General features: G+C 45.0%; 1 protein-coding gene and 4 long non-coding RNA genes across 7 annotated transcripts; 4 read left to right on the top strand and 1 right to left on the bottom strand.

The window, feature by feature from the left end:
* The first annotated feature begins 110,701 nt into the window (after positions 1 to 110,701).
* On the top strand, positions 110,702 to 231,622 carry LOC132353604 (uncharacterized). Of its 2 annotated transcripts, XR_009499052.1 has the most exons (7): positions 110,702 to 111,080; positions 111,829 to 111,912; positions 113,926 to 114,029; positions 126,748 to 126,849; positions 186,339 to 186,448; positions 228,371 to 228,499; positions 231,549 to 231,622. It is a non-coding gene; the product is annotated as an uncharacterized LOC132353604 (long non-coding RNA). The 2 variants fall into 2 exon arrangements; XR_009499053.1 differs by lacking the exon at positions 228,371 to 228,499 and having other exon boundaries at positions 231,549 to 231,620.
* Positions 231,623 to 240,777: 9,155 nt separating this feature from the next.
* LOC132353272 (uncharacterized) lies at positions 240,778 to 241,442 on the top strand. The gene is made up of 3 exons (XR_009498986.1): positions 240,778 to 240,872; positions 241,052 to 241,267; positions 241,359 to 241,442. It is a non-coding gene; the product is annotated as an uncharacterized LOC132353272 (long non-coding RNA).
* A 1,405-nt stretch (positions 241,443 to 242,847) lies between these two features.
* Positions 242,848 to 253,416, top strand: LOC132353271 (uncharacterized). The gene is made up of 3 exons (XR_009498985.1): positions 242,848 to 242,913; positions 249,081 to 249,270; positions 253,011 to 253,416. It is a non-coding gene; the product is annotated as an uncharacterized LOC132353271 (long non-coding RNA).
* On the bottom strand, positions 248,752 to 253,507 carry LOC132353270 (uncharacterized). Its single transcript, XR_009498984.1, has 2 exons — positions 253,070 to 253,507; positions 248,752 to 249,766 (listed from the first exon to the last, which is right to left on the bottom strand). It is a non-coding gene; the product is annotated as an uncharacterized LOC132353270 (long non-coding RNA).
* A 1,135-nt stretch (positions 253,508 to 254,642) lies between these two features.
* Positions 254,643 to 261,004, top strand: MAF (MAF bZIP transcription factor). Of its 2 annotated transcripts, XM_059904348.1 has the most exons (3): positions 254,643 to 255,226; positions 255,402 to 256,570; positions 260,805 to 261,004. In XM_059904348.1, exons 2-3 carry the CDS (start codon positions 255,444 to 255,446, stop codon positions 260,896 to 260,898), a joined length of 1,221 nt encoding a protein of 406 aa, XP_059760331.1. In that variant the 5' UTR covers positions 254,643 to 255,226; positions 255,402 to 255,443; the 3' UTR covers positions 260,899 to 261,004. The 2 variants fall into 2 exon arrangements, with proteins under 2 accessions (XP_059760331.1, XP_059760330.1); XM_059904347.1 differs by lacking the exon at positions 254,643 to 255,226 and having other exon boundaries at positions 255,240 to 256,570; positions 260,805 to 261,003.
* The last annotated feature ends 27,354 nt before the right edge of the window (positions 261,005 to 288,358 follow it).

The raw sequence follows: 288,358 nt of genomic DNA, 5'->3' as shown, positions 1-288,358 counted from the left end.
TTCATCACATGCAGTGGATGGCCTGGGACAAAATTCTCTTGCAAAACCCCAACTCTTCCAGAGGCTTCTAGAGTGAAGTTCTCAAGCACTGCTTGAGACAAGCCCATCTCCTTCTGAAAAGCCTCCTGTGGCTCACAGACTTCCCGTGGCTATTTCCTTATCATTCTTTGGGCGTCCTCTTAATGCTGCCTTTTCAGAGGTCCCTTCCTAAAATAGATGTCCCTGTTCCCGTCAGCCTCTGCAGCCGGGTTATTTCCTTCCCAACACTTATTAAAAACATTTAAAGTCTTTAGCTGTTTACTTGTTTATTATCTGTCTCCTCTTACTGGTAGGTGAACTCCATGAGGGGCAGGGTTAATCTTTCTTGTTCACTCCTGAATCACCAGCATGTAAATCACGGGTGCATGATACGTTCTCAATAAATATTGCTGGGGTTGATGAATTATCAATTAATATTAGAATTTATCAAGTCCTCGTAAAAAACTTGGATATACAAAATTGTCGTTTTCTATTACGCGCATGTGCGTGTGCACACACACAACCCAGAAACATCTGTTTCTTGATTTTTCCCTCCTTTTTATCAACTTCCTGAACTGAGCACACCCAGAGACTGCTCTTCCCAAAAGGCAGGGTCATAAATACTCAGCCCGGTTTATCTCTGCCTGATAAGATCACGTTAGCCCGAAGGCTCCCACGGGGTCTTGGGGGAAGGGCAGCTATCTTCTGGATGGATGGCAGGATGCCCGCTGCTGGGGGGGCGCGGGAAGGGATGGAGGAGGAGGCGGAAAAGGAAACTGCCCCCCCACCCCCGTTCATGCCACTGAAAGAACGATGGGTGCGTTTCCCAGATATCGATAACATCTGCTCGGCTAATAAAATAGAGTTTGTCACAGTCATTCTGTGGCACCAGTAGGAGAAGCTAATGGGAGCATTCGGGAAGGGCACACGGAGGCAGTTCTGGAGGCAGCGGGCTGTTGCGGCAGAGTGATTTTCTGAGGCAGCGGGCACTGCCCAGACACGCAGCTGCCCACACCAGGCTCAGGCACGCACGTGGAGCAGCCCGCTTGTGATGAAATTGGACCTTGCTGAACCCTGAGGAACCAGAGTTGCTCCACAGGCCCGTCACCACGGGGCAGTTTGACTTCGTCAGACTGTGGCGTTCTGATTTCAATCAGTGCTAAAATGAATACTATTACAACATCCATTTGTGAATACCTAAAATATTAGAATGTGTGTAGGATGTATATCTTTATTCACAGAAAACACATTTATATCTATATACTTCCTCTAACAAGAGCTAATTTTAAAAATAGAAGTATAGTTAATTTACAATGCTGTGTTAGTTTCAGGTGTACAGAAAACTGATTCAGTTATACATACATACATTTATATACATATATACTTTTGCAGATTCTCTTCCATTATAGGTTATTACAAGCTATTGCGTATAGTTCCCTGTGCTGTACAGTAGTAGTATCTATTTTATGTATAGTCGTGTGTATATGTTAATCTCAAACTCCATTTATCCCTCCCCCTCTTTTCCTTTTTGGTAACCATAAGTTTGTTTTCTACATCTGTGTGTCTATTTCTGTTTCATAAATAAGTTCGTTGGTGTCATTTTTTTTAGATTCCACATATAAGTGATATCATATGATGTTTGTCTTTCTCTATCTGACTTATTTCACTTAATATGATAATTTCTAGGTCCATCCATGTTGCTGTAAATGGCATTATTTCATTCTTTTTTATGGCTGAGTAGTGAGTGTTTCATTGTATATATATACCATCTTCTTTATCCATTCATCTGTCGATGGACATTTAGGTTGCTTCCATGTCTTGGCTAACATGTCTTTAAAAGCTGTGGTTGACATGTTGTAAAAGTGGTATATGGGCAAGGTTGCCAGATCTAGAAAATGTAAATACAGGATACCAACTAAGTCTATCTCAAATACTGCATGCGACATACTTATGCTACATATTTTTTCATTTTTTATCTGAAGTTTAACTGAGCATCCTGTATTTAATCTGGCAAAACTTTTTTATGGGTGTATTAGTTTCCTGAGGTTTCTGTAACAAATTACCACAAACTGAGTGGATTAAAACAATTGAAATTTCTTCTCTTAATGTTTTGGAGGCTGGAAGTCTGAGATCAGGTATTAGAGCCACGCCCCCACTGAGACTCTGTGTAGAATACTTCTTTGCCTTTCCTAAGCTACTGGTGGTGGCCAGCAATCCTTGGCTTATAGGTGCATCATTCTAATCTCTGTCTCTCCTCTGTGGTCTCAGAGAGGTCCCCCTATGCATCCCAGTCTCTGCCTTCTATTCTCTTAAAAGGATGACAGTCATATTGGATGACGGGCCCCCCCTACTCCAGTATGACCTCACCTTAACTAATTACATCTGTAACAACCATATTTTCAAATAAGGTCACATTCTGAGATATTAGGGGGTGGGATTTCAACATATTTTTCTAGGGGACACAATTTATTGCATGACTTTGGTTTATATTATGTAATTATAATTCTTTGGATAACTTGATTCTGGTTCACTACAAAGAACCCTCTTTAACATTTGAGAAACTGAGTCGCAGAGAAAGTAAATCACATGCCCAAGGTTGCACAGCCACACAGGAGGTCTTTGTGAGACTCCGACACAGGCAGTCCAGGCAAAGAGCCTGCCTGGTAATCCCTACTCAACAGGGCCCCCAGATATCGAAAAAGTACCCACCTTGAGGAATGAGAGCTCGGAGCAGTGATCTCTGCTTAGAACAGCCTCCTTGTGGCCCAGAGTCAGTCCCTGACCTGCTTTGGCTCAAGGTCCTCATGTCTAAAATGAGAAGATCGTCCTCTGGCTGTGCTATCCAAGACAGGAGCCACGGCCATGTGCAGCACCCGAGCCCTGATAATGTGCTTAGTGGAATGGAGATGGCTTAAGTGTCCAACACACACGGGTTTCAGATCCTGAGTCCAAAAAGAGACTTAGGTAAACAAACTCAATAGTTCTTTCATACTGATTACATGTTGAAATGATACTAATTTGGATATGTTGGGTTGAACAGAATATATTGCTGAAATTAATCCCACCCCTTTCTTCTCACTTTTTAAATTTCATACTTTATAAACCTTTTTTATGCCACTATTTTTACTAATGTTTTTCTTTCATAAATTTTAACTATTTCATACATGGCTTGCCCCAGTTTAGATAGTTAACTCTCAGACTGTTTGCTTTCTTTAAAAAGTTTTCTGTCTTTTAGGTATGGAACCCTTCATTCAAGCACAACATAGGATATACTCAAAACATGAGTTTTATTTATTTAATCATTTATTTTTTCAACAAAATGTTCATTGAGCGCGTCCGAGGCAGCACGCACTGCTCTGGGAGCTGGCGTTTGAATGGTGAACAGCAGATAGGACATCTCTTCTCCCCTCCTGGAGCTTGCGTTCTCATAGAGGGTGGGGACAGAAGGTAAACAAGCAAACAGATTAAATATAAATTTAACTGGAATACACAAGTTAGGTATTATTTGTGATAAGTGCCAGAAATAAATGAGCAGGATAAAGAATTAAGAGAACACCTTGGAGACCCTAATTCAAGGTAGAGCATCCAGGGAAGTCCTCTCTAAGGAGATGGCACTTAGACTGAGCCTTGAAATCTCTGGGGAAGGGTCTTGAGTCCCTACTCAATGTCTGCTTCCCTGCTTTCCCCTGACCCCCTGCCCAGCCCAACTTGGGCAGCGTTCTCAAATCTGAGGAACTCAGTTCGCTCACTTTTAAGGGAAGGATAACAACTCCTGCTTCAAAGTGAAGCTGTGAAGAACCAAGGAGAAAGTCCTGGCAAAACCTTCAAGCTTTGGGTCTGGGCTCAGTGTTTTGAAAGGGCTGGATGTGTATCCATTTGATTCTGTGCTCGTGTGTGTGTGTGTGTGTGTGTGTGTGTGTGTGTGCTGACAATCTCAACCTATGATAATCCAACCAGCAGTGTGGTGTATGTTTCTTCTTATTCTCCTTTTAATAAAATCAATTGATTCTTTTAATGGAGAGAAATTAAACAGAATCAGGTTTAATCTTCTTATAGCGTTGATATTTTCAATCTTTAACAGTGATATGAAAAGCAAATAAAACCATGAAAAGAAGGGAAGTTGGAAAGAAAATTATGAGCATTCCATTGAGAGTAGGGTAAAGAATAACAATATTTTAACCCTGACCAATTGCTCCAATAGTGAACATATATTCATTTGAATGCCTGAAAAACAATATTTATGTGGAAAAATAGTGTAATAAGGCATAGTGGATATTAACATGTTATTTTGAATATAAATTTGTAATTTTGAATATGCAACAAATGTAACTGGGTCAAGTTACAAAATCTAAGAAATGACTGCACTTAAAATTTTTAACAATAAGAATATTAAAAATCATTTTAAGAAAAAGAATTACCACCATCCCACCATCCTAATAGATCTATTTCTACTTTTTTTTTGAAAATTCCTTTCCATCTCTTGTCTACACATGTATATTTATGTATTAGAATTATAGTACAAGTCTTGTTTTGTGTTCTTTAGTTTATATACCTTTCATCCATCTGTCATAACAAACACCACATCTCAGCTTACTCACATGTTCCTCGGGGAAATATCTAAGCACCCTCATTCCATCACTTTGTCAGTATTCCCTTTTCAATCATGAAAGGACAATTTTCCTTCACCCTGATCAGAGCATTCTTACTTTTTCGTGTGTAATTTTTTGACTAATATCTGTTTCCTTCTGGGGAACCAAAAGTTCCTTAATGTATCATTTTTTCACTCACCGTTATATCCCTAACCCCTACCAAGTGCTAATTGACCATTTCTTAAATACATGGTGCATAGCATCTCATCATGTTGATGTTACAATATTCCTGATATCATACCACTTACAGTGTACACTGATGGCTTCAGGTTTGTTTCTTGCATAAAATATAGTGTAATAAACATCTTTATGCACCTAATTTAAAATTTTTAAAATTTATTTCCTCAAAATAGAAATCAGGTCAATGATTATGAACATTTTATGGTGCCTGATGCAGCTGACCAAAGGGTATTCAAAGAGCTTTGGACCCACTTATAAACAATGTGTGAATATCAAATGATGAAGCTATTTGGAACCATTTATGATTATAAAAATAAAAATGTATTTAGCTAACTTAAGCATGGTTAACTTAAAAATATTAAAAATTACAAAAAAGACACTTCATAACATCCATAAGTACATTACACAACGACCACCATGAAGCTTTCCTTCTAAACTTGGTTTCATGTGTGGGCATTTAGAGATAGGTCCCAATTATGTAAATTCTGAGCCATAGGATTTACATAGTTTAGTACTCTGGTCCCTTACATTTGCACTACACAGTGATAATTTTCAATTCTTCTGATCATTTAGTCTTCCTGGCTATCTATAACTTGATTGTATGGATGAGTTGTAATTTGATACTGCCCTACTCTCCGAAGATTGTTTCAGTTCTTTCCTATTCATGTATATATTGAAGGAATGAGTGGTGTTTATATAGACAGTAGGTTCTCATTACTCTTGGTAGTAATGTTCTGTGAAGTCAGCACAAACACTGAATTTGCTGACACGGAACCACTGCTCCTAGGGGAAGCACAGGGCTAGGTTCCTATGAGCCTCTGGTCATTACATTTTATCAACTGATCAACACATGACCTTGTTTAATGTGTTTCTGGTTAAAGACACTATTTAATATCTATCATCGATTCATTAAGAATGAACTCATGGCCAACAGCACTATCCTCATGCCTACATGAAGCTTATCTAACACCCCTATTTTCTCCATAAGACCTATCACAGCGTGCTTGGTCTTAGGAACACTGGACAGCACTTCAGCGCTGTAACTGGGGGCCTTTTTAAACAGCAAAATCACCAACAAAAAGCACAAAAATGTGAAAGACATTTGGCGCTAAATAGACTGTGAAAAGGACACAGTCTACAGTATGAGAGCTGAAACAAGAAGACAGAACATCATCTTGTTTGACCTCAGCTGGAATCACGTGCATCAGGCAACTTGAATGTTTTGCCGCTCTGCCGTTGGTCCATGAATGACTACAAAAGCACTGCAAGTATTGATCTTGGAGTTACAAATACATTTTAGCGAACAAGCAAATTCACAAATACCAATTCTGAATAATGAGGATCAACGGTACATCTTTGGGGATATCACTGCATACATCCTTGGGATGAACACGAAATGAAGTCCAGCACTTGCATTCTTTGAGAGGGCTGGAAAGGAAGTATTTAATAGCCATCCAACCAGAAAAAGGTGGAGAAGGTCTGGTCTGGGGCACTTTATCTAGAAAAGTAGGTGTTAGATTGGACCTTCTGCCATGACTAGCTTCTAAGACCTTCTCAGCCAGCATCTTTTGGCACAGTTGGACCTGGATTCCAGGCCCAGGTGTGCTGCTGCTTATTTGAACGATGCTGAGTCCATTTCTCGCTACACTGAGCCTTGTTTTTTCCATCTGTAAATGGGTTAATCTTAGAACTTACCTCAAAACGTTGTTTCAAAAAACGATTAAGTAAATGTAGGTAGAGCATGTGACAGGGTCCCCAGCAGAGTCCTGGTCAGATTCAGTAAAACCATGACAACAAGAGGAGGGAAAACCTTCGAGGTGAACTCTCTTTAGTGTAAAATGGAGAGGTTGGGAACACGCTTCTCCTGAAGGCTGTATTCTTGCCGGTTAGGAAAGTCCCCACATTTTATCATTCAAGACAGCCCAAGAGGATCTATAATTAAGATTTTTATTTCTTAATTAAAAATTAAGAATATTTTTAATATTCTTAATTAAAAATTAATATTTTTAATATTCTTAATGGGGCTTTCAATCACCCGAAAAAGGACAAGAATCCATAGTCCCCACATAAGGATCAAAAGTTACCAAAAGGTCCCGGTTCTGGTTCAAAGCCAGTCTCATCATTGGTTGGCTTCAGCGTGAACGTGGAGGTCTTGGATTTTTTCTCAGATCACCAAGTGATATAGTCTCAGCAATACATTATCTAAAAAAATCAACTGAAAACCAGTATTGTGATGCAGTGGAAACATCGTTGGATTTTTAGTTCTATTGACCTGAGTTTGACTTTCTAGTCCTTTCTGTTACTCTTTGTGTGACTTTTAGGCCAATTACATTATCTCTCTGAATTTTTTCACTTTCCCATCTGAAAAATGATGCATCATTTGTATTTTTGTCATAGATGTTTGTCGTTATTATTATTTTTAATTCTTTCTTTCTTTCTTTCTTTCTTTCTTTGTTTATTTATTTATTTATTTTTGGCTGTGTTGGGTCTTCGTTTCTGTGCGAGGGCTTTCTCTAGTTGAGACGAGCGGGGGCCACTCTTCATTGTGGTGCACGGACCTCTCACTGTCGTGGCCTCTCTTGTTGCGGAGCAGAGGCTCCAGACGCACAGGCTCAGTACTTGTGGCTCACGAGCCTAGTTGCTCCGCGGCATGTGGGATCTTCCCAGACCAGGGCTCGAACCCACGTCCCCTCCATTGGCAGGCAGATTCTCAACCACTGCGCCACCAGGGAAGCCCCTGTCAAGTTATTTGTAAAGGACCTAGCCTGGCGCCTAACACCTCCTCGGCACTAAGTAATCATAGTCATTGTCTGTGTGCATTGTCTGTGCATTATCAAATGTCACTTTCACTCTGATTCTTATAAATACTCCTGTAGCTTTCTGTGTATCAATTCACATTTCCATTTTGCTTCCTCTTTTTTGATCTTTCTCGCTGACAGAAAATGGGACTAACTGTATCCCAAGACAGAATCTTTACTTGGAATCTGAACCTTCAGCAAGAAGCAAAATATATCGGTGTGTGAATTAAGGTTTTGTATTGACCTCCACTTCCTTGAAATCTATTTCAAAGATCCTGAGGGAAGCAAGATCCTGATAGGATGATGGTAGAGCGATGACCTGGAATTGTTACAAAATAATGACTGTTCCAGGGCCAAACTGGAATTTAACAGAAAGGAAAACAATATTCCTCCCTGCTGTCTTCTCAAAACCAAGGAAGCTGCTCAACGTAATTACTAAAAAATCCCCATCGCAAATTCTTATAACTTAATATCCTATTTCAAGTACTCTGTTTAAAGCTAAACTAAGAGATTTTTACCCTTGAAAAGAGGTTCATCTTTTGTTAGTTAATAATGTACCAATTCCAAATTGAGTTCGATAACATAACGTTTGTAAAATAATATATGTATATACCTGTGTGTCCATGCAGTTATGTACTTACGTGCATACATATGTGTGTGCGCACATACACATTTTTGCTCAGAGAGACATGAAGATTCACCTGAGGGAAGTTAACAAGTTGCCATTGGTGCTGGGGCTACTTGAGGATAAAGTGGTTGGTTTATTGTTTATGTGTGCAGCATTTTTTTTTTCCTTAAAAAGAGTGGGAGAATTGAATCAATGTCCATTTCCTGGTTGTGATCTATACTAGAATTATGCAAGATGGGGAGAACTGGATGAAAGGTATATGGGATCTCTCTGTTTTATTTCTTGCAACTGCATCTGGATTTATAGTTTTCTCAAGATAAAAAGTTTGAAAAGGGGAGAAGGGGGAGGGGGAGGGGAGGGGACAAGGGGAGAGGGAGGGGAGGGGGGCAAGGGGAGAGGTCCAGCATCGCTCTCCCACGGTCCTGTGATCCAGGAGCCACAGTGACCACCATCACACCGAATTCTAATGCTCCATTCTCGCCATTGCTCACATGCCCACCTCTCCACGCAGGCTTTTATCTGCGCAATGGCCAAGATGGTGTTTTATAAATCTCTGCAACCCCAATGCCTGGAATGGTGCCTGGCATCCAGGAGGCGTTCAATAAATGTACACCGAGGGAACCAACCCTCGTTTTGTGTATCTCCTCTAATAGGTATGGCTATACAGGCTAACGAAACGAGGGTGTTACTGGCTTTATTTCCCCATTTATGGTCTCAGGGATCCTGGTCTTGGGTGTGAGTTATGGCTTGAGTGACGCAGGTTCCACAGTGGTCACCGTGCACCACACCCACTGAGGGCCCCGGACTAGAGACTGAGGAAACTGGCGACAGGAACCTGGAAAACAACGTGTTGCAGAAGATCCAGATGTGGTTGATTCTAATGCACATTCAGGGCGGAGAACACTGGCCCAGGAAGGAGCCGGAATTCAGCTTTGAGTAAACAAGATGAGCTCAATGTCCCTTTGAAGGGCTCTGCAGCAAGTCAGACACCAGGCGTGAGCAAGTGGGTTTGGAATGGGGTCTGAGGGGATTACCTAGGCTCCAGGGGTCCTGGCAGGGGCTGGGCTGGGCCCAGAGGCTCCAGGAGGGAGGGAAGAAGGGCTGCCTTACTGCTAGCTAGGGTGGCCCAGTGTAGGGCCGCTTCTAGGGGTGCTGGGTAAAGGGGAAAGAAGGGGATATTTTAAAAGGAAAAGGGAGAAAGAAGAAGAAGGGGAAGGAGAAGGGGAAGAAGAAGAAGAAGGGAAAGAGTTGTGCAAGCTTAAAAGTGAAGGTTCTGGAGTAGCTGTGCATCTGGGAGCAAGGGATGGAGGGAAAAGGCATTTTCAGAGGGTTGCTTATGAGTTAGGTTCTCTTTGGTTTTCGGAAGACAAAAGAAAAGATCCCAGTTTCTTCCTTTTTAGTTTTTCTTGACTGCTGGACTAGGCTTCTTTGAAATGAGATTTCCTGCAACACTGTGCCGCGTGGCCCCCAGTGTGTGTGTGTGTGTGTCTGTGTGTGTGTCTAAGTGTGTCTGTCTTTGTGTGTCTGTCTTTGTGTGTGTGTGTGTGTCTAAGTGTGTCTGTGCATGTGTCTATCTTTGTGTGTGTGTGTGTGTGTGTGTGTGTATTGATCTAGGCAATAAATTCAGACTGGGGTCAGTCTGGACCCACACTGCTGAGATTCACAGCCCGACACTGGCTCTTCCACCTGTGTCCTCACAGAGGTGCTTACCCCTTCTGTGACTCAGTCTACTCATCAGTAAAATGGGAATCATCACAGTACCTGCCTCATGGGATTGCTGTGAGGATTAATTAGGGAATACATAGTAGTACCAGGCACACAGCAAGCACCCAACCAGGTAAATGTCAGGCATCAGCACATGCCCATCAGTCAGCAACTCTGGGGCCCAGACACCTGTCTTCTCCAGCACCCTGTCCCTTTAGAGACCAGGTCCCCTGTTTGCTGGGGGCTCAGGGGCTTTCTAGGACCCAAGACTCTTCGATTTAAAACTGAGACAGCCCCGGGCCCGCAGGAGCAAGTTGGCCACCCTGTGGATCATCGCCCACCCTGAGTCCCAATCCCATCGAGGTCTGTGTACAGCAAACACTTGAGTCCCGTTGGTTCTCCGAGCCAAGAAATGGCCTGACTCCGGGGATGATTATTTAACTCTTCCTGGGCTCTCGTTGCACCAGTGTGCCTGGGCCAACCCACTGCCTCATGCCTTCGCAGAAACGGGCATGATTAGGACCAGGGGAGGCTGGGAAGGGAAGAGAGGCGGGGTGGGGGGCCTGGGGACACACAGGGGGTGACTCAGCACTGAGTCTGGGGGCTTTGTCATGACAGGCTCACCTTTCCCTGGAACGCCCAGGCCCCAGCGACACACCCCGCCCCGCGCTGTGAGTCAGGCTCAGGTGGGGTGCGGCGCTCCCGCTGGGACCCTCCCGGCACCTTCCCAGTAGGAGAGGGGCCGCGGCCAGGACAGCTGGCCCGGTCCTGGGAGAGGCTGCACCCTGCGCCTGCTCCCAGTTGGTCACCCTGCGGAGAGGCCTGAGCTCCGTCACTAGGACGGAGAGCCTTTGCCGTTTCTAATGAGTTGTGAGCAAAGGGGGCTGCCCTCCACGCACTGCTTTCGGGGGTAACCTCCCAATATCAGTTATTTCCCAGCCAAAATTCTTCTAAGCGAAAGTGTGACTGGGAAGCTTTCAGGCTCAGCTCCCCAGGAGATAAAGAAATTATATCTTTAGAATGACTTCTATCACTGCCACCACTTCCCCAAGCACCCACTGTACACCAAGCTCTTTGTAGTCTTTGTATCAGCCAACCCTTGAAATAGCCCTGGGAGATATTTAGTATTAACTACACCTAATATTTATATTATTAGTACATGATGGATCTAAGACTTTGGGAAGTTCTAGAACATGGGCAAAGTCACAGGGCTGTGCCTGGCGAATCCTGGCCTCTTAGTCCCTTCCACACCTGCTCCGCCCCAAACCGGGCCTCTCTCAGCCCCACCCTGCCCTCAGCTTACACTTAACAGATCTTGTGTCCTGGGTTTTACCCAGAAAAAATGTGGAGAGCTGGATAAGAAATGAGATTCAGAGGCAGTATGAAAGGAAAGGAACCTAAAAGTGCAAATAATACTTTTAAAAAATTGTTCATGAACTCATAGTCTTTTCCCCCTTGTTTCTGTCTCTGGTGTTTTGTTTTTGTTTTTGTTATGTTGATTTAGAGATCGTCTTCCATTTAAATCTCCATTTACTTCTCAGTGCCTTTCAGGCTAACAGGTGCTGTGAAGGGGTCCTTATAGGTTCCTTGGATGTGTTCCTACATCTATTTGCAATTCTGTCAATTCAGTGTTTTAACTATACAGTATTTGAAATAGTCCACGTGGTTCTTCTTGACAATCTGAATAGTACTGTAGTGCACATTTGAAATTTGCTAAGAGACTAAATCTTAAAAGTTCTCATCACAAGGAGAATAAGATGTTTTGGTAACCATGTGTGGTGATGGATGTTAGCTAGACTTATCGTGGTGATTGTTTCGCAATGTATACAAATGTCAATCATTATGTCGTACACCCGAAACTGATATAATGTTCTATGTCAATTTTACCTCAATTTAAAAAATCTGGTTCTGGTATTGGCTTACAAAACATGCTCTCTAAGGTCTGAAATTCCTTATACTGTCTCCCTGTCTCCCCTTCTCTTTCAGGTCTCTTTGCTCACTGTTTCTGGAACTTTCCAGAACTGTCTGGTGTCGTGCCTTTCCCTCTGACAGGGTGTCCCTGGACCCTTCTTCACCTGCCATCTCTTTCTCATCCCTCCCACCTTAGTTCCAGGGTCACCTCCCTCAGTAGCCTTCCCTGAATCCCCTTGACCCTGGCTGTAGCTGTCCCAGCACTTTGCGGCAACTCACACATGGTTCTCAGCATGCATGTCTTTACAGGAAGGTAAATTAGAGTTATCTAGGATTCTGATAAAACATGAGATTCCCAGGGCCCATCCCCAGACATTTTGATTCCATAAATCCAGGCTGGGGCCTTTATTTTTAACACATGCTCCAGGAGATTCTGATTCAGAGGCTTCTCGGGCCATACTTTTAAGAAACTGTGAATTATTGGAATTATTTATTTCTATCTCTGTTGTCTGCCGACCTGCACCTACCCAGCCCTCAAAGGTCAAGAGCTCTCAGGAACAAGAACAACTTATTTTAATTCCTGAGGTCCTGGCATTTGGCCCAAGTACTGGGATACAACAGACACTCAATAAATGTGGTGACTGAATCTGTTTAGTCATTTTGTCTATAATTACTTATTAAGCACCTGCTGTGTGCACAACTTTGTTCTAGGCACTGGGGAGAAGCAGCAGAAAGCAAAAGAAATAAAAATCCCTGCCCTTCAGAAACAGAGACACAGATACAGAGAACAAACATATGGACACCAAGGGGGGGAAGCGGTGGGGGGAACGGCGGTGGTGGTGGGATGAATTGGGAGATTGGGATTGACATGTATACACTAATATGTATAAAATAGATAACTAATAAGGACCTGCTGTATAAAAAATAAATAAAATAAAATTCAAAAAAAAAAAAATCCCTGCCCTTATGGGTGAAGCAATGGATGCATGAGTTAGGAAGACTAGATTCCGAGTTTCTGAGTTTTAACAATCCTGTATGGGGACTGCTGTTTGCCCGTCTTTAGGCATCGGGATACCGTATTATCAGACCTCAGGATAAATAATACAAGAAAATGATTGTTCCTGCTGCTTTTTCTAGCAGGAAGGAAGCTGAAGGTCAGAGAGGTTGGGACTGGCTGCAAATGACAAGGCCACTCACCTACAGAGTCTGGATTCAAGACTGGCCTTTTCTGTTTCTAGCACTGAGTCCTTGGTCCTCTCCCCCGGATGCATGTCAGGCTTGGCGTTTCTGCAATGCTCATCCACCCGGTACAGGTGACCTTGCTTGGCAAAGACAGCAGACATGAGTCTGAGGCTCTCAGGAGCTGAGCGAATGGGTTACCTGGGACCGCACTGTCCCTGGGAAACTCACCTGTGGAGCCACCTGGGCACCGCAGTCCACTGAGCCAGCGAGGTGAGGGTGCCTTGACACGACTCTGCTTCATGAGAGACAGCGTATCGGCATTCTTCATGCTTCCACTGAGAGGATTTAGAGCAGAAGAGGCTGAAGTGGCTTCGTGTTGGCACAAAAAATCAGAGATTAATAGTAAACCTTGAAAATAGAGAATCCTCTGATTTGGGCTTTTCCATCAACAAGCCCAATAACCCAGAGGAAACTATTAACATACAAATAGACACCCTGCCCATTAAAACAGCGGCAGACTGTTCTGGAGCAGACCTCTTCATGCAGAAAGCAATTATGATGGGAAATCGAGTCCGATTTAGGCCCATTTGCAGCAAGCTTGGAAAATCAAAATGTAACCACTCATAATCGTGTAGACAACCCTTCTGTGGCAGGGTGGGGGGTGGATGGCCAGTGCTTTATTATTATTGCGATTATTATTATTTCACTTTCAAAGAATTCAACGTTATAAGCTCCAAATCTCACTGACTTGCAACCTCGGCTCAGAGGGTGCACAGTGCATACACATATATTAACACACAGAAAAAAAAAAATAATCAGCCCACGTATAAATAAATAGGTCTCTTGGTCAGATTTCCAGAGGTTACTAGGGTTGCTTAGCTGAGATGGCACTCAAACGGAGAATTCCTAAATAAGGAGACATCTCCGTGGAGTGTCTACACCCTCTGAAAGTCCGATGCTTCAGCCCTGGGCCTTCCATCGTTTTAACACAGCCAGAACCTCAGAGGCATAGTTGAGTCCAGAGACGAGAGCTGAGACCTAACGCAGTTGGAAGCTCCAGGTGAGGACAAAGTCGTTCTGGAAAACTTGAATGTTTTCTTCCAAGTGGCTGTGGAAAAGGTAGCAGACAGGGATGCTAAAATGAGAAAATACACCTACCACACCGACACCCTTGTGAAAAAAGTGCAAGAGGTTGGTGACATCGCCCAGGATGCCAAGCCAGGAGCCCTGCTGTGCCCGCTCGTATCACCAGGCCGTTCTTCTGTGACCGTATACTTTACTCTCATCGATGGAAAGTTTCTGTTCTCTGTGCTGGGTGTCCAGTGCTCTACAACCTCTAACTACCTTTCAAGAGGAAGACCAACTCTTCTCATTTGACCTAAGCCACCCCACAGGCGTAGGCCCTGCCCTCGTCTCTAGCAGAGTCTGATGCCCATGTCACCACGTCTCTGTGCCCCAGTTAAATTGGCCGCAGTTAATGTTCCACAGGCCTGCCCTGCTCCTCATGCTCTGGGCCTTTGCACATGCCTTTCTCTCTGCCTGGAATGCTGTCTGCTGCCACCTCCTCCCTTCCTGCCTCTCACACAGCATACCTAGCTAACCGCTGGCTACGTGCACTCGTGACATCTGGTTGCTTACCTTCAGCGCCTGTGTCTAAAATTAAGTACTTACTTGGGGTAATTATTTGATACATGGTAGTGACCACCCCCCTCAAAGCTCTAAGATTCATTTGATTATGGAGTATGCATCACCAGAACCTAAGACAATGCTTGGTCTAAGGATGGACTCAGCTGAGACCATCAACTAGTTGGACTACTATGACCTTTTTCAATGAATAGATGAACATTTCATCTATCCCTTGTGTAAAATACGTAATATACATCGTCTTATATAATTTTTAACTGTGTCTGGAATTTAGAGTCTGGAATTTAGAAAGAGTTCCGTGCATGTTTGGATGGATATCAATGGGTGGATGGATGGATGGTGGGTGGATATATAGATGGATAGAAGTTACCACATTTAGACTAAAGAGTGGAGAGCAGCTGACTTGGCACAATGGGATAGAATGAGATCATAAATATATTTCAGTCTATCCCACCTTTGGTAGTTTTGAAAACATGTTCATAAATGCTTTACTACTCCTTCTTTCAAGCAAGAGAGCCTAGTCCTCCCTTGCATGTGGACAGGAGTTAGTGATTCCATTTTAATTAATAGAATGAAGCAGAAGTGATGGTGGGTATCTTCTGAGACTGGGTCATAAAGGGCACTGTGGCTTTTGTCTTGATCCCTCTCTTGAGTAACTTGCTCTAGAGGAAGCCAGCTGCCATGTTGTGAGGATGTTCAAGCAGCCCTGTGTAGAGACCCTCGTGGTGAGGAACTCAAGGCTCCTGCCAACAGGCACGTGAGTGAGCTGTCTTGGAAGCAGATTCCCCAGCCCTTGCCAAGCCTTCAGATGACAGCAGCTCCAGCCCACAGCTTGACTGCAACCTCTTGAGAGATCCTGAGCGAGAAGGAGCCAGCTAGGCTGATCTCAGATTCCTTAGCCTCAGAAACTTTGTGAGATAAAACATTTGCTATTTCCAACTGGTTCATTGGGGGTAATTTGTTATTCAGCAAGAGATTACTAATACACCACCCCAGTCCTGAGATCTGCTACCGCCAAGCTAGGCCCTTGATGATGCATTGTTTGTTATTGGAATAAACCAGATTACAGAATGTACCTAAAGTCAGCCATAGCTCTTTTTCTATTTCTCCAACCATAGTGTGATTTTGTCAGAATTAGAGATTCAATCTGTACAGAATTCTTTTCGCTTCCTCATTTATTTGTTTTTTTATAGAATAACAAGGCTAATTGCATGGATTTGAAGTTAAACAAATCGGGGTTCACTTCCTTTCTTTGCTATTTATTATATAGGGAACTGTTGGAAATGTATCTATCTCTTGGAGATCAGATGTTTCACAGTGAAACAGGGAGGGTAGTAGTACTTACTGCGTAGAGTTGTACAATCCAGGGGCACCAGGGTTTTATCAGGATCCATTTAGATAATGTGTGTAAAACATTTAGCATAGTAGCTATTAAGGATTCAAGTAATAGTAACTATTATCTTTAATAATTATTATCCAAAATCCCTCACACGAGCAAATTGGAAAGTTCTTTAATTCCAAAGAATTGTCCTTTTTGAACTTAATTTTTGAGACAACATGTGGTGATAGCTGAGTGTTTTGAAAATGTGGTTCATGGACTTCCTGCATCAGAATGATCTGAAGTGTTTATTAGAAATGAGGATTCTTAAAACCAATTTCAGGACCTTAAGTTAGTATCTTGTGGATGGGAGTAAAATAGAGGGAAAGAATGGGAATCTGCATTTTTTAACAAGCTCCCCCAGCTTGCTTCTAGTGTTCAAGAAAGTTCTAGAGTCACTGTTGTGGAGGAAAGAAGAGTCATCTCAGAACTAGAGGACCTGTGGTGCAGGTCTGACCTGTGACATTTACTAGCCAAAGTGCGTTAACCCTTGCAATGCCCAGTTTCTCGTCTGTGAAAAGGAAACACTGATCTGCCTTCTCTACCTTCCAGAGCAATTGTAAAGATCAGCTGAGATAATAAAAACATTCGCTGACTTCTATCTAGTGTGTATACAGTTTACAAAGTGATTATATCCACCTTACCTCATTGAAACTTAGGATGGTCCCATGAAGTCAGTTTTCCTCCCTGTTGATGGAGACAGACGCTAAGTCGAGGTTACATGGCTTGTCTAGTAGGTTGCAGAGTTAGTGTACAAACCCAGGTCTGGACCACAAATCCAAAACTGAAGTAAAATCAAGGCTCCGTGTCAATGTGCTATTTATGAGCATCACTTTAGCTAAGACTGCCACCTTGGTTATGGTACTGAAGCTAGAGAAGAGGAACTTCATAAGAAAGTGTCTACATTCTAATTGCCCAGGTTACAATTATACATGCAAAGAGTAATAATTATTTGAAAACAAAAGCTGTGAGGTCATTGAGGTACACTTCCTTAGCCATGGCATCAGAGTCTGTGTCAGTCTTGGCGTGTCAAATATTTCTAACTCATGCACCACTAAATTCACTCATCTTAAATTATAAGCCTGATTAACTTCATTCATTTGATTTTTCTGGGTCATGGTTTTGTTTCTTCTGCCTCGATTTGTGCAAAAGAAAAATATTTGGAAAATCATTTTTGTTCCTTACATGCTCTATGAGTAAAAGAAAAGGCTTCCATTGAATGTTATAGTTGTCTTAATAAAATTAAGCATCTGCTACGTATATTCTGTGAAATGGCTGGATGGGTTTTCACCAAATTTGGAGGGTATGTCTGGGATGGTCCAACTTAGAATATAGGGTGTGTTGTGTATAATAAATAGATATTTGGGTGTCAGAGATGGGTACCCTTCCTAAAGACATCACACATCCTCCAGAGTTGCTGAACAAGAAGCAGCCTCAGGCTTCCCTGGTGGCGCAGTGGTTAAGAATCCGCCTGCCAATGCAAGGGACACGGGTTCGAGCCCTGGCCCGGGAAGTTCCCACATGCCGCGGAGCAACTAAGCCCGTGCGCCACAACTACTGAGCCTGCGCTCTAGAGCCCGCGAGCCACAACTACTGAGCCCACGTGCCACAACTACTGAAGCCTGCATGCCTAGAGCCTGTGCTCCACAACAAGAGAAGCCACAACAGTGAGGAGCCCACGCACCGCAAGGAAGGGTAGCCCCCACTCACCGCGACTAGAGAAAGCCCACACACAGCAACGAAGACCCAACACAACCAAAAATAAATAAATTAATTAATTAAAAAAAAAAAGAACAGAAGCAAGAAGCAGCCTCTGTGGCCAGGAAAGACAAGCCATATGTATTAGATTCACTGGTCAGGGTAAAAAAAGTGCTTTCAAATCTGAGCCAAAATCTGACGTCACAAGGTCAGACACTGAACTGTCAATGCTGATTTGGGACGTGGTTGACACTGAACTGTCAATACTGATTTGAGATGTGGTCGATCCTCATATAACCCCAGGTTGAGAGCTTGAGGACAAGGTCAGTACTTAACCACAGTGTTTTATGTTGGGTTCCCCCAAGAGTAGAACTGGATACAAGGATTTGAGTGCAGGTGGCTTATTTGGGAAATGGTCTCAGATGGGCTGGTAAGGAAATGGGCAGGTTTGACAGGGGACACTGGAAAGCCCAAGTAGGCTTCATGAGGCCTCCGTCCAGCTGGAGGCCTCTGGGAGTCCGAGGAGAACTCACTTCAGAGTTATCCCACCCAGGGGCAAGGAAGCTGGGGGGTATTTACCCTCCAACTTCAATCCATCATGGCTGTTTCCAGGGTGTTAAGACCCTGGCCCTTCTGACCTGCCCTGAAGTGTCCAGAAAAGGCCCTCAGGCAGGGAATCGGGGATACGTACAGCTAAAAGCCCTCAGCTTGACGGACCACTTCCAGAGTTTCCTGCAACCCAGAGGGCTGTGTCATGGGTGAGTTTGTCTGTGATAATGATGACATTACATTGGTAATGTAACAATACCCACCTATTGAGTGCCTCTAGTATAGTGGTTGCCATAGTGGATCCCTTATGTATCTCTTTCAACCCACACATGCCCCATGTCGAAGGCATTAGGATTCACGTTTCCCACGAGGAAGGGAAGAGTCAGAAAGCTTCGGTTACTGGCCTAAGTTCACTCGGTTGGCAAAGGAAAGCCAGAATCTGAACCCAGGCCTTTGCTATAGAACATACCCTCTCCACAGAGCAGGTAGTAAATACAGATTTGTTTAGTGGCCAAATTGAATATACATAAAGAGTTCCTTTTAACTTTTGGCACTTCAAGGTGGTGTTTTTGTTGACTCCTATCTGTCTTGACTATTTTCCGAAACCCACCCCTTACCTGTTCCTCTCACCTCTAGGCAAGGCTGACGTGTGTTATATAAGAAAATATGGATACTTTTTAGTCCTAGATAAATATGATGTACATTTTGTGTGTATATAAAGCCTCAGAAAGTTCACACTGGAAATTAGGCAGGTCAAAGGGACTCTGACGCCCTATCATTGACTCATGGCAGGAAGAAAAGGTTTCCCTCTCTCCCTACCTCACTCCCTTTCTTCAAGTAACCGAATGGGCTCAATGTAGCTTCATGCAACATATACTTATTTTCTGGACTGGTTCACAACAAATAGTATCAAAGTTTAAGAAAATGTGTTGGGCTTCCAACAAAGTTTGAACTATGCAGATGTTGGTGGGCTAGGAAGTATGAGATAAGCTGTTTCCTACCACAGGAAGCTTCTGCTACTCACCATAGGTTCATGGCTGATAGAAAGAAAAGTAAAAAAAAAAAAAAAAATTAGATAGATAGATAGGGTTTGAAATGCTATGAAACTGTGTTTTCCCAATGCAGTCACACTGAAACTCTCAGGTAACCTGGTCAGAGGAAGAAGGATTCTCCAGAGGGATTCAGTTTTTAGTCTCTAAGAGTTTCAGCCACCAGCACGCAGCGTTCATCTACTTGAAGGCATAAAATGTTAGAATTTGGAATAGTTAAGATTTGCCATGCAGTAAACTGTATAACAACTTCTTTGCTTATCTCCTCCCCCACCCCCACCCAAGCTCCAAGGGGGCAACCAAAGCCATTTTTTTCAAATGGATCAATGTCTGAAATATTGGCTTCTATTTCTGAAGAACTCACTTTTGAGCTTGTTTGTCCAACTCTGTGGTTCAAATTAATTTCACTCTTCAGGGATTTGTAGGCATGTTGACAGATTCAATGAAAAAAATGGAGTTTTATTGGAAAGGGTGTTAGTCGGGGAAACAAAGGGCTCGGGGGATAGTTTGGTAATGGGCTATGGAGACTTTCTTCCTAGGTCACTGGCTCAAATCTAGAACCTGCTTGGCAGTGATTGAAAATCATTACCACTTGACAGCTGCCTGACAGGTGGCCAGTAACATGTTGGTACCCTGCTCCTGCACCCCCTTCCCCTAGGCAGAATAATCACATGACAGGAGGGATACCATGGATTACATGAAAACACAGGAGCTGAAGTTACAGTTTTCTTTCTCAACCTTTTGTCACTTAGTGGGTTAAATATTTTTATCAATTTAACAGATTATGGCCCACCAAAAGATTTCCATGCTTACCTCTTAACAGTGGTGAAACCTGATTAAAACCAAGGGGAAAAAATGAAACACAATGAGCAATGATTGGTGAAAAAGTAACTGCTCCGTTGGTCAGCTGCTAATAGCTGAGCTAGACCATCTACACGTTTACATAAAAAAGACCAAAACATCATAAAAGGCCAGAACTGGCATCAGGAAAACAAGCAGGGACAAACCCCAAATAGAGGTTGGCTGCAGGAAGAAATTTGGCAGATTTCCATCTGAAGGGCCCTTAAGAGACAAGCAAGGCAAAGAGCCACGTAAGATTCATGATGGGCAGGTTGGCGCCATGTTAATTTCAGCATGGTCGTTCTCAGCTGGAACCCAGTCACCAGATCACATCTCTGCAGGAGTCCATCCTTAATGCAGGCTGGGCCCAGATAATGAGAACTTGATTCTTAATGGGGGAATTGCCTTCTTTCAATGGGCTTAAGCCAAAACCTTTAAAATTATTTTAACGTCATTTTTCTTTTTAATGGGACATGTAAGTACAAGGAAAATTATAGCATTAAAAAGGTTGCTTTGGACTTTCTTTTTGTAATTGCCTTTTAGAGGGTAGAACTTTTAATTCATTCCGAAAAGTTCCCACTGAGATGAGGAACCTGATGCAAGCTTCATATTCTGAGGCAAGTTCCTCATATTTTCCCCTAGAAAAACCCTCAAGACACTCACTAGTTTGAGCTCAACACGTGTTCATCCCCCATAGGCAATAAGCCACGGGATTTCCAGAGAGGTGGCAAGATTTATCCACTGCTCTTGACCAAAGGAAAGAGTGTGCTACAACCACATAAGAGTTAAATGCATAAAGTCATGTGTGATTAATTTGCAAACAATACCACAAGCTGCCCATCTAAAAGAGTATCACACCCTTCAGAGTACACCTGTATGAGACTGATGATTTGAAATGTGAGTTACTGCCTTACGTTTGGCTACAACGATATCATGGACAACTCCCCAAATCTGAGTGGTTATGACTACAGGCTTTGTTTTTTCTTGCTGCCAGGTCTGCATGTTGGCTGTGGCTTAGCTGGCCTTGACCGTTATAGGACCCAGGCTGCAGAGGCAACACCTGGAGACTGTTCTTCCCATCATGGAGGGCAGGAGCTCAAGAAAGGTAAGTAGAAACACGCAGAACCTCTTACAGCCTCGGCGTGAACTGGAACGTGATTGTATCTGATCACGTTCTATTTATTGGGTGAAAGTGATCAGGGGATGATGGGTCGGGGGAGAGGGGACATTTGTCGATCATGAATACAATCGACTGTAGTCACATAACTTAAAACCACAAAACTTAAAACTGTACAGTTATATTCTTTTATTGACTTAGTGCATGTTTACAAAGCATCTACTCACTACAGGAACTCGTTAGTGTATTGAGGTGAGCATGGTACATTCATTAAATCATGTCATCGTCTCAACAAAACTCCGAGGGAGGTACTTGTTCTCATTTTACAGAAAAGTCAATGGTAGCCGGGTGCAGCCAAGTACCGTGCGTTGGCCCTGACGCTAGGAAGTCATAGAACCAACACCCCAACACCGGAGCTCCAGTGCTCTCGCCCTGAGCCTGTGCTCCTCGGCAGCCCCTGGCCCTGTGCCCAAGACTGGGGCCAAGAGAAGAGGGCAGCGGGTCCCCAAGTGCAGATCAACATTTGGCCGGGATTGTTACATGAAGAGGGAGAATTCTCTTTCGGAAATGAGTTGAGGACATTCTGGAAAGTGAGATGGTTGATCAAGTTTGATCATCCCAGTTGAGGTCTGAAGTGAGGTGGGACTCTAAGTTAATGAGGCTGACTTTATGTGCCTTATAACCTGGTTTAGGAGGCAATTCTGAAGGGTATTCCCACTTCCTCATCATCTGCCTGCAGTTGAGGCTGGGAATACCTCTACAACCGTGGCTCCTGCATTATTAAGTCTAGAGAGAGACATAGAAGTATACTATGCCAACACAGTGAGCACAAAGGGACGTTCATTAACACTCAGTGTGTTTGGTAACTTTTAAACACTTAGTAGATACTATACCAAGTACAGGAAATTAAAAACAAAACCAGAGGTGGTACCTCCCCTCATGGAACTTATGGTCTAGAGGACAAGACAGACTTTTGTTAGACCCATTCATGGATATATAATTACAAAATGGGACACTTTTTTATTTTTTTAATTTGAAAGAAAGGGACAAAGTTCCATGAGAGGATAGGACAAAGGTGAGGAAGACTTCCACAAGAAGTGATGGGAATTTAAAGGAGAGAGCCGAATAGAGGCTAAATGTGTGTGTGTGTTAGTGGAATGAGAGATGGGAAGTGTTCTAGACTGAAGAAGAAGTGTGTGCCCAGACCCTGGGATGGGATGAAAGAAGTAACAGTCCAGCAGGACTTCTATAAAGAGCTGACGGCTTGAGTTTCCTCTTGGCTGGCATGCAGCTGCCTCTGAAAGGGGCCAGTGGCCTATAACTCCCCCTCATCTACAGCCAAGTTCAAAGAGAATAGATGTCACCTCTAGTAAGATCTTCCTCAGAGCCTGCTGCAGTCCCTATCTTGCAAAGGGGAGCATTGTTCAGCTATGAGAAATCAACTTCCCACTGCCCCAGAGAGCCCTGAGGTATACCTGAGGACTGGAGCCTGCACAGGTTAGAAGCTGCAGTAACAGAACCACAGTTTGCCATCCTCTGGGGGGGATCAGTCCCTTACTTAGGGAATTCAACACATGTTTACTGAGTATTCACAATATTCCAGAAGCATAGGAGAGAGATAAGACAGAGACAACCCTTCTATTAAAGAGTGCATGGTCTACAAGAGAAAACACACCCACAGGCGTGCAGTTGTAAATAATAGACTAGGATAATGCTTTAGAGTCCTGGCCAGCACGGGCGGAGAGGCCCCTCACTCAGATTCTGGATGTCAGGGAAAGCTTCTTGGAAGAGTTGAGGGTTGAGAAAACTGTTGGCCGATTAATAGGAGTCTCCCACAAAGAAGGGCCATCAGTAGCTCCATTAGAGGGAACAGTAAGTGCAAAATCATGGGTGTGTGCAAAATACAACAACAGTTCCACAATGTATTGGGATACCAGGAGCATTTAGCCTTCTGAGTCAATATCCCACCTGGAAGAAGGCCTTTGATTCAGCCTCGTCTCTGCTTCATCTGCAGTAATACTGCTTCCTGTTTTTTTTTCCCAGCGTTATTGAGAGATAATTGACATATAAGATTATACTGTATACACAGTGATGATTTGATACGTGTATATATTTCAAAATGTTTACCTCGATAAGGTTAGTTAACGTCTCCTGTCCTCACATAATTACCATTTTGTTGTCCTTGCTGTTACGGTGAGACTATATAGTTAACCCTAGTTATCTTACCGTAATTAGATCCCCAGAATTTATTCACCTTATAACTGAAACTTTGTGGCCTTTGACCAACGTGCTCCCATTTCCTTCTCCTCACAGCCTCCGCCAGGCAACCACACTTCTACTCTGTTTCTGTGAGTTTTATATTTTTAGATTCCACATATAAGAGAGATCATACAGTATTTGTCTTCCTCTGTCTGACTTATTAGCCTGATGCGCCTGTGCTTTCTGCTTCCAAACTCATCTTATATGGCCTCCCTAGAGTGCCATGAGACGTCCTGACAAAACTCCTGTCTGGATACTGGGTGTCTTTGGGTTTGGGGCTGCAGGGATGGTCAGTGTGGGAGTTATTGACACAATTACTGGGAGGTTTGGGGGGCTGCTGAGCTCTGGAGGGCATTTCCATGGCACACATCTCCACTAGGAGATTCCTCCGCTAGGAATCCTTTCCCCGACTCTCAGTTCAAAGCCAGTGGCTCTAGCACTCATCGGGGAGTCACCTTTTCCCCCTTTGGTATTCATGGGGGGATTTTCTTCATTGTATCTCTGTTGTATTGTTTTATATACATATAGAGCCTCTCCTGCTAGACTGGGAAATTGTAGAGGGCTCTGTCTAGTTGATTTGGGGCATAGTGTCAGGTAGTGTTTATAGGCAGAGCTTGCATTTCTACCACCTCCCTGCAGGTAGGTAACTGTACACACTGAGCCCCCTGTTCCTTCTTTTTTTTTTTTTTTCTTTAAAGATTTGATGAAAGTTCATAATAATGGAATTGACAAGGAAATTTAGTTATTTCTGAGATATACATTTTAAAGTAATAACTAGAATTATGACTTATAACATTATACCAGAACATATAAGATTTTTAGAAATTTCACGTAATGCCTGAAACATTTATATTAACATATTTCCATACAAATAACCCAATGAAAGTTTAGTATTAGTTGTTTTGTTTGTTTGTTTTTTTGTACTGCAGGTTCTTATTAGTCATCAGTTTTATACACATCAGTGTATACATGTCAATCCCAATCGCCCAATTCAGCACCCCACCATCCCCACCCTACCGCAGTTTTCCCCCCTTGGTGTCCATATGTCTGTTCTCTACATCTGTGTCTCAACTTCTGCCCTGCAAACCGGCTCATCTGTACCATTTTTCTAGGTTCCACATACATGCATTAATATACAATATTTGTTTTTCTCTTTCTGACTTACTTCACTCTGTATGACAGTCTCTAGATCCATCCACGTCTCAACAAATGACTCAGTTTCGTTCCTTTTTATGGCTGAGTAATATTCCATTGTATATATGTACCACAACTTCCTTATCCATTCGTCTGTTGATGGGCATTTAGGTTGCTTCCATGACCTGGCTGTTGTAAATAGTGCTGCAATGAACATTGGGGTGCATGTGTCTTTTTGAATTATCGTTTTCTCTGGGTATACGCCCAGTAGTGGGATTGCTGGATCATATGGTAAATCTGTTTTTAGTTTTTTAAGGAACCTCCATACTGTTCTCCATAGTGGCTGTATCAATTTACATTCCCACCAACAGTGCAAGAGGGTTCCCTTTTCTCCACACCCTCTCCAGCATTTGTTGTTTGTAGATATTCTGATAATGCCCATTCTAACTGGTGTGAGGTGATACCTCATTGTAGTTTTGATTTGCATTTCTCTAATAATTAGTGATGTTGAGCATCTTTTCATGTGCTTCTTGGCCATCTGTATGTCTTCTTTGGAGAAATGTCTATTTAGGTCTTCTGCCCATTTTTGGATTGGGTTGTTTGTTTCTTTAATATTGAGCTGAATGAGCTGTTTATATATTTTGGAGATTAATCCTTTGTCCGTTGATTCGTTTGCAAATATTTTCTCCCATTCTGAGGGTTGGAAAAGAAGAAGTAAAACTGTCACTGTTTGCAGATGACATGATACTATACATAGAGAATCCTAAAAATGCCACCAGAAAACTACTAGAGCTAATCAATGAATTTGGTAAAGTTGCAGGATACAAAATTAATGCACAGAAATCTCTTGCATTCCTATACACTAATGATGAAAAATCTGAAAGGGAAATTATGGAAACACCCCCATTTACCACTGCAACAAAAAGAATAAAATACCTAGGAATAAACCTACCTAGGGAAACAAAAGACCTGTATGCAGAAAACTATAAGACACTAATGAAAGAAATTAAAGATGATACCAACAGATGGAGAGATATACCATGTTCTTGGATTGGAAGAATCAATATTGTGGAAATGACTATACTACCCAAAGCACTCTACAGATTCAATGCAATCCCTATCAAATTACCAATGGCATTTTTTACGGAACTAGAACAAATCATCTTAAAATTTGTATGGAGACACAAAAGACCCCGAATAGCCAAAGCAGTCTTGAGGGAAAAAAACGGAGCTGGAGGAATCAGACTCCCTGATTTCAGACTATACTACAAAGCTACAGTAATCAAGACAATATGGTACTGGCACAAAAACAGAAACATAGATCAATGGAACAAGATAGAAAGCCCAGAGATAAACCCATGCACCTATGGTCAACTAATCTATGACAAAGGAGGCAAAGATATACAATGGAGAAAAGACAGTCTCTTCAATAAGTGGTGCTGGGAAAACTGGACAGCTACATGTAAAAGAATGAAATTAAAACACTCCCTAACACCATACACAAAAATAAACTCAAAATGGATTCGAGACCTAAATGTAAGACCGGACACTATAAGACTCTTAGAGGAAAACATAGGAAGAACACTCTTTGACATAAATCACAGCAAGATCTTTTTTGATCCACCTCCTAGAGTAATGGAAATAAAAACAAAAATAAACAAATGGGACCTAATGAAACTTCAAAGCTTTTGCACAGCAAAGGAAACCATAAACAAGACGAAAAGACAACCCCTGTTCCTTCTTGCAATGTCGTTTAGTCTCTTTCTGTAAGAAATGCCTTTGGGATTTTGATAGGGCTTGCACTGACTCTGTAGATCACTTTGGGTAGTATGGGCATTTTCACAATATTTTCTTTCAATCCATGAACAAGAAATGTCTTTCCATTTGTTTCCATCTTCTTTAATTTCTTCCCTCAATACTTTATAGTTTTCAGTGTATGTCTTCACTTCCTTAGTTAAGGTTATTCCTAAGTATTTTATTCTTTATGATGCTCTTTGAAATTGAGATTGTTTTCATCATTTCCTTATCAGGTAGTTTGTAATTAGTGTATAGAAACACAACTGATTTTTCAGTAGTGACTTTGTATTCTACAGCTTTACTGAATTTATTAGGTCTAACAGTTTTTTGTGGAGTCTTTAGTGTTTTGAAAAAACAGGTCTAAAATTCACATGGCACCATAGTAATTCCCCCAAATTATTCCACACATTTAATAAAATATGAATTTTAAAAATCTAAAAAGCTTATCACCGAAGTTGACAAAATTATTCTAAAATTTATTGGGAAAACTAAAGTGCTGAGGAAGCATTTTAAATCAAGTGGAAAGGACGGATGACTCAATAAAAGGCACTGGAATATTGACATCCAGATGGGGAGGGAGACTAATTCAGATCTCTGTTTCACGCAATATTCAATAATGAATTTCAGTTGGATTAAATATCTTAATTTGAAATGCAAAATTTAACATGCCCTTTACAAAATAGGAGACTAACTTTACGACCTTGGAGTGGGAAAAGATTTCCTTTTTTTAAAATGCTAGAATTTTATCTCTATTATTTTTTACCAAAATTTTTGGAAAAGACCGAAATTATTCCTAGTCCTAAAAACAAAGTTTTCTCAAATCTGAGGATAGTCATTTTCTAGTTGTTTGTTTTTTAGAAATCAAAATTGGACTATGAATTGCTCAGAGTCTTCTTTTTTTTTTTTTTTTTTCCATGATGAAATGTAGCTGTGGCATTTACTATTAGAAATATCTTACTGGAATCAGGGCTCGGTAGATAGTTTAAGTTAACTAAGAAACGGCAGTTAGGAAGGCTTTTTGTGACTCTCTGTTTTCACACATTCTGGTTATTTTTTAGAGATGCTTCAGTGAGCTGGCTATGAAGGGGTGCCTTCTTGGGTTGGGAGGCTAGGTCTATCTTACCCTGATGTTTCAAGGCTATTGTGCCCTGCACATAAAAGTAGGAATAGAGTGATAAGTGAACAACCAGTAAGAACCATGATAGATCAATGTTTTAAAATAAAATACATAATTAAAACTACTGACCCACAAAAAGGTGCAACTGGATACAGAAAATGTGCATGTACAGGGAAAAGATTTCTTTTTTTTTCTTTTTTTAAAATTGGGGTAGAGTTGATTTACAATATCCTGTTAGTTTCAAGTATACAGCACAGTGATTGAGTTATATATATATCTCTGTATATCTATTCTTTTCCAAATTCTGGGAAAAGATTTCCTAAACAAGATGTACAAAGTAAAATCCTTAAATTAAATATTTAAAATCTAAGGCTTTTCAACAAAATGTTAATTAGAAATCCACATATTAAGAGAAATATTATTTTTATATTACATCTAAATATATAAATAATTCTGGCATATTAATAAATAAAAGCTATACAACCCATTGCAGGGTGGAGGGAATGGCCAAATGATAAAGAAAATTCAAAGAGAAAACCCAAGCATTTGACAAAAATATGCACATCATTTCCCTTGTTGACTTACAATACCTTTTTGGTTGTTTACCAAACATGGGCATCTGTCTCTAGACTCTCTTCTGTTTCTTTGGTCCACCAGATAAAGTCGTTTCTGCCACTTTATCACTATATTTTGCTTTATCACTAAATCTGTGCTCTCCAATAGGGTAGTCATTATCACATGTTGCTATTTAAATTTAAATTAAAATTCAATTCCTTGGTCATACTAGCCACATTTCAAGTGTTCAGTAGCCGTAAGTGGCTAGTGGCCGCCATATTGAATAGCGTACGTATAGAATACTTCCATGATTACAGAAAGTTCTACTGGACATTGCTGCTTAAACTTATAAATTTATAAGCTTTAGTGTCATTATAACAGGGCGAGTCTCCTTTCATTCTTCCTCATCTTTAAAATTGCTTTGGCTCTCACTTTTCCAAATACATTTTAGAGAAAGTAATCAGGGAAATGTAAATTAAAAAAACAATGATATACCACTCCATAGCAACTACAGTGAATGCATTACATGGATCAGAATGGTACGTCTGAACACAATGGGAGCACAAGAGAGGAGCAAGTTGAAAAAGGAGTGTGTGTGTGTGTGTCTGTGTGTGTCTGTGTATAGGTGTAATGCTATGACACAATTTAGGCAAATTTTAAACCCCCCCCCAAAACTAGTCTAGTTATTGTATATGGGTCACTATTATAGCTACTCTTTATTAGCATTTATTTTTTCTGGGCTCTGTTCCAGGCACTTTAAATCTATTAACATTTGACTGTTGCACCCAAGATTAATTTACGATCATCTTCCTTATTTGATTGAGGCACAGAAAAGTTAAGCAATTTGCCCCAACTTACCCAGCTAGTTGGTGCAGAGCTGGAGCTCATGGCCAGGCTGTCTGGCTTCCAAGTCTGCATTCAAAACCACGGTGCTGTCCTGGAATTAGACCAAATGACACTCACCAGACATGCGCGGGAACGTTTCCAAAGAAGGAGAAAATAGAAATGGGCTGTAGGGCTTTACCTGCTGTATAATGTGTTAGAGAGAGAGGTGGCCGGGGAGAGAGATAGAGAGAGAGGAGAATGGGAGATCTGAAGGAAAGAAAGGAGAAAATATTAATATCAGTCCAATTAGGTTAGTGGGTACATGGGTGTCATCATTTTCTGTTTAAGTTTTTAATTAATAAAGTAAAAAATAATGGGTATATTGTTAGATGAACTATGTCTCCGAGGACTTGCTTATGATCTGAGATATGCTAACTAGACTTCTGTGTTGTTAAGAGTCATCCCTTCTGTTTTGTAGAGTGAGATATGAGAGCTGAAGGATTTCTGAGGGACAGTTGCGAGGGATGCAAAGCCAGGTGACAGGAGACCCAGCTGGGGGAGATTCTTGGGGCACACAAAGGGAGGGGGCAGCTGCTGCAGAAAGCTGGAGCAACGATGGTGAAAGAGGATCTCCCAGAATCCTCTGGTGCTTGATGGAACCCTGTCTTCCATTTTCCCAGGAAAGCTTCATAAAAAAACTACATTTTCCAAATCTTTAGCTGTCAGATTACTATTTTCTTTTGGCACGTGGGGAAGAGGTGAGACTGGCCTCAGAGAGACCACAGTGTGCATGATGTGCTGCCCAGGCAGGTAACGTGATGCTCAGGTTACAGATACAAAGCATCTCTTCTTGGCACCCAGAAGGCCTTGACCATGGCAGTTAGTGTTACTAGCCAGCATCACTTCCCGTGGAGGCCTCTTCTCCCCTGGTGCTTTCTGCCCTCCCGTAAGTCCAGGGCCCCAGCTTCACGCCCATGTCACCTTGCTCCAGTGGCAGAGCTCCCTGCCCCAGTGTCCCAATCCAAGAGGCTCTCTGGCTGTCTCGCTGATGCTAGTTCACGTGTGGGGCTTTTTGCACAATTGCTGTCCTGGGAGCAGACAGGTAGGAGTGGCAAGATGGGGCCGACACGGGCAGGTCTGGGGCAGCTTAACAGTGTGACTGGCAGACACCTGCCAAGCCAGCAGGAGAAGGGGAGCTGGGTTCATTCAGGAGAGCGCAGGGAAGAGCGGAGGTGAAGGAGGCAGCTGGAGGGAGGTCTTCCCTCGATCCTTTTTTGCAGCTGGTCTGCAGGGAAAATGAGCTGTAACTGCCCCTGCCCACCGAGCCCCCTCCACTGCCAATCTATGGCTTCTTTCCTGTGAGCTCATCAGTAATTACGGCCCAGCAGGTTCTTAAGAAGCAAACTCCCTGAAAGGCACAGGCTAGCTCTGGCTCTGCCGCGTCCCCTCCTCGGACCCAGAAGGAGGTTTCCAGATCCTGGGCCTGCGGCTGGCCTGCACCTGCCTCCAAGCCAACAGCAGCCCTGTGCTGCTCCACACAGCCCAAGCACGGAGCTGTCGGGCTGTTTCCACACATGCCAGTGCACTTGTTTCCAAGCCAAAACACTCCAGAGGAGAATGATAAAATGCTGGGGTTTAGGGTATTTTGCAACTGAATTAAGCCCTGTGAGCCCTGCTGGCGAATGCACCAGGTGAAAGCTTCCCCACTACACATGGGCAGGGCTCTCGGGCTAGCTGAGAGGTAAAGGTACCCATTACAGTTCATCGCTGCAGCTTTGCCCACCTGCTCCCAGACCCCTTTGCACCCACGCCCTGAGGCCTGCCTGGTAGTTTGGATTCATGGAAGAGGCGGGATAGACTAGTAGTAAAGAACAGCGTCTGGGGGCAGACAGGACCAGTTAGCTCCCATCTTTGCTGCAGGTCCTTGGTGGTTGTTTTCTGAGCTTCCTTCTTTTTATCAGAGTGGAACCCTTACCTGCTTTGAAGATTTCTAAAATTAGAACTAAAAATATACTCATGTGGCTAGCTTCCCTCATTGAGCCTATTGGACAATGACATGTTATTTCCCCATTTCTCAAAATATTCTGCATTTTATAACGTCGATCATGGATTGTTAACATGGGTTTGTTTTAAATATATTTACTATTAATGAATTGTCAGAGATATGTACATATGTGTGTTTTTTAAATCTTCTCTGTCTCAAAACTAAATATTAAACAAATGAATGCTATATAGCTCATGTATTTGTTTTATTTGTTTACTAGTTCTGTAGAATATAGATGTGTTATACACATACACATATGGTGCTACATTTGTGTATCTATATGAAACTTAGCACTGTGGCATAATGAATGAGAACGGAGCTCTGAGCAGACAGACCTGAGTCCTACCATTTGCTCTGACACATCTTAGATTTGTGACCTTAAGCAAGTTAATTAACCTTTCTGAACTCGCTTTTGCTTATTTGGGGGGACCTTACGCAGAATGGTTCTAAGGGCTTCATCTCTGGAACCAGATTATCTGGGTCTGACTCCCAGGTCCACGAGTTACTCGTCTCTTTGTGCCTCAGTTTTCCCAGCTACAAAATGGGAATCAGACTAGTCCCCACCTCATAGTGATGCTGTGAGGGTTAAACGAGCTATAACAGAAAGTCAGGGAATATCACGAGCTTAAAGGGCTGCCTGAAACCGAGCTATTAAAATGACTATAAAATGGGAATCATAATAAGATCCACCGAAGAGGGTTGCGATGAGCAAAGTTGAGATAACGTGTGTGAAGCGTGCAGCTCCGAGCCTGACACCCAGGCGCTGCGCTGAAATGGCAGCTGTGGTTGCGGACATTTTGCTTCAGGCCGGGCTGCACACTCCCAGTGCCTGAGAGCCATGGAGTCTCCTGCAGCACCAGGATCCAGGGATGTGATTGCGGGGGAGACGGAGGGTGGGAAAGGGAATGCTGTTACCCGGGCTCTGCCGCAGACAGAAGCCGCCGAGGCCGCACACCCCAACGCTCCAGGAGGCCCAGCTCCCGCTGCACCTAGGCCAGGACCATTTTGCTCAGCCACCTCTAGCTGCCAAATGTTGTTCTAACCACAGCCCTGTGATCCGCTGCCAGTCCTTGGGCAACGGAGGCGAGGTGTGCTGGGATCCAGGCGAGGCCCTGGGGTGAGGGCCTGCCGATCCCGACAGCCGCGCCAGCGCAGGGCCGGGGGAATGTCCCGGGAGGGTGGGGCTGGACCGGGTGCCTGAGCCTCACAGCCAGGACAGTAGAAGCCACATCACAGCCACTGAGGGGCTCCCTGCGCAGGCTCTCAGCCCCCTCTCGGCGCAGGCTCCAGCCACAGGAGCTGGGGGCACACTTGGCCCGATTGAGAACCACTCACACTGCCTTACAGTACAGAGGAGAAAGGAGGGCAGAGGAGAAAAAAGAAGTTGAGGAGAAAAACGAGAGAGACCAAGAGATGTGGGAAGAGAGGAAGGGAGAGGAGAGAGAGAAAAGGAAACGGCCACTGTGCAAGTGTGGTCTTGGGAGCCAGTGTCATGGCCTCTTCAATCCAGGGCCCTCCCTCTGAATGGGCCCCACGGGGCAGATTGTGGGAAAGACCCACTTAGGAGCAGATCCTTCCAGAAAGGCCCAGGGTGGCAGCACTTTCCATCGCATAAAGCCTTTCCCCAGGAAACACCTGGTTTTCATCATCAGTGCCAATGTTTGCAGCCCCCAAATCCCCCATCTGTCCCTATGCAAGGAGGGGGGCCGACACTGTGTCCCCCCAGGGCCACGTGTGTCTCCTTGGCCGGTTCCAAGTATCCAAAAGGGATGGTGCCAGAGACGTCCAGGGTCCAAGCCTCTTGCAGGGCTTCCCCTCTGCCGAGAACAGCTAACCGTGGGGATGCATGCCCAGAACACAGAGGAGAGGAAAGGTGTCGGGACACACTTAAGTCAAAGAAGTGCATGTTGTTTATCTGAAATTCAGATTTAACTGGGCTTTTTGTATTTTTATTGGCTAAGTCTGGCCACCCCTGACAGGCAGCTCCGACCTGCCTTCAGTGGCTATTTCAAACTCCTGCCCCCATCACATGTATCCCAAGAAGGTCACCAGCTTGGGAGGGCTGGAGCTTGACCATCCTGCTGAACAGCTGGGTGATTTTATCCTTGGTGAGAAAGGGACAAAAAGAGAAAATTGGTCTCTTGGTTAACTTGAGGCTAGATCAGGCATTCACTGAGGGCTGAGTGTATCTATCCTAGGGTCTGTAGCAGCCATTCACCTGCGTCATTTCATCTAAGGCTGATGGCCATCTAAGGAGCAGGATTTGCATTTCTGTTTCTCTCCGGGCAGATTCCCTCTGCACCAGTGCGGAAGCTGAGCCTGCCTGAGATCCAGCCCAGGGCCCTGGCCACAGGCTGCTGGGCTGAACTTGTCCACAGCTGATGTCGACTTCGCTGGGGGATTTTAGTTCCGATCTTCTCTCTCTCAATACCTTTACAATGTCCCTGTTTCCAAAATGAGCGCCCGATGTGCCTGCTTTTCCAGGTGAGTCAGAATCCGAAGGCAAACGTGGTTGGTGATAAGGGAGAAAACCTTAGTCCAAGAGGCTCAGGTGGAAAAAGTGTGGGTTGGTGACACCCAGCCCTGAGTCAGAATCCCAGCTCTTGCATTGCCTACGTGACTGCACAAGTTACGTGAGATTGTTTGAGCTTCAGTTTCATTTGCTAAATAATTGGGATAATAATACACACAGCACTGGGTAGTTAGGATTTAATGAGAGAAGGCATGAGAAGTAAGTACCCATCAACTGAGCTATTATCTCCCTGAAATGATGGCTGGAGAAGAATAAAAGGGATCTAAAGTAAAGACGTGTAGTAGATGCTTCATAAACGGTAATTACGACTATTGTTACTAACCCCCTTTGGAATAGGCTATTCGTTTCCCAAAAGCCACTCAAAAATCCTGTTCCTGTTGCAGAGAACTGGATAAATGACTCCTTTTATAAACTAGCTTTTCACTTGCGGGAAGTGGGTTGCTGATCCTACCCAGGTTAAAATGACTGAAAATCAATTTGATTTGACAGCTGCTGAAGAAACGAAATGCACGTACAAACCGATGAGCAGCAGAGCCCATCGGCGCTGACACAAAGCGAGACCACAGAGAGGGCTGCTGTCTACGATCCAGCCGCCTGCTCCCTGTTGGGGCCGCCAGCCTGGCCACCCATTGACAGCAGGTAAGGTCGGAGGCTCCGCTGACGCCGCCACTCCCCACTCCGGGGCCTGCAATGTGCACACCGGAGCCCAGGTGCTGGGGCCCTGGCCTTGGGGACCCACACCCCAAACTGCAAACTCAGGAGTGTTCTCTGCTGCCTTGCAGTACGGTTAGCGACCACTAAAAAGGCAGAACCACCGGGATCCGAGAGCTGAGCTGCTCGTAAGATCAAGGAAGGCAACAGGTCATTTCATCCACCTACCTCTTGCCAAAGAACTGAGGGCTTCAGTCCCCGCCCCCTCCCTGCCTCACTCACTGGCCCCCAAACCCCTACTCCCAGGTCCCCATGCTGTTTCTTTGTTCCCATCAGATCCAACTGCCCAACTCTTGAAATAACACATCCTCTGAGGCCACTAGGCCCATTGCAGGCCGCCTTGTGTGACTCAGGGAAGGCCCTCAGCCTCCTCGAGCTTCAGTTGCTATGGTGGTCAAGTGGGGAATAAATCAGCATTAGCACTTCCTGCTAAGAACCAAGGGGCACGTGAAAGCGAAAAGGCTTTGTCGGCTGGGTGGGCTTCCAGATGGGAGTTTCCGGGTATCCGCCATGCTCTAGAACACTGGGAATGTTCCCCGGGTAAGAGTGGGGACCTTACTCATTGACCTCCTCCCTCCTGCCGTTTTTCCGTGCGTCCTGATTTTCTTCCACTTGCTACGGGGGAGGGTGGGATTGTCGCTGGGTCAACGCCACTGGAGACTATTCTCCCTGAGTTCTTAGCGTAAGTAACCCAGGAACCAAACTAAGGAATGTGGCTGCTTAGAATCCTCCCTGTGGGTTTATTTTAAACTAGCTACTAAGACTTATCATTAATAATGATGAAATAAATAAATCCTATGGCTGTTTCCCCCGCCATACCAAGTTGCCCTAGTAAGAAATAGCATCTTCTTAGACCATACCTCCCCTGAAGACATCTATCTTTACTTTTTTTTTTTAATACATTTATTTATTTATTCATTTTTGGCTGCATTGGGTCTTCGTTGCTGTGCGCGGGCTTCTCATTGTGGTGGTTTCTCTTGTTGTGGAGCACAGACTCTAGGCTTGCGGGTTCAGTAGCTGTGGCGCGTGGGCTCTAGAGAGCAGTCTCAGTAGTTGTGGCGCACGGGCTTAGTTGCTCCGCGGCATGTGGGATCTTCCCGGACAAGGGATCAAACCTGTGTCCCCTGCATTGGCAGGCGGATTCTTAGCCACTGAAGCCAGAGAAGTCCCTATCTTTACTTTTATATTCTCTCTCTTTCCCTCCACCCACCAACCCACCGGCCCCGTCTTCATATATCTTGAACTGCTTTCCTGATCAGTGAGCCACGTGGGCCATAGGCTATTATCTGTTTCAGCTGCTCTGGAAGATGCTTGCCTATTTTTCTAGGTACAGCCAGGTGGAATCCTGTCCACCACTTAGCTTTTATTTTAAGCCAGATCTAAAGACACCCTCCAAGTTTGGTAAACATCCATCCCCCCAGTTTCATCTGCACAGAAAAGAAGCTTGTTTTGTTCACAGAGATAAATATTGTGACTGTCTCCAGCCTGAAGGAAAGGCTGCCTTAGACAACCGTGGACAAATTGCTTCACCGTGTTCCAGGAAAGTGCCAGTTACTTGCAATATACCAACAATAGGTTTCATGTAATGAACACTGACCACGCACTAAATATCTTATTTAATCACCAATACCTCCAACAAAGGTTAGGTACAATTATTATCCCATTTTATAGATGAGGCACATGAGTCTTGGAGAGAGGAAGCCATTTGCTCAGAACTAAGAGCTAATAGGAGCCAGGATTCAAAGCAGGGATTCAAAGCAAGGCCTTTAAAACACTTACCACAAGCCCTGCTAGTTAACTCACCATGCTTTTGTGTGGACAAAAGGCCCGTGAGCTGTGTACTGGTACTTTTGCAGAGGAGGGGCGAGCTCCGGGAGCCTTAGGTGTGATGAGTTGACTGAAGAGCCTTGAAAGATGTTCTCGAACCTCAGCATCTGGGAGGGGCCTGGGAGCTGCCACAACCCAGCTTCGTGGCAATTGAACACTCTGCGTGTGATGATGCACGAGATTGTTTAATTAATTGCACGGCTCACCTGTCACCATATCTGCCTTCATGAAGCATCTTTCATCTCGGATCTCCAAAGCAGGCATAAAAGTTGTAATTAGTCGTAATGATTGTCATGTTTTTTAATAGTTATCTGCTATAAGGTCCCTTTGACAGGTGAAGGTGCTGAGGCTTGGGGTCAGAGGGAGATGCGAAACGTGGAGACCCCAGACATAAACTAGCCAAGGCCCTCCATTCTTGAGGAGCCTCCCAGGAAGCTTAGCGGGCCGTAAAACAAAGAACTGCCACAAGCATATGAGTCTGTCTCCTCTTGCCTTTGGGAGTGGCTCACGTTTCTTTCTGGATGGAGGAGAGTGGTCACTTTCCGTGGCATTTTAAAACAGGTGTAAACAGTCCATTCCGTTATAAAGGCAAAGGGAGGTTAAGATTCAAGATACTCCTCTAGCACGCACCAACCCCAATCTGCTCACTGGCAACACCTGGGCAAGAGTCATGATAAATTCTAAATCACAACAGTTTTGCCTTCTTTTCCAAGATAGTCAGGTGTGACCACAAGAGGAGACACAGAGAGACTCAGGAAAACAAAGGTTATTCTACCCACTGGTGCTGGACACAGGAGGCGAGTGGCGCAGGGCACATGGGAAAGACACCAGGGTGGACGGGAGGCAGAAGACAGGAGCGGGGTGAACTCTGAGACCGAGGCCTTTATTGGGGTTTCTGAGGGCAAGGCAGCAAAGGGCAGAGTGAACAGCCTAGGACGGGCTAGTTGAACAATTCAGTGAACTTTGGGCTGTAGGGATGGTCCCTAGTTGCCTGGTACCTGGTCCTGGGCTGGTTAAGGCAGAGGGATATTGTCTCGGGGGTGTATGGACCAGATGGAGGATTGGTTAGCTTGCATATCAAAGACGTACTGGATCCTTTCCTACCTCTAAGAATTGTCTGGTCCAGGGAGGGACAGTCTCTTCCCAGCCAGAAAGGTTTTTATTAAGATGTCAAAGCATCATAATATACAGAAAATTATATCTATCTATCTATCTATATATACATAATAGAACACGGTGTGTGTGTGTGTGTGTGTGTGTATGTGTATGCTGGGAGAGGTAGATTGAGATTTGGGAAGAGAGTGGTGAGAAACTTTCTCCCATCTCTAAAGAAAAGGAAAAATTATGAACAAGATGAACTTTTTTACCTTCTCTTGGAGGAGTTCATAAGTTCCCCTCAGTGAGAGTTTCTTCTCTTCCTGCCTTTCCATTGACTCCCCTGACTGTGTATTTGAGTCCAGGACAATCTGAGATGAAGAAATGATGGCAACCAGGGTCGTTGTAAGATGCTTAGTGGATGCTTTGTTTAGACTTAGAGATTCCTTTCGATCTGCCTATGTTCTTGCCCTTTCGTCGCATACTAGTGACTCTAGAATATGCTTCTAGTTCCGTGTCTTTGGATGCCCTAATCCTGAAAATCTCTCTTGTAATGACACTTCCTGGATTTTCAATGCAACCTGTGAGGTAAACAAGATTTATCCAAGGTCATTATTAGTTAATGGAAGAGCCACGTTTCAAACCAAGGGCTTTCTTCTTCTCAAACTATCCCACTGTGTCAGAATGAGAGAGAGATGAACCTTAGCTGAACAGTCATTTTTCAGGAAGTCATGAAGTGAAAACTCACCTTTGGAAAATAAATTCTGCCAGGAAAACAAGGTGGCTTTTTGGAGCAGAATAATGAGAATTGTTTAATAATTAGAAGGCTCATCGCGGGATCACATCTACAGACCCTTAGCGCCTCTTCAGTTCAAAAACTCTTATTCATATGCATCAGAAAACACATATAAGAATGTCATGTAATTGTATTTCTAAAAGCAAAACACCTGCACGGAAACCAGACAACTGAAAATTACCCCATTATCCTTCAACAGGAGAATAGATAAATGGAATAGAACACTAGACAGTAGGGAAAATAAATGAACTACATATAGGTACATGCAACAACCTGGATGAATCATAGAAACATAATGCTGAGAGGAAAAACCAAGTAAGATGATATAGAACATAGTGGCATTTTTACAAAGCTGAAAAACAACCCCTTGCCCACATACCCACACACAGTTGAGGGTTACCTACGTAAGTATAACTTCAACGGAAAGCCAGAGAATGATAAAGAAAATTTAGGATAGGCATACTTGATAAAGAAAAGAGAGGGGCCTTGGGAAGGAAGATTCATCGATATTATTTTATAGTTCTTAAGACATTGTTTTACAGGTATTTTACATTCAGTGTCATGACTGACATATAGATTACATACATAGATAATTTTGTATGTCCCCAAAATGCGTATCTCGGGAGACAGCTTCCTAGCACAAACAGCCCAAAGGCAAACCGTTTCATTCAGTGACAGTAGATAAACATGAACTTCAAGAAGAATACAAGGAATGTGGTGTGTGGGTGGAGGGAATGGGGCCCCAGAAGGAACTCAGGAAAAGAGGAAAGTGGAGGAAAAGGCTGGAAGCAAAAGCTGGGAGAATAAATGTCTGTGGTTCCTGGTTTTATTTCTCGTTTCGCCATAAGATCCTCTCAGTTGCTGATTATGCCCTGTTCTCACACCCTCTAGGATATTTTTAAGGCCCCAGAGACAAGGGATGCCCTCCCCGGGATGTAAGGCTTGCCCACTTTCACGCTGGCAAATACACAGGCTAGAGAGGGAACCAAACTCAGAGTCAAAACCCCAGGGCTCACTTTCACTCTAACAGCGTGACTTGGTAGAGGTCTCCAGGGCTCCCAATGATGGGGACACATGAATAAAATACAGATGAGATCGCATTGTAAGGTGCAAAACGCTGTGCTTATATCAAGGTCTCTGAGACGTGCTGCACCCAGGATGTGGGCTTGCTTGTTCTGCCTATCAAGTTCCTGGCCTCAGTTTGCTACCCTACTCTCTGTTTCACACAGATGGCCTTTGCCGTATTTAGGAACACCTTCTCAGCTTGGGAAGTCAGACAAAGACGGAGAAGTAGTTTCCCCCCCCCCCCCTTAATATTACAACTGAAACTGTAACACAAAATATCCTAATGAAAAGTGAGAAGAAAATTATCTGGATATCACAAAAACCTGTCATTCAGCATCTCCAAACACTTATGTTTGAATTATAGACTTAACGTTATTTTTTAAAATTTTATTGGAGTATAGTTGATTTACAATGTTGTGTTAGTTTCAGGTGTACAGCAAAGTGATTCAGTTATACGTATACATATATTCATTCTTTTTTAGATTCTTTTCTCATATAGTATATTACAGAATATCGAGTCAAGTTCACTGTGCTATACAGTAGGTCCTTGTTGGTTATCTATCTTATATATAATAGTGTGTGTATGTTCATCCCAAGCTGATGATTTAGCTCCCCTCCCCCAGGGACTTAATGCTATTTTGAATTTGTGTAAGACGTAGACACCCAGGAAAGAACCTTACTGATAATAATGGTAAAATAATAACAGTAATACTGGCAGCTGTTTTTGGGTTATGTCGAGGATATACCGCACACACACTGATAGCCTCACGTCCGGCACCTTGTTTATTTCAGAGCAAGATTTTGAGGTCAGTACCGTCATCCATTGACCGATGAGGGTCGGGGGCAGGCACTGAAAAGTAAAGCAACTTTGCCCAAGAATATTCTACAATTAGGAAGAGTCTGTGCTGAGATTTGAACTTGAGTCAGTCTGGCGATGAAACCACTCATGTTACAGCCAGGTTCTGATACATTATTTTCCAAAGATTTAACAGGCAGGAAACTGTAATAGCCAAGCTGAGAATAACCCTATTTTATGAAGGGCTTCAATTTATTTAACACACTCACCTACTCAGAGCAATTAATTACCAAGCATTTGCGAGCTGCCTGCCTCCGGCTCCAGCCCTGAAGGGGGAGGCCAATGTCTGTATCTCAGGGAAGCCAGGGGTGGAAGAAAAAAGCCAATCCACTCTGCTCCTGTTTGCCAAGCCACAGGCTCCCTCCAAAAATCAAGAGTTGTCACTCTTGGCAAAGAGCATTCAAAACCCAACGGCGCTTGATTGGAGTGGATTTCTCATCTGCTGCCTGGGCTCCTGCGTTCTCTGGGCAGCTGTCAGGTCCCCTCCCTCAAGCACCCTTCCCTCCAGGGTGAGGTGTAGACCACAGCACATGGCACTGGGTCCACCGCACAGCTCTGAAAGTTAGGGCCTTTCATGGGCACCTTGCTAATGAGGAAAGCAGGACCGGAGAGGGGAAGATGGTTGATCAAGAAGAGTTTAAGAACTACTGCCTGTTCCAGAGCCCCTGCCGTTGACAACCTAGCACACAATCTCTCCAAGGCAGGGCTTCGCAACCAGGGGAGCCTGTGCCCTCCAGCCCAGGACACTGAGTAATACCTGGGGACATTTTTGGTTGTCATTCCTGGGAATGGAGGCTGCTAGTGGCATCTGGTGGGGAGAGCCTGGGGCAGGGGTGCTGCTAAACATTCCACAAAGCATATGACGGCCCCCTCCCCCAACAAAGAATTTTTCCACCCCAAATGTCAACGGTGCCAAGGTTAAGAAAACTCGGGCTAAGTTTGGCCTTAAGGAAACAGAAGTGGGAGAGAGTTAAGTCCACTGTAGGAAAGGGACCCTCTTAATAGCCCCCTGCCTGCATTCTGCCAGCCCAGGCTCCGGCCACCCTGCTCTTAGTAGCTCGTGTGACGTCCGCCAGGCTGGATAGTCCGAAACATCCAGAGCCGGCAGAGAACGCCATGCTCCTTCTCAAGCCTCTCTCAAGGGGCAGGCAGCTTTGAAGAACTGGCAAGGGTAGGAGAGTCGAGGCGAGGGGGCGGCGATGGGAGCAGAGGGAAATGAGTTCTTTTTCTCCAGATGCATTGGTGATTACAGGCAGGACACCATGTGCCCTGCTTGCATCTCTAGGGAAGCTTCCTGCTTCTTAAGAATCACTTCTCAGTGTGGGGAGAGAGCGGGAAATTGTCTGGGAAGGGTTAAGCATGTATCTTCTCTGGTTGGCCTGTCTCCCAGGCTAAGTGAAGGCCGCTCCATCTCGCATGGATATGAAAGACAAACTGTGCAGATTGAAAACAGCTGTACGCCGAGTGAACGGGCCACATGGCCGTGGTGCCATGCCGAGGTTTAGCGCCATCGGTGCCCTTTTGTTTGATTCTGGAGGAGCAGCACAAATAAATACAGTAGGTTCTGTTTAAACAAAGGGCTCTGATCAATAGAGGTTTGTATAGCTTACGACCTTCCACCATAAACAGAAATTTGAGGTAAAAATCCACAAATCCCAGATCAATTACCAGATTATTTACCCTTTTGCACTGCTAATGTTCCAATCTGCCTTGCATATTAAACAGCCCAGGAAGAAAAGGATTTTTGTTGCAGAGGAAGAGGGAGGGCTGTGTGGATTTATTAGTTGTGGCAATCAAAGCATGTGCCATACGTTTTCTATATAAACCCGGCTGTGGTGATTGTGCAAATCGTCTAAAACAAATTTTAAATTCCAGGACTTTTCAGTCGATGTTACCAGTAGCTTTTTCTTTTTCGTTTCTTTCTTTCTTTCTTTTTTGAAGGGGCTTTAACCATCTGCCGCAAACTGTTATTGCGTTGTGGTTTGCTGTAAACGAAAGTACATATGTTAAGGGCTTCAGTCCTCACGCTGGTCCTTGGCAGCTGTGAAGCCTTGAGAAAAACCCCTGCCCTGGGTTTCCTGGACTCAGTTTCCCCGGGTGTAAATTTGGGCTTGTGTGGAAGAGTCACTCAGCAGCTCTGTGGGCAGGCTGTTTAATCTCTTGAAGTCTCTGTTTTCTCATCTGTAAAATGGGGATAAAAAAAAAACCAAACCAATAGCGCTTGCCTCCTGGAGTTGTGATGAGAATGAAGTAATATGCAGCATGTAAAAGCACAGCCCGGCACACAGGAAGTGGGCATCTGACAGGCGGAAGCCACCATGATTTTCATCACCACCATTATTCTGTGTTCCTTCTCTGATGTCCCGAATGTCAACGTAGCCTCCGTATTTTGGAATGAATTCTCTGAGTCAAGCGCTCGGGGAAAGGCTGGGAATGAAGAACTGGGGACTCAGGGAGAGGAGCACATGGTACTACTAGGAAGGGAGGAGAAACATTATCCTAACGAGTCACTCTGACCACCCCAGCAAGCTAAGGTGATGGGTGCCTGACCACCCCACGGCCCCGCCCTTCCACCCACAGAAATCTTCTGGCTTCGATGTTTGTTCATTGGAACGTATAGATCTATTCTCTGCAAAGAAGTGGCTTGGATGTCCCCTCCCATGGTAATCCGGTATGGGACGCTGGCTTTAGCAAACACAGTTCCCACCCCATCTGCTAAAGTCCCGCCGAGGAGAGCTGGGGACCTGTGTCCATCTTGTTCACCTCTGATCTCCAGCCCCCAACGCAGTGAAGGACCCAGCATTAGCTCAGTACACACTTCTTGGGTCCTCAGAACGTCCCAGGAATCTCTCCCTTCTCCCTCTATCGTGGATCGTAGGCCCTCACCTTTCCCTGTTATCCCAAACACCCCCCCTTAAATTCCCTTATTCTGGCCTCTCGAGCCAATCACAGAGAAAAGGTTAGTACTTATTCTGGTCTCCATGTTATTCTTTCTTCTGCCCATAATGTAGGAATGACGGAGAAGGCAATCTGTACCCAGAGCTGTATTGAGAGCTGGACATATATTAGACTCATGAACTCACACGGCAACACCAGTGTATCCACACTTTACAAACAGAGAGAGTGAGCGCTAGGGAGATGATTCATAGGCTGCCGAGTGGCAGGTGAGAATCCAAACAAGGTCTGCCCGACTCCTAACAACGGGGCCAGTGGTTCTCAAACTTAAGCAGCATCAGAATGACTGCATCATCTCTCCCTTTCCTAAATGTCTGGATATCAAATGGAAGACAAGCTAAATCAGTAACCAAGTTTTAGCATCGTTTTTTGTTCTTGCATTTTGCTGAGGGAACCAACTTGCTTTGGAATCATCTGTGTCCTACCATTCATCCTCAGGTTTTTTTGTTTTTTTTTTAAATGATCCTTTTTCTCTTTTTGGCTGTGTTGGTTCTTCGTTGGTGCGCGCAGGCTTTCTCTAGCTGTGGTGAGCGGGGGCTACTCTTCTTTGCGGTGCGCGGGCTGTAGGTGGGTGGGCTTCAGTAGTTGTGGCATGCAGGCTTAGTCGTTGTGGCACATGGGCTTAGTTGCTCTGTGGCATGTGGGTTCTTCCCAGACCAGGGATTGAACCCATGTCCCCAGCATTGGCAGGCAGATTCTTAACCACTGCACCACCAGGGAAGTCCCCATCCTCAGGTATTCTATAGAAGCTGAACTAAAAGTGAAATTTAGTTTGGATTAAGGAGTAGGGGATGGGAGGGAGGTCCAGGAGTGAAGAAAATTCTTCCAAATTAACCAAGAGGTCTAATTGGAGCAGAGGTTGGCTGTTTCTTTAAGTGAAAAGCAGTTTCTCAAGTTATAATTATTCTGCATATTATAAAACGTGGAAAGTAATGGGGTGGGGAAGGAGGTCTAGAAACTTGCATTCCTCAGTAATCAACTACATAAGCAGTAAAAGCCCGAGTTAGAGTATTTTTTCCAAACTTTTACTCAATAAATATTCTGTCTCCAAAGTATCACAAATTCCAAATTAGCAGCATGTGGATTCATGAAATCCATTCATTTCTCCATTCATGCATCCCACAAACATTTATTGAAGCCTCTACTCTGTGCCAGGCATCTGCTGAGTGCTGGAGGGACATGGCGGTTGTGTGCAGTTCTGGGATGTTGATTTGAGAGAAATAAGATACAGGCCATTTCCTTGAGGGACAGGAGGAGATAAAGAGTCATGGAGGAGATGTGTGTGCCTTTGCGTGTGCATGGAAAAGTTGGGAAAGGGCCTTCCAGACCGAGAGACTAGCATGTACAGATAGAAGCCGTAGTAGATTTTTTAAATTTTTATTTATTTTTTATTGAAGTATAGTTGATTTACAATGTTGTATTAATTACTGCTGTACAGCAAAGTGACTTAGTCATACATATAAATACATTCTTTGCCATATTATTTTCCATTATGGTTTATCACAGGATATAGAATATAGTTCCCTATAGATTTTGACAGTTCTCCTTCCAGATCCTCTTACCAGGCCATTGCATCTGTCCCCCAGCTGCTATGCTGACTGCTAAGGGCTGAAAGCTGTTCCCTTCTCAGCCAACTGGAGCCCCTTTGCCAAGGTTACACCATCTTCCCTGCACCCCTCCCTGCCCAGGGGACAGCCCATTGACCTACTGATTGACACAGGGGTACCTCGGGGTAAGGGTCCACCCCCAGCTGGACCAATTCTTTGGTGCAATTCTTATTCCAGAGCTTCTACTGGGATTAAGCTAGAACTAGACTCCAGCTGCAGCCACATCCTTGCTTAGCTTTTTCTCTTGCCCTATCTTGTTCCCTCGTTCCCTCCCTCCTTCAACAAATCATGTGCCTTAACCCTATCTCAGGCTCTGCTTCCGGGGAACTTGATCTAAGAAGGAAGTATAGTGGCTAATTGTGGTCTTTGAAAACACATACCTGCATGTGTAAATGGCTCTGACGTTTACTAGTTGTAGGCTTCTTGATAAGTTATTCAACCTTCACTAGAACTGCTAATAGAAGCCCAGTGAATCCAAGAGGTAAATTCCCCAACTCCCATCTTTGCCCCCATGCCTTTTAAGGAGTGTGATCAGATGTATGCACATGTGCTTATCTAAACACACACACGCACACACACACACACGCACACACACACACGCACACACACACACACATACATATACATATGCATAGACACATACCAGGTAATAAGTGAAAGGAGCAACCATGGGCTTGAGAACTGCCACACAGATAACCTCTCCCTAAAGACTTGGGAGTTAGTCTCTAATAGGGCATCCTCAACCTAATCTGGTATTCTGTAACTCAAAGTTTTCATCCTGGCCTTCAGTCAAGGCCCACTCTGATAGATTTCTAAAACTCATCTATATCATTTTGAGTGTTTTTAGAATTAAGCAATAGGAAAATGCATTATTTTGTATATCACATATTGTCCAGAAGTAGGGCAGATTCTGGGACTAGTTGATTCGGTGGTCAGTGATGTCAAAAAGGACTTGGATAATTTTTCCATTTTTCTGCTCTGCTATCACCAGCGTTGGCATGAGTTACCTGAGGGATGTAACAATAGGGAGCACCATACTTTCTTGTCCCCAGTTGTAGGCTACAGTCCTTCCTTCCATCTGATTGGTCCACCTCAGGTCATGTGTCTGACCAGACCAATAGCAATCAACATGAAAATGTCATGCTCTGATTGGCTTAAACTAGACAAGACCCACCACTAGAGCTGGGAATGGGATGAAGGTAGTATAGCATGCTTGGACTCCAGAGTCAGAATGCTGGGATTCAAATCATGCCTGTGCCACTTACTAGCTGTATGTCTTTGGGCATATTATTGATTTCTCTGTGCCTCAGTTTCCTGATCTGTGTGATGGAGATAATAATATGCCCACTTCATTGGGTGGTTGTGAGGATTGAATAAATCAATAAATGCCAGGCTCTTTGACAGTCTTGGTGCATGACAAGTACAAGTTTTTATCATATTGTGTTGTATCTGAGCAAAATCGGGGTACAGTTAGGAAAGACAAATGGGGCAGCAGATATTAGGTAGGCAACTATCAAGGTCTATGATACTATCTCTCAGCCCAAGTCGATGTTCTAACTCCTTGACTGTGTTTAGCTCAGCATCCTGAGTTGAAACATCCTGGCTAGGTGGGTAAGGTTTAAAAACCACTGTGTTTCTGAAATGGTTCTTGGCTTTCAAAGTACCTCCCAAGCATTTGGAAATTGTAGCTCTGAGCCCTCCTCTTAGTAATACCATCTCTTACCTAACCCCCACCTGAAGCCCATCATTAAACAACTTCTGAGCTTGGGCAGAGTTGTCAGCTGCAGAAGATGCTACCTCATAAGGGAAGGCTGGGACCCACCTGTCTGCCAGTCTCAGGGGCTATACCACCATGGAGAAGTTGTCCTGAGCAGGCCTGGTTTGCTTCCAGAATCAATGAGAAAGCAGACAGAGCTAATCACATCATGTCCCTTCCAGGCCTGCAAGACTGAGACCCTCGCACTGTGGAGCTGCAAGGACAGGAATAGAGTCAGGCTGGCCAGAGAGGGTGAGAAGTGAGAAAGTGTAGCAGTGAATATGGCAATAAAAGCATCTACAGAAGGTGGAAATACCTCCTGGCAGGGCTATTTATCGATGTCCATTTTAGTTAAATAGTCTACACTAACCCTAAAGTTGGGGTTTGTACACTGGGACATCTGGGTGGGTCTCAGACGATCACTGAGCCCCTTTACTTACATACAGGAGTGTGGGCCTGGGCCTCTGGGTTTTTTTTAGTGGGAAAGGCTTCAGCTTCTAATGAATTCTCAGAAAGGTTGAGATCCACTGTACTGAAATGAACTCCCCAAATCATAAAATTAACCACCTGGTACTTGTTCATTTCCTGATGGCTTCTGACCTTCAAAGAGAGATGTTAGTGAGTTGTATCTCTCAGATCCAGTAATTGATGAAACTGAGGCAAGGACCTTGGGGATGCTGAGAACCCCAGTACATCCTGCTGAGGGGGTGGTCCAGGCCCCACCCTGCCTGAGCCACCAATGGGGAGTCAGGGAAGCTCATTGCTGCTTTAACATGATTCGGTATTTTGCACAAGGATGAAATTAATTAGTGAGAAGGCTGAACTCTGTGGCCATACAGAGCTCCATTGCTCACTCAGCAAGGCTCAAATCTCTTGGGGCAGCTATTTAAGTATGGCCTGGAATTAAAACAGTCCTTACCAGTTCACTACCAGGTAAGTGTAGTGTTAGAAAGTCCACATTTAGGAAATTTCATAGCAATTTGACAGTAATTTTGTCTGCTTGACCTAATAGTTTAAAAAACGGGGCTTGTATCGTGTATGTTTTGTTCCTTCATTTCTTTTTTAGATAATTCATTTTTGTTGTAGTTTATATAATTATTAGTCTGAAATAAATATAAAAATTTTTAAAAACTGTTATTCGCATAGAGTTTGAGAAGCATTGACCCAGGCAGTCTTTGCCAGTTTCCTCTCCTGGCATCTCGGGGCCGCACTCCCAAGACATCTGTTGGGCTGAGGTGTAGGGTCCATGCATGGAAAAACTCAAAGCAGAAATCCAGACTCAAAAGCTCTTTCTTCAAGAGCTCCTGTAACCTGAAAATTCATGGCATTTTTCACGTCATTCCACAATAGATCCACTTTTGTGGATATATTTTATATTAATATATAAAAATTGTTTGCTGTTTGTCATTCATTTTCCAAGTTGTCAAGTAAAATTTTAGCTGCAAGATGCACAGTAAGATTTTGTTTGTTCATGCCTTTGAAAAAACACACGTGTTCTGCATGTGGCTTTGCATGTCCTGTGAAACGCCCTCACACATCCCCTGGGAAATAGCAGCTTTTGTCATTTTGGGAAGCAGCTTTGCAGCAGATATTCAACAGCATTAAGGTCTCAATTTTAGATTTAAGAGCAATTGAGTGGAAGAGTGTTTTTATGGTGTGTTTTCAAAAAGCAGATATAAGTTCAATAGTTTTATACAAATGTGGCTTTCGATGTAGTCTGAGTCTAAGAGCAGACACTTATGTAGTGTTCACTCTGTGTTAGGGAATGTTCTATGTACTTCTTCCACATCAGCTCATATAATCCTTACAGCAATCCTTGGAGATAGGTGCTTTTAATAAGATCATCTCCATTTTATAGATGCAATACTGACACAGAGAGGCTAAGTCACTTGCCCAAGGTCACACAGCTGGGAGGTAGTAGAGCTCAGATTTTCACCCAGGCAGCCTGGGGCCAGAGACGTGCTCTGAACATATCCACTGGACTGTGCCTCCCCGAAGCCCTCCAAATGGGACAAGCTTAGGGGCTGTGTTGACTCAATAAACTACAACTGCATGGAGAATATTATTCCTGTATTTGACTCAGGACCAAAGAATTACAGGGAAGCCAAAGTTATACACAGGTCTACATTAGACTGCCCTCAGAGTCGATTGTTTGGGTTGTGAAACTGGTAAAGAGACTAACTTTTAATGGACATTCTGCTGTGCATTCTGCCACCTAAGCAATAGTCTCAAGTTGGGTCCATGTGGAGAAGAATTGTGTTTGGGGCTGTCCAGTTCAAGGCACCCTGGCTAGAGCAATTTGCTGGAAAATTTGGGACAATTTTACAGCCATGAGGACACCATCAATTCCGCTAACTCTTTGGCCACGCCTGACTGTGTCATGGCTCTGAAGATGCAGCCTTTGTGAATTATCCACACGCCAACCCACATCAGCATTCGATTTGGTGTTTCAAGCATCCCATTTGGTTTTGAAATTAGTTGAAGAGGATGCTATTTAGGGGCCATGTGAAAAAAATATATAATCTGTCTTATGCTTATGAAAAAAAATCGCTGTGTTCTGATTAACTGCACATGATGCTGGGATATCGCCCTGTGAAAATGACCTCCATTTGCAGCCTGATTTTGATTTGCAGGCTGTGGAATTAGATTCCACCTCATTGGTTTTATATTTCTCCCATCATTTGTCCATTCACTCACCAAGCATTTATTGAGCACCAACTATAGCCAGGACCAGTGCTAGGTGCTTGGGTGGGGGGGAACAGAAGGAGGCTATCCCAGGATGGATAAGTCCTGGTCTCTGTCTTCAAGGAGTTCAGTTTTGTCAGGGAGACAGACATGTGAATGATAGTAGTGCAGGAAACAGGCATGGCCCAAGCCGACACTTATTACAGATCCTAAATTAATTCATTTTCTAATAGCTTGGTTACTTTGGTTATTATAAATAACCAGGTTGTATCTCCTGAGAGTCCATAACTGAGCTATTATTTACTATTTATCTACAGCTAAGGTTGAAACAATCAATTGGATGCCTAAAAGGCTAAATTCAGGATGAACTGATGCGGGAGCATTTGTCTACTTGATTCATTCGCATCCAAACAAACCCAACAAACAGAGGACAGAAAACATTTCCCTAACACACCTGTATCTATAGCAGCAACAACCACTGCTCCATCCACCCCCGGCTTCACAAAGCACTTCCACGTCCATCACTACCTTGTGGCAACAATGTCTGGAAGATAGGCACTATCATCTAGAAAGAAGTTAGGTGGCTTGCCCGGGGCGGACCAGCATGTTAATCGTAGAACATGGTCTCGAACCCAGGTCTTCTCATTCCAAAAACTGTCCTGCCTGGTTCGTCCTGATGCTCTGTTTACTTATTGAACACCCGTCGTACATTTGGCCTTAGATTCAGTGTGTGATTGCCCAGCCTAATTCCAATATCCAGGTGCTGGGTCATCTGGGTCACCTGGCCAGTCATTTTATGACTGTACGTGGATGGCCATTCTGTATGCAAGAAAGGCATCCCCTGCCACAGTAGCATTCATGATGAACCCAGGTTGGACACGTAGAATCTTTAGAGACAGGTCTCTACAGGTCACTCAATTCACCTTCCTGGCCTCAGAACCCTGGTGTTTCCTTCGTTGTTTGAAGGAAATAACTCTCTAGAAAATTTGGCCAGGGGGGTGGGGTGCGGGTGTTGACTCATGGGAAACTCAGTTCAGCTTTTTGAAAGTCAAAGTGGCCTTTGTGTTTGGAAATTAACTTTTTACAGCACCCGGGTGGCGGTGGGGGGTGGGGGTTGGGGGGTGGGGTGGGGTGCAGTTGTTACTCATTGGATACTTTTAGGAATTTAAACCAGATCGATTGATTAATTGATGGTAAAAATTATATTATGTAAATGCAAATTTAGAATTGAGTTTGGTGTTCACAGTGGCCTGAAAACATTTTAAAAGGCCAGGTGAGGCCTGAGGAAATTGGAAGTTTCAGTCTCCCTATGAAAAAAGAAAAAAAAAAGAATGAAAGAAAAAAAAGTGAGTTTGCAACAAACTCGGTAATGAAGGCCAGAATGTTTTTTCTTTCCTTTTTGACAATGTTATCTTGATCTGTTATCACAGTCTAACTGTACCACAGAAAATCTAATGTAAGGATTCAGACGGGCTTTTGTTCTACCCTATTTGTTAGAAATTCTGCCCTACATGTCTTATCAAACTTATAAAGCTCATAAACACTGGTACCCCAAACAACTTAGGAAGATAGAAAGGCAAAAACTGAAAGAGAGGAAGGAAAAAAAGAATGGTGATAAAATGAAATTGAAGAGAGTAACACAATAGAATCTGGAGCCATTAATTTTTATAGCTGATTCAGCTACTAATATTTTATGAGGTTTAGAAATATGAGTATAAAAAAACACCCTCATATCTGCCCTTGTTCTCTTTCTGTTGTTGTTTTAATTCAAAGATAAGCTCATCTTATTTGTACCTAGAATACGGCTTTATTACAGTTAAACACCTGTACAGTAGAAAACATTCTGTTCATTGGAATTTTTCCATATCATTGTCCTTTTATTTTTGTTTAGCTTGGTTTTCCACTTTTCCCAACAGAAATTCATGGACCACTTCACATGCCATTTCTTTTCCTTCCTTCCTTCCTTTCCCTTTCTTCCTTTCTTTCCTTTCTTTCTTTCTTTCTCTCTTTCTTTCTTTCTTTCTTTCTTTCTTTTCTTTCTTTCCTTGCCTTCCTCCCTCCCTCCCTTCCTTCCTTCCTTCCTTCCTTCCTTCTTTCTTTCTTTCTTTCCTTCTTTCTTATCAGAGCTTATTTCCAGTTAAATTGCAGCAGGGTTTGTGTTTACTAGCTTTCCCTGGACTATACTGCCTGCAATGTCTCCATTTAAATGTAGATTTTGACTTTACACTGGGGAGGAGGTGAGAGCCTTTCTGCAGCAGAATTAACATCAAGGTGAAAATATGAGCTTGAGAAAGATGCCATGTTTCCCTAAGTAGGGCTGTGTGAGTCCAGTTCAAATATGCTGAGCCATTTATTTACAAGTTGCCTTGTACCCCACGGGGGAAAACATTGCCCAAGTCAGATCTATATACTTATTGAGGCCACAACACCAAACTTTAGGTCAAGGAAATCAAATGCTCAGGTAGCACGGAGACTGATACAGTGGGAGGCAGGGGGCACAGTACCCATAACCCTTTGGAATTAATGATAAATGTGATTGAAAGAGCATATTTAAGAACTGTTCACATCTCTTTTCATAGTTCAGGAACCAAGTGTACCATGAAGAAATGGAATAATATATGCACTGTAAATAAAACTTTATCACATGTAAACCATAATGCACTTTGAATCATACCCCGTCCCATATATACTTTTTACATTTTAGCTGAACTATGATAGATAGCTAAGAAGTTCATTTTAAAAATTAAAAAAAAAAAAAAAAAATCATGATTTTGCCCTCTCTCTCCTACCCCATTTTATTGATAGGTCATTTAAAGAGGGGACAAAATTAAATATCCATACTCACATCTAGATAACTTATTCAGGTTTTTTTTTCTTAGCTGTTATGAGACAGTCTTACTCCTAACCAAAATTGACCTGGGGCATTTTGTATCATCCAAATTATTCCATGGAAAAAGTATAAAACTTTGTCAAGAGCTCTTCAAATTATCCTGTCCCATGGAGCCCAAAAGGACATCTGTACTTGTAAAATTATATATTGGGTTGGCCAAAAAAGTTTGTTCAGGATGATACAGAAAACTCGGTTGAACTTCTTGGCCAACCCAATATCTTGATTTAGTTTACTAAAAGCATGGTACTCTACCACTCCTAATACCTTAAATAGAACCCTGATCATACTCTGGGGAAATGGTTCCTAGCTTTAATTATGCATGATACTTAATCTACCACCATGTACAAGCTGTGTGATTTTGATCAAGTTACCTAACCTCTCTGTGCCCCCATTTTGTTCATCTGTAAACTGAGAATAATGGTAGTATTTGTACCATGAGTTGTTTGGAAGATTAATTTGTTTAATACATGGAAAGGTCTTAGAATGGTGCCTGGTACAAATACAGCTCAATAAATGTTGGGAAGTCTCACACACACACGTGTGTGTATATGTCTGTGTGTGTGTGTGTGTGTGCCTGTTTATGTGTGTAGATGCAGAGTTCTCTCCTAGAGACTTCAGGAGCCAGAGAGAAGAGAGACAAAGGAGTACCTGTAAAGTCAAGTATCATTTACTTTTCTAGAGACCTTGATATAAGAAAAAAAATAGAGGAAAAAAGTACTTCCATGAACTATAGGCCGGAGATAAGAGATAATGGTTAGGGAGTAATGTGAAAACCAGCAGACCCCAGCAGCAATGAGAGAGGAAGAGAAACAGGTAGGTATTTTAGTGAACACCCCCAGATGTCTTGGCTCAGAGGCTTAGGATCTCCAGAGAAACTCAGGGCTAAAAAAAAAATTAAGCTCCCCTTCCCACTTTCACAGTCAGACCAAGACAACCATTGTTTGCACCTCATCTGGTCTAAATAGTCAGTTTACAAATGGATGTTGTTCGGCATCATGTGTTATAGATGCTTTATGTTTATTTAAGAACTCAGTTTCAAGGAATGTTTTCCAGACGTGTGGCTCACCACAGAGGACAGCTGTTGATATTCTGATCCCATGAGCATTATAATATGTGTAAAAATTGCGACACTTTTAAAACCAGATGTTCTACATAAGCTGCACACAGGGGGATAAAAAAGAAAAAGAGAGAGAGAAAGAGAGTAGGGAAGGTAGGAAGGAAGGAAAGGAGGGAGGGAGGGAGGAAGAAAGGAAGAAAGAGGAAGAAAAGAAGGCAGCAGATCTGTCACTTGGCATGACACCGGAGCCCCTCATGCTTACCAAAAACTCACATCACATTGAAGTGAACGCCAAAAGCCCATTCTGGGTTTTCTTCTGCAGAAAAGGTGAAAGGAAAATCGTTTTAACAGGAAGGAAAGTTCCCCCCTCCATAAAGACAAGCGAAAAAGCTGCAGCTAAATCCTGAAGGCCAACCACTGGCACTGCTGTGGTTCAAGATTGTTTGTCATGGCTGTCTTCTGGGATACACTGAGCATGCGTGTACTTAACTGGTTCTCAGCCCTTGTGAGGGCCTATGTGGACAAACCAATTTTACAAGCAACCTCTGCTTTGCTTCTAAGAGCTCCTTTGGGTGGCAGCAGGCCTTGTATGATGTGTGGATGCGGGTATGTGTGGGTGCGGTGCAGTCACGTGATTAAAAGTGGACCTTCTGGGGTCAGACTACCCAAGTCTACATCGCAGCCCCACCACTGGCCTAGCACACGGGGCAAGACACTTTACCTAAGGCTCTGCTTCTCCCCCCGTAAGATAGAGGCCATGATGCAAGCCACCTAAGGAGGAAGACAAAGCCTTCAGCACACCGCTTGGTCCGTAATAAACGCGTAATACATTTTAGATATTTTACATGGAAGCCTTTTTTCCAATTTAAACTAGTTAAGATGAACTTGCTTTGCGAGAAAGTTTGACCACTCTACAACCTCCGCTGGGATAATTAGATAATTTAGGGTGTCTTCAAGTCGGTCTTGGAAATGACTAGTCCACACCATTGGAAATGATCGGTCTGGGGAGAAGTGAAGGGGTAGCATGGTGTAATGGAAGGGCGGCATAACCAGACAGCCAGGTCTGCACCCGGGCCCTGCATCTCCCGAGCTGTGTGGCCCCAGTTTCCCAGTTGAATCCTCTGCAGCACCTTCTCTGCTCAGAGGGGGCGTGAAATTAAAAGGAGCCAATGTAGGGTAAGTGCCCTAAACCCAGGAAGCACTCAATCAGTGTTTATTTCTTTTATTCCATCATCTATATGGATGCTGAAAACATGTTTTTATACATTTATCAAATATCCTCCACCCAAGTGCGGAATCTATCAAACTGTAACCCTCATACATCGTCTCTGCTAAAAACCAACCCACCGACTAACCATCCATCCAACCGACGACACAAATACAAGCAAAGATAATAAACAAAAATATCAGAGCACAATAAAGCAAAATCTTTAATGCTATCCATTGACCTTTGTAGAAAGTTCATGACCTGACCCCTAACTTACCTCTCCAGTCCCACCTCTTATCATTTCACCCCATCCCATCCTTTCATCCGGCCACCCTGAAATGAGTCACTTCTTCTCAAACATCTCCATCTCCTTCACCTTCTGACCTTTGCACTTCCTGTCACATTTTTGTCCCACACCCTCTTCAATCTTCCTGTTTCAGCTTGGACCACTTCTAGAAAGCCTTCTCCATGGTGTGCCCCACTCCTTGTGCTCTTTTAATACTTAGCACTTATCTCTATCCCAGCCTGGTGTTCCTTGTGTTTTCCTTTCCTATGTAATTGTCTTTCTTATTTGACTGTAAGCTTTTGCAGGACAGGGATGGGGTCCTATCCACCATGTTATCTCAGCAACCAGCACAATGCTGTTCCTGGAGAGCTGAATAAATACTTAGTTGATGAATGGATGGATGGATGGATGGATGGATGGATGGATGGATGGATGGATGAATCATCTGGGACTGGAAAGGTAGGTCTCTGACCTCAGCTCCTAGCACATTTTTGGTAGGTTAGTTGGGAGATTCAGCAGCTGAGTGTGACCCATAAAATCAACAGTGACAATGAGTCGATTATGAGTCCAGAAGTTTTCTAGGTGCTCATGGGACTTCATCTTTGGTGAGTTCTATACGCTCCTCAATATAACCTGTGCATCTGTGGCAGATCTGCTCTGCCTCCTTCTCCAGATCACTTCTCACCCCTGACTGTCTCAGACTCACCAGCACTGTCTTTGCTTCCCTGCATCTTCAAGGTCTCTCTGCCTACGGTCGTTTAGGGATATTTTTCTCCCATATTCACCAGCCTGACTCCTCCTCATCCTCTTGGGATGAGCTTCAAAGGAGCTCCTTTAAGTGAGTTTTTTGTATGTGCTCCCCCTTACCCCCTAGTCTCTAAACTGGGTAAGGCCCCTCTGTGATTTGTGCTACCGCCCCTTGTCCTGCTCGACATAGCACTTACCGCAATTCTAATTATGTAGGAATTGATGTGATTACTGGTGTAATGTCTGTCTTCTCAACCACAGTGTAAGCTTGAGGGGACCAAGTGGAGAGTATTCACTGCTGTAGCCCAGGGCATTCCTGGGGCCTGACAGAGTGTATCTTCTTAAGAAACAACTGTGTCATTGAAATGAACATTTAGGGAGTAAGGGTCCATGAATCCCATAAAACTGTTTGCAAAATGCAGGATTGGTATTCAGTTGGCATAAGCTAATATCTTTGTACCAGCTGTTTACAGCATGTGTCCATTCTGATTAGTTAGATCTGATTGGTTAGTTATGAAGACGGTCAGTATCTCAGATTTTATATCAGATTTTCAGAAAGGTTCATAACAGATCCCAGCCTCCAAAATGAAGTTAAGAGCCACTGCTGTGGGATCTGAAAGGAGCCCATATCATGGAAGGTTCTTGCAGACCATCTGGATCTCTGCCACAGTTCCAGGCAACGCATCAGTCTGTGTTTTCCATCTGTGCCTGCTTTGTATGTTTTCCCTGACATGAGGTCCCTCACAGCTATATGTTACACGTGAGAGATATTCTGAGCTACTTGAAGTCATCCATGACTCATCTCTGTGGAATGAGTGGCTCACCAAGAAAGACATACATGGAACAGAACAACATGCATGACAGTTTCTCTCCTTTGAGGAAGAAATGCTCCAAAAATGTCTGGGGAGAAACAGACCTCAGTGACCCACAAGGCAGATGTGAGCATCTCCCTCAATCATCACGAGGGTGTCAGGAGGAGGAGGAGGAAAAGGCCGAGACAAGTAGCCATCACTTCCTAAAATGAGGATGCACAACCCCAGCCCTGCACAGATACCCTCTCACGCGTGCCGGAGAAAAGGGTCAAGAGTGATAAGACAACACGTGTTGTTAGCTGTGAGACAGTTACCGTGCCAAGTGCTTGCTGGGCACCTTGACTTATTATGTATTTAAATCCTCATAGTCACTCCATGAGCTCAGTACTGTTGTTATCCCCATTTGGCTATGATCAGAGCCTCAGGAAAGTTAAGTGACTTACCCAAGGTCATTTATGTCACAAGTGGTGAAAGTGGGATTCAACCTTCGGTCTGGGTCCAGGTTGATCCCTAAGCCCTTGAGGGTTTAGGGATTGAGCCCTTGTCAAGGGCTCAAGGGCTGTCCTTTTGGAAGAAGGGGACATCTATGCTGGCGGAGTTACATAATCATTGAACAGCTATTTATTGTGCACCTACTATATGCCTGGTGCTGTTCAAGGTGGTGGACATACAGTGGTGAGCAAGTCACACTAGTTCCCTGACCTCTGGAATGTGGTCTGGGGGAAATGAACTTGAAGCACTTAGTTACGTTGGAAAAGCGCAAGGACAGGAGAGTACAAGTGATGGGAATCCAAAGGCCAGCCCAAGACATCAGTCATTCAGTCACTAAGAAGATATACCCTGGAAGGTGCTATTGATCTTTTCAACAGAAAAAGGGAAGCCCATGAAATCACGATCAATGAAGGTTGTGGAAGGGTCTTCCACCACACTGTAAGCTCCATAAGAGCAAAGGTGGTATTGGATTCATTTAATTCTGCAACATCTTTGGTACAAAGCACAGGACCTGGCATATAAAAAGAACTCACTCAATAATTGTGAATGAATGGATGAAAGTATGAATGGAGGTCATAGATGTTCAACAGAAGTACAGTATGAGCCTACAAAGTTCTTATCACAATAATAAACAATGAATAAGTTGGGAAAAGAAAGAAGGAAACGAGTAGTCATGGCACCAGGACCGTGTGATAGTAAATGGAAGGTCTTCTGAGATGTTGGTACCAACCCTCATCCAATCAAGAACCCAAGTGAGAGGAGGGGGTTGAGTGAGAGGCCATTAGTTACTACACAGATAGGAGAGGAAGATATGGAAACTCATCGTGGTTCAGCAACTTCCTCAAAATCAAGACACACATAGGAAATTAGGTGAAAAGGCCTGGTTTGAAATTCTTGCCTTACTAATAATTAAGTAAAAAGCTTCCAGGGACTGATGAGTAATTGAGCCTACCTACCATTTGATGTTTAACATCAGCTTATTGGTTAGAATGTTGTTATCACATTCACAGCACCCAGCTAAAAACAAGAGTTGCTGACATTTTTTTTTTTTTTTTTTGGAGTATAATTGTTTTACAATGTTGTGTTAGTTTCTGTTGTACCACAAAGTGAATCAGCTATGTGTATACATATATCCCCTCCCTCTTGGACCTGCCTCCCACCCCACCCCCCATCCCATCCATCTAGGTCATCACAGAGCACCGAACTGAGCTCCCTGTGCTGTACAGCAGGTTCTCACTGGCTATCTATCTTACACACGGTAGTGTATATATGTCTATCCTAATCTTCCAATTCATCTCACCCTCATCTTCCCCCCCACCGTGTCCACCCTTCTGTTCTCTACGTTGGTGTCTCTATTCCTGCCCTACAAATAGGTTCATGCGTACCATTTTTCTAGATTCCACGTATACCGTTACTATATGCTATTTGTTTTTCTCTTTCTGACTTAATTCATACAGGACATGGAACTAGCAATATATGATAATATGTAGCAGTATATGATAGTATGTAATAAGTGAGTAGTTTAAACAATAACGCCTTTAGATGGAGGAAATTTCTTGTTAAATTTAATGACCCAAGGAGATTTAACAGAGATAGTAGGACTTAAAAAATACCACTAGTAGCAGTTGTAATAAGTAAAAGAAGTAGTAGTAGTAACAGCTGCAACACCATCAGCAGTAATAGTGAAACAAATAGTAACTACCATTATTTAAACCTCCAGTAAGTAGCAGGCCTGAGATATTAGATATATGCCATACATATGTGTGTGTGTGTGTGTGTGTGTGTGTGTGTGTCTAGAGAGACAGGAAGGGAGAGAAAGAGAGATCTTATTTAATTCTTATAAAATCTATGATATAGAAGCAACCTAAATGTCCATCCACAGATGAATGGATAAAAAAGATGCAGTACATATATACATGGAATACTACTCAACCATAAAAAAGAATGAAATAATGGCAGTTGCAGCAACATGGATGGATTTAGAGATTATCATACTCAGTGAAGTAAGTCAGACAGAGAAAGACAAATGTCATATGATATCACTTATATGTGGAATCTAAAAAAATGATACAAATGAACTTATTTACAAAACAGAAATAGACTCACAGACAGAAAACAAACTTACGGTTACCAAATGGGAAAGAGGGGAAGGGATAAATTGGGAATTTGGGATTAATAGATGTACACTACTATATATAAAACAGACAAACAACAAGGACCTACTGTATAGCACAGGGAACTATGTTCAATATCTTGTAATATTGAATACAATATTATTCCATTATTATAATTATTCCATTATTATATTCAATTATTTCATTGTTGAATATAATGGAAAAAAATCTGAAAAAGAATATATATATGTATGTGTGTGTGTGTAACTGAATCACTCACTGAAACATTGTAAATCAACTATATACTTCAATTTATACAAATAGATCTATGATATATGGTTACAACTACTATTATTTTCCCCCTTTTAATAATGGGGAAATGGAAGCATGATGAGATTAAGGGTGTTGCCAAAGGTTACACAGCTAGTAAGTAGCAAGACAGAATTTGAATCCCTTTTCATGCAATACCAAAGCCCATGCTCTTTCTTCTGGATGCTATTGCCTTGACACATGCCAGAGTTTTTGAAACTTGGAGGAGAGGGAAAGCTTCTGGCAACTCAGCAAAGGCGATTATGAACGAACCAAAACCATGCTTGGTAAATACATCTATCTGGCTGGAGTGGACTTTGAGTGTCGGGGAGAAAAGTAAAGCAGGGTAGGAAAGGTTGATGGGGTCATGGGAGATCTCACTTATCAGAGGATGGGCTCTAGACTCTATCCTCTTGGCAACATGGAGCCCCTGACCCATTCAGAGCAGCAGCATAATTTGTTAAGAATTATTTGTTGGAGTGGAATATTGGGAAAGGATGGAGGTGGGGAGGCCAGCCAGAATGCTGTTGCAATAACTTTCCTGAGGAGTCCCAGAAAGACTTGGCTGGTTCTCCCAACATGAAGAAATGCGTGTATTTGCCCAAGTCATTGTTATCAGCTCCTCACCAAGACATAACGTCCTGACCTCCGTCTTCAGCATCCTTTAATACCTTCGGCCCACCCTTGCTCATGATACTTTAGACCACTGATCTTTCAGTCATTCACATTGGCTCCACTCTTGCCCAACTCAAGAGCGTCACACATGTGCTACTTTTGTTACTGGAAAATCCTCTCTGTGTTCTTCAGAGGACCGACTCTGATCCATCTTACACAACCTTCCAGCCTCCACATCAGCCCTCCTTCCTTCTGGGAAATTTCCCTGGTCCTCCTGAATGCCTGGCTGGCATCCTTCTGTGTGTCCCCATAATGCTGTGACTTTTTACATTCACCTCACTTATCATCATTTTATTAATTAATTCAATAAGTATGCAGTGACTTGATTCACATCTCTCACTCCCTCTCTAAACTGAAGCTCCATGATGTCAGGGATGGGGCCTCTCTCTTTTATGATCATCTCCTTATCCGTGCTGAGCACAGTACCTGGCCCACGATCAGCACAAATAAATATTTCTTGAATGAATATGGGGGAGGATTCAGGATGTTCAGCCTGGAAGTGTTGGGTGGGATGAAGTGGGTTTTCATGAGGATGAGTAAAAAGAAGAAGGGAGTTGAGAGCTGGAACATAGGCTTTTACTCCACAGCTGGCTATGACCAGCTGCCAGTCTCAGCAACAGGAGGTAGAGACTCAGTGAGTAGCAATTAACCGACCCACTAAACTAAACCAACTGCAAGAAAGGGAGGCAGCAACACCCAGGGCGTGTGGCTCGCACAGGACACCTCTGACCACAACTGCAGCTGTGTTCCTGTGCTTGGGTCCCTCGCCCATGTTGGCTGAGATGGCCATCCTTGTCAAAAATTCCATCTTTGGGTGGTAGGCATAGTCAGGTATAGGTTAAAAATGATAGGAAACAGCCAGATTATCTCTGCCCCAATGTCCAAACGAAAAAACACTTTCAAACCCGATGGAGAAGAACATTTCTTCAATTCTTGCATGACAGAAAAAAATCTGTCCATTGCCCTTATATTTGAGTGATAGTTTGACTGGCTAAGTGTCACGTTTTCTTTCCCTGAGGGTGTTTTATGCATTACCCCCTGTCTTCTAGTATTAAATTATTCTTTTTGCAACTTGAGAACTATGTAAGGACATATCTCAGTATAGATTAATTTCTATCAGTTTTTCCTGGGGAACATTATGCTCTGTTAAATTAAATCCTCAAATGTTTTTTCCTCAAACATTTATATCCTCAAATATTGGGTCTTTGCTTTAGGCATAACAATTGTGTTATGTTTAATCTCTTTTGTTTTCCAGTGCTATTTATTTTTATCTTTAACCCCTGCTAACTCTTTAAAACTGTAAAATCACATACTATTTTATTTCAGGAAAACATTCTTTTTTTTTTTTAATTTATTTTTATTTATTTATTTTTGGCTGTGTTGGGTCTTCATTTCTGTGCAAGGGCTTTCTCTAGTTGCGGCAAGCGGGGGCTACTCTTCATCGCGGTGCGTGGACCTCTCACTGTCGCGGCCTCTCTTGTTGTGGAGCACAGGCTCCAGACGCGCAGGCTCAGTAGTTGTGGCGCACGGGCTTAGTTGCTCCGTGGCATGTGGGATCTTCCCAGACCAGGGCTCGAACCCGTGTCCCCTGCATTGGCAGGCAGATTCCCAACCACTGTGCCACCAGGGAAGCCCCTGCTTCTGTTATTTTATCATTTGTTCCTGGAGCCTGCTTTGGTGTCACTTCATAGAGGTCATGGTTGGGTTAATCTCTTGGAACAGTCAGCCAGGTGTATGCAACTGTCACTGCCAGTTTCCCCCGAGATAACCTTCTCACTGGATCACACTGCTTGAGGACAGTCGAGCATGAGATGCAGTTGTCCTGATTTGCCACTTAGGGAATGGGGAGTTTGTAGGCTTTAGAAGGAAATAATAAGCACACTGGCAGAGTCAGACCTGTATTAGTCTCTTTACAACACCATATGTTCTAGAACCTTCCTCAAAAAATCCACCATGGCCCAGCAGCATCAGTATCACCTGAGGGCTGCTAGAAATGCAGAATCTCAGGCCCTACCCCAGACCTGCTGAATCTAAACCTGTATTTTAACAAGATCCCTAAGTGACTTATGTGCACATTACATTTGTGAAACACTGTGAAGACCACCTGAGAAAGGTCTGCTGCCTCAGACATCATCCATTACCGTGCTGGTCTCTTAAAATGCTGGGCTTTACCTATACTGCATGAAGAATGTCTTAAGAAGACAGCTCACAGCTTGAGAGAAAAAGCCCATGACTATCTTGGAAGCTCCAGAGTTGGTTAATATTTTTCAAAATGTGAGTCCTTGTCAGTTAAGATTTACTGCCTATTGGCGGGGGAGAATGGCTGTCTGAGAGAACATATGGATCAGTAATTCAAATTAAGAAGTCCAATTCTTAACACTCACACCATACCGAAATCATGGCAGGACCCAAGCTGTAATTATTACAAACTTCAGCTGTCAGAGATTCTACTCTGATTCCTGTAGCCAGCAAAAGAGAAAGATGAGAAAAACCACTCTGCTTCTCTTAAGAGGTGGTACTTCTTCGAGACATGACCAGTTGTTTGTATTATCCCTGCAGGAATCTTTCACTGTGGGCCATATCATATTTCGAAAGAGGATGTACTGGGTCTATGTTAATGAAGATGGAGACAGGGGTGGAGGGTAGACTATAAAGTCCACAAACACAACAAATTGTTTCCTGAAGACCCAAATCTATCTAACGCCGTACATGTGATTTTGAGGCACTCAACGCTCTTGGGCTGCGATTTGTTGGCAGAGAGGACAGTTGATGAGAATGTAGTCTTTCAGGGCACCATGAGAAATGTGAGTTACATGGAAGGGAGAGTTTGCTCACAGCACCAGGCAGAAATCAATGAGGGGATTGTTGGCGAGTGTCTCCGCTTCGGAGGTGTCTTTATCACATAACGGATGGCCACGTGCTACAGAAGGATATTCTCTCTGGAGGCTGAAGAATGTGGTTGATGCCCTTCAGAGGCAGTTCCCAATTTTTCTGGGCTGTAGCTGTGTGACAAAGCCAAAATATTTTGGAAATAAAGAGTGTAAATCTGTGGTTTGATGTTTGCGGCACAAAATTTAAGAGTATCGATTCCACTGACTTCAGTACCCCTTTCACTGGAAATAGAGAAATCTTCCGTGAAAGTAGGGTGCCCAGAGATGTCTTACAGTTCACTGCTTCCAAATCTTCAATCCAGTTTCTCTTTCTTGATTTATGCTGTATGAAGAACCCTGCTATACTATTTCCCCATCTTTGTATCATCTCACTTTTTAAAATATCTGTACTACTCAGATCAACATAGTTAATCATTTTAACAGACTTGGAGGTGGATACCACAATTATCCTTATTTTACAGATAAGAGAAATGAGGCTCAGAGAAGCTAAGATACTTTCCTCAGCTTCTAAGAGTCCGAATTTAAACCCAAGCCATCTAACTCCACATTCAGTACTCTTAGCCACTAACTACTTGAAGCCTCTCAGGCAACAGTATTAAGAATCAGGCACCATACTAAGTTTTTACATAAATAAGAATAGAATACACAGAACACAGAAGTTCTAAGGAGGTACAGAGTGGAGCTGGGGTCAACTTGGAGGTAGCCCCAATATGCAGTGGCTGGAGTGCACAGTTATTCAATACGTTGTCATGGTAACAGTAAAATAGTGCACACATACCAAGCGTGTGTATATGTGTGCATATACATATATATCTCATGAGGAAGGCTTTTGCCTGCAAGTAACAGAACACCTGACTCCAGAAGCTTAAACAAATAAGGATTTAGTTTTCTCCTCTTGCATAAAATCTAGTGGTAGGAAGTTTCTGGCATTAGTCTAAGACAGTGGTTCTCAACCAGGGATGATTTTGCCCCCCAGGGGGCATTTGCAATGTCTAGATACATTTTGGGTTGTGACAACTGGGAGACATTTTTTTAAATTGAAGTATAATTTATTGATAATTGAAGTGTAAATTGATTTACAATGTCGTGTTAGTTTCAGACGTACAGCAAAGTGATTCATTTATACATATATAAATATATATCCTTTTTCAGATGCTTTTCCCTTATAGGTTATTATAAAATATTGAGTATAGTTCCCTGTGCTGTACAGTAGGTCCCTGGGAGACACATTTTTGATGGTCACTGTATGCTACTGGCACATCTAGTGGGTAAAGGCCAGAGATGCTGCTCAATTTTCCACAATGAACAGGACAGCCCCCTACAACACGGAGTGATCTGGCTCCAAATATCAATAGTGCTGAGGATGCAAAAGCTGGATCCAGTCGTAAATGCTATCAAGGCCCATCTGTCTGCATTTCACTTGGCCTTTGCTTCTTGGCCTCAAAGTGGCTGCTGAATGGCATCGTCATTTGAGACAGGAAGATGGGGGATAGAAGAAAAGGTGGCTGCGATAGCTGTGTCTTTTCTATTTATCAGGAAAAGAAATGCCTTCCCAGAACCCTGAGAAGACTGCCATTTCCGTGTGGCTGGCCAGATCTGTGACCCCATAAAGGCTCTGGGATAGACAGTGTCTTACATGGGACAGGGTACCCCACACATCCTAGGGTCTGGTAACAAAGGAGAGTACTGGGCAAACCCCAATTAGTATGTGCCATACCAGAGTGATATTTTGAGCTGATATTCCTTATAAATGCAAATAGTTCTGTTCAATCAATCCTGTAGAGGCCATAAACGTGCAGCGACTGCACCCTCTTCATCGGTGTTAAACCAAGCAGCATCCTTAGTCTCCCGGTGCCTCTATTTAAAGGGCTAGCCCCATCTCCCACAAGCAAATGTTTTTAAAGCTGCTTTTTCCATCGATAAATCGTCTGAGCAGAGACAGATTGAATTATTTATCTGGACTCTGAAAATCAGTATGGGCTATTCTCAATGCGGCTGTGGTCCAACTTTAGAAAATGTATTTGTGGAGCCATAAATAACAGTATTAATCCCAAACTCCTTTTCTTGCTGTGTGATTCATTCATTCAACAGACATGTAGAGGGCTCTGGTTATGAGTGCTTGGCTAAGTATAACACTACAGGCATGGTAAAATTTCCAGAGTATGAGCTCCCCAAGGGAAAGAATCATGTCATTCTTTTTATTTATTTATTTTTAATTTTTAAATTTATTTATCTATTTTTGGCTGTGTTGGGTCTTTGTTGCTGCACACGGGCTTTCTCTAGTTGCGGAGAGCGGGGGCTACTCTTCGTTGCTGTGCGTGGGCTTCTCATTGAGGTGGCTTCTCTTGTTGTGGAGCACAGGCTCTAGGTGCATGGGCTTCAGTAGTTGTGGCTCATGGGCTCAGTAGTTGTGGCTCGCAGGCTCTAGAGCGTAGGCTCAGTAGTTGTGGTGCACAGGCTTAGTTGCTCCGCGGCATGTGGGATCTTCCCAGACCAGGGCTCGAACCCATGTCCCCTGCATTGGCAGGCGGATTCTTAACCACTGCACCACCAGGGAAGTCCCAGAATCATGTCATTCTTGACCATCATGATATTTGTAGAGCCTAGCTCACTGAATGGCTTGTGAATTTCAGTGTGTTTATTAAAGGCACGTAGTGTTACCTTCATGGGGATTATATTCCAGTTAGCGGTGGTAGAGGTTATGGAAACTAAGCAGGCAATTATGGTGTATTGCACAGAAGTGTCAGAGCCTCAGGATGGTCCTTGATCCAGCTTTGGGGGACTCAGGGAAGATTTCCAGAAGGGAAGACTATCTAAGCTGAAACCTGAAAGATGAAGAGGGGTAAACATCAGCGGACCTGTGTTGCACCCCCTACATACCCACTCACCCCAGAGCACCTCTTCCCTTGTCTGTAGGCTATTAGGGGAACATATGTATAATTCTTCTATTAAGAAGGTCAACAACTTAATATAAGATATTTAAGTTTCCTCTAACAATTTGTAAGTTCAATATTTCTGGCTTGAGCAAACAAGATGTCTTTTCTTCTTGGGCCCTCACCACATACCAGAGACAGAGGGGAAGAGAAAAGTAATGCTGGACACTATGGGTGCCCTTGGCTGTTTTGCAGAAACCGCCTCTGTGGGTTGATCGGGGCGTTTCTGGATGCCAGCAAATGTGTTTCCGTTTCGTTTCCTTCCCCCCGCTCCCACCTCAGCCTTCGCAGCCTCCACGTTCTGGCACATGGCTGACCAGGAAGCGGTAGCCTTCTACTTGCTCAACAGCCAAAGGCGGGAGACACCCCAGCCTCCTCACACATAACATCCTCCTGGGGACGCTTCTATGACGTCCTGGGTTGGGCCCGCCTCTCTGATGCTTCCGTGTAGGAAGGAGTCCTAATTCTCTCCAGATTTAGGAGGAACGTGCCCGGGGTGAGGAAGACTCCGTCGCCAGGGATGGACTCACTGAGGGAATGACTCATGACTCAACTCCAGATCTGTCTCATCCGCAAAGGCTTTGTTGGCCGTTAGGGCTAGAGCAGGTTGCTTGCTCTCACCATGTCTGTCTACACTGCCAAAAGTGCGCTTATGAGAACGTGCCACCCTTACTTTTAAACTTTCCATCGCTTTCTATTATTTGGGGCACGCTTTCTTTCATGCATCCATTCGACTGACATTCATTGAGCCCCTACGATGTGCTTGGTGAACACAATGGTCCACAAGCCGGACACAGCAGTCTCTGTCCTAATGAGTATCACACGCGGGAAGGGAAGACAGTCAATGAAATACCCGATTGTGATAAAGTGCAGGAGAGACAGAGCAGGTGCTTGGGTGACAGTGTGTGATGGAGACACCTAGCGAGGCTCCAGAACGTGTAGCAAATCAGGGCGGGGCCCCAAGAAGTAACGGGTAGGCTGAGGACAGAAAAATAACTACATAGACCGTGTCTCATTTGTCTTGTGTCTCTAGAGCCGGGTGAGATGCCTGGAAAAAAAGATGTGTGGTAACGGGAATGAATGAATGGCTTCTGCTGCTGTGGTATCTTCCGGGTCCTTCTGCTTCTCTCCATCTCATTGGCTTGCTGCTTGCACCTTCCCTGTTCTCCTCTCCCCTCCCACGGCAGCCTCCATGGGTCCCCTCACCTCCCCTGGTCTACTGTGCACACTCCCTATTCTCTGCCCTGATGATGGTCTTAAGTCACAAATAGGATCGCGTGGCTTCCCTACACAAATCCTCCCCGGCTTCCCCTTGGCTCACCAGATAGAGTGCAGCTTTCTTCCCTGTTGAGCCCTCTATTTCCATAACATAGGTCTTCACGTGGATGGCAGGATTTGACACCCTCTTTCTATCTCTTGTACCTTTGAACCTGCTGTTCTCTTTGCCCCAATACCCTTTCCATTTTTCCTCACCTGCTGGGCACCCTGGTGTGCTTGCAGAGCCCTACGTAGAACTCCATCTTGCTGATGCTTCTCCCAACTCACCTAGGTAGGCTCGCTTACAATTGTATCACGAATGTTGATGGGCCTCACTTCCCCAGTGGACTGTGGTAGGCTTCCTCAAGCATGGGGATGTTATTTTATTAATCTCTGTCTTCCCTAGCACTGTGTCTGAGATACAGTAGGGACTCAAAAAAAAAAAAAAAAAAATTTTCTAAAAGGAATAGGACATTTTCACAGCCTTCTAGAAATATTCACTGTAAGACACAAAATTAATAGGGGCTTTTTTTTTCTAAAAAGGATAGCTACCATTACAGGCAAATCTTACAGTTGTTTTTTAAATATTTTTTTATGGGCAGCAGCAGAACGACTGCATTTGGCTCTCGTTTATACTGTAAATACTTGACTTCAAAATGAAGAATCAGCTTAGCAATGTCGGTGCCAGGGTCTCTTGCCTAGAGAAGAACTTCCAGGGACCTTTGAGGAACACCAACACACATGGACACATTTTAAGAGCAGCTTATAGACCTTCTTTTCCAGAAAAGCATCTGGAGTAGGCAGTTCTTGCCAAAGGCTTTATTCTCCAACCGTCTGCTGGAAACATGAAGTGGGAACAAATCAGATTTTCTTTTTGAGAAGAGGGCTGTACGTCAATGGAAATAAGGGAGCCCCCTCCACCCTTGCTGGATGAGTTTGACTCCACAGCCCCAGAGCAAAGATCACCTGCAAACCCTCCAATGAATTGGGGTGTTTTCTTAGTTGGTCATCAAGAAATGAAAAGTACGTATAGCACTGTGCTTAGTATCACTGTGATCACTTTACAAAGTTGATTTATCGTTGCCACTTGTACCTTCCATGGCAGAGCGCTTACTGCTGAGCCAAAAGCTCTAATGAACTTAAACTTTACAGTAGCTACAGGATATTAAGCAGTGTCATCTCAGAAGACACCACCCCATTCATCAAGTTAATTCGTTCTAGGGTTCCATGAACACTATGTTCTGGGGTTAGCGGATCTTTTGAAGCCTGGGGTGACTCAACAAAAATATCTTTGATAATTTATGTAATTGACCAGGCACGACACATTATTTGCCCAAAGTTCCCAACAAGGCGGCGAAGAAGCTGTTGCTTTGTTTCTGATTTCAAACCCACTGTGGCCTCATCAAAGTGTTATTTGTAAACAGGATTGCTGCCTATTTCAAACTGTGATTCAAAGGGTTTTCAAAACACCTTTCAGTGGAATTGGAAAGAAAGAAGTGAGGCTTATTTGATGTTAAGGAGTAAAAATTTTACCTTATTGTCTTGTCTCCCCTCCCAGAGACACAAACACTTAAAGAGAATTTTGAACCCCGGCGTGATCATTTCCATCCAACTCCAAGAATTCACCCAGTCCAGTTTTGCTGGCCATAATGTTAATAATACATCTTATAAAAGTTGCAAGCATGAATTATTTGCAACACAAGTTTGATGGTGATAGCATGCATCATACATTAGTTCTTGAAGCTGAATTATGCAGGGCTTATGCAGCGTGGGTCGATAGAATTTGGATTTCTCCGAATTTTTTCCCTTTGCTCTCTCACCAAGAATACAGTCCTTCTGAGAGGTGAGTTCCTCGGTGTCAGCAGGCGAGCCCAGTTACCTCGCTGGATGCACAAGAAACAGGGATGCTTCCGCATTTCAGGATTATGCCCTCAGCATCCAGACAACAGTTAGTAAGTAATTGATGAGAATCTGTCTTGCAGGCACATTGCTAGAACGAGCGCTCCACTTGCTGCATGGGCAGGAAAAGTTCAAGTGGAAAAGAGAACGTGAGATAGCAAACCAAAGCAAATCGAAAGCGGACCAGGGTAGTAAAGTGGAGAGGGTTCACCTTGTAAGGCACATCTGGAGCTCCCGCACAAATGACCAGGTCTTTCAAGCCCCTTGCCTTTCACCTATTCTTTTCTCCCCTCTCGCTTCATCTCTGCATCATCTGACTCTTGATCTACCTTAATGGACCATTCTCCCAGTTTCTCGTTAGAATTTTTCCACTGCTAAATGCTTAGCATAATGCCTGCTAAATAGTAAGCACTCAGAAAATACCTATTGAATGACCTGAATATGTGTGTGGCATGATACCATGTGTGTCCCCACTTCTGCGTGTGCTGATCCTGTCCCCCTGTCCCCAGAGAGGATTGGATTGGTTCAGTCAGCCAGTGTTGTCTTATCTGGCCAGAGCTCTCACACCAGGCTACCCCACAGGCCACCTTTGGGTGTGGGGCCCCTTCTTTGCTTATCTAATCATCTCTGGCCTGATGGGTGAGGATCATTCATCAAATGACAACTTCTGTGTAAGGACTGACCTTGGGTGATGATGTACGGGCATAGCAAGCATTCAGGTGTTCTGAACACCTCATTAGCACTCCAATAAATATGTCCTAATCAACTGTTTTGTGCTCAGCCCCATGCTAGTTTTTACAGATATCGATAGATTAGAATGAGTGGTTGAAAGATGTCTCCTAGGCAAGAAGAAGGATTAGAAAGGAACACAGGGAAACTTTTGGGGGTGACGGATAGTGTCTTGATTGTGGTCGAGGTTTCAGAGGTGTACACAGATGTCACAACATCGAATTGTGCACTATAAATATATGCAGTTTATTGTACACCAATTATATCTTGATAAAGCTATTAAAAATTAAGCAAAATGATGTCCTCCAAAATGATGAGGCTGTTGTTTCCAAGGCTTGGCCATTTGTTGGCATCTCTAGTTGGGACAGGTGTTTTTACACCTCTCCCACTCCACAGTGTTTGTCTGAACATGAGAGGAGAAAGATCTTGGTCTGAAGTAATTATAACTGGCTCAGAAGGATGGGCCAAATCAAACAGATGCCATTTGATTTAATGGAGAACAATGTGAAACTCCTTTGTGACTCAAAAGCTAATGACACAAGTATGGGATTAGGAAGAAACAGCTTCCCAGAAAAATACGTGAAAAAGATGGAGCAAATATAACAGTGCACAGCAAATTTAACAGTGCATTGTGATTGCCAAAAAGTAAAAAAAGTAAAATTTTAGGATGCATTATCTAGAAGAAGGAAGGAGATCGTTTTGTTCTCCTTCTGAGTTCTTTACTTAGCTGGAATGTTGCATTTGTTTCCGGTGAATCACACTTTCATAGGGACATTTGGGTGGGATTTTTGGAGGACGCAAACCAGGATGGTAAAAAGATTTAAGATGATGTAGCATGAGGAATAGCAGAAGGAGCTAAGAATGTCTAACCCAAAGAGTACCTTCAATGATTTGCCAACTATGGGGGAATAAAACTTGGCAGGTTCCAGGCATTCTGCAAAACATACATCACATGCTAAGCTTAAATCTTTAAGTCTGCAGAGAGGGGATGTGGGCTTGCCAGGGTCACCAAATTTTTCGACTCTCCACCTTCTAGGGACGTGGTGGAACTGCACTTTAAAATTGGGCATAGCCATGTTATGTTCTTTAGCCAGTGACGAGTGGGTGCAAATGATACATATAAGTTCTGGGGGAAGCACATATCAATATAAGACCCATCAGCAGGATCACTGAGTGAAGACAGCATAGGTCAGACCCTGCCCCTAGCCAGAGCCACAGTGAACATGAGCAAAAATGGAAACTTAGTTATTTAAAGCTAGTGAGATTTTTGGAGCCGTTTGTTACTGCAGCAAGACAAAGTACACCCTGACTGATACAGATCGTCGTTAGTATCTTCCCATTTCAAATGAGGAAATAATTTGCCTAATATCCTACATCCAGTCAGTGATGGAGCTGTGATGTGAATTCTGATAAGGCTGCCTCCAAATCACATGCACTTCATCACCCTGATACCCAGAGGGGTTAAATCTAATGTGTAATATTTGAGCAGAAGAAAGAGTAAAACTGAAACTTAGAAGAGACCTCATTTTCAGCTCAGCATAAGAGATCGCAACCACAGTTATCCGACAATAGAAGGGGCTGTTTGGGAGGTTTTTAATCTCCCCATCTCTGAAAGTGTTGAAGCCGAAGCTTATCATCTGCCTTCCTAGGATGTGGTGGTGAAAATTCAAGCACTGAGAAGATGTTTGAGCTAGAAGACTTGTTATTTTCCTTCCAGCCCTAAGATCCTAGGAGGCTGTACCTTCTAAGAGGTAGATATACCCAGAGGGCATTTCATAAACACGAGCTGACTGTAATAAAACATTCTCAGCCAGAGAGGGGAAAAGCTAGTTCCTTTTCAGCATCCGCGTAACTGGTAAATTAAATCAGTGCTGATAGCCCATGCACCCTACAGAAGTTGAGAGGACCTAGCTGAGTCTTCCAATATTAATTGCAGGAAATTTGTCTGCTTTAAGTGCTAATGCTGCCTAGAGCCTGGGGTCAATCTTTATTCTCTAAGATCCCCCCATAGCAGAATCCATTTTTATCTTTCTGTTTTGTCCATGACCCACCCCACCCCCATCCCTACCCAAAACCCAGGCTAATAAACGCTGGTGTTTTGTTGTGACCAGAGATTCTCTCTGCATTTTAAATTCCACCTTCCTTTAGTGAGATACTAAGACCCAAGCTCCCCCAGCCTGAACATCTCAGCCACATAAATCATAGAGCAAGGAGATTTTTATGCAAAATAAAGCACTTTCCATGCTTTTCCCCTTGCAATGATTACGTGATTTTCCCCTGAAACTGAACAATATGTGTTTCAGAAATAGATCCCTCTCTCTGTAAGCAAACCTTGGAAATGGATTATTTGTTTGGTTTGCATTTTGTTTTTCAGTGTCACAGCTACCAGAAGCCACTTCTCACAGGCCCACGGCAAGGGGGTTGGGGGATGGAAGGGCTGAGAGTCACAGAGACCGTCCTTTTCACTGCTGGGACTCGCTCTCTCCCAGTGGCGCATTGCTTCTTAGAACTTAGATCACGAGATGCTCAGAAAGCCTTGAAAAGAGTCGATTCCTAATCCCAGAGGGGTGGTTCTCAAATTATCAGTGAAGAAGGAAAAAAAAAAAAAAAGAACAGTAGAAAAAAAAAAAAAAAGATGTGTTTTAACATGTGAAATTCATAGCCTTTCTAAGCAGATATTTATTTTTAGTAACCTCATGTCACTTCTGAAAAAAACAGAGAAAGTTCAATATTTGAGAGAAGTTACCATTCTCTGCTGAAGGTACCGAACAGTGGGAAGTTAGCGGCATTCTTTACGGGGTGATGCCACATTAGATACACAATCAACTGGAAAAAAAAAAAAAAAAAAAAGACACCAGCCATCCCTTTGCAAGAAAGGGCACGTTCAATACCAAGGTTGTGAGTGATCCATACTGAAATACTTCCGAAAGGTATTTATTCCCCATTTCACAGAGAACCCCTGCAGTTCAGAACGCCACCCATCATAGAGATGGGGCTGGAGTTGGGGTCCCCTGGCTCTAACTTGTCATGTCCACTGGCCACGTGAGAGCCAGGGCTCCCTGCCCAGCTTGTCTAAAGAGACCAAGTCATTTGATTCCCAGGACAAAGGGGCCTCATCAGAGTGGACACAGCCCAGCAGGGAAATCCTGACATCACACAAAGCAGAGACAACCTCATTATTCTGGAATGTGGGGATGGGGAGCTAAAGGGAGTGCAGAGTTGAAATGTGCCTTTGTACTTTACCTAAATCTGAACGAGGCCCATGAGTTTTCATGCATCGCTGAGACTACAGTAAATAATTTCCGCACCCTGCAGCATTTGATGTGAATGATGGATTTGTCCACTTCAAATTTGCCTCCAGTCTCTTAGGGAGGTAATATAGCCTAGTGGCTTCAGAACGGGGGCTCTGGTGTCAGCCTGTCTAAGCTTGGATTTTCCTTCTCCTACTTGTTACCTGTAAGATACTTTGCACAAGTACTTCTCTGAACCTCCGTTAACTCATCTGTAAAATGGGATCAGAACAAACTGTTGTCAAGGTGTGTACAGTTCCTGGCACAGAGTAAGTAATGTTATACTCATTGTGATCACACTACCATCATCATCATAAGGAAAGATTTTCTAAATATTTCAACTGGACACCCTATGTTACTGTAGTGACATTTCCATGAAAATCCATGCTCATTTCAAAAGTGCAAAGATCCCAGACATTGTAATAAAAAATGTCTGGTGTTGAAAGCCCGAGTTCTCTACATTCAAATGCACGTGTGTGTGTGTGTGTGTGTGTGTGTGCGTGTGCGTGTGCGCGTGCTTGCTTGTGTGTTGAAACTGACTTGAGTCTCGGTTTTCACATTAACAAAATGTTCATTACAATGCCTAGGATCAGGTAGGGTGTAAAATAAACGGGGCCACCTCTGTAAAGGTGAGTCCCATCCCTGACACACAGCGTGGTCCACGCGGCAGTGCTGCCACGCCTTTCCATGAATTCAGATCCCTGCCCTGTGTCTTGACAAGCGTTAGAAATTGTGGGGAGCAATTCTAGGGCAGCATAACGCCGCCTGGCTGTTCCCCATGAGGGGTCCCTTGGAACAGGGACCTAACCTCAATATCTATTGTCTCCAACACCGAACTCGTCATCTGACACCGCAGTCACCTCTGACCGTGGCATCTAGGCCTCTCTCCCCTCACCTCCTGGACCACAAGCTCATAGAAGCAGCTAAATGGTCTGCCTCTTTCTCACACTCAGCAGACAGAACACAAGCAATGTGTATGCCCAGGAATCATTCATTAGGTGCTTTTTGAATGAGTGAATAATACACCACCACCTTCTCCTACCATTTAACACAGCAAGAGGTATTATATTTGCTGATTTAATATCATGTCTTTCCAGGCAGCACCTCTATGCTGGTTTTACTTGGTGCCGTGTCCCCAGGCTAAACACAGTTCCTGGCACACCCTGGATGCTTAATAAATGTCTGTTTGGTGAATGAATGAAGGAAGGAAAAAATGAGTACACCATGGAGCCGCTCAATGAATATTTGATGTTTCAGGCTAAATAAAACATTTGCCATCTGATGACTTGGGTAAATTGGGGTGTATGTATCAGCTCATTAAGTCTATGGCAAAGAATCAGTCATTAAACTTGTCTCTTCATAAAATATGATTTGGGGGCTGTAATAAACCCAGAATGATGCAGGCATGAAATAAAACTTTAGTGTAGGCTTTCCGAAATAATTCCATTCATCTAAATACATTCCATCCTGATTTTAAGGGCCTTTTCTGTAAAGTCTGTTTTCTTCACTCCCCATCCCCACACCTCACCCCTCCTCAGGGACAGACCTGTCAATGCCAGCATCCCTTTTCTGTAATTTTTTTTTCAAAAAAAGCGTTACATGGCACGTGATTCACTTCATAGACACAATCCAGGCTCTATTTTATAAAGGGGAGAAAGCACAAGGGGCTCACAGAATAAATGTCAGGACATTACCAAATGTTGGCAAGGACTGAAAAGGACCTCTCGTCTAGTCTGATGATGGTGAGAATATAAAATGGTAGTTACTTCGGAAATCTCTTTGCAGTGTCTACTAAAATTAAGCACACACTGACCCTATCACCCAGGAATTCTATCCCTAGGAATATCACCCACTAAGAAATGGGTGCATATGTCCAAAAAAGACACACAAGAATGTTTCTACATGATTTATTCATCTTAGTCAAGAGATAGCTGTATGTTCTCCATCCAGTGGAATATGATAGAGCAGTTAAAGAGAACAAACTACTGCTACAACAGTACTGCCCATTTCCACTTAGTCTGGAAGAAACTCACAGATATTCTGTTGAGTGAAAGAAACTAGAGACAAAAGAGTACCTACTGTGTAAATCCATTTGTAGAAAGTTAAAAAAACAAGCAAAATTAATCAGTGATGATAGCGGTATGAATAGTGGATGGGGAGGAAGGAAGCTAAACTGAGAAGCCGCACAGGAGGGCCTTCTAGAGAGCTGGAAACGCTTTATATTCTTGATCTCAATGGTGGGCACGTAGGTTACCTGCATCGTCAAATCAGACACTTAAGATTTCATGCTCTGCTGCAGCTATATTGTTTCTCATTTAAAAAACGTAATTGCAACAAATGTCAGGATTCTCTAACTGTACCAACATCTCTAGACCTTCTTTATTCATTGGTACACTCTTCTTGTTACTTCTTTTTAGATATCAGTGAATGGCTTTGAATAGATCTCCCAGGTATTATTTTAATAGTTCCATTGCTCTGATGGTTGTAACATGGACCTCTCAGGTCAGAGGACAGTCACTATAGAGCAGTGATAGCTTGAACTCAGGAACCATGTGACTCAGCTTCACATTCTGGCTTGGCTGTGGATTAGCTGTGTGACCTTGAGCACGTTATCATAACCTTCTTGAGTCTCAGTCTATTTATCTAGGAATTGGAAACAATATCTGTATTCATAGGGATTAGAGGATATATGGGAAAGTGGCTAGCTTGGCACAGAGTAAAGTGTGACTGGTCATTCATTGTATTAGAAGTAGTGGTTGTAGTAGCGTGGAGAGTAATTGCAGAGGTACTAACGGGATAACTACAGTCACACTGGCCTGGGTACGCTGTAGCCTCGCTTGCTGCGTGTTGAGTGGAAGGCATCCCAGGGAGGGGTGTGTGAGTGCCCTAAGTGGTAATGATACTACTGTGGCCGTATCACGTCAGAATGGAAACCTCTGAGCTTGGCTTGGAAAAAGGAGAACCCAGCCTGCAAGACATTTACTCCTGGATCTGGAACACCCCATGCTTAGGGCATGACATTTATCCATGTTCCTGGTGGCACCCGAGCCCAAAGTAAAGCCAGATGTCCTATGCCCCAGTCTGAACTGCAGGCTGTGGTTCTGTGGGCAGATGGCTCTCAGAATTCTCCATAACGATCCCCTCAGTGGCCTGCCACGGGGCAGTTGTGTGATGACTGTGTAAAAAAGGAAACCAGAGGTTAAACCTTGGTGGAATCCATGTCTGGTTAGATCATTTATGTTCATAATTACTTTCCGTCACCACACTGGAGCATGTCTGCTTGTTCATAATGGGAAAAATGATTTGCTGTGGCGTCCACACGGAGAAGGCCGTGTGACTCATGGGTTCAGGCCCAGCTCAGGGAATGCAGTGTGGCCGAGTCCCTGCTTGGGCTGATTCAGTTGGCGATGTTGCCACTCTTCCTGTCAAAGTCTCCAACACTCAGAGACAAGAAAGACCATGAACCCGATCAGGACATAAAAGATAGCTCAGTATTTTTCCCAGCAAGTCTTTTCATTGTCAACAGTGACGGAAACTGTCATTGGAGTAGCACCCACTATGTGCCGAGCACTTTATGTGTCGTGTGTCACTGTGACCTCACTCCTACTTCGTCTGTCTAGGTACAATCATCTTTATTTTAAAGATGATGAAATGGAGGGTTATAGGAATGAAGTCAAGCTTGTAAGTGACAGAGCCAGAAATCAAATTCTTTCATGTCTGCCTGGGCTTTCCCAATGGAACCTGGCAGACTATTTGAGAGTCTGGCTTTCCATTGGCTGTGACCAACCTCTATACTCAGAATCCCCTCAAGAATGACCACAGTGCTCTCCTCAAAGGACCAGTGTCTGGATCAGGCTAGTTATCCCCCCGGTTCTGTCTGCCAGCTACCAATCCCCAACCCAAGTATCACATCCATTGGGGAAGGATTGGAAGTTTAAGGTAAACCCTTGGTTTTTGCAAGGAAGTTGACCACATCAAGAGCAATCCTCAAGGAAACGTGGAGTCAGAATAACTCAGCTTTTTTCAGGTTAAATCTCACACATACTTTTCTTCCTAGAAGATTCCAAGAAGAGAAGAAGAGATGGGAAACCTCATATTGGCTCCATGAAAATTCATGTACACATCCCAAGTGCCATATTGGTTGGAGATTGATGATAGAGGCCAGTAAATAAAATTAGCTACTCTTGGCTCTCATGCTTAGCACACAGGGTGTGTTCAATGAACTACAGTAGTTGTTTTTATTGTCATTCTGTCAAAGAAGGGTATTAGCTTTCATCTCCTGTAGATGAGCTGAGAGACTTCCTACAAGGATTCAGCTTCTAAACAAGACTCAAACCCCCAAGAGAGTCGCACATGCCACTATTTTGCACCAAGGGGAGATTCCACCATTGCCCATGGGCTGCTGGTTCTCTTGGACCACGCTGATGCTCACTTCGCCCATGGAATCTTGGGAGTAGTGTGTCTTTCAATCATAGAACAGAATCAAGCTCTTGATAATAGTATAGAATACCGGAAAAAAGAGACCAGCGCACAAGCATTTGCATAGGAGGAACTCACACCTCTCTTGCGATGGAATTTATTTCTGCCTGCCCATCTGGGGCTGCCAGGAGCCACTGTGCCTGGCTGATGCAGGGGTGTTGTTCACCAGACCATCTCCAGGTGAGTCAGAAGTGCACTTACACAAACAATTTGTTGTATAAGGTGCTGTGGTTGCCTGCAGTGGTGGCGACTGTACCTCGGGAGACACTTGGAGCAGAACAAATAGCAAGTTTGGGTGTGTTGCAGTCACATCTCCAGATTTACATCTGCTTAGAATATTTTTAGCTCAACACATTTCTTGTCACTGAAACTGAGCGGGAGCTGTCAAAAACAATCCGAGATAGGACCAGGCTGGACTCTGTTTCCTATTTTCCAGCAGCCAAAGGCCCACACTTCAACACTAATCTGGGTGATTCTGGAAAAGATGAAGTCGTTGCACATTTCATCCCTGGGAAGGCCTGCCATGTCTTGTAAGTCTTTCGATATTTACATAGATCAGGCTTTGAGAATAATGAACTCCCAGGAAATATGTAGTGGACACGTCTCCCTAAGTCACAGAGAAGAAAATGCTTAATGTTAGGGAAAGAACAGAGGTCATGTTTTTCAAGGCGTGCTCTGTTGGGAGCTGAAATCTTCATCCCTTCCAGGAAAAGTGGTGTCTGTTATCAAATAATGGATACATATTAGAGCCCCATCTTAGAGGTCCCCAAAGTGCATCAGCAAGCAAAAAGTTCTCAAGTCCAGCAGTCATGAAACCTCAGTCTCACGATTTTCCGAAGGTTTTGCTCATGGAAAGTTTTTTTCTCAAGAACACCTATTACCTGCAATGACTTCGAGGAAACAGTCGGCCAATGCAACAGCTTCCATTGCTGCAGAGACCTAGGGAAAACATTCCCTCTCGGTTTGCAAGTCCTCAAAGATGTCTCCCAAGCAGGAGTCCTACTGAATAGATTCTAGTTGGCAGTAATTATTTCACACTGGTCAGATTTTCAGGAAAGGAGCTAAGAGGCTGCAGTAAACTCACCCTCAAAAATACGAGAAGTTTTGGACATTTTGTCACTGACATTTGTCTTAGTCCACGTAGCATGCTGTAACAAAAATACCACCACCTGGGTCGCTTAAACAACAAATAGTTACTTCTCACAGTTTTGGAGGCTGGGAAGTCCAAGATCAAGGCTCTAGCAGATTTAGTGGCTGGTGAGGAACTCGCTTGCTAGTTCATAGACGGCCCTCTTTTCACTGTGTCCTCACATGGTGGAAGGGGCGAGGGAGCTCTCTAGGGTCTCTTTTCTCTTCCTTCCTTCTTTCCTTCCTTCCTTCCTCCCTCCCTTTCTTCCTTCCTTCTTTTCTTTCTTTTTATTGAACTATAGTTGATTTATGATGTCATGTTAGTTTCAGGTGTACAGCAAAGTGATACAGTTACATATTTTATATATATATTCTTTTTCATATTCTTTTCCATTATATAGGTTATTTCAAGATATTGAATACAGTTCCCTGTGCTATACAGTAGGACCTCGTAGTTTGCCTATTTTATATATAGTAGTTTGCATCTGCTAATTCCAAACTCCTAATTTATCCCTCCCCCACCCCTTTTCCCCTTTGGTAACCATAAGTTTGTTCTCTATGGCTGTGAGTCTGTTTCTGTTTTGTAAATAAGTTCATTTGTATCATATTTTACATTCCATATATAAGTGATATCATATGATATCTATCTTTCTCTGTCTGGCTTACTTCACATAGTATGATAATCTCTAGGTCCACCCATGTTGCTGCAAATGGCATTATTTCATTCTTTTTATGGCTGAGTAATATTCCGTTGTATATATGTACCACATCTTCTTTATCCATTCCTCTGTCGATGGACATTTAGGTTGCTTCCACGTCTTGGCTATTGTAAATAGTGCTGCTACAAACGTTGGGGTGCATGTATCTTTTCGAATTAAGAGTTTTCAGATATATGCCCCAGAGTGGGATTGCTGGATCATATGGCAACTCTATTTTTCATTTTTTAAGGAACTTCCATCCTGTTTTCCACACTGGCTGCAGCAATTTACATTCCCATCAACAATGTAGGAGGGTTCTCTGGGGTCTCTTTGATAAGGGCAATAATCCCATTCATGAAGTCTCCACCCAAATGACCTAATCACTTCCCAAAGGCCCCGCCTCCTAATACTATCACAATGGGGACTGGTTTCACATAGGAATTTTAGGGGGACATACACATTCAGTCTATAGCATCATCCAAGTTAATATCTCCGAAACTAAATCAAAACTCTAGGTTGGAGGCCAACCATGACCTTAATAAAGTCCTAAGCAGCACCTGGGTTACTGACCTGGGTTCTGGAGTCATTAGAAGAAAGTCTAAATCCTGTATAACAAAGGTGTGACCTCAGGCAACTTTCTTAACTTCCTACAGCCTCACGATCTTGATCTTTAAAATGAGGACAGTAATAACAGTAGCGTCTGCCTGTGTGAATCTCATGAGGATAAAATGAGACTACGGCTGTAAACCCTGGGCCTGTTAGAAGCATTAGATAAATGCTGGATGTTAAAGCTATTTGCTCTTTCTTTTTCCTATTTTCTAGTTGTCCCATAGTGATGAGGACTGAAACACTTTAAATAATGAAACGATTTTATTCCAGGGCAGTGAGGGAGGAGGGACCCCAGGACGTAGAGTTGGTGGTGACAGCCCCAGAAAAGAAAGGAAAGCAGGCCAAGGGGTGGGACTTGTGCTGGATGGAGCGGGAAGCCAGAAGCAGCCTTGAGGCCCAACAGCCACATAAGAAAGGAAAGGACGTGATTGCCGCCAAAGCAAACTTGTCAGACACTGCCACAAAATGCCACTGAGATGAATGCTGTGAAATGCTGGGCCTACCTTCAGGGAAAGGTAGAAACAGCTCTGCACTTGGGTTGCTTCATTCTTCTCTTGCAATTCCAGTTTAGAGTTTTTTTCTTTCAATAAAACTTTGCTACCATCTGGGCCTACAAGTTTTTCAAGGATATGCAGGTCTCTCCTTTATGTATATTACATGGGAGCTTGGTCTGCAAGCCTGAAAAAGTGGGTACTTACCACCTGCTCAGAATCTGTGCAGGCGTGTGTGGATGCGGCACCGGATGTGACAAAGTCAGAGCTTGACTTGTGTGTTAGTTTCCTCGGGCTGCCTTGACAAATGACCCCAAACTTGGTGCCTTAAAATCAGCGTGTTGGCAGGCCATGCTCTGTCTGAGGGCTCTAGGGGAGAACCCTCCCTTGCCTCTTCCAGTCTCTAGGGCTAGTGGCTTCTAGGGCCATGAGGTGGTCCCTGTGCTAAGCATCTCCACATATTAGCTCACAGAATCCTCATGAGGATGAGTGGGGTGGGGTTAGTGCTATTGGAAGCCCTGCTTTGCAGATGAGGAAGCAAAGGTTCAAGGATGCCGTGGCGCTTGGCCACGTTCATGGAACTAATTAGCGGTAGCATTAGCTCTTGCGTGCAGGTCCAGGTGCCTCTGACACCCATGCTCTGAAACTTTGTACAGGGTCACGGCCATGCACCACGATTCTTTGGGCCCTGTTGCAGCTCATGCAGAGACCAACATTCAGTCAACTTCCAGTTAACTGAATAAAACAAGTAAGGTTGTCCTTACCTCTACAGCATTTTCTTTACACTGCTCAAAAGCCCTCCTGCTTTTTTTTTCCCCCATACCACCTCCAACAAATATTCCTCCTACCTTCCCCTGAGACCTGACACAAAATTTACATTTTCCAGAACATTCTTTAATTGGGGATGAGCCCTTGGAAGTCTGTAAGAGCAGCACTATGGCAAAAAAAAAAAAAAAAAAAAAAAAAAAAAAGCAGGCAAACAAATATGCTGAGTTTGAAAAGTAGTCCCACAATCTGTCTGGCCCTGCTGGCCACAGGCCTTTCTTCCCTGGGTTCTTTCCCTCAGTCCTTGCTTTCTTCTTCCCTGCAAAAATCTCAGACTCCAAAGAAATTCATGCTTGCTCAGATGGAGTCTTTCCTATTAGTAGGATATTGACCTTCTCTATATTTAAGATGATTCCAGGACAATGTAAACATCCCCTACCTCCCCTCCCCATCCCACTCTTATCCTGCCTGGCCCTTCCCCAGACCTTACAAGAAGCAGGAGCCAGGGGTGCATTTGCTGCTTCTGGCCCAGCAGTCTGAGCTCGGGCCCAGGTCTCTGAGCTGCTGCAAGAGGCTGGCACCACATTCATTTCTGGGCCAACCTAAATGCACACCAGTGGCTGGAAAGTGATTCTTCTTGCAAGTGCCACGTATTGCCTTGTCTCTGGAAGGGACTTTCTACTTTATTTTTAGTTGAAAAATGACTTGTGCGCCCACCCTTTCACCACCTCCTGAGGCATTCCTGCTCCTTGGCCATCAGGAATCGGTAGACTGTCCGCTCTGTGTACAAAGTGTCCTGGGAGCTCTGGACTAAGTAGAAAAATCTAATGGAGAAAGAGAGCCCTGTAAAGAAAGTCAGAAAGTGGTCACTATACTTGTCCTTATATCCAATCTCACTGCTTTCCCAGGCTGTGCGCATTGACAGAACAGGAGCTGGGTGGGTGGGTGGGTTAGCCTGGGAAAGATTTCGTGGATATCAGTTATCTTTTGAAATTTGCTTAGAAAATGAAATGGGGGAAAGAAAGCAGATAAAAGTAGCTAAGGCTTCTTAACAGCCCTTGGCCTGAACACTCTCGGCCATTTTGTAGATTGAAGCCCAATAGGCCCTACATAGGTGTGACTGGAACTCTCTATACTCTAGAAAGAATTCATTTAGGGAACTGACAGTACTGCCAGGGACAGAGTCACTGATTCATAATCTTTCCACTGACATCCTGATGCATTAGTTCAAAACATTTATTGAGCATCTACTGTGTGGTATACCATATGCTAGGCCCTGAGGCCATCATATAGGTCAGGGATCTAAGCGCATATTCTGTAAAAGTCCAGAGAGTAAACGTTTTAGGCTTTGTGGGCCATGAGGTCTCTGTTGCAACTACTCACCTCTGCCATTGTCCTGTGAAAACAGCCATAGATGGTTCATGGACAACTGGTGGAGACTGTCTTCCAATGAAGCTTTACTTATAAATACCCATCACGAACCAGATTTGGCCGTGGACCATAATTTGCCATCCCTGAAATAGATGAGCAACATAGAGCTGATATTAATTGGAGAAGACTATATTTTCTTATTTTTTTTGTTGTGTGCCAGAGTGGGATAAACAGGGACAAGATGGAGTCAGGAAGTGGGGGGAGAACTGACAGGTTCCCAAAAGAGGAAATGCTTTAGCTGGGTCTTGAAGAATGACTTATAGTTCATCAATTTAAGGGGAGAACAACATTTCAGACACAAAGAACACCGTCTATAAGGGTCCAAATGTGTGAAAGAGTGTGACCTGTTCTGGGAGTGGGCAGAAGCTCTTGGTGCACTTGGAAAAATGGTAGAAAGGAAAGGGGTAAAGCAAACACATTTCTATCACGAGGCTGATGAAGTCTTGCTTTTGCCGATTGCATCAAAAATGATAGAACCGTCCCAAATCCAGGAGCAGAGACCTGTGACTTCAACTACCGGGGCAACAGTCTCAATCTGGACCATAATTTAACTCTATTCTATTCCAGGTATTAAACTAAGACATTAATCCATTTTAAAAATTTACTCCATTCAAGAACACTGTGAAGATAGTAGTGAGATCCATTTTACAAATAAGGAAACGAAAACCATACTGATGACGCAGTTTGTGAAAATTCACATAAGGCTTCCTTGGCAGAAGTGGGATTTGAACCCGGGTCTGAGTGACTTCAAAGTTCATGCCCTCAAGCAGGAGCTCAGCTGTTCTCAAACTTAAATATGCATAATAAAAACTTGGTGGGGGAGGGGTTTCATTAAATGCAAATTCCTAGACCTGCCCCCTGAGGGTTTTGAATCCCTGGTGGAGGAGGGCCTGGGTATTTGCATTTTTAGCAGGCACCCCCAAGTGACCTTGATGTGGGTGGTTCTTGGGGACTACACTCTGGCCGGTAAGTTACACTGCATCGTAAGCTCACATCCAAAGTAGGGTGACCAGCTGTCTCGGCCTTTACCCAGAAAGTCCCTCATCCCAGGGAACCCGGGACAGCTGGTCACCCTAGAAGTCTCACTCAGGTCCACACACAGTGTTCCCAACACAGTGCCTGGCAGGTGGTACACCCTTGAAAACTACTCGTGGAACGAACGAATGAATGAATGAACACAGCTCTCAGTGGAAGCCCTGGGTTGATTGGCAGGGCCCCCCTGCAGCAAGAGATCTGAGGGGGTCTTCAAGGCCTAACTCATAGGGACAGCTTCTCCCGCTCCCCTGCGGAGTTAGTCACAGCCCCGGAAAAAGTGATGCCTCATCGTGTTCCCATTTGCGCTGACGTGTTCAGGCACCGCTTGTCCTTAATGCAAGAAGAAAGGAGAAGGAGACAGGAGTAAATCTCTTCTGTCATGATTACTCTTTCCGCCTTTCCACTGCCCTTTCCCCAAACGCTCAACCCTCCCCTCCCCTTCCACAGAGAGAGTGGTGGGGATTCCAAGTGGGACACTGATATGGGGAGACTCTGCCTGGGATCCCTTGGTGACGCCCTTTGGCAAGTCAGTGACCCTCTTAGGACCTGAGAAACAGTACTGTCAAGCTGGGTGGGGCAGCGGTTGAACCCCTTTCCTGGGTATCTCACAAGGCTGGCTTGCATGTGGACAGGACCATGTAAAACAAGCACAGCTCAGATAATAACATATAGAGTTATCATAAACACCCATCCATTTACCATTTACCTACTCAGTGGGTGTCTTGAAGTCCCAGTGAAGAGCCAAGTAGGGCCCCAGGATTTTGGAATCTCACTAGTTCAGAACTTTTGGTCTCTGGGGGAGAAAGGCAGGTAACAAATCATCACACACACAGGGATGTAATTACAGTCATTGCAATCATGATGTAGCCTCCAAAAAAGAAGAGCACTTTGTCAGACCACATAGTAGAGGAACTGGCCCAGTCTTCGGGTTGATGGAAGACTTCCCTGAGGAAATAACACTTAAGCTGAGGGCCAGAGGTTGAGTTGGAGTTAGCCAAATGAGGAAAAGGGGGAATAGCACTCTAAAAGAACAGCATATGCGAACACACTTGTACGAAGGGCACAAAGCTTTCTAACCTCACTTTCTTCTCTTTCTGTTCTCTTCGTCTCTCGCTCTCCTCTCCTCTTCCTCCTGTGTCTTTTTCTCCTTTTCTCCTTCATCTCCTTCTAATATTTTTCTTGTTTTTCTTCTAATGTGGTGAACACATAGTGATCTCTTTGCTGTTGTTGTTAAATAGATATCACCCCCGCCCCGGGCTAGAGAACGGGCTCCCAGTTCACATAAGTGCTGTGCGCTTTCCTTCCAAATTTCCACCTAGATATGCCCCGACACAAACGTCAGCGTTCAGTGGTGTGAAAGAAAATACAAGACCCCAGGGGACACCTCATCCTATTGCAAATCACTCCAGACCAGCATTTCTGGTCCTGACCTTGTACCAGCTCCCAAGCCCTCTGTGGGCTCCTAAGGTCTTCAGGTGGGTGATGCAGCCCCAGTGGAATCCGTTCACCTTGCAGACCTGGTAAAGAGTTTGGAAGGCATTTCCCCGGGGAGTAGAAAGAAGTGGCGTCTTCTAGGAGAAACAGAACTCTTTTCACGTCGTTCCCTCTGATTCGTGCTCCATTAAAATAAACCTTTGGAGTCAGCTTCTGGTGCGAGCCTTAGGACTCCTCTAAATGTATCGTTTCCACAGAGATGTTTCCATTGTTAATCCCCAGGCGCCATGGATTTGACGCCCTGGTATTGGAGTACGAGTTTTGCAGCTATTTATTTACCAAGAGGGAAACAGAACAGTGGTTCCATTTGCTACTCTTAAATTTATTGTCAGTCCTTCTGTGTGGTGTAAAATTTTTAGTCATCTTCAACAGCTCTCAGAAATAAGCATTCCAAATATATTCGCCTACTGTACAAAGATGTGCTGATACCACTCCTTGCAATTTTTGCAAGAGAGGATGGGAAATAGTAGATCTAACTGGTGGGAAATGAATCTTGGGAAGAAAACAAAAATCCAGGGTCTTCGTAAAGCTTAGAAAATCTCAGGAATTGCAAAGGTGCCCCCTGGCATGGCCCGCTGAAAAGAGCCTAGGTTAATCACTGCAGCTGGCGAGGGAGGGGGCAGGAGGATTTCTGAGGACTATGAAAGCAGTCAGGGGTCAAAGGACACTTTCTCTGCACAATGGTCACAACCAATGGGCCCACCGTGTCTCCCATCCACACTCACTAGCTGGCAACTTACACCCATCCAGCTCTTCTGCCAAAATAAAGGGAAATGGCCTGACACTGGCCGCAGAATTAGAGTCACTAAAACTCAAGCAATCTGGAAGTCCCCAAACCTTTCTGCCCAGTGGGAGAAGCTTCCAGAAAACAAACAGGAAATGGAGCACAGGTTCCCAACCATTTCACCACCACTGCCCCCCAATTCCCCGCCAGCCAAAGGTATGCTGGAGCTGGTGGGCGGCAGCTTACGGGAGCTGCCCGAGCACGTCTCTTCCCAGCTCAGCGTGCTGAAACCCCTTAAATGATAGCGTGAAATCGGCCACGATGGGAGTATTTACACCAGGAAAGCTGGCAATTGCTACAAATCGGACTTCAGTTTTTCTTAGAGCATCATTTTGCCAGCACAGGGATGCCTACTATCAACCATTATTCATTCTCTATCCTCAGATTGCATATCTATTCATTCATTCACGTAACCTGTGTTTACTGAGCCCTTATTATGTGCCAGCACTTGGGAGTGGGAAATCCAGGCCCCATTTCATCTGCGTGAAAACCGTTCAGAGAAACAAGCCCCCTTGCCCAGAAGCACTCAGTGCCAGTCCTCTGCCAGGCACTGGGGACGCAGAGTGAAAAAGACAGACAAGACCCCTGCCCTTAGGGAGTTTACATTCCTTCCATTTAAAAATCTTCACGTATTATAAAATTCTTCATTCATTTTCCATTTTTGTAAATGACTTAAAAGCCTGTAAAACTGCCCATCAGAGCTTCGATCAGTTGAAAGAAGCAATGAGGTCACAATGAACTAACGTCCTCTCCCCAAAAGCAAAGATATTTTATATGACATTGGGCGGAGGAAATGTCTTATTGCAAGTTAGATTTCCATTCATATGACTGATTATCAAAAAGTATCCTAGATGAACCCCTGGAGTGGGAATTCCAGTTCCCACTTTATATATGAGAAATCTAAAGAGGTGAACTGGCAGAGACAAGGTTTCTCCTTTAGGAAATGGGATAAGAATAGAGCTTGATGCCAGAGAACCCCAAATGGAACTGTGGGTGCTGTGTAAATAGGAAAGTGCTTTGCAAATGCCAGCACTAACTGCCATGAGTATTAGATGTTAGCATTATATTACTACTACGATTAATCGTATGACCTGATGATACCAAACACGATCCTAGACTTTCCTTTCTAGGATAAAGAGCCTATGTTGCCTTTTTAGGGGTTGTGCCCCCATGTCATCCCTCCATGTGTTGTCTCTTGGGACAGTGGGATGGGAGAGGGGAAAAGGGGGTTGGAGAGCCGGGGTTTTCGGTGAGCACTAGTGCTCCGTAGTGCCTGAAATGATAAGCAGAAGATTTCATTGGCTCCCCCGACCCAGCCATCAGGCTTGAGCCAAATCAGAGCCATCACGAGACCCTGAACCAGAGATGGGCAACAGCTGCTGAAAACCGAGGCTTCTCGTCCCATCCGCACAGTAAACCGCTCTTCCCAGCAAAACAAAATGTTCCCGTTCATAATTATTTATTTTTTTTAAAACGAAAGTCATGCAAGGCGTTAGAGTGGTACTGAAGCTGGTTGTGTTCAAAAACTCTAAAAATGATAACAAATGTTTTTTATTTTGTTTCATTTTCTTTTCCAAACCATATGGACATGCCAGCTCCATGCATCACTGCTTGTTTATTCTAGAGCAGCTGTCGGCACCCTGATAATGCTATAGTATCTCTCAAGTGCAGACTGCCAAACCACAGTATATGGAAATCATCTCTCAGATTGAAAGAAAAAAAAAAAAAGAAAACCCCACTTCACGGCAGATTCCAACCGTGAACTTCTGCAAGGAAGGGGGTCGGGGAAAGGGGTGTGGAATCCTATAAATAGGCTTAAAACTCAGTATTGTTTTAACCAGGATAACGTGTGACTCATCTGGTTAATCACAACTAGTATTTGACCTTTCGAAAGGTACAATTTATGTTGCGTTGCCAAGTGCAACTTGCTGTTTTCTTCTTTTAATTACTAAACTCTGATTCAGAAGTCAGCCGCAAGAACACAGTTTGGAAACTCGATTCCCTATAGGTTTTAGGCGCTTTTTATGTATTTATTTGTTTTGACCATGAAAAAATAACCACTCATGACAGGGGTAACCAGCCAAAGACACACATCTCAGTCTGCTGTCCTGGAATCACCCGAAACTTTTATTAGAGTCAGTTGACCAAGTCCAGCCCCTGCGTCCTACATGGAGAAGAATAAGTTAAGCAGAGGATCTGACCACAAAGAAAAGTCCTCCAATTGGGAGGAGGCGGGCTCTGTGAGAATAGACTGTTGTACTTGAACTTGGCCTCTGCGGAACAAAATCCTACCTGCTGGAGGGATTGTTGTCCATATATTCCAACACAAACAGCTGGGAAGAGGGCTAAGAAGGAAGAGGAAGGCAAGTCATGGGTGAAGCCTTGCTAAGCACAAGACACATGCGTTGTCTCAGCGAATCCCCACCAGCCCTCAGTGAGGTGGGTGAGATTATCCCCATTTTACAGCTGCAAGAACTGAGGCTCAGCGTGGGGGAGCAACTTGCACAAGGTTGTTGTGGGTTGGGTTGTATCCTCAAAAGAGATGCTGAAGACCTAACCTGCGATACCCGTGAATGTGACCTTGTTTGGAAAAGGGTCTTTGCAGATGTAATTAAGGTGCAAGTTCAGTTAAGGTCATACTGGCGTAGAGTGGGCCCTTCATCTAACATGACTGGTATCCTTGTAAGAAAAGGAGAAGAGACACAGAGACAGACACACACAGAGACAAATGCCATGTGAAGACACAGATGTGCACAGAAAAGAGACAATGTGAAGACGCACATGGGGACACCATGTGACATTGGAGGCAGAGATTTCGAGCAAAGCCAAGGATTGCCTTGCTGGCAACAGTAGAAGCTAAGAGAAAAGCACGGAACAGATTCTCCCCTAGAGGCTTCGGAGAGAGCAGGGCCCAGCCAACACCTTGATTTCAGACTTCTAGCCTCCAGAACTGTGAGAGAAGCCATTTCTGTTGTTTCGAGCCATTTAGCTTGTGGTAATTGGTATGGCAGCCTCAGGGGACTCATACAAGGGTTAATATGGTTTGGGCACACTTGACAATGGCTGGATATCCTTTACCTAAAGTGATGAAGAGAAACACGCTCTGTGCAGGAATTCCAACACATTTCAAAGAATTCCAGAGATAAATGGGAAACACATGACAGGAAATTGAAGAACTGGGGAACTCCCTCCGTGCCCCACTTTCTACCAGGTGCCGAGGCTCCAGAGATGAGTCAGCCGTGGTCCCTGCCTTGGAGAGCAGTGATCCAGTGATGCTGGCATCATTATCCCGACGTGTGGCTGAGGTCCCTGAGAATGGAGATAGAACCGTAAAGCGGATAATGGGAACTTGGATGCCAAACCCCCGTGCAGGCAGGAGCTGGTGACATCTTCTTAGAAGAGGGGTGTTTAAAGCCCTGCTTGGTGGCTATGTGGGAGTAGATCTGGTGACAGGAAGGGGTGGCAATTGAGGAACAACTCCAAGTAAGGATCTCTGGCAGTGACGTCCACATTAGGGAGGTCGGGGGGCCCTAAGGGGAAAGGCTAACTGGTGCCGAAGCCATGTGTTGGCAAGAAGGAGGAGGCTTGGGCCTTCCCCAGAAGGCCTGGAATGGCAAAGTGATCAATTCCATGGGGCTCTGGTGGCCTGCTGCAGGTTTTACAGGCAGACAGGCAGGCTGTCCGAGCTGGTTCTCAGTGATTAATCCAGCAGGAGAGGAGCTTGAGAGCCAACTGCTGTGTCCAGACACATCCTTGGACCCTGGCTTTCTCAGGTTCGTTTATTTCTGGAACCAGTCAAGCCAGTTCAGGGGCTGGGGAACTACTGTCATTTATCTAAACCCGTGGGCTTCCAAGCCGTGACATAGCTATTTGCCCTCCTCTCAAGGGACATGACATCATCTCAGCACAGACACTTAGATAATGTGCCCCATCGTCTCATTTGGCAAGAAAAATCCAAACCAAGGAGAAACCCCATCCCAGTCTGGGGGCCTCTGGGTAGTGGGTTTAGGCATGTAGATCCATTGTCCCCATGTGAAAAATTCTCTGGGGGTGCTTCAAAGTCTTAACATTCACTTAGCAAATTAGCAAACGAAGTTTCTTCCTCATTGCATGTTGCAGTTCTGACTTCTTCCTGGGTTTAAGCCTTTACACCAGTTAGTGTGAATACTTAAATCTCCATGTCTATTTTTGTCATTTTTTTGAGCGTCTATTTATGCCAGGCACTATGTTAGACTTTTACATAATTTTGAACAGTTGTACATTATCTCATTTAACTCTGACGGCATCCAGTGTTAGGATCCCTATTTTATAGGAGACTGAGGCTCAGAGAAGTTAAGGAACTTGTTCAGTTGGACCAGCTGGAGGGTGACAGGACACAGGCCTCCAGTACTGATCCCTTGATCCCAACCCTGTATTTTGACCCGCCATGTTACCTCTTCAAAAGATTCAAAGACGAGTGATGTCCTTTATTTTCTGGACCGTTAAAGAACAGGCTCACGGTCTGTCCATTTCCTGGCTTCGAGAGGGAGAAACTCCTCTCAAAACATCATGCTCCTGTGAACCCTATTAACTTACAGATTCTTCCGGGAATTTTCCTATTGCCAAACACACAACACACACACAACACACACACACACACACACACACACACACACACACACACACACACACACACACACACACACACACACACACACACACACCTGAGCCCCTAGCAACATCCTCAGCCTTGGAAAGGGTCCCAGAAACAGCATGAAATCAAGGTTGCCAATCTTTTAACCCCCTGATCTAAGAAAAAAATCCTCATAATGTGTTTCAGGTGGTGACATTACCCCTATCTCTCGCTCTAGGTAGTGATTGCTTTGCTGAAAAGTTGTGTGTAATTAATTATTGGTGAATCCAATGTGATTTAAAATTCACTAGCAGAACTTCTCTTAAAAGTAGTTCTACAGTGTCTTGGTTTATAAAATGAATAGTCCTCTCGTCCATTTACAAATTGTGATTTTGTAAAAAGCATAATTATGGGAAGGTGGTGAATCCCATCTGCTAAAGGGTTGATTGTTTCTTTTTTCCTTCCCCTCCTCAAAAGTATCTCTGACTTAACGTTTATCAGTCCCAAAACATTAGGGAATGGAAAGCTTCTAAATTTCCATTAGGTGTTTAACATAAACTCTTTAAACGAAGTCACCTCCCATTAGATATATGCATTCCAAATCTTTGGGTCTCAGTTTTCTCTTAAAAAACTGGATTAAATATTCTTTTCATTAACTTCTGTTTCTCATAGTCAAATGCTGTTACATCTCCCAGGCTCTCCAAGACAGAGTTTGTGGATATAGAAGTCTAGCATTAAGCTAGAAATGCTGAAGAGAGTCCCTTTTCACACACACACACACACACACACACACACAAATTATGAATTCTAACCAGGAAAGAGAAATGAAAATAAGCAGATTAGGTACTTCCGTGGTGGTGCAGTGGTTAAGAACCTGCTTGACAATGCAGGGGACACGGGTTCGAGCCCTGGTCCGGGAAGATCTCACATGCCACGGAGCAACTAAGCCCATGCGCCACAACTACTGAGCCTGTGCTCTAGAGCCCGCGAGCCACAACTACTGAAGCCCGCGCACCTAGAGCCTGTGCTCCGCAACAAGAGAAGCCACCTCAATGAGAAGCCCATGCACCGCAATGAAGAGTAGCCCCCGCTCGCCGCAACTAGAGAAAGCCCGCGTGCAGCAACGAAGACCCAACACAGCCAAAAATAAATAAATAAATAAATAAAAAGAAAAGAAGCAGATTACTAAAGCCACCTGGTTTAGAAGATGTCTCTTACACAGACCAGTACACCAAGCTGTATGCAATTCACTTACTAGAGTCCTCACTGAGAGGAGCAATGAATCCATGGAAATAGCAGCCTTTAAAAGATCATACCCTTTCTACAGCTCCAATCAACCTGATTCCAGACGGAGCCTGCAGGCTGGAGGAGCTGCTTCTGGGAGGAGGGGAACGGTCTTTCCAGAGGCAGGCCAGGCCACGCCTGGTGGGGTGTTGGCTTACAAGCTGGGTACACTGACAACTAACTCCGCAAATGCTAGTAACTTGCCACCAGGAAGCAAACGCCGGACAAAACTCGTGAGGAGTTAGATTTGGTTATGATTGCTGGATGGGAATCTAACAGCTGATCACAAATGGCAAAAGCTTGTGTTTTATTTAGTTCTTTAGCTCTCCCCAGTTTTTCTATCTTTGTCTTCTCTGAAATAGCTAAAATTAATGGCTAAAAGCATAACTCTACACTTTACTGTGTTTCCTTTACAAAATTTCTGGAACTCCTAAGCCTCCCTTTTCTTATCTTTAAAGAAAGCACAACGTTGCTGTGAGGATTAAGTAAATACGCATTTAAGACTATCCCTGGTCCACAGAAAGCAGACAATACCTTAAATGCCCTTGTTTCTGTTGTTGTAGTAGTGGTGATGGTGGTGTTGATGGTCGTGGTGATGATGGTGTTGATGGCAGTGATGGTGGTGGTAGTGTTGATGGTGGTGATGATAGTGGTAATGGTTGTGCAAGTTGTTACTGTGATATCCTTGGAACTAAGACATATTCACCATCCTTGATTCAACGTCTACTTTCCCACCAGCCTCTAGATCCACTCAACCTCTTAACTATCATTCTTCTCTTGATGTCTCCATATGACTGCCCACCTGATATAAGAATCTCTTGCCATCTCCCCTCTCCCTATTCCCCTTCCCAAATTGAATTCTCCAACCCCAGGGCCATTCCACCTGCCCCACTGAATCCAAACACTCTATTAAGGGTCCTCTATCTCTGCCATGTACCTCTACTTTTTCTTCTTCCCCTTTTCCTCTTTTAGAGTCACTATGGCTCTTTTCATTTCAATTCATGCCAAGGCCACTGACTCCTGAGACAGCTGGCATGAGAAGGTAGCCCTGGCTACTCCCTCATGGTTTCTCACAATCCACCATGACTCAACCCTCACAGGTAGCCACCTGCAGGATGACCCCCAGGGTCCAACATCAGCTTTTTATACTCCCATGGGGTCTCTAGCCCAGCTACAATGGTGACAAACACTCCCTGCTGGTTCCAGGTAGTGATCTCTTTTTGGTGCCTATCGCATTGCTAAGCTCCCCGTGAACACGGAAACCCTGGCTGAGAACACTGCCCTTCACAGGCTGAGAGAGCAGCCCGTGGTACTTAGGACAACACCGTATTTGATAGCACAAGCCTTGAAGTCAAAGAGGTCAGGAGTTACATTCCGATCCTGACAATTTTGGATGACCTTGACCTTGATAGGTTATTAAACTCGAAGTATCAGTTGCCTCATCTAAACAATGGAGATACTAGAAGCTACCTCTCAGGGTCAGTTGAAGATTAAATGAAACAATGTATTTAAAATGCTGAGGTTGCCACCTAGCATATAACAAATGTTCAGTAAATATCTCCCACAGTTATTTCTCCTTGACTTAAACGTACAAAGTATAATCCAGCAATACCTTTATTAAGGGTCATTCCTCTTGTCCAACTTGAGAGAGATTCGGACTTCAGATGACAGTCCCAGTCGTGGAGGCCCCAAATGAAGATGCTGAGACCTCTCAAATAAGCAGAGGGACAGGGAAAGGTACAGTACATGGCGTTGAGATCTAGAAAAATAAGAAAATTAGGCCCCGCTTAAATTACCTTTACCCAGCATTAATCACAATGAATGTAGCAGGAGGTCTATTTTTGTACCAACATTAGAGGTCAAAGCCAGTGGAGATGTTGAATTCTTTTTTTCTCCTTCTCAAATTACTCAGGACTCAAAGTAGAAAAGATGACCTGTTGGTTTGCTGACTGGAGATTTTAGACAAAGTCATGAGGCACTGACTTTTCTCTCTCCAGGACAGAGTAAGGTGAAGCTTTGTCAACCACCTGGCTGATGTCATGGCTGTTGACAGTTGATCCTAATAATGTGGTCGGCAGTGTAGGCCAGGGGCTCCTGTACAATCTACTCTGGCTCCTGAATTTCCCATACAGGCTGTCTCCATTGATCAGATATAATCGAATAATGGCTGAAATTCTGCTTCTCCATGGGCCCTATAGGCCATTTCTTTATGACATGACCAAATTGTCCATAGCGCATTCAATTTGTTTTAATGGCCAACACAGAGGCAATTAAGCGGATTGACTGTGCAGCGATCCAAATTGTCCATTAAGAAGGTGGCCAGAATAACTGAACCAGAGGCAGGTACCCCCCCATCCACTTATTTTGGAATGTCTAGTCTTGGCTGCGCCTTTAATTTTCTTAAAACCCCCGTTAACTAGTTCTGTTTAACGTTGACGCTACAGATTTTTAGAATGAAGCAAAGCAATTTGGGAAAAGAAAGAGGGATTTTTCGGATGATCCTGAACCTTCCGATCTGAGTGAGGCAAGAGGAAGTAAGCACCTCATTCAAGTTCTGAAGATTTACGAGGATTCGAGAAATGAAATGCATTGGTGCTGATTGCTCCTAATACTCGTTTTATGAGGGGGAATTTATCTTCCCACATTAGCAGCCCCAAGGTTATGATCTGCCTCTATAATATGTACCTGCATTTGAACAACTGACAATTGACTTCATCTGTTCCTACTGTGCTAATTCAATCCGCAAAGAAAAACTGCTCTTGCCGGAATTTTAAAGATGAAAAATGCACCCATTATATTATTGAATACAATTGATCTTTGAACACATGTGTGTTTAGATAAATGCATTTGATTCCTTTGGAAAAAAATCAGAGGCACTGTGTATACGCAGGCTTGTTTGGTAGGGAGGAGCAGAATATATCTGCTAAGGTGCTTTTGCCGAGAAGTTTAACAGTAGAGGGCTAGTTGTTGCCAACAGAAGGAGGCGAAGATGATTGGGATCAACCTGATCTCTCTCAACTTTCATGTTGAGGGTGTTTCATGTTCCTATTTTCTGTTGCAACTGGCACTTTTCCTTTATCTATTTGTCATCAGTAGTCATTGGGCAAAATCAAGAGAGAGAGCAAATTAATAAATCCATCTCAGCTTCTTTCCAAACAATACATTTCTCCTACCATTTGCTAAAATGAATAGTATCTTAAATGGATATTGTGTTTTTTGACTTTCAAAACACATTTTCAGTACAGTCTCATTTTGAATAAGTGAGGGTTCTTTCTAAGATAGATATGGTTATCGCCACTTGATGAAGGAAGCACAGAAAAATGAGTGATTCACCATAGTTATCGTGATTGGTGGCAAACAGAAGAACCAGGGCTGCTGGCTTGGAGCCTGGGATTGCCCTCAAGATAGACCTGAGTTTCCTGGCTGGCAAGCGGTATCCAGCTGAGTAACCTGTAGTCACACTGACCGTCTACGGCCAAGAATCTCAGTCTAGGAGGAGGACAGGTCATCTCACCCACCCCATCCCCAATGTCACAAGTCCCCTGAGCCCAGGCAATTTTCTTAGAGGCAACAGGTATCAAGGTGAAAAGTGAGGTATCTGGATTTGAATCCAGTCTGTGCCATTGACTAGTCACATCTCGGCTCCTCATTTTCCTTACCTATAAACTAAGGGTAACAACAGTATCTACTGCACAGTTGTTCTATTTTCTCTCGTGACTGGCTTTGTGATTTCTCTCCTGTTGACCAGTATGTACTGATTGGACCACCGTGAATACCTAGCACTCAGTAAATATGTGTTGAAGGAATAAATGAGGAATAAGCAAGATCCAAATATCAAGTGCCTGGTATGTTGTCATAAATACTCAATACATGTTCACTACTGGTGGTAATAGTATTAGTAATGGATTGTATCAGAAAGGTAGAGACCTAGTTCCTGCGTCTCTAAAATGGGCTAAATAATATTGCTCTCTTAGGATTATTGGATACTCTAGAAAATTCTGTGCAGAATGCCTGGCATGGAATGTACTCTCAGTGTTTCTGTAACCATTATCATTATTATTATCATTATTAATATTCAAAGCTCTGGGATCCCTCCAAGACTTTGTATACCAGCAGAAAATGGAAAAGGTTATTAGCATCCCCACCATATGCTCACCATATGGCAGAAGTTTTACCTACAACACAGTAACTAGCCTATGTAGAAAATATTCATATTCCTGATTTGCCGATGATGGAGACTGAGGCTCAGACCTATACAGGGTCATGGCTGTGGGACTTGGGTGCCATTCTGCTCTTCTCTCAAGTCTTAGATTTTTTTCGGACAATGTGTCACCTCACTAGCGGCTATTGCCCGTCATCACATTGAAGTGCATTGTTCTCTAGGCATGAAAGAGAGAGGGAACTCTGGGGGGTGGGGAAGAATTATGTTAAGACGGTTCTGGTTGCTCCCCCATTGGTTTGAAGAAAGGGCAAGGACTCTTTTTTTTTTTTTCTTTTCCATGGAGGGGCATTTTATTTTAAATATAGCAGTGTGTACCTGTCAATCCCAAACTCCTAATCTATCCCCCTACTTCCCCCCTGGCAACCATAAGTTCCTTCTCTAAGTCTGTGAGTCTGTTTCTGTTTTGTAAATAAGTTCATTTGTATCATTTTTTTTAGATTCTGCATATAAGCAATATCATATGCTATTTGTCTTTCTCTGTCTGACTTACTTCACTTAGTATGATAATCTCAAGGTCCATCCATGTTGCTGCAAATGGCATTATTTCCTTCTTTTTTATGGCTGAGTAATATTCCATTGCATATATGTACCACATCTTCTTTATCCATTCCTCTGTCAGTAGACATTTAGGTTGCTTCCATGTCTTGGCTACTGTAAACAGTGCTGCTATGAACATTGGGGTGCACGTATCCTTTCAAACCACGTTTTTCTCCAGTTATATGCCTATGAGTAGAATTGCTGGGTCATGTGGTAACTCTATTTTTAGTTTTTTAAGGAACCTCCATACTATTCTCCATAGTGGCTGCACCAATTTACATTCCCACCAACAGTGTAGGAGGGTTCCCTTTTCTCCACACCCTCTCCAGCATTTATTGTTTGTAGACTTTTTGAGGATGGCCATTCTGACTGGTGTGAGGTGATATCTCATTGTAGTGTTGATTTGCATTTCTCTAATAATTAGTGATGTTGAGCATCTTTTCATGTGCCTCTTGGCCATCCATATGTCTTCTGTGGAGAAATGTCTCTATAGGTCTTCTGCCCATTTTTTGATTGATTGGGTTGTTTGTTTTTTTGATATTGAGCTGCATGAGCTGTTTATAAATTTTGGAAGGACTCTTATCTAAATACCTGGCGTATAGCAGGGGCTCAGTAGGTAGCTATAGAACGGGTGATAAGCCCCTCCTCAGACAGAGGGAGGGTCAGAGGGATAGTGTTCTCAAGGCCTAGTCACCTGCGTTGGGCCCCAAGCAAAATCCCAGAGGCTCCATTTAAGAAACTTGAGCACAGTGGCTCTTTGTCCTGATATCACTATCATAAACACTTTGAGGACATATCTCCTAGTCTCTCTCAATTTAGAGAGCAAGTATAGCTTAGTGGCCCTAAGTTAGTGCCTTCCCTTCTGCCCTTACACGCGGCTCCCCCATAGTCCATTCAGCAGATGCCCAGTCGTCCGCATTTGCAGAGTCTACGGCAAATTTCCTAATACCTGTGAACCACGAACCACCTTATCAACGCTTCTCTTCTCTTATGGTGGCACAATTAGCCAGATGGTAAAGGTCTTTAAAATGAAAGAAAACCCTAAAAGAATATTGATTTTCTATTACAGAGCCGTAATAGTAAATGTATCATTCCAAACTGGAGAGGGGACCCATTTGGAAGGGACCTATAAATCTAAAACTATCTGCATGCAGTGACATTTTCTTTTTTTAAAGCATCACAAAAAATTATATGTATGGAAATAAAAAATTTTTTTAAATTATATATATGGAAGCTTGTCTATCATGAAATTACTCAGTTTGGATTTCCACTAATAAAATAGAAGTACTTGTTACTATATTAGGCAAGTCACTCCCATTATTAATTTGTTAGATAAATGGCTTCTATATCTTGGAACTTTAAATGAAATGGAATTCACTAATCCTAATTGCTTTGCCTTCTACCGGAATTTTTTCCCATTAGTTCAGCATGTTGTTTTTTTTTTTCTCTCTCTCTCTCTTTTCCACTTGAAGAGAGGAGCCTTCTTCAACTTAAAGCCTTAGGGTATACTTCATGGGTTTATTAATTATCAGGTATTCATTCAGAGGGGTTAATTAAGCAATAACTTTCTGTTGACTGCGGTATACAAAGAATAAAAGGCTTGACTTCGCCTGCTGATTAAGCTGCTACTGACCATGCCTTCATTTTCCTCCCTGTGGTTGGGGGAAATAAAAGTCTTTGACCAGTTCTGGTCTTGAGTTCCAAGGCCACTCAGGAGGCCAGTTAAAACCAGTTCATATTTACAACTCAAGCCACCTTGAGATCATCCAAAAAAGAGAAGAGATTCCCACTTCTTGGGGGAAATTTTGTTCTTCTCTAATAACCACTCTTCTTTCTTTTTAACCCAAAGCTTAAACTTTTGCATTCTTCCTTTTTTCAACCAGTCGCTCACGATACCTTTCTTATACTATGGCTTCCAAAAGTCTATGACGTGTTTTTGAGCAGCAGAAGAGAAAGAATGAGTTTCTCCCCCGGCTCTAGGGAGTTTGGTGGAATTAAAATAAGTCACCATTGATAACTCCACAAGCAGGCGGGAGGGGTGGGAGCTTGGATTTTTTTCTTGATCATTTTCATCTCAGAGTACATCTACTCAGGTTCACGCTCAGTGGCTGTAGTTGCTAAAAGCGAAGTCCGGGTAGAAGCACACCATCCATGCAGGGGTGGTGGGTTCCTTGAAGGCTGACCAAACAGCTTAAGCAAGCAGGAAAAAGAAAAGAGATGACTGAGTGTCCTCTAACAGTGCTCCATTCATCCAGCTTTTAGGAGGGAAGAAAACAAAACCATTTTACTGCCAGGGCCTTGAAATGTTCTAGAATGTTCCTCCAGGAAGAGAGAAGAAGGAAAGCTCATGAAAAACCTACTCATCAGAGGCTCCTAATGCTCTAGTTCACCCTACCTGAAAATTAGGTGGCAACAGAGAAAATGGGAAACGGCACGTCTGGGTTGGCAATCCCATCCTCTCCTGCTCCTCCGTCTTCCAGAATAATTCAAACCACATGATACATTACCTGGGAAGACGCACAGCATATAGTGTAGTGGTCACAAAATGGATCTGGCATGATCTGCACGTGGATTTGAGCCATGGCTCTGCCATTTATTAGCTGAGTGATCATGGGCAAGTTATTAAGCTCTCTGAGACCCACTCACATATGACCTCATTCTTTCCACATTCTAGTTGATGACATAGGCATTTCTCCATATCATAGATGAGGGAAAGAAGGAATGCAGAGGTTAGGTAAATTACCCAAGGCCACACAGCTATCTCAAATGTTGATATGAAATCGAATAAGATGTATGTAAAATTTTTGGTACAGGACTGGTCCTACTAATTACCTGATAAATGTCAGTGGTTCCTATCATTATTACATCACTCATGCCAACTCAGCCAGCTTTTTCTTAGTTTAAATATTGTCCTCTTCTGAACGAAATAGGCCTCTACAAGGTGACAACACCTTTTTAAAAAATATTTCAGAAACAAAGCTATTAAGTATTTTTGGCATGGAATTCTGACCTCTTAACACACACACACACAAATAATCTTGCTCGTAAGTCTTTGTGTTTTATGAAATTTACAGAGTACCAAAGTTATATAGAGAAGCCATTCTCTGTATATGGAGATATACACATAGGATCACATAAAACCACTGCAATATACACCCTCGAGAAAGTACATCATCACACTCACACTGGAGAACAAAAATACATGTGCCATAGCGACTGTCTTCCAAGGGTGTATATGGAAAGGGGGTGACAAGAGTAACTGTTCGGTGGAGAAACCTGACCAAGACTCCTTCAGCCAAGCCATCCAGGTCAACATCAACAGTGGTAACCCTTGTGACAGCATGATCCTTTGGTGCAGTAAGATGTGACGACAGTGGTCCTTTACCTCTGTGGTCATCCTCTGCAAAATCCGTAAACCAGTAGGATCATGAGGAAAACCAGATGCCAGCTGAGGACCACTCTATAAGATGCCTGAGCAGTCCTCCTCAAAACTGTCCAGGTTATCGAAACCAAAGAAAGTCTGAGAAATCATCACAGCCAAGAGGAGCCCAAAGAGACACGATGATTACACATAATGTGGGATCCTAGATGGCATATCCTGGAACATAAGAAAAATTAGGTAAAGACTAGGGCAATCCAAATAAATCATGGACTTTAATTAATACTAATGTATACATACTGGTTCATTGATTGTAACAAACGTGTTATCCTCACGTGTGACATTGATCATAAAGGAAACTGCACGCAGGGGGGCATGGGAAGGATAATCTGGGAATCTGGTACTATCTGCTCAATTTTTCTGTAAATCTAAAACTGTTCTTAGAGTCTATTAATAAAGATGATAGCAATAAATTTCCAATACATTTTAAAGTGCATGTAACAAACAGAGGCATGCCTTACAGACTCCACGGCAAGCTCCCACTCTGTACCCAGATTCAGGGGGACCACAGTCAGGCAAATCTGGTCAGATGAGCGTTCAAGACGATGGTCTTCGGCACGTTCACCGCCTAGTCTATAGTCTATCCGGGAGCCCACCTGGCCAGTAGGAAGATCCGTAGCCTTAGGGTGCCTCTGATATTGGAAGTCCCCAGTACAAATCTGGGTCCTTTCTGAAGCATGGATCCTTCTTATTGCACTGAGTCAGGGACTCAGTGAATCCATGGCGCCAAGCGTCAACCTTCTCTCTCGCAGTCTGTGTCTTTTGGCCCTGCCTCTCTACTCCAGAACTGAGTCGGAGACGCTGAGGAAAGAGGCCACGCTCGCTTATGCATTGAAGTATGGTACAAATATTTATTAGATGGTTATTCTTGCCAGGCTCTATGTTTTGAGTAAGCTCCCGCCTTCAGAAAACTTAGTGCCCTGGAGAAATCAGGGAGATGCCCGGCTACTGGGTAACACCGAAGTTGTGATCTATAAGAGGAACCAAGAGGAGAAGCGGTGAAGGGCAGGATGGAGATGTAAATCTCCACAAGAACCAAGGGCAAGGGTCTAGAAGGACGGTGCTCACATATGGGGTCACTGGTACACAGACCTGGGGTCCCTCCCATGAGCCCGCAGCCCTCTCTTTAGATGCCTCATCCCAGGCCTCTGGGGAAAAGCCAGCCTCAATTCAGCATTTGGGAGAACAAAGGGGAAGCAGTTGTGACCCAGAGACTACAAATGTTTTTCTTAAGCAACCACAAGGGACAGCCTCTTTGGTGAGTGCACTTACCAGATGGCTGGGGCTTGTCAGCTGCTTCCAATCAAATCTTGCACCACTGAGTCGGTGTATCGCACACACTCGGCAAGATTCTGCAGAGTTCAGGAATTAAAAAAAAAAGACAAAACACTTATTTTGTTCCATACCTAGAAAGTGTGCTCTTGGTGTTTTGGGGGGACAGAATCCAAAACCAACAAGACCGTATCAGAAGAAAGCAGTGGAAAACCGACCGCAGCACCCTGTCCTGGGGCATGAGTTTTGTCTTCGGTTTATGGTGTCAGGGTGAAGGCAAGCAGGGGAGGAAACCGGTTCTTCCAGTCGGGGCGGGGTGGGAGGCACTGCTTTGGGGAGAGATGGGGGGAAAGGAGAGGGGAAGAGAGAAATCAGGACGTTTGCAAGGTCACGGGGTGCCAGAGTTCAATTTATTATTATAAATATTTTGCAAATTATAATTTATCTTGCTGAATCTCAATTATAATTTATCTTTAGTCTTTAAAAAAGGACGAAATTCATTCCATCATAAATATATATATATTAATAAATGTCATATAAGTGAATGCAGATATATGTATTGTACTTGATTACTGATATCAGATAAATCCGTGTTCATGACAGGAGCTTTGGAAAACACTGGAGTGGAAATTTAAAAATATATCATCCATACCCACCTCTCTCAACATAAAACGGTTTCCTTTTTTTTTTTTTTTTTAAGTATTTGTTTATTTATTTATTTATGGCTGTGTTGGGTCTTCGTTTCTGTGCGAGGGCTTTCTCCAGTTGCGGCGAGCGGGGGCTACTCTTCATCGCGGTGAGCGGGCCTCTCACTATCGCGGCCTCTCTTGTTGCGGAGCACAGGCTCCAGACGTGCAGGCTCAGTAGTTGTGGCTCACGGGCCTAGTTGCTCCGCGGCACGTGGGATCCTCCCAGACCAGGGCTCGAACCCGTGTCCCCTGCATTGGCAGGCAGATTCTCAACCACTGCGCCACCAGGGAAGCCCAAAACGGTTTCCTTTTAAAGACACTGCTGGAACGACTGTTTTTCTGGGAAGGGGAGGGGGCCAGAGAGAAATGAGATAATTTCAAATGACGTGGTTGAATATGATGAGCCTTTTTGGTCCTCACACCTCCCCGTACACACACGCACTAAAAATACAGCTCCCAGGTTGGAAATGCTCCCTCCAGCAAACAAAAATAGTGGTCACCCTCTCCCTCTGAATCTTCCTAGATACAGGTCATGCCTTTGGGAATTGGAACAATGCTTACTGAACTGAACATCCCCAGATGGCACAGAGGCCCTCCCGAACAGGGCATTGCAGAAACGCCCAAGTCTGTTGGAGACATTCAGTGTCCTTCAGGTCTGAGCACCTAGTACGTCCTGGAGCCACCAGGCTTGTTCACACCTGCTTAATCTTTCCAAAACACAGAGTGGGCAGATTGGTTCCTATAAGACACTTATGCAAAAGGCAAGGCAAAGCTCTGCTGTGGGAAGAGTCTCTTATGTGCCCCACCCCGAGCCATTCCAGACAGCAGAGGTGTCAGGGGACTGATAGGAGCTTTGGTGTGGTTTATACTCAATAAAATGCTTAGATTTTGTCTCATCCTCCTCTCTCCCTCCCCCCCCCCCCCCCCCCGCACCAAATCACACAAACAGAAAAGTGAGGCCCAATAATCTTCTTGTAAATGCAAGTAAAAAGAATTACTACGTTAGCCACCTCCTGATATCCAGTGCTCTCCCAAGGCCCGAGATTAAAACTCTGTAAGATCCCATTTCTGCATCTATAAAATGGGGCAAAATACCAGCTCACAGGGCAGTGGGAGGTTTAGAGATGAAGAGACGCAAGTTTGCAAGACCCCTGGCACTTGGGTTGCCCCAAAGTGGGAGCTTCCCTCCCCTGTCCTCTTTCTAGTCTGCACAATCCCGATCCAGCAACACTCTTGTGATAAAACACAGTTTGGCAGGCTGTGAAATTGTTAACGTTTGGATTCGGATGATGGCAAGGGAGAAAATTAAATTGCACGCATCTGAAGTAAAACTGGGAGCTCAGGAACGATCTGGCAAAGGGAAGCTTGATTTGGAAAAGTGGTCCCTAGTTTTTACGACTTCCCGGTATAAAAGCACCACCAGAAAGGGTCAGAGCTCAGGACTTGCTGTAGTTGAACGTGACTTAGTGATGGGAGGCCTGGAAGATGAACACTGAACCTTCTGAGGAAAGAGGGGGAGTAGGGTCCAAGGAAGGTAGGAAAGCACTGCTCTTTCCTGGAACTAGAGTGGAAAGCCCCCTTCCAAATCCGGGCAACTTCTCCTTGCCCAGAGGTGACTTTGGAATTTGTGTCTTTCTGCAGCCATTGGTTAACAGTTAGAAATCCATCCATAAAATTTGGTCAGAAAGCTATAATTTTCCCTCTGGAAAATTGCCCCGTTGTGTAGAAATTTTGCTTGTTTGTTTGTTTGTTTGTTTTAATTTTTGTAAGATGCTAAAAATAGCATGGGACTCATTGTTGACAAGGGTAGCTAAGTGTTTCTAAATCAGGATGTCAACTGATTTTGCTGCCATTATATGCAAGCTTTCTCTCAGAAAGAAGCAGTATGAAAAGGGTCGGATGCAAATATACTATCCTGTTTATCTTATATTGATTTAGTCAAGACTTTCCTCGGTCATTTAAGCCTGCCGAAGGCATTTTAAATATTACAGGATCCCAACGTGTCTATCTTATTATTCACTCCTGGGGCCCAAGTCCCTCTACTAGTGTGGTTCCTAGTCTATAATAGATGACCAGTAACTATGGAATGGGAGGATGAAGGAATGGTTGCAGCAGGTAATGACAGAATTAACTGTAAGTGGTTCCAAGGTTCTGGCTATTTCTTTCTCTCTTCAACCCACCACTCAACATTCCATTTCCTAGAAAAATGCTCAAGTTATGCCAGGTGAGACTGGATTACGTGATGTCTAGGCTAGCACTGGCTTCTCTTCCCACATCCTCTTCTTAAATAACCCATCTGAGAACTTGCTCCCTTATCCCTAACTTGTAGGAGTGTTTTCAAACTCCTCTGATTGTAAGAATCACCCGGAATGCTTACTAAACACACAGCTTCCCAAGTCCTTCCTGTGGATCTCAACCTCAGCTGCATATTAGATTCAACAGGGGAGCTTTTAAAACTGCTGATGACCAAGCTGTCTCCCAGACCAATTTCATCAGAAGCTCGGGGTGTAGGATCCCAGGCGTCAGTGGCTTTAAAGCTCCCCGTGTGGTCCTGTGTGCGGCCAGGTTTGAGTACCACTGTCAAGATTGTGATTCGGCAGGTCTGCTCTGGGACTTCAGGGACTGTGTGGAAGTGTTCCAGGTGATTCTTAACATCATGGAGAGATTTTTGGACATATCGGGCTACAGTCTGGGGACCAGATCAAGCACAGTTTCTGAAACGTGCATCAATTTCTCGTACGACGGGTCAGTCCCCTGCGTACAGTTGAATGGTCCAGTGGCAAACACCTAATTAAGTTGGACCAATCACATCCTCTCACCTGGGATATTGGAAAGGGAGTCAGTGGGTTGCAGGTGGTGTCCTTTGTAAGAAAATATAAAGTAAATTTGAGATGGGATAGTCATGTCTGTTCCATTACATGTGAAGCTGGGGGAAGGAGGGAACAGACCCACTGAGAGAAAGAAGTAGTCATAAAAAAGAGAGAGAGAGAAGGAGAAAAATCTCCTTAGATCCTGAAAGCTTTCTTTCTGCTCCTGATTCCTCATTCTCATGTGGCCGAGGTAGCTGTTCTACCCATAGGTCCGTTCGTTAGTCCTTAATTCTTTACACCTTCTATGTGTTTCTGTATATTTCTTTATTATTTTCTAGATTAAGTAGGTTTTTCTTTCTTACCAATTCAGATATAATTGTGATGGGACATAGTCACCATTCTTCCCAGAGCCCAACGAACAATGGTGTCTGCCCCGGGATCCACATTTCCTAATCACAAAGTTTCTTTTTTCTTTTACAGTCAGGTTTGTGGCACTATAATTTATCAGCAACAAAACTAACCTTTTGTGTTCCATTATGTGAACTTTGACAAATGTGACAGTCGTGCAGCCACCTTTATATTCACAATATAGACTATTTCTATCACCCCCCAAAAATTCCCTATGCCCTCTTTGTACCTTCAGCTTCTGGCATTCACTGATATGTTGTCTGTACCTATAGTTTTGGGTTTTGTTTTTTTTTTTCCCTTAATGTCACATGATTGGAATCATACAGTTGGTTTACTTTTGAGTGTGGCCTCCTTCACTTAACGGTGCATTTTTGTTTTTTTTTAAACAGTGCATTTTTGACTAATCCACATTGTTGCATGTATCAGAAGTGGGTTTTTTTGTTTGTTTTGTTTTGTTTTGCCCAGTTGTATTTCACTATATGGATATACCATAATTTGCTTATCCATCCACCAGTTGAATGGCATTTGAGTAGTCTGGTTTCTTCTGAGTTTTTGTGATTATGAATAAATCCATTGTAAACATTTGTATTCAGCTTTTTGCGTGAAAGTATATTTTCATTCTTCTTGGGTAAACGTCCAGGGATGGAATTACTGAGTAATATGGAAGTGTATGTTTAAATTTATTAGAACGTGTCAAACTACTTTCCAAAATGGGTGTACCATTTTGCATTTCCATGAGCAGTATGAGAATTCCAGTTGTTCTTACTCTTGTCGGCACTTGCTATTGCCACTTTGATTTTTAAAATTATTTTAGCCATTCTAATAGGTAATGGTGTCTCATTGTGGTTTTAAGTTGGATTCCCTTTCCTAATGACTGATAATGTTAACCATTGTTTCATATATTTATTTATCATCTCTATCTTCCTTGGTGAAGTATCTCAAAATATTTTGCCCATTTTTTTTATTAGGTTGCTTTCTTATTATGGAGTTTTGAGTGTTCTTCGATAGTAATCCTTCATCAGGCATTTATTTTGCAAATATTTTCTCACAGCTTTCGGCTGGTTTATTCATTTTAACTGTGTCTTCTGAAGGGTAGAAATTTTTAATTTTGATGAGGTCCAACTTACCAATTTAAAGAGAAAGGATTGTATTTGTTGTGTTGTATCAAAGAAATCTTTGCCCAAGTCAAGATTTCCTCCGATCCCAAGGTTTTCTCCTATCTTTTCTTCCAGTGTTTTACACTTAGGTCTATGATCCATTTAGAATTAATATTTATATGTGGTACAAGATATAAACCAGTGTTCATTTATTTTGCATATAGTGTCCAATTACCATTTGTTGAAAAGATGGTCCTCAGTTCTGACTTGTTATTTATACCTATTTCTTTAGCTATTTTTAGTAGCTGCTTTAGGGTTTACTGCATATATTTTTGAATTATTGCAGTCAACCTACAAATAACATTTTAACCCTACATGTATAATGAAAGAATCTTACAACAGTAAACTTCCAGTTCTTCTCTAAGGTAGGCCTGCGTACCTGGGCCTCACAGGTGGGTTTTCTGTCTGTTTCTGTGCCTCTTCTCCATGGTAGCCAACCTCTGCGTTGCATCTGTGACGGGTCTTGTGGGACAGCTGTTTACTGCCCTTCTCCCAGTAGTAGATCTCTGTTGGTTATGAACTCTTTCATCGCCCTCCCCGGATACAGAGGGATTTTATCTTTTATCCTTCTCTGAGCCTCAATGAGTCTTTACCGGTGCCCTGGATGTTACAAGGTTTGCTGTGCCTCTCCAGGTAGCTTAAGGATTTTGTTCAGTAGGGGGAAAGGGTTCGTTCGGATGGGGCTTCCTGCCTCCCCATGGTGGCTGTGATTTCTCTCCCCCAGGCCTGCATCACCTAAGGAGGCTCACTCTGGTCTACTGCTGGTCCCCAACCTTCCTTGTGAGCATCTGGTGGACCAATTTGGAAATCCTACCAATGAGTGAGAGCTCCCGGTATGTTTGTGGCTCCTAGTGGTCCCATATTCTCATGCTGGCCTAGACTCAGTCTTTGGCAATTTATTTAAAATTTTAAGGTACCTTCTGGTGTTGCTTCTTCCCACGGCCTGCCATGTGGAAAACTGTGCTCCCTGTCCCCTTGGAAATTGGGCTACTTGGTGGCCCTGTAATGTCAACTCTTTCACAGGTTCAAGAATAGTTCACCTGGGTTTTTCTTGTTGTTAGGATGGGTGAACAGTTTTATATACCCAAGGCGGAAGTGGGACCCCCTCTTCACACAAAGACCTTAAACTTCCAGAAAACACCAGCTTCTCTCTTAGACACATACAGGATATAGACCAGATCAACAAGTCACTTCAATGTTCAGTTCATCATTGAACAGCTAATCCAATCAAGACAATCTCTCTGAATTATATACCTAAGTACTGATTGATTGAACCTCATGAACTATTTACTGATATACAGATACACAAATCTCATTTTATCATTTCTTCCAATACATTTCTAGGCAGATGGTTTTAGCTTGGAATTCTTTTAATGCTATTTTAATGCTGTGTTTCTTTCCTTTTTAAAATATGGTAAAATAATTTAGTACTTGTATTAGTTTCTTACGTCTTTGATAACAGATTGCCCCAAACTAGTTTTGCCTAAAACAACAGAAATTTACTCTTTTACAGTTCTGCAGACCAGCAGTCTGAAATCGAGGTGCGGGCAGGGTAGGCTGCCTTTGGAGGATCCGTGTTCCGTGCTTTTCTCCTAGCCTCTGGTGGCGGCCAGCAGTCCCTGGTGTTCCTTGGTTTGGGGATGCATCACCCCAATCTTTGCCTCCATCTTTTTTTTTTTTTTTTAATTGAAGTATAGTTGATTTACAATATTTCAGGTGTGCAGTGAAGTGATTCAGTTATACATACATATATATATGTATATATATTCTTTTTCGGATTCTTTTCCATTATAGGTTATTACAAGATACTGAATATAGTTCCCTGTGCTATACAGTAGGTCCTTGTTGTTTATCTGTTTTATATATAGTAGTGTACATCTATTAATCCCAAATTCCCAATTTATCCCTCCCCCCTTTCCCCTTTGGTAACCACAAGTTTGTTTTATACCTCTGTGAGTCTCGTTCTGTTTTGTAAATAAGTACATTTGTATCACTTTTTTAGATTCCACATAGAAGCGATATCATATGGTATTTGTCTTTCTCTGTCTGACTTACTTCACTTAGTGTGATAATCTCTAGGTCCACCCATGTTGCTGCGAATGGCATTATTTCCTTCTTTGTTATGGCTGAGTACTATTCCACTGTGTATAGGTACCACATCTTCTTCATCCATTCACCTGTCAATGGTTCACCTGGAACCAAATGATTTAATCAGTGAAGCCATTTGCTAATATATTTGTGTGCGTGTGTATGTGTGTGTGTGTGTGTGTGTGTGTGTGTGTGTGTGTGTATATATATATTTTTTTTTTTTTTTTTTCTTTTTCTGAAACACCCACCAAGAAAATCATTAGACATACTTTGGCTGGACTGAGATTTTTAGTGGCTCTGTAGTTTCAAAGTGAATGGGGCACAGCATCACCAGAAAGCCCACAAAAAATTAAGACAAAACTGAATTAAGAGTAATTAATAACCCAAAGTTAGTTTATGTTGACCACAACAGACAACTTATGTTTGGCAGGTATAGACTCATTTCTCTGGTTTATATGGTCATTAAAATGAACCGCCATGGAGCCATAATGATCTGAATAATTTAATTCTGCTATTCAGCGATAAAGAAGAACTGAGTTCATATCTCGGCTAATCCATTTATAAGGTATGGGACCCTACCCAAGTTATACCGTGAGTCTGTGCCTCACTTTTCCCATCTGTTAAATAGAAATAATATTACCTATGTTCTCTCAATGTTGTCCTGAAGATTCAATTAGATGAGACCGTGTAGGCAAAGCAGGGGCAAGTTCCAAGCACTAATAAATGTTAGCTACCCTCCCCTTTGACCCCATATTGCTATTCATTAAATTAACCTTTCCCCACATGAACTGATTACGTAATGCTTTATGGCATTTTTCTGCTCATGCAGAAATGAAAGCAAGAAAAAGGCCTGGAATGGAAGTCAGGAGAAGTGGACTCTATAACCCAAAGACCTCTACAACCCAGCTGTTCAGGTTGCACAACTGGGCTTCCTTCCCTGGGCCTCAGTTCCTTTAACCACAAAGCCAAGGGCTCCAAAGTTATCCGCCATCTCGCAGTCCCTTGCAACCCGGACCGCACACAATTTACATATTGCTTGGCACAGTAAGTGTCAGGGATACATCCAGACTTTCACACCATCAATGATTCACTGATAATCTCCTAACTCAGAGAGTAAAATCAGCACAATCGGGAGAATAAAAGCCAGGCCTCTCTTTGCCAGGAAAGAAGACTTGGATTTGGGGGTAAAACAGATGCAGGACTACGTGGGTTTTCTGCCAGGCCCAGTGGAGAGTGTATTCAAGGCTTGTCTCCTCCCAGAAGAGCTGGCACCACCCCAACCTCAGCCTCACACAGACCAGCGTTTATGGCCTTTCCAAAACCTCCCAAGTATGTATTTCATAAAAGCAGGGCCTGGTTCAAATCCCTTGTAATGTCTCCAAAGGGAAAGAATAGAGTCAATAATCAGGGCTGTGTCTGTGTGTCGTAAATTCCCCAATCCCCTATTCCCTCTCCCAGCTAGCACACGCGGGCACACGCACACACACACCTAAACACAGCCATAAATATATACACTCCCATTGAATAGACTGGGGATTCAAATTACAGTTACAGTGTAATAAAACTGACTAATCTGCGGGGTGTGTGCAGAACTGTAAGTGTAAGTGTGTGTGTGAGTGAGAGAGAGAGAGACTTACAAGCCTCCTCCATTACTTGGGAGATCCCTCTGGGACACTGAAATAAGCTGTCTTCACTGAACCGTCCTGGAAGCTTCTTACCCCTGGAGGCAGGGCTGGCTACCTAATTCGCAGGCCCAGTCTTCAAAACTTAAGAATTTCAAAACAGCACCAGCAGAGCCTGAAACCAAGTGTGAGATGAGACCTTCTCACTGTCAAGACCCCATACGATTGTGCAAGTCACACTCTGGCTTATTAACAAACAGCGGGTCTGGATCAGATTCTCATACCCTGCACCATTTCTTTAGGATATCTTACACTGAAATGGGCTCGTGGAGGTGTGTGACGTCACAGAAACGGAGTGGTCTTTGGAAAGAGGCTGGCCTGGGTTTGAATCCTGCTAGACCACATACCAACGGTGTCTCCTTGGACACTTTCGTTCCTCGTTTTGAACGTCAACATCCCATGTATTAAATGGAGACAGGGCGAGTCATTTCCCAGAATTACAAGGAGGATTAAATGCAGCAAGACGTATAAAAGTGCGAGGACGAAGCCTGGCACACAATAGGTGTTCAAAGGGCCCTTCTTTGGGGCACAGAACTTGCAGATCTGTTCAAACAAACACCACACTATTAAAAGTGAAGCTATTGTAATTGAGGTTTGCCAGGGGTCGCTGGTGATGAGGACCGAGTGGGATTTGAAAGCCTGACAAACCGTTTTCAATCTGTCCTTTCTTTTACCTCTAATGAGGTTTCTCCCTTGGGGGTGAGAAGGGATGACCTTCGAAAAGGCGTCAGAGTTTGGGACTCAGGCAGGCATCAACTAAGAGTGAAGACAAGTTGTACGGGGAAAGGGGGAGGGGAGGAAGAGAAAGAAAGAAAAGTTAGCGCTGGAATCTGAAGAGTGCCTGGGTTTATTTTCTTGGCTGGGACGGGGAACTTTCTGGCAGCCAGGTTCTTGGACCGCGGCCGGCGGCTCCGCGGCTCCCATTGGTCGGCGCGCGGCTGTTGCTACGCGGGTGGACCAATGGCGCGCGAGGGGCGTTCTGGCTCCGCTCTCTCCCGGGATGGCCGCGGGAGCCCCGGGGACTCGGCAGGAGCGGGCCTCTCGCCGGGGCATTTTTTTCTTTCTTTCTTTTTTTGTTTTTTAATTTTATTTTAAAGGAGGGGCCGGCACTGAGTTGTGGGCGAGCCTGGGCGGGGCGGACGCCTCCCTGCGCCGCGCCCCGGGAGGTTGGTTCACCTGACCGACCCGTTCCTCGGGCTCCCTCGCCCTCCAGCCTTTACACCCCCTGGGGGAACAGGGCTGGACGCGCGGGCTGTTTTATTGTATTTATTTATTTTTCCCTCCTGGAGCCTGTGCGTGTTTTATGTTTTAATAACTTTATCAACTCAGTGAACTTGCGCGAGAGCACCGGCGGCTTCTCTCGCCTCCCTCCTTTTCCCCCCTGTCTCTAACTGGCCTCTGGGTCACTTCCAAAAGGTAAATTCCACCCCCCCGCACCGCCCCCCCCCCCCCACGAAAGTCCTCCCCACCCCCATCCCCATCCAGACACTGGTTTTGGAGCATTTGGCCTTGAGGAGCATAGTTTTCTTGCTGCAAAGCAGGGTCTCAGTTTCGAAGTTTTTCAGGAGGGAGATTTCCTGGGTAAGAGGGAAGGAGAATTGAGGTGTAGGCAGCCCTGGGTACTTTGGATTAATAATAACATCAGTAGTGAAATAATAACTATCATTTGCTGTACCAGACACTGTACTGAACAACTGTATTACTCTGTATTAGACGCTGTGCTTTTGCTCTGAAGCAGTTGCCATGCTTCCTCCTATTTAAATCTTGTTATAGATGGGTAAACTGAGGCACCGAGCACTGAAGCACTTTGCTCCAGGTGGCCAGGCAAAAGCAGGACTTGAAGTCGAGTGTGTCTCTGGCTCCAGAACCCTTGGTTCTACCCACTTTCTGTGTTGTTGCAGAACTCTTAAGATAGCCCCTGAGGTATGGGGGATCCCGGGTCCCCCATCTAGGCGAACGTCTCAGTTGAGTCCATGCCCCGCCCCCCGCCAGGTAGAACCAGCCTGTAAAAGCATTGCTCTAACACATGGCTGCACTTAACATAAACCCATCTGCATGCGGGGAGTCACTATTTCCCAATTTTGTGGAGAACCGCCCAGTTCAGCACAGGTAACAAAATGTGTTTCTTTGTCCTACAAAGTTACTTTTTTTTCTGTGTTTCAAGGGGCTTCCTTCCAATTCTCCTGGTTATGGCTTCACCGTTGGCTGGCGTGGTCAGTACGGCAGGCGAAATTAACCCCACTTACAGGTGAGGACGGTGAGCACAGAGATGCAGCGCCTGTGGCCGAGGTCGCACAGGAACCCAGTGGCAGACCCAGGGCTGGAGTGGAGGCTTCCCCTCCTCTCTGTGCTCCCTAGCGAGCGTCTCTGTTCGCCAAGAGCGCCATGGCCTCTAAATTAGGAATTCAAAACAACAGCAAAAGGTAGGGATTAGGAATGCAGGAGAGAAAAAAAAAAGTCAGTGAGAAATGAACTCAATCCTATTTTTTTGTTTGGAAACTGCCTGGGAAGTGGCCCCATAGCTGGGAGCAGGATTGTCTGGTGGAGGAGTGTCTGCTGGCAAGGCTGGTTTCTACCTGGCAGAAGGCTACCTACCACCCTAGCCCTTGTTCTGAGCCTGGCACTGCAGCGAAGCATGTCTGTACTCAGTCTGCTGTTGCCTAATAGGCTGAGCAGAAAGGCCCGGACTAGCCTTCCCTCTGCCCTTTGCCAGGGGGAGAGGCTCTGGTCGTGCTCCCCTCTTTCCCTAACACAGCAGAAGCCAAGGGGTGTTTCTCTTCTGATGACTTAAAGGAGATGCGTCTGAACTTCCGTACCCAGGGTTACCCAGCTGCTGAGAGCCTTTCCAGCTCCACGCATCCCCAGAGATTCCCTGGGTCCCAGAAAGATAGTACTGTCTCCTTCCTTAAATCCCCCTAGCTTAAGAAGCCTAGCCGAAACCCTGCTCATAATCTTTCGCCATAAAGTTTATCTTCTAAAACCTATGGAAAATAAAAATCAGGATTGGGGCAAAGCAGATTGTTGTGTTTGTAGAGGCTGATATAGTTGCTGACTGTTTTCCCTGGTATCCCACTCTAACTCTTTAGGCAGCCTGGAATTTGAAAGAATGTTTGCAAAGCTGCTTTCTTCCTGAACACTAACCTAAATCCCTCTGGTTGCAACCTCTGCTCCTTCCCAAGCCTTGCAGGGCAGTGAGACACCTACCCACACAATGCTGTGTCTCCTGCTTTCAGTGTTCTTTATAGCCAAGAGCCACACAGACGTCCTTTCTCCTTCCACAAGCATTTCATTGTAGGGTACTCTGCCTTTGTGGTGGGCACTGGGGACTCCCACCCCAATGCTTGCAGTCCAAGGGGAAAAATCTATTACCCAAACCCCATCACAAGCCCAAACTTAAACTGCTATCCATGTTACAAGAGAGACATACATACATGACACCATCACAGAGTATAAAGGAACTTAAAAGTCATCTATAGCAATCAAGACAGGCTTCCTGGAGGAGGTGATGTTTGAGCTGAGGTTTCTTGGATGGACATAGTGTAGAGGCTGGGGTGAGGGTGGATAGGAAGAAGAACCAGCACAGGCACATGTCCTCTGTTGGGTCTGATATCCGCGTACCTGCTGAGAACATTTAGCAGGGCCTCTTGCAGTCCAATCCGCTCTCCATGGATGGGAAATTACTTTTTATTGAGACTGGTAAAAATCAGCTTCTCTAAGAACATGAGTCTTTCCCCTAAGACAAGAAATCGGGACCGCATGTTTAGGCCTGGTCTTGCTAGGTGGGTGTACAGGTCACCAAAGGGATAAAATCGACACTTTTTTTTTTTTTACTGCTTCCATAATCGGGGAGCAGGGACACTGGAGTCCTACCGATTTCTGCCTTGGCCCAGTGTAACTAGTATTATTAAGAAGTGTTAAACTTTCAGTGCCCCAGAACTGAAAGAGTTCACCCTCAAATGCCTCCACGGTTTATGAAGTGCTGAGTGGGAGCCTGGTGTTTCCTAAGTGTGACACCCGGGAACCCTTCCAACCACACTGGGAGATAGAACTGTTCAACCCCTTTTTGCAGATGAGAAAAACAAGGCCCAGAAAACCCTTGGGTCCTGACTTCCAGTGTGTGACATGGATACAGAATAGGATAAAGTCCCCTTTGATGGCTCATAGAATGAGTGTTTTATGTCACAGGCTCACAAAAGGTCAGGTTTGGACAGTAGTTGAGAGCAATTTGTTTTTCAATTCTTATCCGGTGTTTGATCTGCAGATACCCTGCACATTTTGCAAGTTCTCTTTATGATGACCTGCATTGGTACCTGTTTTCGCCAACTGGAAGAAATGTGAAGAGGATTTTCGCAGTTAGGAAGAAAGGTAATTGCTTCTCCACTTTACGTTGTTTCAGCTTACAAAAGGTTTTGTAGGGCCGCTCTACTTTCGGATAGGCGGGGGAAACCTGTGTTAACACCCCTGACATGTCCAGCCTCGACCTCAGTCTTTCCTTTAATAGGGAATTCACTGCCTTTTTGATGAAGCCAGGTTGACTTTCAAATCTTTGATGATTCAAAAAAGAAAAGACCTTCAGCCTCAAGACCTCTGAGCAAAGACATTCATTAAAGGTTTGAAGCAAGCTGGTGGGCATAAATAGCAATCAGGTGTACTGGAGATTATAGAAGCCCTGCGAATAAAGGAAGAACCCAGAATACCTTCGTAGAGATCCTAATCTAAGTGTCTCAGAGCCCTTGAGGGGCTACACTCCCATCGCTCCCTACAATCTCTCCTGCCTTCTTAGGAGTTTGAATTATGATGTTAAGGAATTGAGTCAACCATACTTCTCAGTGGTCTCCCTATGGAAACCCTTCTAGACCTAATACCACCAAAGTGAGGCTCTGAGGTCACCTTTCCAGGCTTTGTGCTTGGGTTGGTGGTGAAGGGCCACGGAGGTGCCATTTTCAGACACCTGGAGTAGGCTTCCCAAGCCCGCAGGATCCCATACTGTGCTTCTTGTTGCCCCTCCAGTTGGGTGCTTCCCTGATGGATATGAAGTAGCTTGAGCCCCTCTCCTAAGTGTCAATCACAGAAGCCTCCTCAAATAGAGCCTTTCTTGATTCATCCATCCATCCATCCGTTCAACACATATTTACTGAGCTTCTACTATACGTGACACTGCGAGGATGAAGTTAACAAAGCAGTCCTATCCCTGCTTTCAGGACACTTACAATCTAGTAGATGGAAAAAGACGATGTTGAAAGGACCAGGAATGAAATGTCAAATTCCCATGATTACGCAGAATCAGGTTTCCTCTTCAGACAATTCCTCTGGCTCCTGAGAATGAAATAGGGGATGGAGGAGCGGGAACCACTCTCCGTCAGCTGCTCACACCGCTAGCATTCAGTCACCTGCTTTTTAAAATTTCCTGCAGGCACCACACGTGCCCTGAAGTTACTGCGTTTGTTTCCTTCCTTCCCAGTGGCTGATCTGCCTTCACTCCACTGGAATGAAAGCTCTGTGAAGGGAGGAACTTCCTGTAGTTGGCTCACTTCTGAACCCCCGGCGCCAGCAGAATCCCTGGAACCAAGGGGGAGCCCCGTCATATTTGCTGAGCTAATGAGTGACTTTTTCCTCAAACCTGAGCGAGGTGGGAACGCTAGAGGCACCTGGGAGAAGGTGAGGAGGAGCTCCAGGAGGCAGTTGGATGCACGTGTACCTGTGGGGAATGTCCTTCTGCTGGCATGTGCTGTTGTCACACAAAGAGGCTGCAGTCTGCTCCCCAGGAATCCTTTGGGGATTTGGAAAGAAGACTTCTTTGTTTTCATAATTTAATTACTGGTTAACAATTAAATCCCAGTTCAGAGATAACTTCTTGAATTTGCAACTGAAGAACTTTTTTTTTTCTTTTACTCCCCCACCTCTCTTCCCAGAAATGGGTGCCTAGCCTAAAACCCGTGTACTTAGCAGCTGGCCGTGGAAGCCCATGAGTAATCTCTCACCTTAATCAAGGGAGGGAGAAATGGAAAACTTGATCCCCAGGTGGCTTCGTAGGAACGGAAAAAAAAAAAAAAAATGGAGATGCTGGCATCGTCCAGTGCTTATAATATTTTCCTTTTTTAAAACAGTCATTTTTTGTGTGCTAGCAGCGTGCTTTGTAATCACTGCTGAGCATGATTTTCTACATCAGCAAAGCATTTTATTTATTTTGAGGAAGCCGCAGTTGAGGTCAAGTGTGGGTAAGGACTTCTTTCTTAAGGCATAGAACAAACAGCTCAGACCCCCGGAAGGATCAACGTGTATAGAGTCCCTGTTGCCCTTGGTAACATCTCCTCCAAAGATTATGTCTCCCATGGGGTGATCTGCAAAAGGGGAAGGGCCACACTCTGAAGGGGTTTGACCCACAAAGAAAGAAGCAGTGTCTTCTCGTGTTGTCAGGGCTGGAAGGGAGGGCTCTGAGCAGAGTACCTGCATCCACCCTGTCTTTGTGGCATGGCGCTAGCTATTAGGGATGTCGTCTCTCATCCCCACATTGCAGACAAGGAGGGGGCGGTGGGATGTCACTGGAGGAGATGGAAGATGGATAGCCCTGGACGTTCCTCTGTCCTATTGACGCAGACACACCCGTCTCTCTGTCTCATTGCCTGCATCACCTTCAATTTGGCCAGATGGACATCATGGGGGAAATTTCATCCGGACCGGGAATCTTAAAACACTAACAAAAAGAGCTGGCTCCTGGGAGAAATGAGGATGGGGCCATTAGAAGTTGGGAGCTGGGGCCATTAGGAAGCAGCCAGGGTATGTCAGTGCACAGGGGAATTTCTGCTCGATAAAGGGAAATGTGAACACAGGTTAGTGCTGTGATTACAGCATCCTGGAGGGGGGGCCCTGAGAGGCCAGGAATAGATTTAGACGCACTCGAGCAAAGACTGGGGGAAGGGAGGAAGGTCACCTCTTCAGATCCTGGCGAAGGTGCGCGTGTGGTCAGAGGCGTTCTTCTCCACCGCGCAGATGGGAAGGGTCCTTTCGAGTGTCACCCCGGGGAGTGGCACATGAGTATTGTATCCTCAGACCTGGGAGGACTGGCCCCTCAAGACTGGGGCAAATTAAATGCAAGCCCAGAACAGAACTCTTGAGAGAGCTTAGGAAAGGCTTTGCTACACACTGTGATAAGATGGCCGAGGCCCCTCTGCTTCTGGGGGGCAGTTTGGCAACATCCATCAAGAGCCTCAGAAAACTGACACAAAAACACACAAATTCATTCTGAAAAAATACTTAGATATCCACACAACGATTTATCTAAGAAAGAGCGTCAGTGTGATATTTGTAATGGGGAAAAATGGGAAATAATCTACATGACCAACAACAGAGGAAATAGCTAAATCAATTGTAGTGCATTCCTACAGTGGCACTTAGCAAACCTTTAACTATGAAATCATGTTAATGGCATGGAAGAATGATTATGGCCTGTTAAGTAAAAAAATGCAGGTTACACCAAGAAAGCAGATGGGGGGCTTCCCTGGTGGCGCAGTGGTTGAGAATCTGCCTGCCGATGCAGGGGACATGGGTTCGAGCCCTGGTCTGGGAAGATCCCACATGCCGCGGAGCAACTAGGCCCGTGAGCCACAACTACTGAGCCTGCGCGTCTGGAGCCTGTGCTCCGCAGCAAGAGAGGTCACGATAGTCAGAGACCCGCGCACCGTGATGAAGAGTGGCCCCTGCTTGCCGCAACTGGAGAAAGCCCTCGCACAGAAACGAAGACCCAACACAGCCAAAAATAAAATAAATAAATAAATAATAATTAAAAAAAAAAAAGGAAAGCAGATAGGATATGATCACAACTCAATACAGAAAAAGGTCCGAAAGAAAACAGACCAAACTGTTAGCAGTGGTTATATCTATGTATCAATAGTAGGATTCTGGATGATATTTTATATTGTTTTCCTAGTGTTCAAAGTTTTCAAAAGTATCTACTTTCACATGTGTTAATACGTATGAATACGTATAACATAGACCACTGTCCCTTCCTTATCTTTCCTACTCTGCTTTATTCTTCTCCACACCGATGTTCACTGACATCTTATGTATTCAGTTGTTTATTTTCTGTGTGTCACTGGTGCTCTGTCCTCTAGAATATAAGCTTCCCAAGGGCAGGGCTTTGTCTTGTTCAGAAATCTAAATCTCCTTCCCTCCCTAGCACACAGCCTTAGACAGAATTCAATAACTGTTCACTGAAAAAGTTGATATGCTCTTTTGATAATCATAACAATGGAATATTATTGACATATAAAGAAGAGAAGTTGGAATTGCAGAGAAGGTTATGCTCCCCCCTGCCCCCCGCCATTTTCATGACCATGACAAAGTCAAACCAGGTTGCAGGATGTATTGAGCTTATCCTCTGTCATGGCAGCTGATCAGTGGTAGCCATTGACTGAGTCCCAAATGGGGAAGGGTAGTAAGAGGCAATCCATCAGTAGAAAGGTTACTTTGATGGCCCTAGAGCAGATGCTTTGAACCATGGGACCCCATTAAGAAAAGACTCAGCCCTCAGGACTGAAATTCCCTGGGTAAGGCCAGTGTGCCCTAAAACCTGGCATTGGCTCTGTGAATTTGGTCATTCCATTTATAATGTCCACCTTTTCCCCTGAATAACTGTTGTCCAATCACAGTAGATGCATCATAAATTTCACCTGAAGACAGGTTTAGAAGGTACATGGTATACAGAAAAGGTCTCAAGTACATATTGATTTAGAATCCTGACTCCACACTTCTTAGCTGTATGACCTCACTCAAGATACTTAAACCTTCTTAATCTGTAGTTTCGTTACCTGCAAAATAATCCTGATCTTACAAGGTTATTCTGCATAGGAAATGAGACTATATAGAAAAGGTCTCACATAGAGCTAAGCATATGGCTTTCCCCAAATTCACATTGTCCACCAACATGAAAATCTGGTTTTCTAAGAATGAACTCAGTAATACTGATGTACAACAAATATCAATTTCCACATTCTTGAAAATAAGGGCATAAAGTCCTCTCCTTTGAGCTGTGAATTCCTCTATCCCGTTGTGGTCTGCCGGCCGCTGACATCCCTACCACCTGAAGCGTTTGTTAAAATGGGGTACGGGTTACAGATTCCCTGGCCTCACTGGACTTCTAAGTCACAGTGTCTAGGAATGAATCTGAAAAATCTGCAGTCTTAAAGGGTCACCGGGTGTTTCTTACGTACATTCAGACGTGAGATCCATCGCAAGTCGTGTTTCTAAGAACATGCAGAAGAGCCTGTAGCCTTTTTAAAGTCAAGGCACGAAGTTTGCTTCTTTCCTCCTCTTCCAATCCAGGGTTTTCCTTCTCATGAGGGCGACATCTCAGAGTGTGGCCTTATGAAAGAATACAGACATTTGCCATGTAGAATCTGAGCTCCCTCCAAATACTGTTCGGTGACAGAACCTTGACGTGCCAAGACTGTGTCTGCAGGGCTGCGGTTAACCACGCAATAGTCCTGAATGCCCAGTTCTTGATGTGGACTCATAGGGTCTTTTTAATATGCACAGATGATCTAATGGAAACCTAAATGAAAGAAAGAAAAGATCTGTCCCTGTTTTCACACCTCCCCACAAATTGATCTCTTCCCACATTTCTCCATATTTCTCCCCTCCAATCCTTGAATACTTAAGTTTTACAAATTCCAAGATACGGTTCTTTTTCTTTCATGATCAGTATCTTCCCCACTCTCCCTTTTCTGCTCTTCCTCCCACACCATAGAATTTCTTTCTTTGTAATAATTAAATCTTAGCCTCTCTGTGAGGCTTTGCCACTCTCAAAGCAGTTTCATGCCCATTTTCTTATGAACAGAACCAGCTTCATTTATTCAGACGATAGCTCTGTTCTTGCTTATGAAAACCATCTCAGTGGAGATTCATCCAGCAAAATGCTTAGGAGCTTGGGCTCTATGCCTGGAGAGACCCGAGTTCAATTCCTGCCACTTAATACCAGTGAATTCAGGCAAGTAATGTAACTTCCCACAGCTTGCTTCTCTTGTCTATGCAGTGTAGACAATCAGCACCCAGCCCACAGAGTAGCCTTGAGGATGAAATGAGATAATCACTTATAAAATGCTCAGCACAAGGCCGGTATAGAGTACGAGTTCCATTAATGTCAGTTATTGTTGTCATTAAATATATTAGATAAAGGCTTTTAATGACTATAGGAAGTGAGAGGAAGCCACCTCCATTTGGCCTGAACTGACCCCCAAATCTAACTCAATCCAGTCCACAGTTTTCAACCCAGATTAGAAAAGAAAGAACCACATTTTGTGCTGTGCCCTTCACTGATTATTTGTCTAATGGAGATATTCTGATTCCATGTTATGTGACAACATCATCTGGGACAGAAAGATAATTTTTGAGATCTCACCCCCTACCCCACCCCCGAATAAAAAACAGATACTTGGCATCTCTGGTTAAAGTGAAATCCAAACTTTTCAGAGTTTAGAAATGTTTGGAAGCTACTTCTCGTAGTCCTCGGCTGGGATCTTTTTGGACTGGGGTGGAGATGGGGGTGAGGGGTTCTTGCTGCCAGACTTTTCATGGGCAAGCATGTTCATGCAGGTCTCAGCAAACTCCCTTGGTTCCAAGAGTTCAGGCTCAGGTAAGCTTTGGACAAACACCTGAGGCTCTGAGAGGCTTAATTGAAGTAAGCCCGAACTTAAATGTTTTATGAGGTACGCCCATCACTAATTTTCTTGGCCAAGTTTTAGGTGGCCTCATTGTGGATATGCTCCTGTTAGCACCTGGGAAACTCAGGTCTCCACCGTGGAGCCTTGGTTTGGTTTGACTTCACCACACCTCCGAGAGCTGCAGACCACATGTGCGTGTCAGTGCTCACAGTGTGATCACACCTGGACCTGGGAGCCGTTTCCCCCTTGGTACAGCTTGTCTTGAAGTTCCAGAAAAGCCAGACCTCACCTTCCCCTTAGCGAAGTCCTCCAGACTGGGACCAAACTCTCTCTCAAAAGTAACAAGTCTCAGGAACAAGGGAACCCGTAAGACAAGCATCTTGCCAAGCTCCCGTGTGAATCGGGAGTGAAACAGAGCTGGTCTTGTGAAAGGAGACACAAAACAGCCCAGCTGGATGGAGCACACGTGGCCATCGGAGAGAGAAGCTGATTATTCCACCAAGATGTGCCATCTTTTTTGATTTGGACAAGCTTCTCCCCACCCAAGTCCAGAATCGTCTTGGAAACTTCTCCTCAACTACCCACAACCTCCAGACTATAAATCCCTCAGGGTCTTATTTGTTTTTTGTTCATAGGGAGAATCATATGCCAACAATACTATTAAAAACTGCATACCCTGAAAGTTTGAACGGAACAACATCTGTAATTTTCAGAATGTTCTTTGGACCGACAGGAAACGAACTGAAAAGGCACAAGTCAGATAACAGCAGGCTGAAATTCCAGTCCCACTTTTATGTTACCCTTCAGAATGTTCTGGATCAGTCACACTCCAGTCAGAAAGAAGAGTCAGAACTAGGAGCTCAAGGGCAAAAATTCAATATGGGACCTTGTATTACAGGGTATGAAGGTGTTGACAAAAGGCAAGCAGGGTCTGAGGAGGCAACCGGAGATGGGCAACGGCTGGGATCTCCTACCGCCTTTGGGGCTAGAGAGACAAAAGAAGGAAGCGGTCTGATCCAAACTCAAAAGCCGGAACTCAAAAGCTCAACAGCTTGGATGGTGGAGGCTTCCTGGGTGGGGCTGGAACCGTGAAGGAGAGACAAGCCTTGCTTGTCTCTTGCTGAGCGCGACACAGAGAGAGGGCAAGAAATACCCTGGCCACCATTCATCTCCTGCTTCCAGACTCCAACCAGTACCTCTTGTGACCGAAAGTAACCAGAAGCCAGTTCCCAGGGGAATCTGGGAAATACGGTTTTCAGGGGTCAGCATCCCCAGAGAATGGGTCTCACAGAAAGTTAATATATGAGCAGTACCCACATATGACCGAGGCCATCATATGTCATTTTTGTGCTGGTTACATACGGGCAAACTGAAAAATCAGAAAGCCACAATTAATCTTAGTGCAAACACCTGCGTTTTCACATATATTATTGTGTGTCATCTCTGTACTAGCAATTTTGCATGTTATTCCAGATACTTTATTTTCATACTGCCAGTATCTGCCTGTAATACAGTCTCCATACAAATTTCTGATTTAAGAAAGAAAGAAGGCCGACTCGATCAAGAGCACACTTTTTGCTAAAAGGAAGAGAGACAGGATTGTAGATGGTGAGCAAGACTCCTTCACTGGACTGACGTCAGGATCCCACGAGTGATTAGCTTTGAACACGCTGCATTAGTGTCAGACCAAGGCAGACACACGCATCTTCAGTGCTTCGTGCCACGTGTGCCAGTGAAACCATCCAACAGCTTTTTTTCAGGGTGATGTTGACACACGTCAAATGCATTAACATTTCTATTGGAATGACTCATTCGCAGGGAACAGTCACCTCAGAAAGATGACAGAGGGGAGGGGGAGAAGCATTTTATAGTCTTTCAAGATATGAGGACCAGCTCGACTTTCAGGGGTTTTTTAAGACAGCAGTCACGGTCTTACTGGTATGGTATGGTTTGTTTGATAGCATCGTCGTCGTTGTGACGTGTCTTTTGCCTTAGCTTCACTAACTTAGAGGTCTGGAGGAGGTCACTGAGCCACTGGGTGGACACGAATGGGCCTCCCCTCTGGGCTGCACCCCTCCCCGGGCCCCCGTGGCCAGATCCCTCTCTTCTTCAGCGTATCAGGAGGGGGTGGTACCCAAGCCTCCAGCATCTGCCTTGGCCACGCCTAAGGCTTCTTCCTCTTATGCTTCCCCAGAGCTCAGCTCACCCTCCTCAGGTAGATGCTGTAAGACACACTAGGCTGACTTGTGGGGTCAAGTTCAGGGCTCCTGCCCCCCTCCTCTCTCCGCATAGTGAGACCTCCGTTACCATCGTCGCTGTTGCTTGCTCTTGCTTTGTTTTGTTTTGGGGAAGATTTGACTGTGGTTTTGGCTGTAAAGGAAACAAAAAAAGAATCAATTCATTGCAATTGGATGTGACACTACTTAGAGCCCCAGGCCCAGCCCATTCCTCCAGGGACCTCCGCAGCGCTGCCTGGCCTTATGCACCCGCACCTCTGTCTGCCCGGAGGGCAGCTCCTCCCTCCAGGGAACGACCTCACAAGTGGCTCAGTCCCAGGGTCCATGCCTGACTACCCGTGGAACCCAGAGGAAGGAAAGAGCCTGCCATGTACCCAGGTTTAAGACCAGCCTTCCAACTCTGTCCTAGTGTTGACCAAATCCCAGGCTGGTGGACAATGGCGTCCTCCATTCTCTTCAAGAGCACACACCTTCATCCCCATCCTTCTACCCCCCGCGCACATAACCCCAAACAGGTGATCAGGATGCAGGTGTCCGACAGCCAGACGATTCCCCAAGCCTGAGCCATTGAATAGTCAAGAACTGTTTTCATAGGTCATCAACATAATGGTCTAGGGTGGTCTTTGCCCAGGTTCTGTTTTCACAGGGACTCCCTCAAGACAGGAGGAACATGCACTAAGCCGTCATCTTCTGTTTCATACCCTTTACCAGAAACACACTGATAGCAACAAGGACAAGCCATGGTTCAATTTCAGCTACTTTGGGGATAACTGTCTGCTTCTTGGGAACTACTGCAGCCCGCACACTGAGATCTATATGTGCCATATTGCTTAACAGTGGAAGGCAAGCCATCCCAAGGACGTCTTGGACATTTTTGATATTGTCAATTATCTTTACAAGATGCAGTAACAGTGTAAATAGACAGCTGGTTTTGTTTTTTTGGATTTTTTAATGGATGTGTCACAGAAAACAAAGGGAGCGGGTATTACTGGAAACCGTGGCTCTCCCTGAGAGACCCTTTTTCCGTGCAGCCAACTCTGTTTTGCCCTCCTCTTGCTTCCCTGGGATGGCAGGGCAGGTCTCTGTGATTTCAGGGCCCAGGCTTTCCATGGCACCACGTTGCCTGCCATGCAGTAAAGCGTTGTTTGTCAACCACCCCTGGGTTCGGTGAAGCATCACTCAAGGCAGAGTTTTGAATTCTACCATCAGTCATTAAGAAAGGCAGCTTAGTGGAACAGACAGCTTCAAACTAACTTTCTCCCTCCCTCCCTCTCCCCTTTCCTCCCTCCCTCTCCCCTTTCCTCCCTCCCTCTCTCCCTTCCTCCCTTCCATCTTTCTTCCTGCCTGCCTTCTTTCCTTTATTTCTTTTTAAAATTTCTTTTACCAGTGTTGGTTATTTATCTGAATCTACTATAAAACTAAATCTACCATCATCTGTTACCTAAGGTCACCGGAATTGATCTTCTCACAGACATAAAGGCGTCTGTAATTCATTTCCTGAGCTTCTCCTCCAGCTGCTGTCACCTTTCTTTCCCTTCTCCTCTGCCCCCTAACAGCCTGAGTGTAGTTTAGGGGAAACCCTCTGAGCAAGCTCCACAGTGTGTCCTCTCTTTCCCATGAATTCAAGATATCTGAATCCTCTTTAGGTGGGGTGATCATTTCCCTGGTCTATGCCTCTTGTCCCTACATCTTTCAGATGCTCCCTTTAACTCTCAAAAGTGACCTGATCTTCTGATAACTCACACGGTTACCGTCTTCCTAAGAGACCTTTAAACTCAGTTCAGACTCCAAGTTCATGGCTTGTGCCCGGCAATCTCAAGCCCTCCTGAAGATTTCCAGAAGTGTCTGAGTTCCTGGGGTGCATCGCCTTGTGCTTCTCCTTGGTTTCCTAGATTCTCTGGTTCTCTCAGGGATCAACCTAGATACAGAATTCAGCTTTCGTTGTTGACTGAAAAACTCCACTAACATGGATTCCATGAGCATTTGGGTATATTTTATTTACACTTGGGGCAAGTGCTGGGGGTGGCCACACTGTGGTTTGTGAGCTCCCCTCCCCCATCTTACTGGTTCTCTTCCTCCTCTCTGCCCCTCAGCCTCCCTTATCTCCCCTTCTCTGCTGAGAAGCAATAAACACATTCCTCTCTCTGCCCCCTGCAGAGCCTTGCTGTTCAAATCAGGTCCCTGAGGTCCTCAGCTTGTATCCCTCCTACTTGCCAAGGAAGTTGTCTAAAGAAATGTCTTATTCTTCTTGAGAAAAAGTCTGAAGAATACATTTTTTTTTCTTTGTTTAATTAAACCTACCTACCTACCTACCTACATTTGATTTAATTGTCCGTATCTCCATTCTCACTGGCACGTGGACAAAAGTAAACTTTGGCAGAAAAATATGGGAGAAAAGAAGAAGAGATGAAAGCACAAAAGAATCGACAATCATGGGACAGGAGGAGAACAGGAGAGAGAGAAAGAGAAACAAAGGGAGGGAGCGGGGAGGGAGGGACCCTGGATACCCGAGTTTAAGACAGTGGTTTTAAAACTGTCCTGCAAGTGGGTGTTCCTGGGGGTGTTGCTAGCAGTTTAGATTCATGAAGCCTCACCTCACAAAGGCCTTGACCTGGTAAGTTCCACAAGGACCACACTTTGAAAACTCTCTGCAACATGCCTAAGCTTAAGGGAGATAGTAAGATTATATAAAACTAAACGCAACTGAATTGGGAAGGATTATGATTATTTCTCTTTTCACCAGTTTATTTGAACTGTATGGAGAGCATTCTGTCAGCCTTGATATCTCCTTTTGGCCTGAGAATCTGCAGTCAGCTTAAGTGGCAAAGTATTGAACACAGGCATTAGAATATCCGGGTCTTTTTCAAATCCAACCTTAGCTTAAACAATATACACATTGGCCTTAATCCAGTACCTTTGCAGACAGAGACAACGTCAGGACATCCAAAACATTGTTGGCCAAATTCCTCGGACTTTTTGGGGACTTCTTTTAAAGAACATGGCAGAGAAGTCGTCATGAAATAATACATGGAAAGTGCCTAGTACTTTGCCAGGAACTGAGTGTTATTATAATGAGAGGACCGTGATTTATCTGTTGGAGACAGAGAATGGCAAGCTCCCTGGCATGTGATGTCCAAGGTACCTAGTCAGTGTCTCACCTATGAGGAAAGTACCTACTCCAGGTGGTGAGCAGAAAACAGAATGACGTTGACACAGCCAACTTTATCTGTTTTAAAGCTGCCGTTGCGAAAGCTTTATGTGATCCCTGCTGTTCTCTTATTCCTTCTGCAACTGTATTCAGGCAGTTGTCCCTGCCCCCTCCACGCATAATCTATTTCTGGCCCCCTTCGTCTTTCATGAACAGAGCTGCGCCTGACTGGAGCAGGCCATCCAGGCAATCAGAGAGAGCTCTCCAGTCAAATTCCAGGAATGGAAGACGATGCCCTTTGCCTTAGTACACTGGGGCTGCTAAAACAAAAGTACCATGGACGGGGTGGCCTAAACAACAGTTATTTCTCACAGTTCTGGAGGTGGGAAGTCCAAGATCAAAGAGGCAGCAGATCTGGCGTCTGATGAGAGCCTGCTTACTTGGCTTTCACCAGAAAGGGGCAAAGGAGCTCTCTGGGGTCTTTTTTAAAAGGGCACTAATCCCTTTCATGAGGTCCCCACCCTCATGACCCAATCACCTCCTAGAGGCCTCACCACCAGATACCGTCACATTAGGGGTAAGGTTTCAACGTATGAATATTTGGGGACAGGGGGAAGGGGGCATAGACATTCAATCCATAGCACCCTTAAAATTCACATGGCTCACACATGGGCATCAGAATAGCACTGAGAAAAGAAATCCCATAGCAAAGAGTCTGTATGAAATTATTGATAGTTCAGCACATAGTGTACACATCTTGAAGAACCCTCTTAACTAGGTAATTCCTGGTCTGCCATCTTGCTGTCTGATTCTAATCATAGCCCGAGTTACATGTCATCCTTTTTGTAAACTCTGCGTTCTTGGTTTCCCTATCTTAGTTTTCTGGTTAGAGCTGGCTGCTGCCCCGTATTCTTCTACATATGTACCCATCAAAAGGGGAAACCTGCAGCCATCACCCAGAGAACTATATTGTCTTTTCAGGAAAACCCAAAGACCCGCATAGCATTGTGAAAGTTTTTTCATTGTGCTTTCTTCTCTAGACCTTCATCAAGTCTGCTGCAGTGGATCAGCTTCATTCCCCAGGAATACTAAAGAGCCTTCATGAGGGTCCTCCAGCGAGTCCTCAATCTCAGTTCTCACAGGTATGAAAGAGATCACTGGCTTTTACCTTCTCAAGTCCATAAAGGCAGCTCTTGTTTTTTATGTCAAGGAGAAGTTGAGTGTCTTACTAGAAGCCAACCAGTGACTATGTGTGAGATCATATCTGGATGAACAGTTGTGTAAAGGACCAATACACAGGTCATTTCTCTTTGTATCCACTCCTGATCTCCTGGTATTGAAAACAAGTTTGGGTAAGATCTCCTTCGCAGGATCTTACTAATTCAGAGGCCACTGGGCTCATGACTTCATCGCCTTCCATGCACATATTAACTTTCAAAATCCCTAAGCAATAGCTTATTTTGAGTCCCATAATTCATTGCATATACAGTAGTCATCACAGGGGGAAATAGAAATGCTTTTGGTGTGAACTTAGCTTGGTGTGTTTCACGTACTACCTGATTCATGGGAGTTACTTAAAATAGATGAGGGCAGAATAATGTACCCTTCAGAGAGACTGTCACACTGGCTTGCTCTGTACTTGGTGGGTAAATGTGATTTGACCTGTTGGAGCATTTTTGCGGTCAGATTGAGAGGGCTTGGACTGTACACATCCTCATGGCCCATACCTTCCCCTTGACCAGGAATATGGAAAACACACTACAGCCTCCGTCGTGTTGTTTAACTCGTCTTGGGATGCTTGCCTCAATATTGGTGGTAGTCTGACGTGACATATCTGCAATTAAAGGGTGATGTCAGTTGACACAGTGCCACAGAGGCCAGTTAAACATTGTTCCTTAGAAAATAAGAGCGGGATTCAATCCCGAAAACATTGGTAGTGGTCCAGGGACTGAGTCATTTGGCTCTCTCGGAGCGTCTGAACTAGCTGGAACGTGTCAGGAAACCCAGGTTCCCTTCACACCATGGAAGCAGGAAAACAAGAAGCAGGAAAATGTACTTTTAAAATAACGCACTGCTCTCGGGAGCTGCTTATTCTCTCACAATTCAGGTCTGATCTTCTTCACGGATATTAACCCCTTGTCCTGCGGCTCGCCAACTGTGCTGGGTGGGAAAAGCAAGAGCTGCACATCTACATTATTTCAATACTCAGCACACTGTTGGGCACTTGGATATTTTTTTTCTCCTTTGCTTATTGCAAAAGAGCTGGGAATTGAAAGATTAACCCAGTTTAATTTAAGGGAACCTCCCATTTTGATGGGAATACTTGGAATGTATTATAGACTTGTAAAAAAAAAAAAAATGCCAAAAGTCTACCCAAATGACTCTGTACTTATGTTTGCAGAATTGAAATTTCCCACAAAAATAAAAATACCTCATGTAGAAGAGAGATACTATGGCTGCCCCTCTAAAAGGGAGAATGTGGTTATGTTTCTACATTAGTTTTCTATTGTTGCAGTAACACATTACCACTGACTTGGCTTGAAACAACACCAATTAGTTATCTTACCGTTCTGCATGTCAGAAGTTTGACATGGGTCTCACTAGGATAAAATCAGAGTGTGAGCATGGCTGTGTTCCTTTGGAAGTTCTAGGGGAGAATCTATTTCCTTGCCTTTTCTAGCTTCTAGAGGCCACCTGCATTCTTTGGCTTGTGGCCCTTCCTCCATCTTCAAAGCCAGCAACGGTGGGTAGAGTCGTCCTTCTTACATAATATCCCTGTAATTCTGCTTCCCTCTTGCACTTTGCAAGACCTTTGTGATTATACTGAGCCCAGCCAGAGAATCCAAGATACTCTCCCTATTTTAGAGTTGGCTGATTAGCAACCTTAATTCCATCTGCAACCTTAATTTCCATTTCCTATGTAAAGTAAGAGAGTCACATGTTGTAGGCATTAGGACATGGACATTTTGGGGGGCGAGTGGCGTTATTCTGCCTATCGCAATTTCTCATTTTTTCTGTAAACCTTAATCAAGTAAATTCCAAATGCAAATGAGTCCTTTCCCATCTGTTTTTCTACAAAGGAAATACAACTGAAATTGATTTTATACAACAATTACATAAGTGAACGTGGAGTTATAAATTTATAGTAGAAGGAGAAAGGTTTTTTTTTTTTTTTTTAAATGCATTTTGGTTAAGAGCCAGAGATTCTTAGCTGAAAATTTGCAAAAGTACTGCTATAAACAGATGACTATTAAACTTATATCGTCATCAAGTTAAGTTAAATTCAATTTACCTTAAATATTTATTAGGAGTGAAAGCAAACATAAATGTTGAAAACTCAAATCCTTGTTTCTTAACTGTCTCCTCGTTTTCCCACAATGTACTTCTGGCTGTTCAGAGATAATCTCCTAGATTTTATTAACCTGTAACAGAAGGGGACAGCTAAATCCATTCCAGAGAATAACTCATTTGTAACCCTGTGTTGCAGCTTCCAGAGCCAAAGGGGTTAAGGAAAATAAGCATGAACTCAGAGAACCTTGTTGCCTGGGACCCGAAACAAGTTACTTAAAGAAATGTAGGTGACCTGATCCATTAGCAATACGTAGGCTTCCCTTGGTAAAATAATTGCAAATAAATGGAATGTATACATTCAAAAAATATTTACAGGCACCTGTTTTATGCTGAGCTTGGTTTTAGGCACTGAGGACACAGTCAGATAAAGTCACGGAAAAGGCAGGCAGGATGTCTCCTCTCATGAGGTTTACTTTCCTATAGGGAGAGCTAGATAAAAATGTCGAAATTTAAAATGATTTTAGAGAATGTATAACAGGACACACACACACACACACACACACACACACACACACACACACACACACATCAACACACAGACATCACAAAACAGATGGCACAAAGTGAATAATTCAGGAGAATTTCATAAAGTACTATTTATGTAGGTGTGGGCAGGTTCAAGGTGAACCAAGGACCCTGGCAGGGAGCACATGTCGGGAATCAATACTCTGACCCACACCCTTCCTGCCCCCGACTGCCTGCGAGAACACCTGGTGGCCAAAACCAATTTGTAGCCTGAGGTCCCTGGAGCCCACTGTTGTCCATAAAGCTCAGCCTCCCTGCGCACAGAAGAGGGTAGAGCAGGCGGACTGGACCCCGAGGGGCAATCAGACCTTCCAGCACCTCCTTCTGTGCACAGATGCTTTGGAGTGAAAGATGGGGGGGTGTCACCGGCCATGGGATGGGGCATTGGGGTCGATATTAGAGTTCAAGGAAGATCTCTCTTAGGGGGGACATTTGAGCTGTGACCACAGAAGAAAAAGAAGCTCTGGATGCCTGGGCAAGGAGCAGATGCTTCCCGGCAGGGAGACCCGAGTGCCAGGGCACAGGACCTGCAGGGGGATCAACCTTGTGTGCTGGGAAAGGAGCTCAGTGTGGGAGTGACAGAGTCGGGTGAGGGGCCAGTGGTGGGAGGTGGCATCAGAGAGACGGGCGGTGACCACCTCAGGGAAAGCCTTGTCTGAGGTTGGTTTCTCCAGAAGAAAACTCTGACATGAGGGTGTAATTGCAGACAACTGTTTAAGAGGTGATTCCACAAGGCCTGGGAAGGGGAGTGGGGGAATGAGAAGGGAAGGGAAGGCAGTGTCGTTGCCCTGACTGCCAGTGGGCAGGTGGGCTCAGTCGCCTGCCTTCTCCGGGCCACACCGAGCGCATCTCATCATGCTTCCTCTGGAGGGGAGGACATGGGCGGCTTATTCCTCCCATCCGTGGTTCCTCATGGCCACTTCCAGGGACATCATTATCCGGTGCTTCTGGAGAAGTTGGTGGGGGGAGGTGAGAAGGTGTAGGTGTCTGCGGTGGGGTGCCCCGTGCAGATGTGCTCGGGGAGGGCGAGTGGTGGGCAGTAGGGGTGGAGCTCCACAGCATCTGCGAACGTCTGAAAGTCAGTCGGATGTTTTCTGAGTGTGATGGGAAACCATCAGAGGTGATAAATTATTCACATTTTCTCTCTGGCTGGGCTGAGCTGCTAGAGATAACGATACCAACGGGTTCTTTAAAAACAAAAAACAAAAAAAGGTGTAATTCACATACCATAAAATGCACTGTTTAAAATGTGCAATTCCCTGGATTTTAGCGTATTCACAGAATTCTGTAATCATCGCCACTAATTCCAGTACATTCTCGTCACCCCAAAAAGAAATCCCTTGCCTATTGACAGCCATTCCCCAAGGAATGGGTTCTGAAATGGCGTTATAGGAGGGTGCTTAATGATGGTCTCAGTGTTCAAAGCAGAAGATAGCAGTATAGAGGAAAGGGCATCGGCTCCTGAGTCAGGCACCCCCAGTGTTGATTACTGAGCCTCCTTCCAGCCCCATATCCATGGGCAAGTTGCTTTCCTCCCTGACCTCCGTGTTCTTAGCTAGAAAGTGGGGCAGCGGTATCCACCTTGTGTTGTTTTCCTGGAGATTCGAGGAAGCACTCTTGTGAAGCAAAGAGTGCCTGACACAGAGTCAGTGCTCACATGTTTACATCCTGCACAGTAAGTCCCCCACATACGAACGAGTTCCGTTCCAAGAGCGTGTTCGTAAGTCCAATTTGGTTTTTTTTTTTTGTTTTAATTTATTTTATTTATTTATTTTTGGCTGTGTTGGGTCTTTGTTGCTGTGCGTGGGCTTTCTCTAGTTGCGGTGAGCGGGGGCTACCCTTCTTTGTGGTGCGCAGGCTTCTTACTGTGGTGGCTTCTCTTGTTGCGGAGCGCGGGCTCTAGGTGCATGGGCTGCTGTAGTTGCAGCACACGGGCTCAGTAGTTGTGGCTCGCGGGCTCTAGGCATGTGGGCTCAGTAGTTGTGGTGCACGGGCTTAGTTGCTCCACGGCATGTGGGATCTCCCTGGACCAGGTCTCGAACCCATGTTCCCTGCATTGGCAGGCGGATTCTTAACCACTGTGCCACCAGGGAAGTCCCCCAATTTGTTCTTAAGTCCAACAAAGTTAACCTAGGTACCCAACTAACACAATCGGCTATATAGTACTATACTGTAATAGGTTTATAATACTGTTCACAGAAATAATACATAAAAAACAAACATAAAAAATAAAGAGAACACTTTTAATCTTACAGTACAATACCTTGAGAAGTACAGTATAGTACCAGCTATATCACCACTGCTTTTATGCTTGCTTCCAGACATCCTGGGCTTGAAATAAAGATGCTGTACTACTGTACTCTATACAGTACTGTACAGTAAAGTACACAAAAGCACAACCACTTGTAGAGGATGCATGCACATGACGCTGTACGCCAGACAGGTGAATTAACTTATGTGATTAGACATGCAGACATACATTCGAATCTTTAAAACTTCACAACATAAAGGTTTGTATGTAGGGGACTTACTGTACTCATGGCATGTTGTATGTAAACGTGGGTCAGTGGAACATTCGCTTCGGATTGGAAAGACAGCCACGTGTGAGTGCAAAGTCCGGGGTTTGGGAATAATGGGAGAGTAAGAAGCAGAAGTGGAACATAACATTGGAAGGAAAGCTTTGGTGAGATGAGGCAGGAAGTGATGATTTCTAAGAAGGGCTAGTTGGAAGTGTTCTTTGGAGTGTCATCTTCCAGTTGAGCAGCGAGAGGCAGGCAAAAATACAGAGAGTGACGGAGAGTAGCAGCCCAAGGCAATATAGAACTGGTACCCCTGCAAACTGGCTTTCTCACAAGCCGGGCCAGCTCAGGCAGAGAGCTCTGGCCTGGCTGATGGAGGGATGGACAGGTGTTAGGAAGAGGAAAGAGGTCACTCATGAGGCAGGGTATGACCCAGGAAAGAACTAGACCTGGACTGGGCACCTACCATATATAAACCTGTGTACCTCCCCTTCTGTGGGTCTTAATAACTGGCTTGGCCAAGAATGATGTTGTAGAGCAGCCAATGCTAAGGCAAAGGAACAACCTAGAACAAAGTGGCAAAGGGGACAGTTCATCTTCCCAAATCAAAGTTTACTATTGTTTTCTTTCTTTTTTTTGATTAGTTTTTATTGGAGTATAGTTGATTTACAGTGTTGTGTTAGTTTCTGCTGTACAGCAAAGTGAATCAGTTATACATATATCCACTCCGTTTTATATTCTTTTCCCATATAGGTCATTACAGAGTATTGAGTAGAGTTCCCTGTGCTATACAGTAGGTTCTTATTATCTATTGGCTTACTATCTTATTGTCTATTTTATATACAGTAGTGTGTATATGTCAATCCCAATCTCCCAATTTATCCCTCCCCTCCACCTTTCCCCCTTGGTAACCATAAGTTTGTTTTCTACATCTGTGACTCTATTTCTATTTTGTAAATAAGTTCATTTGTACCATTTTTTTAGATTCCACAAATAAGCGATATAGTACGATATTTGTGTTTCTCTTTTACTATAGCTTTCTAAATAATTTATATACTAAAACATTTTAGCCATTTTAAGGTATACAATCCGGTGGTTTGCAGTATATTTACAGTGTTGTGCAACCATCACCGCTAATTCTAGAACATTTCCATCACCCCAAGAAGAAATCCCTTACCTCCCAATTTCCCCCATCCCCCTCTCCCCCCCCCCCCCCCCCCATCCACTGGCAACTGCTATACTACTTCATGTCTCCATGGATTTGCCTATTCTGGGCATTTACTATAAATAGATTCATATGCTCTGTGGCCTTTTGTGTTTGGCTTCTTTCACCTAGCATAATGCTTTCAAGATTCTTCTGTGCTGTAGCATATATCAGTATTCCATTCCCTTTTATGACTGAATAATATTCCACTGTTTGTATATACCACCTTTTATTTATCAGTTCCTTAGTTGATGGACACTTGGATTGTTTCTACTTGTTGGGTGTTATGAATAATGCTGCTTTGGACATTTTTCTACAAGCTTTTCTGTGGATATACGTTTCTGTTTCTTTTGGGTATATACCTAGGAGTAAAATTGCTGGGTCATATGGTAATTCTATGTTTAAGTTTTTAAGGAACTGCCAAAATGTTTTTTGCAGTGTTTACACCGTGTTATATTCCCATCAGCAATGAATGAGGTTTCCAATTTCTCCGTACCTACACCAACATTTGTATTTCTCATTTTTAAATTTTAACCATCCTAGTAGGTGTGAAGTGATATCAAATTATGGGTTTGATTTACGTATTCTTAATGAGTAGTGATGTTGAGCATCTTTTCATATGTTTGTTGGGCATTGGTTTTTTTTCGTTAGAGAAATGTCTGCTCAGATTTTTTGCATATATTTTAATTGGCTGGTTTGTCATTTTATTGCCTTGTAAGATTTCTTCATAGATTCTGAATTCTAGACACTTGTCAGATATATGATTTTCAAATATTTACTATAATTCACCGGGTTGTTGTCTTAGTTGGTTTTAGGCTGTTGTAATAAAGTACCACAAACTGGGTGGTTTAAAAACAACAGAAATTTATATTGTGTAGCTCTAGAGGCTGGAAGTTCTGAGATTGGGGTGCCAGCATGTTTGGGCTCTGGTGAGAACCCTCTTCTAGACTGCAGACTGCCGCCTTCTCATTGTTTCTTCCCATGATGGAGAACAGAGCAGAGGAAGCAAGCTCTCTTACGACCCTCAAAGGGCACGAATCCCGTTCATGAGGACTCCACCCTTATGACCTCATCTAATCCTAATTACTACCCAAAGCCCCCACCTCCAAATACCTAAGCTTTTAGTGGGTAGGGTTTCAACATATGAATTTTGGGAAGACACAAACATTCGGTACATAACACTTATCTTTTTCACTTTCTTAATGGTATCCTTTGATGCACAGATTTTTAAATTTTGATGAAATACAGTTTATCTAGTTTTTTCTTTTGTTGCTTGTGCTTTTGGTTTCATATTTAAGAAACCATAGCCTAATCCAAGTCATAGAGATTTACTCCTATATTTCCTTCTTATAGTTTTAGGTCTTACATTTACATTTTTGATCCACTTTGAGATAATTTTCTGTATATGGTATAAGGTAGGGGGTCCAGCTTAATTCTTTTGCACTTGGATATCCACTTGCCCCAGCACCATTAGTGGAAAAGACCATTCCTTCCCACTGAATGGTGTTGAAAATCAATTGACCATAGATGTATAGGTTTATTTTTGTACTCTCAATTGTATTCCATTGATCTATATGTCTGTCTTTATGCCAGTATCACACAGTTTGATTTTGATCATTTTTCAATAAGTTTTGATACCAGAAGTATGTCTTCTAATTTTGTTTTTCTTTTCCAAGATTTTGACTATTCATGTTCCCTTGCATTTCCTTATGAATTTTAGCATCAGCTTGTCCATTTCTGTCAAAAAAAAAAAAAAGAGGCTGTTGTAATTTTGATAGGGTTGTATTGAACCTGTAGGTTAATTTGGGACTGTTACCATCTTAACAATATTAAGGCTTTTTATCTATGATCACAGCATGTCTTTTCATTTACTTAGGTTTTCTTTAATTTCTCTTAGCAAAGTTTTATAGTTTTCAGTGTACAAATCTTACACTTTCTTGTTTAAATCTATTACTAAGTATTCTTTTTTATCCTCTGGTAAATGGAATTGTTTTTTAATTTCATTTTTGATTTTTCATTGCTAACGTATAGGAAAGCAACTGATGTTTGTATACTGATCTTGTATCTGCAACTTTGCTGAACTTGTTTGTTAGCTTTAATAGTATTTTTGTGGATTCTTCAGGGTTTTCTGTATATAAGATTATGTCATCTGTGAATAGAGATAGTTTTACTCCTTTGTTTCAATTTGGATGCCATTTGTTTATTTATTTATTCATACATTCATTCTTATGATTGCCCTGGCTAGAACTTCCAGTACAATGTTGAGTAGAAGTGGTGAGAATAGACACTTTTATCTTGTTCCTAATCTTAGAAAGTGTCCAGTCTTTCACCATTGAGTATATTGTTAGCTGTGAGTTTTTCATATGTGCTCTTTTTTTTTTAAATTTCATTAGGAATTACAAAATTGTTAATTTTTAACTCCACATATCTACAGAAATTTATTATCATCAATTAAGTAGTTATTTCAAATACAATTAACTTAAGAAAGTCAGGATGTCTGATTTTTTTTTTCATTTTATTTAAAAATGCTTAGAGTAACTAGTTTCACATATGCTGTTTATCAGGTTGAGGAACTTCATTTCTCTTCCTCGTTTGTTGTGTGTTTTTATCATGAAAGATGTTGGAGTTTGTCAGATTCTCTTTCCACATTTATTAATATGATCTTGTGGCTTTCTCCCCTTTATTCTATCAATACAGTATATTACATTGATTTATTTTGACCAACCTTGCATTCCTTGGATAACTACCACTTGGTATTGATGTACAGTCCTTTGATTATGCTGCTGGATTCAGTTTGCTAGTATTTTGTTGAGAATATTTGCATCTGTATTTACAAGTGATACCGGTATATAGCTTTATTTTTTTCCATGTGATTTTGCTTGGCGTTAGAAAGTGTTCCCTCTTTTTCTACTTTTTGAAAGAGTTTGAGAAGGATTGGTGTTAATTCTTCTTTAAATATTTGGAAGACTTCACTAATGAAGCCACGTGGTCCTGGGTTTTCTTTGTTGGAAGTTTATTTTGTTTAATTACTGACTCAATATCTTTCTTTTTCTTCTTGAGTCTTGGTAGTTTGTGTGTTTCCAGGAATTTGTTCATTTCATCTAGGTTATCTTATTTATTGGCATGTGACTGTTCATAGTATTCTCTTATAATCCCTTTTATTTCTGTAAAGTTGGCAGTGCTTTTGTTTCTGATTTTAGTAATTTGAGACTTCTCTCTTTTTTTCTTGGTTAGTCTAGCTAAAGGTATGTAAATTTTATTGATCTTTTCAAAGAAACAACTTTTGGTTTCATTGATCAGAGTTTATTTTTGAAGAGAGGTTTTTTACTTCATGACAACTGCTTCCAGCGTTGGGAGTTTATACTGGTTTCTGCAAGTGTAGATGTACTGTACTCTCTGAGGTGCGGGGTTTTTAAAATAATGGTTCTGTTTATATTTGGTGAATGAAGTTATGCATATATTGACCTAAACAGAAAATTCTCTCCCTTCGGTTAAATAGAGTTGGCTACCTTCTGACAGATGCAGCAGCCTCGGGATGGTAATAAGGGAAAACCATCACTGAGGACACTGAAATTTGTTACAGTCATTTTAGTACTTATCTTCTTTGCCAGAAACAAGTCCAATCAAATATAAATCTCCAAATGTAAACATTTCCTTTATGTCGTGACCTTATTCTCAAATGCTTTTTCAACATTTATCCTCTGCAGACAGGATATGTATGCATATCCTTTCTCCTTATGAGGCCCATCGCGTCTCACCCCGTAACCCCACAGAAGTCTCCCTCTGAGGTGAAGCCAGACAGCCATGCAGCCATTCTCTTTCCTAGAGCTGACTTACAGTCTGCCTCCTCTTCTTCCATGGTCTGCCCTACCATCTAGCCAACTCCAGTCAATCCTCTAACATCTCTCAGAATAAAGAAGAATCAGGACTCTTTGACTTGTTTTCATCAGGAGAATCATGTTGAGGGGGCATGAAGTGTGTGGACCTTGATCTGCTAATTAGAGAAGAGAGGAGACATGGTCTTGTGCCCAAGGCAGGTCAGTCATGCATGAGGAATGGTCTGGACAAAGGTTGAGCGGCAGGAAAAGATGGACTGAGAGCAGGTCATCACAGGACACCTCAAAACATTACCTTAAAGTCTAAAACAACTGTCAACTCCCTGCCAGAGTGGTCTCACAAAAGCACATTAGTCTTTTAAAGGACCTCTAGCCCTTTTGTCTCGCATTTCCCTCCAATGGAAATGAAGATGAAAACAAAGTAGAGGGACCTGAGGGCTTCACCACTGGGGATCCAGTGGAGACTCCATGGACATCCCATGGCAGAAATTAGGGATGACTGATGCTCATCTTGAGCCTGTGTTAGCAGAAGTGAGTCCTACATTTCATGACTTGGATTTTGTGTGTGTGTGTGTGTGTGTGTGTGCGCGCGCACACGCATTAGACTGTCTACATGCACAGGGACCAACAATTCCTCCCATTCCTGTGCACACATGCCACTTCTTCTGTCAAGAGGAGGAGTCCTCTTCCCTTGAATGTCCGCTGTCCTTCTGACTTGTGTTGACTAATAGAATCCAGCAGAAGTGATACTCTGCCTTAAGAAGTCTGGAAGCTTCCACTTCTACCCTTTCCTGACCCAAGCATCATGTAAAGAAGATTGGGCTAAACTACTGAAAAATGAGAAAAGATGTGGAGAGGGAAGGTTCATTTGTTTATTTGTTGTTGAAAATATTTTAGGTGATTTGACTTCTAGAAAACATAGCTCTCATTTTGAAATGTAAGCGGAGCAGCTGTGTTTGTGAGTGTTGGATAGGGGTATGGCTGAATGTTGGCCTTTAAAGTCAGATCTGCAGAGACTACGTGTGGATTCCAGAAACACTCATTCAGGACCTGGTTCACGATGGTTTTGAAGTACCATCTAAAACCAGCTCCTATACCATCTTTGGGTAACACCACCTTTGGTATTCCTTCCCTCATGACTTCCTTTAAAAGGGGTCTTGGAAGAGACAGACAAGAAGCAGCAAATACAGGGCTGTGTGAAGAGTATTATGTTATCATGTTCTCCAACCTTTTTTGACCATGAACCCTTATAAATTTCTTGACCATACTCCCCCATACACATTTCTATTTCCTCTTTTAAAATTAACATATGTGTGCTGGTATGCTAATATTTTATGCATATTGTCAAGCATACAAAGGTAGGAATTTAGAAATTAATGCGCTAATTAATTGCGCAATTGCCCCAAAGAAGGCCCTGCATCGCCCCGCTTTGGAGACCCTGGTTTTAGGCGAAAGCGCAGGAAGCTCAAAGAGGGGGCTCACAACACAGCCACAGAGATGGAATCCAGGTTCAGAAAAGGCTCTCTGGAGGCAGCGTCACACAACAGCGTCCTGGAGGAGAAATGGAATTCAGAACACAAAGGGCGGAGCCTAGTCGGCGTTCACTCAGCAGCCAGGAGCCAGGTCTGCAGAGGAGGGAACTGGGAGGCGGAATGGGAGGGGAAGCTGAAGGGAGAGCATCGAGTCAGTTCATGGAGAGACTCATAAGCAGAGCTGAGTCAGGGCTGTGTCCGGCTCCGGCGGGCAGCCCCTGAAGGGTTTTAGCGGGGAGCGGCAAGGTTCTTCCTGTGTTCACGGCCCCTACCCCACCCCGTGCGCAAGGCGGCGGCCTCCAGCCTCCCTAGTGAGGCAGCGTGCATCGCTCACTCGTTCATTCCTTCAGCACACATTTACTCCAGGCCTCCTGGGTGCCGGGCACAGCGTGGGCGATGAGTAGTAAACGAGATCCAGGTCACCAGGGAGCTTTCGGTCATGTGGAGGAGATACACTAAAACAAATAGATGAGACAGGTCATTCATAATCTCAGATTATGGAAAGAAGTAACAGGAAATACTAGAGCACGATGGCAATTGGAATAGCAGTGCCTTAGATGAGCTTGTCAGGGAAGGCCCCTGGGAGGGAGACACATAAGCCCAGATGTGAACAATATGAAGAAACCAGCTTGTGCGGGGCTCGGGCCACAGTCGACCAGGCTATGGGAGCGTCAGAGATGGCGACCATGAGTATACAGAGTCTTTGTGTGTTTTGGAAACAAACAACAAAAAAGAGGGAATTAGAATAAGAAGGAGGGAGGATGGGGAGCAAGGTGGGTTGCATAAGATGTGCAGGGCCCTAATGCCCTTGTGGGGAGGTCAGAGGGCATTGGGAAGCCCCTTTCGGCATTGGTAGGGAGGGACGCATTTCACATCCCATTTGAACAGCTCACTCTGGCTGTCCGGAGGCCTGGTGATCACCGTAGTTGGTCTCTCTCCAGGGAGTTGGCTTGGGCTATAGACGTTAACGATAAATAAAGAAACAAGTCGACATTCAAGTGATACTGTTGTCAGAACTTAGTGATTATGAGGGGGAGAAGAATAGAATTTGGGGAACGACACAGGGACCAAGCTCATGATACCCCAGGGAAAGCCCGACTGCACAGAAGAAAAGGGACACAGCCTCCAGGCAGGACGGGGGAACCATCTCGTGTCCAGGCAACTACATGCAGCTTCTGGAAGGAGATCAATCCCTCAGAGGACCCAGGGTATCCTCAAGTCCAAACGCAAAGGGTGGCCTCTTCACATATCTCTTTGTCTCCAAAAACATACGCACCCCTGATACTGCCTTCCAAAAGAGCATCGAGCTATTAAAAACTCTAATGAAAACTGGAAATGTGGTATTGATCAGTGGTGTTTTCTTCCAGTCACCACTGGGCTCTGCAGCGACTCGGAAAGAGCCCAATGCAGACATGAATCATCTTTCACATCACCACTGTCACCCTTCAAGAAGCCATGTCTGCAGGGCTACTCATCAAGCAGTTTGGGAGACCATCTGAGGAAGGGGTGGGGTGGACTCCAGTGGATTTCTCAAGCCAGACCACCCCTTGGTGGGAACAGAGAATAGAAGGTTCCTTGGCTGTCCCCATGAAGCTGATCCTCAGCCAGATCCAGCCCCAAAGTTTGTGTGTTTCCTCGTTTCCTTATTCTGGTTTCTTCCACTGATCCTAAGTACATAACGCTTTGAGCTATCTCAAACAGAGGAAAAGAGAACTGGCATGTGTTCAACAAGAAAACACCTGCATCCACCAATGGCCTGAGTTAGCAGCTTTACATGGCTTATCTCATTGGAGGCTCCTGGCAAAGTTTCAACACCGGGAATATTACCCCTTTTATTAATAGGAAACAGTGAAGTTTGGTGGTGTCAAGAGATTTATCCGAGAGTCTCACAGGTAACAAGTGGTAGGTCCAACTACATCGCAGAGAACGAGATCATTGGTGTACGTTTATACATTCCATGTGCCAAGCAAGACCTTCGCCCTGAGCCCCAGGAGGAAAGAGTCAGGAGGTGAAAGACCATAGCAACCCTATGAGGACGGTGCTCCTGTAGCCCCATCACCTGAAGTCATCCGGATAGAAAGGGCTGGGATTTGAACTCAGGCATTCCGGCTCTTCTCCCTGCCCTAGATTTGCTCAAATGTATGTCCTTTTCACTGTACAACCTTGAACGCAGCATCACTCAGAAGACAGTCATTCCGAAGCCAGCACCAAGCCCCTTAGTAGGACTCAAGAATGAGATAATCAAACGTTTTCTATAATGAATGTCACACAGACCCAACCGACTGGGGTCCACACATGTTCACACATGTCGCCCATGTGCGTATATTTCAAAGGACAGATAGCGCGGTGTCGTGGAGACCTGTCACGTCAGGTTGCGTGAGCTGTAACACATGGCCTCAGCTCTCTGAAGCTCAGTTTCCTCACTGTTCAAAAGAAGCTGATCACTTCGACGTGAGATGTATCCCTGCAAGTACTTTATGACACCCAGCGTGTGGAGGCATTCAACAAACGTCAATCCCTTTCCTCCTTCCAAGGAATCATGGTGTGTGAAAAAGAGGTAGGAAGACCTTAAGTGACGCGCAGAGGTTTGCTTTCTGTTCGAAAAGGAAGCTCACATCCTTGCTAAAGGATAGAGTTCGTTGCTAGGTGGAATTCAAAATGATAAAAGAGAACTCAGTGGAACCAGGCAATGTGTGTGTGAAGAACAACAGGATGGCAGAAGAAATCTTATAGTGGAAGAATCCCTTGTTAGTTCCATAATAGAAGGAAAAGGGTTGGCTTGCCTTTTTTTTTTTTTTTTTTTTTTTTTTTTTTTTTTTGGACAAGCTGTATATGCTTCACCCAGACAGATTGTAAGCCACACACAGCAAGGACAGTAGGCCGCCAGGCTAATGAGAATCCCTTCTTAGGGGGCGGGGGGTACGAGTTGGACACCCAGACTCCTGCATGTTCACTTACTCAGAGTAGACAGCAAGAGAGACAGAGAAGGTCCCCACCCTCCACTGGAAACAGTGGGCCAACAAGCAAGCGGCAGAGACATAAACAAGGGGAAAGTTTCCAAGTGTAACATGAGAAAGAGGATATGCAGAACCAGAGGCCAGGAGGGAAGCATGGGGAGGTAGAGCCCTCAACACCACGAGGGAAGAGGAGGAGGAGGGCGCGAAGGATTCAGGGTGGCTTCCTGGGATCGTCGGTTATGCCGGAAGAGGCGTTAAAGACTTGTTCAGAAAACATGGGAGAGAATTGGAGATTCTCAGGAGATTTCTCTTTAAGGCAACAACGGCCGTGGTGGGGAGCAGAGCTTCTGACATCTATGATTACTGACCAGTACAGGATGGCCTCAGGGGTGAGGACTGTGTCTTGTTTATCTCGTATTCTCTGCTGCCTGACAGTGCCTGGTACATAGCAGGGGCCCAGGTAGTGTTGAATGAATCCACACCTACGGCAGGAGGATGGCCGTCTTGATCCCTGTGGACCCTGCCGTCCTGGATCGCGAATGGAGCCCAGAACCCTAGCAGCAAAGTGCGGTGGGAAGCGCCGGGTGGGGAGACAGGAAGCCGCCAAGTGCTCCATTGCTGCGGGCGGGAGAAGGATGCTCGGGGGCCCAAGAAGAGAAGCTCCGCATCCCTTTGCGCCGTGCACAGGTGCCCGAGCAGCTTGGAGTGAAGGTTTGGGCTCTGTGCCAGGGCGGGAGAAAGAGAAACAAGGAGTTGAGGGCGTGGTGGTGGGACGCTTTCTCTCCAAGGGCTCGGAGCCTGCCTGGACCTCTTTCAGCCCTGTGCCAACCAGACCCTGAAGCCTTCCATCTCCTCTCACTCCCCCAGACGGACCCTTCTGTCTTCCTCTTGAGCTGGGCTCTGAGTTGTCAGCCTGGGCTCACCGAGATCTCAGCTTCAAGCTCTCTGCTGGGACCAGTGATGGAATGGAGTCATGAGGGAAGAGAAGGACCCTTACTGACCACTCGTTACGTGCCCAGCGTGTGCTAAGCGCTTTACCTGCCTCTTCCAGTTCTCACAATAACCAGAAGAGATGATGTTGTCCTGGGTCCACGATGGATTACATGACGATCAGGGAAGATTTACAGCTCACTCAAGACCGCCCAGCTAATGGTCTGTCTGACCCTCAAACCTCCCCCGACAGAGCCATGTGGGCATTCAGCCGCATCCGTATTAATTGTTGGGCTGGCGATTGGTGGTGGCAGTGGTGGCGATGAGGAAGGTGACAGTGATCATTTATCCTGTTTCATCACAACAATGCTCACATATTTATAGATAGGGAAACTGAGACTCACAGAGGTTACAGAGTTTGCCCAAGATCGCATAGCTGGTAGATGAATCCTTTAAAGGCACCAGGAACCCCTTTAAAATGTACCACATTGCTGAGACACCCACACAAGCGGGGATCAGAGGGTGGGGGTGAAGGGTTGAGTTTAAGAAAACACATTTTTCCCTTATCCCCAGGTTGGCGCATTCAGGCAGATTGCCCTCCATGTGGTAACCAGTGACCAGGGCGGTGAAAGAGGTCTGACTGTTGGCTTTTCCGCTGCCGTCTTTCAGGGGCCCCTTTCTTCTTATTCGAGGGCCTGGGGGTCTCATCACAGATGGGAGGAAGGGAAAGAACAGTGTGACCGGAGAACCAGCTTGGTGAAGAACGCCTGGGAGCGGGGAGTCCATCTCAGCCATTTAATATCAGTTTTCATCTCTTATTGATCCATCTTATTTTCCTTTTACAGAGCAGGCGCGTCGCTGCAGTCTAGCTCATCAGTGGCCTTTAAAGGTCTCTTATTGATTTGTGAACCTATTGTCTCGGTTTGCATTATCCCTCTTGGAGACACCCTTTGCTTTTTGGTCGGGTTCCGTATTTAGTTTGCGTCCTCGATGTGGCTTCTTTTCTGGGAGCAAGGAGCAGACATCTGGGGCCTGAGGTAGCAGATGGATTTGAGTTTGTAATGCTTCTGGCACCTTCTTTTGTGGGGGGAGGTGCCCCATGAAGTCCCCGACTCCAAAAAGTGGCGGAGAGTACTGCAGAGGAGTGAGGGTCTAGTGAGAACTTGATGGCCCCTTTCTGAGGAAGGAAAGTAAGAGTGAAAACAAGAACTTCCATTTCTCGAGCACTTTCTCCATGATTCAGCCTCACCATAACCCTGAGAGGTAGTTTTACAGATGAATAAACTGCAGCTGAGAAATACTTAGTTGTTTGTCCAGACACACTCGGTTTTTTGGTTTTTTTAAAAATTTATTTGTTTATTTATTTATTTATGGCTGTGTTGGATCTTCATTTCTGTGCGAGGGCTTTCTCTAGTTGCGGCAAGTGGGGGCCACTCCTCATCGCAGTGTGCGGGCCTCTCACTATCGCGGCCTCTCTTATTGCGATCTGGAGCACAGGCTCCAGATTCGCAGGCTCAGTAATTGTGGCTCATGGGCCTAGTTGCTCCACGGCATGTGGGGTCTTCCCGGACCAGGGCTCGAACCCGTGTCCCCTGCATTGGCAGGCAGATTCTCAACCACTGCGCCACCAGGGAAGCCCCACACTTGGTTTTGAATCCTGGTTTCACTAGTAACTGCCCGCGTGTTGAAATAATGTGGCAAAAGTTTCACAGAGCTTCAGCTTCCTCATCTCCAAGATGAGGATCGCGACAGAACAGAGTTCTAGAGTTGCCGTAAGGTTCCCCTTGGGTAATGGAGCTGAGGCCCTTGACAGAGTGTCTAGCAGAGAGGAAATTCCCAGTGGATATTTGATGAATGAGGCGAGACCGCCTTCACCCCGCTTCCTTAAAAATTCATCTATCTGTCCTGTTCCCCACCATTAGATGAAAACCTATTTCCTCTTTCCGAAGCTAACATTTCATGTGAAGTGTCGATTTCAGGTGCAGAGAAGATGTATTTGAAAATGGCTACAGTGCCTGCCATATAGTAGGTGCTCAATAAATGTTGGTTGATTCATTTATGTATCACCCCTGGCTCCTAAGGCACTGTATATCCCCGGCATCTTCAAATTTCCTTCTTCTCTACCTTCAAACACTGTCTTTTCCTCCAACACTCTTTATTGAAACCTGCTTCAGTATTTTTTTTTTCTGCCAAGTGACTTGAACCTTTATTCAAAGTCTTGATTCCTCACTGATCACTCTTTTCTTCCTAACTCCTAGGAGCTCCTTCTCACTTTTCCAAAGCTCAGATCTCTCCACGCTTCTGTTACCCTCCTCAATTGCTTTGCATCCATCCTTGTCCTCCCCGGCCTCTCTCTGGCTTTTGACGATGTGCACCGTCCTCTCTTTCTTGCCCAGAGCTCTCCTCCCCTGGCTTCTGGGTCATTTCATTAGTTCACACATTCATCCGCTGGCCCAGCGGTTCCGTGAGCTGCACGAGGCACTGGCGTGGCTTCTACTCAAGGAGCTTCAGACACAACAGCAGATTCTGGTTCTTTCCCCTCTCCTCCGCCCTTATCTGCTGGCCCACCCTCATCGGTTCTTTCAACCCCTGCTCAGATGTCATCTTCCCTATGAAGAAACCCTGACCACCCTCAACAGGGACAGTTTTTTCTCCTCTGCATTGTTTCCATCCCTTCAGCCTACTTGCGTCGTGGCCCATCCCCTTGGTTTCAAATTCTCTTGTTCTGAAACTGACTAGCACTCTGAGTTTCTTGGGGGCAGGAAACAGTGAAGGCTCAATAAATGTCTGTTGAGTTGAATGGAATATTTCCAGTAACTCCGTCTTCACCTTTGGCTTGCTGCTCCTTTTTCATGCTGTCCCATAAATGGAGATGTGCCTTCAGAGGCCCAAGAATTGTCTATTCATGGTCGTTGAGGCTGTTTGTTGATCATAAAACAAGCTTGGAAAGGCATATCCTGTTTATTCCACTAGGGTCTTCAGCCATCACCTTGCAACCACACAAACCTGAACTTGTCTTTCTTTCTCACCTGAGCCCTCCACCCCCTCAGACAGGACTTGAACATCATTTAGCCTGGCGATCTCCTGGACTCGGGACAGTCATCCTGTGTTTCCTGTGGTTACTGTAACAGATTACTACATACTGGGTGGCTTAAAACAAGAGAAATTTATTCTCTCGCTGTTCTGGTGGCTGGAAGTCTTAAATCAGTGTGTCAGCAGGGCCCTGCTCCCTCTGAAGGCTCTAGGGGAGAATCTGTTCCATACTTCTCTCCTAGCTTCTGGTGACAGCCAGTAATCCTTGGTGTTTCTTGACTTTTAGCTGCATCACTCCGGTCTCTGCCTCCATCCTCACGTGCTTTCTTCCTTCTGGGCATCTATGTCTTCACGAGACCTGCTTATAAGGACCCCAGTCACTGGATTTAGGGCCTACCCTAAGACTGTATGATCTTATCTTAACTAGTTACAGCTACAAAGACCCTATAATGGCACAATAATGGCACATCCTGAGGTTCTGGGTAGACATGGATTTTGGGGGGACGTTATTCAAGCCAGTACATCCTCAGTCCATCTTGTCTGCCACCACCAACATCAGGTTCCCAAAAGCCACTTGATTGTATCCCTCCAGGTCTCAAAACCTAAAGGAACTTTAAATGTCCTCATTTCTTTAGCTATGGTAAGCCGCCTAAGCATCCTGTTTTCCAATTATAATACAGATGACCTTTATTTTAAGTACTTAAAAAAAATCGTGACCCTGATAGACTATAAACTCCATGGGAATAAGAGTCTAATCTGTCTTCCTTACCCCCATTCCCCAGAATGCAGCACAGTTCACGCCTGGGTATTCAGTAACTACCTGTTGAATGAATCCATGGCGAGTCGAGTAACCGTTTCAAGTCCTCTGTCTGACTTTGAAGAGTCCTCCATTACCTGTCACTGCACCATCCCCTCCAGTCAGCATTTGCTGAGTAAAAATTAGGTACTCTCAATAAATACTTGTTGGTTGATTGATTAATCCATCAACCAGGTGTCCTGCTCTGAAGCATTTTTCATATGGGTCTCCAGGGGGCTGGAGTGGGGGGCATAAGAGGGGTAACGGGATGGGCCGTGGAGACACTGGATCAGCTTTCCCACCTGAGAACCTCTGGGACCTGCCCAAGGTGTCCATCTGCCTGGGTTCCCACTTCTAGGTCTTCCAGGAGAAATAATAGCAATAAATTTGGAACCACAGGTAGCGGGGTCCAGGACACAGAAATTAAGATTCGTAATAAGAGCAGGTAACACGGCCCCTTTTCTGTGCAGAAAGTGTTCCAGAAAGGCAGGAAGCTGACCCTAAATTGGAGAGATGCCGGGTGCCCACACTGTCTCCTGGGTCACCGGTGGGTGTGTATCAGTGAATGAAGTTTGTGAGAACAACACCGCACTGTCACACACCTTGTAACACGCCCCACCTTGGTACAGCTTGCACCCACGTCTCTAGAGAAAAGAGAGTCTACAAATCTGATTGACATTGCCCCGAGAATGAAGGTGAAACTGCCAGAAGCAGTTGTTTCTGTAACTAACCCCTCTGTGGACTGGCTCCAGTAGCCCAAAGTGACTGGCTATTTAGGATCCTAATAGAAAACCAGAAATAACTGAGGGGCAGGAGGGGATCCAGTCATTTTACGTGGAATCGCAGATCATCACAATTGCTGCCCACACCTGAGTCAACCGCTACCCCACCTGCACCCAAATTCATGTGACCTGACGCAGTGAAGGTCAGGCATCTAGTGAGTAAAATGCCTCATGCATCCACTAGGTTATTTCTCTGTACTTTTCTTTTTCTTAAGTGTCCTAAGTCACCATCCTCTTAGCACTTATTCCTTCGGGGATTACAGAACTAAAGCTGGCTTTATTTTATTTCAGTTCCCTTGTATCCATTTCAATACCACTCACTAATACCACTCATTTTCAGATTTTATGTGCTTAATAGATTGGAACTATGAGGTCATGTGTCCAAAAAGATAATTATCATTATGGGCACTGATTGAATGGCTTCATTGTCCTCGAGATAATACAGAAAGCTAAAAGAACTTTATTATGGCTTTACCTGATGTGTGTGTGTGTGTGATATTCCTGAAATTTCACATGACTCAATTTGCCGTCCCAAAGTAATAGAAAGTTAACTTTGCCAAAGGAAGGGGATTTTTAGCAGCAGATGAATTTGTATTTTCAGGAAATGCAAGCCATGCAAAAGTTGTACTGAGTGTTGTTAGCCTGTTGGACCGAAGTGGGTGTTTATCACACCTGCCCGCTGGTTACCTCAATTTCTTGGTTTCCTGAATTCTCAACACTTGGGCTTGGAGGGATGTGCAGCACCTTCCTCTGGCTTTTCCACAGTGAAAACACTGGCTGACAACACCCCTTCCGTGGCCCCTTTCCAGTCCTGGAGGCAGAGAGGGCCCCAGCTTTGTGCATGTGAACTAAGGGTCACCCGTCCCATAACTCTTTGAAGACACGAAAGGATTAACACAAAGGGGGCTGGGAAAGAACCTCCGGCTTCAGACTCAAAGCAGGAAACAGCACATGCCTGGAACTAGGAGCGTGGGTCAGATGATGAGGAGCAACCCAGAACTTTCTTTTCATGCCCTTCGGTCCTTCATAGATTGATCACTGCTTAGCCAGTTGTGGAGACGCCCAGAGCGGCCCCACCTGGAGGTGTGCCCGAGAGCCCCGGGGAGGGGTGCTTCATCCGTGTGGCTCCCTGGCTTCCACATGGCTCCAAACTCCCCACTGCTTGTGATCAAACCACCACCGCACACACAAGCCCAGGGGACTGGGTCTACACGGCCGTCTCTGGCCCAGCACGTTTGGTTCCCTCTTCACCTTCTGTCTCTCCCACACCCCGCCCTCCATTCCTCATCACTAACATGTATCATAGCCTTAACCACTCAGCAATGCTCAAAGATTAGTCCAACCTAATCAACAGACGGGATGTAGAGACACACAGCCTAGGATCTGAGTCTCACTGTGCCACCTGCTAGGTGGGTGGACCTAGGGAAATGGCTGAACCCCCCTGAGCCTCATGTCCTCCTATAGAAACACCTACCTCACCCGAGCTGTTGAGATTAGAGGCGCCTGTACCAGGTGCCGTATCCCAGGCGTGGGGCAGGGAAGCCGCCTCTCTACTAGAATTCTCAAATGCTGTGTTTTCATTCCAAACGTGATCTAAAGTAGAATTTATAAAGCATATTCTGGATTACCTGGATGGCCCTTTAGAGTTAACCGTTGCGGCCACATTTTGATGTCAGTGATTGCAAGCAAGTTGGCACTTTATAATACTAATTTGATTGAGTCTATACATGAGAAAAGAACAAAGGGGAAATAAGTTGAAAATCGTTCATTATGGTCAAATTAATGCCAAGTAAGCTCACAGTGCCAGCATAGATGGGGAACAGTGTGGAGTAAGAGAGTCGTCATGTTCTGTAGGCGCCTAGAGCGGAAGGGTACCTGTGCTGTAGCATTTAGTGGCACTTTTACGTGGCAAGTTCTGAACCAGTTTCATCAGAACCATCTTGTCTGTCACATTTAATTAAAATAGTTTCCATGAATTTTGAATATGTTTTACCTTTGTTTGCGTTAAAATTTTTAATTTGTTTTGTTTTATCCTTTCATCGGAGCAATAAGCATTAGGAGGTTAAACAGAATTTTATTTTCTAAATATTTAAATAAGAGCCTCCCTATAAGAATATGTCAGGCTTTTTTTCTGTACTTTAAGTGGATTCTATGCATTTAAGTTGGAAAAATACTCTGATAATGGATGTGAAATTCTGTGTATTAAATGACCCACAGAAGGTGCAGAAGAAATGCTGTTTCCTTTTGGGGGTGTGTCATAGGGATGTATCTTCAGCCTGATGGGGGACATGAAGAACAGAGGAATAATTAATCATCATACGTCTATTTACCCATCACTTTCTGTGTGTACCCAGTAACACACTATAGATGTTGCATATATAATCTTTCTAAATTTTCATAAGCATTTGAAAACACAGGATGTTATCCATTATATTATGCCGCCTTCCTGCCCTCAAGGATTTGACAGTCTAGTCGGGAAATGATTCATGCATATAAAGAATTAATATGAGTTGATGAGAGTCAAATGCTACAAGAAAGGTATGTGTGAGCTTCAAGTAAGGAAGGATTCATCAGGGTGGCTTGTCCCGAAGGTTTCATGAAGTAAGGGTGAGCTTTGGATCAGCAGGCTGCTGCAATGCCCCCACTGTCCCTCCGGATTCACTGGCCTCCCTCTGCACCCTGCTCTGGACCCTCAGGCGGCGACCTTTGTGGATGACAGCAAAGCGTCTCTTGCCATCTGGCTTCCCCTTAGCTTCTGCCAAAGGAGTGCCAATCGTCTTGTTCCGTAGAATCTTGGGAGGAAGATTTCTGCCTCTAGAAGTTATCTGCTCCTGGAAGTCTTTGAGTGAGTTTCATGGTTAGATCATTGGTAGGACTGGATGTCCAGGATGTAGGGTCCTGTAATGGTCCTTTACAGAGCAGTTTTAAGATAATTTTCAGGGCTGTCACTTTTGATGTGCTTAGTCTCTGGGTTGTGTGTCGTGCATCGTTATATCCATTGCCGCCCTGTTTGGAAAGACAGCTTCCATCTCTCGAGTCTGTATCAGTGCACACAAGAGAACCATCCAACAGGATCAGAAAGTATCAAGGTGACATCGGGGGAGAAAGCAAGCCAAGATCTTGGTAAGGGTACAAGCAGGACGTCAGAGATTAGGAAGAGGGGAAGCTGGCTCTTTATTCGCTGGCCACCGCCTTCTTGGTGAGTTGGCTGTTCCCGTAATAAAGGCCGGAGCCCTTCTCAGGCAGCTCTCTCCATAGCGCTGCCCTCTCTGCGTTCTTGTGCTGCTTCCTCTCCTTGGCCCTCTCTTTGGCTGGGGGGTAAGGCACCTTCTCATCCCCCATTCCTGCCACCGTGGCCAACCCTGTGGCCTCACGTGGCCCCTTCTTGATTTCCTAAACCCTGCCTTCCCCTCGGTGACAAGTCCCTTTATTATACTCTCGTCCTGTTCCCAGTCTGAGTGTACATCTGCTCCTCTCCAGTCTCCAGCTGTCCCGTGGAGGGGTGACGGGGGCCAGGACGAGAGACCTCACAATGGCTGATGGGAGGGGGTCTTCTAGGCAGGTACAGGGGTACGCCAAGGTGAGAAGGACTGTCACCAAAATCACGGTCATTCTTAGTGTTGGCATTGGCAAGCCCGCTTTGTGCCTGACCGGAGACTAGGCTCTTCAGCTCCACAATCCCTGCTCCTGAGGATGCCGTCGTGGCAATGCTTGCCCCATTTCCCGTGCGGGACGCAGAGCCCCAGCTTGAGTCTAAGCAGTTCAGCTCTTAAATGGCAGGGTCGGAATTTGACCCGGGCTCTGTGCAATTCCATCTCTGCTCGTTCAGACCAACCTCTCAGTGACAGGCACAGTCTGATGAGGCCGAGATCCTGGGATCACGTACCCAGTTCTCTCTTGAGGGGACTCAGAAGGAAGAGGAGATCCTCTGCCCACCCACCCGTAGGGCCCGGGGGTCCTCCCCTCCTCCCGCCCCTCAGAGGAAGGGCCGGCAGGACGGACTGTCTCAAGCTCTGGAGACGCCGCGTTGGCTGAAGCATCGTCTCCACGTGCAGCCAGAATCGCCTTCAGAACCCTCTGGGCTCCTGTCAGTTAACAGCTGTCCGCTGCGCACCTGGCTGGTGTGCGTGCCTCGGGCCCGGAACCCGGGCCAGCTGCTGTATCTGCGCTGGGGCCCACCTGTTCCGGGAGAGCTGACGCCGACGGGACAAGCGGCCACTAATGGGATTTCCTTGTGGTCACGGCGCCGAAAAGGCCCCGAGTGGCTGTAGGAGAAAATCAGGCCTCAGGCCTGCAGACCTGGCCACAGTGTGCTGGAGACGGGGCCGCGAGACAGGATTTAGGGGAGGGGAGATCTTTCTATCACCATGACACTTAGGGCATTTTTTAATGTTTTCGTGGCATGTTCATTATTAAATTTTGGAGAAAAACAGAACGTTTTAGGGAAGGGGGAAAAAAAAACCACTCCCAGACCCTCATTTAGACATGACTCTTCTTGAAAAGAATCTAGGAATTTTTTCTTTACTTGTATAGAAATAGATATATACATACTCTTTTATTACGAAAGTGTATACGGTCCATGAACCGTAGCCCTGGAATCACCTGAGAATTAATTAGAAATGCAGACTCATGGGCCTCACCCCAGATTCAGCAAATCAGAATCTGCGTTTTAACAAGACCTCCAGGTGATTTGAGCTGAAAGGGACTCAATGGTATGAACGTACCATGAATCATTTCATTAATCCCCTTTTAATTCAAAATCAGGCTCTGTCTAAATTTTCATGATTATATATTGCAGTGTAGTGAAATATGCTGCAAAAATATCCTTTTGCATTCATCTTTGAGCAAATAATAACAACAGTTACCGTTATTACTGTCACGTATTGAGTGCTAATTATAAGCTAGGCCCTGTGTTGAGTGCTTTATAAGAATCATCGCACCTCATCCTTATGGTGGCCTGTGGCAGAGGGACTCTTCTCACCTTAGGAGGGGTGTTACTAGGGACTTTTTAAAATAAAGGATTTCAAAAAACTGGTGATAACTCCTACTACATCTGATGGTAATGATGATAGCACTTATGGGCGCTTTCTCTGTTCTAGAGACTGTAGTAACTGCTTTACATTTTTTTTTTTTTTAATTTAAACCTCAAGCAATCCTAATAAACAAGTATTATTATTAATCTTCTTAAAAACCAAGGTAACCGAGGCTTCCCTGGTGGCGCAGTGGTTAAGAACCCGCCTGCCAATGCAGGGGACACGGGTTTGAGCCCTGGTCCGGGGAAGATCCCACATGCCACAGAGCAACTAAGCCCAAGCACCACAACTACTGAGCCTGTGCTCTAGAGCCCGCGAGACACAACTACTGAAGCCCGCGCACCTAGAGCCCGTGCTCCGCAACAAGGGAAGCCACCACAGTGAGAAGCCTGCGCACCACAACGAAGACCCAAAGCAGCCTAAAATAAATAAATTTATTTTTTAACCAAAAACAAGGTAACCAATGCTCAGAGGTTAAATATCTTGTCCCAGGTCACGTGTCAGGACCACAGCAGATTCCAGGCTGGACCCAGGTCTGTCCGATTTCACTGCTCGCTTTCCTAGCATCAGGCATGAAGACGAGTGGCTTGACTTGCTTCTGGTTCTTCAGTGTATCCTTGGGGCCTCCCTTCCCAGGCAGTGCTGGGCTCTCAAGCAGGCCATCCTCAAAGCCTTCGTGTGTGAATAGACAGAGGGGATTCTCAGCACTGCCTCCTTGGTGGGGACGGGCTTAGGGGAGCAGAGGATTTTTTTCCTAATCACAGCTCGACCCAGCAGAGCTGCAGGCATCAGGATCCTCAGACATTCAGACTCTCTGGCCGCGTGGCAAACATCCCAGGACTTTGCAGGGAACAATGGGCACTGAACTGCAGGTGACCCGACCTGCTAATCGCTGCCTGATTGCCAGCTAATCAGTGCCTTGTTTGGGACACTGAATCCCAAATCCCTTTGGACTGGGCTGGGCCCTGGCAAGCAGTCACCTGGTTAATGTGCCAGGGGCGAGGCAGGGGGTCATGTGTTCCAGTGCAGAGTGGCCAAAGGTCGCCTTCAGGGAAATGGTCACGGGGTCTGTCTCTCCGCAGCTGGTCCTGGACAGCTACGGCCTTGTCAACAGCGTGGAAGTGAATAGAGGCAGAGGAATTCAAGGGCAGCCTATGGAGAAAAAGCTAATCAACACTTCCAGGCACACAGAAAATAGAAGATTCTCGTTCTCAGAAACTCTCCAGAGGAGGTCTCAGAAATGCCTCCAGAGGAGGGTCTGTGAACAGCAGCCACCAATACCCTCAGAGCTACCACCACTTAGAGCCTCCACGATCACTAATACCGTGACCATCAGCATCACAACCACTGCCATCATCAGGACCACCACCCCCTTCACCATCATCATCACTGGCAAGATGACCATCCCCTCCATCATCGGTACTGTCGTCACCATCATCGCTCACACCATCACCTCCACCACCGTTTGCAGCATCACCATTACCCCCATCACCACTACTACCACCACCACCACCTCCGTCACCACCAACAGGATCACCATCTCCTCCATCATCAGCGCTATCACCATCACTGTTCCTACCACCATCACTTTCATCATCACCGCCATCACCAGCATCACCACCAACAGGATCACCGTCACCTCTATCATCAGTACTGTCACAGCCATCATTACTCCTATCATCACCACCACCACCATCACCATCACAACTGTCACTTCTGTTATAGCCACCACTACCAACAGTACCACCACCTCTACACCCATCACCACCACTACTGTCACCTCGATCACCACCTCACCTAGACCACCACCACCATTAATATCATCACACCCCTACCACCACCAGCAGCACTTTCACCACCTCCGTCACCATCACCAAGAACAATACCACCACTACCATCACCACTGCTACAGCTGCTGTAACACCACTGCCATAGCTGCTACTGCTGTCATTGCCCCACACTGCCATTTCCTAGGAGAGCAATTTTGAGTAGTGTTTTGTGTTTTTTTTTTTTTTAAAAACACTGGTTTGAAAGTCAGACTTATTTAGGATCTCTGCCATGAAGTACTACGTATTTGAGTTTGGACAATTAATTAAACTTTGAAACTCAGTTTTCCCAAATAGAAAAACTGAGATAGTAATATAACCAGCTCATAGGACTGTGGCTCCTGCAGACCATTTTTCAGTGTTTGGCACATAAAATCTCAATAAAAGCTCACTGTCATTATTATGATCATAACTCTGCCCCAGCTTCCTTTCAGTGCACAGTTTCTCCTCCAGCATCCCTGCTTGAAAATGGATGGGGAGGGGACAGTTTATCCCTTCATCCCCAATATCGCAGGACCCTCCAGGCTGCCTGACATCCCTTAAAAGCAAATGTCTGGGTTGAAGGAAGTTCCAATATGGAATCAGCTGTCTGGGTTTGAATCTACATCTTCTTTTCAAAAGCCATCTGACCTTGAGAATCTCTTTAACCTCCCAGAGACTCCCTTTCCTCTTCTGAAAAATGGAGAATGATAATCTCTTCCTTGAAGGCTTGTGAGAGGCTTACATGAGATAAGACAGGGAAAAGCCCCAGCAGATCGCCATGCACAGAGGAGGCGTTCAATACACTGAGTTGACTTCATTTGCCTGATATTTTAGCTTCGAAGAAGTCATTATCAGGAAGTGGAAAACGCATGCCTTGCGCTGGACGGCTTCCTAATGGGGAGAATAAAACCGAGTCTTCCTCTCCCTCTCCCCGGTGGAGCTGAGCCCTACACTCTGACCAGTTCCCCGGCTGTACTGCTAAGGTCTAATAAAAGGTTACCTTTGCCCGGTTGCTTCAGTTCTAGGAAGCTGTTCAATGTTTGACTATATTTCTCCAAACTCATTTAAAAACAGTTCATCAGGTTAGCCCAGTTGAATTATTGCCCCTTGGGGTTTTCAAAACCCTGAATTTCCTTCAGAGAGAGCTGGCTTCTGTGCCATTCTTGGAATTCAGCTCCCGGCCCCTCTCCGTGACCCCTGATCACAAATACATTGTAAATAACCTGCTGCCTCCTGCACTGAGAGAACTCCCTGGCTTCCTTCTTGCGGAATGGAATCTGTTCTGCCAGGCTTCCCAGAGCAAGAGTGTGAGACAAGCTCGTCTACTGCCCTCCTTCACTCCTAGAGCTGTCGGGCACTGGCATTTCGGTAGTGCACGTTCATTGGATGGCCATGCTTTAAAATATATGCACGGTAAGAACAAGAGGGAGAAAAATCTCTTTCCATCCAATCACAATTGGTTCTCCCATAGCCTGCGTGACATTGACTCCGCATGCTCTGCGAAGCACACGCCAGTGAAAGGACGTTCAGCAGATTCCCTCCACGACCGCGGAACACAGGCTGCATGTGGAAGCTCAAGGGAGGCCGTGATGAAAGACGAACCCACGTAAATGAAGTGCTAAGAATTAATTTTGGCAAACCTAGCACCTGGCTTAGGGCGACACATGAACCTCAGGACTGACATCAGGACAGGAGACTGCCAGTCAAGTAGTGCTTCACGTTCAGAGTTTTTCTCCCTGTAGAATCCCCATTTCAGCTACCAAGTGAGAGAGAAAGGACACGGGGAAGAAAGTTGGGTGGGCGACAGTCCACAAATTCCATCTGGAATAGTTCCAGGTACCACCCCCTACCCTCCAACCCGGAATCTTTTGTCAGGATGGGCTGACCCCTCTGATTTCCCACCTACCTGTTGACAGAATCCAATACTTCCTTTGGGCCAGTAGCCGCATTGAGTGTTTTATTGCCATTTGAGCCTCCCAGCAATCACAACTGTTTGCTTTCCTTATTTTTCACTCAGTGCCGAGTTTGTAAGAACTTCACATACTGCTAATTGCCATTGCCAGTTCCACCAAATTTCTTCTAACTGCTGCCTACATAGTACTCCATAATGCGCCTCACCGTATTGTTCTTCCCCCATTTCCTCAACTAGGGACCCCGTGGTTGCCCGCCTTGCCCAGCAACCGCAGGTACCGAGGACATCCTCTAATGTTCTCTCTCATGGACCCAAGTGAGGATTCGTTGGGATATTCCAGAAGTTGAACTGTTGATTCTAATGTACACGGATACTCAATCTTAGGAAGCTCTTCTTTAGGAACTAGGCCTCGCCTGGTTCCCGCATCTCTGAGTTCGCACATCTCACTTGGCATTACACTTGGCATTGTCTAGCTTTCTCGTTCTTGCCTATCTGAGAGGGTCTACATCTCACTAGATTTGATTTGCGTTTCTCTGATGACTCATGAGTTGAACACCTCTTCCTATCGTGTTAGCCATTTGGATTTCTTTCTACCTCTGTGAGCTGCCTGTCATATCCTTTACCCCATTTCTCTTGCATGTTATGATCCTTTTCACGTTAATTTACAAACATCCTTCACATATCCTAGACTGGTTCTTAGTCCGTTTGGGGCATTGCAAATACTGTGTTGCAATTTGTATCTTCTTAACGTTGTCTTTGCTATCCTTTATTAAAAAGAAATCCTCAGTTTTGAAATGACCAAAATCATCCATTTTTTTCCCTTAGACTTTGTGAGTTTAGGTCTTGTTTAGAAAGTTTTCTCCACCTCTGAGTCATAAAAATATTCCTCTCAATTTTCTTTGTTAACCTTATAATTTTGCCTCTCATTTAATCCCTTATTCATCTGGGTTCCACCTTTGCATAATATAGGGATACAGATTTTATTGTTCTCCATATGGTGAGTTTCTCCATACCATCTACTAAATAATCATTCCCGATGATTTATAAACTGTGTTAATCATATTTCAAGCCCTCATTTATAAATAGGCCCTGTTCATGCGTCTCTGTTCTTGAGCCAGTACCATACTGATTTTATTATTATGGTTTTGTAGTATGTCAATATTTTGTGGGCTGAAGCCCTCCCCCATTTCTTCTTTTCCATGGTTGACCTAGCTCTCTGGGGAACTTCGCTCTTCTGTATCCATTTTAGCATAATAGTTCTGTGTTTCACAACAATAAATTCTGAAAAAATAAATAAATGCAGCTGGAGTTTCGATTGGATTGCATTGGATTTGCCTTTCGTTCTTTAAACTAAGAGAGACACGTCTGTTTCTCAGGTGTGGAACCTGAGTCGTGGAGAAGCACTCACACCGCCCTTCTTGGGTCAAGTTGAAGAGTATGTGTCCAGTGGCGGAGGCTGCGTGCCCGGGAGCCCAGGGTTGCTGCAGATTTGGTCTGGGTAGTGCTGTTAATGCCTGATCCCTTCTTGAATAATGACTCTGCTCAGGAAACTGTGCCTCAGGGCTCAGATTCTCCTCCCCCCCCCCGCCACCCAGCCCCCATTTAAGCTCCGGCTTCTTGGCCTGGAGCCTGTTCCCTTCCCAAAATGTTTGTTAGTGTAGCGGCCTTTTACGGCACTTTATGGAAAAATGAAGGAGGAGGTGGGGGAGATGACTGTATTCTGCAAACCAGCCTTCGTTTACTGGAATTTGAGTCCTCTGCCTACCTTGTTAGCTGAAAAAATGTCAAATATATTTTTTCCTTCCAAGCTCGCAATTGGAATGTTCTTTACCTCTTAACTCGAGCCAGGACAAATGTGGCCCAGGCTCTGAGAAACAGCCTGTGATTTAGAAGAGCTGTACAGCAGCCTTTGCAGAACATTTACAACTGCAGTTATCTAGGGGGGCTGGGGACACGGCCTGGCCCAGTGAGAGTCAGAGGGTAGAGGGTGCGGCGGCACTGCAAACTCGATCCCGGCGGCAGTGCTGGGGGACTCGCTCCTTGCCACCCTGAGCCCCTTCTCCAGCTTTAAAAAAGTCGTACCTGGGAAGCTCTTGAGTAAAGAGGAGCCCCGCAGGGGAAGGCCGTCTCTCTGCTTCTGGAAAAGGGAGCCCGCAGGCCCAGGATACAACCTGCCTCTGATAAAGGGCGAGAAGTCGGTTGGAGGGACCAAAACCAGGTCCCTCCAGAAATGTCATGTTTTTCTTAGAACTGGGGCCTATGTTACACACAAATCTGAGATTATCTCAGACAATTATCTAAAATTAACTGTGGTTTTCAAATGAAAAACATTTAGGGGAGGATCAGATAAGAAGGTGGCCTATTTATAATACTTGACATGGGTTGGGGGGGAGGGAGAGAAAAAGCAAAACAGGAGTGAGAACACACCGTAAAATGATACCAAATGTACTTCAGGCCCCTTACACCAGGATGCTGACTACATCTCCAGCCCTCACTGATAACAGAAAGGAGAGCTTTTATCCTGATTATCTGTTCACTGATGGTTTCTTAGAGAAAATTCTGTTCCAAAGAGAAATGCTAGCTTTCTGTCTCACTCTAGACACAGCAAGAATTGGGTTCTGAAACACTTAAGTTTGGCGTAAGTCAAATGTTTGTTCAGAGGGTTTGAAATATGAACCAGTGATTTCTGGCTCGGAAGCGGTTATTTACACGCTGTGGACCCACCTGGAACAGTTACTAGAATTAGACATGACAGACAGGGCAGATTCCAGTTGAAGAACCTCTGTCTGGAAGATACTACTTGAAGATACCACCATCTGTGTGGTTCCCTAGATGCACAAAAAAAAGCACTTGAGGGCTTCCCTGGTGGCGCAGTGGTTGAGAATCTGCCTGCCAATGCAGGGGACACGGGTTCAAGCCCTGGTCTGGGAAGATCCCACATGCTGCGGAGCAACTGGGCCCGTGAGCCACAACTACTGAGCCTGCGCGTCTGGAGCCTGTACTCCGCAACAAGAGAGGCCACGATAGTGAGAGGCCCGCGCACCGCGATTAAGAGTGGCCCCCGCTTGCCACAACTAGAGAAAGCCCTCGCACGGAAATGAAGACCCAACACAGCCATAAAGAAAGAAAGAAAGAGAGAGAGAGAGACAGAGAGAGAGACAGAGAGAGAGAGAGAGAGAAAGAAAGAAAGAAAGAAAGAAAGAAAGAAAGAAAGAAAGAAAGAAAGAAAGAAAGAAAGAGAAAGAGAGAAAGAAAGAAAGAAAGCACTTGAGGGGCCCATCAGCATCTGCGCTCTGCCCTTTAAAGAGGGCAACTCAGTAAAGGACGTACTGGTGTTATTCCCATTTCACAGATGAGGATGTTGAGGCTCAAAGAGATCACCTGGCTAGAAAGAAAACAGGCTAGAATTTGAAGCAGGCCTGAGTTCAGAATTCACAATCTTGAATGCCACACCAAGTGACCTCTACATAACTGTTTTCCGTCCTAGCCCCATTGGCATAATTCCACTCTGCACAGGGTGCATAGGAAAAGCTTTTCCAAGGGGAAGAGAGAGGGATGGAGGGATATGTGCATTGAGAGGAGGAATGTATTCCAAGAGGAAACTTCTTGAGGAGGGCAGTAACAATAGTTGAAGTAGAACGCTGGCCGGGAGCTGAGGGAGATTTGCACTGCTGAAAACAAAGGACTCTGCACTTGCCACCATGATACCTCCTCACCACAGAGGCCTGCCAGATGTCAGGGATCTCCAGGGCTGCAGGCTACATCTGCATTGTTTGTGCTTTCCCCCCCCTAGACACAGGTTGGCAAAGAATAAATGATCCCAAACACCACAAACAGCCCAGGGGGAAATATTGAACCCCTGTGCTTCCAGACTTTCTGGCATGGACCAACTCCTTGCCCCACCTTTGTTCCCGGCCAGAAGGAAATGGCATGAAATGAAGGACAGTTTTTATAACCTCTTTCAGCTCTAAACCGTGTTTCCTGTGCACTTAGCAGGTCTTAATGGAAACCAAACAGATTTCTCAGGCATCTAGATTCTGAACATGCTAAGTCAAGCGCCCACATGGTTGAGAAAATTGCGACAACAAAAACATTTTTCAAAAATATAATAACACAACACGAAGTGACCATCGCTAATTCAAAGAGGCAGACATATTTCATAAAGGTTGAAAAGAGGTGAGTCTTTCACAAGATTCTAGCTCAAGGCCACATTTGCAAAAGTATAATCATTCCCTAGCAAGGTTTTGTTTATCTGGCCATTAAAAAAAAATTTTTTTTAACAACTTTTACTTTTGGCTCTCTGAATAAGAACTGTGTTTCCAGCTGTGTAGTCTGAGGAGGATACAAGAGGCCCGGTTTGGATATATGTGTGTATACACACACACACACACACGCACACATGCACGCGTGCGCGTGTGTATGTGTGTATATATATATATATATATATATATTTTTTTTTCAGAGCAGAAAAAGTTTCTTACACTATTTTGCTTGGGCTAAACTGCATACAGAGAAGTTTATTTATACTGTTTTATCACATACCTGTTTGGATATGGGCTGTTTTCTGGTATTTAAACAGACCATTCCTTGCCAGTGGCTTTATCTGCAGTCTCATGCTTTTGCTGCAAATGTTTCTTATTAACTCAGAGAGCAACACCAATTTCTCCATGAACGTTATTATTGAGACTAAAATAACCTAATTGTTACTTACTTCTAACATGTTATCATTGAGGAACTATATCCTAGTAATCTGTTTAAAATATGGTAAAGGCCATTTCACTGTACTTAAGGGGGAAAGAAAAGGATAGCAAAGCTTTTTTGGATAAAATCCTTTAATAAAAACATTTTTTAAGCCACCTGCTTATTTTGAGCTGGTATTTTAGGACGGAAGGGAAGCAACGCCATTTGAGATTGTAGTGGGCTCTTTTACCCACTATGTAGAAGTTCTGGGGTTCCCAGATGGCAGCCTTAGATAGAATGTGGGTGCAAGACCTAACTCCACTTATATGACCCTCTGTAAATCATTTAAACTCTGTCAGTAAGATGTGGGTCATAATAGCTAACTGGTGATGAGATCATTTAATTTAGCACGTAGTTATTGAATAGCTATTATGGGATAGCCTTGTGGTAGGTCCCATGGTGCAGAGATGAGTGAGACAAGGTCTTCATTTCCAGGAATCCACAGTCCACAGTCTGGCACATGGTGGGTCTCCATTCAACGTTAAGTGAATTTGAATAATTATGTGTAGATTCAGGAATAGCTAAGTATAAGCCAAAACTAAATCTGTATAATAGAGATTCAAGTGTTTATGCACAGGGGTTAATTTTATCCTGCAGTTTAAAAAAAAACAAACATGTTGGGATACTACCTTAACAAACAGTTATCTATTGCTGGGTAACAAGTGGCCCCCAAAATCTAGTGGTTTAAAACAGTAAACATCTATTATCTCACAGCTTCTGTGGGTTAGGAGCTCAAGTGTGGCTTAGCTGGGTGCCTTTGCCTTAAAGTTTCTCCTAAGGCTGCAATCCAGGTGTTGGGCAGGGCTATAGTCTCATCTAAAGGTTCAAATGAAGGGAGCTCTTCCAAGTTCAGTTGTGTGGCTATTGGCAGCACTCAGTCCTTTGCAGGCTGCTGCACTCAGGGCCCCAGTTCCTTGCTGGCTGTTGGCTAGGGAGCATTCCTTCAGTTTCTTGACATGTGGGCCTGTTCATAGGGCAGTACATAAAGTGGCAGCTGACTTCCCTCCGAGAAGAAGAGAGCAAGAGAGAGTAAGCAAGGTGGAAACTGCATTATGTTCACAACCTCATCCTGGAAGTGGCATCCAATCATTGCTACCATAACCTGTTTGTTAGAAGTCAGCCAGTAGGTCCAGCCCACACTCTTGGGGAGTGGATAACACAAGGACATGCATATCAAGAGGGCAGGGGCCATGGGGGACCACGTTGGGGGCCGCCGACCACCCAGATGGAGACCAAAATGGGTAGGGATGTGAGCCTCAACTGTGTCTCATCATAACGTGGCTGGTTGCACATGTCTCAGCTCCTGACACAGCTGGGCAGCCCCATGTACAACTGCATTAGAAACTTCTGCTACATCTACAGGAGACAGCTGCTGGGATATGGCCACTGTGGCCCCCTCCCCAACCATTTCATGGCAGCATCTCCAAAGAGGAGCCATCAGGATCCCTGGCAGCTCCTGTGGTGTCCCAAGACTGTAGAGTTGGGATAACACAGCCCCGCGCCTTAGAGCCTGGCATTTCCTCCATCTCCTTCTTGTCAGTATGCATGTCTTTTTTTCTTTTGAAGCCTTGCTGGTATAATAAAATGGGTGTAATGAGCATTCTTACGTCTTGGAGCTGTTGTGAGGACGCATGGCATATGCAGTTAACGTGTACATATGTTGGCTCTCTTGGGCACCAGGCCTTCTGCACTCCAAAACTTGTCCCTGCTTTCTGGAGATTCAAACATAGCAAAGAAGAGAAATACTCACTGTCAAACAATATAACCATTAGACAAATACTCATAAGGGGAAGTATGAGCATGGGCTTGACGGACCAAGCAGAATCGGCTGAGTCTAGTCAGAGCTGGCTGCAAACCCAGATCGCAGTTCTGCAAGTTCTCTGCAGTGCCACGCAAGAAACCTTGAGTTGCTCAATTATGTAGAAGTGGGGAGTAGGCAGGGGGCAGTGGTCCAGGGAAGGCCAGATTGACCAGAGCTTGGCACTGGGGGCTCAGAGCCATAGTTAATCGTCAACAACTACAGAAGTATTTTCAGTATTTTAACTGGTATGGTTATAGTGGTGTGCCCAAGTTCACTGTCTACTATCAGCTCTGAGAACGGCCACTGTGGAAGGACTTGAACTTGTCAGAGAGGTTGGGAAAGGGCTACTCTGAGGAAGAGACTGTCGTATAGACCTGGAGGGTAAGTAGAGATTAGACAGATAAAGGGAAAAGAAACAACTTTGTACACCAAGGGGACAACATATGCAAAGACTCAGAGCCTGGAGAAGGTGTGATAATATATTCAGAGATCCAAAGAAAGTGTGGTGACACTAAAAGCAGAGAGAACAAGACAGAGATTGGGGTCACATGAAGGATTTGTGCTTTGACTTGACAGGTTCAAAAGAAACCATCAAAGGGATTAAGTCAAGGTGTGATATTATCCTCTGTGCATTCTGAAACATCATTCTGGCTGAAGATCCCAGCACAACTTAAGCATTCCTATCATTATTATTTTTCCCCTGTTTTCCATTGTCATTGCAAACCCAAAGGCACAAATAGTTAAAGAACACACGGGTTCTGGCTGCCTGCCCTGTTGGGGAACACAAAGTTCCTAGACCTTTGGATTCAACCCAGCAAAGTCTGGGTTCAAGTCCTCGGAACCAGATAGGCAGCACCATTAACAGCAAACCCATCCCCCTGGTTTGTGCAATATTTTAAAGATACCAGAATGACCACAATCGACTTCTTGGGATGGGCTTCCTAAAAATTGGAGCTCGCTTTAAAGATGATGTGATTCTTCCTGCATGCTGCTAAAATATCCAAGCTCCCTCTTGCCCTAACGAAATCCAAATATTTTCTGTGTATCCAAACATAAATATATCCCTCAGAGGACACGATAGTCATTGGAAAGACAAGCCTCAAGAGTGAGCATTTGTTTGAGAAGCACCTACCCAAACAGCTAAGCTCACTTTATTACCCTGAATCTTGATTTCTTCATCTGTAATATTGGAATACTGTCAGTATCCACCTCATAGCATTGTAACGAGGAGAGGAGTGTATGAGCTCACAGTATGTGAACCCCTTAGCGTGGTGCCCACAAGTGTTGCTCAAAAATTTGTAGTTTAACAGAGACATAGAAAACAAACTTCTGGTTACCAGAGGGGAAAGTGGGGCTGGGGGAGGGATAAATTAGGAGGTTGGGATTAGCATATACACACTACTATATATAAAATAGATGACAAGGACCTACTGTATAGCAACAGGGAACTATTTTATGATAACGTGTAAGAGAAAAGAATCTGAAAAGGAATATATATATATATGTGTGTGTGTGTGTGTGTGTGTGTATATATATATAGACTGAATCACTGTGCTGTACACCTGAAACTAACACCATATTATAAATCAACTATACTTCAGTTTAAAAAATAGTAGCTTAAAAACATACATGCCTCACTTAGTTAGCTATAGTTGCATAATAAATAGCCACAAAATCTCAATTTTTGTTGCAAAAATAAGCATTCATTTGACTCACAGGAAGTGTGGGTTGGCTAGAATGGGCCCTCCAGGCTGAGTGCAGAGAGGGCCCCTGCTGGTCTTGCCTGGGCTCACTCACACTTCTGGTGATGGGCTGTGGTGTCAACTTGATTCCACCCCACGTGTCTCTCATCCTCCTCCTGGGATCAGCGGGCTTGTCCGGTCATGAACTCTTCATGGCCATGGCAGAAACACACAAGAGCAGAAAGGAAAACGCAAGATATCTTAAGTCCTAGGCTTGAAATTGGTTGCCCTGTCATTTTATTGGCAAAATAAGACACACGGCTGAACAGAAAGTCAAGGGCAGGGAAGTGCACTCCACTCTTTTAGTGGAAGGAACTGGAAAGTCACAGGACAAAGCCCATGATAAAGACAAAGGTAAAAAATCAAAAGTGGGTATCTTGGGAGTTCAGAGACTGGCAAGGGGCCTGTGAACCAGAAAAGTGGAGGAGATAGAACCTGAGCTTAACTTGACTTGAAGGGTAAGGGTTATAAGAATAGAGAGAGAGATGGTGGCATTCTTGGTGTGAGAGATACATAAACAAGGGTAGGGAACTAGGTCAGGAAGGAGATCTGTGATGCAAAGAAAGTAACTTACACGGTGGGAGATGAGACATGAATAAGAAGACCACCGACAGGTTCAGGGCCTGAATGTCAGTCTAAATTTAGGGGTTTACATGTGTAAAATAGATAGCTAGTGGGGATCTGCTGTACAGCACGGGGAGGCCAGGCTGGTACTCTGTGATGACCTAGATGGGTCAGGGGAGGGGGGGGATGCAGGTGGGAGGGAGGTCCAAGAGGGAGGGGATATATGTTTACACATAGCTGATTCACTTCACCGTAAGCAGAAACTAGCACACCATTGTAAAGCAATTATACTCCAATAAAAATAAATAAATAAACTTAGGGGTTTAACCTAGTGGGTGACAGTCAGTGAAGAAGAGAAGAGAGTTCCAAAGAGAAAGCGATGTGCTCTGGGACCCTGCTTCTCAAAGTGACATCCATGGGCCGGCAGCCTCCGCGTCACCTGGGAACGTGTCAGACTGCAGGATCTCAGGGCCGTCCTCCAGAACCGCTGAACTGGGGTCTCATTTTTCCCAGGACTTCCAGGTCATTCTGATACATGTTGTAGCTTGAGACACACTGCACTGGAAGAGCATTCTAAAGGAATTAAAATACACAGAGATTGCAGGCAGCGTAAGAGTCTTCCGCAGAGTTCTAGCATGAACCTCTAAGCGCCTTGTTTGTGATGACAAGAGTCATGGAAAGAGATACATGTTGTGGGAGGAGAATCAACAAGGCATGATGCCTACAAGGATGGAGGAAATAATGCACAGGCCACACAGGAATTGGGTGGCCGGGCTGAGAATGCTGGTGCCCAGATGGAGGCGGGAAGGTCCGTGGTGGGGTGGGCAGCTGACAGGAGGAGATAGGGTGCGAATTGGCATTTTAGATCTACTCAGTCTGAATGATGTCATGGAAGAGTGTCTGGGGCAAAAAGCTGAATGTGTCCCCCATGAGGGAAGGAGCATTCTTAGGTTCTCCATCCAGTTTTCAGGGCCTAGAGCAATACCTGGCATAGAGTCAGCGCTCAGAAAATCCTTGTCAAGTAAGTGAGTAGCTGGTAGAGATTTGTATGGAGGCGCCAGTTGAAGTTCTCAGAAGAGGTCAGTTAGCCAGGATGGAAAGCGCAGAGCAACGTTGCCCTAGCGTGGCCCGTGGACCACCCACATGCCGGCCCCTCAGGAGCTTGTTAGAGATGCCACCTCCTGGAGCCCACCCAAGCCCTGCTAATCCCCACCCTGTCAGGGTGGAATCTGAGCGTTAACCAAGCTGCCTAAGAGATTCTGAGGCTTTCTCAAGTTTGAGGACCTTAATTCTAAAGACAGAGAAATAAAAGGAAAGGAAGACTGAAGGTCCAAATTTGGAAAGTGCCCACCATGAGGAGACCAGGAGTGGGCGAGGGAGAAAGAGAAATGAGGCGAAAGCAAAAGTGCGTGAAAATAACCACACTCCATCAGAAGGCTCTCAGCGTTCACGTACCTCAGTTTCCCCACAATCAATCCACAGTGTTGCTTATTGCACTTCCTGGGGGTAATGGTCTCTGTCAGTTTGCTGCCTGGTAGAAAAAGCCCTGTTTCGTTTTCTTCCGAGCACAGAATGGAATCGACCTTTATGACGCGTGTTGGACATACATTGATCAGCTCCCAGAATGGACAGAGCTTGCACTGAGGCCGGGGGTATAAGGATTAGTAACTGACAGTCCCTGCCCTTGAAACTGTCATTGCCAGGTGTGTGGATTCACAGTAGCAGCCACAGAAGTCCACGTGCTGAGAGGTGGTCAAGCGGAGGTGTGTGCAAGGGGTGCTGGGCATCGACGAGGGGAGGAGGCCTCCTCAGCGTCCAGGGAGGGCTTCTCGGAGGCAGTGGCACACGGGGATAAGCGGGGATCTGCCGAATGGACCAGGTAGGCCCACGGTATCCCAGGCAGAGGGAAGGCAGTGCGGAAGAGAACTGAAACTCCGTGGTCACATGGGCATTTGCCCGGGGCTGCTGGGCGTTCTGAACAAGGACGGGCAGATGAGGATGGAGAAGAGGCCCAGGACTGCGGGTGGAGCCCCGCCGACCCCGCCCACCGAAGGCCATCAAGGTGGTGCAAGGGTGGGGGCAGGGGGAGGGCTGCCCCTCCCCCCCTTGCTGCCAGGTCCTCGGGCCGGCCATGGAGGGCAGCGCCCGGAGAGAGGGCGTGATCGGAGCAAGTCCCAGCACCCGCCCTCTGACTCACTCTTGGCCCTTGGAGCGCTGGCCTGTGCCGAGCAGCCCGGAGCTGCCAGGGAGGCTGCTGGGAAGCGAGGCCCGGGCTGGGCGGGCCCACTGCTCCCTCCGCTCTACACTGAGGCGGCGGCAGGGGGGCCGCCAGATGGCCGGGAAAGTGAAGAGGCAGACGGGCGAAGGCTGGTGGAGGGCCGAGGGGTCCACCGGTACAAGATGGGGAAATTGAGTCCTGGCGAAGGAAGGGGCTTGGCAACGCCACACAGCCTGATGAGAGCAGAGCTTGCCATCAACCCAGACCTCCCAGTGTGTCACCCAGCGTCTCATGCAGAGTCTCCTGTCATCAAATGAGAATAAAGGAGGGCTTCCCTGGTGGCGCAGTGGTTGAGAGTCTGCCTGCCAATGCAGGGGACACGGGTTCGGGCCCTGGTCTGGGAAGATCCCACATGCCGCGGAGCAACTAAGCCCGTGAGCCACAACTACTGAGCCTGCGCGTCTGGAGCCTGTGCTCCGCAACAAGAGAGGCCACGATAGTGAGAGGCCCGCGCACCGCGATGAAGAGTGGCCCCCGCTCTCCACCACTAGAGAAAGCCCTCGCACAGAAACGAAGACCCAGCACAGCCAAAAATAAATAAAATAAATAAATAAAAAAATTAAAAAAAAAAAAAAAAAAAAAAAATGAGAATAAAGGAGACTGACTTACACAAGGGTTCCGGCTCCAGGTTCTTTGGGTTGACTGACCGGTCTGGCCCAGAGGTCAGCAAACTACGGCCCGTGGACCACATCCATCCCCGCCCACTTATGCACCGTCCACAGCTGCTTTCCGTGCTGCAGTGCCCCGAGAGAGCCATTACATCAGTGACCGTGTGGCCCGCAGAGCCTGGAATATTTACCGTGTGGCCCTTTAGAGAGAACACTCGTTGAGCGCTGGGCAGGCCTGATGTAGGCTCCCGTTTCAGCATGTCTGAGCATCTGAGAGGGCACTGATACGGAACATTCGGCCCATGGCGGGAGGAGTCTGAAGGTTAATAGTGGCCCCGGGGTTGGGATGTCAGTGGCCCGGGACCGCACTTTGAGAAGCTCTGCTGGAGCTCTAGCTCTGGGGAAGTGGGGCCGAGCCCGTGGGCTGCAGGGGCCAGGGCAGGGCGGGCAAGCTTCTTCTCGGAGGCCCAGAGCCTAGCCGCTGTCACCGAGCCAGGCCCCTGAGGCCTCTGCAGGGTTCCTGCCCAGCTCAGCCAAGGGCTAGCTCAGTGGCCGCAGAGGTGACGGCCCTCCCTTGTTAGCTTGTGGCTGATAGGTCAGAAGACGTATAAAATTCGTGGAGCCGCTTTCCTCCTGGGCCTCAGCCTTCCCATCTGTAAAGTGGGCATGCAGTCCTTGTGTTTGCACGGATGCCCTTCTGCGCTGTGGTGGCTGATCTCACACAAACCATACGCTCATGCCAACAATGCTGACATACCCGGGACGCTGGCAGGACACCACAAAAGCGACAGAGTGACTTAACGCTTGTTGTCTCACTACCAGCCTAGAGTCTCAACAAAGTTCACGCAAAGAGACTGAAGGAGAAGTTGGGGCTGAACATTGTGTAGAAAAACCTGGACGTGCTTCCCCACCAACAAGCACTGATGAACTTTACTAACCATCGTACAGTAGTTGTTGCCACTGAACACCTGTTATGCTCCAGGACGTCTGCGAGGCCCTGAGGGTACAAAAAATCACTGTAGGCCCTGATTTTGAGGAGCTTGCCCTACCGATGGGCCCTGATCCTTGGACATTTACGATAGTCACAGCTTTAATTTGGTCCAGTATTTATAGGAAAAGAGGGGAAATGATTTATATTTTGTGTTCATTCAAAACACGTGAGCATCTTTCAATATTATTGTATTAGGTAAAAAAAAAATCAAAATGAATATCCAACAACCAGGAATACTGGTGTTTAAATAAATAAGAGGTTTGTAGACAGTAGAACAATATGCAACCATCAAAAAGTATGTCTACAGCCAGGTTTCTCAACGTTGACGTCCTACTGACATTGGGAATCAGATACTTACTGCCCTGTGCGTTGTGGGATGTTTAAGAGCAATCCTGCTTCTAATTCAGACAGCCAAAAACATCTCTAGACATTGCCAAATGGCCTCTGGGGAACAAAATCACCCCCTCCCCTCATTGAGAAGTATTGGTTCACAGTAAATTTTCTGTCACCTAAGAATTGCATATACTATTGCAGGCAAGAAAAAGAGAAAAGTCACATTTAGACAGAGATTATGCTGTTGTCTATGCAAAACAATAGGAGAAGGAGAAGCAGGAGAGAACAAAAGGGGAAGAGAGAAGAATGGGAGGAAAGGAAGGAAACAGAAATGAAAAGGACGGAAAGGAAATAGCCTGGAAGTTTAAAAATAGTTGCTTCCAAGTGGTGAGATTATAACCATTTAGATTTTTCTATAACGTTCTGCATTTTCCACAATAACGACACATTACTTCAAGATTCAGGGAAAGCATGTAAACAAAATACCAAGAAAATGCACAAGGATAGACATTAGTTCTGATTTATTTTGGTGGCTGTTTGGACAGCATGTTCGCCTGGACTGCACATTTCTGAAAATCACCTCTTCTTTCAGATTTGTCTTGGGCCTATGGATGGGGGCCACGTTTCTGAGCTTCAAGGTCTGTGGCCAGCGGGCAGGATGTCTTAGCAAGGCAGCTCAGAGGGATTGTCCCCCAGTCCGCAACCAACAGTTGGTTCAAACTGAGTCATGTTAATATTGATACAGACTTTTGCTGACTCATCTCCATTGATATATCCTACAGGCCCTCAGATCTTTCTAGAATCGGCCCCACTAATTTCTGGGAGCCTGCAGGGAATGTTTTGTGAGGTCTTAAGACATCCTTCTGCAGACTTTATGTGACCGTATGTTGATATCGCTGTCCAGTGGGACTTCACCCACAACACCGCTGCCTCTGTCCACTGCCCACCCCACCCCCACTGACATCTGTGCCCAATGCTGCCTTCCCCAGGTGTTTCCCAGGCAGGTAGGCCAGAGGTGTCAAACTCCTTCCTGCCCTGAAGCTCCTATGCTTGACTGCCAGGTGAACGTCCTTCTGCTTCTGACTCTACCATCTCCATCCATAGTTCTCAAGCTCTAAATCAGAGGTCAACAAACTTTTACTCTGAAGGGCCAGATAGTAAATATTTTAGTCTCCATGGGCCACACTGTCACTGTCACAACTTCTCAACTCTGCCACTGTAGCAAGAAAGCCAGTATAGGCGTTAGGTGAGCAAATGGGCATGGCTCTGCACAAATAAAACTTGGTATGTAGACTCTGAACTTTGAATTCCATAGACTCTTCAAGTGTCATGAAATACTAGTCTATCAGAATATTTTTTCCAACCATTTTAAAATGTGAAAACAACCGTTAACTCATGGGCCACACAAAGCTTCTAGATGTTAGGTGTCAGGCTAGATTTTGGACTGTGAGCCAGAGTTTGGCAAGCTCTGCTCTTGTGCGAGGGAAAACGCCAGGACGAGAATGTGGATGGGGCTCAGTAGGAAGACAGAAATGGGAACACAGCCAGATCTGCTTGCTTATGCAGTTATTTACTCATTCGGCGGCATTTATTGAGAGCCTGCTACATACGTGTCAGGCATTCAGTGAGGTGCTGGGTCAGAGTGAGCAAGTAAGGTAAGCAAGGGCCCTGCTCTCACCAAGCTTGCGATCTACTGGGGAGACAGAACTTGACACAATATTCAGAAATGTGCTGAGGGCTGCAAAGAATGTCAGGAGTCCCAGAAAGCATTTGCGAGGGGAGAACGAAGAAGGTGTTTAATTTTCTCTCATAGCATAACAAATTAGCACAAACTTAGTGTCTTAAAGCAACGCACATTTATCATTTCACAGTGTCTATAGATCAGGAGTCCAGGTTCACCTCAGCTGGGTCCTCTGCTCAGGGTCTTACAAGACAGTAATCAAGGGGTTAGCTGGGCCATGTTCTCATCTGGAGGCTCAAATGGGCAATAATTTGCTTCCAAGCTTATCCAAGTTATTGACAGAATTGATTTCCCTGTGTTTGAATGATTGAGAGTTCTAGACTTTTTATTGGCTGGAGGTCACCCTAAGGTCCTAGAGTGAGCCCACAGTTCCCTGCCATTAGGACCTGTCCAACATGGCTCTGGCCACTCATTTCATCAAGCCTGCAACAAAAGTCTCTCCCAGGGAAGGCTTTGTCCCTCTCTTAAGGGCTTTTACCTGATTAAGCCAAGCCCTGGAGAGCAAGATACAGTAAGTCCCCTACATACGAACCTTCAAGTGGCGGACTTTCAAAGATGTGAACGTGCGTTTGCATGTCTGATAACGTAAGTTAGTTCATGTGTCTGGCGTACATTGTCACATGCGTGCATCCTCTACAAGTGGTTGTGCGTTTGTGTACTTCACTGTACAGCACTGTATAGAGTACAGTAGTACAGCATCTTTATTTCAAGCCCAGGATGTCTGGAAGCAAGCGTAAAAGCAGCGGTGATATAGCCGATTGTGTTAGTTGGGCACCTAGGCTAACTGTGTTGGACTTGCAAACAAATTGGACTTATAAATGCACTCTCGGAACGGAACTCATTCGTATGTAGGGGACTTACTGTAATTCCTTCTTGATTAACTCAAAATCATCGGATTTGGGACCTTATTATATCTTCAAAATCCCTTCACTTTTGCCATGTATTTTACTGGCCAGGGGCAAGTCACAGGTTCTGCCTACACTCAAAAAAAGGGGATCACACAGTGTGTGAACACAGGGGCAGGAATCACGGGGGACTCCCTAGGGTCTGCTCACCACAGGAGGGGAAGGTTTCTCATTGAAAGAGGTATTTCATTGAGACCCGATGGATGAGTGTGACCTAGTTAAGTGAAGCCTAGAGGGAACAGGGTTCTAGGAAGAGGGGACAGCATGTGCAAAGGCCCTGAGGAGGAATGGTAATCTTGCAAAGCTGAAAAGGTTCAGTCTGGCAAAACGGCATTTCTTATTCTTGGCTGTACATTACCTAGAGAACTCAAAAAATTGTTGTTTTCAAGAACTATTTAAACCAATACAATTCCAAAGTTCGTGGCTTAGGGCCAGGCAACCATTTTTGCTGGTTGGTTTGTTTTCCCTAAAATCTCCCAAGGTATTTCTGAATAGGACAGGGGTTAGAGGTTGCTCAGATGTTTGGAACAGAGAGATAAGCCTATGGTAGCGCAGATCAAACGTTTTCAGTGAAGAGAGGCAAAGAATAGCTCATTGCTGTTTTCATAATGGAGACATTGGTTAAGTGTTCCTTTAAGGAAATCACATCCATGGTCTACAGAAAACAGCATTTCTTTTAGACCAACAAAGTTAGACTTTAATTGGAGACACAGCACAAGATTTAGCCAAATTGGCCAAAATGCTCTCCATCATGGCCTTCTCTCTTTTTAAAGTATCCAATCAAAATGTAGTCAGGTTTTCTTTAAGTCCCCATTTGATCCAAGAAGCTGTGCTGGAGACAAAAGATCTTAAAGCACCTTGGAAATGAGATTTTGATCTCATAGCGATTAGCACGTATTGCTTTCCAGCCATGTGTCAAGTGATACATTAGGCATCATTGTTTATGATACTATATTTAACACACACAACAGCACAACAAGAGCACAAAGAAGATACCATCAATTTCTGCTTCACGGATGAAGAAAGGGAGGCTCGGAAAGTACCTGGTACCAGACAGGGTGGCAGATGGGAAAGTGCATAGGCTTTGGAAACGGGCAAAGTCAGCTCTTTGCAAATCCCACCCCCTTTCTCCTGACCTTTGTGAACTGGGGGAAGTGACTCAGCCCCGAAAATCTCTATTTGTTAAATAGATAATACTGGTATCAACCTTCCAGGGTGGCTGGGGGACAAAACCAGACAGCCTTGCTCTGTCCTGGGAAGAAGAGTTGAGTTCTGTCTTTTCCTCTTCTTCCAGCCACCAGCAGGTAGTGAGGAGTGGATTCAGGATCCCACCCCTAAAATCCCAACTCCAAGTCCAAGGGACTTTGCTATGGGTAAAGGAGTACTCTAGAAGAAGATTCCCGCCTAGGAAAAGAGAAGATGATTACTCACGTACCTCCCGGAAGTGGAAATGTGTTTCATGTTCCATTTAGAGATCAAGCCATCTCACAGATGTAAAGTTGAAAAATGGCTAGATCCTTCTCTCTCTCTCTCTCCCCCTCTCTCCCTCTCTCCCTTTCTCTCTCTCTCTGTCTCTCTCTCTTGCTCTCATTTCTCTTCTGACTCAGTTTCTTTCCAGCGAACAGAAGACAATGATAACTCCTTCTAAGTGCTGTTGACAGGTCTCTATAGGGCAGTGTCTGCACAGCCTTGACTTATCACACCGGCTGGCTCGTTGCCATCGCTCCATAAAGAGTCTCCATTATTACAAGGACCAAAGACCGAAGAGTGAATCAAGGAACGTGGTGCAGATTTCCCCCCTGTTAGTCAGTGAGCAGTCGTATCCAACTGTCCTTAAACCAACGACTATTTGGATTTCCTTATCTAGTCCCCCTACGTGATGTGAAGTAATGTGAAACGGAGAGAGACACCGTGTTATGTGAATAATGGAAGCTCTGACACCCCTGACCACAGTTCATTTCTAGCTCCTGTTCTGTAGGTACCTGGTGTCCAGGGTCACGTGGGCTATCACCCAGCTCCAGAAGCAGCCCCACCATGGGGAGACCATTGGCCCTTCATCCTGAGGCTGGCAGGAGGTGTCCTGGGCTGGGGGAAGCCTCTTGTAGACACAATATTAAAGCGTCCCTTCCCTTCAACCTGGAGCACGTTCTGAGGTTATAAATCACCAGCCCATGGCCAAGAACAGCCAAGCTTGACCCTCCTTGGCTTCCCTGCCAGCCTCAAAAGATTCACTCGTGCAATTCAAAAGACCCCGGGCCTCCCACCTTTACTTGGGCTGAGTATTTAACTGTAAATTCCTCCTGTTGAGTCCAGTACTATACTGAGCAAGTTATCTTTAAGAAAAGCAAATCAGAAGGCCCCTTGACTCCTAAGGGCCATTTCTGAATACATGTACGTTGCTCGAAGAGCAGTGGAAAAGAGCTGTGAAACTCTAGCTGCTGCTCGGAGAAGCAGGAGGGAGACCACGGTGCCTGCACGGGCTCCCTTAAGTAGCCTGGTGTCTCAGGGTAACTTCTGTTCCTGACAGGACAGGGCACACATTTCTCGTTTCTTGTATCCCCATGTCACCCACGGTGCCAGCAGAGGCTCTGAATACCAGAAGTAAAGGAAAGGTGGATGCACCCAGAAGTTGAGCCAGCTTTAGGAATAATTGCTAAAGGATCTTTCCAGGCTCGTCATAAATTTCTGTAGTGTCTAGGTAGAGCTGAAAAGAAGAAAAACCTAGATAATATAAACTGCTTAGGAGAGGGTAGGGGGAAAAAAGCGTGTCGGATTCCAGGAAAATTTGAGATTCACAGATTGCACTTTTTTTTAAAGGAAAATGAAGGAAATGTCTTATTTGTTTCTCCATAGAACAGAAATGATTGCAAGCAAGATACAGGAGAAACTGAAAACTTGTTTTTCTTAGTTAGTATGCCAGGCTAGGCAGGAAAGGAGAGGTAATAGAAAGCAAGGGAGAGAAAGAGACAGAGAAATAAAGGGGGGGCGGGGGGGAAGAGAGGGAGGGAAGAGCAAGGCCGACTTTTCCATCAGGCCCAGGACACCTAATGTCTAGGATTCACAATACTTTTAGTCTTAATTTCTCAATTTTTATTTTTATTAAATTAATTTTAATTTCTTTTAATTTTAATTATAATTTCTTTTAAAATCAGAAGAAAAAAATGAATATAATAACAGACACGTCGTATTGCATCCTACCAGGATTATATTCATCTTTATCCCAACGCTGTCATAAAATATAATACTTAATTTTTTTTTTTTTTTTAATGGAGGAAGAGACCCACAAGCGCAAAAGTGCCTAGGGCTTCCCTACAAAAGTCATAACACAGTCCTAGGAAGGAGGAGAAGGGAGCTGAGGGGCAGGGAGGGGTGAGGCGAGGACAAAGCCAACAGAGAGTTAGAGGTACATATGCTACAGTTGTGAGATCTTGTGCATGGTGATAGCAGTTGTAAAAGATTCTTCCAGAGGTGGCTTTCATATGCATTATCTAGTTAGAGAGCCTGAAAAGAAGGCTTGTGACTTGGATGCTCTCTGCTTGTGACTTGGTTGCAATTACTAAAAGTTGTATTTTAACACTCCTGTGATGATTAACCCACTAGAAAAAGATTTACAAAGGCCATAAATGACTTCCAGTCATCCCATGTCTCTTTTCCTAGTCTCTTTTGTAACACACTTCTGGGTTTAGATCACTTAAAACCTTTCAAGTCATCTTTGTGATTATTGACCTTTAGGGAGACAAAGGTCAGATCTTCACCTTGCCTCACTCTTGGTCTCCCGAATAAGGAGCCGCCATTGCTGGTTGAGGAAATTAGAGAAGTCTGACATCGTTCCCAGGCATCGTTCATATCAAACTTTTGTTTTCATTTTCAGTATTGGAGTCCTGGTAGCTGGCTTCCAGGCCTGGCTTCCCTCGTCTGCTGTAGATCCCTGGAGCTGGAGCCACCCCAGGGAGTCTTCCTAAAGCTTGTTTCTCTGGAGTGCCTGAGGCCCTGCCCAGAAATAGGGGCAGACAGCCATGTCAATGACAAACTAGCCCATGTAACCCTTTATAGCTTGCACTCAGTGAAGCACAATTTTCCACAAGAAAGTATCCTTCTGAGTTTGTCTAGAAAATAACAGTACCACAAAACCCAGCTCCACTATTTAGTGCGTAGGTGACGATTTAGTCAAGGTGATCTGTGCCTCTGTTTCCCTGTGTAAAAATGTGACAAGCAATACCTTCTATGCAAGGTTGCCGTCAAGATTGAAATTAAATTATGTATATGAAGCACTTAGCACATGCTTGCTGAGTATAGGTATTAGAAGGTGGCTGTTATCAGTACTATTGTAATATAATTTTCAGTTCAGTTGTTAAGGAGATGATACCTATTGTACAAAAATTTAGAGTATTGAAAAGTATAAAGAAGCAAAAAAGAACTCACCCATAATCTTTCCACCTAGATGTAACCAATTGGACATTTTGACATTCCCCTACCCCACTCATATATATTTTTTAAATTTTACTGAAGTATAGTTGATTTACAATGTTGTGTTCATTTCTGCTGTACAGTGACGTGATTCAGTTACACATATATATTCTTTTTCATATTATTTTCCATTGTGGTTTATCACAGGATATTGAATATAGTTCCCTGTGCTGTACAGTAGGACCTTGTTTATCCATCCTATATATACTAGTTTGCATCTGCTAATCCCAAACTCCCAATCCTTCCCTCTCCCACCCCCCCAACCCACTCATATGTTTAAAAGCATTTCAGATATAAAGTATTGAAACTAATGAGAGAGTACACCAAAGTTGCTAGATTCCACCCCAATACACACAAATCAATTGTGTTCTTATTGTACGTAATTACCAAATGCATTATTAAATTAGTGTGATTTACAATGGCAACTAAATAATAAATATTTAGGGGAAAACTGTAATAAAAATGTACACAACTCTATAATAAAAAATAGAAAACATAGTCTTAAGTCACAGAAGAAAATCTCAGTATGTGAAGATATAGATCATGGTCATGGTGAGCAGATTACAAACTGGCAATTCTTCCCAGTGTATTTATATTTACATTCAAAGTAGTTCCAATGAAAACCCCAGCAAGGAACTTGAGAAGAGATACCAACATTTCATATGGGAGGTGAAAGAGGAGAGAAGTCAAGACCATTTTGAATAAATAGAACAAAATAAGGGACTTAACCAGGTTTGGAGGTTTATTATAGATCTATAGCAAATAGCAATCGTGGCAATGTTATAGGGAGAGAAAAACAAACCAATGGAACTGAATAAAAAGCTTCAGAACAGAGCCATGAATTTATGGAAACCTGACTGTTGAAAAGACTTTCTGGTGAAGGAAAAGGAGCCTTGCTGTTTGCTCTTAGGACCAAGGTGCTCGGCCACTTCCTAACACCGTGGAGCCCATCGCCTTGGTCTGCAAACCCCAGGGTCTACATGTAAGACTCCCTCCCCACCAAACCCCAGATCTCCAGGATCCAGCTCTGACCCCATTGGGTTCCTACGAGCTTTCTGGATGCCTGCAGAAAGGTCTGGGCATGTCTGTGTCTCTGCCTTTTCTGGGCATTCTAGCAGAGAAGAATCCGGGTGATTACAGACTGTCCCCTCATGGTCCTGACTCTTGGGAGATCTTTCATACCACGGAAGGGTAAAGTCAGGAGGCATTTCACCCAGGTGTCCTCCTACTGAGGAAGAGCGGAGAAGGCTTCCAGAATGGTCTCTCACCATGGCTTTCAAAGGAAGAGCAGGAGAATGAATAGGAGAAGGAGAAAAGGAAGGAGGAAGAGGAGGAAGAGGAGGAGAGTCATTGCTGCATCAAAGAAGTGTAGAAAATGCTATTTTTAAAGAAAGCTGGACACATTTTTATAATCACAGTGTCTCTCAGAGCTTAGCTACTGTAGCTCTGACCCTGGCCATACATTAGTCTCACCTGGCAGGAATGGAATAGGGGAGGATGGGGAAGCAGGGCATTAAAAATAAAGATGCCAAAGCCTCACCCCAAGAAATTCTGATTTAATTGGTCTAAAGTAGGGGGGCTGGCTGATCATAGAAATCTTTTTAAAGTTCTTCAGGTGATTCTGATATGCAGCTATGATGAACTTCATTACCTTCCTGTGCTAATGTGCTTTCAGATCTGTAAACTCCTTTTCCACACGTAGTTGACCACATTTATCTGCTTCTGTTGTACCCTGGTAGGAACGAGTATAGTTTTCAGTAGAAGAAAACATCTGGAACCTGGGATTTTTCTGCCACAGATGTTTTTCTCCTTTAGGTGGAAAGAGGACAAGATTAAGAAATGAGTGTCTTCATCAACTTCAGATTATTTAATGATACCAACAATTGGCATTCAGTGAATCTTAAGGATTTTGTCTTTATTATCTCGTTTAATCATTAAGGCATCTCTGAATGCTTGGTACTGCTATTTACCCGCCTTTTACAGTTGAGAAACTGAGACCAAGAGAGATTAGGTGACTTGCCCAATGTCACACAGGTAGTAACGGTCAGAATCAGGATGTGAATTGGATCTGAGTGCCTTCAGTGTCTGAGTTCTACATTAAGTATGCTCTACTGTCTCTATTTTTTAAATGTGGTCCATGCCACCCAATTATTCATTCTAGAATCCTAGAACCCATCTAGTTCTCCATGAAGGGAAGGGACTTGGCCACCTTTCTGCTGCTGAAACGAGTCCCACGAAATAGCTATTCTGAACCTGTCATTCCCTGGGGTTTGTGATTAGCCAATATCCTTCTGTAACCGGCCCCCTCTCTCCCACTCCACGCCAGGAAGAAAGGATGACCATTGTGCTCCAGGCTGCCGGGGGGCCCCCTAGGAAGGCAGCGAGGGGCCCCAGAGGACCGCTTGGCAGTCTGGGCCACGTGGTGATGGGCCGAGGCTTGCACAGGCTGGGCAGAGTGATTTGCAATCAGTTGCAAGTGATTACACATTGTTTCCCATCGATAGGCAGAGGGAGCCCTGACGGGATAATGAAATGCAGCTGATGGAAAATCACAGCTGACTGTCAACAGCGGGCTGTGCACGGCCCTCCAATGCTGCAGGCGAGCCCTCTCCCCTGCAAAGGCCAGGAGCCGATCAGAAGAATGTTAATGCCAAGCCCCTTCACAGTGCCAAGGAAAACTGACCTGACCAGAGTGTCCGCCAGTCAGGTATTAGATAAGCAGGTAAGAACAGGACACAGGGACTCCCTCTGGACAAACCACACAGCTTCCCAGCCTGGGCTCCAAGTAGACTTCCTAAAACTTAGGAGAGCCCGGTCCCAGACAGGCAGCCCGGCCAGAGGCCTGGAAACCAGGGCCACAAGGGATAGGGTCTCTTGACTTTGCCGGACTCCCAGAGAAACAGGTCTCTTTGACTGTGCCTTACCTGGGCAGGGCTAGGGAGCGAGGCTGAGCGTTTTCCTCGCTGTGCTCAATGAGAGAATCTGTTTAAATGATCTTTCCATGGCTCACTTCGCTAAGGGCCAACTTGAGCCCTCTTTATCCTTCTGTTGTCAAGGAAAAACAGCTGTGTACTTCAATTGACGTCTCCTTCCATGACGGTCATTACTGCCTCCCCAGTATGAGATAATGGGCTTGAATTTCCCAACTAGATGGGAGTTGCTTAAATCTTGACTCTCCTGGTAAAGGCCATCCGTGATGCCAGAGTGGCCTTCCCGAGGAAGGTACTATTCAACTTAGCCTCCATGCTTCATTACCCTTCCCAGGGGGCATGCAAAGAAGTCCCCAGTCGATGAACTTGTTAAGAGCACAACTCTGGTTCCAGATCTTTAACCCAGTTTCCCCCCAGACCATTTCTATCTACTGAGTTCAGCCTGCACTGTCCCCGCAGAACTGGGTGGAATCCTTTTCAATAAAAGGTAGAATGTGGCCAATTCATGATTGACTAGTGAGTGCCTACAAGAAAAAAGAAAGTGCAAACAGTTAAAATGGTCAAACCCTAAGTGAAACCATTAGTTTTTATTTTGTTTGGCTAACAGCTTACGATGTTAGCCAAAGATGTTGAACATCTTTCATGTGTTTATTTGCCATCTGTATCTCCTCTTCAGCTTACAGTAATAAAATACTACTTTATTTTAATTAAATGTTTTATTTTGAGAAAACCGTAGGTTTACAGGCAGTTGCAAGAAATGATGCAGCAAGAGCCCATGTAGACTTTACCCCATTTTCCTCAATGGTAGCACCTGCAAAATTATGGTATAATGTCACAGCCAGGATATTGGACATAGTTACAATCCACTGATTCTCAAATATCCCTGTTTTTACTCATTGGTTCTATGCAGTTTTATCACATGAGGAGGGGTTTCCTGTATCCAGCACCACAGTCAAGATTCAGAGCAGTTCCATGACCACAGGGATCCCTTGTGCCACCCTTTTGTAATCTCCCCTCTCTGCCTCATGCCTGGCCATTTCTATAATTTCCTCTCTTCAAGAATGCTATATAAAATGGAATCATACTGTACGTGACCTTTGGAGGTTGGCTTTTTTCACTTAGCGTAATTATCTGGATTCATCCAAGTTGGTGGATGAATCAATTCTTCATTCATTTTTTTTTTATCACTGAGTAATATTCCGTGGTGTGGATGTTCCAGTTTGTTTAACTAGTCAACTGCTGAAGGACAACTGGGTTGCTTCCAGGTTGGAGCTATTATGAATAAAGTTGCTCTGAATATTCATTTACAGGTTTTTGTGTGAACATCCATTTTCATTTTTCTGGGAAAATGTTCAAGAATGTAATGGCTGGGTCATATGACAATTGTATATTTAGTTGTATAGAAGTTGGCAAACTGATCTCCAGAGTGGCTATACCATTTCACATTTCCACCGGCAGTGTACGACTGGTCCATTTCTCTGCATCCTCAATAGCATTTGGTGATGTCACTATTTTTTTTAAGTATTTTTATTTATTTGGTTGTGCCGGGTCTTGGTTGCGGCAGGCGTGCTACTTAGTTGCGACTCACCAGCTCCTTAGTTGCGGCTCACCGGTCCTTAGTTGTGGCATGCAAACTCTTGGTTGCGGCATGCATAGGGGATCTAGTTCCCTGACCAGGGACCGAACCCGGCCCCCTGCGTTGGGAGCATGAGTCTTAAACACTGCACCACCAAGGAAGTCCCAGATGTCACTCTTTTTTATTTTAGCCGTTCTGATAGGTGTGTGGTGATATCTCATTGTGGTTTTAAGTTGTACTTATTCAGTGACTAATGATGTTGAACATCTTTCATGTCTTTATTTGCCATCTGTATCTCCTATTCAGTGGTATGTCTATTCATGTCTTTTGTCTATTTTTTAATTGGACTGCTTTTTTTTTTTTTTTTTCACTGTTGAGTTTTGAGAGTTTTCTATATATTCTAGAAACTAATCCTTTGTTGGATAGGTGACAGACTCTGTTCTCTCAGTCCGTGGCTTTCCTTTTTATGCTCCTAATTGGATCTTTCACAGAGAAAAAGGTCCTAATTTTGATGGCTTCCAGTGTATCAGTTCTTCCTTTTGTAGATCATACTTTTGGTATCAAGTTTCTTTGGATCTCTTTGACTAGACCTAGCTTCTGATTTTCTCATATTATATTTTTAGAAGTTTTATAGTTTTATGTTTTCCATTTACGACCATGGCCCATTTGAAGTTAATTTTTGTATAAGCTATGAAGTTGAGGTCAAGATTCCCTTTTTTTGCCTCTGCATGTCCAGTGGCTCCAGCCCCATTTGTTGAAAGGGCTCTTCTTCCTCCATCAAATTGCTTCTGCACCTTTGCTAGAAATCAGTTGGACGTATTTGTATGGTGAATAGTTTTTAAAGTTTGAGTCAAACAGCAAGTCAAAGAACAATATGTATGGTATGATCCCATTTTTATTTGAAAACATAAATATACATATGTATTTACATATTCACAGTGATGTTTATTGTGATTATCTCTAGAGGTTGAGGCAGGAAGATTTTCACCTTATAGTCTTAAAGGTAATGGTTTATTGAGCATTTATTGTGTGACAGGTGCTATTTAAAATTTTATAATTAACTGTTATTGTAAAAAATTCATGATCATGGTTACTAAATTATTACTGACTCTCATATAGCCAGGTACTATTCTTAAATGCTTTACATATATCCTCTCACTTAACAATCACACCAACCCCAAGAGTTAATTTCTGTTATTATTCCTATATTACAGTAGGGAAACAGAGTTTTAAGACATTGTGCGCCAAAGGCCACAGAACAATAAAGCTGCAGAGATATAGGCCCAGATATTCTGACACTACAAACAGCCCTCTGAGCCCCTGCATTACACTGTTTACCTGTGTGTTGTATGAATTATTTGACAACATAAAGTCATATTTTTTGTAATCACAGAAGGAAGAAGATGACTTAAAATAATGCAATCTGATTTGCAAAAAAAAAGACATGCCTTCTTTTTGACCAGTTTAGCTGCAATAACAATTCACCAGTTGTCTGAGCTTATGGTCTGTGTATGGTCTATGAGAATATTCTTTTCAGGATTTTTTTCCACTGTGAATGTCTAAAACTTCTAAAGTATTCTAATATATTATAGTTTCCAACAAGAAATCATTTTTAAAAGAATATATTTTTTCTTGAGAATCATGCCTGACCGGTTTCAGATGGCTCCTGAGAATGAAGTGGTCTCCACAGTATCTCCTCTATATTCCAAGTAAACAAGACAAAGCCAGAGAGCTCAGTGGCAGGACATGACCCAAAGGCTCCCTCAAGTCTTTATGGCCTAAAGTCACCTCGCCCAGAATGCACTCAAAGGCAAACAGAGAGCATTCTTTAAATATTTCTGGTTTTAAAAAAAAAAAAAGCAAGCCTTTATATTATTCCTTTTATTAAATAGCAAGCCCCTAGAAAGGAAGTGGTAAATAAGTGTTAAGACGGACATTAATTAAAATACCTAAGCATTCACTGGAGTAGAAACACTCTCAATCACCCCAGATTCTTCAAATGAAGAAAAATGGGGGTTTGATGTAAAAATTCCAGAGTACTTTCCCTCAATGTCTTTACTTTACACTTTTCTGATTCACTGGCACCTCCCTACATCCTCAAACCTCCATAAAAAATAAAAATTATAGATTAAAATAAAACTTAAAAACACTTAAAGTAGAATTATTTTTCCAAGTCCTGTTACCTCTACCCTGGATATATTTCTTCCATTACTCATATCCTTTCTGTTCTGATGACCACTGGCTCAGTTTGGGCTCCTGTTGCCTGTTTCCAGCTGCCACATTAACCATCAGAAAATACACCTGTGGCCATGTGAGTTCCTTGCTCAAAGATCTTCACTGGCTCCCTACTGCCTTCTGATACAAGTACAAACTCTGCAGTTTGGAGTTCACAAAATTACTCCAATGCAACTTGGCCTGCTTTTTTCCCCACCATTAGCTTTGACCTGCCATCGCCCTGTCCGACCTGGAGGGAGGACCATTTCCAAGACGGCCTCCCCACCTGTGTGCTTTTGCTCAGGCTGAACCTTCAGCTGGGCTGTCCTCCTGGGATGCATGGCCATTTTACCTCCTCCTTCAAAACCATCAGGGCCCCTCCCCCAGAAAGTTTTTTCTTAATTTTCTCCAAACTGGCCAAGACCTTGAATGTTATCTAACGATAATCCTCAAGTTTGCATAGCAGCCGGCAGTGTATAAGCCCTCTCTTGGCGTTCTTGCCCTCACATCCAGAGCACGCCTCCGATTGCAATAGGAAGGTGAGGATAGTTCCTGTGTGAATGTTTGTTGATATTTTTGTTTACATTAATGGAAAGAGGAAGGTGAATGATGTTTACTAGAGCTTTACTTATTCATTAATGATATGTGTGACTAATTTGTTGACTCGAATAATAGCTTTCAAGTACTGGAAGAATATTCCCTCAAATTTTTGTGCTATTCACATTGTCATAGTTGCAGACATGATTTTAAGGTTAATCTGTACTATTAACATTGTTTCCAACACGATCTCAATTCTGCAGAAACAATACCACGGTAAACTGAGCCTTGATTTGTAGTGTTTGCCTCTTTCCATGGTGTAAATATTCCCAACATGGCTGATTTCAAGCTACCAACCTGACCTCAGTGAACACAAAGTTGGGAAGAGATGTACAGTAGCACATCATTATGTAATATTTTTGTCATACACATATAGTGGATGTAAATAATCTAAAGAACATAGTTAAATGTAAAATAATCAGGAATGGTCAGTTAATTTTCAACAAAGGGACCAGTGCAATTCAGTGGGGAAAGAAGTTTGTATGGAAAAAAAATACTTTGATTCATATCTTACATTATAGACAAAAATCAGTTGGAGATGGTTCACAGACCTAAACATAAAAGCTAAAACTATAAAGCTTCTATAAGGAAACTAGGAGAATATCTTCACAACATTTAAGTGAGCAAAGGTTTCTTAGAACACAAAAAGTAGTAATTATAAGGGGAAACATTGGTAAAAATGGACTTCAATTAAATTAAGCAATTTGTGCTTCAAAAGTCAGCTAACTCTAAAAAGTGAACAGACAAGACACAGACTTGGAGAAAATAACTGCAATACATATAGCTGACTTAGGATTCATATTCAAAATATATACATACCTATATAACCGATGAAACTCAATATTTAAAAGATAAATGACACCATTTAAAATAAAATAGAAGACTCAAACAAGAACTTAACAAAGAAAAATATCAGATGGTCAATAAGCACATGAAAAAATGTTCAACATTAGTCATCAGGAAAATACAAACTAAAACTATGACATAATGTTATACACCCACTAGGATGGCTAAAATAAAAGAGATTGGCAGAACCAGATGTTGATGGGAACCCACTGGGAGTGCAAAATGGTAAAATCATCTTGAAAATCAGTCCAGCAATATCATAAAAGTAAACCTATACCCACCCCATGACCCAGCAATATCACTCTTAGATGTTGACCCAAAAGAAATGAAAGCATATATACACAACAAGACTCTTAACAAGAGTATTTATAGATATTTCATTAATACATAACTATGAAGAGAGCCCAGATGTTCATCAAAATGAAACAGATAAACGACTTGTGATAGAGCCATAGAATAGATTACTACACAGCAAGAAAAAGTAACAAACTACTAACGCATCACAACCTGGATGAACCGTCAAAACGTTATGCTGAGCAGAAGCCAGATACAGTTGTACTGCTGTGTGATTCCATTCAGCTGTAGTATTGAAATAGGAAAAACTAATCTCTGATGAAAAAAATAAGTCTTAAAGCTTTTTTCTTATTACCATCCAGAAAGCCAGTCAGTGTAAACCTCTTAAATGAGCGTGTGTGTGCACATAACACACACACACACATTCCCCACACAGCCTTCCGACAGATGATACCAAACGTGACTTAGCCTTCTCCTTCACCGAGATGCAAAAATTGGTTTTTTTTTTCCCCTGCTCGTACAGAATCCTCCGTACTTAAGAATGCAAACTGTAAATCAATACCCACGTCTTAAAGGTGACATTTCAACAACTGTACATCCTGGAGCCTCTCAGGATCTCAGGATCATTTTGTTCCTGTCAAACGTCTAACTTTGTAAATAATTTATGAGCATCCAACTCCACATCTTGCAGTACAGGATGAAACTCCTTCATTTTGTATGTGTATGTCTTCATTCAAATAGCCATTCATTCATTTGCTAACCATTATTGAATACCCACTATGCGCCGGGCACTGGATTGGTCAGTGTGAACGTAGAAGTGGAAAGGACAGGACCAGCCTGAACTGGGGAGGAGGAAAGGTTAGATATCAGATTATGGATCGCACCATAAATTTTCCTTGTAATGATTGCTTTTTTTAAAAAAGGAGTTAAACAGGGTAGGCCTCCTATGAACACATTTACCAAGAAGTCCTCATCTTGTCTTGTATGGATGGAGAATAAATTAAGAGTTTGAGATTAACATATATACACTACTATATATAAAATAGATAACCAACAAGGACCTATCGTATAGCACAGGGAATAACCTCAATATTTTGTAATAACCTATAAGAGAAAAGAATCTGAAGAAGAATGCATATATATATATAAACACACATATATACACACATATATATAACTGAATGACTGTGCTGTACACCTGAAATTAATACAACATTGTAAATCAACTATACTTCAATTTAAAAAGAAACATATCTATCTATCTATCTATCTATCTATCTCCAGGAGTACTTCCTGGAGGAAGAAGCTTTTGAGCTGGGCTGTGAATGAAGTGCAAGAGTGTACATGGAGGGGGCTGATATTTCAGGTGGCTGAATCATTGTGTCAATAGTCCTAATACACAGAAGAGCATGTTGTTTTTAAGGTTCCAAGAGGAAGCTTATCATTGGGGAAAGTAGAGAGTGAGTCTAGTGAAATTGGGAAGGTCTGAAATAAGCAGAGCTGTGTTAAGAATCTCTGCTTTATCAACAAATAAAATCAGTGGGAAGCTATTACAGAGAGTTGCACTTTAGAGGGATGTGGTCGTCTGGGTACATTGCATAGAACAGACTGGGGAGTATGTGTACAAGCTGTGGGGAGACCAGTTTGACGCCAGCATGTATACATCATAGACAAATGCCCCTACTAATGTCCAATGAAAGACCTGCTCTGAATTCTGTGGACTATAGAGAAAACTTAGATGGCCCTACTTTGAACAATTAACAAACATCCTGGCATTGCTTTTCAGACAGAAGACTGAAATCTGAGAGGCTTAGCGGAAGGAGTTAAGGAGCCCATCAAGAGGAGGATGGACAGACCAAAGAAAATAGCCCGAGGGAACAGACACCTGAGATACAGGTATGTTCCAGTTATTTTTTTAATTTTTATTTGGATTCAGCAATTGAGAGCTTGTTCTGTCTCAGAACTGTACCAAATGCTTCATATTTATCAGAGTTGATGCTCACCTCCATCCTACAAGGCATGTAGTATTACTAAATATTTTTTACAAAGAAAGAACTGGAAGTTTAGAGAGGGAGAATACCTTGAGGTTATACAATCTGTAAGCAGTAGAGGCAGAACTTGAACCCAGGTCTCTGTTGGCAAATGTTGGCTCTTCACCACCCGCACTCCTTTTTTATTATTATTTTTTTATTTTATTTATTTATTTTTGGCTGCATTGGGTCTTCGTTGCTGCGCGTGGGCTTTCTCTGGTTGCGGCAAGCGAGGACTACTCTTCATTGCGGTGCACAGGCTTCTCAGTGCGGTGGCTTCTCTTGTTGCGGAGCACAGGCTCTAGGCATGCAGGCTCAGTAGTTGTGGCATACGGGCTCAGTGGTTGTGGCTTGTGGGCTCTAGAGTGCAGGCTCAGTAGTTGTGGCACATGGGCTTAGGTGCTCCACGGCATGTGGGATCTTCCCGGACCAGGGCTCGAACCTGTGTCCCCTGCACTGGCAGGCGGATTTCTAACCACTGCGCCACCAGGGAAGCCCACCACCCCCACTCTTTAACCTCTTACACTGGTTCTCATTTGCTCTGTTCCCATTATACTTGGGAACAATTTCGGGTTCTTCTGTACTTTGCCATAAATACATAGAACCTTAGCTCTAAAAGGATCTTAGACATCAGAGGGGCCAATACTCTTATGTTACAGGGGAGCAACATGAGACTTACGGCTATGCTGGGAGCCACCCAAGGTCCCCCAGCAAATGTTGGGCAAGTGAGGTACAGAACCTAGAATCTTCCAGCAAACCACACTGCTTGTTCAGCTCAATCATTCTTTTTCAAGATGGACAGATTTTGCCATCATAAAGCTTTACTGAGCCTGTGGCCTCAGTTGGTCAAGAGGGGAAGTTCTTTTTTTTTTGGGGTGGGGGGCGGTATTTTTGAGCTTTTCTCTCATACATAATTGCTTACTGAACCAAACCTATAATACATATATACATTCTTTTTAATATTCTTTTCCATTATGGTTTATCCCAGGATATTGAATATAGTCCCCTGTGCTATACAGTAGGACCCTGTTGTTTATCAGTTCTCTATATAATAGTTTGCATCTGCTAACCCCAAACTCCCATTCCATCCCTCCCCCACTCCCTCCCCCTTGGCATCCACAAGTCTGTTCTCTATGTCTGTGAGTCTGTTTCGTAGATAGGTTCATTTGTGCCATATTTTAGATTCCACATATAAGTGATATCCTATAGTATTTGTCTTTCTTTCTGACTTCACTTAGTACGAGAATCTCTAGTTGCATCCATGTTGCTGCAAATGGCATTATTTCGTTCTTTTTTATGGCTGAGTAGTATTCCACTGTATTTATGCACCACATTTTCTTTAACCGTTCATCTGTTGATGGACATTGAGGTTGTTTCCAAGTCTTGGCTATTGTGAATAGTGCTGCTATGAACACAGGGGTGCATGCATCTTTTTGAATTACAGTTTGGTCTGGGTATATGCCCAGGAATGGGATTGCTGGATCATATGGTAATTCTATTTTTATTTTTCTGAGGACCCTCCATACTGTTTTCCATAGTGGCTGCACAAACTTACATTCGGGGTGGCAGGGGACAGTTCTTAAACACTGGTCTGCAAACAAAGTAATCATCAAATGACTGATATGAAAAATCAGATGAGTTTGGGCACTAGATCTAGACAATTATTTTGTCTGGTCTCCCCTTCTCTGATGGGAGGAAGAAATGTTACTTAACCTGTATTAAATGTTGAGCATTTTAGAACCTGCAGCTGAACTCAGTGCTTAATTATTCACAGATTGCTTAGGGCCAAATGCTGTCTGCTGGGGCAAGGATTCTTTGGTTACCTACAACTCCAGTGCAGAGAGGAAAACTTCATTTCACAACAGCAAAGGAATAGCCCCCATTAGGTAGAATGGTGGACTAGTTAAGCTTCCCAAAAGGGAAATTTGCATTATTTAGCCTTCAAATTTTACATCAGTACCTGAAACGTAGCACAAAGTACCTAGAAGATATTTGATAATCTCTAGTCTTGCGTAATTAAATGCAATTAATATGTAGCTATTCCGGATTCTGGAACTTACAAATCTGTCAGCAATTCTTGTTGGCAGGAGAGCGTCCAACTGGGAACAGTCTCTTCTGGGTGGGAGAGACTCCGATTCAGCAGCAGCAAACTTTAAGATTCAAGATAGACTCTTCGTGTTTCCACCAGAAGACTTGGGGCTCATCTCTGTTGTGAACGGGGGTACTTGGGAAGCTCAGGATCTATCAGAATGCCAGGGCTTGAAGATTTTAGCAGAATTTTTCACTTTCAGAGATGCAGTCAATCGTCTCTGGGTGCACCTAGAAAGAAACGTTATCTTCAGTGCTATAATTGAATTGATTTTCTATTTTTAAGATAAAGAACATCAACTTTTCCAACCAGAAGGAAATCTCTGCAGGCCGCTTTTCCTACATCTCTGTCTTAACCCTCTCCCCTCTGATGAGTAGGTATTAGTTAATTTCTGGCCCATCAGTATGTCTTCTCAACCTCTGGACAGACACAGAGCTCTTTCTCCTTCCTGCTGGGTTGGCACTATGACTTTTCCCTGACTGTTCACCACCATGGATAAACTTGCTCAGAGCTGTGGCTAGCAAACAAAACCCTGGAGGTATTTAAAAAAAAAAAAGACAGGGTAACGCGATGTGTGGAATTGGGATTAAGCTCTGAAACGTTTTTAATTCTGTCTCCACTGTTTACTATTTGTGCGACCTGAGACAAGTGAAGTGACATCGCTGAACCTCAGTTTCCTCGTAGACATAACATTTTTCTCAGGTCATCATGATGGTAACATGCAATCCCTCCACTCTGGTTTCTTGCACAGTCCCTGGAGCAAGGTGAATCCCATAATTATTCTCTCTCTGTTAAAAAAAAAAAATTGGTGTCAAGCCCATATATCATTTTATAAATCCAGAACAGGTCCCCTTTACTTCAAAAAAGACACTGTGAAAACTTTAAAGGAAAGATAGATAGGACCGAGAGTTGAGCAAGGTTCTGAACGAAAACAAGAGACAACCAACAATAACAGGGGATTTGCCGTAATCGTTTCTGAAGATCTTTCCTGAGTAACTCGGGGCTCTTGCACAATGGCCAACCGTGAATTTGACAAACAGAATGATTGTTTTGGTCTGTGGTAGGTCAGGGCACAGCAGTAGACCAGAAGGTCATGGAAAGGATTTAAATTGGGTAAATCTTTCAACCCCTTCTGACAGATTAAGTGTAGTCAGCCTTGATGGAAACTGCCAGTGGTAACTTCTGCATTTCCAAGGACCCACACGCAAGCTGACACCTTGGGTGTTAATAAGCATTGCTGTGTTTGCTTTGGACGCGGTAATAAGTGCGAAGAGAATGAGACCTTCCCTAGATTCTTAGACATAATCACTTCTTGGATTTCACTAAGTTGAGGAATGAGGTTTCTTATTGAGGCTGCAAGACTAGATGATGAGGTCATAGCCCCTTTTTGGTCGCTGCTTTAGGCCAGAGACCCAAGCCAGACTTTCAGCTTCCAGCTAACACATTCAGAAGAGAAAACACATGGTCATAATGTATAGATTCTGTATTTTTTAGAGGGAGTGAGCCTTTTGTTCTGATTGACTTCCTCTTGTTCCCACGCACACCCTCAGAGTTCCTGCAATCAGCCACACTCACTAATGGTGACAGACACGGATGGGATTTCAGGGAGCCTTGCATTTTTTTTATTTGATGATGAGGAAGAGAGAGAGTATTGTGTATGAATTGGCCTGTCTCCTACAACCCCGTGGTATCAAGATGAAGAAATGCCATCAAGAAAATCAAGGCCGAAAACAGGAGTGAAAACTCCCAGTAGTAAATCTGAAGAGGGAGTCCTGCTGTTTAATATAATGATAATATCAACAGTTGGACTATTTACAGTAGTCCCCTCCTATCTCTGGGGATATGTTCCAAGACCCCCAGTGATGCCTGACACCTCGGATGGTACTGAACCCCGTGTATACTATGTGTGTTCCTGTACTTTCGTACCTATGAGAAAGCTCCTATTTAGTCAGCTACTTTTAACCTGCTTGTATTGAGATTGTGCCTTGTCATTCATAACAACGCACAGAAGTTTCGTTTGGGCTCTCCTACCCTACCCGACCCATAGCACGCTAGTGGCCAGAGTTGACTCCCGCTTAGCCTGGAGAGAAGACTTTTTCAGCGTGGGATTTTCTCGGGACTTCGGAGATTTTATGGTTCAAGTCCCCGCTCTTTGTAGGCTCCAAGGACCCTCAACTTTTCAGTCCAGGGGGCTCTTTCCACTTGCTGTCAGGAAGGAGAACTGGCTTGGGGATCATCTCCAAAATAGGTGGCCTGAACTCCTAACTGGCACATCCTCATAGCCACGCCCTCACCCAGTAGCAGCTCACATAATTTTGCTGGCCTCTGTGTGCGACCTTTCGTTCTTTGCTTTCCTCCTCCTCTTTCCATGACTAAACTTTAAACTTAGGGGTCACGACTTTCATCTGTGCATCCCTGGCAGTTTGCCTAGTGTACTGCATACGGTAGGTGCACCATAAATGTCAGATATTGTAAGAAGGAATGGGAGATGGCTCAGTCAGCATGAAACCAGAGGGAGAATATACGGGCCTCTGACAGGCCCACTCTTTGGGATCTTTCTACTGGGGTGACTCCAGCCAGGACGGAGAGGGATGCTTCCCCAGCACTTCCCTAGCCAGGGTGGGTTCCTCACTGTGTTTCCAGAACCATCGCTCTTCCAGGGCCTAGGAAAACACTGACGTCACAGAGGAAATGGAGCCCAAGGCTGGAGGTTGGGGAGGTATTCCTCACAGAAGGCCAGGCATCCCTTCCTCAGACGCCTAGCGTGCTTTCCAGATCAAGACTTGGAGAAGAAGCCCAGCCACCACCTCCTCTTTCTTTCTTTTTTTTTTTTAAATTTATTTAGTTTTGGCTGCGTTGGGTCTTCGTTTCTGTGCGAGGGCTTTCTCTAGTTGCGGCAAGCGGGGGCCACTCTTCATCGCGGTACGCGGGCCTCTCACTGTCGCGGCCTCTCTTGTTGCGGAGCACAGGCTCCAGACGCGCAGGCTCAGTAGTTGTGGCTCACGGGCCCAGTTGCTCCGCGGCATGTGGGATCTTCCCAGACCAGGGCTCGAACCCGTGTCCCCTGCATTGGCAGGCAGATTCTCAACCACTGCGCCACCAGGGAAGACCCCCCTCCTCTTTCTTAATGCCCTGCACTCAGCTCCTGTGACCCCGTTGCCCATCTCGGGCAGCCCCGGCGCATCTCACAGCTGTCCACTTGTTGGTGCAATCCTTAAACTCCCTGGGCTCCACTAATGGCTCTGTGCCCACCTCACAGCACTTTGGGAAACAGGCACAATCAGGTTTTAACTTCCCTGCCTCTCCTTCCCCGGTGCCTCTGATATTGCTTTACATACACATTCTCAGAAACACATCCGTCTCCTTCCTCGATGAGTATGGTGGGAATTATTTTTCCCTGTCCAGGACCCTCAAAATACTTGTCTCTCCTATTGGGGTATATACCCCCCAGGTTACATTGTAGCAACAATGTAACATTTTTTGATTGGTTTCTACCTCCCCTGTAAGGCCCTTGAGGGCACAGATGAGGTCTTTTCATCACCGTCCTGATGGAAATCTAGCACCAGAGGCTTACACGTGTTAGGCAGTTGGTACATATTTATGAAAAGAAATGGGATAAAACAACCTTGGAATGAATAGATTCATTAAATGGGGCGTGATCCAGCATACCAGCCATCTGCAAAAGAAAGTAGATATTTAACAAGCATTTAAAGTATCTTTAATTCTTTAAAATGGTCTTAATAATCTGCTTTGGGTAAAGGAAAGTACAAGAAATGAAAATATATGTAGGAATCATTGTGAACCACGATATACTCGCTAGAATGGCTGAGGAGAAAGGGCACGACAGTGTAAAATGATGGAGAGGGTGTGGAGCAACCTGAACTCCCACGCATTTTTGGAGGGAGAATAAAATTGTCAAAACCACTTTGGAAAACTGTTTAACAGCTTCTCGAAAAAGTTAAATACACATCTACCTAATGACCCAGAAATTCTATTCCTAGATATTTATCCAAGAGAAATGAAGGCATGAATATACAAAAAGCCTTGTCTGAGAACGTTCATAGCAGCTTTACTCATAAGAGCCAACGACTGGAAAAAGACCAAATGTCCATTGATAGGAAAAATGGATAAAGAAACTTGGATATAATCAAAATGGAATATTATTCAACAAAAAAGAAGGATAAACTGCATACATGTAGCAACATGGATGAATCTCAGAAATAATGTACTGAGTGAAAGAAGTCAGTCACAAAAGTACAAACTGTACATACAATTCCATTTATATGAAATTCTAGAATATGCAAAACTAAGCTACGGTGGTAGAAATCAGACCCGAGGCTGTTTCTGAGGTGAAGAATCGACTGGAAAATGGCACAAGGGAACTTTTTGTGGTGATGGAAACATTGTGTGTCCTGGTTAGAGGCAGTGAGGTTACACAAGTATATGTATTCATCAAAACACAGTCACCAGGGTGCTGAAGAGCATTTCTCTGTGTGTAAATTATAACTCAGTTTAAGGAAATCACTTTGGATGCATTTTTTCTCAAGTCTCAAACAAAGAAAAGCCTAGAACTGGGGAGTAGAAAGTGACCTGGGGAAGTCATGTGGTCCCACCCAGTATGTAGATGGAGAATCCCCCAAAGAAGTGACATGTTCCTAATCACTGAGACTTTGTGGCTGAAGCAGGAAAAGAACTCAAGGACCTTCATGTGCAGGAGGGTTGGGAGCCATTGAGTGACCACTTGCGATGGGAATGCTGACAATTAAGTCCACCCTGCACTCTCCTGGCTTTAATATTATCAGTTAATTGGCCACTGAACTTTGGTCTGCCTAGTGTACCCATCTACCCACCCCTACTCTGCCCCAGGCCCCTTCACAACCTTTTCTGATGGTACTTCACCAAGGAGGCTGATTTCCCAAGCTTCATCTCCATGAAGACCAGTGCAGAGACTAGGCTAGCTAGAAGAAACCAGAGTTGCATTATCTCAATATAGGAACTCTGGTTTTGAGATCACTCTTAGGCTGTTGGAGAGTCTCTAAAAGAGATGCAACAGCTCTGAGGGCAGGTAGAAGAAACCCTAGTAGCCAGGAATCAGGAGAAGTATCCTGGGGCCAGATTCAGGAGAAATCCAAGCTTCTCCAGAGACTGAGGAGAGGTCACTGAGTCAAGCAGAAGAGGGAGTGAGAAGCAAATCCACCTGTCACCTCGCATCACGCCTGCAAACCAAGCTGGGCTACGTGCTGTGTTCTAAACAGTCTCTCCCACTTGCCAGACTCAGGACCCTCCTGGTGACCTCCACTCCCACCGCTGGCTCTTTACCCTTTACTGTAACCAGGCATCACTTGGATACCCGTGAGGACGGTAGAGAGGGTCCACCAGGCGGGATGTGGTCTCCAGCCCCATCATTTCCGCAGAAGACAGAGAAGGGGCCTTATTAAACCACGGCACAACTCTGAGACAAAACCTAAATTCTGAATCTTAAAAGTATCAGGATGGGATGCTCTCTGTAGGATCTGGCTGCATTGCGTATCAGCTTAGCTGGAAGGCGGCATTTGGCGGCTAGCTGAGTTTGTTCCTCCACTGCTCCCTGTTTAGCCAGGGCCTTCCTCAGCACAGCATCCGCTGCACCTCCTTCACTGAGGACCTCTGTACGTCCACTCTTACTGGAAGTGGGAACTCATGGGAAGGCCGGCCGTGAGTTCCCAGCTGAAGGCTGTCTCTTGGAGAGAGGAAAGCTAGCTAATAGCTGTGCACAACTTTTTTTGCAAGCTCCAAAGGGCCATCTCTTATTTCAATGCCAGGCACTTAGTAGATGCTTTAAAAAAAAAGAAAACAAAACAAAAACAAAAACAAAAACAAAAACAAAAAAAAAAAAAGAAAACACACACACACACATATATTGATTGGGTAAAGAATGAGTGAACATTTGCTTTCTGGAATCTATGGCTTTTCATCTCAGTGTATTCTGGGGGAAGGAATCAACTTGAGGTTTGGAATCCAGTCAGTCTGTTATTTCAGGGCATCGCCTTGCCATGAGATGTGCTGTGCTATGCTACGCGTAACACATAACTTCTCTGAGCCTCAGTTTGTTCATGTTCTATATGGGGCAAATAATAATATGTAATTTAGAGCAGGGGCTTTTAGCCTGGAGTCCAGGAGTCCTTAAGGAGCCCTTAAAATTGAATGTCATGTTTGATACATATGTACTTTTATGAAGGAAAGAGTTTTAGATTTCATCAGATTCTTTAACTAGGTTAGTGACTTTAAAAAAAAAAACAAACAGAAAGAAACCACTGTGGCCTTAGACTTTTTCATAGATGGAGATGACATATATAAAGTGCCTGGGAATGCCAGACTCCACTGCAGCTTCTGTACAATCCCTGGCTGGGTGGAGGGAGCCGTCCGAGCTCTGTACCAGGCTGTCCCAACGCTGTGTGTCTGCAGCCCTCAAGATACACGTTTTGAGCAACATACTAGGTCATCATCCACAAACCCTTTCCTCGCTCTGGCCTCAGTTTCTTGTCTGTAATGTGAAAAAGTCAGACTCGGTGTTCATTCGGACCTAGCAGGTGTTAATATCCTCACTCTGTGAGGAAGGACCAAAGTTCTTAGCTCTGCGCTTCTTTCTCCCAAGGGCTAAGGAGAGTGGTCTCTGCCTTTTAGCTCCAAGAATGTCTCAGTCGATGAATGGAAGTCAATTTTGGTGCAAAGACAATCAGGAGTCTGGGAAGAGGGTGGGAAGGCGTTCTCAGGACCACGCGAGGAGCAAAGTAGATGGAGACCTTCGGGCTTGTTCACTGGTAAGGGGTGATGGGGTCACGGTGCCAAGGTTTTGGAGGAGCAGACGGGTTCAGAGGGGCAGAATGCAGGTGGGGTCACAGCTTCTCTGCTCGTTTCCAATTGCTCAAGCTGCAAAAGGAAACTGAGATAAACACGTGTGTTTGGAGGACAAACCACCGATTTGCCTAGATTTAGGCAGAAAAGAACCTCATTCCTCTCTGGCTTGTTTCCAGGGGCTCTTGACGATCTCTTGTGAGAAAAGCACACCTCCTGTGGACCCCTCATTTAGGGCAGCCTTTGGAACACACACTCTAGATGGCTATGGGGAGGGAAGATGGGAGACTGAAGCAGCCTTCCCCCACCCCTCGCCTGATGTGAAGGCATCAGGGGGAGATGCACAGAGAACCTGGTCACCCTTGGTTAGTTCTCCCATGGGTCCATTAGGCGTCTCCAAGCATAAACTGAGTGAGTGTGTTGAACAAAATACGTTAGATGGGAAATTCTGGCACCGGCTAGATAAATTGGAGACGCCATCCACTTTTCAGGGTGCTGTGCGTCTCCACCGTTTCTGTGAACTGGATGCCTTCACGTTGTAGATATCTTAATATCATGTTAGAGTGTGTCCTACTACTGCCTTTCATTGCCTTAAAACACGTTTAGTAATTTGTCAATGCAGTGAGTTTTCTGGATGGCAGAGCTTCCTGGGGAAGCAAGGGCTGTGCCGAGTTCTTTGCCATCCAGATGGTCATGGGACAGAATACCCCCTGGAGGGGATCACCCTACCGCAGGGAGCTGCTAGACCTTGGAATGTGGGACAGCCTGGGGCCCCTCCGCATTTATGGGGTGAAGGGGTGGGAATTGCCCCACCTGCTGGTTTGGCTGCCTTAAGTTCCATCCTTATCAGGCTTGGTGGCTCCCTAGGAATTCTCTTAGTCTTGGGCCCCCAAAGGCCGTGTGGGGGACACACCTGTATGGGCATCACCTGTACCAGCCCACTAAGCCCTGGACTCTGTGACCTCACAGCACTTCTCCAGCATCTGGTGTTTGCCTTATCCTGTCTGCTAGACTGTGGGGTTCCCTAGGACAAGTTTAGGTTAAAACCCGCCTCCCTCTGGGAAGCTTCCCAGACCAGTCCCTCAGTCTCCACCATGGCAGCACACTCACAGCCTGGATCTCAGCTTCTCTCATAATAAAGGTCACTTCCCAAGTTGAATTATAACCGTTCACACGTGCGTGCGTTTTCTCTCTTTGTCTCCTTTGTTCATTCCAGAGTTCTTTTCTCTCTCATTTTAGTTCTTTCCCTCCCTACCACCTGCTTGTTGTCAATTTTAAAGTTCATTTGTTCAATCATCATCTGCTCATTCATTCAAAAAATTTATTGAGCACCTCAGCCCCTGCCATCATCAAACTCACAGTCTAATTGGTGAGGCAGGCAATAATCCGATCGTCTTTTAAAATAAATAAGTGAACAAAAGAAAAGGAAAGTTGAAAACTGTGGCAGGTGCCGTGGAGGGGAATTACATTATGTACTGAGAGTGTAGAATATTGGGATATGACTCCAGAAAGTTAGGGAAGGCTCCCCTGAGGAGAGCAGGAGACTAAGAAACGAGGAAGGGAGGAGAGAGTTCTCCAGGAGACGAGAACAGCATGCGCAAAGGCCCTGCGGTAGGAGAAACCATGGGGTCTGCTAGACCTTGAAAGAGGGCTAGTGCGGCAAGCGCGGAAGGATCCAGGGGCAGCATGATGCGAGACAAGCTGGAGAGGAATGGGAAAAGGGTTGATTGGGCGATTGGTTGACTGTGCAGTTGGATGAATGAATGGGTGAGCGAGCGAGAATATTTCCTGCATCGTCACTGGGCATGATGAACAGGTATTGGTTTTCAAGCCAAGATGGTTGAGTACCAGTTGCGCCCCTACCTAGCGCTGGTCCCTCTGTGATATGGGTGAAGTCAGCTCTGTTTGCTGAGCCTCCGTGTCTGTATCTGCTGTGACGGGGGGTGGGGGGGCGTCACTGCAGTGACATTTTACGTTTTTCCTCTGGACGCGCTTGTAAAGTTTACTCCAGGGTGTGCCGGTGGGTGCTCTAGGCAGATGCTTCCCCAGGCACGATGGCCCCACGAATGCATCAAGCCAGCCTGGTGTCAGGCAGCGGGGGGTCGGCCCCATCTGCCTTCTCACAACACACCATGCCCAGTGACACAGCACATCCCCAGCTCCCCCTGGCCTCAAGGCGCCAGTCGAGACACACGGGCACTCGGTGTCACCTCGACCGAGGAGCCATCTGACGACAGACTCCCTTGTGCAGAATCACTTGTGCAAAAATAATAATAACATGAACACTGAAATGTGAAGAGTCCTAAATCGTGTGAGTAGGAGGACCTGCCTGCTTTGGTATCAGAGGGCAGGAAAGCCTGGTGTGCCCGCCCCTGCCGTCTGTGCTGCAAGCTCCCCAGGTGTCCGTGGTAGACACGTAGCTCACCCGCACCGTAGCTGTGTGTCCTTCCGTTTGTTTTCAGACCCCGCTTTGGGTCGTTCAGCAGACAGCAGTGTTCACTGTGCAGAGAGCCCTCGAGAGGGGACTCAGGCTCGGGCTTGCCCTCCAGGAGTTTGCGAGGGAGACAGAGGAGTCCCCATCTACAGTGTGATACGGCCCGTAAATGCCCCAGTGGAGGTTCACTCATTCAGCCGGTCAGTGAGCAGATATTAAATGCCACCTATGTGCCAGGCAGCTTTAGGTGCCTGTGAACAAGACCCACAGAATCCTTATCCCTCCTAGAGGAAGAAACAATAAACCAAATCAATACATACCTTGTATAGAGCATTAGACAGTAACATGGAGAGAAATCCAGCAGAGGAGGCGGGTGGGGAGAGCAGGGGCAGAGGGGTGGGTTGCAGTTTTAAGTAGGATGGTCAGGTGAGCCCCACTGGGAAGGTGACATTTGAGCCAACAGGTGAAGGAAGCCTGCAGGGAACCGTTTTCAGGCAGAGGGAACAGAGAGCGCCTAGACCCTTGGTTAGAGGATGCCTGCAGGAGGGGCAAAGCCTCCCCGATCCCACCACGGATGTGCCAGGGACAGAATGTTTGAGGTTTCGGCCCCAGGGTGCCAGCCAGACCCCGATCGATTGGTGTATTTGAATTCAATAGAAATCTCAGTGTCGCCATTGTTTCCTAACCCCCTGACACATTGCCTGTAGCTCTAACCATCTGTGCCATAACTTAATATATGCCTGTGGTAGGCAGAACAGAGGTCCCCCAGAGGTGTGCCCGTTCTGAACCTGTGAGCATGTTATCTTACACAGAAAACGAGACTTGGCAGATGCAATCACGGTAAGGGTCTTCTTGGGGAGATTATCCAGGTGGGCCCATCATATTCACAAGGGTCCTTCTGGGAGGGTGCCTGGAGGGTCAGAGCCAGAAGAGATGTGACCAAGGAGGCAGAGGTCACGGTGACACAGGGCAACAGGCCAAGAAATGCAGGCAGCCTCTAGAAACTGGAAAAAAGGAGGAGTGGATTCTCCCCCAGGAGCCTCCAGAACCAACACAGCCCTGCCCACACCTTGATTTTAGCCCCCGAGACCCATTTTGAACCTCTGACCTCCAGATCTGGAAGATAATAAATTTGTGTTCTTTTAAGTTGCTACGTCTGTGGTTAGCAGTTATAGAGGCAAAAGGCACTTAATACAATTCCAAAATTATTTTATTTAACAGGAAATATATGTAGTGTTTACATAGTGCCAGGCCCCTTTCCAGCTCTTTACAAATAATAGTTCATCCTTTAATCTCCATAAAGATTCTTCAGAGTCGGTACTGTTAGTATCTTCATTTTACAGATGAGGTCATTCAAGTGCAGAGGGGTTAAGTAATCTGCCTAGGGTCACACAGCTCTAAGTGGCATGGGCAGGATTTGAACCCAGGCCATGTGGCTTCAGGGGCAACGCATTTCTGCTCTGATTGATTTTCTTACACTGGCATCAGTGACCCCAGCAAGGCCCTTGCCTTTCTCAGAGTGGACCGTCATCTCTGCTCTTCAGTGTTTCTCACCTCAAGCAGACACCACGATGGTGGACCCATGGACGGCGCTCAGAAAGGACCTCAGAAACCACTAAATCAATATGGAAACTAATATTTGCTTTCCATTTCTGAGGGAAAATGCAGAGATAATCAATCTTTTGTTTTAATTTTGTAGTGTAACCCAATACTTTCTACAGAGATACAATTCATAAAATGCACTCTTTTAAAATGTACAATTCAGTGACTTTTAGTGTGTTCACAAGGTTGTGCCACTATCACCAATTCCAGAAAATTTTCATCATCCCCCAAAAGAAGCTCCATACCTGAAAACAGTCACTGCCTCTTCCCCCCTACTCCCAGCCCCAGAAACACAAATCTGTTTTCTCTCTCTCTCTCTATGAATTTACCTATTCTGGACATTTTATATAATAAATGGAATCATAGAAAATGTGACTCCTTCATTTAGCATAATGTTTTCAAGGTTCTTCCACATCGTAGCTTGTATCAGTCCTTCATTCCTTTTCGTGGCTGAACAATATTCCATTGTGTGGATGTAACGCAAGTGTGTTTATCGATTCACCAGTTGATAGGCATATGCGTTGTGTCCACCTTTTGGCGATTATGAATGACACTGCCACGGACATTCATGTCATCGGTTTCCTCATGCCTAATTAGGAGGGACTTCCAGACAGAACCCAATAGCTTCCAGAACCCTGTTGGCAGTGCCCTGCAGGTACGTTGCTGTTCTTACAGCCCATGGTCCTGCAGTGAGATGCTGACACCCCCTGGAAACGAACGTCAGGATTCAAGGGGCAGCAGGTCCTCCTGGAGGGGCTGCAGTGTCCTCTGTCGTGAAGGTGGCAGGAGGAGATTCAGGAGCAGTTGTTTCCACCCTGCTTCTCCCTCACATGCCATGCCAACCTGAGCACGCCCTTCCCCTCGACGGGCCTCAGTTTCCCCATCTGTAAAGGCAGCTCTTCATGAAATGGGGGTGCTTATACTTGAAGACTGAACAACTCCAAGCTAACATGCTGTTGTGATTATTTTTTCTGTCGGGTCCACTGAAATACACGATGTTATACTGATTTATGGTGCGCAGTTTATGTGGATTGCATACGCTGAACAAAATACTGTTATCTTTTAAACGTAATATGGTGTGTAATTATTTATGACCAAATGTTTTCAGCATTCACTTTGAATAGGATCATGCTTCTTAGGATCAGTTGGAGAGAGGGAAAAACAGTTCTGCCCAAAAGCTCTAATAACCAAAGGCCATGGATACATGCTTTTGTAAATAACAAAGAAAAGCTATTGAAAACCTTAAACATGATAATAATAATGAGGGAATTGCCTCACGTGGTCACAACCAGCTCTTCCAAGTTCATGTCTACACCAACCCTGACTCCAAGGAGGCAGGTACCCTGGGCCTGAATGTGAAGCCAGGAGTCCCAAGGCTGTGACCACATACCCCACGTGTCCCAGTGTGCCCCAAGGGACATGTCGGCCGGCAGCATTGCCGAGGGCAGGGACACAATAAGCACCATCGAGGTAACACATTGAATAAGTGCTATTTCCATTCCACATACAACGGCAGGAACCAGCGAGGATGTGGCCTTCTCCTGCCCCGAAGCAAGTTAAAAATATTGCCTGCTTCTTTGCTCACTCCCGTCTTAGCCCTGCACATTTAAAAATACACCCGTCAGTGGCTCTGCATTTGAAAATGTATTTTGCATCTGATAATTATGATGCATTTAAAGGGCAAAATTAGAAAGCGCAAAATTAGGCTAGCAGGCTTAATTAGCCCATTCTTTTCTCTAATGGGTGAAATTTGGGCAACTGTCTGCTCAAGGGGCACAAAGACCCCTAATAGGGCTGATGGAAATTCACCAGCTCCTCTGTCAACCCCGTCACTCAGCAAGCCGGATGGGGGATTAACTGCGCACCGAGAAATGTGAGACCCTCGAAGCAAGAAGATTACACCCTCTTGTCCTCAAGAAAATGACATGAGTGCGATTACAAAGTCATCTATCAACTGATAATAGACACACTCAGGGCTTCCCAGAGGCCTGGTGTAACCAAGGTGGCGACGGGATTGTATGTAAAGAGGCAAAGTCTGCAGCTTGATGTGTTTGGTGATCACACCCCCATTGTCACCTGAAGATCTGTTCCCCCTCCAGCCCTGGTCTTGCTAAGCAACTACTAAATGCCTTCCTCTGCTCACTGGGGCTGGCCACTCTTCCCAGGCTCCTGAGCTATTCTCGGAAGGCACAGTGAGCTGGCCAGGACACGTTTGGAAACTTCCAAGGACCTTCCAAGTGCCGCGCGCCTGGATTTTCTGCAATTTGATTCCACGTTCCTAATAAAGTTATCTTGATGGCTGCGCTGAGCTTTCTCTGCACCTAGATGGGCAGATCCGTCCCCAGCTTTCAAGAGGGGAGTTTTCTCTCTTCAAGTCGCCATGGCCCTTCACAAGCCAGGACAGGCCCCACCGAGTGGAGGCGAAGTGATCCCAGGTAGGAGTCATCCTGATGAATCAGATGTGTCCCTACTTTTTTTTTTTTAAGCTGCGGATTTCTTCATAACAGAGGCTGTGGTGTTCTTTTTGCAGCCAGATCTAGAAGCTCTCTGCATGCTGAGAAAGAGGCTCTACTCCGCTGTGTCCAGCAGACAGAACTCAGGATGGGCCGCCCCTGCTTCTGGCCGCCCGGAATTTTCTGAAACAATCCATGGGGCAGCCTCAGAGCTATGGAAAGGGCCTGAGATCTGAGGTTGAACCTGGATTCTGGAGGCCTGGGTGGTCTCAGACAAGACATTTTGCCTCTCTGACGTGAACCCTCAAACTTGTAGAATTGCTATAAAAATGCATTCATCGGAGAGAGTAGTTCTCAACCAGGAGCCACTGTGCCTCCCAGGAGACATTTGACAATGTTTTGGAACATATTTGATTATCACAAGCGCCATCTTTACCATCCTCTATGTTGCATTTGGTGCCACAGAAAAATCCTTTGTCGCTAAGAGTTAGTCAAAATTCAGGAATTTGTTTTCAGTGTTTCATAATCTTTATAAAGAAAATGCATATAACCCCAAATTATGTAGGGAAATGGGGGACAGAGCAGGGAAACCATGTCCCTGCCATATTCATACTGTCAACTTTTTTTTTTTAAGCTGTTTAACTTGTCTTCATGACCATTTTTGGCCATTTCCTTACAAAGAGCCAAAACAAAGCAAAAAAAGAATAGGTTGCTAGAAAAAAAAGAATAGGTTGCTAGAAAAGGTATAAAATATTTCTAAAGCCTAGTGATTGGAATTTCTCCAGCCCCAAGCAGAATGGCTTTACCCAGAGTCCAGCTGAAAGACAAAATGGTAGCCTCAGGCAGGATTCCCGAGACAGAAAAAAATATTCAGGAGCTGGAGCGTGGCAGACCCCTTGGAAGGGTGAGAAAAATTGGGAAGGTCTGAGTAGGGATCTCCTGGGGCCTCTTAACTCCTTGCAGAAACACCTTCCCTCTACAGCAAACAGGACTCTCTCACCCCTTGTATTTGCAACACAAAAAGTAGCAGAGGAGAGGACAGATAGTATTCTGATTGTCTGTAATCGAGAAAGAAGAAATCCAGCAAAACCCCACCATGGGATGAACAGAGCCCAGGCAATGCTGAAAAAACTTCCACCCACCAGGTTTTTAGGGTGCTTGATTTACCATTCAAGTGAGCACAGCTGCAAGGAGGGGACCCGGCTCAGAGCCAAGAAGGGGAGAGAAGGGTAGCACGTGAACAAGGAGGGAGAGGATTGTTTGCAGACTAGACTATTAAATTGACTTGGAAATAGTTCCCCTCATCCCTCCCTGCATAAAATAGTTGTCTCTTTCAGAGGGAGGACCACAGACTCCCAGACAGAGCCCTTAAGTGCCGTTTACGCAGTGTGCTAATTGCAGTTAGGGAACCCACCCCTAGCCGTTGCTCAGCTTCTGTCCAGTTTTCCCTCAGGCACTTCCGCGGTAGCAGCCCTATTGGTGGATCTTCCTCTCAGCCCCCAACAATGAGCGTAAATGGGAAATGTGTAATTATTCACTTACTGCTATTGATGCAGCCGACGCTGAGTGGCCGTGGCTTCTGGACAGCGGGAATGCCGTCCACGCAGAGTGGGTCTGTCTCGAATCAGAATGACCTTCTTTCGGGACAGGGTCTAAGGCTCAGCCTCCCCAGAGCTTTTCCTACAGAGCTTCTGGGAGCCTTGGTTTGGGGTCACGTTCACATTGTCATGGGGAATGGCTACATTAGTCACTGGTGGGTCTCACGTTTATTCTAAAATTAGCAGCAGGAATGATATAGCTTCCCTTACGTAGCTGTTCATGGCTTGGTGAAATGCTCCTGTCACTGCATAGAAGTCAGGGTCGACCAGACACTTGCTGTGCGTGGGCTGTGACCCTTGCCTTGAGGGTACATACAGTTGGAACTTGCTCACTGGTTCTTCTCATTCAACATTCTCTGCCCTTTGTCATGCCTTTAGCCCCTCAAGCTCCCAGGCAGATCCCATTTTATCCATTTCCTGTGACTGCCCTAACAATCGCCTCAAACTCAGTGGCTCAAAACAACACGCACTCATTCTCTTACGGTTCCGGAGGTCAGAATTCCAGCAAGGGTCTCACTAGGCTACAGACACGGTGCTGGCAGGGCTGCGTTCCTCGGAAGCTCTAGGGGAGAATCCATGTCTTGGCCTTTCCAGCTTCTAGAAGCTGCCCACCTGCTTGATTCCTGGCCCCTTCCTCCGTCTTCACCTCTCCGTCTTCAAAGCCAGCAGTGGCAAGTCTAGCCCTTCTTACATCACATCACCTCTTTTGCTTTCCCTTGCACTTTTAAGAACACCCTTATAATCCGGGATACTCTCCCTATCTTAAAATCAGCTAATTAGCAGCCTTAATTCCACCTGCAACTTTAATCACCCTTTGCTGTGTAATCTAACATATTCACAGATTCTGGGGAGGAGGACATCTTTGGGGGCCATTATCTACCTACCACACTTCGCGTTCTGACGGTCTGTATCTCATCACCTCCAGCTGGCGGTTACACAGCTAGTCTTGCAGGTAGCACCCTGTGTGATCATCTTGGATTTGGGGACTTAACCTGCTCACAGGTAGAACACATGCACGCACACACGCACACACACCATCCATCCCAGCCTCCTGGGACGGACCAGAACTAGAGTTCAGGCTCTCTGAGGACAATCTGAGGCCGTATTCTGAGTGCTTGGTGCACTTGATGTATCAGAAGCACTCAAATAATTCTTGAAAAAAATCAGTCAGAAGAGTAAGTCCCGGCCCGGGAATGGTGTAACAATAACGCCAGGGCCCCGGGGTCAGATACAGGGTTCACTTCTTGCCTAGGTACTTAAGAGTCTGTGACTCTCTCAGCGAGCCTCAGTGACCCCATCTCTAAAGTAAGGACACAGCCCCCTGTCTAACCAGGCTGCTGCGAGGATGGGAGTGTATTTAGTAGATGGCCTGGACTGTAAAAACGCTCAAAGAGCAGAGGCCGATGCTGGCTTCCTCACCCCAGCAGTTACCGTCTCGGACAGGAACACGGTCACGGAGGCGAACGAGCACCTCCAACGTTAGAGGTGCCCTGGGGGAAATGTGCTCGCGCTCCTAGTTGGGAGACAGAGTAGGAAATGGTCAGTTTCCACGGCCACGTCAAGGAGGCTTCACAGATGTGTTAACACCTGAGCTGAATCAGAACCGATGAGGAGGTGTCAGAAAGGTGGGAGAGGGGAGAGGTATTCCAGGAGAGGGCACAGCACGCGCAAAGGTCCAGAGGCCTGGAGCAACCTGGCCTTTTCAGAGAGCTGCAGTTGGTGTTATAGGATTAGAGGCAGGGGAGCAATGGGGGGCAGGGAGGGCACCAGCACGGCAGGCAGTGGGGCTGGAACGGAGGAGGGTAGGAGGGCTTGTGAGCAGGTAGGCTCTGTGTGCTGGGCTAGGTTCTGACGTCTTGAGCTGGCCGTGGGTACGCTGGCACTCATACACTCGCTGTCTACGATCCTGTGCTTTCTCTCTCGCTCGTTCACACGAAGGGACACGTACATCAGACACACATAAAGTGGGTACGCAAAAAATACATACATGTGGGCCACGCACACCCGCTGGATGCACGCACAATACACATACTGGGATGGCAGATACATTCGGGGCCTACACCTTGTGGACCTACAGACTCGTAGCCCATGCACACACAGAGGACACGGACCCCCAGAATGCATCCCTGACCATGTGGCCCAATGCACACACACTCGTGCATAGCCACACGTACACACTGGCCACACACACCCAGGGCGCTCAACACGCCGGCACACGAAGAAAGCACGCACTTACTGCCCGTGTGTCCACGCAGAACACGGGCCCTGCGTAGCCTCCCACACACTTATTAAATATGTCTACACTCAAAATAAACACACACTGAACGTAGACTCACACACGCATTTTGACCACGCACACACAGACCCCTCATTTCTTTCTGGAATGCGTCTGGGTTCCGAGGCAGGCACTTGTTTGGCCTGAGGGAGGCTCTGATTATTCTCCCAGCCCCGGCAGGCAGAGCGACTCCAAGACGTCTTTTGGATTTACTCGGTTTATACACACCTCTCTCCCCCGGAGTGATGGGCGGGGCAGAAAATGAGCTCTGGCGGGACCCCAGCACCCAGCTCCCATCTCAGCACCAGCCCAACCCCCCTGAAGACTCCGCAGCTTGTGACAACAGGGCGGCACCCAAAAGCATTGCCGGGTCTTTTGCAAGAGTCCCCCATGTGCGACGCACCGCCCGGCCCTCCCCCCGCAAGCTGAGCTGGTGGGGGGCTGGGGAGCGGGGGCAGAGCCAAGCAGCTCCCAGCACTGCGGGCGCCCTCATCAGCTGTCTCCCTGGGGCCCCGTTTGGGTGATGAGCCCAGCCCGCTCTAGAGCTCTGCAGAGCGGAGTCCCACTCAACATCTGCCGGGTCTGTCGGGAGCCCGTCAGGCACAGCTCCCTCCTCTGCCTGCGCGCCTCTACGAATTGGGTTCCAATGAGCCGGAACCTCGTGCCTTCGCCTGAAGTTCCGACAAGTTATTTCCTGGTGGTGGCCAAGATGGAGCTGTGACCTGCATCCGGGTTAATGAGTGGAGGACACACCACGTGCCTGCCACCCTGTCTCGGTTCACTTGCCCTGCTCCGAGGAGCTAAGAAACAAGGTCACGCCTCACATCGGGTGCACGGCCTCCTCCTGGGAGACCATTCCGTGCCCTCAGTCAGAGCGGGCCTCAACAGATGGAGCCCGAGCCTCTGCTCTTTGTTAGAGAAGGAAAGCAATGGCGACATCAGTGCAGGCTCGCGGAGGGATGTCAGTGATGGAAGGAAGATGTTATCCGTGGCCCCCCCGCCTAGGAAGTTTAGTGTGAATTAGTCCCAAATCCGAACTCCACGGATTGTCAAGAATCCAGGGTTGTGCTCACATCTGCTGTGAATTCCGCCGACAGTCATGTCCTCATATTTCTCCCGGCTCCTGAGCTCACAAGCACCTGCACGTGGCTTCCGATTCCTCCCTCATCGAGCTGAACAAGAGGCCCACATTTTAAAGGGATTTCCCAAATAAATGCACTCATTGGAAGCCTTTTGAGCATAGTGGCTTTACCGAAAGGGCAGCGATCACAGGAAGGGGGACATCAGGGCAGCATGTGTCCCACTCTTACTTTCTCATCGTCCTCTTCCATCCCTCTCTGGAGTAACACACAAGTCCATCCCCGTCTCCATCCGCGTGCCCACATTCAGGCCCAGGAAGATCAGTTCCCATCATCACCTATCCCCAGAGAGACCTTTTCAAATATTCTTCTCTCCTAAGAGTGGGTGTCTGCCCATAAGAAATTCTCACGACAGCCACCAAGGAGATACAGTATCCCCACAACACTGCATAATGAAGCTGTGTGTTCAGAACAGAAATTCCTCCAACAAAGGTGAATAAACATCACAAAAGTAAGCCCGCACAGTGAGGGTACTTTCAGTATTAGGGAGAAACCTGACGACTTCCCAGCCGGAGAGAGTGAGATTACTGGAGTTTGGGTGTCCAGTCTGACTCTTGTTTCCCCAAGCAATGGTGAGACAGCTCAAATTTGAGTCAGAAGCCAGCACCCCTGATGGGGCCCCAGGAAATATCTCTCCAGCCAGGGTCGGGGCCTTTGTTCCAGGCTGACAACAAAGGCCTGAACTCCAAATATCCACCCCCTGCCCCCAAGTCACTGTGGTTTCTCCAGGCCCAGGGGGAAGAGGGGGCCGGAGCAGGTCACAGGCCTCCTCCAAAGAGTTGACTCAGGGCCATTCAGACTCAGGAGCGTTTCCTTTCAACAAAGTCTGTTTGTTTCTCCCAAGAGCCCTGGGGACTCCGTGCCAAGACCGAATGACTCACTGGCTCGCAGGCCCCGCTTTGCTCTGGGAGGCGCTCAGCGGGGGCACTTCTCCCCGCAGACCAGGCTCCAGGTCCACCTGGGCTCTACGGCGTGAGCTTGGATGGAAACACCGCCAAAGGAGGGTTCCACGCACGAGCCTTCAGGCCTCAGCCTAGTGTGGGATGCCCCTGTCCACGTATGCTGGCTTCCTTCAGGAGTTCAGACAGTATCACTTCACACAGGAGTCTGATCTCCCTCCAGGAGCCCCCTCCACTGGAAATCTCTGAAAGTAATGTCTGAGCTTACGTGCCAAAGCATGGGTCCTCACGCCACGTAGTTTGAAAAACATCCTTTTCAGTATGTTAGGAGCTTCCAGAAAAGCTTTGTTGTTGAGAGAAATCTCCTTCTTTGGATCAGTGAAGGTCAGTCACAGACACTAGTAAGATCTCTTCAAGGGGAAAAAACTGGATACGGTTTCAACTAGTTGGCCTGATTGAGATTCAGTTGAAGCCGTCCTCTATTAAATGAAGACTCGCTACTGGACCCACATGATCGTTGTAAGAACTGAAAGAGGAGAGAGTAACTCCTGTGGTAGGATGATTACTCCAGGCCAAGCAAGGCAATGGACAGAGTCCATTACAAACACCATGTGACTTCATCCTCATCATCCATCACAGGGCTCCAGGAAGTGCCAGCATCTTCATACCCATTTTGAGGAAACTGATGCCTGGAGAGATTAAGTAGCCCAAGTTCACACAGTTAATAAACATCAGATTACTCACCAAATGAGCAGGGCAATAAGATGCAAAAGGAGAGTGCTCGGCCACCTTAGAGACCCCAAAATGTCTTAGTGGTTTGTAGGTACTTTAGAAGCTCGTGTATTAATTAGCAGTGGGTATACTAATTATAAAGCTAGCTCATTCGTTAAACGCAGTTTCCATATGTCCCTGACCATATTATTCCCCAGGCAAGTTCTTTCCTAAAACAGAAAGTTATAAACCTACAGGTGATCTTGATTGGTTTTTCTCATGCTTCCTTCCAGTAAGGGAGATGTCACTTATTCATTCAACAAACACTTATTCAGCATCTCCTTTGGGCCGTGCATTCTCTTGGGGCTAGAAATAAAATTGGTGACCAAAAGGGACATGAATTTGCAATCTGGGGCAGGTGTATCGACCTCAGCGCTGCTGACGTTTGGAACCAAGTCATTCTTTGCTGGGGGAGTCCACCCCGTGCCTTTGAAAGATGTTTAACAGCATCCTTGGCGTTGACCCACTAGATGTCATAGCAACCCCAAGCGGTGGCAACTAAAAATGTGTCTAGACATCACCAAATGTCCTCCAGGAGCCTAATCTCCCCGCTCAAGAGCCAGTGTTCCACAGAGGAACGGAGTCATTCATCAAACACTAATAGCTCTCAGCCCCGAGGGTTCAGGTGATCAGCCCTAAACCCGATTTTCTGGGTACAGATGACATGTGAGTCGAGGTGCAGGTCCTGGTGGAGCTAGCCAGGAAAAGCAATTGTAGGGCAAGGGAGACAGGCTTTGGAAACATCTCAGAGGCAGAGGCAACAGCATGACCCAAGGCATGAGGGGAAATGGGATCCCGATTTGGAGTCTGTGTTGTTCAACGATCAGATCAGAGTTCTGGATAAAGACGAAAGCAGCATGATTCCATGTGCAGTTGACACAATGCAGGGAGAAGTGACAGACTCTGTATTCCAGAAGGCTTAGACAAGCTAGACCCTTGTGCCAAAATGAGGATGCACTAATAGGAACACAAGGCAAACTCCTGCATAATGGTTCAAAAATGCCAGCCATTCAAACAGGGGAAACCTGGCTGAGAGGCAGAGATATGAGAAGGCTTTGGTGATGAGCCATTTTCACGCTCATTCGTGCCTCAGAATACCCTGGCAGGCTTATTAAAGCACTGCTTGCTGGGTCCCACCCCCAGAGTTTGTGATTCAGGAGGTCTTGGGTGAAGCCAGAGAATTCGCATTTCAAACGAGTTTCTCAAGTGGTGCTGACTCAGCTGGGCCGAGGATTAACCTTTGAGAATCACTGGTGGAAGCCTCAGTTCCCAAAGATGTTAATGACGTTGGGGTCAAATTAATAGAAACCTGGCATCTCGATGTAAAAGCAGGTGAGAGCTTCGGTGCTCAAACTACCGCTGGTGAGCCAGAAAGAACACCGAGCACCTTATTTTAAGGGGAACTGGAAGGTTCCAAAGAAAAGTGGGGAAACTAGGTTATATGAAAAGTGGTTGAGGGACGTGGGGTGTTTGGCCCAGAAAAGAGAAGTTATGGGAAGAATCTAGGAGCTGCTTCAAATAGCTGAGGGGCAGTACTGTGAATATGGATAGGATTCGTTTTGTATCCCCCCAGGGTCAAGCACATTAGTTCAAGATAAGGAAAACCAGGGTGGGAGTGTCAGAAGCAGGGGGCTTTTGGTTCAAGGTTCAACGTAAAGCAGAACCTTGTAACAGTTATAGCTCTCGTGCAACGCTGTCCCGTGGAAATAGAATGTGAGCCATATATGTACTTTAAAACTGTCCGGCAGCCATAATGTAACAAGTAAAAAAGTAAAAACACAGGTGAAGTTAATTTTCATAACACTTTTTATTTAACCTACTATTTCCCAAATATTTTCACTTTGACATGTCATCAGTATAAAAATTATTAATGAGATACTTTGCATTCTTTGGTTTGCAGTACGTTTTCTGAATCTAGGCTGTGCCTTACACTTAAAGCGCACTGGACCAGCCAGATATCAAGCACTCCGTTGGTACATGTGGCTTAGGGCTCCCGTCGTACTGGACAGTCAAGCTCTAGTGAATCATGAATCCATCACCACCAAGTGAATGATTCCTACTTTTACTCAGTTGCTCTGCCCCATTACTGTCTTTTGGCTTTAATGACATTCATATCCCATGTGTAAATTCCTATTTTAAATTCAAATGAACTCATTATAAAGTTTTTATATGTGTTTTGAGAATTTCATAGCATGCTTTAAGTTACCTGGAAGCAGCCTGGGGCACCCTAAATAGAGATGGTATCAGGATTCTTGCTTATAAGTGGCAGGAGACTCAATTCAACCCAGCTTAAGAACATACCAAAATAATTTCTTAGCTCACATTTTGAGAAGTCCAGTGGTGACACTGGCTTCTGGCATGGCTGGATCCAGATACATCAATCGTGTCACCAGGAACTTGTTTTTATGGCCCCAAATTCACTTACTTCTGTGTTGCCTTCATTCTTTGCCTGGATCCCCTGGAGGTAGAAATACGGCCTGAGAAATTCCAGTCTTAAATCATCCTTACAGCGAGCATTCCCTGTAGAATAAGCTTCTCTTTTCAAATAGTTCTAAAAAACCCTAGATTTGAGGCTTATTGACTTGGATTGGAAGTGCACCACTTATCCCAGAATCCAGCATTGTGGATTTGGTCAGGGTGTCGCCTCCAGAGCCAGGACCCTAGGGAATCAGCCCCATGTAAACCACAAGAATGGGCACAGGGGATGGGATCCCCAGAGGAAAGGGAAGGGTTCGACAAACACAAATATCAGATGTCCATGAGGGGGGCCTTAATGATAGAGGCCGATGGATCAATTTGTCCTGGGTTGTGAAAATTGCCTTTGGAGAAGGTCCACTTTCTCTTTACTATAAGGCACTGCTTGGAATTTCATAGGTGAGGAGCTCAATTTAAGACACGAATCTTGAGTGCCTGGGCCCCAACATGAGTCTTGCTTTGCTTTTGACCAGTCTACTTTAAGAAGTCTTGTCCCGTGCGGCTGAATTTAGGTGACAGACTTAAGATCGGAATGAGGCATAGAAAGTTTAAAGAATAAATCTAAATGTATGCATTGCTAGGCAATTTAGAAGAGTGGAACCTGACTCAACTAGGTTATAGTCTGTTCTCCTTCCCTCCCCCAGTGACTTTTCAACCAAATGGCGACTGATCTCTGGGGTCAAAGATGTGAAAATCTTACAAAACTCAAAGTCTAACTTCTTCAGATCCCCAAACATCCGAATCACAAACAGGGTGTGCATTTCGTCTGAGTACCTGCAGCCCTCGCTCACAGGCATTCTTTATTGGTGCCAGTTACTTGTTTCATTTACCCACTAATTTCCTCCCATTGGAGTTGTTTCCCCAAAGTCATGTACTTTCTCTGCTCGCATGTACCTAAGTAGTTCCCAAATCCAGCCAGCAATTTAGATAGGTCCATGGCTGATTCCTGAAATCTTTACATGTGCGAGTTTTGGAAACAACAGAGAACTTCAAAAATGTATCAAGCCAAAGGACTTTTAGAGACAGAGTATCTTTTGTCATATAAAATAGAATTCTTTATCTCAAACTAAGATTTATTTAGAAGTAGCAATGGCCAGAAAATATTAGCAACAATGTGGCAATTCTCCCCCCCCCCAAATACTAAGACTTTCCTTGCCCAATTTGTGGGTAGGCATATTCATCCTTCAAGGGTCCCCAAAACATTGCGGACTCTTCTCTGAAGAATTCTCCATGCACTGCTTTGTTCTACCACTTTACCTGAGTCATTGCACTGACCAGAGGCTCTGAGGCAATATGGCTTAAGGGACTTAGACTGTCCTGGATTCAAATCTCAGCTCTGTCGTTTCTTAACCGTGTATCCAGAAAGTTCTTAAATTTGTCTGGGTCTCAGTTTCTTCATCTATTAAAAAAACCCAAAAATCTTGTCTTGCTGAGTTGCTTTTAAACAAACATGAACTAATGTATGTAAATTGCTTGGTGCCTAGGCACTCAATGAAGAGTAACATTATAATTATTATTACTGCACTGTGGTTACTTGTTTATAAGTCAGTCTTTCCCATTAGAGAGCGGCATCCTCTAGGGCAGGGACTGTGTCTTATTAAACTTTATGTCTCAATCCAGAATATATAGATATACATGTTTGTTGAAATAATAACATGAGTAAAGAAATGGATGCATACAGATGAAGAAAGAAAAGTCAATGTACAGTCAGTCTCTAGGGGACCATGGCCCTAGAACAATAATATTATACCATACCAAACCCTTTCCTTTTCAGTTGAATGTTTAGACCCTCTTACACCGAACCACATGTTTCTGAAGAAACAGTGCCCATGGTCACGTGGGCAATATCATATGGTTCAGACTGATTAAGAGCTAAGAGTCTTGAGTTAAATTTCAGTGTCTTTCAAATATCACCATATGATTAATTGTATTAAATATCTTCCTCATCTACCTCTTTCCAACCACAGTGACCAAGCAGAGACTTAAAATCAAAATAACAGTGTTTGTAAATTGAAAGTGCCTGCTTGCAAATCAAGTTGTAAGTATCCCAGGCCTTGAAACCCCAAAGTTTGATTTCGGAATTCAGCCACCAACTCCTTTGGAACTAGAAAGGCTGCCTATGTATTTTCAACTTGAAAACAGACACATGCTTGTCCCATTAGAGTCAAACATGTAACATCATTCCAGGTACCTTTAAACCTAAAAATCCAAGTCAGGGAGTCATGAAAGGCAGTGGGCACCAAAATCATTTCTCAGCCCAATTGACTCAAAAGCAGTGCGGCTGGGCAAACTCCCTTCTAGAAAGTTGTCCCTTATTTGGATGTGAAAATCCCTTCAGTTCATGCTGTTAATCTCGTCCTAACCATATTTTGTAAATACAAAACCTGGTTCAATGGTCCCACTGAGACCACATTTCCCAATAATGAGGGAAATGGCATTTACAGGAAGGTCTGAAACTTTCCTTCAGTAGCCTGCAATTTTGTAAGTCCCGTATGAAACCTCCATGTGGGCATGACTAATGGATCCACCTAATTAAATTTTTACAGCATTCCAGGGCTGGAGTGTCAAATGTTTGCTTCCAGCTTGTCTCCTTGTAACACTGTCAAATAAGTCTCCCATCCCATCCCCCTCCCACACACACCTTTTTTTAGGGTCTGTAGGCTGCATTCCAATGTCATATGAAATCAGAATTTGGTTGATGAGGATGAAGAGATGGATTGCCAAATAGTTTTTGCAAGCCAACCTACCTTCACCTATTTAGAGAGGTTAAAAGGATAAAAAGGGGGGAAAAGAAAAACAAAAAATCCTTCCAGCTGAGGTAGGATTCTATATGGGAAGTTGAGAAAGTCACTTCCAGTGGGTAAGAAGACCATCACTGTTGTTGTAAATCCTTACTCCTAAGGACTACACCGTGCGTTTAGCAAGATGGAATTTTAACTTTGAAAATGTACTTAAATTCAGTAGATTCTGTGGACTTCAGGAAAGAGGGGTTTGTTGCGTCTAATCTGCAGCACATGATTTCTTGTTCCTTGTTGTGTAATTGGTTTGAAAGAAAAGCATGCAGTTAGACCATTTGCTTATCTCCTAACCGGAGGGTGAGGGTTCATCACAAAATGGGTAGATAATTTGAGAATGTATCTGGAGATGCTCAGCAAAACGCAGAAGTAGAATCTGATTTCAGTGCCGAACGAATGTCAGACTCAAGATAGGATGCTGTGGGTTCGAGGCAGTGTGCTCCCCCGGAGAAATCACTGAACCTGTTGGAGGCACCTTCTTGGAGATAGATGCTTAGGATGGACACATGTCAGTCAATCCCTGAGAGCTCTCCAAACCAGAGTCCCCAAGCGTGGTCCATGTCATCTACATCAGAACCAACTTGGGAGCTTGTTAAAATGCAGGTTCTTGAACCCCAACCCAAACCTTCTGAGTCAGGATCTGGAAGTGGAGACAGGGACTCTACATGCCAAAGAGCTCCCAGGGAAGCCCCACCAGCTGAAAGTTGGAGATCTTTGCTCTGGAGCTGTGGGGAAGATTGTAACTCCACACAGAGAGGGGCTGGAGGTCACAAGTGATAAACAAGGCATGGATTAACTGAGGCCACATGGAGACCCTTCCCAGGGAACCAGGTCATCAGCACCAGGAAAGGGTTGTTTTTCATCCAGCCAGAAGATCCCTGTGGACACACAAAGGCTCACCTTACCCCGCAAAGAACCCAAGCTGATTATTCCAGCCCAAGGTCTTCAGGAATCAGTCCTAGTGGGGAACCTCCATCTGAAGTCTTCTACTCTGTCTTCCCCAAGTCGCCCACCCCCTACACGTGTACTCAGAAATACGCTTGCATAGACACTCAAATGAGTTCACCTTGACGTACGCATACAGACCCACACTTGCAAACAAACATGTGTGTGCATATGAATTGTGCCCATATAGCTGCACACACATGCCCGAGCATGGACATACATGTCCATCTCCACAGCTGCTGGCCCACAGGTCCTAACAGAGATGCTACAGCTCAGCTCTTGCTGAGGCAAACTAACCTCCCTTCAAAATAGTTCCCTTTCTAATTCATCTTAGGAAAATCACTAACCACAAGCAATTCCGAAAACCATCTCTCTCCAAGAGCTCCATCCTAATGTGGAAACCAGCCACTAACTCCACGGCAAATGGTTGACTGGAATGAGAATAAGATGAGGTTGTCAGAAGTTTATGATGCAACCAAGCAGGACTCCTTGGCAGCTGTTCCTCCTGGCCCCTCATCCTGGGATGAACTCAGCACCATATTGGCCAAATAAATAGAACAGTAGGGTAGACTCAATAGGGCTTTGGAATCAAGTGGCCGCACAAAAGTGTCTTTGGCTAACGTCGGCTGTGTCAGCTCGGGCAAGCCTCGAGTTTCTGTTCTATAAGCTAGAAGTTTATGAAGATTAAATGAGGCCATCTGTGAAAGCCCCTAACCCAGGGGCCGGGGACACCCAGTAATAGGAGATGATTGATCAGGGATTGGCCTGACAGAGTGCCTACGTTCCATAGACTTCAGATTCTAAAAACTCTCTCTTTGAATCTTGGCTCTTCCACCTGTTGGTTGGAGATTCTGTGCAAGTGTCTTAACCTCTCTGAATGTCAGCTTCCTCGTCAGGATGGAAACAACACCTCCACCAAACTCACAGAGCTGTTGGAAGAATCCTGTTAATGGGTCCTAAGAGCTTAGCCCGTGCTAGGAAAGGTGAATGCTTAGAAAGAGATGGTTCTTGCTGCTGTTTTTTCTTCTTCTTCTTCTCTAAAAAGAATAGCCCATGAGAAGGAAGGATAGAGGTAGCTATTTCCCCCTTAGGGGAAAACTCTAGACAGGAAACTGGACTGGGGCAAGGAACGTGCAGCTGTTGGAGAAGAATGCATTGCCTGTAACACACATCACTGAATGATCTTGCAGAGCAAGCTCACCGCTGTTTCCTGCGTCACCTGGACTGAAGGAAGCCTCCCGTTGCCTGTGTTCAGTGTTTGCATCAAACTCCCCGCAAAAGGGAAGGGGTTCTCCACTTGAGCTGAGGGCGGTTCTTTCTGAAGGGTTTGGCTTTTTTTAGGCAGGGAACCAACAGCCTTTTGAATCTGGTGAAATAGTTTTCATAGCCTTTAGACGTAATAAGGCTCGATACTTCTTAACTGTGTATCCTTGAGTAAGTGGATTCACCTCTCTGAATCTATTTCTTCATTTAAAAAAAATGAGTAAAGTAATGCCTCTCCGCAGGGTTTTCATGTAAACGAACACTCAGTGCCGTATCGAGTGCATAGTTAACTATTGTGGTGATGGAGAAAAGAGGGCCTCTAAGGAGGGTGGTCTCTGCCTCTCTTCATCCTTCTCATCCCTGGGCAGAGCCAGGAGGTGACCTCAAGTTTAACTCTGGGCTCCTCTTGGGTAGAGGACGTATTAGCTGATTGGATACCAAGGGTGGTTGGGAAATGAGGACCTTAAAGAATTTTTTGATTCCTCAGAAAGTTAAACACAGAATTACCATATGACCCAGCAATTCTATTTCCAGATATATACCCCAAAGAACTGAAAACAGGTCTTCTAATAAATACTTGCCCATGAATATTCATAGAGCACTATTTACGACAGCCAATAGGTGGAAAGAACCCAATGTCCATTGATGGATGAATAAATAAAATGTGATAAATGTGGTATATCCATAAAATGGAATAGTATTCAGCCATGAAAAGGAATGAAGTGCTGACACAGGCTATAGCACGGGTGCACCTCGAAAACTTTTCACTTAAGTGAAAGAGGCCAGACACAAAAGGTCACATATTGTATGATTCCATTTATATGAAATATTTAGAATGAGTGAATCCATAAAGTCAGAAAGCACATCAGTGCTTTCCAGGGGCTTAGGAGAGAGTCAAATGAGGAGTGACTGCTTCATAGGTGCAGGGTTTCTTTGGGGGGATGAAAATGTTCTGGAACTAGATAGAGTTGACGGTCACGCAACCTCGTGAATGTTCAAAATGCCACCGAATGGTACATTGAAAAATGGTTACTTTTAGGTTATATCCATTTTACCTCAATAAAAAAAAAAAAAATCTCCCTCTACCAATGTGTGGGTGTCTTGATGCCAGACTGGAGAAAGCAGAAGAAAAAGGAGGGGGTGATTGTTGAAGCACTAATTAAAAGTGTGCCCTTTGAGGGCAGAGCAGTCTCCTAAATCTCTTTAATGAAGACAAAGAAGGCAAGAGCTACGTATGTGGGAAGCAGCAGTTCAACACATAAACAGCAACGCAAGAGATGCCAGCCGTCGGCTTCTCAGGAAGGGTCAGCAGCTCGGGTTTTTTTTAAAGTCAGTCGACACGTGAAGTGTGCAAACTCCACTGTGGATTCTTTTGTTCCCGCTCCCCCGACCCTCTCCACCAGCTCGCTCCGCTTGGCACGCGGCCTATTTTCCGAACAGCAGCTGCGTACAGTTGAATAGTAAATCAAACACCCTAAAAACCCGTTGTTTTAAAACAATGTCTCAGATTTCCCAGATATTTCATTTCTCTTTTCCTTCCCCCAAACCCTTGCCTCAACAGCAGCGGGAATCAGCTCATTCAGGTACGAACCTCTGTCCCGTTTGCCGGGGATTCACGAGTTGCTTCCCACTGCGAAGTGTTTTCGGGGCAGAATTTACAGGCAGAGTATATTTCAGGCTGATCCTGTATGCTGTTAGGAAATCTGTTGTCAACAAATGCTCTTGAGCAGGAAGGGATTGGGTGACTAAGGTTTTCTGGGGACACATATCCCCAGGATGAGCCCCAAGATTTTAAGGATTTCGGCACCATGAGGGCTCCCCAGCCCCTTGGCTCTTGGGAGCCATTCTACAGCAAGCCCATCCTGGCAGCCCCCAGCGAAGGCTGTGCCGGTTCCCAAATCCCTGTCTGGGGTGGGGAGAAGTTTCCTAGGGAAAGAGTCAAGTGGCTGTGGGGAGGGCTTTCCCCGAGGGGCAGTGCGAGCTTCCTGGCAGATCCCACCGCCATGCCCCGCGTACGCACACACTCACAAGCCCTGGCCCCGCGGGTGCCAGCCCAGCCTCCAGCTTCACATAAGTCAGGGTTTCTCAGCCTCAACACTGTTGGCACCTGGGTCAGATCCTTCTTTGTCGGGGGAGTTGTTGAAGCTCAGAAAGGTCAGACGGCTCATCAAACTCAGATGGCTATTAAGTCACAGAGTTTATCAAGTATTCACTCAGCAAACATTTTATACCACCTATCATGTAGTGAGCTTTATTACAGGCACTGCCGGCCAGCAAACATTTATCGAACATCTATAAGATGTCAATATTACAGATACAAGAAAGAGCAAGACAGGCCTTCTCATTGTGGAGGAGACAGAAAATAAACGTGTGTACGATGTTCAGCAGCAGCCTTGGCCTCTACTAGGTTCTGGTAGCATCCCCTGTCGGGACGACCAGAAACTGCTCCAGACGTTGTCAGTTGTACCCCGGGGAAGGGGGAGGGCAAGATCGTCCCCTGCTGAAAACCACTGACATAGAGGGAATTTAAGAAAACAACCTTAAAGTGAGATGGAGTGATCTGAGTTAAAGTAGAAATCTGTCTGTCTGTCCAGAGAGAAACAAATGTATTCCAGAGATGACCTCTCTTGGGAAGGAATATTCAGAGATGAGAGCTACCCCGGGGCTGTGACAGAGCCAGCCCTGCTGAGAAGGACGGCAGCATTTCCGTCAGTAACTGGACCAGCCAGTTTCTCTGCAATTTGCCCTATTTAACCACTGGTTTATTGTCAGTGTTCCCCATTAAACAGTAACATCTGTGAGACCAGGGACTTTGTCCCACTAGGTAAGTGTACGATCCCCAGAACCTACAGCCCTGCCAGACACAAATGCCAGAGGGCAAATGACAGAATGAATAAATCCAGATAATCTTCTGCCTGTGAGACTCCTGTGACTTCTTCTCCTCTTTTTCTGACCCTCTCTTATTCCTCCCCGCTTTGTCTTCTGGCCTTTTTTCTCCCCCTCGGTGCCAAAACATACACGTGCACACATGCTCAAGGTCAAAAGCAGATACACTCATCCTCCCACAAACAGACACACATACCCACCAACACACCAGCAGGAAATGAGAAGGAAAGACCAAAACACATCCTTGACTCAGTGTTCTGAGAAAATCAACCATCCCAAACCCAACAGCAGATTATACTGGAAATCAGCTGGCCCTTGAGCTTCTTGGCAGTTGTCGATTTGTCACAATTGGAGGGCTTGATGCCCTCACCACGAGGTCACCAGAAGTTCTGTGTTCAGGCCAAGAAACTGTGTGACCCTTTGCATTCGGAGTAACACACTTTACCGTCACATTTACAGTGAAAAATGACGTGAAAAGGCCGCCTCCCACCCCTGCCACCAAAATAAATAAATAAATCACACACACACACACACCCCCCAGCTCTGTGGTTATGAAGCCCATATAAAGCGGTTCCAGTCTCTTGACAAAGACTATTAAAGGCTGGCAGGGCAGGCAGAGAGGCAGTTCAGGAAACATCACCTTTTATTTACCCAGATAAATATGATACGGGCTACATAAGTTTGAAGGCACTTTGCTAAACACTTGATATGCTGTACTGCACCCAAAAGGCCATAACTGCCTTTCGATTGAGGACAATGATTGGGAAAGAGCAAACCAGGCAAATAAATAAATTATATGTATTTATTTATTTTTAACATGCTTTGCTAGACAGGCCACAAGGCCTCTCTCAGGTAACACACACCTGGCAACCTAAACTAAAAAAAGGGACCTCTTGACAGGAGAGAACTGAGCTCCCCTTCCCTCTCCTCCTGGGCTGTGGCTGAACATCTGTCCGTCTGCCGTTCTGGGTGAAACAGAGGAAGTTTAGGTCCCGTGGCCGCTGCGCTGTATCAAAGCATCCGCCTCCTTTTCCAAAATCTGTGCAGAAGGACTGTTACAAATTAGGAAGCAGTCTTGTAAATGCATAGATTCAAACCCCAAACTGTATTTGAGTGAAAACCAGGATATTCATGGAATACAGAGGGTGAGTCTGAGAAATGAGTAGAGTTTAGAATCCTTCCCAAATGCCAGCAGATCTCCTGTGATCAGGAGTATTAAGGGGTCCCCTGGACTGGCACAGGCTCTGAGGGAACCCCTGTTAATTTTTACAGGTTCCTTTGCTCTTCCCATTCCCCCCAATAGCATGTATTGAGCATTATGTAAGTGTCAGCTTGTTCTAAACACTTTACGTGACAGTAATGTTATCCAGAATGCAATGAGGTACTATTGTTATCCATGTTTTACAAATAAATAATTATGACCTAGGGAGTTTAGGTAAATCTCCCAAGTTAACACAGCCAGTAAGTGGTGACAAGGAGATTTGAATCCAGGTCATCTTCCATCAAAGCCAACACTCTCTAAACTACAACTGTGTGTTTTACTAGATATGCACTTTCTACCAAGGGCGCTCCCAACCCCTCCGTGGCTTCAGTCATCATCTCTGTGACAGCCATCAAGAATATTTCAATTTCCATACCAGCTCCAGTCCGTTGGTAATGGCTGCCTGGATCATGGTGCTTAAGCAGCCAGGCTCAATGGGGAAAAAAAAAAAAAAAAAAAAAAATCCGCAATTGATTAGTGATGCCTGTTCTGGGTGCAGAAGGGGCAGTTTGTGGCACATATGCTACCTATTTGAATATTCAGTTTCCATTGCCAACGAATACTTTATCTTCTGAACTCCAAAGCCAGATTTTCAACTGCCACTGAGCTATCCCACTGGGATATCCTATTGGCATCTCAGACTCCCCAAATCTGGCCTCTTCTCTCATGGTCCCCAATGAGGTATAAAAAATATTCACACAGATTTCAAGCTGGAAACCTGAGAGCTGAGTTTAGCTCTTCTCTTTCCTTCATTCAATACTCTAATCAATCGTGCATCTTTTCCATTCTGCTTTTCAAAAATCGTGAAGGTTTCCTGTGAGCTATCACATTCTCACTCCTTGAGTCTAGGATAGGCCTCCGTTTACACTACTGCAAGAACCAACTAACCAGTGCTCCTGCCTCCAGATCTGCCAATTCACTGCCAACTATTCTTTCTGAAGCATGAATCTGGATATATAGTTCCTTTGCCCAGTACCTTTGTGGCTCCGCTAAGGTCCAGACTCTTCAGCTGGCATATGAGACCCTTCACCATGAGTTCTTATTCTAACTGTTCAGATACCTCCCTTGCCCCGCGATGAGTCATCCCGTCACATGTTACCTGTGCTTCAGCAACCACCCTGCTCTACCATCCCATCATCATTCATGCCCATGTGTTCTTGCACAAACTGTTTCTTCCACTAAGAATATCCTGCACAATTTAGTGATTCTTTACAGAGACCTCCATGCCCTTGGTTGGCAGGAGCCAACCATCACAGATTACACCCTCAGCTCTAAGAAGCGTGGTCTGGAGGAACCAGTGTAGCCATAACAAGCCCATCCACAGAGGGGCTGGGCCTTACCCTGGCCTGTCCTTTCCTGAGTCTCCTTCAAAGCAGCAGCTGTTAGGATGGGATTTACAGCCTATACACCCATAAACAAAGGTGTCCTTCAGAGAGTGTACCCATGAAAGCTGGATGGTGAGACCCATGACCCTGAGTTACCCCCGGCAGTGTACCCTGGCACCTTGGCTGATGGGTTTTTGCACCAGCTTACAGTTTACCATTTCGGGGCACACAACTCACACCAGCCTCAGGGCATTTGGCGTTGATTCAAGAATGCAACCTCCTTGAGGGTAGGGGCCAGTCAGAAACACCTTTACCCTCCTGTTATACCTGGACTTGGTACCTGTTACAAGGCAGGCAGTCAAGAAATGGTCTTCCATGGACTTAGTGGAGTGAACCAGAAAATAGGTGAATCCATCTCAGCATTGTCCCTTATTAGCTAGGGGATCTTGGTTTAATTTTGTAACCTCTCTACTTCTGTTTCTCCAGCCACAGAACTGGGTTAATAGTAGCGCCATATTTAGGGGTTCTTCAGACTTTGTTATCAGTGAGTAGCGGATGGGTGGGTGGGTGGATGGATGGATGGATGGGTAGATGAATATTCCTGTTGATGAATAGTGGATTAACAGATAAATGAGTTATTTAATAGATTCACTTAATACCTGTTTAATTAAAGAGAATTGAGTGCCAAAAGCCACCACCAGTCACACACTAAATAAAGTGACCCAAACACAAATGGTCCCCCAGGAAACAATCAAATAACAGTAACTTTTGCAGGCCTAGGGATGGCGTGGAGGTTCCCTCTGGGCACTCTTTTCACCAGATACCCTTCCCATGAAGAAAGGGGCGGGGAAGGGAGGGAGGGGAGGGGGGAGAGATCAAGGAAGGGGCAGGATGGTAAAAGCGCACACATGCGCACATGCTCAGAGGAACAACTTAAAGCCGAGCCCTCCTGTCACTTCACCCTAAGCCTCTGCCCTTACCCCGAGCCTCCCCGGGAACAGTCTATGGGTCCGAGGTTTTCTCTTGCAGAAGAAGGTGGTGCAGACAGGATCCTGAGCTCCCAGTTGCTCTGCTTTTAAGTTAATCTGTCATCTCGGTAGCGCTTGTGTGTGTGAAGGCGAGCAGGTGGAGAGAGACACAGAGGAGGACATCTCTGCATGCTTCTTCTCTAACCTATTAGAGGTCACCCCTCACCTGCCTCGGATCACTCACCTGTGGCTAAAAGGCCTAACCCACTCTGAGAACCCAGATTCTCCTGTTGGGAGCTTTACAGACCCTCAGGACTTCTCTGGCCCCTCCCGGCTCGGCCGTATCAGCTGAGTAATCTCCCTGAGCGTTCTGACACACAGCTGCAAGAGATGAAAACTGTACTGTTGATAGCTGAAACTTTGGATAAGATTACATGGTTTTGAATATCTTGATGACATATTTGTCTGAAAAGTCTTTTAGAGGACAGCCTAATATAAATGCGCGGAAATGTTTCTAATGACTAGCATTTGTCTACAGACTTCGTTGGAGAAATTAGCATTCATGTGTCTCTGGATGTCATTTGCATTTGTATGTGGGGACCAACTTTTGAATAATCATCTCTTCCAGCCCAGAAGTGTTAACTATTTACTCCGAACACAGGCTGGTTTCCTTCTCAGGCTATCTGGCTGGGTCTGTGATGTCCAGAAATAGGTAATGTTGTAACGGGCATATATCCCATGGCTCCAAGACCACTGGAACCTTCTAAGGAGTCCTCAGATACCATTTGCCCTAGCAAATATTTACTTGCTCTGCTCTGTTCTGGCCTCACCCACCCCACTGTTTCAATCACCTCCCCTCATCCCAGCTAACCTTGGTTCTTGCTACGAACTCCAGACCTCCTAGGTTGAAGGCTGAGACCTATCTGGTCGCAAGTATACTTGGGATTCTCCCCAGGACAACACAGATTCCACTGAAACTCCACGGAAAGGAGCTAGCGTGTGCAGGCATCAAGGGCCCGATTCCCTTCTGTGGTTTCATAGAGGTCCTTTGGCTGAAGTCCAGGGTAATTTTCCTGGTCCAATTTTACTTTAAGTAGAAGGAGAAGAAAAGGTCTGGATAAAGCCAAGCTAAGTGCTCACAAGGCTCTGATCTGCTCTGGGATGTCCAGGAAGAAAATTAACCTCTGTAGGCATCAGTTTTTTCATCCGTAATGTGGGGAGGTAATTCCACCAACTACCCAGAATTACAAAGACAAGAGTTGATCATGCATCTGAAATCCCAGGACTGAGCACACAGCAGACACTCAGTAAATGTTCCTTTCCTGCCCTGTCGCCTCAGTATTTCCTAGCACGCCGTCAGCAACAGCATTAAGGCTCCTGATGGCAACTTTAGCAAAGAACAGAATGATGCGCTGGTTTCAGCGTGAGATTCATTCGGGAGAGTTTCGCAGAGGGCGCGTTCGTTTGTGGGTAGCTGGACAGCTTGGGAGCCATTCTCTTTGTGAGCTCTGGGTCTCCAGTACAATTTCCCTGGGCACGTTCATTCTCCGAGGTCTTACCCGTCTGTGTCAGAAGTAACTCCGGACTGTTCTGCCTGAGAGGGTTACGCTGGAGGCAAGAGGCCCAGCGTCAGGTGAGGCCCCCGCATGGCTCTGCTTTGGGACCTAGCACCTTGCACACAGTAGGTGTTTCATGAACACCGGGTAAGTGAATTGGTGTGAGTTCGTGAATCTCGGCGGCACCATGCTGTCTGCTTCTAGAATGTGGAGCAGGAATACTGATGGACTGCGTTCCAAGAGATAAGTATCTCTAACAGTAAATGAACAGCAACAACAATTGTAACATTTCTGGAGCCCTCGGTCCAGGCCAGACTTTGTGCTGTGTGCTGTATGGTGCCATCTGATTTTGACACGCAACAGGCCACCAGCCGCCAGCTGTCACCTCCGTCCCAGTGGGAACTTGGATGCAGAATGGGAAGAGGTGTTTGCTGTTTCTTCCACTCAGCCTGCCTCTTCTCCGTTTTGAGGTAGAGCACAAGTAGCTCATTTCAGACACCACCCTGTCTTAGAAATATCCGCCAAACCCCCAGGTTTGGGGGGATCCGTGCTCCCAAATATGGCCTCGTGTAACCTTCTAGAGACTCCGAGAACTGGAAGATGAAAGGTGATGGTAACCCTAATACGTAATTACAAATGGCACCTCTGTCAGACTGCAAGTGAATAAATGAAGTCCAACAAAGTTCAGCTTTTTCCACAGTAACGACTAATTTGTGTTTTCAGTTGCTGTCAATAGAAATAACCTCGGGGTCGAGGGGTGGGCAGAGCTGCTTTGCTGATAACCCGGAGCCCGTGCCCTGCCTGTGCTTCGACTTGGCGCCGGTCCTGAGGCATCCCTACTTCCTTATCACAGGACGTGTTACTCCCATCCTAAGCTCAGGCTTGCTTGTCTGTCTGTCCACTGCCTGGAGACCTCCGGGAGGACAGGCACAGGTGTTGAGATGAAGAGGGTCAAGGAATGTCTGCAGAATGAATGAACGTGTTCACCTGCAGTGTCCTCTCAACCCGCTGGTGTGTCCCAACCGGCAAACGACTGTTCTGGGGTCTTGCTCTGTGTCTCTCTGTCTCCCTCTCTCTGTGTCTCTCTCTGACTCTGTCTCCATTTCTCTCTGTCTCTGTCTTTGTCTTTTTCTCTCTGTCTCTCTTTGTCCTTGTTTCTCTGTCTCTCTCTCAGGATGACGCTGACAAGGAGGGAGGGAGGGAGGATTGAAACCTGATTTGTCAAAATTATTCGATCTGTTTCCATCTGTCTGTTGGGCCTCACGTGAACACTCTGACAAGTTCTCTGCCGCCATGTTAATGTTCCGGGCGATGCTCTCTGGTCGCCCACATCTCATGCCAGGGACAACGCCTGCTCCCAAAGAATCCCAGGCCACGTCCCACCCTTCCTGTGTCTGCAGAGGCGCATTGGGAGAGGCAGAGCTGATCTTCCTTGAAGCCTGGGTTGCTGAGGGTTTTTTTTCTTGAACACTGTGCCTTGAGAACATTTTTATGTGCCTCTTGCCAAACCTGAAACTTGATGTTGGGATTGTTGGTGATCCTCTGAGAGTCAGAAGTGGCACCAGAACACACCTGACCACTCCCAAAAGCACATTTCCCAAGCACCAGAAAACTACAACTTGTCCTCAGGGTAGGATCAGCTCAGCAGAATGGCCCAGAATCTTCCAGCATCACTTTTCATTGTTATCTTGAAAGAAACAAATTAACCTGCAGATGTGGCTACTGTAGCCTCTATTTTGACTTGAGTCGATTGGTCCACTGGTGCAAACACATCATTAAATTAATATACACATAATGTGTTCATATATAATTGATGTGTATGTATACTTTCCCCTTTCTTTTGTCACTAGCCATTTGTTTTTAATTTATTTATTCATTTGTTTGTTTATTTATTTATTTATTTATTTTTGGCTGCGTTGGGTCTTCGTTGCTGCCCGCGGGCCTTCTCTAGTTGCGGTGAGCGGGGGCTACTCTTTGTTGCGGTGCGCGGGCTTCTCATTGCAGTGGCTTCTCTTGTTGCGGAGCACGGGCTCTAGGCACGCGGGCTTCAGTAGTTGTAGCATGCGGGCTTCAGTAGTTGTGGCTCACAGGCTCTAGAGCGCAGGCTCAGTAGTTGTGGCGCACGGGCTTAGTTGCTCCGCGGCATGTGGGATCTTCCTGGACCAGGGCTCGAACCCGTGTCCCCTGCATTGGCAGGCGGATTCTTAACGTCTGTGCCACCAGGGAAGTCCGCCATTTGTTTTAAATATCTACTGACTGCCAATCACATGGTTCCTCCTTGCACCATTATTAGAGACGTGGACTGATTTAAAGAAAAATATATAAGTATCTCCCTCCGACACACCATTGATTCCACCCACATCCCTTCAGGAGATGTATATTCCTACAGTTTCGATCACATAATTTACTGATGAAAAGGATACAGTGACAAAACTGGCACTGCGTTTTCGTCACCAGAGTGTAACTCTCTGGGGGATTTTTAAGAGGAAACACCAGGGAGGCTATTTGTAATCTTCTGTCACGACATTTAGAGCATGGGCTGAGTAGTGAGGATGGGTGGGCAGTGAGGCACTGAGTATAAAGGTAGAGAACACCACGGCAAAGGGGCCGACGTGTGAACCCCATCTTCACGTGCTCCATGGAAGCCTCTGGAACATTCACTGGTGGGGATAATTGTAACCGCACAAAGGACGGGGGGAAGGGTGTTAACAGCCTCTTTGCCCTCACTCAACTTTGTGTCTCTGTTGGGCTCCACCTCCACCCAGCCCCACCCCCGCCAGGTCCATTCTCTACTTCTCCCTACTCAGCTCTGGGCTCTGGGAGACAGATCAGCGTAGACATGTGAGTGGGCTCGCCAAGCCCTCTGGCTTCCAGCTGGGTCAGGCCTCTGAGTAACACTGCAGGGGGGTGGGGTGAGCTCCTGCCTCCCAGCCTGCGGGATCACTGGTGCCCTTGACTGAAGGTTACAGCTGTAGAGTCGGAGTCAGGCTGCCCTGTCCAGTCACCCATCTCTCTCTCTCCCTCTCTCCCTGTCTATCTACCTCTTTCTCCCTTTCTCTCCAGCTCTTTCTCTCTCTCCTCCCCCTTCTCTGAGTCTTGGAACGATGCACCCTTTCCTTACCCTTTCAGGTCGCAAGAGGTGGTCCTGGCTCCCTGAAGTTGGAAACCCCAGGAAACAATACCTTGCCTTAAGGCTTTTCTATATCGTGTGTTCCTGTGCTTTGTAAACATTCCCTTCATTAAAACTCCTCTTGGTTCCCCAGGCCCACTCCTTCTTGCTAGGACCCAAGAGACACAAAGTTGTGGATCAGATAGAATCACATGGGTGTGCTTCTCCCAGGGTGCGCCGAGGTCCCCCCGGAGTAGAGCCTCCTCCTTTCTCCTCCTCTCCCCCGGATGCAGTCAGGGGTCTCTACAGAAGAACGTGAATGACCTTCACCCTTTTCCCAGGAGAGACCAAGCTGGAGTCCTGTGTACCTCAGCAGGGCCTTACTGCCTTCCCCAGCCCACCCCACAGACTCTGGACCCCTGAATCAGAGCTGAGCTATGCGAAAGGGCAGAGCACAGACCAAAGTCAGAGGGCCTCTGCTCTTTTCCTACCCTGTGACTTTGGGTTATACACATGCTTCCTCCTTGGGGATGATGTGACATTTCATCGAGTCAAGCCATGAATAATCTTGTAGCTAAGAAAGGCCATGTGACTCATTTCTCATACATAAAATATAAGCATTCCAATGGTACCATCAATTTCCCTTTTGTTTTTACCACCTTGCAATGCAAACATGATGGCTAGCACTTCAGCAGCTACCTTGGGAAGATGAGGTGATAGCAAGAGGGGAAAGATGAGAATTGCAGAGATGGTGAGATGGTGACCTTAATATTAGTAAGCCACTGAACTAATGCTAGCAATCAACTACGTCCACAACTGTGTGGTGTGTGTGTGTGTGTGTGTGAGAGAGAGAGAGAGAGAGAGAGAGAGAGAGAGAGAGAGAGAGAGAGAGAGAAAACATTAATCCTTCTTTGTTTAAGCCCCCTGTTAATTAATTATTCTGTTGCTTGCAGCCAAAGGCATTCCTGTCTGATATAGTAAATAATGTGTCAATAAAATAAAATAACTTCTCCAACACCCCATTGGCTTTTTACATTGAAATCGGTGTAGTGTAGATTTTTTAAGTGGGAGGAGGGTTAATCTGTTTAACCCCCTTTCACCCTCTTTTCAGCAGCTCCTGTAGCCCCTTGAGAGCAGATGCCACGTTGACATTTACATCCCTAACGATCAACATCACAGTTTCTGTATAACTGGCATTCGATTAAAGATGGGCTTCAGAAGGTCCACAGAGGATAGTACGGTAACTACCATTTATTGAAGGACTAATACATGCAAAGCATTTTCCAATTCTCATTTCAGACACATCATATCTCTGTTGAGCAAGTATTTTTACCCTCATTTTACAGATGAAAATCCTGACGCTCAGAGAGTTTTCATAATTTGGCCAAGATCCTGAAGCTTATAAATGACACAGAGAAAATGTGAAGCCCCAGTCTCCCAGCTCCCCTATAGACATCTTCCCTGTGAGACAAACAATTCAGAGTGTAGAAACCATCCCCGGGGACTTTTTCTCGTTTTAGCATCTGAAGATACCAACAGACCCAGCCAGGTGCCGACCTGCATTGAAGCAAGCTCTGCATTAAACCTTCAAAGAGTCTAGAATTCAATCCCCGGAGGGTTCAGAGGATGATGGTTTTGGGCTATTGAGAAAGTGGCCCTTTCCACTCTCTCATTTGCATGCTGGATGTCTACTGAAAGTTGCTATGGTGATCCGTTTGACCAGAAGTTTCCGCTGAATCATCCCAACACATATGAAAGCAGAGATGTGGTTTGGGGACCTAGAGCCCCGTAGCCGGGGGAGACGTCTCCATCTTTCACTTGTGACTCACTCGTGGTCACGCGTAGGCCCAGCTGGGACGAAAGCGAGACCTCTGGGACAGGTGTCGCTCCCTGGAGATGTTTTGCACAGCAGGGCACACTGCCGTCGCCTCTGGGGACCCGAAGACTGGAGAAGGAAAGGTGGGAGCCGGCACCTGAGCCATGCCCTGCTCTGCAGGGTCATTCCAGGGCTCAGGTCGTCTAAGCAAATGTCTCGGTTTGGAGACCCCTAACAGCAGAGGCTGCAGTAAGCACTTGGGTTCAGGTAGTCTATCTGAGAGCTGACCTGAGGAAGCAGAAGGGAAGGGGATTCTAAGCCAGCGTGAAGGGAGAGCCTTACCAGCGTGCTATCTGGGTGCTGCCGTGGGCGGTGACCCGCTTTAGGATCTGTTTCTAGAGTAATTGGTGACAGAACGCAGAGAAGATGGAGCGTGGAATGGGGAGCAGACAGACCTGCGTTCAGATCTCCTCTCTGCTCAGCGCAGCCCTGGTTGCAGGCCTTGACTTCCCTATGCACAGAAATGGAGAATAGAATACCTCGTGTGGCTTAGAAAGAAATCACGTTCACAGTGGAAGCTGGTGCAGGGTCTAGCATGTGGCACATCTTCAGTCAGCTTTGTTTTCTCTCCTTCTTCTCTTCACCAAAGACATTCAGCTAAGTGATACTGCTGTCCTTGGCTGAGAACCAGGCGTAGGAGCTTATGGACAAACAGTTAATTTAAAAAATGTATGGATACGGGACTTCCCTGGCGGCGCGGTGGTTAAGAGTCCGCCTGCCAATGCAGGGCACACGGTTCGAGCCCTGACCCTGGAAGATCCCACATGCCATAGAGCAACTAAGCCCGTGCACCACGACTACTGAGCCTGCGCTCTAGAGCCCACGAGCCACAACTACCGGACCCTCGTGCCACAACTACTGAAGCCCCAACGCAGCCAAAAATAAAATAAATTAATTAATTTTAAAAATGTATAGATAGAAAGAGATTTAAACATAGCTCTTAAAAATTGCCCTTTATTTTGAAGTAAACGTTATTTGACATTTGATCTTCATTTGAATTATGTCCTGTGTAACTAGTTGAACATGGATATCTTTAGAGATAAACAATGTAGATGCATAGAGGAAGTGGTGCCTAATTATTCCCTTTTTTTTTTTGGCCACTTGGAGACATTTAAAGGATGCTTCTGGTTGGGGTGCAGGGGGCTGTGTGGAACTGACTGTGGAAAAGCTGTCGAAGGAAAAACTCCAGGGCAGTCTGTTGGAGTGCATTAAAGGAGAGAGATTGCCGTTCAAATGGAGATCGATCTTTAAAAATTATGTAACACATTACATTAGCAACATGTTACATTTCTGTGTGGAAAGACAGGTACAACTTTTCTAGAAAATACTTTGTCATATCAACACCCTAAAATACGTATACCTTTTAGCCTGCATATTAGTCAGGGTTCTTCAGAGAAACAGACCCAATAGGATGTGTATATATTTCCTGTTGGATAACTATCTATCTGTCTATCAATCAATCAATCAGTCAAATAATCTGCAAGCTGGAAACCCAGGAAAACTAGTGGTGTCATTGAGTCTGAGTCCAAAGGCCTGAGAACCCAGGGAGCCAACTGTATAGATCCCAGTCTGCAGGGATCTGGGATCCCTTTTTTTAAATTTTTTAAAAAATTTATTTATTTTATTTATTTATTTTTGGCTGCATTGGGTCTTCATTGCTGTGCACGGGCTTTCTCTAGTTGTGACGAGCGGGGGCTACTCTTCATTGCAGTGCGCGGGCTCGGGCAGTGAGAAAGGAAGAAAAAAGGAGCTGGGGGAGCAGGGGTGAGGGAGATGAATTTCTCCTTCCTCTGCCTTTTGTCCCACTCAGGCCCTCAACGGATTCGCCGATACCCACCCACACTGGGGAGGGCATCCACTTTACTGAGTCCACAGATTCAAATGCTAAGCTCATCCGGAAACATCCTCACACCCAGAAATAATGTTTCATCTGGGCACCCCATGGTCAGTCAAGTGACACATGAAATTAACCACCACAGCCTGGTAACCCCAGTTTTTTACTCTGTCTTACAGAGATTATCAGAGATTCAGAAATGTACAAGGAGAGAGATCAAAGCAGTATGTATATTACTGAAAAACTGGAAAGTATTTTAAAGCCCCCAAATAAGTGAAGTAAATTCTTTTATGATCATGTGATTAAGTGTTATGTGGGCAATAAAGACACTCTTGCCAAGAGTACTCAGTGATCAGGGAAAGCGTTGATGGTAGATTATGAAGTGAAAAGTTGGTTAATAAAGAGTCCATCTGATTCCAATTCTGTTAAACATACCCTTTCGTCATACAATTGCATATCTGTGTATATATTTCTGTATACTCATTACCCAAAGAATAACTTAGAGGAAAACACTATTAACAACCACTGTTTCTAAGTGCTTCTCTTCCCTTTATTCTTTCTCCTTTTTGTACTTTGCAGAGTTTCCATAAGGAGTAGAAAACACTGTCGTAATCAAAGAAGGAAACGATAACTGTGATTTCTGAAGATGCTGAAGAAGTCAAACGTTAGAATCCTGTGCATTTTGCTTCGGCTTCATCTTTCTTCAGAATACAGCTGGATCTGCCACTGGAAGGTGAGGGTCAGGTGAGCTGCAGGGCCACAGGGGTCAGGACACTGCGCTTTGATGTGTGGCCTCCGACCCCCAGGACAGAACAGTGCGGAAGGCAGCCATCAGAGGACAGCGTGGAGGGTTGGTTAGTCTCCCCAGGACTCAGGGGTGTGACACATTACAGTGCCTGCTGTCGCTTTGGACCCTTGGGGGGGCATCCTTGACCGTGCAAAGAGGATGAAAACTAGAAGCTCCCCACATCCTAACCTCCTTACCGGCTCCGTTTTCTCTCCTTTGATGGCACCTCCATTTCCACATCCCTTCCCCCTTCTCTGTGGCCCCCACCTGTGTCATCCAGCCGGCTCCGGGCCCACCGGTCTGCTTCCACTCACACCAACATCTCATGTCCCTCACTGACAATGCCAGAGGGTCACACAGAGAGAGTGACCACGATTCCACCCACCGCAGAGATTTGTGAGACCCACAAAAACATCAGAATTGTATTCAGGAGACCGTGTGGTTTGAATCTCTCTCTCTTGCCCTGCCAAGCTGTGTGGGCTTGAAAAGGTATCTTCACTTCTCTGAATTTTAGTTTCTTCACCTGTAAGCAGCCTGCCGCCTAATCGTGAGAATGACGTGAGTCTATTAGCCGCAGTACTCATGAGAGCTACACAACAAACACCGCAAGCTTCGCGACTTGAAACAACGCCCACCTGTGATATCGCGGTTCTGTTGGTCCGAAGTCTGAGTGGGCTGAGGCGGGATCTCTGCGGAGGGGCTCATACAAGGCCGCAATCAAGACGCTGGCTACGCTGAGCTCTTAATTGGAGGCCCTGGGGGAGAATCTCCTTTCAAGCTCATCCAGATTGTTGGCAGAATTAATTTCTCTGTAGCTGTGGGGCTGAGGTCCCCGTGGCTTTTGTCAGCTGGGAGCCACTCTCTGTTGCTGGGGAGCGCCCACCTTCCTTGTCACATGCTCCTCCCCCCCCACCCCGCCACCAAAAGCTTCAAGCCAGCGACAGCCGGCCCAGTCCTCCTTGGGCTTTGAACCTCTCCGACTTCCCCTTCTGCTTCCAGCTGGAGAAAACCCTCTGCTTTCAAAAGACTCGTGGAGATTGGAGACAATGGTGCGTGTAAATCGCTTAGAACGGTGCCTGGCATTTAGTAAATCAAGGTTGACTTCAGGACAGATACAGCCCAGGATACCTAGAAGGTTCTGAATCGGCTTTTATGGAATAAATGAGTGCATGAATGGTTGCAGGAATGAATGAGCAAATGGGGGGAAAAAAAAATCAGCTGTGAAGTTGAGTTCCTATTTTGGAGGGCGGAGGCAGTCAGCGAGGGACGTCTCCAACAGCGAGGGGACGTTCTGATATGAATTCCATCAATCCACACAAAGTGAGGATTCAATTAATACAGCTACTAAATAAGGTTTCGTCCTGCAGCGTGAGAGTACCTGGGGTGCGTCATCTGAGCCCGGCTTCTCTGCTCGGAAAGCATCCTGCTCCGAGGCCCCAGGAAGTCTTACTGGCAATTACAGCCAAAGGAGCAAAATTCCGTCTCTAGGCACTTCCCCCCTTCAGCTTCAAATTGCTCTTGGGAGCTTTATGTTTCTCCAACACGGGCTCTGCGCTAGGCGCCCAACTCCCTTCCTACTGCAGGAGGGGCAAGGAGGTGGATTCTGGATCTGGCCAGAGGGAGTTTGGTGATTCTACCCTTAATGTCTCAAATCCTTGCCATTTTAGCGGTCATCCGAGCACCACTGAATCATTACATCAAGCACCTCTGACACCTGTGAAACAACTCAGGTACCAAAGAGAAACAGAACAAAGATGAAAGCTGGCGTCTGAGGGGCAGCGGTGCACTTGGTAAACTTACAAGCACCCCTGGCTTCCAGACCTCCTCCAGAGGGCTTTTATAACTTCCTGAAAATGCTTTAGCATTGGGTTTTAATTAAACATTTAATATGCATCATGCGAATGTATTGATTCTGCCAGGGGGAAAAAAGATGAATCTTGTTATTTGGACATCCCCAGCTAGGAACACTCATATTTTCCCGGGGGTTACTAATGGAGCCCCCGGTTGCATCCAAGTTCGAAGAGCACTGCAGGAGCTGGGGAACATCCTGGTCTGCGGAGTCACTGGCTCAGAGCAATTGTGCTCATTTCAGCTTCTCAGACTCAGTCCTAAGACTAAGGATGTAGGGAGGGGCAAGCTGTTGAAATTAACATGAAGCACTTAAAATGGACCCCTTTGTCAGAGGGTGTCCTTCTGCGTTCACCTCTTCCCCCTTCCCGTTACTCTAAAGTTCTGATCTCTGAAAAGGATGATCCAAACTACCTGGAAAAATACTTGGAGGAAATGGCTCAGTGTACAAGATCACACTACCTGCCTGACCCAGGAGGGTTAGGGTCTCACTAAGTTGGTATTTATTGACCAAAATTTTGGAAGAATGAGGCATCTGGCATATCAAATATTCTCATCTACTGCAGATCAATCACAAACTCTTTTGATTTCCAGCCTTATTGTTCAGATTTCTTCTAAATTCATATAGGCCTCATTTCCTGCCTTATTAAAGGGGAATTGGCTAAAACTCTTTGGTAAGTAGGGGTTGGAGATACCCTTGGCTGGTCTCAGCTCCAGTATTCATTGAACAAGACAATAGCTCTAGAGTAGGGGTTCTCGACTGGATGATTTTGTCCCCCAAGGGACCTTGGCAGTGGCTGGAGATATTTTTGGTTGTTACAGCTGGGGAGGTTTGGGGGGCAGGAGTTGCTACTGGCATCCAGTGCATGGAAGCTAGGGATGCAGCAACGTCCTACAACACACAGGATAACCTCCTCCACAAAGAATTATCCATCCCCAAATATCAATAGTGCTGAGGTCGAGAAGCCTGATATAGACGCTAAAAAAATGGTTTGTAATACAGGCTGACATATTAGATGGTCATCTAGAAAGAAAGATTCAAAACAAACAAACAAAAAGCCTTTGATACGAGAATCCATTGGGGAGCCTGCCATCAACCAGCTGTGGGGCCTTGAGCAAGTTAATACATTGAATATACTGAATTCGATTTATTTACTCATTCATTTGGGCAGCTTTGTGAAGAATGGCGTGTTCTAATCTAAGCAGAGGAAACAAAATAAATGGTATGTGCAAAGGCTCAAGGCGGGAGAAAGCCAGTGTCCAAGGAAGGCCAGAGTGACTGGAGGATAATCAGCAAGAGGGAGGGAAAAGCAGGGGAGATGCTTCTGGACCTTCTGGACCAGAGCTGTGCTTTTATTCTGGGTGTAATGAACTCTTCAAGCAGTGAAGAACCATGACCCAGCTGATGCTTTAATATCAGGTGACTGGACAGGACCTTGTCTCTCTGGTTCCCTATACAGGCTCTAAGAGTGTCTGTTGGGTGAGAGACTCTGCTCCCTGCTGCTGTGGTGAGGAGACCTGACCAGAGAGAGGGGACAACGCTGGGAGCAGAGAGACCACTCAACAGGCCACTGTGTGGTCCCAGGAAAAAGAAAACAGCGGGGCAGTTCCTCAAACAGTTAACATTGTGTCACCATGTGACCTAGCAATTCCACTCCTAGGTATGGACCCAGGAGAAAGGACAACGTATGTCCACCCAACACCTTGTACACAACTGCCCATAGCGGTGTTATTCGCAATGGCCAAAGGGTGGAAACAACCCAGACGTCCATCAACTGATGGATGGAGCGACAAAATGTGGTATATCCATACAATGGAATAGTACTCAGCCATAAAAAGGAATGAAGTACCCACATATGCTACAACGTAGATGAACTTTGAAAACATTAAGCTAAGTAAAAGAAGTCAGACACAGAGGACCACATTTTGTATGATTCTGTTTATATGAAATGTCCAGAAGTGGCAAATCTATAGAGACAGAAGGTAGATGGATGGTCGCTGTGGAGAAGGGGGAATGGAAAGTGATAATAGGTACAGGTTTGGGGGAGATGATGAAAATGCTGTGGAATTAGATAGGGGTGGGGTTGCACAACCTGTGGATACTGATGGCATTTGCGGGGAGGGAAAGCCAGCAACGGAGGCTGGCTGCCTGCTTTCTCTGTTGCCGCTGCTCTGAACTCTTCCTTATGGTGTCACACTCAATAACTACATGACGGTTTTCCCCACATCTACCTCTTTCTTATTGGAGTGTAAGCTGCGGGGGAGGAAATGCTTTGAGGAAGGGAATTTGCTTTTTCAGAGGAATCAGAAAACTTTCTTCTTGGTGACCTTTCCACCCTTCATTGCCAGAAGAGTTTGACCTCTGACCCCAGGGATGCTGGGGGAACAGGCTCCGGACAATAGAGCGTTACAAATGCAGTGGGTTTTTCATGGAAAAGATGTGGTACATTTTAATGCAGACGGCTTTCCCCAGGTAGTAGTCAACGTACAGAGAGAGAATGATGGTGCTTCCTTTACTTAGAAACTTATCTTAGCTTTTCCTACACAAATAAGTGTCATTTCTGGTAAAGTCGAAAAGAGAAAGAACATTCTTTTGTGCTGATGAGAAATGAAGATAGGAAAAAAACAAAAAACAACAAAAAAAACACGACTCAGGAACACAAAACTCATGAACATTAGGCATCAAGTTCTCATGTCATTTTGGGAGGAAGGGTGAGTTTCAATCTGGTTTTAATTATGCTGACAGATAACAAACACGCTTCTGTCCTCACAGGAGTGTTCAAGGCTGGGGCAGGAGGCGACTTTCCTCATCGGACCCTGAGACAAGGAGATGCGCTCTGGCCCCAGAGGCCCCCCAAGAAAGACAGTCGCTTACATTCACAGCAGTAGCTAATTTCCAACGTTATTGACTTTTCATTCATGTAATAAACCATATGCCTTTGGAGTTAAGAAGGGGATGAAGGTAAGATTCCATCCCTGCCCTCAAAGAGCTCACAGGTATATGGAGATAAAGACAAACAAGTCAATGATAAACTGTAGAAGAAGTATTCAAAGGGTGATATGAGAAGCATCCATTGATTAGGAGGTGGGTACAGGATGTGGATTACCAAGGTGAGCGCATCGTCAAGATGCAACTGGCCTTTTATAGGGGCCCCGATAAACCATGCACTGGGGGTACTGGGAAGAGAAGTAAGGGACTTGGGTCATTATTTTCTTGTCTTACGTTCCAACGTCATCTAAGGTCTGCACTAGAATCGAAGGACCTGGGTTGCTCTCCTGGGATTTCTCCAGGCTTAGGTTGGCCCTCCAGTCCCATCTTTCAAAGGCCAAGTGGTCTGGTGGCTCCATGCCCTCAACCAGGCGGCCCCCGCCGGCCCTGGCTTCCCATCAGGGGAGACGGAGAGGAGGCGGGTCTTGATTCCCAGGCTCCCACCCCTCCCCACACACCGTGCGCCCTCCCTCCCGCGCCTGCCCGCCTGCACGGTCATCCTGGCTGCTTGTGTGGAAGGCTGTTCCCCACACGCTGCTCCGAGCCCTGGCTCCTCGCCCCGCAAGCCTCCCCTGCAGCCCCCTCGGGGACTCGGCGCCCGCGGAGGCTCCGCTGCCCGGGCCGCTGCCCTCACACACCACACGTCCTCCTTTCCCAGGCCCTGCTGCCCTCCCCTCCTTGGCTGGTGGCCCATCATGGCTGACCGACAGCGGGTCTGTGACTTTTTTTCTTCCTTCCCGGGCACAGACACGGTGGAGCCGTCGGGGGAGAAGCCGGGCTGTGGTCTCCCTCTCCATCCCCAGGGCCCCTCCCAACTTCCTGGTTGCTGGGCTCAGAGGCCCAGAAGGAGCTGCCGAGCCATCCCATCTGAAAAACCAGCTCGTTACCAGCAAACTGAAGAAATGTAATACGGAAGTCACCAGGAGAGGAACCAGGGAACCCTGCGGACTGTGTCATCTCCACGGAGTGGCTTTGCCCGGTCCTCTCAGACTTCAAGCCAGTTAGAGCCTGGCTAATTAGTCCTGGGCACTGAACAGCATTTGTGGGGGAAAGGTCACTTTGGTGTACGATTTTCTTTCTCTCTCAGCCACAGAACTTCCTCCAAGGAACAGGCACTCACCTCCGGTTCTCAGAAGCAGAACAAGCCAAGTCACACATTTCTATGAATTCTCTCAGAAAGCCTATGATTAGTAATAATAGCAGTAGCCGTGTCTATTGATTGAGCGCAGGTGCCAGACTCTTCACAGATCTCGCCTGTAAGGGAGCCTCCCAGAGATGTGGGGAGCTCATTTCATAGCTAAGTCAACAGCATCTCAGCAAGGACAATGAAGAGAGACAAGGTCGTCTCTTGCAGAGCACGGGCCACAAGTCAGGAGGGTCAAGATCGTGTCCCGGCCCCAACCGACCCAACATGGCTTGGGCAAGACTCGTCTCCCAATGGACATTCCAAAGCACTGTACCAAAGAGTTATTAGCTGTAACGAGAAGGCACATGCTGGTGGATGATTTGATTGAAATGAAGTGTCTGTACAACGAGAGTGGTACCCCAGCAGATGTACTGACACTTCCCATTGCCTCCCAAGTTGGAAGTAAGGAGGAAACCAATTTTTGGCTGCTGCGTGCCAGGCACCGTGTGGGGTTACTGCCACACGCTTTGAAATAGAAACAGCTTTGAAAAATGTGGATGCATGTATAGAAGCGTAGACTTCTAAGACATAGTTCTGTGCTCCTTTGATGTAACCCTGACATTTTACGGAGAAGAGACTCCCCTGAACGTCTTATCCAGAAGGGTTAGTTAAGGCAAGGTGTGAGCACTCACTCCCTAGAGCAATGAGAAAAGCCCTGCCTCTGAGTGTGTCGTCAGTAATTATTCCCTAACCCTGTAAGTTGTGCAAGGGTATGTGGCCTTGACGACTTCAAACCACAGCACGGTGCCCTGACTCGACTGTGCCTGAAGACAACATAAGCACAGTTTTAAGCCCAGGCTTTATTTTTTCTTGTATCGTTTCTCTTTTCATTTGTTTAGTATGTGTTTTCCCTTCCCAACTTGTGTTGCATAACATCAGAATTTGTGCCAAACCTCTGTAGACAAGGATTTGGCAATAGGGGCACTTGCAGTGAGACCCTGTCACTGTATTTGGAAAAATTAGGTGACCAGCCAGCTGGATTTTATTTCTAATAGCTGGGAGAGATCAGCACAGGGCAGAATGATGGACGTGCTCATTCAGCGGCACCAATGAGCCCTGAACTGGGGTCAACGAGACACGCCTTTAAGCCTTCAAGGGAATATTCCATTCCATCCAAATCCATTGGTTCTCACAGAACCACAGGAAACCAGTGAGAGTGAGCCAGTCAAGGTGCACTTCTGTCTGTGAGATGTGTCCCGTCACGATGAAGCTTCAGGAAGGCTCAGCAAAGTTGTTCAGGAGAAATTTTCTTCTTCCCCAGGTGAAATGGAATAATCACAGGGAATTCCATATGAAGTAGATTCCCCTAGAGAGATGAACAGATAGATACCAGTGAGGGAAAAAATAATATTTTTTTTTTCATTTCCCTGAGATTTTCATTTCTGGAAAGCCAAAACATGAAATATACTAAGTGCTGGGGGTACCAGGGGCATATCCACAACAAGGGTTTACCTTTCTGTCTGATTTTCCAGTTTTCTTACTTAAAGCAGGAGGGTGATAACACTGGTTCTTTTTGTCACCAATAAGCTGTTGTTCTGCATGTACTCTAAGGGGCTGATGTTATGTCTAAGAGGCAAAGATGCATTTGTGCCTGGAAGATACCGCAAAGAAGTTCAAAAAGCTACTGCTTCGATGGCCTTTCCCATGTCCCCTGGAGCTACTAAAAGAAATTTGCACTCTGTACATAAAAATGGGTGGATGGACGCATGGATGGACAGACGGATGGGTGGATGGATAAATGGACGGGCAGATGAAATGATCTACGGATATGGATGAGTAACAGGATTTGTTATCCCTCTATCTACCCGACTAACACAAAATCTGACACAGGACAAGCTTTCAGTGAGTAAAGACCTGACACTTAAGGATTTCAATGAGGGTCAGCTGGTCACTCCCTTTCAAGACTTGGGCTGGGGGAAAACTCAGAGTCATCTTACATACGTTGATATTTGTTCATTCATCAAAACCTAGGGATTCAGACTTGTCATTGGTGTCTTCATGCATCAGTGAAGCACGTGAGTAGGTCCTTGGGGGTAATTTGAGGATCCCTGCTCCTCCAAGACGGTTTCCAAAAATCTTAACATTAGTAGGATGAAAAGCAAGAGTTGGCTAGAGACCAATTAAAGAAAACTTGATAAATAAACAAAATGCAAAAAAAAAAAAAAAAACTTGCCTTCTTCCAAGTCTGTCATGAGAAAGTCTAAAGAAAAGTCCCAACACCCTTGCTGACGACCTCCAGTTCCTTCCTCAAGGCACTGTCCCCATCAGGGGCGATGTCCCCATGGCCTGAATCACCATGAGTCCATTTTCAAGTGCATTAACCTCAGAGCCCCCATATTCATGGAAAGATGATGCAAGAGGAATAAAATCAGGACCAAAAAATAGAAGTCAGGTGTACCTGTTTCATTTTGCAGCGAAATCTACCCTTCCCTTAATGCAGGTTTCTGTTTGAATCACCCGAGGGGATGATATTTTAAGGCAGTATGATGCCAGAGTTACCACTGAGATCTTCACAGTCGTCTCTAGAGGAAAAGTTCCCTTAAGATCGTACGTTGTTAGTGCTTCGTGCCTGGAGATGTTTTCTCTCCCTCTTGGCCAAACCCTTTCTAGACAGTATTCTGAGTCTCCTCCTCTCTTACTGTGGTAGAATTTGAGTCTATTGCGCAAGCTTTCATGTAGGAGCACCGAGAAGTTAGGTGCTGGTATGAGTTAGCTTGAACCAGGACGCAGAGGTGAAACATAAGACCCTTGGATCAAGGTGCTCTCAGCATCGTGAGGGGGATAGAGAGTAAACAGGCAATTACAAAAGTCTAGCAGGAGAGACCCTTGTGATGGAAATGGTACACATCCTGACCATGTTGGTGGCGACCATACAAATCTACGCACGTAATAAAATTGCATTTTATTCCTTTCAGCTGCATGTGGGTGTACAATTGCCTCAAATTTTCAAGAAGTCAAATATATATGGATAATTACAATGCACAGTCCCAAAGGCTGTGCTGGCGTTGGAGCGCAGAGTGGAAACATACCGTCTCACTGTGATTAGGAGAAGCAACCAGAGAAGGTCTCCCAAGGCAGGGGACCTCATCACAGGTAAATGCGAGGACGTGGGAAAGGACATGCAGTGTAGACATTGGCCCGTGCCTCCCCCACAAGCCGGCGCTCCCACCGGTCTACTGCTGCCTCTCTGGGTTTGTGCCACTTCTTTTAGACCTAAAAGAATGTCTGCTTTAATCTGTAGCAGTCTCCCTTTCTCTCCCTCTCTTTTACAGGTCATTTAGTTGTCAGAGAAACTGGAGCCTTTGTCATATAGAATTGCCCATATTCTGGATTTGAATGGTTGCTTCTTCATGGGGTCTGGATCATTTCTCTATCCGCTGTATCTCCTGATAGTGGTAATTTATCACCATCACCATCATCATCATCATCATCATCATCATCATCATCATCATCACATTATACCAGATCATCCCAGTGTTGTTGGAAAGGTGAGAATGTAGGCAATCGAGTGCTAGCTTCTAGAAGTCTAATTCCCCTATCGTGTAACTTTAAACCAAACCTTTCTTCCCTGCGACGTAGAACACGGACCACAGTCTCATGTTGGTGCTCAAGTCTGGGGAGTGATTCCAGTACAAAGATGATGCACGGACTTGTGCAATGGCCAAGAAGGGCCGGCCCTGCAGCTGCATTCAGAGCAGGGAGTTTCTGGAAACAGACCTTTCTGACGGTAAGTTCCAATAAAGCTGGTGGGTGTTATATTAATGACTAGACTCTTAGTCACCTCAAGGGAACCGAGATCAGATGACACCAGGACGGTAGAGGGAGGTGAGATATTCGCAATTTGGATTGCAGATGTGAACATAATTTCAGGGGCATTTTCATAATCGTTCTTACGCTTCGATTAAATGCCTCACATACTACTGGCCTACAAGCTGGGAGGCAGGGGTGAAGTGAGGAAATCCAAGGTTATTTATTTGCCTTAAAACCTATGCTCTGAGAAGGCCAGGAGAGGGGATATACCTCATCTTTAAAACACAAAATCTTCACTTCTCAGCTCCACCTGTGCACTTTAGCACTCAGAAACAACCCACAAAGAGACCAGTGTGTAATCGTGTGTAGCAAACACCAATTCGGGGATAGTAACAGAGATTTCAAAAATGTCAAAGGCACTTTTATAAAAGGAGAGGAAAAGATTAAGTACAAAAGCCCTGTATCATTTGCCTTTGACCCTTAACTCCTTTTCCACCTGCCTGTAAAACAGACTTCCTGGGGTCTTTTCCACCTGAAGGGTCCAATAAGACAGTCTTAGGGACACACAGGGTCAGCCTGGCATCTCTAAACACCCACTACCAGTGGAAGCCAGAGGGCTATAGGTCTAGACATTTCAGCTCACCTGATCTTTCCTCAAACTTTCTTCTTTTGATTATTTGTTCTTCTTGGGTGACCGAAACAAACATAGGAATGTAATAATAATGATGTTGCCGTGGCAGAAACAGCGTTCTCAGATCAAAGGATTCTCACTGTACACATAGAAGGACTCATTTGGTCAGCTGGTCAACACTTACCCAGTACCCCTGATGCTCCACGCTGCTGATAGGTGTTCTCGGGACGGATACAAAAATGGACCACTTCCTTGGGAATTCCCTGGCGGTCCAGTGGTTAGGATTCCGAGCTTTCATTGCCAAGGGCCCAGGTTCAATCCCTGGTTGGGGAACTAAGATCCCACAAGCTGAGAGGCACAGCCAAAAAAAAGGACCACTTCCCAATGCCTTTCCTGATATGATATATGATATGATTTTACATACAACGCTATATTATATTATATAATACTATACTAAATTATATGATACTATGCTCTACCACATTACATTATATAGTATATTACAGTATATGTTATTTGTCCATGTGTTTCTGGTATGTCTCCCTCTCGCAATAGATAGTAAGATGGTTGGAGCATGAACTTGGCCGCCATGCTGGATTCATACCTTGTACCACTCACCAGCTGAGAGGCCTTGGACAATCTCCCTCACGTTTCTGTACTTTAGCTTCCTTCTCAGCTAAATGGAAATAGCAGCACGTATCTCTGAGGGCTGTTGTGAACAGCCAGTGAGCTAAAGCCAAGGGCAAGGCCTGGGTGAGTAGCATGTATGTTCTGGCTGTTGGTCATGTTGTCGTTTGGTGAGGGGCCCCATGCTGTGGAGGAAGGCTCCTCCATCACACTCAGTGGTTTCCCGTGTCCCTGCCCACCCCATTTCTGAGTCTAAGTCTGAGTCAGTCAGCGTATTTCATCCCTTTGCCACAGGGGTTGGATCGGGGTGGGCAGATAACCAGTCAAATGAGCCAGACCGCTTCGACCCCAGCCATGACTTTGGTTTGCCCAACTGGGGACTCAGACCGACTCCCATTGGACCTGCTGGAGCTGGAGCTGCTCCCCCAGGGAGCCCTGGCCTGGAGTCCAGGCACGAGAGGGGTGAGGGAGCCGGCGCCAAGGACATCACGTGGCTCCTGCCTGCAACCAGCTCTGTCCCTGCACCCTGTGGGCATGTGGGCCCATAAGGTCCCTTTCTCCTTAATTCAGTTTAGGTCAGAGTGTTTTCACCTGCAACACAAAGAGGGCCAGTAGTTGGCACCCCATCATATGCTGAAGACCAAGACTGGAGGAGCACGTAAAGAACTCAGAGATCACACAGCGAGGAAGTAGCAAAAGCCCACCTTGAACCCGGTTCTGCCCCACCACTACACCATGAGCTCCCAAAGCTCCAGGAGGCTCCACAAGGGAGGTCAAGATACACCTGTGGGGATCCACGAATAAAAGGCGGGAGTCGGAGAGGGCTTCTGGAAGCAGCGGCAACTGCATTAACGACCAGCCTGTATTAAATGCTTATCAGATGCCAGTCTCCGCGGTCAGAGCTCCACACAGCCTTGCGCCGGAGCTGCGCCTGGGGGATGAGCACGATTTGGGCATGTGGAAATGGGGACAGGCGGGCTTTCGTATTTGAAGATGACGAAAGAGTGTCCATGTCCCTCGAAGCCCTGGTGAGGCAGCTGTGACTCCAGGCTGGAATGGGGCCCGCTTCGGTGGCGGCAGGCAGCGCTGGAATACGGGTGGCACACCTTGGTACACCGGGGTATTTAATCACTTCCCTCCGTTCGTCCTGAATTCCATCCCAGCAAGATTTGCTGATTTCCTCCTCAGTTCCAGGGCCCGCACATCTGCACCGTGTTTCCACCCACTTCCAGCTCGGGAAGACGTAGGCCAATTAGGGAACAAGATAATTATCCTGGTAGCTGAGGGATGGGCCAGTGGACGAGTGAGAGGTGAGTGTGGGGACTGCCTTGTTGCCACATACCAGCCACCTTGCCCCTCTCAGAGGCACGCTTTCTGGGACACTTGGTGGGACAGTTTGTGTGCCTTAGCACTTCCGAAAGCAAGGCGAGGAACCGGCGTGTTCGTGTAGTCACTTTCATTTAATAAACATGTATTGAGCACCTACTGAGCGGAGCGCTGCAGTAGGCGAAGAAGCTGGAGAGATGAGAGCTGTCGTCCTGGCCTCAGGACACTCACAGGGCAGATGGGGCATTAACGTGGCACCGTGAGGACTCAGAGGCGGTGGGCACAGGGACCGGACACCGGCCCGGGAAGACCGGTGACACAAGGTGGCACAGGGAGAGGCCACCTTGGGGGCTCGTGACCTGGCGCAAGGACTCAGGTAAGGCTTTTAAGAGGAAGCCCAAGACCTGAAGAAGGAGCAGAGTTAGCCAGGAGGCAGGACAGAGGGAAGATGGGGAGGGCGTGGAGTTCCAGGTGGGCGGAATTGTACAAAGCCTCAAGAGAAAGGGAAAGAAAGAGGAACTCTGCCAGGTTTTAGGGGTGACTACAGCTTGAAGGCAGGAGCAGAAAAGACAGAAGGGAAAACATTTCCTGAGACCCTCGAATGCACGAGGCGCCATAGATGGAAACGGTATGCGTAGGACGTCAGCACGGCCTTTGGCACATACTAAAAGATCAGTTCTTTTGAGCACTCACCAGGGGGCTGGCTGACGTATGCCAGGCACTGGGTACCCATGCTCGTCGTGGTGACAAAAACTCTCTCCACCTTTGACCCAGGGGGAGACTGAGGCCCAGAGCCTGGGTCAACCAACTTGCCCAGGTCTCACACCTGGGATGGAGCAGGATTCAGACCCCACGTCGGCCTGGTGCCAAAGGGCAGCATCTCCTGGCTCAGCAACCCTCAGAAATCCATGCTTCACCTTCTCACTTCTCGGCCACTAAAGGCTCTGAGCGTCGTTGACCTAAAAGCCCAGCATCGTCTGGCCTGGAGATGCAGGAGGCTTTGGCCCTCCCATTCTGCCCCCACCTCACTGGCTCTGTCATTTTGACCTCAACGATATTGTGACCTTGTCATTGAGACCCACCAGTGCTTTACAGAATCACAGCATGGCAGCTCTGTCTGTGCATATGGGTATCTGGTCCATGCTTACCTACCCCGTATTCAGCCTCAAAGGGCCGAGAACATTCCCTCCGTGCAATCCAGATTTTTTTTTAACCTCTTCGTGCAGTTCAGCCCATTTTCAGCTTGAAAAATGAGCTGGAGAAGACAGGGAAGCTTTGCTGAGGTCAGAGGTGAATCAGCAGCCTGCCTCCATGCCGACCCACCTTCCCCAACCGGCCAGCGCCCACATCACTCTGCCCCGATTAGCAGCTCTTCACGGAGGCTGGAGCCCACAGTCGGTGACGCTCGCCTGAAGAGTCCCCATCATTCCTCGGGAGCCCCGATGATGATCCCCGGCCGAGTCTGCTGCAGCAGCCAGCACCAAGTTCTCAGGCAGGACAGAGACCCCGGAGAGCAGGTCATAAATACCCGCCGGCTCCTTCCTGCTTTCATGCCCAGCTTCCTCTGCAAGGTGGTGAGATGGGAACCAAGAAGGGCAGATTCTGCGAAAGCCTGCACATTGAGATCCTTTCAAGAGAGACCAGGGGGAACCAGTTGCAGCTCAAAGGTGGACACTGGCAAATCTGAACTCTTCTGTTCAAGAAAACGCCTTGCCATTGTAAAGCAATTATACTCCAACAAAGATGTTTAAAAAAAAAGAAGAAAATGCCTTGGAGCCTCCCGGCTTCACAACTGGCATGGGGAAATGGCATGAAAGGTGGTGATCGAAACGAGAAAAACCAGGGGGGAAGGAATGGATCGCAAAGAGGCTTTTATACACACACACAGTTCTTCTGCTTAGTTTTTCTAGGTTACATCTATTTTTTTTTAGTCTCTGAGGTCCCAGCTTTGGATAACTACTATATTTTGACAGGGCGAAGGTTTACAAAGATCAGGGCAGGTGAAACTTCAAACAGTTGTCTAAGTCATCTGCCATCTGCGACAGAGAGCTCTGTCTATACCAAAAAAATGTAATTTTAGAATTGATTAGAAGGGTGGGTATAGGACATCCAGATGGGGTAAGTTAGTTTAAAATTATCCCAATTACCAAATAGGCCAATTCCTTTTTTTTTTTTTCAGCTTTATTGGGATATAATTGACAAATAAAAATTGTATATATTTCAGGTATACAATGTAATGTTTTGGTATAGGTATACATTGTGAAATAATTACCACAATCAAGCTAGTTAAAATATGCATTACGTCACATAGTTACTATCTCCTTTGTGTGTGTGTGTGTGTGTGTGTTTGTGTGTTAAGAGCACTTAAGATCTACCCTCTTAGCAAATTACAGTGCTCAATACACAATACAGTATTGGTCACTACAGCCAACATGCTGTAGAATAGATCTCCAGAATTTATTCATCCTGCATAACTGACACTTTGTACCCTTTGATCAACTTCTCCCCATTTTCCTCCATCCTTTAATCCCCCATAACCACCATCCTAATCTCTGATTTTTGTGAGTGTGACCTTTTAAGATTCTACATATAAGTGAGATCATACAGTATTTGTCTTTCTGTGTCTGGCTTATTTCACTTAGTATAATGTCCTCCAGATTCATCCATGTTGTCACAAATGGCAGGATCTCTTTCTTTTATAAGGCCAAATAATATTCCATTGTATATGTATACCAGATTATCTTTATCCAGTCACCTGTGGATAGACACATAGGCTGTTTCCATATCCTGACTATTATAAATAATGCTGTGATAAATATGGGAGTCCAGCTATCTCTTTGAGATACTGATTTCATTTCCCTTGGACATATACCCATAAGTGGCATTGCTGGACCATATGGTAGTCCTATTTTTAATTTTTTTGAGAAACCTCCATACTGTTTTCCACAGTGGCTGCACCAGTTGACATTCTCGCTAACAGTGCGCAAGGGTTCCCTTTTTTTGCCACATCTCCACCAACCCTTGTTATCTTTTGTCTTTTCGATAATAGCCATCCTAACAGGTGTGAGGTGATATCTCATTGTGGCTTTGACTTGCATTTCCCTGTTGATTTGGTGATGTTTTAGGCCCACTTAATTTTAAATGCCCACTAGGGGACTCGAATAATCCAGCGGGTCATTTTGTATAATGGGGGGACTAGGAGGGGCCGTCTCTACTGGGTTGCTGAGGGGCTTGGTCCCTTGCGATGCTGTCATCAGCAGGTCAGGGGGAGGGTCAGAAGTGCAGAGGGCACCAGCCATTTATGGAGCTGCCCTGTGGCCTCATGTGGTGAAAGACACCTCACAGGCACAATCTCTGATCCTGCCCACCTCCCATTTTGCAGGTGAGGGGCCTGCTTCTGAGAGGTGAAGCACATCAATTTCATTTGCAGCTGGTGCAAAGGTGGGAAGCGAATTAAAACTAGTCGATGGCACATCCTAGATTCAAAGCGATTTAGGCAGCAGGGAACAGTCTCGATCGAATGAGATGGACCCTAGTGGGGATCGTTGTATGTTTCCGTGCTTGGGTTCAAAAACGTTAGCCCACAAACAGAGGATAGGGGCAATACGAGGAGAAAAGGCCTGGGGCCATGCTCAATGAGTCGCTGGTGTTATGTGTCTGCCGGAGAGGTCGGGGAATTATGGTCTAGCGTGGGGAGCAGGCAGGCTGCAGCTCAAGGAGGCAGAGGGCGGGGCTAGAGCCTGGGGATCCGGGTTCAGCTCTGGAACCTGAACCCTCAGGTCGGGGCAGCGACCTCGGCGCAGCGACCTCGAGGCAGGGGCGCTTGAAATGCAGGCATATGTGGAAATGCTAAAGGCACTGACTATGTCTAGAAATGAAAAGGAAAGGCACGGAGAGGGTGTCATAGTGGTTGTCTTCTACTCCTCAGAGCCCCCAAAGGATGTAAGGATGTCGCCTTTTGAGTGTATAAAATCAAGACTCATGTAGAGAAGAAGGGATATGACTTGATACTAGACAAACAGACAAACAAACAAACAGCTTTCCTGACAGTCTCAGGACTGTGGGAAGATAGAAGGTAAAATAGGGAGGTAGTGAGCACCCAATCACTGGAGGTAATCAAGTACATGCTGTCAGGACCACACATGGACTTGTGTGGGTGCTACGTGCTTTGGTTTCCATGGACTCCTTCCACAAGAAAACTTAATTAAATTTTATGGCTTTGTTTGTATACTGACAGATAGAATCCATGCTAGATGATTTTCATTTCTTTAACTCTGATTTTAGAAGAAATGAAAATGTTTTCCTGGGCCCCTCTCCGAAGTGAATTCTGCCAAAGAACAGAGGAGTGCCCCAAGCTGCTTTTTGAGATGGTTAGGGGTGGGTGTGTTGCCGGGAGCACGCCGTGAAGCATGGTGTGCCTGCTACGATTCCATTCTGTAAAGAGTGTCCACCTGGATCCTGACTGTCATAGATGGTCACACCTGAGACCACGATTAGGGGACCAGAGTGGAGATGAGGAATTGTGGTTCTTTTGTTTGATGTCCTCCCATTTCTGTCTTGTTCAAATGTTTATATTTAACCAAGAGCATGGCTCGCTGTTTATAAAAGGACAAAATAAGAACACTGGCAAAAGGTCTATAAATTGGACTTTCATTTTTATTGGGGGTAGGGGCGGGGTTGTTTCGCTTAGTTCTCTGTTTGTCCAACCAGCAACACTGCCATGATGGATAACGCCGTGAGGGTGTCACTGGGCGAGTTTGGTGTTTTCAGTGCACAGAACAACACGTGAGAAAGCTCAGCAAAACCCATGATGCAACCAAGAACAAAGATATAACACAGGCCACAAGGGATCTCTTCTCTCAGGTCCAGCCAAACAAACTGAGAAACACACAGATTCAGAAATCATCTGCATCAGCAGACTCTTCCAGTCAGCTCACACATATTTAAGTTTGGTTTGTGTTTTCCAGAACTCCAGGTTCCAGCTCCCAGGTCGAGTGGCTGCTAAATGCCTCTGGAACAGGACCTAAGAATCACCCCAGACCCAGGGGGAGGAAGGAGAGTGACCAAAACTCTACAGAAGCAGCACTACCACCAGCCTGTCCCCCGGGTTCCCCTGCACGGAAGACACATCCTGAACCAACACTGTCCCAATATCAGGTCCGTTTCTTTATTCCTGCCTTTTTAAAAAAATCAGTTCCGATTTCAGCACAGTAAATCTTTGAAGGGTTGAATGCCTTCGAGACAAGTTCCCTCCGTGGTATAGCTGTGAGTAGGATCAAAAGGGGTAACAGTGGAATGGTGAATTGCAAGTGGTTCCTAATTGAAGGAACAGAAAAAAGCTAGGGAGATGTCCATGGCCTGCAAAAAGGAAAGAAGGGAAAAAAAAACCCAACAAGCATGGAAATCTGTTGATTTGGAATGGCGAGAGTAGGAAAGAGGCCTCATCATTTTGGATCTCCATCTGGTGCCTAAACCCCGAAGAAGTCCTTTCGTTCAAATGTCGGTGTATGCACAGAGCTATTATCAATCACCTCCTGTCTGCCAGGCCACACTGGGTGTCTTTGTCGGGTGAGGAAGGGAGGGAAGCTGGAGCAAATCTGGGAGGTTGTCCCGGGAATTCTCACTTGAGAAAACATCTGGCTTTTCCACATCTCTGGTGCAAAACAAACAAGAATTTTATTAAATGATGTGTATTGTGTTCTAAGGTAGAACTCTTTGGGAGCCTGACACAAACAAGCAAACAAAACAAACAAGACCCCAGACTCAGGCACTTGCTACCAGGGTCCTTCACAAAGGCACAGGTGACGAGTTGTGGGTTTTTTTTTTCAGAATCCACTTTCCAGTAAACAATCTCAACAGTGTATGAAGACCCCAGACCCTTCTTCTGCCCTCTTTCCGCTGCCCACCCGCACCAGGCCTATACCCCCATCAAAATGATAACCCCCCCCCCAAAGAAACCTCCAAATGTCATTTGTGTACTTTTCACTCTCTCCTCACAATTCCTCCCCTTCCCTGATGGCCTGGCTTCCCCGAAACCAAACGTGAGCCGTTCTCTAACTGCACCGGAAAATCAGAATTTATTGTACATATGTTTGTGTTCCACTTAATTAAAAAAACCTATATTTTAAGATAAACTTTGTTAGTAATTCATGAGGTAAGTGACTATTTATGCTAATCAGGCAGAAATATATTCTCAAGCATAATGCATTACATAAATTTGAATGCAAAATGTTCAATTATGAAGTAAATACAGGTAATGCAAATAATAAATTACCTCTAATAAAAATTATAGAAGATGTGTCTTCAAAGAGAGAGCGGCTTTAACTTACAACTGTGAATTGCTTAAAGAGAAAAGAATTAATAAATGCTGATTTACTCTGATGATTATTTAGCACATAATTCACCTATTCATAACGACTCCTAGTAATCAGACTGTTGTCTCACATTCTCCAATATGAGGCAAGACTGTTTCCTCAGCAATTTTACCCTTATCAGATTATCTCGTCTGATTCGATTAATTTTCGTCCATGAATCTGCTAACAGTGATTTCTGACTTACTTGCCCTGCTCACTAAAGACTGCTAAAAGGATTTTTCTCTAACACTACAGCTAGGAACACTCCATGCCTTATCATTCAGTTCCTCTGAACAACTCTTTTCTCAAATCGATTTAGTTGGTTTCAGAGTGAAACTCAGTGGACACTGGTTAGTTCTGCACCATAAAATCAGCTCCTGGATAAACAGAGTTCAGACACTACCCTTGATGCATCTTGTTCTTTTTAGATAATATATGTCTGATTCCAACATGATATACCTGAGTTGCTGTAACTCACAATCAGGAAAACTATATTATCTTTCACTTTTAATCATTATAATTTGGATGTAAACAGGGTTTAAAAAATTTTTTTTGCATAAAGTTATTCTGTATGTACTGACATGAAACCAAAATTGTGTTTTTGATGTTACGGTTTCACAATCTCCTATGTGATTCGACCCATGCCCTCCTCCCTCCCGCCAAATTCTTCTATAAAGATTCACTGCTTTCAGAAACCTCAATGCTACTGGTTTGAACTGGTCAATAATGACAAACGCATGGTTTCTAAATTACTCTGTATTGTTCTACAGAGATTACTGGAGTATATATAGCAAGGGAGTATTAAGCAGTAAGAAGACACAGTTCATATTGTATTTGGATTAGATTGGCTTGGAGAGAAGTGAAACAAACAATGTTAGCAAAGAAATCTAAAGAAATGTGGCCTGCTGTAATTGTAGAGACTCAAAACCTGAATAGTACTAATTAAAATGAGAGAGCTCAATTGTTACAAGAGAAACGCCACTAACAGAAGACTGTAAATGTTTAGACACCCCTGTGAATCACCAAATAATAAAGGAAAAAGGACAAAAATGAGAATTAAGTTATAAGCTTGAGGGCACCACTGCTCCACGTCTAAAAAATAATTCGGATCCTCCTTTTTTTTTTTTTTTTTTTCAAGAGAAAATGGGAGACTATAAAAGATTCTGCAATGAGAGAAAAAAAAAAATACCCTGCCTGGTTTGACAGCAGTGTACAAAAATAAACCATAAAAATGTGCAGATAATAATACATTTATCTGCCCAAACATGGGCATTTAATATCTAGAAATGACACATAATTGCAACAATTAGGTGCATGGCCATGAATCTATATCTCATGGTCTTCATCATTGGTGAACTTTGTTTATAAATGTTGTTTATTTATAAATGTAGCAGTTTCAGTGTTCCTGACCAAAAATACTTTCATGAGAGACAGGGATCATATCTCACAGCTTTTACCAAAACTGTGATGCAAAAGGATTAAAGAAAAAAATGAATTAATTCTTCCTAAGCATGCTGAAATTCATATTTTACATGCAAAATATAAACTTCAGACATTTGTGGCTAGTGATTTTAAAAAGGCTTAGAAAAGTATTGCTATAGACAATGCTAATGACACAATATGTTTATGTAATTTAAGCAGTAAATATTCCTCTGAATACATAAACTGTAATCCCTTAACTTCATTACTAGGTGAAATACTGTTTGAGAGGAGGAAAGCAAAGGAATTCTGTTAGGTTGCATAAATATTGACATAATCTTCACTCTTTCTTCCCCAAACTAGTAATAGACATACCTCATTCCATCCCGACAAAGTACTCCCATAAAACCAAAACTACCCATATAAACAGCTTCTCTGCAGTGATGATGAAAAGAAAAAGTGCTTTTCTAGAAAACAGCAACAGTGCTGTCCTTTTAGGGTAACGATGTGCCTACAAACGTTTTGGGGAATCTCTCCTTAGGGATTCCAGGGTTTGCTGAAACCCAAGGCTGCCAGCATGAGAGAAATTAACACAAATCTAATCTGGTGTATGAAGCCAATGAGTGACACCTAAGGTCTCGTTATAAATAGTAAAGTATGCTGTCCGGTGGGTGAGAGCATTCTGAAGTGCAATGTTCAAGAAGCTGGCTTAATATATGACTAAGTGTCAGAAGTCAGGTTTTCTGAGAATTACTTTTCAGATAAACAACTTTATAGCACTGCACTTAATCTTACTTACTAGAGACATCTCATTTATCACTGAATTACAAGTAACTTTAATTCTATTGATATTGCCATAAAGCCCGTTGAAAATCCATCCCGGCACTTTTAAAGGGTTTGGGGCCCTGTTTGTTACATGGGATCCTCTTGCATAAGCCTCTCAGCCATAGTTACACTTGGAAGGCTTCTGGGTCCCCTGGCCTCTGTATTCACAGTCAAGGGGGATGGTAGGGAAAAATGATTCACGCACCTGCCAGCACTGCCTTCAGCCCCTTTCCTAACAAAGTCGGGTTCTCCCACTGCAGTCAAACTAACTTTCTGTGCCTCTTTTCTCCTCCCACCTAGGGAAACCAGCTTCTTTTCATTTCATCAACAAAACTGGACACGGATCAATTTCAACTGACCTTTGCCGAAAGGTGGCGCTGTTGAGGTAAAAACCAAGTCGGTCCAACAATAGTTTTCACTCTTCGATCGTTTTGCAGGCTTTTCAGAATTTTTTTTTTTTTTAATGCACCCTCCTAGCGTCCCCCCCTCCCATAAAATAAGATAAATATGATTAACACCAAATGCATTTCATTAACTGAAGGAATCAACAGTCCAACATCCAAGCGGGCGGGCTGGTCTTCCAAACGCTGGGTCGGCTTCACGCACTCTTGCTTTCCCCCAAGTCAATCTCGGCTTCTCCATCTGGTCTATCGCTTTAAAATCTTAGAAACAGAGTTGTTGGTTCTTTTTTCTTTTCTTTCTCTTTCCTTCCTTTTTCTTTTTTGCATAAGCTTTAAAAGGATCAGTCTAGAAAACTGAATAGTCATTAGCATCCGCGACCCCGAGGGGGACATGCAGCCCCCACTCCACCCCACCCCACCCCCACTCTAGGTTTCCGGGCCCGTCCGAGAAACCACCGTTTAAAATTTAACCCTTCGAGGGGAGCTGGTGAAGGCTGGGTGGTGTTTTTTTTTTTTTCCCCCTTGTTCCTCGCCACGATCAAGTCTGAAATAATTAAGTGAAACGTAAAAGTGCAAAGGGCGCGCGGGACCCTGATAAACAGGAGTCAAATTTCATAAGGGGTGGATGAGTGTGTGTGTGAGAGAGAGAGAGAAATGAATCTCAAAGGCCAAAGACGGGCCAGAGTCGGAAGCCGGAGGGTGAGCCGGGCTGACCTGACTCCGAGCTTTCCCGGAGTTAATTCGCGGAGGAGTTCGCTCCCCCCGCAAGGGCACGCGACGCCAGCGGGCAGCCAGCCCCCGCGCGGAATGGCTCCTGAACAACTTATTTCACCTCCTTTAAAAGAGGGTGATAAAGCGCGCTTTCTCTTTCCGCCGACTCCAAACCGCCCCGGCAGGCGCGCGGCGGGGCGACGTCCTCCGCGCCGTCTGGACCCCTGCACACCCGCGCGCGGGCACCGGGGAGAGGGACAAAGAGTTTGGGCCAAGTTTGAGCTCCGGGCACTGCCAGGCTCGGGGGAAGGAAGGTCCCCCGGGCGGACACCTGGGTGCCGAAGGTGGAGCAAGGAGAAAAAGCTACCCGGCGAATTCACGACCCTGGGGATGGTGGTCGGCGGTGGGGGGGTGGCGGCGGCCAATCCCGGCCCAGCGAGTGACGGGCGAGCTGGGGCTCCGGAAGGCAGGCCTTTCTCGCTCCGAAGTAAAGCCAACCGTCCTGCCGGTCCACCCGGGTTCCCGCAGTCCCCCTGGAAAACTCCTTCCCCTCTTGCACCAAACTTTGCGCCCGGCTTTGCAACCTCCCGAGGAGGCTGCGGCGCAGGAAGGGTTAAGACTGCCAGTCCCAGCTGACAGTCAGCTGATTGGGCCCTGATTGACAGCTCGGAAAAGTTTCCTTGTTTCTATATTATGCTAATCGCGACCGCTCTCGCCGCCTCCCATTGGTCTGGAGTACCAGTCAATTTCCCTTTTGGGCCTGACGTCACAAGTGCTATAAAACTCAGCAATTGCTTTAAACTCTTCTTGCTGGATCAGAGGCTTTAAAATCTTTTTTTCATCTTCGAGCTGTAGCTCGGGCTGCTCGTCGGCTCGGCCTCTCCCCTTTTGCTCTCCGCCTCGCCTTTCCCCAGGACTTCGCTATTTCTCTTTAAAAAAAAAAAAAAGAGGCAAGAAAGAACTCCGCTCCCCCCTCCCTTTCCTCCAGCCCGGCTGCACCTCTGTCTTGCACTTTGCACGGAGGGAGGAAGACCGCGAGGTTGAGAGAGAGGAAAGAAAAAAAAAAACAAGCCAGGCAGAAGAGGAGGCGAGAAGCATGAAGTGTTAACTCCCCCGTGCCAAGGCCCGCGCCTCCCGGACAGCGGCCCGCCGCGCCTCCAGCCCGGAGCGGCCGCCGCGCGCGCCCCGCCTGCAGCCCGGGCCGGCGAGGCGAGCACTCCTTATGCAAAACGCGCAGCGGAGCGGCGAGCGGGGGACGCCGCGCACCCAGCCGGGCTCTTCTGGCTTCGCCGCCGCCGCCGCCGCAGCCCGCAGAGGACCTTCCCGAGCCTGAAGCCGCCGGCTCGGCGCGCTAGGAGGCGAGCAGGCGAGGAGGGGCCGGGGCGAGCGAGCAAGCACATTGGCGTGAGCAGGGGGGAGGGAGGGCGGGCGCGGGGGGCGCGGGCAGGGCGGGGGGGGGGTGTGTGCGCGCTCGGAGGTTTCGGGCCAGCCACCGCCGCGCGAGCTAGAAGCGCCCCAGCCCGGCAAGCTGGCTCACCCGCTGGCCACCCAGCACAGCCCGCTGGCCCCTCTCCTGCAGCCCATCTGGCGGAGCGGCGGCGGCGGCGGCGGCGGCAGGAGAATGGCATCAGAACTGGCAATGAGCAACTCCGACCTGCCCACCAGTCCCCTGGCCATGGAATATGTTAATGACTTCGATCTGATGAAGTTTGAAGTGAAAAAGGAACCGGTGGAGACCGACCGCATCATCAGCCAGTGTGGCCGTCTCATCGCCGGGGGCTCGCTGTCCTCCACCCCCATGAGCACGCCGTGCAGCTCGGTGCCCCCTTCCCCCAGCTTCTCGGCGCCCAGCCCGGGCTCGGGCAGCGAGCAGAAGGCGCACCTGGAAGACTACTACTGGATGACCGGCTACCCGCAGCAGCTGAACCCCGAGGCGCTGGGCTTCAGCCCCGAGGACGCGGTCGAGGCGCTCATCAGCAACAGCCACCAGCTCCAGGGCGGCTTCGATGGCTACGCGCGCGGGGCGCAGCAGCTGGCCTCGGCGGCCGGGGCCGGCGCCGGCGCCTCCCTGGGCGGCAGCGGCGAGGAGATGGGCCCCGCCGCCGCCGTGGTGTCCGCCGTGATCGCCGCGGCCGCCGCGCAGAGCGGCGCGGGCCCGCACTACCACCACCACCACCACCACCACGCCGCCGGCCACCACCATCACCCGACGGCCGGCGCGCCCGGCGCCGCGGGCAGCGCGTCCGCCTCGGCCGGTGGCGCGGGCGGCTCGGGCGGCGGCGGCCCGGCCAGCGCCGGGGGCGGCGGCGGCGGCGGAGGCGGCGGCGGCGGCGGCGGCGGGGGCGCGGCGGGGGCGGGGGGCGCCCTGCACCCGCACCACGCCGCCGGCGGCCTGCACTTCGACGACCGCTTCTCCGACGAGCAGCTGGTGACCATGTCGGTGCGCGAGCTGAACCGGCAGCTGCGCGGGGTCAGCAAGGAGGAGGTGATCCGGCTGAAGCAGAAGAGGCGGACCCTGAAAAACCGCGGCTATGCCCAGTCCTGCCGCTTCAAGAGGGTGCAGCAGAGGCACGTCCTGGAGTCCGAGAAGAACCAGCTGCTGCAGCAGGTCGACCACCTCAAGCAGGAGATCTCCAGGCTGGTGCGCGAGAGGGACGCGTACAAGGAGAAATACGAGAAGCTGGTGAGCAGCGGCTTCCGAGAAAACGGCTCGAGCAGCGACAACCCGTCCTCTCCCGAGTTTTTCATGTGAGTCTGACACGCGATCCCAGCTAGCCACCTTGATAAGTGCTCCGTGGGGGTCCGACTCGGGTGTGGGCTTGCCACTTCCAGAGCCTTGCTCGCCACCATCTCGCCCCCTCCCCTCCCGAGCTTGCCCCCCCCGCAGTTGCCCCCTGCGCGCACGCACACGCACACGCACACACACACACACAACACACACCGTGCTCCGAGTTGGTGGTGGTGGCGACGGCTGTTTTGAAGTCGGGGAGGGGCAGGTTGTCTGGCTCATGCATTGCCAATCTGAAATTCTCCATAACTCGCTGGCTTGTTTTTCTGTTTTTTTTTTTTTTTAAACACTCCCCCCCGCCCCAACGTGCTCAATGTTCAGCGATCTCGGCAGAGTTCCTCATACTCACCTTTGAAGCCTGCATCATTCACATATTTTTTTTTTCTTCTTCAGTTCATGAGCTGGTGTTCATTTTCTGTGTGTGTGTTTTTGTTTTGTTTGGATTTTTTTTTTTATTTGAGTTTTTGGAGCTTGCTGTGTTACCCCCTTTTTTTCCCTCCCCACACTCCACCCTCACTCCCTCTCCACCCATCTCCTCTGAGATAAAAGAAAAAAAAGAAAAAAAAAAAAAGCTAAGTTTTTTTTTCTTCTCCTGAGTTCTTCATATGAGATTGAGCTTGCAAAGGAAAAAAAAAAATGTGAAATGTTATACACTTGCAGCGTGCTGAGTTCCATCGGGTTTTTTTGAGCATTGTTATGCTAAAATAGAGGGGAAAAATCCTCATGAACCTGCCACAATCAAGCCTGCATCAACCTTCTGGGTGTGACTCGTGAGTTTTGGTCCTTATGATGCCAAATCTGAGAGTTTAGTCTGCCATTTAAAAAACTCATTCTCATCTCATGCATTATTATGCTTGCTACTTTGTCTTAGCAACAATGAACTATAACTGTTTCAAAGACTTTATGGAAAAGAGACATTATATTAATAAAAAAAAAGCCTGCATGCTGGACATGTATGGTATAATTATTTTTTTCTTTTTTTTTTCCTTTGGCTTGGAAATGGACGTTCGAAGACTTATGGCATTGGCATTCATACTTTTGTTTTATTGCCTCATGAGTTTTTTGAGTTAAGAACAAAAAAAGTGCAACCGTAGAACCTTCTTCCCATGAAAGTTTGCATCTGCTCCAAAACTGCTTTGAGTTACTCAGAACTTCAGCCTCCCATTGTAAATGCACTGAAGGGATTCCTTGTCAAAGATGCCAGAATGGGTTAAAAAATTTAACACGGCCAACAGTAAAGAACTCTTAATGCTTTCTTTTTAATAAGAATGACTGCCCCATTGGGGGGACTAAAATTGTGCTGTTGCCGAAAGCAGTCTAAAATTTATTTTTTAAAAAAAGAAATCTGCCCCGTTATTTTTTTGGTTTGTTTTCTTTTTCTTTTTCTTTTTTCTTTTTTTTTTTTTTTGGCTTTTGGTCATTGTCAAATGTGGAATGCTATGGGTTTCTAGTATATAATTTAATTCTAGTTTTTATAATCTGTTAGCCCAGTTAAAATGTATGCTACAGATAAAGGAATGTTATAGATAAATTTGAAAGAGTTAGGTCTGTTTAGCTGTAGATTTTTTAAAAGATTGATGCACTAAATTGTTTACTGTTGTGATGTTAAGGGGGGTAGAGTTTGCAAGGGGACTGTTTAAAAAAAGTAGCTTATACAGCATGTGCTTGCAACTTAAATATAAGTTGGGTATGTGTGTGTAGTCTTTGCTATACCACTGACTGTATTGAAAACCAAAGTATTAAAAGGGGAAGCACCCCTGTTTATATCTGTAGGGGTATTTTACATTCAAAATGTATGTTTTTTTTTTTCAAAATTAAAGTATTTGGGACTGAATTGCACTAAGATATAACCTGCAAGCATATAATACAAAAAAATTTGCAAAACTGTTTAGAACGCTAATAAATTTATGCAGTTATAAAAAATGGCATTACTGCACAGTTTTAAGATGATGCAGATTTTTTTACAGTTGTATTGTGGTGCAGAACTGGATTTTCTGTAACTTAAAAAAAAAAAATCCACAGTTTTAAAGGCAATAATCAGTAAAATGTTATTTTCAGGGACTGACATCCTGTCTTTAAAAACAAAATGAAAAGTAAATCTTACCACAATAAATATAAAAAAATCTTGTCAGTTACTTTTCTTTTACATATTTTGCTGTGCAAAATTGTTTTATATCTTGAGTTACTAACTAACCACGCGTGATGTTCCTATGTGCTTTTCTTTCATTTTCAATTCTGGTTATATCAAGAGAAAGAATAATCTACAATAATAAACTGCATTTTTTTTTTTGATTCTGTACTCAGTTTCTTAGTGTACAGTTTAACTGGGCCCAACACTGCGTTAGAAGTGTAAAAGGCATCCTTTTCTCCAGAGGAAGGATTAATGGAGAAGTAATGAGGCAATAATTCAGAGTGCAACATAGGCTGTTTTGTGAGGTGGAAGGCCAGTCCCTTCCAATAGTTAGTAATATTTAATATAAATGTAAATTACAATCTCTCAAAATCCCCCTCCCCCCCCGCAAAGTTTTCAGTTTTCAGATAAGTAGAGACATCATTGCCCTGGTGGAAACAAACAAACAAAAATCCCAACCAGAGAGCAGGGCCTTCTCAGCCTCGCCCTGAGCTTCTCATCCCACCACACACCCATCTAGAGGGAAACGAGCCCGGCAGAGAAGGCATTGGCAGAGGTGGCTTGGGCACATATGCATTCAATGGTAAAGATAAACAATTCTTGCCTTTTGGCTCAAATTGATTATTTTTCCTTCTTCCCTTACATGCCATGATTTTCTTGTTAGCAAGGCCTGACAGGATTTCACATCAACACTCTGGACAAATTACAGTTGTTTGTTTGTTTCTTAACTTTGAAGGTTATTTGTCTTAAATAGGAAAAAGAAAAATCCACCTCTCACAGAAGTCCAAGTACGTATCTGGGTTTAAACTGTGTTATTAAATCCTACTTCCCTGTGAATATTTAGCTGAGGGCTTCTCCACGTAGATGAGCTGGTAATGATTTCAGAGCACCTTAGCTCCTGGAATACAAGCAAAAAATAATGTCTGGTTGGAATAAAGGCTGTGCTTTGATTTATCGGTATTTACCCCAACACAGGCTACGTGTGCGGGCTCACTTAAAAGATCCGTTGGAAAGTCTGGAGCTACCTTCACTAACAGCACTGACCTATTTTAAAATGACACAAATTCATGCAACTAATGTTACAAATTCATGCAGTTTGCATTCTTCAGCAACTTCCCCTAGATGGCTAATAGAATGTTAGACAAAGCCAACACTGTTTTGAAAATAGAGCCAAACACGGTGACTTTTGTTTTATTTTGTTTTCTGTTCTTCAAAAAAAAAAAAAATAATAATAATAATAATAATAATATTGCAACTCTGAACGAAGGCCTGATTTTGAGGAAAACAGGTTGTGCTTGGCGCTGATGAGTTCTGGCCGGTGTATCAGCCTTCCTACCCTTTTTCACAGAACATGGAGACAGTGGATAGGGCCCCTGAATCCACACTTTATTTTGCTTTAACAGAAGTCTTAATAGTAAACCTACCTCCATGTGCTTGAAGTTAGCTGTTCTTCTCTGTTTCAGAGTTTAGTTTTGTTTTGTTTTGTTTTTTTGGTCTGATCCCAACGAGGAGATTTGCAGTCTCCCCCTGTAGAAGCAGAAATGGAGATATCGCTTATACAGGAAGCCCAGCATCCGACACAAAATTTTAGGCAAACATTTTCAAAATAACAGTGACCTGGATGGAGTTATTGCAGTTACCTCATGAGGAATGCCACTTGGGAAAAAAATACAGTGGTCCAACAATTAAGCATTTTGATAGGCCCCTACAAGGCAGTTTAATATAATAGGCAGGTTTTTGCCCCAAACATGAAAAAGCCAAATAAAGAGGTGCTGGCAAAAAAGTGGGGTTTTTTGGTGGCTGCCTTTAAGAGAAGGCTAACTCCTGATGAAAGGCACTTTCAGAAATAACCATTACTAAAAACTTGGAAATGTAATGAGAGTGGTGAACACAAATACATACTTTTTTTTTTTTAAACAAAGAAATCCTGCCTGAGTGCCCTTACTACAAATAAGTCTCTACATTTTTTTTTTTTAATCATGTAAGGAAATCTAGCTTTCCCTTTACACTGCATTTGAGTCTTTGTCTAAATAGTGTTAAAATTCCTTTCATTCCAAATACAGAACTGAGCCCACTCACAAGTTGGAGCCATCGGTGGGATACACCACATTTTGGAAGCCCCAGCGTCATGTGCTTACCCGTGTATTCACAAAATGAAATTTACGTGAGAACTGTATTTTTATTATTTTTATTACTATCTGCAGTCATGGAAAACAGCCTACCCCTGACTTCTGTTTAGTTTCCTTTTTAAAAAAATAAATGTGTTAGAGATGAAAGCTATTAAATGTATAAGCTCCATGCTAATTAACTGTGCCTCCTGTCTGAGGATCATACAGACCCACAGAAAATCACGCTGGTGTTTCTGATTTTACGATGCGCCAGACTGAATAGATGCGATTGTTTTCAACCTGTAATATTGGTTTTAAAAGAAATCCACTGAAATTTACAAGATATATACGTTGATATGAAGGGAAGTGTCACAGAAGGTTAACAGCTAGCATTTTTAAAGCCTATGTAGACATGCACACTCTAAACAGTACTTTTTCACGCTTCATTGTTTCTCTGGCAGATAATTTTACTAAGAAGAAAAATAAATAAATAATTGAGCCCCCCCTCCCCAAGCAGATGCCACGGGCAGAAGCTTTAACAGAACCGAGCACCCTGGTTTTCTCTCGGGCCCTGGATAGTATTGTATTTATCAGTGATGTCAAACGTGGTCATTCATCAGACAGAGCCGTAAGTGAAACCAATGTTAGTTAAGTACACCCCCTCCGTGTGCTTTTTTTTTCCTCCCCCTTCTCTGCTCTCAGGCATCCACAAAGTCACCTCCCATGTTTTCTTTTTTTCCAAAACCGTGTAATAATTTTTTACAATGTATCTGACACATTAATAGATTGACATCAAATAGGCAGAGATTCTACTTCCTGATCTCAGTGAGGAAATGATGTGTAGGTAATCATATTTATCTGCCTTCATGCCATAACCATCTGGGCTTTCAACAGAGGCCATTCCAATGGGAGATGCTCTATTTATTACTGAATGCGGGATTCTAAGGCTCTGATCTTTTCCCCCTTATACCTTTACCCCGGTAGTTTTTATTTAGTAACGTTGATTCGAGATACTTCTGCTCTTAAATAGGACCTCCCCTTGCCAAACCACCAGCTTTAAGGTTAAACACAGTGTACAGGGGGCAAATGGTAACCACACTTGCAAACATGGGGCGCAGCTGTCTCAGTAGCCACATTCCCAGCGTGTCCTTGTCTGAAATGACTGAAGTGGCTTCTGACAGATTCAGAGGTTCCCGAGTACAGTAGTTGGAAGGTTTTTGCTGTTGTCTTTGTTTTTGGTTCAGACCAACTTACTTCCGTATTCACCCTTGGCTTGATCAAATGTACTCCCCTGTTCTTCGAGGCCCATCAGTGTATTTAAAAGTCTGCTGGCCACACAGGTATCTCAATTTTTTGCCTGTCGGTAGTTAAAGACTAACGGAGATAGGTTGGAAGACTGAGGTCCATGAGTGACAACCTTTAGCCGTCTGATTTCCGTGCCAGTAAAACACAGCCAAGCTGTGGGGCTTACTTCTCATATAAACATGCGATCAGAGAGGCTAGGAAGCCAGATTCACCCGCTTTACACTGCTCGTCTGCGAGGCTCGCCACTGCGATTCACTTTCGTTTGATTTATTTTTAAATTTTGTCCCTTTTCTTGAAGAAACGTCTTCATTTTTAGGGAAGAGATATCTACCGTGAGAGGCTATCCTTTTCACCACTTCTGATTATTACTCAGGAGGCTGAATGAATAATTTGGGGTCGGTGCCTTCCTTGTTGTCCAGAGTAAAATAAGAGAAACATAGTTTGTTCTCACTCTGGGCCCATCCTAAATTTAAAAGATGTCCCAAGTCCAAGGCTGGGCAGACAGTAGCCATAAGGGAGGTGGTCCAGCCCTCCAGTCCACTGAATCAGGATGAGTTTGTTTGTTTACGTATTTGTTTAAAAACAGAGCAGGAGCCTTCACCCACCTTCTGATAACACTGCTTTTCTCACTTTTGATATAAATCTTCAAAATCTAGACATCACACAGCCCCAGAAAAGGGAAATTCTCTCCAAGCCTGGCTCCACCCCGGCTCTTGAACAAACCCAGCTCTGTCTGGCATTTTTTTTCTCCAGCGGGGGTAGGGGACAGGGTGAGAGAATTTCAGTCTCCCAGGCTGTCTCATGATTGCCGGGGCATAAAGAAGTACAGTCCTGCAACAATGTGGGAACATCTTTACCCTTTAGAGAGGGACAAAACAAAAAACAAAGCAAATCAAATTGCTTGGCACGAAGGCGTAGCAAAACCCCAGGCTCTCCATTCCTTGTAGCATCTGTGGGAGGTGAGAAATGAGGCAAGCCAGAGAGTTCGAAGGCAAGAGTCACCCAGTGTACACATTTGCACACAGGTGCAAACCAGGTGCAGCTGTCCGTTTCTTTCCTATATGTTCACGTGTGTTTCTGTTTTGAAAATTTTAGAGATCGAACCCCAATTAAGAGCTCCGAGGAAATTGCAAATGTCTTAATTTTGGGGCATTTATAAATATTTCAATCTGTGATTTTACAGTGGGGACATTTGAGACATTGGATGTGTTAGGCCCATATTTCTATGGTCACCGCAGTAGGTTTGATGGCGTCGTGACCGTTTTTATTGTTTAAATTTGAAAGCCCTTTGTGTGTTTTCCCTAAGTTTGCCCAACATAACAAGGCCGATATAGAAAGAACACATCAACGGCACACAGAAATCAGACCTTTCTGTGAATGTGCATCAGAGTTGGACAGTTGTAAGAAATTCACAAAATGCATTTTCCACAGAGAGGCTATGATTGGAATGCACAGTTCTCTACCCAGATCATAGTCATCTGCTAAGCACCTCTTCCCTGTTCAACACAATTCATTTTCTTTTCCTTTCTTTTTGTCAAGTAACAATTCTTTCCTATAATTAGGACTTCGGATTGCAAAATCACATTCCTCCCTTCTCCACAGATTCTTGGATCTTTAGTTACGATTAGAAAGGGGGAGCATGAGGGAGGGGTGTCTGTGGAGGTTTGGGAGAGGAGGAGGAGGAGAGGAAATAGTTCTGTGCTCACCTCCCCACGCCCCCTTGGCCTCCACCCAGCCCAGGCCTGGGTGTGAGTTACACGCTGGGGATTTGGATTCTGAATTTATTCTAAATATTCTGATCACCAACCTTGAGTGTTTCCAAGCTAAGATGCCAAAGAATGGTTTTTCCTTGTGGTTGGTTCTTTCGGTTAGGAAATAAGAGAGGCCATGAAACCTTATAGAGCTGGGAGAGGAGGCGTGGTAACCGCTATCCTGAGAGAATCCCCAAAAAGGATGGTTGTGAAGGGAATCCTGGGCTGAAAACTCCGGTCAGCAGTGCCGAGTTCCCTTTTGCAACCAAAATTTGTCCTGGTTCTGCATGACTTCATCCACTTCTGGAAGCCTGTAGAAGTGGGTTTCTGGTCTCCTTTGGGGGATTTTCCAGAAGGAAAGCAGGCCTGAGGATCCCAGAAAAATAGGCAATCCCAAACTAGGCCCAGAGGAACAGAGGGCAGGTAGCGGCTGGTGTGCAAGGGCTGGGGGGAGTATTACTAACAAGAGACGGACCTTGGCTTATGACCCCCAGTCGCCAGGGGTCAACTCTAGGTCATTCCTAGGGCCCTAGCTTCCCACCAGGGCAGATCTGTTTGCAGGATGACTGACAGGCCTCTGGCAGACCCTGAAATCCCCATGATCCTAAAAGCAATAGCGATGTCCTTAGCTCCAGGGCTTTGGCCCCTTACCACCTGGTCCCTGTCCCATCCCAGTGTCCTCTCTATAATTTCTGGCACCTCTACCCCCCATGCCTAGTCACCAGGGCCATCAGAGAGACTCAGAAATCACTGCCTTGTACCAGAAGGCAGTCACCTAAGCTGAGCCTTTGGACGCATTAAGTCACTTCTGGGGCAGGTCCAGTGCAGACAAAGGCGGGGATGTGGAGAAGAGCTGGGAAGTGGCTCTGGCATGTCTGGGGCCGGCTGGAGCTTCCCACGCCAAGGGCTTTGAAGCCTGGAATGAAGAAGATGAAGGCAGGGAGGATGCTGAGGTCCCGTCTCCCAGTTTCCGTGCATCCCCTCTCCCCACGCATCCCCTGCGCCCTCCACCCCGCCCGACCCCCTCCCTGTCTACGTTTGTTCTGCGGGGCCCATTCACTCTGGGCATCACGGCCCTGGCCAGGTGCGCTCCCCAGCCTCAGGGTCCCCCCGGCCACTGCATCAAGCGCAGAAGGACAGGAGGCAGGGCCCGCGGGGTTGGGTCCGGCAGCTGCCTGAGGCCATGAGAAGTCCCCGCGTGCCCCAGGCCCTGGGCTGCGCCAGGCTCAGGACGCTGGCAAAGCAGCTCCCCTCCGAGATGCCCGCGCCCGTGCTGGGGCACCACCGGCGGCCACTCCCAGCGCACCCCAGGGCCCCGCGCCCACCCGGCGCCCGTGACCCGGCTGGGTACTTGGATATGTATTGGGATTTGGTTTAAGTTTTCCAGGAGGACTGCCCTGGCCACAGTGGAGCCTTTGGGGACATTGAAAATACCTGCTCTGCTGCGCTCTGGGGTGGGCGCATGGAAGGGGAGGGAGTGGAGTTCAGCCCTAAAAGGCTCCGCCTTTCACCTTGGGACACTCCCCCATCCCACCTTCCAGCTGCCCCAGGAACCTTCTGCAAATAAGAGCATCAGCTCCAGATCATTTGATTTTTACTCTATTAATTTTCCGGCCCATTTCCAGATCTAGATTTTTTTTTTTTTTTTTTTTTTTTTCCTGCTCTGGTTAGAGACAGTGAAGAGGCAAAAGAAAAAGAAGGAAATCTAGATAGACTGTTTTAAAATCTTTCTAGAAATCTCCATACGGTTGGGGTTTTCCTTGATAGCGTTTGATGTTTATTGTAGAGGAAAGCCACTCAAGAAAACTTTATTAGGATTTCACCCACAGCTCCAGCAAGAGGGGCTTGCTTGCATTCCCGGATTTAACACAGTTGCTGTCAACTCTCAGGCACTCAGAAACTGTCTAAAGAGGAGAAACTTTAAAACAACTAATTTCAGAAAGGAGACCTTCCATGTGGGTATTTTTTTCTTATATGGACCTTCGGTTTTTTGGATCCTTGAGTGTGAAGTAATTAAGCATCGTTGCACCTTCTTAAATAAATCCCCCCCACCTTTTTTTCCTTTTTCTTCGCTTAAGGAAGGATTCATAAATGTACAGATAAATATGTTGAAACGAAAGCAATGATCTCAGCATCTGACGCACTTTTACACTGTCAGATTCTACTGAAATCTTTTTTCTTAGAATGGGGGAAACCGGCAGTCATCATTCTCAGATGAAATCTGTTAAAAGATGATAGTTGAGTCTGTTTTCAGGCAATGAATCCAACATATTCTTTCATCTGCCATTTATCTATCTATCTAATCTATTTATGGAACTCTAACACATTGTAGGGGGAAAGCTATTAAAAGATAAATCTGCAGTTTCCACATTAGGACACAGACATGATCACACGACAGAGTTCTTTGGTCTGCTCTATGTGTTGGTAGGCGAGAGCCAAACCTAGCCTGAATGGTCTGTCTTAGAATGATGATCTTCCCATAAAACCTTCACTGGACTTGGCGTGACTCAGAGCATCGCAGAGTTGCGTGCTGACCATCTGTGTGTTCTCAGGGTGCACTGTCCGTGTTAATTCCCTGCACTGTACCGGTAGTGAGACCTTTAAAATCTTCCTTGGAATATCACTGCACATTCCTATGCTATTTAAAAAGTACTATTTAATGGTTAGGTAAATAGATCCCACTGTTCAAGGCTCTATGCTGGCAGACGTCTGGCTTCGACTACACCACTGTGGTCAGGATGGAAAATCTCCTCTCCTACTCCCCTGTGACCCCCCCTCTGCCCTCCACCACTCTTCCCCAGTGACTAGCCTGGGTGAAGGTGATGAGAAGAGAAAATGGCAATGGCTTTTGGACCCTATTCAGGTGTGCAAACAGAATCTCTCTCTCCCCAGCTTTTGAAAGTAAATGCCCTGATAACAGGATGGGTTCCCCAGGTGGCCAGAGAATAGAGGTCATCTTGAGGAAAAGGACACCAATGATCTAAAAAGGACATCTACTTTATGAGATTTCAGGCAAGATTCCAAATATGCATTTAATGAGGTCCGATTCTTTTTCTCCAAAAATAACAGAGGCTCTCAATGAGCTGGTCAGGAAGGCAAAGGGGCATTTTGCAAAGTCTCCGTTCAATTATTGCTTTGTAATATTGTTCTAAAATTGAAAAATGCCTCACAAGTCTATGATCTCATGTAAATATTCCTTGCAGAAGCTTAACATACGTTTGCACTGCCCCAAAGGAATTACAAAAATATTCCCTCCACAATCTCTTAAGCTTTTAAACTCTACTCACTAGCATTTCTAAAAGAATCTGTTGTTCCTAAAGATTTTTTTTTTAAGTAACCTTATATGGGAAGTTTTCTTGTTTTGCTTTGTTTGTTTGTTTGTTTGAGATTAGCCATTTGAACTTGAAATGGAGAACAATTGATATCACAGATAACACTTCCAGGTTTTATAACTTCAGTATGTTTCTTGTTTCTTTTTTTTTTTTGGCATAGAAATAATTTATTTGGCAAAAGATTAGTGTATACTCTGACATGAAAAAGAGTATTTTGTGCCGTAACGTTTTAAAAGCATTTCTAACGTGAAATGTGGATGAAAGCCCATGATGTATTTGGGGCAGCTCTGACAGACATGAATACAAATTTGTTTATATGAGTATTTTAATGCATAGTCAGACTATTTAGATAAAGAGCATTGGGAAAATTACAGAGTTACGCTAAATGAAAATTTAAGTAAAAGATTCTGTCAGTTACAGCAGCCTACAGATTTCAGCAGGTGTATGCGTTGTGGGTATTTTTTCACACCAATTGTAATTCAGATAAAAGTGGGGCAGATGAAAGAAGAATAACTGAATCTCCACGTTGGAAAAAAAAATTAGATTGACTTACTGGTTTATCACAGTCATTGTACACAGATTTACTGTAACCATGTTGAATTTTTTAAATTAGATTTTAAATATATTTTGACATTCTGAACTTGTAGAGTATGGCTAACTATAGGGAGAAATGACAGGTCTGCTTTGTTATTAAACTGCTGTCTGGAAAATATTGGACTCCGTACAGTAAATGATAATTATTTTGCCACTTACATTAGTATAGCTAATAGCAATAAGGGGTTTTTGAACCATAGAAAGCTAACTACTTTGAATTACTGTGCTTTGTTATTCACTGTGAAGCAAAAAGACTTTTTTTTTTTTTAAAGCAATCTCATTTTCATATTACTGTTCTAAGCATTCTCTGCTACTAATTTAAACAGAGAGAAAGTTAATAAATAAAAGGGTGGTCTCTAAATGGTTCTATTTGTTAAGAGAACATCTGCAATTAAGGTGAGCAGTACCAGCAGAATAGACCAGGGCAATGGAGGAGGAGGGGGGAAGATGGAAGAGAAACAGGCCCTAGTAAAGAGCCAGGGTTTGATTTTGGTTCCCTGGGGATGGGCAGTCTTTGAACACTTGAGAGACACCCATCAGAGACCATTCATATCCTCCTCCACTGTGAACCCAGGATCACTTGGTTCTCTGAACCGAGGGCAGCTTCAAAGCTGATCCAGGCTGCCAGGCCAGTGGGCATCACTGTCTCAGCCCCCCAGGACCAGAGCAAGAGTGGAGGGAGGTTGTTGATGAAGTATTCCATGCCATTCTCTTCCATGTGAACCCTTCCTCTGGCAGGGCTGAGACCAGGATGCCAAAGCAAATGGACCTAAATCCCTCTTCTTTTGGTCTCCTTCTGCCCTTTTCATAGGTAGTTAGGCTGCCTTGAACATACTGTCCTTCTAAAGCCCTCTCCGTGGTTATTAATGACCCTTTGTTTATTTTAATATATTTACTAAATCAGGTACCCAAGGGAATCCTCTACATCAGTGATGTGAAAAATCCTGTTGCCTGAAGTCAAAGAGGTACATCTTGATTTCTGATTTGCATGTGCTTGTTTTAGTGCATTTTCCATGAGGGAGACAGCAAGCAAGCAAAGCAAGTGAGGAATGCTGATCATTTTCAAGGTGTGAAAGTCTCCTGCTTTAGTAGTTTGAGTATTTGGGTTTCACATGTACATAAATGGTGATACCAGATGCTGAAGTGAAGGATGCTTTGTGTGTGAGACCAGCATGCATGCATTTTTCTATTGATTTCATGACGTAGGTGTGGTGTCCAGAGTACTAATCCAGTCCGAGTAGATCTCAGATCTTTCGCCTTAACTAGCATGAGCCTGTTGACTCATCTTTCTACTTGAATGTCAGACAATTTGGGTGAATCTGTGCAATTAGCATCCGGTGGCCATCGGCTGGCTCCACCTGGGCCTCATAAACATTCCAAATTTCCAGTCTCTTATAACTCACTCCATACTCACATTTGGAGGATTTAGTGTGATCTCAGAGCACATTATGTCCCCCTCCTGTGTCCAAAAGTGAGCTTGGAGCCACTCCTCACTTCAAATGTAGGCAGAGGGAGGCAGAAATGTGATTTTCACCTATGAAAAAAAATGAAATTAAGCTACTTAAATGGGTTTTCAATTACAAGGATCCCGGGGTGAATTTAATTATGAATCCTCTTCGTTTAGAGAGCTAGACCAACACTCTTACACCAGTAATTACTTAGTGTTATCGTTTTATGTATTCCTGTTATGTCTTATTGGCTAATGGAATGAAGTTTGACTTTTTTTTTTTTTTTTTATTAAATTTGCTTGCTGAGAAATTTGCATGAAATACAGCTTTGGGTTTAAGTCCCACTGTCAAATTGCTACCGTTTGAGAAGGAGACACTTTAAGAGCCCAGTGAATTGAGGGTGTCAGGAAACAGACCCGTATTTTTTCCCGCTCTTCAGATATGGTATCTGATTACTTACTTTTACCCGCTATTATAAGGACAGGCTTTGAATAACTAGACTGTGAATATTTAACATGATTTCTTTCCTAGCCTTAAACAAAATTAACATTTTCTTTAATAGCTCTCATATATAGATTTTAACTAAGTGTATACCTTTGGGATTAATTTGTGTGTCCTTGTGTATGCATGCCATACCAATACTTTATTCTTTTCTTTCTTTTATCCCTGTCCTTATAATTGCAGTTTGAAAGCCATCTATTAAATATAATGATCTAGACCCACCGGGCAGGTTTTGTTACACCGAAACCATCCATTTTGAGCAAAGAGTTAATGAACTTCTAAGGCAAGGTTCACACGGGTCTTGACCCCCCCATAATATTTCATATAAGGTTACTGGCGGGAGAGAAATCAAATTTCAGCTGTGAACATGATTGACAGGTGAGGGTGAGGAAGAGAAAGGCATTTGGCTAGATGGGGAATTTGGAGAAGAGGACAATTCCTCCAAGTTACTCTGTGGTATTAGATATTATAAGCTGATCTATGAAAAGTTCAATACTTGATACTCTTGGGAGAGTTACTTGTTTATTTTCAGAAAGTCACTTTGGTTAAGAGATTTCAGTCCTGGAAGCCAAAAATGGGGAATCACTAGCTTTCTGCTCTCTTGCTGATTTCCACTATGTACAACTTTGTGGCTTATTTCTGGCAATTTTCTAGGCTAGAGTGTGAGAGTTAAATCACAAGCCATTTGGGGAGGCATTTGATTATTTTATTTATTCTCAGAAACACAGTCTAGATTATTTTCTGGTTCTTGGGCATCTTACAAAACAGTCATCCTAAGTGGTATCACAAAAAGATCAAATTCTCCATTTTCGTAGCATGCCTCGATCCTAACGTTTTCCATTAGTGCATGTTCCAGCTTAACATACGCAAATCTACCCAAGTGCATGATTTATCAAGGTTGTGCCTTCTAAGCAAAGTCTTCTAACATGACGATCAAGAGAGACAACAAGCCCACACTGCTATTTGATGTCAGTTTCTCCATGGTAGCATCCCTGGGTCAGGTGTGATGTCAGCATCGTCACCATGGAAACAAGAGATGGTGTTGCTTGACCCTAAGGCAAAGAGTGGCTTTGGAATTCACCTTAGAGGCTGTCTCTTAGCGTGAATTGTCAAAAGGAGGTAACACAACTACTCATGGTTGGCACCAAAACTGAAAGGCAGGCCTTTAATACATGCTCTTTCATCTTGTGTGTTGAAACACTAATTTCAGGAGATAGTGGTGGACCTTAGCCTGCTGATGTGTATGCTCTACCCATTACAGATGTTCCTGACATTGGCTAAGACCCATCCGGATGCAACCGAGCCTTAACAGAGCTGCCTTGGGGCAGGGCAGGTCGGACACATATACATAGGGGAGAGGCCTGTTGGTAGCTTTCCTGTCACCCGTGGGAGTTCCCTGATGGAACTTGTAAAAACAGCACTTCCCGGGTTCTAAGTACCCATCACTTTTTTTTTTTCCTAGTCTTACAATTAGCTGAGTGGATATGTTTTATCCTGACTGTACCTATGCTGACATGAATTCAAACCAATGTAAGGAAGGCTTTACTCTGTTATGAACTGGGATATAAACAAAAAACACAGTAAAAGGACTCCGAAATCTTGTTTCTACTTTGTATAACGTGTCCTCCCATGTTGCCAGTAATCATCCAGAAATAAAACGCAAGCATGGTTTCCCGACGTCCAGTGTCAAATGTGGGTACCTGGAGCACAGCTATTTAATTCAAACATAAAATTAAAGATGTCATAACCGTATTTCCCTTGCAGAGTCCATCAAAATATTTTAACAGAAATGGTGAATGAGGTGTTCGCATGCAAAGGCCATGTGAAAACACAGACCGTAAGTTTTCGTCTCCTGGTGCCTCGGTTTGAAAAGCCCAAGTGAGAACCGTGTCTGGTCTTGACTCTGGCTTCACCGCAGACCCCTCAGGGCTTCTCGGTAATCAGTTTTTAGAGTAAATGCCCCGTCCTGGAAGACAGCAAGGAGTAGGACGCTGTCTGGCATGCACATTTGGAGAGCAGACCAATCCATCACAGATTCCATGAGTATGTCTTAAGCAGATTACATCACTGTATTTGTTGGCACTGAGAAAATAAGGGGAAATAATTCTGTTTAAAGTGTTTTATTACTGGGACTAACTTACCTAATTGTTTGTTGTTGTTATTGTTTGTTTAATTAGATTATGCTTTTGCCTAACCCCCCCATCCCCCTTTCCATACAAGGCTGCCTAATGTCTTCCTTTCTGTGGACACTGGCCCACTAGTGAGCAGATTTAATCAATTAATTATGGCAGAGCAGGTACAGGGCAAGCAGCTCAATGAACTCACATTATTTCCAGTCAATGTTAGAATGCTATCAAAGGGGCTGCCTTAAAGAAAGGAACATTATGCATTTGGAGGGGGGGGGGGGAAGGAAGGAGGAATTCTTGCACGAGTATAGCACTCGTTATTTAAAACAAAATGATGCTTCTGTAAAGAGCTTTCGTTCTAAAAGCACACATTCAGTCACCTGCCAAAATCTCAGATTTATTGCTGCCGTTCACAGATGCCAATGTTGAAACTCTCCTCGCCTGCCGCTTGCTGAGTCTTTCATTTCCTCGATCCAAAAATTACTGTAAAGTTGTTGTTTAGTGTCTGCCTTTTTTTTTTGCTTTTCCTGGCACCTAATGAAATTATCAGCAATAAACGAGCTATGCAGAAGGGTTGGGTTTGCTTTTACTTTTTTTTTTTTTTTGGTCTTTTTTTTTTTTTTTTGGCAGTATTTGGAAAATGCTGGGACAAGGGTAAGCCGGTGGGAATATTCGGAGTGCCTCTCTTTCCAGCGTCTACAGGAAATATAATAAAGCTATTAGCATTTATATAATTTCAGATGGGAACTAATACTGAGGGTGGGAGGGGGGAGGAAGTTTCAGGTGTTGAGTGGGGAAGTCAAACCAGCTGTGGGAATTACCCTTATTGCCACTGGAGACAACCCAGCCCTGACCTCCAGTATAATCTGCTGGAAGATATTAACACCGAATTAACTAATCCAGGGGGCACATCCTACACCTTCATCACTGGTGAGGTGAAAATGACAAAAAAGAGAGGAAGGGAGTTTGTTTTTGCCATTCCCTCAGCAAGCATCCATCCTCTAATAACGGGTCATCCACGTGCGGCAAGTGACGATTTCTTTTTAGTCCTTTCAGTCTATAGAAAAGCACAGTAACTTCATTTGCTGGCAGGTAGGCAGTGGAGGTGAGAATGGAATTGATCTGAAATTGACCCTGCGGTCACGCCTCCTTTAAATTGGGTTCTTCAGACAAAGTTTCTTTTCTTCTTCCTGGGCTCCTGCCAGCAGCCAAGCTGAGTCTTGAGTGGGGTGGGGTTAGGGTGCAATTATTTAAAGGGATTCTCCCAGGGTTGAACCCCCAACCCACAGTTACTCAGGATGGAGACATTTTGTTACAGATGGTGCTTAATTAAAGGGCTTGAGCCTATACCGCGATGGCGTGCCTCTGGTTTGTTTATATTTTAGAATGAGGTTCATTCCTGATGTACAAGAAATGGCGGAGGAAGCATCTCTTACTGGGCTGAAAGTCTTGAATGGAGAATAGAATTTTCTGTTTCCGTTTAAATTTCTCTTCCTTACTTAACCGCCCCCCCCCCCCCACCCCGCCTCTTTCTAATGGAGCCATTAAAGTCCTTTCAATAAATCTTAGGGTGCGCACGATACCTTTGACAGTGTTGGAAATCCTGCCTTGCTTTTCAGAAGGCCAGGCGAGCCTGCTGGACAGGAGGCCTGGCCTCTCTCACCTCCCAGCGGCGAGGGTCGCCAAGAGAGATCAGAAATTCCTTCACTCATTTTGACCTTTTGGACCTTAGTTGAGAACCGCCGTCTCATTCATTGCTCCAGTGGTTAGTGCCTCCTGGCAGTTCTGTCGTGATGCTCGAAGGCTATTTTGTTTATGTGATATTCAGTTTTCCCAGCCTTTTTCTTTTTCTTCTTCTCTTTTTCTCCTTTTAAAGCCCGGAATCAGTTCCTCACCACTGCATAATAGAAGGAAGGTGCACGTGCTCTAACAGGCGTGTTTGGAGATGTGAGCCCGAGTTCCCCCGTGCAGGGAAGAAGCCACAGTTTGGGACGAGGCCAGGAATTCTGTAGACCTCGGCGCTGCCCCGCGGCCCAAGGCGGGGGGCTCCCAGCTGCGGTCCTGTCCGCTCCAGCAGCCTCTGGAGACTCACCACGCATGCGCATGCGAGGCACCTTGGCATCGCTTTCTTTCCCAGGAAGCCTGGCTTTCCCCCGTGCTCGGTGCTCTCCTGATCTAGTGGAGCCTCTGCAACCGGAACTCGCTGCTTTCAGAGTCTTACCCAGATTAGTTGTTGGTAAAAATGGGATGCGTTCAAAACACTCTAGTCTCCACGGGGAACCTGGTTAATTAGAATGTTACCTCTGTTGGCGCTGATCTTTGCTCACTTTGTAGCGTTCTGACAAGCCCTCGTGTAAAACGCCGGAAGGTCAGTGGAACAAAATAGCACGTGACTCGTGCGGTAAGCCCTCCCTACACGTTTGTGGGCGGATAATAGGCCCAGCTCCCAAACTCAGCTGGGAGGACTTGAGTTGGAGCGTGTTTGGGCCTTACAGTCCGGTCCTGCCCCGGAGCAGAGGGTCCCCTTGTCCGTCAGAGCTTGGAGCTTTCATAGCAGCGCGGTGACAGTTCGCTCGGCTCCGGAGAGGAAAAAAAGAAAAGTAAGGAAGGATTTCGTTTTACTTTTTTTCCTCCTGTTTTATTCGAGCCCGCTGATATTAGTAATGAAAACTTTTCCATCGCTGTTGCTGAGAAATTTGTGTTTTTTAAGGCATTGGTGGGGATGTGATGGCGAGGGATGGGCGGGTGAGGTATCAGATCCAGCAAGATGTTTCTGTCTGTCTTTGCTCAGCGTTTTACAGTGTCCTTCAGATTCTGCATCCTCTCCAGCACCCTTTCCTAATACAGTAAAAAGAAGGCCCTTTCCCATGTTTGCCATGGTTAACTTATCAGATGTTTCACTTTAGGAAAGATGGGATCCAAGTGTGTGATTTCATTATAAATTCATCAGGTGTCACTTGCCAGGCTATTGAGGACGCAGTTCTTCTGAGAAGGCATCTTTTTACTATTTCTTTAAAATTTAATTGAGATCAGGCCAGTGCCTGGTTTCAACTCGACGGTTCCACCCCCCCCCCCCTTTTTTTTCTTTCTTTCTTCTTTTTTTTTTTTTTCTTTCTTTTTTTTCTTTTTCTCTTTGGCTATTGCAAGCTGCAGTAAAGTGACCTGTAATTTATAATCAGAGTTTGGTATCGTTAAACTGTAAAATCTGACTTTGGGGTTTTGCTCGTAAAATAAATATTTGAAAAAATATAGCAATGAGGCTTGTACAGTAGAGGCAATGTCAGTACATGTATATCTGTGTATATGAATATATGTGTATGTAATTTTTTGCTGGAGGCTCTTAAAGCCAGCCCTGAAAAAGCATCTTACAAAACTGTGACTGTCAACATCCAAGTAGGAGGATTCCCTGATAAGAATATAAGCACATTTTCTTTAATGAACTTTGAATTTGTTTTATAAACTCCGTTCGTCACTCACATTAACTTATTTTTTAAGGTATATTATTTTGGCACTAAGGAGTCAGCATACACATGCTCGAATTCTCTGTCTATAGGCTATAGCGCGCCTTAGCTAGAAAGACTCTTTTTTTCCTTTTCTTCTAACAAGGAAGCTCATTTAGAAAGAAATGTTTATGTGAAGTGCTTGTCAGTTGGCATTTTTACTGGGTTGCTAACCCAAAGGTAAAATATAAAGCCATGTCTTTTCCTCACTGGCTTGTTGGCTTGTTGTTGCTAGAAGGGTCCCTCCCTTGTTAGCTTGATAAATAATATTACTAGGGGGACTCTGCTGTATTTTTATGCTTGCTGTCTGTTTTCTGCTTGCTGCAAATAAATTTCTGTACTCAGAGGGCACTCAAACTCCAAACACATGGTATTTTCCCATTTTGCTACTGGTCGCCTGAAATATTTATTCCATCTCATGTTTTTAATTAATTTTTTAAAGGAAAAAATAATTCGTGATTAATAGCAAACAAAAATTAGCCCTTTATTTCTCAGGACCATTGGGTGTGAACCTGGATGTGTAGTGTTTTTTTGAAAGGCTTTGCGCGTCAAACCCTGTTTCATATTTGTCACATTGAAGACAAGAGTTATTCATTTGGGGGAGTCCTGAAGTTTTCTCATTATAGATTTCCTTGTCTGCCTTTCCAGCTGTACGTATTAAGCTGTTAATATGAGAAATGAAGAGGGGTATAGAGTTCTACCTAGAAACAAGACACTACACAATAAATTCTTTGCATTTGAAAAATGATACATTGTGTGAAAATGGAGATGAAATTGATCATAGGTATCAATATAGCTATCAGTATCCCCCTGAGTCCCAGGCCTTGAGACTTGGGGTTCATTACTGAGGAGAGATTGGTGTGGGTCAGTCATTGGGGCAAAATGGGAGGTTCCCTGGCACAAACCTAAACAAACACACCCGAAAACATTCCAGTAAAATAAAATACAATAATAAAATAAAATAAATGAACGTATTCTATAAATTACAAACACAGTGAACACAACACATAATAGGGGTACAATAATATGTTTAATGAAAGAAGGATATTTATGCCTGTCGGCAAAACAAGTGATCATTTTAAATCATTGCCAGATTATCGCATTAATTGAAATATGATTTTTTCAAAGCAGATCTTCTACTTGCGATTTGCTCATTAGCGGGGTCTTATTTTCTGAAACTGGAACATATTTTTACAAAGGTACCAGAGACATACATTTGAAACTAGAATGCCAGCTCACATAACCAGGATGTTGAGGAGACTGAGTCAGAGGTTATCTGGAGTTCAGTTTCTGCGAAGATCACCAAAAGGAAGAGGAAAATGTAGAAGAAGGGGCAGTAGACATACATATGGATTATTAAAACGTGTATGTATCTCATCAAATGTGTACAGAGTTTATTTTCCTCTCCCACTTGTCAGGGATTTCAGAAATGAGCTAGGCTTCAAGGTGATGACTCGTCCTTCCCCTCCAGCTCTGCAGATACAGGGACTATGAGAATCAGATTTTTAAAATATTTAACACAGAGTTGATAGGCACCATTTCTTCTGGTCACTTTGGGGTGGTACCCGTTGGTCAGGAGTTAGAGAAAACTTCCATAGGGTTGAAGACCATGATGTTCCACCCAGCCCTGCCCTTTGGAGGTCATCCAATGCCTCACGGGCGATGATGACGGACAGCTATCATTGATCGAGCATCTCCTGGTAGCCAGGACCTATGCCACCTTTGCTCCTCACAACAACTAGAGGGGGCAGATACTTTAATCCCCTTTATAGAGATGCAGAAACTCAGGCACAAAGCACAGACAGGATCTGACCTTACACCACAGTCATGCAGATTTTCTAGCTAGACACTATGCCACCCCTGCCTCAGCTCATTCCCTCCTTCCCAGTTAAAGAACTCAGTGTTTAACCTCAGCACATGTTGTGTGGGCTCAGTTGCCCTCCCCTCCTCGGTTTTCTTTGAGTGGGGTTGAGTGACGCCTAGAAGAAAATGCATTATAATCTCAGAAGGATCTAGAAGATCGGGGCTAGTACTTCTCATGAGCTTGACCCTAAGGACCCCTCTGGCTCTAAAAACAAACGATTCTGTGGTTTTGGTTGTGGTAGGTAATGGAGCAGCCTTTATTCAGAGATAAAGATTGTCATTTCAAGAGCATTTAAAAAATAATAGATGGTACATTTCCTTAATACCCTGTAATGTGTAAAGTGTCAGGTGCACAACTGACACTCAGGAAATTGCTGGATAGTGAAGATAAATCAGCGTTAAAGCACTCCATTGAAAGGCCCATTTAATAAAAAGTTGTCAGCAAAACCTGTAGTCACATGAAAAAGAACACCTAGTTTCTGCATCTGTAAAATAGGGATAGTCCCTCAAAGGCTACTGCAAAGGATTAAATACGATAATGTATGTAAAGCGCCTCGCACAGAGTAAACATCCTGCCATACTTGACCCTGATCAGTATTATGTGGCATAAAACTTTGACCTTGACACTGTGCAAGCTTTGATTTGTTTTAGAATAACTTCGTGGTTATGATATTGGACATCTTCCCTCTGCTTTAAAGTAAGCGTTGTCACAATTGGAAAATGGGGAAGAACCTAGAACAGTAGTTTATTATCTGCCTTCCCCTCAAAAACTACCATCACTCCTAAAAGATTTTTTTAAAGGTGTACTTGGGAAGTTCTGTGGTCAAATAATTTAGGGAAATGATGGATTAGACCAAGTTAAACATTTAATTTTGCTATCCTCCATCTCGGAGCCTTTATATGCTAATATGTATTGTGACCCTCCATAGGGAAGGACCAACGTGGGTGGCACACAACATCTTCCCAATTTATTTGAACATGGAACCTGTTTTCTAATCAGCCATCTTGTGGAAATAACAGTAGGGCAGTTATGAAAAATCGTTGGCTAGGTAAAGAAGTCCTGACTTAATTATTTTATTTAGTACCAAAGGACCCCTTTACTAATTTCCTCCTGTGAAGCCCATGTTCTCAAGGATTCATTTGTAATTCTGTGTGTTTGTTTTATTAACCAGAGCCCTCCATAAAAGCTCTAGGGCTTCTGATCAGCAAGAGAAGTGGTGTAATTCCATTGACGTATATTCAGTCAAAAGCAAAGAAAACCTGATCATGGGGTTATCCTGTAGGACTTTACGACGATAACAGTGGCTCATGGGTGCCATTACTGCCTTCATGGGCTCCCTGTGGGCTTTTAGGATGCTGGTTTGGGATCCTCTGCTCTGATTAAAAAACCCAGGATCACTGTCAAATTCGACCTGGCTGTTTGTGATTGGATGAGCCTTCCAAGGGACCCTGAGGCCTTGGAAGGAGCCTGTTCATTTCTTAGAATCTTGGACATAAGAACTGCCTTCAGGTTTCTGTTCCTTTATTGTAAGGATACAGGTGTATATTAAGGGCATGAAATGCAAGATGGAAGGTGGGCAGTGCTGGCGTTGGGGGCTCGTTCTCTCTGTCCCTCTTCCCTCCCCTTTTCTTTGCACATCTGCTTCGTTCTCCCTACAGGAAGCAGGCAGGCCTTCTTGCTTTGAAGTACCCCTGATTCCCACCCTCACCCCTACACATCCCCAGCAGAGGTTGGCTAGCAACTCTGTTGTCCTGTTCAGAGGAGATAGCTGATTGGTTCACCTTGGTGAGGTATATCTTTTGTCCAGTCAGCACTGGCTAGGGGTGGGTCTTTATGGCCAGCTGCTGCCTAATCACATTTTCTGAGAATGGGGTTCTGCAGGGATTGGGAGATGGGGGAAATGAGCGTTTCCCAACATGGGGGAGGGAAACTGGTACCCAAGAGTCACATACACCACTTAAGAAGATAGGAATGAATAGAATTAGGCCATGAACAGGTCTCTGAACCCAGAGACTGGATCATCAACCTTGGATGCACCCATGGGGCTTTTAAAAATGTTGACGCCTTGCACCAGACCAATTAAACCAGAACCTCCATGGGCTGGTGGGGCTCAGGCATCAGTATTTTTAAAAAAAATTTAATTGCCAGTGATTCTAATGCACAACCGTGATTGAGAACTAGTAGAAGTGTCCAGAGACACAGCTGTGGAAACCCAGAAAGTGAAGAAGCTGCTGGTGAATTCCCCATATTTTATTGTATTGTCTTAACAAGTCAGCATTTTTCAGGTCCAGTTTAAAATTAAAAGGGATGAACAATTGCTTTGTGTTTTTCCTGCTTCCTCGGGCCTTCCTAGTGCTCTATTAACATCAACTCTGTTTTTTATAAGGAGGGCTCAGGCAGTCAGATAAGGCACACAGGGAAAGAGAATCTGAGTTGACGTCCAGAAGCCCCATTTTTTACACCTGCCTTGGCCACTAAACAGCCTTGTGACCTGGGCAGGCCACATTCTCTGGATTACCCTGCTGGGCTTAATTCTTGTGTTTTGGGAAATAGATCAGTTGAGCTCGAATCAGAGGCCTTCTATGAGTCTACAGAATCAGCTAAGGGACTAGTTTGTCAGGGATTCAGCACGTGAACCAAGAGAGATACTGAGGATTTCGAGCTGGCAGAATGGCTCATTTTAAACATGGGATGGTGTTTTAAAAAATTCTGCGTGGAAAAGAAAAGAACGTATTTAGTTGTCAAGTTACAAAGGTAGACATCGTCCAAATTATTTGCACATACTTTTGCAGTTACCAGTGAGATATTTGTATTATTGGTCATCATTTACCAGCAGGCACTTAGTCATTGGGTGATCGGGGTGGTGGTAGAAACAGGACCGAGGAAAATGCCTCTGGTTAGAATTAACCATGATGTGTGATCACGCGCTGTCAGGCACATTGATTCTCCACTAAAGCATAGCATTAAACCACACAAAAATGGGCCCGCTCTGGAGGCACTCTTTACCTTGTAAGACAATCACCTTTTAAATTTCTCATCTTCTATTAGGCTCTAAACTCTGTGAGCCTGGAGTTCGTGCCTCATTTATTTTTGTATCCAGCACAGCGCTCTCCCAGTGAGCGGCATGGGACATCTTTGTCTCAGATCCTCCTGGGAAAGTGGCAGAGTGTACCTGAATCAGGTGCTCAAACAAACAAACAGGGAACAAGAGCCTAGTAAGAATTCCTTAAATGATGAAGAGGACATCTTTGCAATCTGTCAAAATGAGAGGGTGTTCTCTTAAACCTCTCCCAGCTTTTCCACAGACCCATATCCCGACATTTCCTTGACACTTTTGTGGGCTGAGTTTCCTTTCCTGGACAACTTGTTAAATATGGTCTACACCAGGCCTATTTCTTAACGTCCTCTTTTGGAGAGCTATTGGAAAATAGATGCTTTTGCGCTGGCTGGTTGGGCGTCATTGTTGTTATGCTTTATTTTAAGATTTAATTCAACGAACACTTATTTTGCACCTGCTATACACTAGAATATAGACTTGGTGCTGAAGGATTCAGGAACAGATAGGGCACAGTTCTTGCTCTCAAGATTTATTATCGATGCAGACAGACAATTGAAAACAGTACATGCTGGTCCTATTTGATAAACGCTTCCCCAAAGCTGTGGGGTTTGTGAAAAGGAGGAGGGTGGTCGTTTTGTGAACATCGTACGTGAAGGCAAAAGCTACGAAAGTGGCAAAAAGAAACTAGTTTTTTTTTTTTTAAACTTAGGATAGGGAAGATCTTCCTTAGCCTGACACAAAACCCAGATACTGTACAGCAACGGATTGATAAATTTGACTACATAAGCATTTAAAACCTATGCGTAGGAAAAACGCCATGAACAAAATCAAAACACAAACAACCAAGTCGGGAAAATCGCAACCCACAAGATAGTCAAAGACCCAGTTTCCTTAATATGAAGAGTTCCTTTAAACTCATGAGAAAGAAGGTAAACAACCTGATAGGAAAATGGGCCGCTTTTAGAAAAAAATAAATACAAATGACCAATAATCTTCTGAAACTATGTTCATCTCACTCCTAACCAAATAATAATAATAATCCCTTTGGGCTGGAATCTGGGGCCATGGGCAGTCTCATACACTATTGTGAGCCTGTACATTGGACAACATCTTAGGGGGCTAATTTTTGTAGTATCTAATAGCACAGAATATTCACAGACCAAACACCCTCTTCTACACATTTTGCGCTTGGGGATCTTAATTCAACACAGCAGTGTGGGCATAGCTGGAATAAACTGTGTGTCTCTGTATGTGAGCTGGGGAGGAAGGATCGTCCTGGGCATGGACCAAGACGGGTAAACAGGGGTCCGATGGAGAAGAAATTGCAAGGCCAGGCCGAAGAGGGCGTGGAAACAGAAGACAAAACGAGAGAGAGGAATGAACTAGTGTGTTGGGTGCCCTGAGAGCTGGCGTGTTTCCTTTTTCTGGAGCCACTTGTGCCCAGCACGCATTTTGACAAATGTGAAACCGTTCAGGTGTAACCCTTTCTCTTGATTAATCCATCTTACTCCACGCTCCCCGGCAGATAAAAGACTCCTGTGTAGTAATGAGTCAGCGGAGCCCCGTTCACGGAGCCCTGGCAGAGGTCCCTCTATTCCAGCCCTTTTCTGTGTCATCTGCATTGTCCCGGCCAAAAGTGTTAGCAAGAAGAGAGGGAGGAGCATTTTTCAAAGAACTGTGTGGGGATATGGTCACGTGTCTGTCATTAACATCAATCGCAGATGCAGGGCAGAAATGCCTGGTAAGTTCCTACACACGCCTCTTTGAAAAAGGTCCCCTCTGGTGTGGCTACCAGGCTCCCCTCCACTGATACAGGATTTGGGGGCTTTGAAGTCGGTTGTGGACATTTCACTGCTTTCTTTGACTCCAGCAAATTGCTCCAAAATGCTACAAATGTGAAAAAGACGAAGGGAGTTTTAGCAGCAGCTTAGAGGTGCAATCCCCTTAAGCCATTGACAGAAAAATGTGTTTCTTCTTTCAGTTTTTAATTTGGGAGTTATATGTTAGAATACAGCAATGCCGCTGCAGTCTTCTCTTAGGAAGAGAAAAATGAAGAGTGAGTTGGGTAACAGGTGGTGAGTAAAGGGGTAGATTTTGCAGCCCTCGTTCTTTGAACTTGTTGCAGGGGCCAAGCTGCCTGCAGAGAAATTGTGTAAAACAGATTTTGTCTAATGGGGTTGAAAAGCGTTTCCAACAAGGGGGCAAGCGTTTCCAAGGTGAACCTGGATTTGACTGGGTGTCAAGGCAAGATTCCTATGCTGAGCCAGGAAATCCTGCAGACGCGTCCTGCAGGAACCCAGGAGAGGACAGAATAGGGAGATTTCAACCCACCGGTCTAGGGGCAGGGGTTACTGGTGTGCTTAAAATTTTGCCTTTAGATTGCTCCTTTTGCGGGGAAGGTACTTGGTCTTGGGTGCATTTTCTGAAAATTTCTCCAAAGTTATTTTATTCCCATAGTATGCTAGCACTGTAACAAATTAGAAAAAAATATGGGGTGGGGGGGTGCCCGCTAGAAGCACCCCAGGCTTCAGCCACCCACCTACGTACATGTCAGGATTTGGCACAAACCAGATGTTTTTCAAACTCATTTTGTTTTGTTTCAGCAGAGGAAGCATTTATTTGTAAAAATGACAGGTTATGTGAGATCACTGGGTAGAAGAGAAATGAGACGCTTATGGGGGTGGAGATGATCCTCCAAGTTCTGGGCCCTTCTCTCTCTACCCCCTAGGGCTCCAGGATGTCTGCAGCCCACTTTGAATACCTTTGGGGAGTCCTTCTCTAAGGGAATGCCAGCTCAGCAGGCTTTGATGTAACAAAGGACCGCTTTCCCTCACTGGAAACACTGAGAGATTGCTCAGGGTGTTACAGACATCAGTGCCAGACCTTTCCAGCGTCGTGACTTTGGGAAAGTCTCTTCCCTTCTAGGTGGGCATGATAGAACCAGCCTCCTGGAATTTTTCCACGGGTTAAATGAACAAGTCACGGCAGCATCTACTAAGTGTGATGCCAGCAGGCTGTGGTCCCCACTCAGGCGGCAGCAGAAGTGACCAGTGATAACTGTGTCTCCTTTGCCTCAAAAATGTTCAGGATCCTTTTCCCCAGGATTCAAGGCAATCTCAGAGTCTAGTTGGTCAAAGTTGACTGCTTCCTCCTTTTTATTTTCCTTTTACCACTTTCTCTGCCTGTGATGGGTCCCTCTGAAAGACCCTTTTTCCCCTTATACCGCGCTAGACTCTGATCCAGGACCCATGTCTTTCATTCCTTTCGCTCAGCATTTAGCACAGGGGATCGAACAGAATATACTCCCAGTAGATGTTTGCTGGATTGACTGTCGTTGGTGAGCTAGCGGTGCCCACTCCTGCGGGCTCCCGAGAGCCAGTTGTATGCGTCTCTTTCAATTCCACGTTCAGTGATTTCACGTCGCGGTAGCATGAAATCGGCTGTGGTGGGAATATTTGCAGCACGGAATGCAAGTGCTAATAAAATCGAGCCCCTTTCTCTGGCCTCCATCCTCTGCCAAAGAACCAGTTGTTAAACATTTAGCAGCACACCGCTGCTTGAGATGCCCAGATGGAAAAAAAAAAAAAAAAAAAGGAAATGGAACAGAGCAGGATGGAATCTGTCAAATGCATCACGGACATTGCTGCTCTGATGGTAGCACAAAAGCAGCAGAGAAGGGGTGATTACTGTGGACTGGAGGCATCAAAGAAAGATCTTAAAGGATGGAGAGTTATGGGCATCTAGGAAGAAGTGGTCAGATGTTCCAGGCTTATGGGGAACAGGATGGGAGAGGACACGGCCAGGTTAATAAGGGAGAGACTTTGGACTTTGCAAAGGATGGTGAGGAGATGGGCTTGCCCAGGGCGGAGGAGGGGTAGGTGAGTAGTAGAACTAAAGGCAATGGCTGGAGGGAGGGATTAGGACCTTGGAGGATGCTTAGGTACTGTTAAAGGAGAAGTTGAATTCCATTTCCTCCTTCAGCAATGATTCTCTTACCTTGTAGATATGTCTGACTTAATGCAAAGCATTCACCTGCCAATTTTCGTGGCCTCCTTCACCTCTTGAGCTGGTGCGGAGTTCAACTAAATACTTTCCAAAACGTTTTGAGATTTAGGTAAATCAATGAAAGAGAGATCCAAAGAAAGGGTCAGTGAGAGGAGCTGGGCCGTGTGGGGCTGTGGCTTGAGGCTGAGAGTGGGGAATCGCTACGCGGTTCTTGCCACTTCTGTCCAAGATTCGGGCGGATGGGTCAGGGGACCAACCTCAACTGTTTTTAATTTTAATGCTTGGACTTCGACCCATGCCTCCCTGAGAACCAGGGGCAGCTCCCTCGAGGTTGGTGGTTCTCAACCTCAGCTCCCCAGGAGAATCGTCTGGAATACCTCCCAACCCAGATCAATTAAATCAGAATCCTGAGGTGGTACCCGGGCATCAGCATTGTTTGCAAAGACCCCCAGGTGATTCTAGCGCACGGCCAAGGCTAAGACACACTGCTGTAAGGCACTGGGTCTCAAACTTCAGTGAGCACCAGATTACCTGCAGGACTTGTTAAAACTCTGATTGCTAGTAGACCCCATCCCTCGAATTTCTGATTCAGGCAGTCTGGGGACGGGGCCTCAGAGTGTACATTTCTAAGTAGTTCCCAGGTGATGCTGTAATGGGGCCACATTTGAGAACCTCTGCCATAAGGTAACTGAAACAGCATTTGGAAAACGATTAATGGGGGATTCAGGTAGACTGGGGTGCCATTTCCAGCTCTGCAGTCCCACCTGTATGACCTCATTGTTTGTTTAAAGCAGGGATGATTTTGCTCCGCAGGGGACATTTGGCAACATTTTTGGTTGTCATGACTTAGGGGACTGCATGCTACTGGCATCTGGTGGGTGGACGGCAGGGGTGCTGCGAAACACCTTGCAGAGCACAGGACGGCTCCCACAATGAAGCCTTATTCAGGTCCAAATGTCATTCGTTCTGAGGCTGGGAAACCCTGCTTTAAAATCTCTGAGCTTCTTTGGACTTCATAAATGAAACAGGAATAGTCATGCTTGTTTTTCTAGGTTGTTGGTGAGAATAAATGACGTCCTACCGATAAAGCACAGTAGGCAGGAAGTGCCTGCTACGTGGTGGTGGTTCTTATTCTCCCAGCTGAGTCACTTGGTGATGTACACTTGGTGGAAAGACTTGACCTCCATGGACCTGTTTTCTCATCTGTAAAATGGGCACAATAATAGGTCCAAACCCCTGAAGGGTAGTTGTGAAGATTAGAGGTAATCTATGCAAAGTCCCTAGAAGCAGTCAATAAACATGATCTGTTATTATGGCTTCCCGTTATATCTTTACCCAGACCATGATTCTCTCCCTTGAAGAGTCTAAGATGCTGGCTAACTCCTTCTCACTTTGTAGGTCTGTTATGTAGGTGAGAAGTCAGCTAGTTTCTAGTTTCCAGGTTGTCAGGACTCAGGAACAACAGCGGGAATAGGGCAACCTCCTAACATTCCAGGCCAGATCGAAGACTCTCAAGCCAGATGGCGCTTCCAAAGTGCCCAGCTGTGTGCGGCTGATCAGAAAAACTGATGTTTCATTTTTGCTTCCAGAAATTTTTTCCCGGCCTTAGTACAGATCTCCTTTAATGAGAATTTGGTGACGTGAAATGTTTGGAAAACAAAACACCTCCGGGACCCACCTCCCATAGGTAGACCAGTCTCAAGGCAATAAGTGGTTTAGGGTGCCCCTCCCCCAGCCCTCCCCATTTTCCAGATGGAGTATGAATTTGAACCCAGGTCTGTTTGACTCCCACGCCTGGTTTCTTGACCAGCCTTTGGCTCACGATGTTAAGTTACACCAGGAACCCAGAAGACACCAGGGTCCACCAGGGGCCATCCACAGACACCTGGTCCTGCCAAACCTCCTTTGCAGAGGGCCTCCTGCTCCCAGCCTCAGAGGTAAACTGTCCTTTCTCTAATCTTCACGCAAAATGGATTTTAGTAGCTGGATTTTATTGAGAAACTGACTCCCTCATCGCTCCACCCCCAGCGTTGAAAAACATATTGTCTTCTTTATTGTAGTTCATTTTGCTTTCCGAGGTGATTAATGAATTAAAGATGCAGTGTATTTATTCTTTTGCCTGATTACCATTCTGTAATAAATCTAAGCTCCAGAGTCTGTCGATACAGGAAGGCCAACCTGCCTCTTTGGAAAAGAAAGGTTTGTACATTAAGCTTAACTTCCAGCTCTCCGACGCAGGAGCAAATTCAGCTTTAGAGCCTTAGAAAAATAAGTGGGAGGCTCAAAGAGATACTGGCCGGCAGCTAGACGATCCCATTTCTGTGGATGAGAAGGCACTTTGCTGACACCTACCTGGACATGGGAAGGCCTGTTAACCTGTAGAGGGGATTTCTTTATTGGGAGTGCTGAGTATCATCAGTCTCTTCTTGGAGGTAGTGGTAAGGAGGGACGTGACATCCACGAAGACCCCGTCCCAGACCCGCGAGATTTTATCATCAATGTAAAACGGTGCTCTCTCTGAACTTCTCTAATCTCCGGCTGGGTGGCCACGTTCTGAGCTTCGTCTGACTGAGCACGTGCGAGTGAGGTTGCTGGTTCCCGGGGAGATCTCCGGGAGGGCAGGAGAGCTCGGGGGCTGAGAGCACTGCTGGTGGAATCGGACAGGCCCTCCTCCGGCTCTGCCTTGTCCCTAACCAGCTGTGTGACCCCGGGCAAATCTGGGTCCTCATCCATCCAGTGGGGGCTCTTCGCCACCACCCCACCGCCGAGGGCTATTGGGAGGTTGGTTGGCCCATAGCACCTGCAGGGGGTGAGGCCACGCTCTGCCTTCTGAGGATCTGACCTCATGTAACCCCCAGCCGATTTGACCTGTGCCAGGACAGGAAGGAAACAAACGAAACCAGGTTGGTGATGTCATTGGCCGTTGCCTTTTATTTATTCATTTATTTTAAAAAGAAAAAACAAAACACAAACAAAATGAAAAGCCAGTGATTTATATAGGTTCATTTCTCAGCTGCCACTGATCAAACAATATATATGCTATATATTTTTTATATAAGATTACTACTGTATTATGAAATATATATATGTAAAATACATATATGATGAAAAATATATTCATATATACTTATTTCATTGTATATTTATATTCATACATAGTTATTATATATTTTTTCATTTTTTACATATATATGCAATATATATTTCAATATATATTTCAATATATATTACATATATTACTTTACATAATAAAGTAGTAATCAAAAATCAGATCAAGTGAGTCCCCCCTTTCTAGCTAATATTTGCATTTTGATAGTACGTAGCCTTTCTTTATATGCAGTTTATCCATCCCCAGACAGCCCAAGACTTACCTTCAAGGACCTTATAAAATCCCCTAGACCGGGATTCAAAATTCCATCCAAGTCCATTTTTCTGGAAAGAGAGTCCCTGCATTCATCGGAGCCTCAAAGGGACCGATAGCCAAAGAGAGTCTGAAAATCAAACCACAGGTACCGAAGGCCTTCTCTCTCCTTGTGAGATTCCCAGGCCCCGGACTTGTGGGGATAAGTCAGGAATGGGTGGTTTCCCAGTGCCCTTAACTCTACAGGGGGACACCGTGTACGTCACGCTTTGACCTTGGTCCCCTCCCATGGAAGATAGGGATGAGGGGATGCACGCTGTGGCTGGGACGCAGCAAGGTGCCAGGCCAGCATCAGCCCTCCACACGTGTCTGGCTGGCGAGAAGTTTCCACGATGCCTTCCCCCTGAAGCCATCAGCCCCCTCATCAAACGAGATTCCACCTGCTGGGCTGGGCAGCAGCGTGGCGCCTGACTTCTCATCTGTACATCTTTCCTGACCAGCCGAGGCCCCTCCAGGCCCCTCCCAGGCCCCCCAGTTCCTTAGAACGCTGACCAGTTGAAATCTCACTCCAGCAGAGAAGTTATCAGACTCACAGATGTATTATTTTCAAATGCGCCAGCATGATGGGTTCATAGGGCTCCACTGTGACACCGTGGCCCTTACT

This window comes from Balaenoptera ricei, chromosome 19 (assembly GCF_028023285.1).
Source record: "Balaenoptera ricei isolate mBalRic1 chromosome 19, mBalRic1.hap2, whole genome shotgun sequence".
In the NCBI taxonomy this organism is placed as follows: Eukaryota; Metazoa; Chordata; class Mammalia; order Artiodactyla; family Balaenopteridae; genus Balaenoptera; species Balaenoptera ricei.
The sequence above is the reverse complement of the archived record's forward strand: the minus strand, read 5'-3'. Positions and strand labels throughout refer to the sequence as shown.

What these genes read in the sequence shown, in the direction of transcription:
- MAF (XM_059904348.1), top strand. Translation starts at nt 255,444, where the DNA reads ATGGCATCAGAACTGGCAATGAGCAACTCCGACCTGCCCACCAGTCCC. An exon ending in TCCTCTCCCGAGTTTTTCAT is followed by an intron (nt 256,571 to 260,804) that starts GTGAGTCTGACA and finishes TTCCAAATACAG; the next exon opens with AACTGAGCCCACTCACAAGT.